This window comes from Lagenorhynchus albirostris, chromosome X (assembly GCF_949774975.1).
Source record: "Lagenorhynchus albirostris chromosome X, mLagAlb1.1, whole genome shotgun sequence".
In the NCBI taxonomy this organism is placed as follows: Eukaryota; Metazoa; Chordata; class Mammalia; order Artiodactyla; family Delphinidae; genus Lagenorhynchus; species Lagenorhynchus albirostris.
In genome coordinates, this window is record NC_083116.1 from 95,780,876 (window position 1) to 96,069,233 (window position 288,358).

A 288,358-nucleotide genomic window follows, 5' to 3' on the forward strand; every position below is an offset into this window, starting at 1 on the left:
TCTGTGTGATGTTCTCAGAGGTAGAGCCAACTCTTCCTACGGCCAGAAAGATATACTCATCCAAGAAATCACGAGCAAGCATCTGAAAGAAAAAAAAATATTTTATTATCTATTGAGATAAATTCCTAAGTAAATAAGATTTGCAGCATCAAACAATACCTGTATTTCCTTCGGGAAGGTAGCACTAAACATCATAGTGTGGCGAACTCCCTTTGGTGGCATAGTATCTTGTTCAACGATTCTACGTATTTGAGGCTCAAACCCCATATCCAACATCCGATCAGCTTCATCTAACACCAAGTATCTGCCATGAAAAAAAAAATCCAGTTTAGAATTAGAGGAGAAAAGATAGTTTTAATATAGCTGTTTCTATAAGCACAATTAATTACTCATTCAGGTAGTTAAATTCCTCACACCACACAATTTGACTCATGTACGTGAGACAGAGCACAGGATCTTTGCCACTAAATAAATGGTCCAAGATAGTACACACCCAAATTAGCTCTTATACTTGACCCTGGTCCCAAAGTCTGGTCATTCTCAGACTACTAAAATGTCACTGATTTTTCAACATTAAAATTACAAAGAGCAAACTTTTTGGAAAAGCTGGAAGACTAAAATAAATCTCTTCTCCATCTTAAAATTTATGGACAAGTTCCAGGAAACTAATGGCCAGTAATTTTTTAAATTAATGCATTCCACACATTTAAAAATTAACATACTTGCAGAAGTCTAATCCAATCTTCCCTCTTTCCATCATATCCACTAGACGTCCTGGAGTGGCTACTAACAAGTGACATCCACGTTCTAAGTCTCGAATTTGCTGACCAATATCAGCACCACCATAAACCACGCAAGGACGAACTCTAGATCGGTATGAAAACTGTAAGCAAAGAAATTTTATCAACTTTAAGGCCAAGATTTTTACGTGGTCATAAAACACTGCATCAGAATCAATGAGAAAGCCGATAATCTCTGAAATGCATACTTACTTTCCTGGCTTCCTCATAGATCTGTACAGCCAATTCTCTAGTTGGTGCTAACACCAAGGAGATTGGGTATTGTTTGCGGCGCCCATACCTTCCATTTTCCTAAGAAATAATTTATAAGTTAAACTCTTAACATCCTTTTTTAAAGGTCCATTACACATAATTCCCTTCTGTAATTCACTGATTATACGTAAAAACTGTTTCTAATTATATAGGTTAGAATACAAGTCTTACTGTCATTTAGAAAGGTTTCTCAACAGCTACCTACAAGGTTCTACAATCATTTCCCATTTTATATAGAAATATTTACCTTCATGGCCCTCAAAGCCTCGCCTGGACCATCAGAATAAATCTGACTCAAGATGGGCAAGAGAAATGCTGCAGTTTTTCCAGACCCTGTTTAAAAGAAAACATATTCATTTAACCACAGAAAAACCTGCTTATTATTTTTGAATATATATTGGTAGATGACTTTTTAACTGCCCAACAACTTAATTAATTAGCAATTTTACTTTATTCCCAAATTAATTTTCTAAAAATTAATAGCTAATTTAAAAAATACCAAGTGACGACTTTGATCAATCTGTAATAGGAGTTAACAAACTAAGGCCCAACCTATATCCTTGTAAATAAAGCTTTACTGGAATATACCTGTGACCAATAATTTGACATATCATCTATGGCTGCCTTCATACAACAGCAGAGCTGAATAGTTGCAGAGACCACATGGTCCATAATCCAAAAAAATATTTTGTTCATTTACAGAAAATGTATACCAAACTCTGGTCACTCACAATGTACTGGTTAGTATTCACTTCTTCCCATTTGTGCAAAGAGCAGGAATTCTGTCTCAAAACTGGTGTCAATTTCAATTTCTAACACTTCCTTGTAGGTACTGTAAAATACTGATAACGTATAAAGGATGACATTCTCACTCTTCCATAGGGAAAGAAAGATACCAAATTATTCAAGTGCCATATATTTTTATTGGGAGAATCTTATCTCTCTTTCAAACTGGCCAAACTCACACAGATATAATAAAGCCTGTTCTCAACTGAGAAGCTGTAACTATCCCCATTCCCGAAAGATGGGAGGTTAAGGACCCTTCCCTTGGCCACATTCCCATGGATCACAAGCTATTCTCTAATCTTATCCTTCTTATCCCAGATACAATAATGTTATATAGTGCTAACTTTCCCACCACCGCAATCACAATAACCTATCCCTGTTGCACCAATATCAGGGTCATGACTTTCTATAGGCTATCCCCAAGACACCCTAATGGAAACACTAGAGGTAACACAGGATCCAAAGGGCTAAGACAAAAGAGATACCATCCAGCTACTCCTTATCTATATCAAAGTATACCAGTCAGGCTACAAACAGGACTCAAGCTTCCTCGTGAAACTTAGATACTCCATGCGTATTTTTTTGGTATTGGTTTTATGAGAGCAAGCAGAGTTAAGGTATTCTGGACAACTTTTTACTTTATCAAGTCTGCTTACCTGTTTGGGCACAAGCCATCAAGTCTCTCTTCTCTTTGATAATAGGAATAGCATGCTTTTGCACTGGAGTTGGACGAGTGTAGCGAGTAAGCTCAATGTTTCCCATAATAATTTCTCCCATCTCAAGATCACTGAACTGTCAAGAAATACATCAGGGTTAAATAGGTAGAAATACGACCTGGAGCCATTTTGCTTTATACAAATGCAATGGGGGAAAAAACCCTATCAACCAACTTGTACTTTAGTTTACAGCTGCTTTAAATAAAAGTTATCGTGTTACATTTTGAGGGGGAGGGGGGAAAAAACAACAACACCCCCTAAGCTTAACCTACACTGGAAAAGTTTTCAGTTCCTCCCATGTCTGACCCATTTTCTATTTCAAATATTAGTAATGGTAACATTGAACTCAATCTCCCCCTTTCCACAAACCAACGAGGCAGGCTTTTAGAGTAACTTTAAAAGATTGTTAACACAACGCAGGCATGGTCTATATAGGCCTTTAGGAAGCCCATCTCATCTTGATGTGCTGTGAAAATACTTACACTTCCCTCTGTCTTAAAGTATTTTGCTGTCAAGCAAAAATACTTACACTTTCAATGTGTGGAGGACAGTTGTTGCCTGTTGCCTCAACTGGAATGTCATCGTATTTTTCAAAGTTAATCCCGGTGTTGCCTCCAGAAAAAAGTTCTCTGCAATCAGAAGATCTATAAGTTTATTTGTTATAGTAGCCAATAAGGCTTCATCACAATTAACATACATTTCAAAAACTTACTGTTCCAAGCGTTCACTTGGCGGGAGTGGTTTTGACCAATCATCTTCATCTGATTTGTCACACCAGCGACTGTTTCCACCACGTTCATATTTTCCAAAGCCACCTCTCTCACCACGGCTGCCAATGCTGTCATAGTCACCTCGTCCACGATCATCAAACCTGAACAGCACAACCAATTAATCAGAATCTTATCATTTAACCATTATCAGATTCCTACCACTACTCTAGAACTGTGCCTAAAGAGAAGTTCATTATGGCTGATTTCAAGGATGTCAACAATCCAGTTCAGGCTTACTCTTACTTGACAAATAAGGTCCTCTAACCAGATTGTATCATTTACATAACTTTATTTTCTAAATTCAGTATTCTTCCTTATTCTTATTACACAGCCTACACAGGCCTCATACATGTTGAAACTGAATCACGTCTTTATACCTGAAACTAACAGAGTATTATAGATCAACTATAGTTCAATAAAAACAAACTACGCCTGGGAGGGGCGGGGGGGGGAGAATCAGTCTTATACACATGAAACCAGCATATAACTTACACCTTTAAATATTCTCATCCAAATATTTCTAGTGGTAGGGAAAAGAGGAAAGTATCACACCAAATATCAATTGTCCCAGTTATATCAGGATGCTACTTAAAGGACAATTCACCTGTGTGACAAACTTTGGATAAAAAGGTAGAAAATAATCCTTACCTGAATTAAGATGTTTTTAGTTTTAGGCCTGTTTTCGAAAAATCAGGACACAGAGGACTAACCACAGCTATTAGGCGCATGAGGTCAGTTCACCACACTTGTGTAATCAAAAATATAAGGTGTTTAAAAATTGTCATATAGAATATCCATGAAAATGTCAACCAAATTAGGCCATTCACTAAAACTCTTTTAAGTAGAATATGTAAAACTAGAGAAATATAAAAACAACTGATTTCATTACGCCAAAAGGAAAGTTCTTCTAATCTAATTCTTGAATAACAAGTTCAATTTAGTAGACCTCTTACAGTTAAAAAAATACATAAATACGATTAAACAGACAATACTTAACATCCAAGTAGGTGGTCTACTAAGGGGAAAAATATCATGCTTAATGGTCAGAGTACAAATTAAAGACCAATTTCTAAATTGCTGTATTGTACACGTAAAAAAGGCAAGAAAATAAGAGATCACTCACCTTCCCCTTGATCCACTTCCACGATCACTGAAGAAACTAGACTTCCCTCTTGAATCACTACGGCAACCAAAACTGCTGTATGCATCCTTATCTTTACTAGAACTCCACCCTGAACTGTCTTTATCATAGAATCCTTCAAAAGAAAAAAAACGCAAACCCATTTTATTATATTATTTAGAAAGTGACAACACTTTAAAACATGTTTCCGAATCTGAAACCCCCCACTGACTATCCCATCTCTGGACCAGAGGGACAATGGAAATATTCCTACCACGGCACTAGAATATACTGTGCACTAACCAAAGCAATTGACAGTCTGAAAATGTTCTGAATGAATACCACTTCTAAAAGGTCAATAGCTTTGCCTGTAACACAATTTTTACGGTATTGTTACATAACCATCACAATTTAACTTCCATTCATTTTATAGGTGAGTTTACTAGGAGTTACCATTATTTCAATGTCTCTTAGAAGTGACATTCATTTAAAACATTAAGAATGTCAGTTTACTTGGTTTAATACAGTATTTCTTAGTTTCAATAGTAAAAAGTTTTAAGAACAGCGCTCTGTTCTCATGAAGTACATACTACCAGATGAGAATTAGGAATATAATAGAAAAAAGGAAAATCCTCATCCCTACACAACTCAGTGTAGACAGGTTCCTAGGGTACAGCTATAAACATTCAGTAAGAGGGGATGACAAAGGTGTAAATTATCCCAACAGGTAGACGGTTTAAAGACAAGTAGAGGGTTTAACTAGCTTCAGTGACACTTTATTAAACAGTCAGAGATATAGTTTGTAAGTTAAGCTACTTTCCTTCCACCTCCTGCCTCTACCAGCCAGGTGATCAACAGTCTTGGCTACCAATAAAGAGCTGAATTAGATTTCTAAGATCTCTTTCAGCTCTAACTCCTATATGATACCGCCTCTCTCCCTGCTTTGATTCCTGTCATTGCAACAAAGGGAGAAAAGCACTAAATATACATGGGAGTCAATTTCAGCTAGTGCATTCTAAGGAATGAGAACCCATGACGATTAAGACTCTACAGTAAATAAAAACAATGATATGATAGCTAAGAAATTATAATACAGATTTTATATTCCATGTATTGCCAGGGACAGTGAAGCTAACACGGACTGCATATGGATATGGAGAAACGCCAGACAGCAAACCATGTGCTTCTGTGGACTCTCCACCCTTCCAATCCTGCCTTCTTTATCCAGTACCTTCCCTCTTCTTGACCTTGTTTTCCTGACCTTCCCCTTTTCCTCCAAATCTCAGATCACCTATTTTATGGAATACACAGCACCCAAACAATTGTCCCATAATATGAGCCATCTACTAGTTCTCTGTCACTTATTTACAAAGTTAACGGGAAAAGACCAGCCATTGTGATACCTTTTAGATAAGACCTTTCAAATGAAGCAGTTAAGGCAAGGAGATGAAGCCAGAGAATCACTCCCATCTATTGGGAGCGTGCCCAATGCTTGTTAACTATTCCCCAATAACCCCATCTTCATTTTGGCACCTCTGTAAGACAGAAATAACTGGGTTGTCATCACTATGCAGCAGTTTGGTTTACACAGTAATGGGTGCCCAATCACCTTTTTCAAATTGAAATCATGCTGTGAATGATTACAAACACAGGTTAAGCACAAGACTAGTGAAATCGTACAAAACCATGCCCTTGGCCTCAGAAGAGTTTGACGTAGGAAATGCAGTTTTCCACTGTCTGACATTAGATGAGTTTTTCCAAAATGAGTAAACCCTAATACCTGAAACAGTTCTGCCAGTAGCAGGTGGAGCACAATGTTTACAGACTTCTCCAGGTGTCTCATTTTCCCTAGGCTCCAACTTCTAAATGCAGCATGAATTAAGTATACCAAGTTGTTCAAAGAACTTACCTTTAGTAGCTTCTCTGTTCCTTAAGTGAGGAGGAATATAGCGCCCTTCTAAAAGAAATTAACGAAGTTAAAACTTCATATTCCATAAAACTTTAAGTTAAAGCTTTCTGGCCAAAATTTGTGCTATTAAAAAAGTCCTGGAAAGAAATTTTTTAAATCTATAGTCCTCCAGTCTGACTATGTAGTTGGAAATTGAGAAGTGGGGAAAAAAACAATCTACTTTTAAGGCTTCCCTGGTGGCGCAGTGGTTGAGAGTCTGCCTGCCGGTGCAGGGGACACGGGTTCGTGCCCCAGTCCGGGGGATCCCACATGCCGCGGAGCGGCTAGGCCCGTGAGCCATGGCCGCTGGACCTGCACGTCCGGAGCCTGTGCTCTGCAACGGGAGAGGCCGCGGCAGTGGAAGGTCCGCGTACCGCAAAAAATAAATAAATAAAAATAAATTTACTTTTATTTTAAATGGGTTACTGCTTTAATAAGTAGAATTTTAAAAGGGAAAGGAGAACAGGTTTGACTTGGAACCTAATAGTTGAAATCTACAAATACATAAATTTAACTTGTCACTAGTGGTTAATTTAATACAATATTTTAAAAGGCCTGCTATGATTTAAGAGAATTGTTACAAACTAACAAAAGAGTTACAACGTTAAGTATTACTACAACAACGTAACAAACATTAATAAATTATCTAACATGTAGCAGAAGTGTTACTGTAACAACCTAAAAGTAATAAACGTGTAACTAGCCACTAAAAGGCTTTTTTGTTTCTACCCTGGTTAAGTTCCAAGACATAAAATACATATGTAACATGGGAAAGTTGCAAGAGGGAGAATGATTTCAAGGAACTGAATTTTAATTCGAGACCTGCAGAGTTTAAGGGAAGTCAACTGTTTTTCTGTATGCACAAGAATACAGCCTAGACAATGGATGAGAATCAAAAGCAAATAATGTATATACCCACCAAGTAAAGACAACTTGCTTTAATCTGCAATTTAACTTTTTCACTTCTGGGTTGAATTATTAAAGATCTCTATTAGAACGGTTAAGTCCTAAATGATTCTTAGCATGCCAAATAAAGTGAAATTTAAAACAAATACCAAGTAACTGTGCCCAGTGAGGCCCTTCTTGCCTAAAAATGAAGACATGCCCTTTACTATGCAACAAAGAGAGCTTGAAGAAATGGTGCTTTCAGACCTTACATACAGCCGATACACATTTTTTCTTTTTGGTTAATAGGGTGGGAAGAGACCTGAGCTGAAGCAGGTCTATTGCCAATAATAAACCACCAAGATCCCATACACCTTAATACTAATCTCTACCAAGTATCCAAGAAACCCTTTTAAGGAAAAAAAAATTAAATAAAACTTCTATATCTAACTTCTTTTCAACAGAATACAACAATTCAGCATTTAAAACCCTAACCACCACCCCAAGATTCATTATGGCCTCGTTCTATTATTTTTTTAAAAAATATTTATTTGGCCTCACCAGGTCTTAGTTACAGCATGCGGGATCTTTAGTTGTGGCATGCAGGATCTAGTTCCCTGACCAGGGATCGAACCCAGGCCCCCTGCACTGGGAGCAGGGAGTCAACCACTGGGCCACCAGGGAAGTCCTAGCCTTGTTCTATTATTAAGTCTCATGTTCTTCATGGGAAAGGGATAGCTGTAGCTGATGAATGTGAATGTTCCCTTTATTCAGTTTAATTCTGGTAGATTCACTCTAATAGTGATATACACATTCCCATCACCTTTAAGCTGGGCTCAGGATTCATAATGGACATAATCAAACCCTTCTAGAGATAATTTGTGTTTTGTATAAGGTCCTTAATGATTGTTTTCATTCAAGAAAACTACTCTGTTTTGTTATCAAAAGACCACAACACAGGACTTCCACTGCAAGAGGCATGGGTTCCACCCCTGGTCAGGAAACTAAGATCCTGCATGCTGCGCAGCGCGGCCAAAACAAAACAAAACAACCCTCCCCAAACCCCCCCACAATGCTACCCACCTAATTCTTTACACAGTAAAGATTGGCAGGGAAATTCTTAAATTTTAAACAAATCCAATGAAATATTAAGGTATTAAAGCTCTAATACTCAAGTAACAGCATTGTAAATCAACCGTATTTCAATGAAATAATTTTTTTTTAAAAAGCCCTGATTATTCACAGTAAATCCATAAAATGTTTTACTTACTGCTGGCGGTACTTCCTCCACTCTGATTATCAGAAGAGTTCAGGTCTAGGCCAGCAAACTAGAAAAGAGTTATTAAACTTTGGTTAGCAGCCCATGTGCAGAAATATTACACTAAGAGAAAACTAGTCTTGCTCTCTAGCATTTACTAGCACTAGTTGTCCTGTCTGCCTCACCGGGGATGTGAAACTCTTAAGGAGAATGTGACTAAGAATGTGCTTCGAAGACAACTAAGTTGTAAGCAAATGCAAAATACTTTACTACAGTACTACTGTATATACTGCAGAAAGTACCACACCAAGATGGTGGTGCTATCCAGGAGAAACTGGGTCCAAATTTAACTCATTCATTCAAAATGAATCTTCCCTGTAACGTTTTCCATAGTGAAAGTTCAAGAAATTTAAATTATTTTAAAATGTCAAATAGTCATTGGATTCATTTTAGCTCCAAACATTTGGAGACAAATGTTTTCAATGCCACCAACTTTCTACTTGGAATTATTTTAAACCTACAAAGCACACCTGAAAAATGTCAGAACAAAAATTTTATCGACCATGTCATAGTTCCTTTATCCCTAAATACTGCACAAATATTTTAAATTAGGGTAGCACGCTTCAGAACAAAAATTAATATAACCACCACTTACTGAGCACTACTAAGCACAAACCTATGAAGTAGGTACCTACTTGTTCTCCCACTTTCACAGTTAAGTTCAGAACACTTCAGACATAAATGGCACAACTGGCATTTAGTGTCCCTAATGAGTAGGACACATTTTACTGCCTTTATCTCCACGTCTACCCGTCCCTTTACACGGGTAGCTCAAAGTCTCAACATTCTAAAAAAGAGATCTATCTTCATCGCATTCTGCAATAACAAACTATTTACAAGCAATAGGGGGAAAACTGTATGTGCCAAAAGCAGTTTCATTTTTTTAATGTACCCAGTCACAGCACTATTGCCACCTGTTTGCAAAGGTGATACGCTATACCATAACGTTTAAGTCCTCTGTTAAAAGCTCAAGGTTATACTGTCAAATTGCAAGCATCATCTGTGGAGGCACTGAAAATTGGAAGCAGATGCTAAACCTTGAAAAAAAAATGAGTTACGGTAAGGCAGCTCATTTCCTAATTTCTATCAGCAAAAACGCTATCATATTTTCTCTGCACTAGTTATCTCAGCAATTGACTGATACTTTAACGCACAATAATAGTAACAAACTTTCTTTTTGCACTTGTTGCCGTATGTTTTGTTATTAATTTTACACTTGGCAAACGCTAAATGCTACTGTAAACTGTTAGGATTACGTTATTGCAATTTTCTCAGTTGTGAATTAGCTTGCTGCTTAATTCTAACGACTCTGCATACTTTTACCAATTACTTCGATTACAAATTTCATTCCTACCTAGAATCTTAAATACAGCACTACCTACATGGTAAATGTTAAAACTGGGAATAGCCTATGCTCTTGATAACAGATTTTTTATGTCTCTGCTCCATTTAACATGACGCGTCAGCAATTTGGAGGATTCAAACTGATTCATTAATGGAAAAAATGCTCCCCCCAAAACAGGTCGTTAAGTCCTTAAAAACTTATTACACACGACTACATTAAAGTCTATTGACAATTCATTTGCGTCACTCGACTTCGTTTCAGAATTTCGGAGCTCGTGGTAGGCATAAGTTTACTTAAAGGCTACAAACATCGCACTGAAGAGCTTCTCTGAAGCGCGCTGCCACTGTTGCTGAGGGATGCAGACTTCCTGCCACCTCAGCCCAGAACCCCTCCTCTACCTCTAAACCCTTAGAAAAGGGCGTTCCGGTTAAGACGACAGACCCGGAGCCTCTGACCTATTTCAAAATTTTCAGTCCACAAGCAGCAACAAGTCAACAACAAAACTGTTTATTTCTCCCCAAGCCACATTCCGGGTGTTTTTCCCCTGGCCGAGTCCCTAATCAAACGCCCGCATCAAAGTGTCCTAACCCTGAGGACACTCGTACACTCCGTGGCACCCCCCACCCCCCAAAACGACGCGCGGCCCTGGACTAAATCGCCACACAGTGACTATGATGAGCATGTGAAGCGGGGCGGCCGCAAACCTCCCTGACGTCTCCCCACCGCCTTCAACCACGAACTCCAGAGCCCGGCGCCACCGCGACGCAGCGGCCCATTCTTCCCTCCCTCCCTCCCTCCCTTCCCCCCTCCCCCCTCCCCCCCCCTAATCTGCGTCACAAAACTTTCCACTCCGGAAACGCGGCCTCACGGGCCGTGGCTCCCGGCCTGCGGAAGCCGGGCTGGAGCGAAAAAGACCTGCGGAAGGAAGCCCGGGAGGAACATGATGCCCATCCATCCCCGTTTCCGGGCCCTCGGCGGCCCGGCCTCTCCCGCTCGTGGGCCGCAGCGCCGCCCAGCCACCCGACACCACACAAAGGAGGCCGCCGCCATTACCCCGCGCGAAGGCCACCCCCCGCGCCGCCCCCTCCCACATTCCAGGGCCGCGTTCCTCCTCCCGCTCACACGCGCGTACACACACACACACACACACACACACACACACACGCGCCAACGCCGCTCGGCTCTCTGACCGGAATCCGAGCCGCGCACGCTGCGAGAGCCGGAGCCCTCAGGACCAGAAAGGTTCCCATTCGTGAACCACCGCGCCGCGCCACCCTCCCCCCACCCACCCATGGGTCACTAGTCAGTCGAGGTTCGCGCGTGCGCGCCTCCGCGAGAGCGCGCGCCCCCTCCCCCTCCGCCCGCCTGCGCACGCACACACAAAAGCCGCCATTGTGCTCGGGCCGGGGACAATACCGCGAGCCAAGTAGGGGCCCCAGCGACAACCACAACTAGCATTCCTGTCACCTTCCCGTTCCCCCACAGCCCTGGGGCATTCACACTCGCCAGCCCGAGGGACCCAGCAAATGCGAACTGAGGATACCAGCTAGCACTGCGCCACAAACCATGTTAGGTCAGGGGAGGGAATTCATGCAGCAACAACCCTGGTAGGCTCCCTGCGGCTCACCTGCTGGTCCAGCCCGAGCGCATTTTCCACCGCCACATGACTCATCCCTGAAGAGTACCGAGAACTCGGAGTCTTCCGCTGCTGAGCTAATGTGTTTGGCTCACCGCAAAGGCCCTCTCACGGGAGAACTGCGGCTCTAAGGCGCACGACGCGGCCACGGATCTAATATACCCGCTGGAACGGCTGCTACGTCAGCACGTAAGACGTGTGCCCTCCCTCTCACACCCACACTCCTGCCGCCGCTACGACTTCTGCCTAGCTACTGCGCTCTCGTTTAGTCCTAACCTCGCGGGATTTCCTAGTCGGTCGCGTCCCCGGCTCGTCGTCCTACCTTGGCACTGAGAGCGCCAAATACTGTCCTAGTTCGCTTGAGTTCCACTTCCCCTGTCCTCCGCTATTACCCTAGCCGAGGTCTAGGAGGTCTCGAGATCTCGCGAGAATTCCTCGCCTCCCGCTTTCCGCCAGCTGGGATACCTTAAAATCTAATCCATGCCTTTTCCCTTTTTCTTTCCGTAACGTCCCCAGTGTTCGCTGTTCCATTGTTTCTTGGGAGCGCTCTCTCAGCCCCCCGGACTTGGAGATGTTGTGAGATTTCTCCAAACTAATTGGCCCTAGCGTTTTCGCGGGCAGACTCCCCGAAATCGGAGTTAGGCCGACAGACCCAAAGCCCAGGGGGCGGCGGGTCACGTGACTGCAGGTGTCGAACGCGGAGGCCATTTTGTGGAGCAGGAAACTGGTTTTAAATAGAGTGCTCGGAATCGGGGGAGGAGAGGGGAAAGAGGGAGGGAGGAGGCGGGAAGAGGGGGAAGAGGAGGAGGGCAAAAAAGAGGAAGGAGGAGGGAAGAGGGCGGGATGGTGACCAGGGGAGCGGGGAGAGGAGTGGAGGGGAGCTGGCGGCGCGCGCAGGTGGTGAGACGCTTTACCGCGCGGTTGCCTAGGCAGCGGGGGCACCGCCTAGGAAAGCCAGAGCCCCTCAGGTTCTCTACACCTCGTTGACCCCGCGCCCCCCCCAAGCGAGAGCGCTCTGGCGCGCGCGTCCCCGCCCCCCGCGGTGAGGAAACAATGAAACAGTTACGCGCTGAGCTAGAGTGGGTGGTAGCGCACCCTCCTGAGACCCCAGCCCTTCGCCGGTACGACCGCTGAATTAGGCCCGTAGTTTCCTCCTGCGGGGCCGTCCAGCGGCTCAGGGCCGATGGCCACCGGCGTGGTGCTGCCTCCCTCAAAGCCAGAGGACCCTGGGGATGGAGAACGGCTCTCCTAGGGAGTCGGGGGTGTTTGTGGCTGGGCGCAATCTGGGCGTGACTAAGGAGGTCTACAGCATTATCGGCCTGGGTTCGGGGTGACCCTCAGGCCACCGCAGTGGATGGGGAATGGGAGGAAATGGGTTTTTGCCATCGGAGGAACCCCTTCTTCTGATCCCCTCCTAAGGAAGTGACCCCTAGTCCCAGCCTCGGTTCTACAGAACCTTAAATAGAAGTGTTGACTAGTGGATCCGTGGCTTTAAGCGAGCGGCCTCACAAACGTGGTTCTTAAAATCGTTTTCCCCCCTCTCCTCTGACCCTCAGCCTGACAGAAATAATATACAGAGTTTTCCACCATCCCTTAAAGGATCTTCTGTTGCCAGAATTCAGATAGCTAGTTCTCATTACGTGATCTACCACTTACCTTCTCTCCCTTTCCAATTTTTAAAATTGAAACTGAAATTCTAACGAGATAGGGAGATAATATAACACTTGTGTCCTGGGCAAGTTGCTTAACTGCTTTGGGTCTCAATTTCCTCATCTATAAAAGGAGCTGGACTACATGACCCTGTGAAAGACCCAACTCCTTTTTATAACGAGTATTTTGTAATGCACCCTTTAACCATACTGAAATAACAAATCATAGATAATATAACCTAAACTTAACAACACACACTTTCAAAAAACAGGACCTAACTGGAGAATAAAAGCAATTATAATAAAGCGATGTATTTTATGTGGATGCTCCCACACAAGGACACTAAATGATGATATCTCCCTAGTGCAGTCACAAATGCAAACTGAAAAAGTGTGTTTTCACAACTCAAGTACCGTAAGCAACGTTGCCATTGGTGACCTTATTTTCCAAAATGCCGAATTCTTGGTAATGTTTGAAACAAAACACAATAGTCTTCCCCTCAGTTGATACAGTAGTTACATTCGTAGAGAATTCAGTGTATTTATATCGAAACTGGGTAAAAATACTTTGTTTATATGTAAAATGGTGTTAGTTCTAGGCTTATATAATGATGAACTAGTTTTTCACTTAATGTGAGTATCTGGCGGGTCAATTCTTCGCTGTATGGTACTGTCCAGGATTGTAGAATATCTAGTATGCCTGGTCTCTGCTCACTAACTTCCCGTAGCCCTTGCTAGTCATGGCAACAACCAAAAAAACATTTCCACAGTGCCCCCTTGAGAACTATTAAGCTTAATGATCATTAAGATCCGTTTCAGCCCTAAGATTCATGGATTCTTACAGAGTACGGGTGAGGCGTGTTTTGGTTTTGCTTCCCTTTCATATAGACCAGGGTAAACAGTCTAAAGCTGTGAGTTCTGGCAGTTCAAACTGCATATAGCAACGATGGGATGTACCGAGTACCCAGGTTCTGGGCTTTATTTTGCTTTTGAGTAGAGCCGGTTTACAGGGTACTGCCATGGGAGTACCTAAAAAAATTAAAATACATAGCCGTTTCCTATTTTCAGTTACCCCCTGCTCATAGGCTTACTAAGTTCAAACCACCGGGGTGTTTTGTTATTTTGTTATAATTGGAATATCAATTTGGAAAGGAAGCAGGGTAACATAAAGCTTTGTCTTCAAACACATTCATTCTGAAAAAGGTTGGGCGCACTTGAAGTAGCTAAATGAGCCAACTTTCACAGAGCTCCGAATGACTTTACATGCCACTAAGCAGTCATTTGTATATCTTTTCCACAAGCCCGCCTTTGCAAATTTTATTTGAAGGGACCTAAAAAGAGGAAAAGCTGAAACCACGGAAACTCTTTTCACATGCTTCTTTTCTTACATTCCCAGGCATTGTTAAGCTGAGCACCCATGTTGAAGCAAATATACTATTTGCACCACCCCCATTCCCATCTTCACCCCACCCCTCCATCAAGAGCTCACCAGAGCCTAGGAACTGTAGATCCTTGAACTAGCAGTTCAAATCGCTGCTCTACTGCTTACAAGCCGTGTGACTGGGGGCAACTTATTTGACATCTTAGGGTCTCAGTTTCCTTGTCTATAAAGTTAAAGTAAAAATATTTTCTGCCTCAAAACATGGTTGGGATTCAAGGGCTCATGCATGAAAGGAGTGAGACTTTAGTACATGGTGGATATACTTACACGTGTATCTCCCCATCGTTTCAACTTCCCCAGCAGAGTGGGTTGCTCTGGCACTGGGCTCCCAGAGCACTCGCTGTTCAGGTCTCCACTGTAACACTCACTGTGTTATACTGCAGTTCTGTGTGAGCCCATGGAGGGAAGGGAACTTGTCCCACCCCAGGACTGTACAAGGTGTGGCACACAGAAGCCCAGTAGGTGTTGAAGATCAGTGAATAATGCAGATGCCCGGCCTCTGCAAGTTGTAATGTGGGGCATGTTAACAGGTCTAGATCCATTATTTTGCTTCCACACGTGGCTTTAAGTAAATTTCATCACCACTCTCTGAGACTAAAATAGGCTGAAATCACATTATCGTGATGCAAATAATGTGTCCAAGTAGCGTAAAAACTTGTAGAAAGATAATTATACTAGTCTGCAACTTGAAGAAGAGCAGTAATAAGAGGAATTCCTCAGAATTCCTCAGAGCCTTTAATCAACTTCATGATTGCCAGTCGTTTTTCTGCAAGGTCCAGGGAGCCTTCTGGGTTCAACTGACCCACACTTCCCTTTAGTGTGGATAGGGGATAAAGTTCAAGGAGGGCGGAACTCCCCTGTAATCAGAACGATAATTATAGGTGTGGAGGTAAAAGCAGTTGCCTACTGAGTCTCCTTTTATGTTTTAAAGTGTAATTGCCTTTTTGAGTGTTTGTTTGTTTGTTTGTTTGTGGCTTAAGATGCAGCAGGTTAAGCTTCCAATGCCAGGTAATTTACAGTAATTAGGAAGATGTTACTATGAAGGTTGATAAAAGTTCTAAAGAGAAAAGAGGAGTCTTAGGCACTAGGATATTGCTGTACACTTTTATTCTCCAAGGACAAGAGCTGGTACATACAAAACCAGGTTTGTTTTAGACAATTATTATACTCCCAAATAGCAGATCTGGCCTGGAATCTGCTTTCCTCTCACAAAGATGGCAAGGTGAAAAACAAAATTATATTGGAGGGCATCTTCTCTACCACTAACATTGCTAAAAATATTTTCAAACAAAAATCCAGTGTCCTTCTGCCTTCGTTCATGCAAAGTGACCGGGCAGTACAAGGAATAAGTAACAGGGAAGCCTTGGGTAGAGGCTCTGAACTGGAGGGAATGGAGCATGGAGGCTGCCTTGCTTTGGGAGAGAAGACAAGGAATCTTGGAAATACAGCAAAGGGGGTCACACACTTTCAAGATTCCATGCTGTGTCTTAGGTAATAGGGGCATTTTTAGCAGTTTCTCAGGTGATGTAGAACTTGGCCATGACCTCACAGATACGGCCGAGTAGCAGTCCTTGTGTTGGAATTACAGTTGTCCCTCTGTATTCATGGGGAATTGGTTCCAGGACCATGCTCAAATACCAAAATCCTCGGATGCTCAAGTCCCTTATATAAAATGGCATAGTATTTGCATATAGCCTATGCACGTCCTCCCGTATACAGGCCGACTTCGGAGGTATTTCGGGTTTGGTTCCAGGGCACCGCGATAAAACGAATATTGCAATAACACGGGTCACAAACTTTTTACTTTCTCAGTGCATATAGAAGTTATGTTGGGAATTCCCTGGCAATCCAGTGGTTAGGATTCTGCGCTCTCACTGCTGAGGGCCTGGGTTCAATCCCTGGTCAGTGGTCAGGGGACTAAGATTCCACAAGCCGCGCGGTGCGGCCAAAAAAAAAATAAGTTATGTTTCCACTATACTTACACTGTAGTGTATTAAGTGTGCAATAGCATTATGACTAAAAAAACAATGGACATACCTTAATTTGAAAATACTTTATTACTAAAAATGTTAACCATCGTCTGAGCCTTCAGAGAGTCATAATCTTTTTGCAATAGTAACATCAGAGATCACAGATCACCGTAACAAATAACGAAACAGTTAGAAATATTGTGAGAATTACCAAAATATGACACAGAGACACAAAGCGAGCAAATGCTGTTGGAAAAAAGACGCCCATAGACTAGCTCGAGGCGGGGTTGCCACAAACCTTCAATTTGTAAAAAACGAAATATCTTGGAAGCACAATAAAAAGAGGTATGCCTGTACTTTAAACAATCTCTAGATTACTTATAAAACCTCATACAATATAAAGGCTCTGTAAACAGTTGTAAATACAATGTAAATGCTATGTAAATAGTTGCTGGCACAGGGCAAATTCAAGTTTTGCCTCGGGAAACTTTATGGATTTTTTTTCCCCAAATGTTTTCCATCCTGGGATACAGAACTCAGATACGGAGGGCCAACTGTACGTACTATCAGCTTCCTAAAATTAATTCACTCTTTCCCCTACACCTTCCTAAGAATTAATTCACTCTTTCCCCTGCACCTTCCTACTTAGTGATTATTACTGTCATTATCCTATAGACGTTGAGAGCTGCTAGGTTTAATCATTTTTAAAGTTTTTAAAATCTTTTCAATGTTTTAATTTTTATTTCTCCAAAGACTTCTAGTTTTTACTGTAATCTTGTGATTTATCATAAATATATACAGTATTTGGTCTTTGACCCTGTTCCCGGCACAGAGCTCCTAAAACCCTAGGAATTTCCTGTGACGAGAGTGATTAAGGGTCTTTTGTTATGTTAACCAGGTGGCTTTTGGACGGCAGCTAAGGATGGGGGCTGGTTGCCAGAGGAGCCAACCACGTGATTAGAGGGTGGGAACTTTCAATCCCACACCCTCACCTCTAGGGAGGGGAGAGAGGCTGGGACTGAGTTCAGTCACCAACGGCCAAGGATTTAATCCGTCGTGCCTACATAATGAAGCCTCCATAAACACCCAAAAAGATGGGGTTCAAAGAGCTTGCAGGTTGGCGTGGAAGCTCGTGCCCTTTTCCCATAACTTACCCTATGCATCTCTCCCGTCTGGCTGTTCCTGAGTTATATCCTTTTATAATAAATTGGTAATCTACGAAGTAAAATGTTTCTCTGAGTTCTGTGAGCTGCTCCAGCAAATTAATTGAACCCAGCGTTGGCGGGTGGAGAGCTTGAAACCTCCATTCTATAGCTGGTTGGTCAGAAGCAGAGGTGACACCTGGATTTGCGATTGGCTTCTGAAGTGGAGGAGGAGCAGTCTTGTGGGGCTGAGTCCCTTAGCCTGTGGGACCTGATTCTCCAGGTAGATAGTGTCAGAATTGAGTTGAGTTGTAGGACACCCAGCTGGTGTCAGAGAATTTCTCGGTGGTATGGGAAAAAACATAACATTGTAATTAGAGCCAGAATCCTACTGTCCAACCCAGTGTTCTCTATTAAGAAATATGGAATTGAGTTCTTAAGTAGAACCCCAGACCTTCTATGAGTTCTTCCTTCAAATTGGCCATTCTAATGTTATGAAGCAAAAGACAGGGAAGATTCATCCTGGAAATACAGTTTAATTACAGACGGTCTGTGAGTGTCACCAGGCACACAGGGCAGGTGACCCCTCCTGGGATGTGGAGACCAGAAGGGAAGGTGCTTTGGATCTCTTCTTGACATTCTCTGGGAAGATGGAGAGCTGCACCTTCAACTGTTTTCTGTCTATTTAGAAGCACTATTCTAATTACTTCAGATGTATTAGCTTGTCTAATCCTTACAGCAGCCCTAGAAGGAAGGTACCGTTCCCCCCCAGTATACAGTTGGGAGGCCCCAGGACTTGCTGTGGTTCACACATAAGGCTGGTGAGGCTAGTGAGTGGTGGGACCGAGTGAAGCCAGGGCCGTGCTGTTAACCAAGGCGTCTCAGACCCCTCAAACTCAGCCAGTCCTAAACAGGATTCCTCATCTCCCAAAATGACTTCCTCTTCTGGTCTTTATCTCAGATAATAGCGTCATCATTTCTCACACCCAAACTTAGCACCTCTGATTTTTTGACTGCGTCTCATCTCTTCTCTCCTCCCCGCTATATCCATAAACAGTACCTTCCTCCTTCCCACCTTATGCCTCTCAAATTGGTCTCCTTGTCTCACTGCCAAGTTCAGGCCTTTTTTTACCTCTACATCACTAGTGAGCACCCTTTTTTTTTTTTTTTTTGCATGAGTGTCAATTTAAGAATATACATGTTTATAAGCTGTCTTTTCCTACATAGATAAAAACTGTATATTCTCCCCGATAATTCGAGCATTGCTCAAGCCTGCTCTTGATTATCCCAGGAACTTCCTCACTGCCTTTCCTGCCTCCCTCTTTCCCCCTCTACCCCACCCTTTACATGTCTGCCAGAGTTTTCTTCTTAAAAGAGTCCTAATGTGCCACTTCCCTGCTCAGAAACTTTTGACACCTCCCTTTGCATCCAAGGTCATTCCCGACCTAGCTCCCATCAAGCTCTCCAATTACATTTTCTCCCTTTCCCCACCATTCCCCACCCCACCTCAATCGTACACAGGTCAGTACCTCCGTGGTTACACGTCCACTGAGGGCAGAGGCAGTGTCTTTCTTTTTTTGGGGGGGGCAAGTAGTTTATTTTATTTGGAAGCAGAAATGAGTAAGTTGGGAGAGGGATGGAGGACATATGACTGTGTGTTACAGAAGTCACTTCTGCAGGCAATGGGGGCCTCTATAGAGGCTTACCTCTACAGAGATCTCTCTGGAGCACACAGAATTCCACTCTAATTTGCCTGTCAAAAAGACAAGACAGAGACACTTTCTTATCTGTACATCTCCATAGAGCCCAGTGCCTCTTAAAGGTTCTGCTTCACCCAGAAAAGAGATGCCCCAAAGCAGAGACAGGAGAACTGGGGAAATGGAGGGCTTGAACAGTGCAGAAGGGGAGAAAACCAATCCAGAAAGGAAACACATGTGCTAGGGGTTATGAACTCAGATGCCTCAGGGCCAGACAGGTCCTGTGGATGAAGGAAGGCAGCCAGATGGCAGACACGGGGTAGGACGTGGTGAACTGGAGGGGCAACCCCACGCAAGACCAACCAATTATTTCCCTAGGGGAATGCAGGCCCAGTGGTGCCAGGTTTTTCCAGAGAGGCTGGCCATCCAGATTTCTGTGTGAAATGCCCCAATTTTTAACTCTTGGCAGTTCATTCGGATTATTTCATGTACTGTGTCTGCCTAGAAGGTTTCAGGGCTATCCGTATTGTTCTATTTGTTAAGCTGGGTTGATGGGTACATGAGGGTTTGTTTTTCTTGATTCTTCTTGCCTCATAGATGTTATAAATATCCCTTTCTGTGCATTCCAAATTAAACTGAGAAATCTGTAAACCCTTTATGCGAGTTCACTTGTGCCAGGAGACCACCCATCTGCATCCTCTGCTGTATGTTAGTTTGTTGTTTTGCAAAACTCACAGATTAAATGAAGGCTTGTGGTTATACACCTTCTCTTGAATAATGATTGGATTAGTTAAGTGTTACTTTGTGCTGAAAATAGAAAAAGGCAGCAATGCTGTGTCTTCCACAAGAATTGTTCTGTGAAAGGAAAAATGTTGCAGCTCACCAACTGCCACCCACTCTTTCCTCTCTGGAGTGTTTTTGAATCTATCATATGTTACCTTTCATACAACTTGATCTTGAATAGAAGGATATTAGTTATACTGCACAAACCAAACTCTGACTCCGAACATATACATGTTCCTCTTTGCAATTTTGATGAAGTCTGTATGTGTGTGTAATGGGGCACAATTTGTGCTCAGCATCTGAGAGAGACACCTAAATACTGGTACCATGGAGATCGCGCTGTCTTTGGTTCCAAAACTGTTCAACCTCTATTTTGAATGAAGCAACCATGACCCACTTACAGCCTGGAACAAGTTACTTCACCATTCTGTGTCTCAGTTACCTCATTGATAAAATAAGGATGATGAGAGCCATCTCCTAAGTATCATGTATAGGTGGTTGGAAATTATTTTATCTGGGTGGAGGAAGAAAACCACGGAGAGGGGAAAATATTAAATCAAATTATTATTTTAATCATTCTGTTACCAAACCAAACTTGGGTCTGCTCCCCTGCACCAGGTTATGGTGAAGGAAAGTGCACCAGGTTATGGTGAAGGAAAGTGCAGTGTTTATTGTAAGGAGCCATATAAGTCGTCTGGGCCAGCTAGTGCTGAAAAAAACCGAACTCCCTCATGGGTTTCAGGAAAGTATTATTAAAGGACAGGTGAGGGAGGGAGGTCGCAGGGTATGTGATCTGCTTGTGCACGATTCTCTGACTGGTTGATGGTGAGGTAACAGGGAGGTGTCACAGGGGTTAACATTATCAATTCTTAGGCTCCAGTAGGCCTGGGGGGCTATGTACTCATGGTCATCACGTAGTTAACATATTCCATTTGGTGGGGAGTGTTCACATCTGTAAAACAACTCAGATATTATTATCTAGGTATCACCTCCCAAAGGCCCCACCTCCTTCAGAGAGGAGCTAAAGCTAAGGATATGGGGGAGGGGCCTGCCCCAGGAAGGCCCCATAGGGTCCTGCTTGGTTACAATTCAAAAGATGTTTGTTGAACACCATGATAAGAGCTGGGGGGTGAGGGGGAGACAAATAAGTTTAAAACATGGCCTCTGCCATCACAGAACTGGGGAGACAAGACAAACGCACAAAAAGTCATTGACCCGGACTTCCCTGGTGGTGCAGTAGTTAAGTATCCACCTGCCAATGCAGGGGACACGAGATCAAGCCCTGGTCCGGGGACATCCCACGTGCCGCGGAGCAACTAAGCCCATGCGCCACAACTACTGAGCCTGTGCTCTAGAGCCCGTGAGCTACAACTACTGAGCCCCCGTGCCACAACTACTGAAGCCCACGCGCCTAGAGCCCATGCTCCGCTACAAGAGAAGCCACTGCAATGAGAAGCCCGTGCACCGCAACAAAGAGTAGCCCCCACTCACAGCAACTAGAGAAAGCCCGCACGCAGCAACAAAGATCGAATGCAGCCAAAAATTAATTAATTAATTAGATTTTTAAAAAAGTCATTGACCCAACATGAGGCAGTATGTGGTAAATACCATCTAGACTGTGAGCTCCTCTACTGCAGGGCCTGCATTCTGTTCATCTTGTTAAATGTGGAACGAATGAATGAGTGGTGCCGAAAGTGCAATAGCTCTTCTAAGGAGGAAGATACCATGGTGGGCTAGGAAGTTGCAGAAGCCTTCAAAGTTGGAGCTTGAGTCAAACCTGGAGACATGGATAGGATTCAGATTATCAGAGGGGAGGGGAAAGGCTGTTTCTGGTGGGGGTAGCTGTGGGGATGAGGGAGAAGACACCTAGTATGTGGAAACTTGTGGGCTGGGGTGTAGGAATGGCCAGGGAATTTTTGGAAACAGTGAGTTTTAGAAACAATTGGAGGGGACGGTTTGTTCATTCACTCAACAAAACCCACAAAGCAGGAATACAGTGGTGAATGAGCAAGACTACAGTCCTTGACGTCATGGAGCTGGCCATCTGTTGACTACGGTGTTTAAATGGGTGTTTAGAAAAATAGGAGGAGATTAAAAGGTAAGTAGAAAAAAGGCAAGAAGAAAAAAAGAAGGGTAGATTGAGGCTGATTGTGGAGAATGAAGCATTTGGACTTTATTTTCTAAGTGGTGGAGAGCAACTAAAGATTTCTAAGCAGGGGAGCGACAGGAGGAAGTATTGCATTTGAGATGTAAATCTATTGTTGCTATCTTAGCTGGCACTGCTCTCACAGAATGCCACAGACTGGGTAGCTTATGAACAACACACATTTACTTCTCGTAGGTGCTGGAAGCTGAAGGTTCAAGGTCAAGGCACCAGCAGATTTGGTGTCTGGTAAGGGTCCACTTTCTGGTTCACAGAAGAGACCTTCTCACCATGCTTTCACATGGTGGAAGAGACAAGGGAGCTCTTGGGTTTCTTTTATAAGGGCACTGATCCCATTCATGAGGGCTCCACCCCCAGGACCTAATCACCTCCCAAAGGCCCCACCTCCTAATGTCATCACATTGTGGATTAGGCTTCAACATATGAATTTGGGAGGACACAAACTTTCAGTCTAGAGTGTAAAGGATGGGATGGGGCAGAGAAGCTGAAGGGGGGCAGCTGGATGTCAAGTGTCCCCATACCAAACTGCAGTAGGAATAGGAAGGGAGAATATAAGGGAGCAACAACCCCGAGGGAGAACTAACAGAATGAAGTATTGATTAGACATAAGAACAGAAAGCATTCTCACGTTTTGAGCCTCAAGTATTTGACATAATGATAATTTGATCAGGTCTTCTACTTAAAAAATTCTTGGGGGAAAACTGTAGCCTAAACCACGGGTTCAATCCTCTCTTCTCACTTAAGAATCACTAGGTTCCTCCCAAATGTGTCACTGGACATACTCTTCTAGGTACCTGGGTAGGGAACATCATACTTTACTTGGAATATAGGCCACTGCATTTCTTCGAAGAGTCAGTGCAAAATGAGGCAGCTTGGCATGTGAGTCAAGTCCTTTAAGCTTCTCAGATGAATGTTGCTATATTAAGACCAAGGACTGTTATGCAACAAGACCCAGCTACACCTTTCCTTGATGCCTGAACTTCTCAGTGAAGACCACCTGTTGAACTAACAGGTGTCATTTTATTTTTGAAAAATGTTCACATCCAGGGGTGAATTCTCCATTAATCTCATAGGATCTCAGTTTGAGTATTAGTCACTGGGGGATATAGAAAGAATATTCTAGAAAATGAACCAGTGGTAATTTTCACTAGAAGAATGCATGGAAATGTTTTTACAAAATACACTATGACCTGTATATAGCTAGAATAATAGTAGGATTTCAACTGGTCCATAACTGACAGTCCCTCAGAAACTATATGAAAGAGGCATGCAAGGATCAGCTTTCCCACCTCCCCCCGCCAGAGCACGTGCTCTATCTTGGGCTCCCACAGCCTGCTTTCCATCCCTTACCACATGTCGATGGAAGGCATGTGCTCCATGTCACCATCCCCACTAGACTGTGAACACTTGAGAGCAACTGTACTTTATACCTTTTCAGATCACTAGTACCTGGCACTGAACATGGAACATAGTAGGTGCTCAATAAAAACATTGGATGGATGGATGGTTGGACAGACAGATGGATAAAATATGTACATGCCCTTATTTGGCATGGAATTCAGGGCAGGCCAGGAGATCACTATATATATTTTTTAACTTTAAAATGAAACCACATCAAAATTTCAAACTTTGCTCGGCCAAAGACCCTGGTAAGAAGAAAATGAGACAAGTTAACAACTGGGAGAAAATATTTACAAATCATACATCTGACAAAGTGCTTGTATCTACAATATAAAGAACTCTCAAAACTTAATGATAATAAATAATCCAATCAGAAACTAGACAAAAGACATGAACAGATATTTCACTGGAGAGAGTATACAGATGGCAAATGAGCACGTGAAAAGTTGTTCAACATCATTAGCCATTACAGAAATACACATTAAAACCACAATGAGATAGTACCACACACCTATCAGAATGGCTGGGGGCTTCCCTGGTGGTGCAGTGGTTGGGAATCCGCCTGACAATGCAGGGGACACAGGTTCGAGCCCTGGACTGGGACGATCCCATGTGCCGTGGAGCAACTAAGCTTATGCACCACAGCTGCTGAGCCTGTGCTCTGGAGCCCACGAGCCACAACTACTGAGCCTAGAGTAGAGCTCCGCAATAAGAGAAGCCACTGCAATGAGAAGCCCGCGCACCGCAACAGAGAGTAGGCCCCGCTCACCGCAACTAGAGAAAGCCCGTGCGCAGCAACGAAGCCAAAAATAAATAAATAAATTTATAAAAAAGCTTATGTATCAGAATGGCTGAAATTTTAAAAATCATCACAACACCAAGTGCTCGAGAGGATGCAGGGAAACGGAATCTCTCTTATGTTGCTGGTGGGAATGTAAAATGATGCAGCCACTCTGGAAAACAGTTGGGCAGGTCCTTTTAAAACTAAAACTGGGACTTCTGTGGTGGTCCAGTGGTTAAGACTCTGCGCTTCCACTGCAGGGGGCATGGGTTCTACTCCTGGTCAGGGAAGTTCCAAATGCTGTGCGGTGTGGCCAAAAATTAAAAAAAAATAATTTTAAAAATTAAAAAAATAAAAATGGGCTTACCATACTACCCAGACCTTGCATTCAGGCATTTTTCCCAGAGAAATGAAAACTTGTTTTCACACAGAAACTTCTACACAAACATCATAGCAGCTTTATTTGTAATAGTCAAAGACCGAAAGCTACCCAAATGTCTTTCAATGGGTGACTGGTTAAACCATGGTAATCCATACCATGGACTACTACTCAACAATAAAAAGAACAAACTATTGAATTATGGACTCAATGTTTGTGTCCCCCCGCAAAGTTGATATGTCGAAGCCCTAGTCCCCCCCCACCCCACAGTGAGATGATGTTTGGAGGTGGGGCCTTTGGGAGGTCATTTGGTTTAGATGAGGTTTTGAGGGTGGGACCCTCATTATGGGATTGGTGCCCTTATAAAAAGACCAAGAGACACCAGAGTGTGCTTGCACTCACTGTCCCTCTCTCTCCCTCCCTTCCCTGCTGTCCTACACACAGAGGAAAGGCCTCTTGAGGATATAGCAAGAAGGCAGCTGTCTGCAAGCCAGGAAAAGGGCCTTCACCAAGAACTGAATCTACCATATCTTGATCTTGGACTTCCAGCCTCCAGAACTGTGAGAAATAAATGTCTATAGTTTAAGCCACCCAGTCTGTTGTATTTTGTTACAGCCCCCTAAGCTAAGACATATTGGACATATCACAACTAGATGGACATATATTCAGGGAATTATGTTGAATGAAAAAAAAAAGCCAATCTCAAAAGGATACATACTGCATGGTTCCATTTGTATGACCTTAATGGAATAACATAATTCTAGAGATGGAGAATGGCTTAGTATTGCCAGGGGGTTGGGATGGGGGAGGTAAGAGGGATGGGTGTGGCAATAAAGGAATAACCTGAGGGAGACTTGTGGAGATGGTAGAGCTCAGTGTCTTGATTGCAGTGGTGGTTACACAAAGCTACACATGTGATAGCTTTGCACAGAGCCATACACACACACACACATGCACACACACAAATGAGTGCATGTAAAACTGGTGAAATCTGAATAAAATCTGTGGATTGTACATTTCCTGATTTTCATTTTGTACTGTTATGCAATTTCCTGTGAATCTATATTTCAAAATTAAAAGTTTTTATGCACCTGAAACTAATATAAAATTGTAAATCAAACTATACTTCAATTAAAATTTTTTTCTAATTTAAAAAAGATTGTTTTCTAAAAAAGAAACCAGTTAGCATTTCTGATTTGCAACTTTGTTTTTTCTTTATGTACTCCCTCTCTTTTAAATACTGCTTCTTCCGTGTGATTTGTGAGAACCTTGAGGCAATTAAAATATACCTAGAGGCTTCAAAGGTGCCTTTAAAGATGTAATCCTTTCGGGCTTCCGGGAAGATGGCGGAAGTGTAAGGCGCGGAGATCACCTTCCTCCCCACAGATACACCAGAAATACATCTATACGTGGAACAACTCCTACAGAACACCTACTGAACGCTGGCAGAAGACCTCAGACCTCCCAAAAGGCAAGGAAACCCCCCCCCCACGTACCTGGGTAGGGCAAAAGAAAAAAGAGTAAATAGAGACAAAAGGATAGGGAGGGGACCTGCACCAGTGGGAGGGAGCTGTGAAGGAGGAAAGGATTCCACACACTAGGAAGCCCCTTCGCGGGCGGAGACTGCGGGTGGCGGAGAGGGGAAGCTTCAGAGCCACGGAGGAGAGCACAGCAACAGGGGTGCGGGGGGCAAAGCAGGGAGATTCCCGCACAGAGGATCAGGGCCAACCGGCACTCACCAGCCCGAGAGGCTTGTCTGCTCACCCGCCGGAGCGGGCGGGCCTGGGAGTTGAGGCTTGGGCTTCGGTCGGAGCGCCGGGAGAGGACTGGGGTTGGCGGCGTGAACACAGCCTTCCAGGGGTTAGTGCGCCACGGCTAGCCGGGAGGGAGTCCCGGGAAAAGTCTGGAGCTGCCGAAGAGGCAAGAGACTTTTTCTTCCCTCTTTGTTTCCTGGTGCGCGAGGAGAGGGGATTAAGAGCGCTGCTTAAAGGAGCTCCAGGGACGGGCGCGAGCCGCGGCTAACAGCGCGGACCCCAGAGACAGACATGAGACGCTAGGGCTGCTGCTGCCGCCACCAAGAGGCCTGTGTGCGAGCACAGGTCACTATCCACGCCCCGCTTCCAGGGAGCCTGTGCAGCCCACTACTGTCAGGGTCCCGGGATCGAGGGACAACTCCCCCGGGAGAACGCACAGCACGCCTCAGGCTGCTGCAACATCATGCTGGCCTCTGCTGCCGCAGGCCCGCCCTGCACTCCGTGACCCTCCCTACCCCCCCCCCCAAGGCCTGAGTGAGCCAGAGCCCCCGAATCAGCGGCTCCTTTACCCCGTCCTGTCTGAGCGAAGAACAGACGCCCTCCGGCGACCTACACACAGAGGCGGGGCCGAATCCAAAGCTGAGCCCCTGGGAGCTGTGAGAACAAAGAAGAGAAAGAGAAATCTCTCCCAGCAGCCTCAGGAGCAGCGGATTAAATCTCCACAATCAACTTGATGTACCCTGCATCTGTGGAATACATGAATAGACAACGAATCATCCCAAATTGAGGAGGTGGACTATGAGAGCAAGATTTATGATTTTTTTCCCCTTTTCCTCTTTTTGTGAGTGTGTATGTGTATGCTTCTGTATAAGATTATGTCTGTATAGCTTTGCTTCCACCATTTGTCCTAGGGAATCTATCCTTCCTTTTTTTTGTTTGTTTAAAAAAATTTTTTTTCTTAATAATTATTTTTTTTATTTTAATAACTTTATTATATTTTATCTTACTTTATTTTATTTTACTTTATCTTCTTTCTTTCCTTCTTTTTTTCCTTCCTTCCCTCCTTCCTTCCTTCCTTCCTCCCTCCCTCCCTCCCTCCTTCCCTCCTTTTGTTTCTCTCTTTCTACTTCTACTAATTCTTTCTTTCTACTTTTTCTCCCTTTTATTCTGAGCCATGTGGATGAAAGGCTCTTGGTGCTGCAGCCAGGAGTCAGTGCTGTACCTCTGAGGTGGGAGAGCCAACTTCAGGACACTGGTCCACAAGAGACCTCCCAGACCCACATAATATCAAACGGCGAAAATCTCCCAGAGATCTCCATCTCAACACCAGCATCCAGCTTCACTCAACGACCAGCAAGCTACACTGCTGGACATCCTATGCCAAACAACTAGCAAGACAGGAACACAACCCCATCCATTAGCAGAGAGGCTGCCTAAAATCATAACAAGTCCACAGACACCCCAAAACACACCACCAGACGTGGACCTGCCCACCAGAAAGACAAGATCCAGCCTCATCCACCAGAACACAGGCACCAGTCCCCTCCACCAGGAAGCCTACACAACCCACTGAATGAACCTTAGCCACTGGGGACAGACACCAAAAACAACGGGAACTATGAACCTGCAGCCTGCAAAAAGGAGACCCCAAACACAGTAAGTTAAGCAAAATGAGAAGACAGAAAAACACACAGCAGATGAAGGAGCAAGATAAAAACCCACCAGACCTAACAAATGAGGAGGAAATAGGCAGTCTACCTGAAAAAGAATTCAGAATAATGATAGTAAAGATGATCCAAAATCTTGGAAATAGAATGGACAAAATGCAAGAAACATTTAACAAGGGCCTAGAAGAACTAAAGATGAAACAAACAATGATGAACAACACAATAAATGAAATGAAAAAGACTCTAGATGGGATCAGTAGCAGAATAACTGAGGCAGAAGAACGGATAAGTGACCTGGAAGATAAAATAGTGGAAATAACTACTGCAGAGCAGAATAAAGAAAAAAGAATGAAAAGAACTGAGGACAGTCTCAGAGACCTCTGGGACAACATTAAACGCACCAACATTCGAATTATAGGGGTTCCAGAAGAAGAAGAGAAAAAGAAAGGGACTGAGAAAATATTTGAAGAGATTATAGTTGAAAACTTCCCTAATATGGGAAAGGAAATAGTTAATCAAGTCCAGGAAGCACAGAGAGTCCCATACAGGATAGTCCAAGGAGAAATACGCCAAGACACATATTAATCAAACTGTCAAAAATTAAATACAAATAAAACATTAAAAGCAGCAAGGGAAAAACAACAAATAACACACAAGGGAATCCCCATAAGGGTAACAACTGATCTTTCAGCAGAAACTCTGCAAGCCAGAAGGGACTGGCAGGACATATTTAAAGTGATGAAGGAGAAAAACCTGCAACCAAGATTACTCTACCCAGCAAGGATCTCATTCAGATTTGATGGAGAAATTAAAACCTTTACAGACAAGCAAAAGCTGAGAGAGTACAGCACCACCAAACCAGCTCTACAACAACTGCTAAAGGAACTTCTCTAGGCAAGAAACACAAGAGAAGGAAAAGACCTACAATAACGAGCCCAAAACAATTAAGAAAATGGGAATAGGAACATACATATCGATAATTACCTTAAAGGTAAATGGACTAAATGCTCCCAACAAAAGCCACAGATTGGCTGAATGGATACAAAAACAAGACCCATATATATGCTGTCTACAAGAGACCCACTTCAGACCTAGAGACACATACAGACTGAAAGTAAGGGGATGGAAAAAGATATTTCATGCAAATGGAAACCAAAAGAAAGCTGGAGTAGCAATCCTCATATCAGACAAAATAGACTTTAAATAAAGACTATTACAAGAGACACAGAAGGACACTACATAATGATCAAGGAATCGATCCAAGAAGAAGATATAACAATTGTAAATATTTATGCACCCAACATAGGAGGACCTCAATACATAAGGCAAATACTAACAGCCGTAAAAGGGGAAATCGACAGTAACACAATCATAGTAGGGGACTTTAACACCCCACTTTCACCAATGGACAGATCATCCAAAATGAAAATAAATAAGGAAACACAAGCTTTAAATGATACATTAAACAAGATGGACTTAATTGATATTTATAGGACATTCCATCCAAAAACAACAGAATACACATTTTTCTCAAGTGCTCATGGAACATTCTCCAGGATAGATCATATCTTGGGTCACAAGTCAAGCCTTGGTAAACTTAAGAAAATTGAAATTGTTTCAAGTATGTTTTCCGACCACAACGCTATGAGACTAGATATCAATTACAGGAAAAGATCTGTAAACAATACAAACACATGGAGGCTAAACAATACACTCCTTAATAACGAAGTGATCACTGAAGAAATTAAAGAGGAAATTAAAAAATACCTAGAAACAAATGACAATAGAGACACGATGACCCAAAACCTATGGGATGCAGCAAAAGCAGTTCTAAGAGGGAAGTTTATACCAATACAATCCTACCTTAAGAAACAGGAAACATCTCAAATAAACAACCTAACCTTGCACCTAAAGCAATTAGAGAAAGAAGAACAAAGAACCCCCAAAGTTAGCAGAAGGAAAGAAATCATAAAAATCAGATCAGAAATAAATGAAAAAGAAATGAAGGAAACAATAGCAAAGATCAATAAAACTAAAAGCTGGTTCTTTGAGAAGATAAACGAAATTGATAAACCCTTAGCCAGACTCATCAAGAAAAAAAGGGAGAAGACTCAAATCAATAGAATTAGAAATGAAAAAGGAGAAGTAACAACTGACACTGCAGAAATACAAAAGATCATGAGAGACGACTACAAGCAACTCTAGGCCAATCAAACGGACAACCTGGAAGAAATGGACAAATTCTTAGGAATGCACAACCTGTGAAGACTGAATTAGGAAGAAATAGAAAATATGAACAGACCAATCACAAGCACTGAAATTGAAACTGTGATTAAAAATCTTCCAACAAACAAAAGCCCAGGACCAGATGGCTTCACAGGCGAATTCTATCAAACATTTAGAGAAGAGCTAACACCTATCCTTCTCAAACTCTTCCAAAATATAGCAGAGGGAGGAACACTCCCAAACTCATTCTATGAGGCCACCATCACCCTGATACCAAAACCAGACAAGGATGTCACAAAGAAAGAAAACTATAGGCCAATATCACTGATGAACATAGATGCTAAAATCCTCAACTAGATCCTAGCAAACAGAATCCAACAGCACATTAAAAGGATCATACACCATGATCAAGTGGGGTTTATTCCAGGAATGCAAGGATTCTTCAATATACGCAAAGCAATCAATGTGATAAACCATATTAACAAATTGAGGGAGAAAAACCATATGATCATCTCAATAGATGCAGAGAAAGCTTTTGACAAAATTCAACACCCATTTATGATAAAAACCCTGCAGAAAGTAGGCATAGAGGGAACTTTCCTCAACATAATAAAGGCCATATATGAGAAACCCACAGCCAACATCGTCCTCAATGTTGAAAAACTGAAAGCATTTCCACTAAGATCAGGAACAAGACAAGGTTGCCCACTCTCACCACTCTTATTCAACATAGTTTTGGAAGTGTTAGCCACAGCAATCAGAGAAGAAAAGGAAATAAAAGGAATCCAAATCGGAAAAGAAGTAAAGCTGTCAGTGTTTGCAGATGACATGATACCATACGTAGAGAATCCTAAAGATGCCACCAGAAAACTACTAGAGGTAATCAATGAGTTTGGTAAAGTAGCAGGATACAAAATTAATGCACAGAAATCTCTTGCATTCCTATACACTAATGATGAAAAATCTGAAAGAGAAATTAAGGAAACACTCCCATTTACCATTGCAACAAACAGAATAAAATATCTAGGAATAAACCTACGTATGGGGACAAAAGACCTGTATGCAGAAAACTATAAGACACTGATGAAAGAAATTAAAGATGATACAAATAGATGAGGAGATATACCATGTTCTTGGATTGGAAGAATCAACATTGTGAAAATGCAATCTACAGATTCAATGCAATCCCTATCAAACTACCACTGGTATTTTTCACAGAACTAGAACAAAAAATTTCACAATTTGTATGGAAACACAAAAGACCCCGAATATCCAAAGCAATCTAGAGAATGAAAAACAGAGCTGGAGGAATCAGGCTCCCTGACTTCAGACTATACTACAAAGTTACAGTAATCAAGACAGTATGGTACTGACACAAAAACAGAAATTTAGATCAATGGAACAGGATAGAAAGCCCAGAGATTAAACCCACGCACATATGGTCACCTTATCTTTGATAAAGGAGGCAGGAATGTACAGTGGAGAAAGGACAGCCTCTTCAATAAGTGGTGCTGGGAAAACTGGACAGGTACATGTAAAAGTATGAGATTAGAACACTCCCTAACACCATACACAAAAATAAGCTCAAAATGGATTAAAGACCTAAATGTAAGGCCAGAAACTATCAAACTCTTAGAGGAAAACATAGGCAGAACACTATTACATAAATCACAGCAAGATCCTTTCTGACCCACCTCCCAGAGAAATAGAAATAAAAACAAAAATAAACAAAAGGGACCTAATGAAACTTCAAAGCTTTTCCACAGCAAAGGAAACCATAAACAAGACGAAAAGACAACCCTCAGAATGGGAGAAAATATTTGCAAATGAAGCAACTGACAAAGGATTAATGTCCAAAATTTATAAGCAGCTCATGCAGCTCAATGACAAAAAAACAAACAACCCAATCCAAAAATGGGCAGAAGACCTAAATAGACATTTCTCCAAAGAAGATATACAGACTGCCAACAAACACATGAAAGAATGCTCAACTTCATTAATCATTAGAGAAATGCAAATCAAAACTACAATGAGATATCATCTCACACCAGTCAGAATGGCCATCATCAAAAAATCTAGAAACAATAAATGCTGGAGAGGGTGTGGAGAAAAGGGAACCCTCTTACACTGTTGGTGGGAATGTAAATTGATACAGCCACTGTGGAGAACAGTATGGAGGTTCCTTAAACAACTACAAATAGAACTACCATATGACCCAGCAATCCCACTACTGGGCATATACCCTGAGAAAACCATAATTCAAAAAGAGTCATGTACCAAAATGTTCATTGCAGCTCTATTTACAATAGCCCGGAGATGGAGATAACCTAAATGTCCATCATCGGATGAATGGATAAAGAAGATGTGGCACATATATACAATGGAATATTACTCAGCCATAAAAAGAAACGAAATTGAGCTATTTGTAATGAGGTGGATAGACCTAGAGTCTGTCATACAGAGTGAAGTAAGTCAGAAAGAGAAAGACCAATGCCATATGCTAACACATATATATGGAATTTAAGAAAAAATAATATCATGAAGAACCTAGGGGTAAGACAGGAATAAAGACACAGACCTACTAGAGAATGGGGTTGAGGATATGGGGAGGGGGAAGGGTAAGCTGTGAGAAAGTGAGAGAGAGGCATGGACATATATACACTACCAAACGTAAGGTAGATTGCTAGTGGGAAGCAGCCGCATAGCACAGGGAGATCAGCTCAGTGCTTTGTGACCGCCTGGAGGGGTGGGATAGGGAGGGCGGGAGGGAGGGAGACGTAAGAGGGAAGAGATATGGGAACATATGTATAACTGATTCACTTTGTTATAAAGCAGAAACTAACACACCATTGTAAAGCAATTATACTCCAATAAAGATGTAAAAAATAATAATAAAATAAAGTAGATAACTAATAAGAACCTACTGTATAGCACAGGGAACTCTACTCAATACGCTGTAATGACTTATATGGGAAAAGAATCTAAAAAAAGTGTGGTTTTATGTATATGTATAACTGATTCACTTTGCTGTACAGCAGAAACTAATACAATATTTTAAATCAAAAGAAAGAGATGTAATCCTTTTGTTATTGTTTTGTTGGTTTTATGTATATGTATAACTGATTGGTTTTATGTATATGTATAAAAAAGAGTGGTTTTATGTATATGTATAACTGATTCACTTTGCTGTACAGCAGAAACTAATACAATATTTTAAATCAAAAGAAAGAGATGTAATCCTTTTGTTATTGTTTTGTGGTGGTAAAAGTGGGAGCCGATTTCTTTTTTTGTTTTTTTTAATACCTTTATTGAGATATGAGATATACGCACATATGTGCGTGGGTTTACCTCTGGGCTTTCTATCCTGTTCCATTGCTCTGTATTTCTGTTTTTGTGCCAGTACCATACTGTCCTGATGACTGTAGCTTTGTAGGGGAGCCGATTTCTTTTAAAGGCCTAATACCAATCCCCTCTCCTTTCCTTTCTTCCTGGTTAGTGAAATCATCATCGCCTTCCTCCTTGATAAACTCTTCTGACAAATGTTGGGTGAAGTGTTTTCTGAGGATCCTGGAAGATGAATAGAGAGTGTCCAGAAATGTAAACTAGTCAGTAACATACATGCTGAACTTTCCTCTTGTCATTTCCCCCAAAGGTTTATTGGACAATCATGCTCTTCAGTTAACCTAACTTTAATAGCAGGCTGGGCTCCTTACTTGGTGGTTAATTAACCATCACAAGTTTGTATTATTTCTTGACCTCATCACAAGGACAGCTGGAGAACTGTCTTAGTCCTTTCAGGCTGCTATAACAAAACGCCACAGACTGGGTAACATAAACAACAGACATTTATTTCTCACAGTTCTGGAGCCTGGAAGTCCAAGATCAAGGTGCTGGCAGATTCAGTGTCTGGTGATAACCCATTTCTTAGTTCCCAGAAGATCATCTTCTTGCTGTGTCCTCACTTGACGCAGGGGGCTAGGGAGCTCTCTGGGGTCTCTTTTTACAAGGGCACTAATCCCATTCATAAGGGCTCTGCCCTCATGGCCTAATCACCTCCCAAAGGCCCCAGCTCCTAATTTCATCACCTTGGGAGTTGGGATTTCAACATTAGGAGGAACACTTCTCCTAGGTCCTCCGGTTGAGGGGACCCAGCAGTGGTTGGATGGGGAAGCAGAGAGAAAAGAAAGGCAAGTCCCCTTAGGAAAAATGTTTCTCGAGAAAGATCTGGGAGTCTGTGGCTGTGGGGGCGGGATCAGGCCTTTTCTTGTTCTGCTTCTGGTTTCCCTGCCATCGGCCATTGGGCCTCCAGCCCAACACTGCTGGGGAAGGACTGGAGCCATGTAAACCCTTCCTAGTGGGCTTCCGTCTGCCGGCTTCTCTGGCTGCCTGCCTATACCCTCGTCATGCCAGTGGGAGCCCAAGAGAAGCCATCTGTCACAGTCCAGCTCACAAGCAAGCACCTTTGTCACTTCTGAGTCTCTACGCTGTGCGAGGCCCCTTGGCGGTGCTGACAATAGGGTTTATGCCGCACTGGGTTTTGAACAAAGCCTTCCAACACAGAAAAAAGATTTGTTACATCCTCTGAGATCAAACCAGTAAAAGATCAGAAATGTTTGGTGCTAATATACCGGGCATCCATAAAGTCTGGAAACAAAGATGCTGTTTTTTTTTCCTGATGATGTCCTGATGACACTCTATATTTTTGCTTGTTTCCATCCTGGTTGAATACCCTGTATAATTAGCTAGGGTGTGACTCAATTACAGTGTGAATGGAGCTGTTTTCAGTCCGGCTATTTATAGTATCCCTGTGGGTTACCTGACTCCAAGCTACTCAGTTTCAGGACTTCTAAGTCATAGATTCATTCATTAGGCAGACATTTTTGAGTACCATCTGTGTTTCATGACAGCATTCCAGGTAAAAGGAGGAAAGCAACTCCTGTTGATTACCTACCCTGTGGGGGACGCTGACCCCTGGACAAATTCTCTGTGTCTTATCAGCTCCACTAACGTAATCACATGTTTCGCTTGTTCTTCTGAGAGGAGGGAATCGGTGAAACTGGGATCTCTCAGTCAGCTCGGTGACTGTGTTGTCCTGACTGCCTTCATTTGTGTAATTGTTCAACGATGAGTGTGCCAGCCTCGTCATCAAAAACAACAACCCAGTGAAAACTCAGCAAGAAAATGACTGCTCTGCTAAAGTCATTTCCGTAGCTCAAGGAATCTCAGGCAGTGTGCCCAGATGGTCTTTCTTTACTCAGTTCCTTAAGCCAGTATCTGAAAAACACATGTACTGCTCTATGTCTCCAGAAGGACCCAGTTCTTAGAAAGAGATCCTGGAGAAACATGATTTTAACTAATAGCGGTGAAATTGTAGCAACAGGAAACTGTTTTTCCCGTCAGCTCTGCAACATTGGCCCAGAGTTACTTCCGGGGTTCCACCAAGGCTGCCCTACCAGAACGCTACCAGTAGCTAATGTTACCTTTATTCATTCAAGAGGTTCATGGTTGTTATTACCTAATTTATTTTCCTTAACTGTAATCACAAGAATTCCAACCTAGCAAGGGGCCCACGGGTACGATCTAAGGAGAAACTAATTGAGGTCTAAAAGCTGAGGTCTAAATGCTGGGGAGATTCTTGATGTTCCCTTGTGCTTAGCGTGTGGAAGGATGAGTCAGCACATCCTCATGGGAGGAGACAGTAGTTTGGAACTGAAATGTTGGTGCACTTTGTAGGAAAGTAAGTTTTGGGCTTAATCGGGGTGCTGATTATCTATTGCTGTGTAAAAGACACCCCAAAACTGAGTGGCTTAAAACAACCATTTATTTATTATTCCACGCAGTTCTGGGGGGATGATAACAGGCTCAGCTGTTCGATGCTTCCTTGAGGTTCTGAGTTTGGTTGCAGTCAGATGATGGATAAGGCTGGACTTATCTGAATCTTATTCACGCACGTCTGGCCCCTGGGCCGGAGTGGCTGGAAAGCAGCTGTGAGCTTCCTTACAGCATGACAGTCTCCAAGTACTTGAGCTTCCTGAAGCCAGCATGGCAGCCCGGCTTTTCCCAGAGCACATGTTCCAAGAGACCCAGGTGGCAGCTGCAAGACTTCCTAGGACCTAGCATCGGAAGTCACACAGTGTCATTCCACAGCATTCTGTTAGCCAAAAAGCAAGTCCCAGGGTCAGCCAGGATCTGAGAGCATGAATACCAGTCCATTGCAGCACTACGGAGCAGGCGTGCTCTCGGTTTCAAACACCAGTATTAAAGCAGGTCTTATTTGTGATTGGTGGGATATACATGGTGCCTTCCATGCCTTTCCCAGCACCAGGTACAGCACCCAAGCTCTCAGGCCCCGAGGAGCCATTCTGTAGACAAGGGCACCGGCGGACCCAAGCTTTCTTTCCCTCAGCATTCTTTTTTCTCACCGCCGTCCATTACCATGCCACACAAAATAATTCCACCTCAGACTATCTTTTTTCACTTATGTCCTCCCTCACCTTTTACCTAGAGCTTCTTTCCTACTAGTACATAGTGCAGTAACATCTCTCCCTCTTTTAATTCCATGTACCAGCCCAAACCCCACCTAACAATGGCTGATGTTAAACCATAGCAGTTTTAGGGCTATGATTGTACTGAAAAAAGAAAAGGCCATAAATTGTGAACTAAAATTAGACAAAAAGAACCAGTGACTTCAAGTCCTTAAACTCTTTGAAAGTTCCCAGAAGTACCTGTTAAAATCTTCCTAAAAGTTAATGGCTTCTTTCCTACTTTCTATTAAGTCTGTTTTTTGTTTTGTTTTTTTTTAAAGTACTAGTGATTCAGATGAATAAAACCTGTCCTATTTTCTGTTCTGAAATTGTTTTTTCTTCGTTTTTTTTTGTTTTTCGTTTTTTTGCGGTACGCGGGCCTCTCACTGCTGTGGCCTCTCCTGTTGCGGAGCACAGGCTCCGGACGCGCAGGCTCAGCGGCCATGGCTCACGGGCCCAGCCGCTCCGCGGCATGTGGGATCTTCCCATACCGGGGCACGAACCCGCGTCCCCTGCATCGGCAGGCGGACTCTCAACCACTGCGCCACCAGGGAAGCCCTTTTCTTCGTTTTATTTTTAAAAAATTATTATTGTAAAATGACATTTTGTTTCCTACTAATTTTTAATTATAAGATATGGGTATTTCAGCCATAATATGACTTATATAGAAGTTTGAGGTCTAGCCTAGAAATCTAACGACCATTTTAAACATTGCTTTGTTTTCCTCTGGGAAAAAGAATTCCAACTCAAAACCACAAACTTCAAAATGGCATTTTTTGGACACGCCCCATTTGTTTCTGACCTCTGCCTGCTCATTTGCTTCTTTCCATGGAGTTATATCATGAACTTGGATTTGGTTGTATTACATTAAGATACTGAAAAGCAGGGCTTCCCTGGTGGCGCAGTGGTTAAGAATCCTCATGCCAATGCAGTAGACATGCGTTCGAGCCCTGGTCCGGGAAGATCCTACACTCCGCGGTCTGCAGGGAGCGTGGGTCAGGGGACTAATACCCCACATCCCACATGCCGTGCAACGTGACCAAAAAAACCGAAATAACAAAACAAAACAAAAAATGGCCGGTTAACATTGCTGGCCAGTTTTAGGATAGTACTGTCTAGGATGGTGACATCTGGGGTCATTTTCCACATTTATCTGCTTTCCCTCAGCTGTGCCCTCCCAGCTGCTGGTGCCCAAAGGTTGAGAAGACAGTGGGAACACTTGTGACAGTAGCAGTGGCCCCAGCAGGAAGGAGGGACAGTAGTAGACCCAGCCTGTCAGGGACCCTGCTACACTCCTCAATAGAGCCCAAGGCACAGGACTGAGACCCAAAACTAAAAGCAGAATCCTTCCCACAGGTCCTAGCATAATGTTGTTCACACATTAGGCTCCTGGTAAGTGAACTGACTAAGTGACTTGCAGCCCTCCAGCTAGACAAAAATGTGGATTTGCAACAAATGTTATTATTTACTTTACAAAGAGAATCACCCTGGGTAATCCTAGAGAAATTAGAAATAGGATTTCAGCTACACACAATTTTCTGGAATCCCAACATGTCTGTTACATAAAATAAGAAATGCCTTTATGCAGATGTTTGTTAATTATGGATGGTTTTTATTTAGACATACTTATTTTTCCTCAAATTACTCAAAAATTGGTGTATGCCAGGGGGACTTTGGGATGAGCCACAGTTTTTAATTTTTCATTTATTTATTTTTTGAGCCACAGTTTTTTAAAATTTACTTATTTTTTATTGAAGTACTGTTGACTTACAATATTATATTAGTTTTAGGTATACAACATAGTAATTTGACATTTTTATGGATTATACTCCAATTTTTATAAAATATCAGCTATATTCTCTGTGCTGTACATAACATCCTTGTAACGTATTTATTTTATACCTAGTAGTTTAATCCACTTCACCTACTTTGCCCCTCCCCCCACCCCTCTCCCACCAGTAACCACTACTTTGTTCTCTGTATCTGCATGTCTGTTTCTGTTTTGTTATATTTGTTTTATTTTTTAGATTCCACATATAAGTGAAAACATACAGTATTTGTCTTTCTCTGTCTGACTTACTTCACTAAGCATAATACCCTCCAGGTCCATCCATGTCGTCACAAATGGCAAAATTTCATTGTTTTTTTGTGGCTGAGTAATATACCACATCTTCTTTATCCATTCATCTGTTGATGGACATTTAGTTTGCTTCCATACCTTGGCAATTGTAAATAATGCTGCTATAAACATTGGGGGTGCATATATCCTTTTGAATTAGTCTTTTCATTTTCTTCTGATAAATACCCAAAAGAAGAATGCTGGATCATATGGAAGTTCTATTTTTAATTTTTTGAGGAATCTCCATACTGTTTTCCATAGTGGCTGTACCAGTTTACATTCCCACAGTGCACTACAGTTCCTTTTTCTACACATCCTGTCCAACACTTTTTATTTCTTGCCTTTTTGACAATAGCCAGTAGTTCTTACTGACAGGTAAGAGGCGATATCTCATTGTGGTTTTGATTTACATTTCCCTAATGATTAGTGATGTTGAGCATCTTTTCTTGTGCCTTTTGGCCATCTGTATTTCTTCTTTGGAAAAATGACCATTCAGCTCGTCTGCCCATTGTTCTTTTCTTTCTTTCCTTTTTTTTAATTTTTATTTTGACCATGCCATGTGGCTTGCAGGGATCTTAATTCCCCGACAAAGGATCAAACCTGTGTCCCCTGCAGTGGAAGTGTGGAGACCTAACCACTGGACTGCCAGGGAATTCCCTCATCTGCCCTTTTTTTTTTTTTAAGCATCTTTATTGGAGTATAATTGCTTTACAATGGTGTGTTAGTTTCTGCTTTATAACAAAGTGCATCAGTTATATATACCCATATGTCCCCATATCTCTTCCCTCTTGCGTCTCCCTCCCTCCCACCCTCCCTATCCCACCCCTCTAGGTGGTCACAAAGCACCGAGCTGATCTCCCTGTGCTATGCAGCTGCTTCCCACTAGCTATCTATTTTACGTTTGGTAGTGTATAGATGTCCATGCCACTCTCTCACTTTGTCACAGCTTACCCTTCCCCCTCCCTGTGTCCTCAAGTCTATTCTCTAGTAGGTCTGTGTCTTTATTCCCGTCTTGCCCCTAGGTTCTTCGTGACCATTTTTTTTTTTTAGATTCATATATATGTGTTAGCACACGGTATTTGTTTTTCTCTTTCTGACTTACTTCACTGTGTATGACAGACTCTAGGTCCATCCACCTCACCTCAAATAACTCAATTTCATTTCTTTTTATGGCTGAGTAATATTCCATTATATATATATACCACATCTTCTTTATCCATTCATCTGTCACTGGACATTTAGGTTGCTTCCATGACCTGGCTATTGTAAGTAGTGCTGTAGTGAACATTGGGGTGCATGTGTCTTTTTGAATTATGGCTTTCTCTGGGTATAGGCCCAGTAGTGGGATTGCTGGGTCATATGGTAATTCTATCTTTAGTTTTTTAAGGAACCTCTATACTGTCCTCCATAGTGGCTGTATCAACTTACATTCCCATCAACAGTGCAAGGGGGTTCTCTTTTCTCCACACCCTCTCCAGCATTTATTGTTTGTAGATTTTTTGATAATGGCCATTCTGACTGGTGTGAGGTGATACCTCATTGTAGTTTTGATTTGCATTTCTCTAATGATTAGTGATGTTGAGCATTCTTTCATGTGTTTGTTGGCAATCTGTATATCTTCTTTGGAGAAATGTCTGTTTAGGTCTTCTGCCCATTTTTGGATTGGGTTGTTTGGTTTTTTTCATTTTTTTAATAAATAAATTTATTTACTTATTTATTTTTGGCTGTGTTGGGTCTTCGTTGTGGTACGCAGGCTTCTCATTGTGGTGGCTTCTCTTGTTGCGGAGCACAGGCTCTAGGCACATGGGCTTCAGTAGTTGTGGCACATGGGCTCAGTAGTTGTGGCGCATGGGCTTAGTTGCTCTGCAGCATGTGGGATCTTCCCGGACCAGGGCTCGAACCCATGTCCCCTGCATTGGCAGGCAGATTTTTAACCACTGCACCACCAGGGAAGTCCCCAGGATATCTTAAGTAGAAAGAAGCAAGCAGGTCACAAAGGAAGATCTTGCCCAGATTTAGAGGGATAATATGTGTTTAATTTTGCACCAAAATGTCAACATGGTTATCTCTGGATGCTGGAATCAAGGGTGATTTTAGAGTCTTCTTTGTGCCCTTCTTTTTTTCCAATTTTACAATGAATATGGATTACTTATATAATCAGGAAGAAACATATTCTAACAAAATAGTGGTTCTGTAAGGCCTCTTTGTGCTCCTTTTCTGAACCTCATTTGTGTCACAAATCCCTTTGAGAATCTAATGAAAATTGTCAATTTTCTCCCCAAAAGTGCAAGTACCCATCATCAGATTTTTTTTTTGAGGTATGCTCGGTTATCAATAGTATTTTTTAAATTAATTAATTAATTAATTTTCAGCTGCATTGGGTCTTCGTTGCTGCACGTGGGCGTTCTCTAGTTGGGGCAAGTGGGAGCTACTCTTCGTTGTGATATACGGGCTTAGTTGCTCCGCGGCATGTGGGATCTTCCCGGACCAGGGCTCGAACCCGTGTCCCCTGCGTTGGCAGGCAGATTCTTAACCACTGCGCCACCAGGGAAGCCCCATCATCAGATTTTACCAAACATTTCTGGGGATTTGCCACCTACAGGTTCACAGGTCCCAAGTTAAGAACTGTCCACCCACAGTCTGAGTGGCTTCCACCCTGTGGATTTAGTCACTCCAGTGGTGCCAGGGTCTCCTCAGTCACTCCAAGAGCAGGCTGGGCATGCCCGTCAGCCTCCATGGGTTCATGGACCCAAGCAGGTACTTTGAAAGTGCCCCAGGATAGTCTCTCTGGGCGACATTAACAACTGAGAGGTGTGGGTGGAGAAGATCACAGTGTTCCGGGATCCTGCCCGTGAAGCCAGGGTGCTAAGAGTGGAGCACGCAGGCGCCTTGTGTGGCTTCCTAATGAGCCTTGGCCACTTGATCTTCCCAGGGGATTGGGGACTATGTACTCAGATGACTGTAATTTGGATGCAGCCAACATGATCCTGAGTCTCTGCAAGTTAAGAGCAAGGAGTCATCGTTGAGAAACCTGTCTCCATAAAGGAATAAAATGATGAGAGCAAAAAGTAATGACTGAGGACTGGAAACCCATCAGGTTACTGTCAGAGATCAGGATTCAGGGATTTGGTGGCTAAAGTGAAGAGGGACATAGAGCTTCAAACCACAATCTCACTGGACTTTGAAGGAAGATCTCGTATGTGGGCCTCACACACAGGTGCAGGCTGAGGCTGAGGAAGGCTGTTAAGGCCGGTTTGTGAAGACTTGGATCTCTTGCTCCTGAATCGAAAGCTTGCTGATTGGGGCTTCCCTGGTGGCGCAGTGGTTAAGAATCCGCCTGCCAATGCAGGGGACACGGGTTCGAGTCCTGGTCCGGGAAGATCCCACATGCCGCGGAGCAACTAAGCCCGTGCACCACAACTACTGAGCCTGCGTGCCACAACTACTGAAGCCCGTGCGCCTAGAGCCCGTGCTCCGCAACAAGAGAAGCCACCGCAATGAGAAGCCCGCGCACCACAACGAAGAGTAGCCCCCACTCGCCGCAACTAGAGAAAGCCCGCAGGCAGCAACAAAGACCCAACGCAGCCAAAAATCAATATAAATTAAAAAAATAAATTCATTAAAAGCATGCTGATCATCTGGCCAATGAAAAGGCCACAAAAGTTTCTATCCCCAAAAGTGAGAAGACCTGAGTCGACTTGCCGAAAGATAACTAGAGAAGGGAGGTCAGACGAGGCAGTGGGGATGGAGAGATGCTTGAGACCCAGAACACAGAGTATCTGGGATGGATGCGATCAGATGGGGAGGGGAGGAGTCAGAGCCCTTAGGAAAGTCTCCGAGGTGGCTAGCCTGGGATGACTCCATCCACCGGGACCACCAATACATGAGGCAGAGCTAAGTGGGAGGGCATGATGATGATGATGAGCTGCTGCGGACTTGTTGATCTGAGGAGCCTGAAGGCATCCGAGTGGAAATTGACCAGTGGGCATTAGCAAATAGGGAGTGGGAGCTAGCTAAGTAGCCAGATGTGGCTGCTGAAACAGACACAATATTAGGCTGCATTTATAGCTGCACAGTATTTCGGCCGAGGCTGTTTGCCAGTCAGATCTTAGGTTGAGTGCGCCTCATTTGTGTCACTAGCAGTGGGGAGGGCAGAGTTTCAGACTGACGTTGGTACCCCAGCTCAGAACAGGTCTGGGTGTGGTGAGGGCTGGAGGCGACCAGGATGGCAGAAGAAGTGGAAACCGTGGTATACACACTACAGAAAACTAGATGTCATTGTCTTCCGGAAAAGGAACTCTGGGTTGAGTGATTAGTGTATAGCAGGATATGAAAATGGAAGCTTCTACAGACACCAAGCGACGGTAAATGTGAACTTACAGACTGAGGTTCCAAATTGGCATATATCACCATAGACAGATTTACAAAGGAAATGGTTCCTGGACCTGTTCAGCGACTCTGGGGATCAAAGATAGGAAAGGTCTGAGAGTGAGAAGGGGAAATAGATGAAGAGATTTGAGATGGAGGGCGGTAGCAGTTGCCGTGTCTGAGACCCCACCTACCCCCTAAAAATGAGAGGTTATATGGGGAAGGATGTACGTGGGGAGGTGACGCCTTTTAACCCGTAGCTAAATGAGGCGTCTGTCTGAGCCTGTGTCCTCAGCGACCCCCGAAAGCAGAGCCTGAGAAAAGGGCTTCTGTGCGTAGTTGTTTTGTGGAATGGTCCCAAGGAACAGGAATGAGGGACAGGGAAGGAAGGAATGCCAGTCCCAGTTCATCATTATTGTAGCGATTATAGGGGCTTCATATCGCTGGGGACTTTCTGAGGAGCCACGTAAAAGGATTGTCTGCCTGAGGGATTGAAGAAGACAGTATTTATGTCTGGCTCCAAGCCTGAATAGGTCAAGGGTTGCACTTAGGGTGTTTGCACGGGTGTAGAATGCCACATTGGGTCCCCCAACCTCCACCCAGCCACAAAGAAGCCCAGGGCCTGAGTGAGAGGTGCTACTACAGCAGAGGGACATGCTGCTCCCTGGGACCCTAGGGGGCCCTGTCAGCTCCATACCTGAGAAAGCTAAAGTGGGCTGTAGACTGGGGTCTGTTCCCACCCTGGACATCTAAAGGGCAAATGGCAGGCTCACTGCCTTGGTGGCCAAGACAGGGGAGAGCTGCCATGTTGGATCAGCCTACCCTGTGTTGGGAGAGAGGTTGTCTGGGTGTTTCCTGGGCCCTGAAAGGAGACAGCCTCCTTAGGGTTGTCTTAGAGACTACCCAAGAGGACTTCTGGGGTGGGGAGTGAGGAGACCTCTGCTTAAAGAAGCTGGAGGGTACTGCCCAATACCCAGGACAGAGGGAGGCGACGCTCATGCCTGTGTATCCTTTTTTTTTTTTTGCCTGTGTATCCTTGACTTCGGGAGAGGACCCCAACAGTGAGAATCTTTGAAAGAGACCATGAACACTCCCGAGGAAGAGAGAATCAGCTCTAGACACCTGCCAGGCCCAGAGAGAGAACCAGGTCAAGAGACAACACTCCTCCCCCTACTTCACCCTCCCCCAGCTGAGGAGCTGGAGGTGGGGGAGGGAAGCGGAAGTGCAAGGTGGAGAAACAGACAGGAAGTCAGCCACACAGACTTACTGCTGGAGGGTTTCAATTGGACGCAGGCCTGAGCTGGGGGAGGGGAGAAATTATGAAGATTATCTTGGGCTGGATATTCTAATTATGGAGGAAGGGCTGTATTGGTTACTTTGAGGGACTCAAAGGCTCTATGTTACCTAAGACTGAGCTGAAAAATCATGAGGTCCATTGGAGTATTTATCTAGTAATGGCATTTATTTATTCAGTATGTTTGTCAGGGATCGCCAGAGAAACAGAACAAATAGGATGCGTGTATACATATATATAGAGAGAGAGAGAGAGAAAGAGATTTATTATAAGGAATCAGCTCATGCTATCGTGGAGGCTGACAAGTCCCAAGATCGGCAGTCGGCACACTGGAGACCCACATAGTTGATAAGGTAGTCCCAGTCCAAGTGACAGCGGTCTCAAGACCCAGGAAGAGCTGATGTTTCAGTTCCAGTCTGAAAGCTGGAAAAAAAACAATGTACCAGTTCAAAGGCAGTCAGGCAGGAGGTGTTCCCACTTACTCAGCCTTTTTATTCTATTCAGGCCTTCAACTGATTGGAAGAGGCCCACCCACATGCAGGAGGGCAATCTGCTTAGTCTACAGATTCAAATGTTAACCTCATCCAAAAACGCCCTCACAGGGGAATTCCCTGGTGGTCTACTGGTTAGGACTTGGCGCTTTCACTCACGGGTTTGATCCCTGGTTGGGGAGCTAAGATCCTGCAAGCCATGCAGCATGGCTAAAAAACCAAAACAAACAAAAAACCCCAAAACACCCTCACACATACACCCAGAATAATGTTTGACCAAATATCTGGGCCTCCGTGGTCCAGTCAAGTTGGTGCATAAAATAAACCATCGCATTCAGGTGATGTCACTGAATGGATTTTAAAGGAGACTCAATAAAAGTTCGTGTTTTCCTTATATGCAAGTCAAGCATAGACAACATTTCAGTTACATCCTTAGAACTAGCTCAGGACCTCCTGTGGGGCCTGCTGAACCTGACCCTGACCCTTGGCTACCCTGTCCCCTTCTGCCTTCCTCCTCTGTCTTGACACATGGTTAGTAGCTTCCTGGCTTTCAGTTTTGGGCTCCGTCCTCTGAACTGCAGGCAACACCCTGTAGTTGTAAGTCTAATGAACTCACTGTTAGACGTGGTCTCAGAATCATCCAAAACATGATTCCCCCCCCCACTTCTTGAGAGTTGCAACACTCTCTTCCAAAACAGGCTGGTGATTTAACATGCAGGCAGGTGTCAGCCAGAGAAGTCCGCAAGCTGAATTCTAGCAGCCTAGCTTGTTTGTGATAATCCGCAGGAACCATGTCTCCCCTCCCCCGACCCCCCCCCCTTCTCCTACATAGCTCAGAACAAAGGTGTCGAATGGCTTCCTTTGTATCTCTGGCACTTGCAAATCCTCTCCAGTGTACACTTTCAGCCATGATCATTTTGGTTTCAACCATTCCAGTTTGGGTGGAGGAAACCAATATTTATGAGACGTGGTCTCTGCCTCCGGGAGAAATAAACCCACAATTACTACACTGTGTTCTGAGGCTGACAATGGAGAGGAACAAACAGTGTATGCGCATGCGTGAGGGAAGCAGGCGAGGAGAGGAGAAGCCCAGCCAGGACATGCTTTCAGAAGTCTGGCTTCAGCCTAATCCTGAGGGCGGTCCTGGAGCATACGTGGTATCTCAGAATCTGTTCTGCCCTGAGGTAACGGAAAGGAGCTTTTATGTGTCTATACCAGTCAGTCCTTAAGATGCCTAACTCTGAGGAACTTCTGACCTGAGTGGCTCTAATCACCTGAGGGCCAGCAGGTGTGGACCATTACCAGCAGCCCCTGGAGCTGTTAGGGAACAGGTCTGAGGAACCGGTTTCAGAGATGGGGGGGTGGGGGGGTGGGGGGGCGGGTCTGGGTGGGGCTCCTAGAAGAAGCAGATGGAATTTGCCGGGCAAAGACACTAGGGAGAGAGGGTTCCAGGCCTGTGCATGCAGGAGAGAGAGGCGGGTTGTACGGGCCTTGAATGCCATGCTGAGGAAGGCGGACTCCATTATGAGAGACAGAGGCAAACTAGAATGGGTTGAGAGGAGCGTGCCTGGGATGGCCCGGAAATGCATGCTGTGTCTTGACTCCATTGCCAAGGATTGGACTGAGTGTTGGTGAGGCCACGCTGGGGGTGAGGAGACAGGCCAGTACCTCCTAGAAGCCAGTACCTCTTCTGCAGCCAAGAGCCGGCCTAACTCCCGCTCTCCCCTGAGCCTCCTCTCAGCTTGCCTCTCCCTACTTAGTCTGTAGAATTCCCTTCCCACAGCCTCTCCTCTCTTCTCTTACCTCTTCTCATCATCCCAGCTTCTCTTTTCTTTCTCTCCTTTGCCAAGTAGCTGACAGCCTACCTACAGTGAGCTTGCTGTGCCGGGACCATCTTTAATCCATCTCCTCTTGTTTTCCCTGTGGGTTCCCTGGATTCAGTCCTGTGTTAAATGTGGTGCAACAAGGAAGGCAGCTGGACATATCTATGCATACATTTTTATTTTAAAATGCTGCAAAATTTTTTATAAAAGAAAGTTCATGAAAAATTTCAACATATACCCAAGCAGAGAAAATCCTATAATAGAATCCTTTGTACTCAATCACTCAGTTTCAAAAATGATCAATTCACAGCCTATCTTAACATCTTCTATAGTTTTGCCTACTTCCCCACCCCCAGAACGCTTTGAAGCAAATCCCAGACATCATATTATTTTATCTACAGATTTCTCAATATATATCTCTAAGAGTTAAGGACTTTTATAAAAGAACATAACTACAATACAATTAACACTCCCCATAACAATAATTACACCATATTATCAATTATCTTGTCAATATTCACATTTCCCCAATTTTCTTTTTTTTAAAAGGTTGGGGACTGCGGATTTATTTATTTATTTATTTATTTTTGGCTGCGTTGGGTCTTCATTGCTGTGTGTGGGCTTTCTCTAGTTGTGGTGAGCAGGGGCTACTCTTCGTTGCTGTGCGTGGACTTCTCATTGTGGTGGCTTCTCTTGTTGCGGAGCACGGGCTCTAGGTGCACAGGCTTCAGTAGTTGTAGCACGTGGGCTCAGTAGTTGTGGTGCATGGGCTTAGTTGCTCTGCAGCACGTGGGATCTTCCTGGACCAGAGATCGAACCCGTGTCCTCTGCGTTGGCAGGCGGATTCTTAACCACTGCGCCACCAGGGAAATCCATCCCCAATTGTCTTAATAAGATTTTTTAAAATTATTATTATTTTAATATGATTTTAATAGTTTGAATCGAGATGCAAATAAATCCATACATTGCATTTGGCTGACATGCTTCTCAAGTCTGTTAATATACAGGTTTACGCTCCACTCATTTTTTTTTCTTGCAATTTTTTGTCATTGTTGAAAAAAACTGGATAATTTGTCCATAAGAGTTTCCCATAGCCTGAATATTGCTTAGTGCATCCTCATGGTATGATTCGACATGTTCCTCTGTCCTCTGTATTCCCTGTAAATTGGTAGTTAGAGCTAGGCCAGCACTGTCCAATAGAACATTCTGCAGTGACAGAAAACTTCTATATCTGCACTGTCCAGTATGGTAGCCACTAGCCACATGTAGGTATTGAGCACCTGAGATGTGGCCAGTGTGACTGAGGAACTGGAGCTTTAGTTTTATGTAATTTTAATTCATTTAAATATAAATAGCTACATGTGGCTAGTGACTACTGTAGTGGACAATGCAGATCTAGAGGCTTGATCAGATTCAGTTTTATTTTATTATCAAAACTACTTCAGGGCTTCCCTGGTGGCGCAGTGGTTGAGAGTCCGCCTGCCGATGCAGGGGACACGGGTTCGTGCCCCGGTCCGGGAAGTTCCCACATGCCGTGGAGCGGCTGGGCCCGTGAGCCATGGCCGCTGAGCCTGCGCGTCCGGAGCCTGTGCTCCGCAACGGGAGAGACCACAACAGTGAGAGGCCCACGTACCGAAAAAAAAAAAAAAAAAAAAAAAAACTACTTCAGGTACTTCCATCTTCCACCACTGTATTTAGTCCAAATTTATTTCGTCTTGTCTGTGATCAGTGTACTCTAGCTGTGTCTAAGCCTTTTACGCATTTCCCAACAGGCCACAGGGTGGCACTGTGGATCTGATCTCTTCTGAGGAGCCCACCAGCACCACGGACACAATTAGCCGGCACCCAGCTACACAGCAGTTTTTCCCTTCCTGTTTTGTTTGACTCCATCATGTTTCTTTCACACAGCTTATAAAAACATGGAATTAGAACATTTCTTCATTTTACAGGTGAAGAAAATGGAGCAGGGAGAGGAGTAGGCTGCTTCTCAAAGCTGTGCTCCCCTTCTCAGTGAAGAGCCCTTCCTGAGAACCCCTTTGGAAGTGGGAGGGAAGGAGGCAAAAGGTTATACAGCTGGTTAATGGCAGAACAGAGATAGAACTTAAGTCTGTCTCCTGATGCCCACCCCAAGAGTTCTTTCTTCTTTCTTCTGTCAACACTGAATTCCATAATACCTTTGCTGACGTTGAACCATCCTTGCATTCCTGCAATAACTCTGCTTGGCCATGTGTTTTAGCATCTTATACACCACTGGATTCAGCTTGCTATTTTTTTCAGGAGTTTTGAATTTGTGTTCATAAGTTTAGTCAATTTTTTTTTCTTGTTATTGTACTTGTCTGGTTTGGATTTCAGGATCCTAACAGCCCCATAAAATAAGTTGGGAAGCTTTTCGTCTTCGCTATTTTATGTAACAGTTTATATAAGGTAGGGTTTCCTATTTTTTGAAGATTGGGTAAAGCACGTCCATAAAAGTGTCTAAACTGGGTTCTCTTCTTTCCTTCCTTCCTTCCTTCCCTCTTTCCTCTTTCTTCCTTTCTCTTTCTATCTTTCTTTCTTTTGTGGAGGGTGGAGTGAGGACTTTGGGAAAGATTTTTAACTTTCTGTTTCATTTGTTTTGAAGGTTATTGGTTTATTCTGATATTCTATTTCTTATTGAATTGATTTTGTTATTTTACATCTACAAGATTGTCTCTTTCATCTAATTTTCCAAATTTATTGGCACAAAGTTGTTCATAGTGATTGCATATGATTTTCAAATCTCTTCCAGCATACTTTTTCTCTCCACCCTGTTTACTCCTGTCCAGTCCTGTGCCACAAGGCCTGCATAATGACTTTGTAGTCATGATTCTGAATGCCAAACCCAAATGTGCAGTAAATGTATATTGTCCATATTTGATGAGATGGGGGGTATTAACCAGATACGGAGAGAAAGCCACAGTTCCTAGAGCTTATAAAGTACATTTAGCTTAGTTTAAGTTTTTCCCCCATGGGAAACACAAATCTGCATAAAATACTGCTTGGTTTTGTCACTGCTGTACTTAAAAGAATGCCCCCCAGCACTGAGTCTAACTTGTTTGGCCAGGCTCTCAGGATCCTATGGCGGCAGCCCTCCATAAATGACTGTGCCCAGTATTGAACTTAGGGCCAGGGAGAATATAGAGACAACAACCACATCTTCAAGTGGTGCCTACAATTAGTTGGGAAGTCATAATAACACAAACAAGAGGTAAATTATGTGGTAATCTGTGAAGTGCTGACATGGAGACGAACAGCAGGTGTCATTGGATGAGGGGAGAGTTGGACTAGTTGGGAAAGCCAAGTAGGGATTGGCTAGGCAGGGGGAGCACAGAGAGAGTTTTAGGCAATAGAAACTCTTAAAAGATTAAGGACATGGAAGGAGAGAAGGCATGCCTGCTGATCTCCTCTGTGTAAAAACTAGATTGGGGTGGGAGAATCAATGGGATTAACTGATATTCTTTTATATAAGAATATATTTTATATATAAGAATACATTCTTGTGGAAACAACCCAAATGTCCATCAATGGATGAATGGATAAACAAAATGTGGTATGTCCATACAGTGGAATATCATTCAGCCTTATAAAGGAAGGGAATTCTGACACATGCTACAACATGTATGAAACATGAAGACATCCTACTAAGTGAAAAAGCCAGGCACAAAAGGACAACTATTGTATGATTCCACTTATATGAGGTTACTAGAGTAGCCAAACTTATAAGACAGAAAGTAGAATGGTGGTTGCTAGGGGTTAGGGGGAGGAGGAAATGGGCAGTTAGTGTTTAAGTGGTATAGAGTTTCAGTTTGGGAAGATGAAAAAGTTCTGGAAATGGATGGTGGCCATAGCTGCACAACAATGTGAATGTACTTAATGCCTCTGAACTATACACTTTAAAATGATTAAGATGGTTAATTAAAATTTTTATTTTAAATTTCATAAAATTTATTTATTTTTAAAAATATTTTTAAAATTTATTTTTAGCTTCGTTGGGTCTTCGTTGCTGTGCGCAGTCTTCCTCTAGTTGCAGTGAGTGGGGGCTATTCTTCGTTGTGATGCGTGGGATTCTCACTGTGGTGGCTTCTCCTGTTGCAGAGCACAGGCTCTAGGCATGTGGGCTTCAGTAGTTGTGGCACGTGGGCTCAGTATTTGTGGTGCATGGGCTTAGTTGCTCCGCGGCATGTGGGATCTTCCTGGACCAGGGCTCAAACCTGTGTCCCCTGCATTGGCAGGTGGATTCCTAACCACTGCACCACCAGGGAAGCCCCTCCGTACATTCTTATATATAAGAATATATGTATATCTCCTGAGGAATATAGACCAGGGTGAGCAGGGCTTGTTTCTGGAAGGTGGAAGCACAGAGAATATTCTCTATTATATACTTCCACATTGTTTGAATGTCTTCCAAGGAGCATATAATTTTGTAATCACCAGATAATTAAAGATGAAAAACTCCAGTGGAGGAGGATATAATGTGATGGATGGCCATGAAAAGTCCATGTCATGTAACTCCAGCTGAAAGTCATCTCATGGGAAGGTTTTCCTTCTTTAGAGGAGGGAGGGGTCCACTTTAGCTTAAATCCCTCGGAATGACTGAGAAGGAGCTGAACAGACAAAAGGTTAGGGCTCTGGAGGAAGCCGACCCCCCAGGAACTTGTGATGATTTTCTTCCTTGAGCAGAGGGGACTTGGAGGCTGGCAGTCTGTCAGCAGAGCAAATACACACCCCCAACCTGGGCCCTGGCCAGGGATCTGAGGTTGTCAAGTGCACAGCAGCTGAGAGACCAACAAGCAGAGGCCCCAAGACCTGGGCATCTGGCTAGAAGGCTCGGGCCAGGCCTCAGGGGCTGCACAGCAGCCTCCCCACCCACCAGAGACAGGCTCATGCAAATACTCTGTATGGCTGGCCTGCCCTGTGGGAGACGCTGGCACTGTCCAGGGGGCTGGGAGGGAACTGCCACTTGAAATGTTTGTTCCTCTGCTTTGCTCCCAGGTTGCTAGGGTGAAGTTCATAAACACACTGACTGGCTTCATTGCTGATTAATGAGCTCCAGCTTTAGGTCTGACAATCCTTGGACTTGAACCAGGTGGCTCCCTGCTCCTCTTTTTTGTTTTAATTTAAAATTTTTTTAATTTTTCGGCGTGTGGGGTCTTCGTTTCTGTGCGAGGGCTTTCTCTAGTTGCGGCGAGCGGGGGCCACTCTTCATCGCGGTGCGCGGGCCTCTCACTGTCGCGGCCTCTCTTGTTGTGGAGCACAGGCTCCAGACGCGCAGGCTCAGTAGTCGTGGCTCATGGGCCTAGTTGCTCCGTGGTATGTGGGATCTTCCCAGACCAGGACTCGAACCTGTGTCCCGTGCATTGGCAGGCAGATTCTCAACCCCTGTGCCACCAGGGAAGCTCTTCCTGCTCCTCTTAACAGCAAATTTCAAGCCTTGTGCTTCTCCCCACAACCTTAGCCTCCCCCAGCACAGTCCAGTCCAGGCAGATAACTTGTCCTTCTTTCTCCACCGAGGCCTGCTGAACCCTCAGCTCCTGTCTCCATTTGCCTATTAAGTCCCTCCTGATTCAGAGACTGGCTGAGTGGCTGTGCCCCTTCATGCGGCTGACACAGCACTCGTGCCCTTGAACTCTTCCATATCTGAGACCTTCTCATCCATATCTGAGACCTTTCACAATTTCCCTACTCTTATGTATTCTCCTTCTCTTGAACTAGACTTCGTCTTCACAGGCTGTACATGTGATCCATATTTCCCGGTCCTTGAAAAAATAAAACCCAAATCGTGGCCTTACTGTAGCCTCTGTCCCAGGCCATACCGCATCTCTGGTCTCTCCTTCCTGCCCCCGAACCACTGCAAGCCAATGTCTAGGTCCCAGGCACCTACCATGTGTTCTGTATACTTTTTTAAAAACCAGTTTGGGGACTTCCCTGGTGGCACAGTGGTTAAGAATCTGCCTGCCGATGCACAGGACACAGGTTTGATCCCTGGTCCGGGAAGATCCCACATGCCGCAGAGCAAATAACCCATGCGCCACAACTACTGAGCCTGCACTCTAGAGCCCATGAGCTACATCTACTGAGCCCGCGTGCCACAACTACTGAAGCCCGCACGCCAAGAGCCTGTGCTCCGCAACAAAAGAAGCCACCACAATGAGGAGCATGTGCACCACAACAAAGAGTAGCCCCCGCTTGCCGCAACTAGAGAAAGCCCGCATGCAACGATGAAGACCCAACACAGCCAAAAAAATAATAATAAAAATAAATAGTTTTATTAAAGTATACTTTACATATAATCAAAGAACCAACTTTAAGTGTACATGTTGATGAGTTTTGACAAATGATAGTGTAACCACTATAACAGTCAAGGTATAAAAGATATTATTACCCTAAAAAGTTCCACTGTGTCCCTTCTCAGTCAACCACTGATCCTCTTTCTGTCACTCCAGATGATTTGTCTTTCTAAACTTCCACATAAGTGGAATCATACAGTATGTATCCTTCTGCATCTTGCTTTTTTTGCTCAGCATGTTTTTTGAGATTCATCCACGTTGTTGCATGTGTCAGTAGTTAATTCCTTTTTATTGATGGGTAGTATTCCATTGTGTGGATGTACCATAATTTGTTTATCCATTTACCTGTTGATGGATATTTGTGCTATTTCCAATCTTTTGAAAGATATTATGAATAGAGATGCCATGAACATTTTGTATATGAGTCATTGTGTGGACATACGTTTTCATTCCTTTTGGGTAAATATCTAAGAGTAAAATGGTTGAGTCTTATGTTAATTCTATGTTTATGTTGATAATGAAGTACCAAACCATTTTTCAGAGTTGCTGTAACATTTGACATTCCCACCAACAGTGTATGAGAGTTCCAGTTGCTCCACATCCTTGTCAGCACTTGGTATTGTCAGTCTTGTTAATTTTAGCCTTTCTAACTGGTGTATAGTAGCACTCTGTTTTCTTTTAGATTTTTATCATGACATATTTTCAGCATTTGAAATATTAAGAGAGAATAATATAATGAATACCCATGTACCCAGTGCCTAGCTTTGTCAGATGTTAACATTTTTCCATAATTGCTTCAGATCTAATTTCTTTTTATGAAGAGAGTCTATTGAGAATTCCATGTACTGCACAATCATGCCTACATTATATTTGAGGAGAGGATTTAGCTTTGACCTTAGAAATAATTTTATTAAGGCTACCATTGACAATAAATTGCAGTAAATTTTAGTGACTATCAACATCAATATTTGTTTATCTTCATTAATATTTTTCCCAATGAACACATTTTTTAAAATCAGAAAGTTCAGTGCATAAAGTATGAAGTGGTGAAACATTTTCTTCTTTTTAAGCAGCTTCATTAAGATGTAATTTATGCACCATACAATTCACCCACTTTTATTCTTTTATTTTTTATTTTTTGGCTGCATCACGTGGCTTACAAAATCTTAGTTCCCCAGCCAGGGACTGAACCTGGGCCCCTGGCAGTGGAAGCATGGAGTCCTAACCACTGGATCACCAGGGAATTCCCTCACCCATTTAAAGTGTACAATTCAATGCTTTTTAGTATAGTCACAGATATGTGCAACCATGAACCCTCTGAGTTCTTTTAATTTTCATAAATTTGTTGAAAATTGGGCACTTCAAATAATATGTGACAACTCCGGAAATCAGAGTGTCCCCCGTTCCAAGGTTAGTTGTTGTTGCTGCTGTTTATTCTTATTGTTTGTTTCTGAACTAAATCTGTAAAGTGTATTCTTTTTTATGAGTGGCCACTGAAGTCTCTGCTCATTAGCTTAGTGGTCAGCTAATGAATGGATAGAGAAGTCCTTAAGTGACTGGAACTAATAAGTCTCTCAGTCATTGCTGGAGGGCTCTGTGTGTATGTTGTTCAACACTCAGCCAGGCAGTTGACAACTCTGCCATAGCCTTCACTTCCTGCTTGCACAGAGCCTCAAGGTCATTCAGAGCTGAGAGATGAGGACTTTTTCAGGTCTCTCCCCGGCATGTGCACAGCCCTATGCATGCAGATTGCCTTCTAGATTCCCAGGAATATGTTGGAGCTTTTCAAAGACCTCTATGGACATCTCCTTCCTGAGCTCCTCCTCCTCTTGTTGTCCCCCTCTCTGTTGACAGTATCTCCAGTTTAACTGGGACTTTTTAGATTTTTTAAAATAAATTTATTTATTTATTTATTATTTTTGGCTGTGTTGGGTCTTTGTTGCTGCATGCGGGCTTTCTCTAGTTTCGGTGAGCAGGGGCTACTCTTCGTTGTGGTGCGTGGACTTCTCATTGCGGTGGCTTCCCTTGTTGCAGAGCACGGGCTCTAGGCATGTGGGCCTCAGCAGTTGTGGCACACGGGCTCAGTAGTTGTGGCTTGCGGGCTCTAGAGTGTGGGCTCAGTAGTTGTGGCACACAGGCTTAGTTGCTCCATGGCATGTGGGATCTTCCTGGACCAGGGCTTGAACCCATGTCCCCTGCATTGGCAGGCAGATTCTTAACCACTGGGCCACCAGGGAAGTCCGGGACTTTTTAAATTTTAGAAAACAGTTTCTCCTCAGGGAGGTCAACTGTAGGTTCCATGTGTGGAAATCAGGGAGACAGGCCTCAGGGCCTCATCAGGCCACAAAAGACAGAAAGGAGCCAGGGCAGCAAGAGCCTGAGACTCCTCCAGGCCGCCCTCTCATCACATTTCCCCCACTCTTGGGCAATCTGCTGTCTTCTCTCCCTGATGATCACATCCTCTGCTTACTCATGCATCCTTTCTGTTCCCTCATAACCTCTGCTGACTCAGGGCCTACCCACATTGTGACCTTTTAGCTTCTGCTCCCATGGTTAACTGATGAGTTCCTCAGCGTGTCCTAGTTTTAATGGCCAAGTGAGAGGAAATCTTCTCCGGGCCTGTGGAATTTTTTTTGTCTCAGGTTAAGTGCTCACTCTGGTCCCATCGGCTTTTGCAAGTGGGTGGAGTCAGGTGTTCCATTGAAAACACCTTTCAACGGGCCATGGGTGGAACAGTCTCACTCAGAAGGTGCTGGGGATTGGCAGACGTCACGAATGACATCTCTAGGACTGTCACGTGCCATGGCGGAGCATAATGATTAAGCGTACAGTGTCTGAAGCTAAACTGCCTCAATTTGCATCCCAGCTCCTCCACTTACCAGTTATGTGTCCTTAGGCAAGTTAACTTCTTGGGACCTAGTTTTCTTATCTGTAAAATTAGAATGGTGGTAATCATCATACCTAGTGCAGGAGCATTAAATGAATTCGTGCATGTAAAGCACTTAGAACAATGTCAGGTGTATAGTACTCAATTAATGCTTGAAATCATTATCCAGCCACTAAAGGTGGAAAATGCAGATTCACTTTTCCCTCTCCTTATATCTCCCACTTACAACATCACATTCTATCAGTTTTATAACCAAATTCCCTTAAAGGTACCATCTAGACTGCCTCATTGTTTCTCTTTGAGAACCTGGCAGGCACCTCCCAACTGGTGTCCTTGCTTTCACGTCTCCCTAGTCCAGTCCAATCTCCCCACTGCCTCCAGAATTATTTTTCTAAAATGTACATCTGGTCATGTCACATTACTTCTTTTTTTTTTTTTTATGGGAAGGCAAGAACTTTTTTTTTCTGTTAAATTTTATTTATTAAAAAAATTTTAATTTAATTTTATTTATTTATTATACAGCAGGTTATTATTAGTCATCCATTTTATACACATCAGTGTATACATGTCAATCCCAATCTCCCAATTCATCCCACCACCACCCCCATCCCCTGCTGTTTTATTTTTATTTATTTATTTATATTTTATTTTATTTTTTTTTGCGGTACACGGGCCTCTCACTGCCGTGGCCTCTCCCATTGTGGAGCACAGGCTCCGGACACGCAGGCTCAGCGGCCATGGCTCACGGGCCCAGCCGCCCCGCGGCATGTGGGATCCTCCCAGACCGGGGCACGAACCCGCGTCCCCTGCATCGGCAGGCGGACTCTTAACCACTGCGCCACCAGGGAAGCCCTGTTTTATTTTTTAAGTATAGTTTTTAGTGCTTGTTATCATCGGTGGATTTGTTTTTTGGTTTGGTTGCTCTCTCTTTCTTTTTTTTAAATTACTTTTATAATTTTTCATTTCTAATAATATCTTAAATATTTTTAATTTTAATAACTTTATTTTATATTATTTATTTATTTATTTATTTCCCCCCCTCCCTTTTCTTCTGAACCGTGTGGCTGACAGGGTCTTGGTGCTCCAGCCGGGCGTCAGGCCTGAGCCTCTGAGGGGGTAAGAGCCGAGTTCAGGACACTGGTCCACCAAAGACCTCCCAGCCCCACATAATATCAAACGGCAAAAGCTCTCTCAGAGATCTACATCTCAACGCTAAGACCCAGCTCCACTCAGTGTCCAGCAAGCTACAGTGCTGGACACCCTATGCCAAACAACTAGCAAGACAGGGACACAACCCTGCCCATTAGCAGAGAGGCTGCCTAAAATCATAATAAGCCCACAGACACCCCAAAACACACCACCAGACACAGTCCTGCCCACCAGAAAGACAAGATCCAGCCTCATCCACCAGAACACAGGCACCAGTCCCCTCCACCAGGAAGCCTACACAACCCACTGAATGAACCTTAGCCACTGGGGGCAGACACCAAAAACAACGGGAACTACGAACTTGCAGCCTGTGAAAAGGAGACCCCAAACACAGTAAGTTAAGCAAAATGAGAAGACAGAGAAATACACAGCAGATGAAGGAGCAAGGTAAAAACCCACCAGACCAAACACATGAAGAGGAAATAGGCAGTCTACCTGAAAAAGAATTCAGAGTAATGATAGTAAAGATGATCCAAAATCTTAGAAATAGAATAGAGAAAAATACAAGAAACATTTAACAAGGACCTAGAAGAACTAAAGAGCAAACAATGATGAACAACACAATAAATGAAATTAAAAATTCTCTGGAAGGAATCAATAGCAGAAGAACGGATAAATGACCTGGAAGATAAAATAGTGGAAATAACTACTGCAGAGTAGAATAAAGAAAAAAGAATGAAAAGAATTGAAGACAGTCTCAGAGACCTCTGGGACAACATTAAACGCACCAACATTCGAATTATAGGGGTTCCAGAAGAAGGAGAGAAAAAGGGACTGAGAAAATATTTGAAGAGATTATAGTTGAAAACTTCCCTAATATGGGAAAGGAAATAGTTAATCAAGTCCAGGAAGCACAGAGAGTCCCATACAGGATAAATCCAAGGAGAAACATGCCAAGGCCGTTTCTTCCAGGTTGTCCATTTTATTGGCATAGAGGTTGCTTGTAGTAGTCTCTTAGGATGCTTTGTATTTCTGTGGTGTCTGTTGTCACTTCTCCTTTTTCATTTCTAATTTTAATGATTTGAGTCCTCTCCCTCTTTTTCTTGATGAGTCTGGCTAAAGGTTTATCAATTTTGTTTATCTTCTCAAAGAACCAACGTTTAGTTTTATTGATCTTTGCTATTGTTTTCTTTGTTTCTATTTCATTTTTCTGCTCTGATCTTTATGACTTCTTTCCTGCTACTAACTTTGGGTCTTGTTTGTTCTTCTTTCTCTAGTGCCTTTAGGTGTAAAGTTACATTGTTTATTTGAGATTTTTCTTGTTTTTTTTTTTTTTGAAGATTTGGGAGAGGAGTTTGATTTTCAAGTTGCTTGGATTGATCTGACCCATGATTTTCTTCTTTCTTGAGGTAGGCTTGTATTGCTATAAACTTCCCTCTTAGAACTGCTTTTGCTGCGTCCCACAGATTTTGGATTGTCGTGTTTTCGTTGTCATTTCTCTCTAGGTATTTTTTGATTTCCTCTTTGATTTCTTCAGTGATCTCTTGGTTATTTAGTAACGTATTGTTTAGCCTACATGTGTTTGTGTTTTTTATGTTTTTTCCCCTGTAATTGATTTCTAATCTCATAGTGTTGTGGTCAGAAAGCATGCTTGATATGATTTCAATATTCTTAAATTCACCAGGGCTTGATTTGTGACCCACGATGTGATCTATCCTGATGAATGTTCCGTGTGCATTTGAGAAGAAAGTGTAATATGCTGTTTTTGGATGGAATGTCTTATAAATGTCAATTAAATCTATCTGGTCTATTGTGTCATTTAAAGCTTGTGTTTCCTTATTAATTTTCTGTCTGGATGATCTGTCCATTGGTGTAAGTGAGGTGTTAAAGTCCCCCACTATTATTGTGTTACTGTCAATTTCCTCTTTTATAGCTGTTAGCAGTTGCCTTAAGTATTGAGGTGCTCTTATGTTGGGTGTATATATACTTATAATTGTTATATCTTCTTCTTGGATTGATCCGTTGATCATTATGTACTGTCCTTCCTTGTCTCTTGTAACATTCTTTATTTTAAAGTGTATTTTATCTGATATGAGTGTTGCTACTCCAGCTTTCTTTTGATTTCCATTTGCATGGAATATCTTTCCATCCTCTCACTTTAGTCTCTATGTGTCCCTAGATCTGAAGTGGCTGTCTTGTAGGTGGCATATATATGGGTCATTTTTGTATCCATTCAGCAAAGCTGTGTCTTTTGGTTGGAGCATTTAATCCATTCACGTTTAAGGTAATTATCAATATGTATGTTCCTATTACCACTTTCTTAATTGCTATGGGTTTGTTTTTGTAGGTCCTTTTGTTTTGTTTTGTAGGTCCTCTTGTGTTTCCCACTTAGAGAAGTTCCTTTAGCATTTGTTGTAAAGCTGGTTTGGTGGTGCTGAATTCTCTTAGCTTTTGCTTGTCTGTAAAGCTTTTGATTTCTCCATTGAATCTGAATGAGATTCTTGCTGGGTAGAGTAATCTTGGTTGTAGGTACTTCCCTTTCATCACTTTAAATATATCATGCCACTCCCTTCTGGCTTGTAGAGTTTCTGCTGAGAAATCAGCTGTTAACCTTATGGGAGTTTCCTCATATGTTATTTGTCATTTTTCCCTTGTTGCTTTCAGCAATTTATCTTTAATTTTTGTCAGTTTGATTACTATGTGTCTTGGCGTGTTTCTCTTTGGGTTTATCCTGCCTGGGACTCTCTATGCTTCCTGGACTTGGGTGGCTGTTTCCTTTCCCATGTTAGGGAAATTTTCGGCTATAATCTCTTCAAATATTTTCTCTGGGGCTTCCCTGGTGGCACAGTGGTTGAGAGTCTGCCTGCCGATGCAGGGGGCACGGGTTCGTGCCCCGGTCCGGGAAGATCCCACATGCCGCGGAGCAGCTGGGCCCGTGAGCCATGGCTGCTGAGCCTGCGCAACCGGAGCCTGTGCTCCGCAACGGGAGAGGCCACAACAGTGAGAGGCCCGCGTACCGCAAAAAAAAAATATATATATATATATATATATATATATATATTTTTTTTTCCCCCCTCTGGTCCTTTCCCTCTCTCTTCTCCTTCTGGGACCCGTATAATGTGAATGTTGTTGTGTTTAATGTTGTCCCAGAGGTCTCTTAGGCTGTGTTCATTTCTTTTCATTCTTTTTTCTTTATTCTGTTCTGCAGCAGTGAATTCCACCATTCTGTCTTCCAGGTCACTTATCCGTTCTTCTGCCTCAGTTATTCTGCTATTGATTCCTTCTAGTGTAGTTTTCATTTCAGTTATTGTATTGTTCATCTCTGTTTGTTTGTTCATTAATTCTTCTAGGTCTTTGTTAAACATTTCTTGCATCTTCTTGATCTTTGCCTCCATTCTTTTTCCGAGGTCCTGGATCATCTTCACTATCATTATTCTGAATTCTTTTTCTGGAAGGTTGCCTATATCCACTTCATTTAGTTGTTTTTCTGGGGTTTTGTCTTGTTCCTTCATCTGGTACATAGCCCTCTGCCTTTTCATTTTGTCTATCTTTCTGTGAATGTGGTTTTCCTTCCACAGGCTGCGGAATTGTAGTTCTTGCTTCTGCTGTCTGCCCTCTGGTGGATGAGGCTATCTAAGAGGCTTGTGCAAGCTTCCTGATGGGAGGGACTGGTGGTAGGTAGAGCTGGGTGTTGCTCTGGTGGGCAGAGCTCAGTTAAACTTTAATCTACTTGTCTGCTGATGGGTGTGGCTGGGTTCCCTCCCTGTTGGTTGTTTGTCCTGAGGCAACCCAGCACTGTAGCCTACCCAGCTCTTTGGTAGGGCTAATGGCAGACTCTGGGGGGGCTCACGCCTAGGAGTACTTCCCAGAACTTCTGCTGCCAGTGTCCTTGTCCCCACAGTGAGCCACAGCCACCCCCTGCCTCTGCAGGAGACCCTCCATCACTAGCAGGTAGGCCTGGTTCAGTCTCCTATGGGGTCACTGCTCCTTCCCCTGGGTCCTGATGCACACACTACTTTGTGTGTGCCTTCCAAGAGTAGAGTCTCTGTTTCCCCCAGTCCTGTTGAAGTCCTGCAATCAAATCCCACTAGCCTTCAAAGTCTGATTCTCTAGGAATTCCTCCTCCCGTTGCCAGACTCCCAGGTTGAGAACCCTGACGTAGATCTCAGAACCTTCATTCCAGTGGGCGGACTTCTGTGGTATAAGTGTTCTCCAGTCTGTGAATCACCCACCCAGCAGTTATGGGATTTGATTTTATTGTGATTGCACCCCTCCTACCACCTCATTGTGGCTTCTCAATTGTCTTTGGATGTGGGGTATGTTTTTTGGTGAGTTCCAGGGTCTTCCTGTCAATGACTGTTCAGCAGTTAGTTGTGATTCCGGTGCTCTCACAAGAGGGAGTGAGCGCGTGTCCTTCTACTCTGCCATCTTGAATCAATCTCTACTCCACTTTACTTCCTGAAAACAGCTCCAGTAGCTTCTGATGCCTGCAGAATAAAGTTTAAGCTCCTTAGCATTCCAAGGGTGGTCCCAACTGATCACTCACGGCAGGATGAAGTATTGAACTGGTCTTTTATATGCTCTTTGGGCAGGCCCTGTCAGGCATGTGTAGTTCCTTGCCCCAGGGCCTCTGGAGGGTCAAAACTGAGCAGCTTGCACTATTTACAGTAGCCAAGACATGGAAGCAACCTAAATGTCCATCAACTGATGAATGGATAAAGAAGATGTGGTATATATATACAGTGGAATATTACTTAGCCAAAAAAGAATAAAATAGGGGTAGAGTGAAGATAGCAGAGTAGGAGGACGTGGAGTTCGTGTCTCTTCACAACTAGGGCACCTACTAGGTGCTGGTGGGGGACCTCGGACACCTAAGGGGATGGGACGAACCCCTGCGTGACTGGGTAGGTCGTGTGGCAGAGGGAGTGGAGGAGAAGTGGAGGTGGGACAGGACCAGTGCCCCTGAGTGGCGGCTGGGGGAGGGGAGGGGTTCTCACGCACGGAGGGGCCCACTCACAGTGAGGTAGCTGGGGGAGGGGAGGGGTGGCTGGGGGAGGGTATGAAACTGTGATTAAAAATCTTCCAACAAACAAAAGTCCAGGAACAGATGGTTTCACAGGTGAATTCTATCAAACATTTAGAGAAGAGCTAACACCCATCCTTCTCAAACTCTTCCAAAAAATTGCAGAGAAAGGAACACTCCCAATCTCGTTCTACGAGGCCACCATCACCCTGATACCAAAACCAGGCAAAGATGTCACAAAAAAAGAAAATTACAGACCAGTATAACTGATGAACATAGATGCAAAAATCCTCAACAAAATACTAGCAAACAGAATCCAAGAAGACATTAAAAGGATCACACACCATGATCAAGTGGGATTTATCCCAGGGATGCAAGGATTCTTCAATATATGCAAATCAATCAATGTGACACACCATATTAACAAATTGAAAAATAAAAACCATATGATCATCTCAGTAGATGCAAAGAAAGCTTTTGACAAAATTCAACACCCATTTATGATAAAAACCGTCCAGAAAGTGGGCATAGAGGGAACCTACCTCAACATAATAAAGGTCATATACGACAAACCCACAGCCAACATCGTTCTCAATGGTGAAAAACTGAAAGCATTTTCTCTAAGATCAGGAAAAAGACAAGGATGTCCACCCCCACCACTATTATTCAACATAGTTTGGGAAGTCCTAGCCATGGCAATCAGAGAAGAAAAAGAAATAAAAGGAATACAAATTGGAAAAGAAGTAAAACTGTCACTGTTTGCAGATGACATGATACCATACGTAGAGAATCCTAAAGATGCCACCAGAAAACTACTAGAGCTAATCAATGAGTTTGGTAAAGTAGCGGGATACAAAATTAATGCACAGAAATCTCTTGCATTCCTATACACTAATGATGAAAAATCTGAAAGAGAAATTAAGGAAACATTCCCATTTACCATTGCAACAAAAAGAATAAAATACCTAGGAATAAACCTACCTAAGGAGGCAAAATACCTGTACTCTGAAAACTATAAGATGCTGATGAAGGAAATCAAAGAAGACCCAAACAGATGGAAAGATATACCGTGTTTGTGGTGTGGAAGAATCAATATTTTCAAAATGGCTATACTACCCAAGGCAATCTATGGATTCAGTGCAATCCCTGTCAAATTAGCAATGGCATTTTTCACGGAACTAGAACAAAAAATCCTAAAATTGGTATGGAGACACAGGAGACCCTGAATAGCCAAAGCAGTCTTGAGAAAGAAAAACGGAGCTGGAGGTATCAGGCTCCCTCGGTGCTCTGTGATGACCTAGATGGGTGGGATGGGGGCGGTGGGAGGGAGGTCCAAGAGGGAGGGGATATTGATATACATATAGCTGATTCACTTCATTGTACAGCAGAAACTAACACAACATTGTAAAGCAATTATACTCCAATAAAAAAAGAATAAAATAATGCCATTTGCAGCAACATGGATGGACCTAGAGATTATACTAAGTGAAATAAGTCAGAAGGAGAAAGACAAATACTATATGATATCACTTATATGTGGAATCTAAAATATGACACATATGAACTTATTTACAGAACAGAAACAAACTCACACACATAGAAACCAAACTTATGGTTACCAAAGGGGATAGTGGGGTGGGAGAGGGATAAATTAGGAGCTTGGGATTAGCAGATACAAACTACTATATATAAAATAGATAAACAACAAGGTCCTACTGCATAGTACAGGGAACTATATTCAATATCCAGTAATAAACCATAATGGAAAAGAATATGAAAAAGAATATATATATAAATATAAGTGAAGCACTTTGCTGTACCCCAGAAACTAACACAACATTGTAAATCAACTATACTTCAATCAAAACAAAACAAAGCAAAACCAAACAAAAAAAACTGAGCTGCTCAAGGCAAGTCCTCTTTCCAGTCTTTAGGGAAAGCCTGGGTTGATCGAAGAGGTCCTGCTGGGTGACAAGGGAGGAACAGGAGGGGAGAGGCATCTCTCAGAGTGGGCGGGAAGGGGTAGAGAATCCCGAGGATAGAGGTAGGGATAGAGGTTGGCAACCCTGCAAGCACTGGGGATGCCCTGCTCTGTGGCAGTGCCCTGGGAAGGTGCCCAGATCCAAGAGAACCAGCTGGCTGGCACTCCTGAGGGCCCGGACTCCAGGCTCCAGGACTGCCAACCTGAAAAAGATTCCTAGCCCCCGAAAATCAATTCAAGCACTGTCTTGGAATATCCAAAGGCCCCAAACTGATATGTCAGCTGGGTGCCACTGTACCGACTTAAAGGAGGACATGTTCCTTTACTCTGAACATAAGTTTACATGGATCAAAAATACCCATATTCCCCATTAAGAGCCCCCCTGTTCTGAATAAAGGAATCTGGGAAACCAAATTATTTTGTGGAAAGCTCACTTAGCAAAAGTGGTAAACATGTGTACCCAGTCCCCTTTCTTCCCTTCCCCGTTACCAACAATACTCCTATATTATTGGGGGTAGCGATGTGCCGGATAGGAAATGACTGCATCTAAGGATGACCATTGAGATGTAAGTGGAAGTTGGTGGTGAGATTTCTAGGAGAGGTCTTTTGTCCCTTGCCCTTCCCCTACTTCCTGCCTGGAATGTGGGTGTGATGATAGACTTCCAGCAAACATTTTGTGACCTGAAGGATGTAAGCCATGCCCTAAGGATGAAGGAGTAGAAAGATAGAAAGAACCTGGGTCCCAGATGCCTGTGGGTTTTTTTTTATTGGAGTATAATTGCTTTACAATGTTGTGTTAGTTTCTGCTGTACAATGAAGTGAATCAGCTATATGTATACTTATATTCCCTCCCTCTTGGACCTCCCTCCCCACTCCCATCCCACCCATCTAGGTCATCACAGAGCACAGAGCTGAGCTCCCTATGCTATATATACAGCAGGTTCCCACTAGCTATCTATTTTACACATGGTAGTGTATTTATGTCAAACCTAATCTCCCAATTCATCCCACCCTCCCCTTCCCCCCGTGTCCACACATCCATTCTCTACATCTTCGTCTCTATTCCTGCCCTGCAAATAGGTTCATCTGTACCATTTTTCTAGATTCCACATATATGCATTAATATATATTTGTTTTTCTCTTTCTGACTTACTTCACTCTGTATGACAAACTCTAGGTCCATCCACATCTCTATAAACGACCCAGTTTCATTCCTTTTTATGGCTGAGTAGTATTCCATTATATATATGTACCGCATCTTCTTTATCCATTCATCTTATATCTTGTTTAAGCCACTTATTTATTTTCTGGTTTACCAGCCACACCTAATCCTAACTGGTAAAGCAAGCACAGAATCAGAGCTCAGAGGGATAGTTCACAGAGGCCAGAGTATGAGCGCAGAGCCCTTGCTATCCACCCCAGAGACCACCTATGGCAGGAGCCTCAAAGATGGCCCCAATGATCCTCACCTCTGAGTGTTCACTCTCTTGTGTACATCCCTCCCGCAAAGAATAGGGCTGGCCTGTCTAGCCAATAGGATACCACAGAAGTAACAGTGTGTGACTTCTGAGGGCCATAAGAGACACTGTAGCTTTTGCCTTGCTGTCTCTTGATTCAGTCCTGGGGAGAGCCAGATGCCGTTTGTGAGGACACTCTCGCAGCCCTGTGGAGAGGTGTGAGGAACAGGTGAGGAACAGGGACCGCCTGTCAACAGCCAGCCCCGTGAGTCAGCCATCTTGGAAGTCAAGTCCCCGGAGACTGCAGCCCAGGCTGGACTGCACCTCATGAGAGAACCTGAGTCAGAACTACTCCCAGACTCCTGACCCACAGACACCATGAGATAATAAGTGCTCATTGTTGTTTTAAGCTAAGTTTTGTTATACATCTGTAGCTAACCAATACACTACCACATGGGGACCTCTCAGCCAGCTTGTCTCTTGCTTCTGGTAGGTGGAACACAGCCAGATTCCTGCTCTGTGGGCCATGGGCTCTGAAGCAGAGCAGGTTTTAGGTTTTTCTGAGGGCATGGTCTTTTTCTGTTTAGCTCCCCTTCACACCTGTGGTAGCCAGCCTCCAAGATGGCCTCTGGTGATCTCTGCTTCCTGGTGTTCACGCCTTTGTGTAATCCTCTCCTGTTGAGTGTGGGTTGGACTTAGTGAGTAGAATAAGGCAGGAGCGATGACGGGTGACCAGGAGACTAGGTCATAAAAGGCAGAGTGGCTCATCTCTCAATCTCTCTCTCCCTCCCTATGCTGTGGGAAAGCTTGTCTGGAGCAGCCCTTATAGAGAGGCCCCACATGGCAAGGCACTGAGGCCTCCTGCCAACAGCCATGTGAACGAACTGAGAAGCAGATCCTCTAGGCCCAGTCAAGTCTTGGGAGACCACAGTCCTGGCCGACAGCTTGACTATAGCCTCCCCTGAGCACCCAGATTCCCAACCCTCAGAAACTATGTGTGATAATAACTGTCCATTGTTTTAAGCTGCAAAGTTTCAGACTAATTTGTTAAGCAGCAGTGTGTAACCAGTATCTTCCCCATCACAGCGTAGTGGTTAACAACTGAACTCTGAAACTAGACTGTCTGGACTTAAATCCTGGTTAGGCTATTTTGAGGCTGTGTGACCTTGAGCATGTAACTTAATCTTTCTGTGCCTCAGCTTCCTCAGTTATAAAATGGGGGATACCACTGTTACCTACCTCATAAGGTTGTGAGGATTAAATACAGACATAAAAAGGGCTTAGCAAGGTGCCTGGCATATAATTAGCAGTCGGTAAGTGTCAGTTGCTATTTTGGTTGGTACGATTCTGGCTGATGCAGAGACAGTGTGGGGATGAAGTGAGGCAAACACCTGCCAGTAGCACCACGATCATGACCTCCAGAGAAGTAAGGGGGGATGAGTATTTGCAAATCCTGAAACAGGCCCCCGTGGTTTTGCCTCCAAGTAGAGCATAACCGGGCTCTGCGTATTGCAGGTGGGACCACGCTGCCTGGGTGAGGAGAGGCAGCCTTCAGGATGGTTCCGTGGATGCCAGGGCCTCAGGTCATGCCCATCCCTGGGTGATGCAGCCACGATTCTGAGCATGCGTCCCTGGATTGTAACATCCCTGCTCTGGAAGATGGTCAGAGAACGCTTTAGAAAGCTTGGACTGCGGCTGAAACTGGAAATGCTGGAATTTCTGGTTTCCAGTATGCAGGAAGTGTGAGTTTCCCTTTTCCCAAAGGAAAAAACATTGGATTCCAATTGATCTGTAGGCCTGGAATAAGCTTTTTTCCTCAACTGGAAGGTATTATGGACTGTGTACGCTAAAGGAGAGAAGGGTTAGGAAAATGTAAGCAAGAAACTTTTACCATAAAAGTAAAATACATTACTAAGTGAAAGAAACCAGTCTGAAAAGGCTTACATACTGCATGATTCCAACTATATGATATTCTGGAAAGCACAAAACTACGGACACAGTAAACGGATCAGTGGTTTCTGGAGGTGGGGGAGGGATGAATAGGATACGTGTCATTATACATCTGTCCAAACCCATACAACACCAAGAGTGAGCCGTAATGTAAACTATGGACTTCGGGTGATGATGATGTCAGCGTAGGTTCATCAATTGCAACAAATGTACCACTCTATGGGGCATGTTGATTACGGAGGGCTCTGCATGGGTCGGGGCAGGGGCGATACGAGAAATCTCTGCACCTTCCTCTCAAGTTTGCTGTGAACCCAAAACTGCTCTAGAAAAGAAAATCTATTTGTTTAAAAAGTAAAGTGAGAAAGAGCATTTGATTTGAGGGCATATTATCTAGAACTCCGTTGAGTACAAGTACCAGAAGTTTCAAGCTTACTGAAACTCCGAAGAAGGTTATAGGTCATAGGTGTCTGATGAATCAGAAGACAGAGATTTTTGCTCTGGAAGATGGGAGGGTGCTGCAGTGGGCCTCAGAAAGGCCTGGAAGGCAGCAGGGAATCCACGTAGAGGGAGAACTGCTGTGGCGTGCTCCTCTCTATTCCAGCATCTCTTTATTCTCTCTCCCTCTCTCCTCCTCAGCCTTTTGTCCCCCCACAGAGCTTGCTTTTCAGGCCTACAGCATCCCACAGCCCCCCTACTTACACAGAATGGCTTTCTGGCTCTTCATAAACACTGTTTTCTTTTTCTCCATCCCAATCCTAAATTCCTGGGCAAGGGGACGCTTGGTGGCCCAGTACCTTGGGGCCGATGTCTGCTCCCTGCTCCAGCAACTCTGGCCATGGGGCAGGGGTGGGAGTACCTTACAAAGGAAGCTGTCTGGAGCCCATCCCTGCAACATAGCGAATGGGTGTACCAGGAGCTGTGCAGGGCTGGTGACTTTTAGCTGGGCCCAGTTCTGTGACCTGTGACAGTCGTCCCCCAGAAGCAGGCTATCATGTTAGCTGCTGGCAGAAATCTGCCCCACTTTCTGTGCTTGGCGGCTGGTGCCTGCTTTCCCTTTTGATTTAAGGCCGGTGCAGGGGCTTGGATTTGGAGCGTGGCATTGGAGGAACTCTTTAACGCCAACTAGCCTTAATTCCTCCTTCTTATATAACTAAATGGCAACTGAGAGGATATTTGGATTCCGCTTGCTTTTTTTTTTTTCGTTGCAGTTTGGTTATTAATTAGTGTGCAAAAAAAAAAAGTAAGTAATAAAATATCCTTGTTTATGTTCTAGTCCGCGGGTCTGTGTGCTCATTAGTTTGCAGCCTGGCTTGGGGATCGGGAACGCTGGGCCCCCAGGGAGTGGGCCGGACCGAGGGTGTCAGCGTCTTCCGTTGCGGAGGCGATGGGCCAATGCAATTCGTTCCTCTTCCTCCCTCCCTCTCTCCCCCACCCCTCCTCCTCCCCTTCCTCCCTCCCTCTCTCCGCCACACCTCCCCCCACCTTCTTTCCTCCCCTTCCTCCCTCCCTCTCTCCCCCACCCCTCCCCCACCTTCCTCCCTCCCTCCCCCATCACCACCTTCCTCCCTCCCTCCCCCCTCACCACCTTCCTCCCTTCCCCCCCACCCTCCCTCGCCTCCCTGCGGGTTCTGGGCGTCCTTGCAAGGCAAGCGCTTCCTGAGAGGGTGGCTTGGAGGCCAGCGCAGTCATTCTTTAAGGAAGGGGGGATGGGATCAACAAGGCAGTTGAAACCCGGTTCTAGGCGGCCTCCGGTGGTGCCCCCCGCGGGGCCCAAGCCGCCCCACCTCCGCGACTGCCCGGAGCCCCGCTGCGGACTGTGCTGGCTGCCGCCACCCGGCCTTCCGTGATGCACCCCTTCACTTCGGGGTGGATCGGAGCCGGGGGATGCGGGGGCTTCCGGAGAGTGTGACTCAGAGGGGCAGAGGTCCCCCAATTCTCGAAGCCTGCGAGCCCCAGGGCGACCCTTAGCTCCAGGACAGCGCGTTTGTCCCCTTGCAAAGATGGACTGCGGGGGTGGGGGTGGGGCCGATTGGTGAAGGGGGCTTCTGGCCTCCCCCCCCGGAGGGCTTGGAGGGTTGTAATTCAGGCTGGCCCGCCTTTTCCAGCCCCTCTCAGCTCCATCCTCCCCTCCATCCCCAACCCCCCTCACCCCGAGCCGGAGCCCCAGCCGTCGGGCAGGTCCGGCAGGCTGTCCGGGGCAGTCTTGACCTGACGCGGCAGGAAGGAGGGAAGGAGGGCTGAGCAGCCTGGCCGGGAGGCCGCACGTCTTATCGCCCCCTCCCACCCGGGGCTGGGGGGCTGGGGGGCTGTGGGCTCCTGCCCCGCTGGAGCCGGGCCGGCTGAGGGCGCCAGCTGCCTTGGGAGCCGGTTTTGGAGGTGGGGTCAGGCCGGGCTCTTAGGCCTTGTTCACCTCATGACACACCCAGAAATTTTATATAATATCTCTAAGACATTCAGGGGAGAACTGCGGAGTATTTGGAGAGTGAAAATGTGGCCTGCTGGAAAAAAAAAAGTATTTCTGTGTATTATGTAATCATTTCTGTGTATTATGTAAAAAAATTAAGTGTGTTGAATATCAAGTATGTATATATTTTTCTAATGAAATCTTTCCAACCCTCCCTTTTATTTTTTACTTTTACTATGGAAAATTTCAAACATATACAAAAATAGATGAGTAGATAATCCCCAGCTTCAATAATTATCAAGGTAGGGCCAATTTTGTTTCCTCTCTACACCCACCCACTTCTTCCCCCTCCTATTATATCTTTTCAATTTTTAATGATAAGTTAAGCTTGCGTTTTAATTAGCCTTTGCTGTGTAACAAGCCACCCCGAGGAATACTGGCTGAAAACAACAATATTTTGATTTGTCATGATTTGGTTGGCTGGGTACTTCCTCTTGCCAGTTTTGCCTGGACTCACTCAAGAGGGAGGATCAGCTGGGCTGGAAGGTTCCAGATGGCCTGACTCACATATCTAGCTGTGGACTGGGACTCCTCAGGTCTCCTCTCCTCCATGGCTTCTTGTGTTCTAGTAGGCTAAGTGGACTTCTTTATATGGCAACCAGAACCTTCTGGGAGAATCAAGGCAGAAGCCTCAAGCTTCCTGAGCTAACTGTGGGAGTCTCAAGTCACTTCCACCCACTTCTATTGGCCAAAGCAGGTCACAAGGCCAGTCCAGACTCTGGGATAGGAGGGTAGAGAAATAGACCCACCCTCGGATGGGAGGAACAAAGTGCAGTGACACATTGCAAAGTGAATGCTAGCATGTGAGGGATTGGTGGTCTTTAACCAATCTAGTACACAGTTAGCTTTTATCAACATAACTTTTTACACGAGATTTTATGCTTGCAATGGCCACACACAATTCCTGATCTAGGCTTTTTAATGATAAACAAAATGCTTGATAGTCACCATCAAGGAGAAACTTTGTTAGTACAGGTAAGCAATTGACATTTTTTTATCATCCATTTAAAGTTGTACAACAATTGAAATTATATTTAAAGAATCTGGCAGCTCTTCCTTTAGTGGGCAGATGAAAAGTTGATATTTCTCATGGTAATGCAAATGAATGTTTGACTCCAGACATCTCTCCCTATAGACACTTGAAAATGAAGATGAAGGTCTTATCTGAAGGAGGCATGTGTATTATGAGAGCAGTAGACCTGCAGTTGGCATGGACGCCATAAAATTACACATCAGCCACAAAAGGATAAAGGTGTGTGATACATGTGGAGATGGGGTTTCAGGGCACGCTGCGGGGACCCTGCTCTGCCAGCCTCATATTACACTGCCAAGGCTCGGTCCATGACAACCTCTGGTGGGGCAAGAACAGGCATGGCAATGAACTCCAAGTTAGGGGCTCCAATTAGATGTTGTTGTTGTTTTTTTAATTGAGGTATGGTTGATTTACAATGTTGTGTTAGTTTCTGCTGTAAAGTAATTCAGTTCTTTTCCATTATGGTTTATTACAGGATATTGAATATAGTTCCCTGTGATCCAATTAGTTTTTGAACAAGCCAAAGGAAAGGCTCTTCAGAGTTGTAGTTACTCTTAGCAGAACTGTCATAGTACTGAAGATTCTTCTTTTATGGAAGATGATGGATTTTGCCTTAATTTTCTTGTCCTTAATATCCACCTTGTTGCCACACAACATAATGAGGTTGTTTTCACATACTTGTACCAGATCTCTATGCCAGTTAGGCACATTCCTGTAAGCTCTCGATGTTACGTCAAACATTAAAATTCTACGTTGGGTTTGGATGTAATAGCCATCTCTCCATCCACCAAATTTCTCCCGACCAGCTCAATATATCCCATACATTGACCTTAATAGGTCCTCTGCTGGTGTGGAACACAAAGGAATGGACCTCAACCTCAAACATGGCTACGTTCTTCTCCAGTCACCAGTCAGTGACGTTTCATGAATGTAGTTTTTCCATCACCAACCAATACAAGTTTGAACGGAGCTTGTGATTCTCCTTGGGCAGCCATCATGTTTCTTCCAGAAGCATCTCCATGCTGAGGGTGCTATGACCATTATTCTTGCATTTACTATTAACATGTTAGCATGCCCCATCTGTGTACCGCCTTTGTAAAATTAGGCAACAGTCTTCAAGACTACTCTCACTTCTGACACCAACTGCAGAGTTCAGGGGTCCCCAAGATCACCCTCAGGTCTGATTATTTGCTAGAAAGACTCACAGAACTCACTGAATGCTTTTATACTCATGGTTACAGTTTATCACTGGGAAAGGATACGGATTGAAATCAGTCAAGGGAAGAGACGCAGGGGGGCAGGGTCCGGAGAGGTCCAAACACGGAGCTTCCATTTGTCCTCTCCCAGTGGCGTCATGAATAGTGCTAACTCCTCCCAGCAACTATGCTGTGACAATATGCGTGGAGTATTGCCAACCAAGGAAACTCACTTGAGCCTTGGCGTACAGACTTTTTACTGGAGCTTAGTCGTGTAGACATGGTTGGTGGTCCACGCTCTGAAGGCTGAGCTGATACCGTGTGACCCAAAGCCCCTACTGTAAATCAAGTTGTTCTCCTATCTGGCGTGGCCTAAGGCCCCCAGGTAAACAAAGATACTCTTATCAGGCAAGACATTCTAAGGGTTTAGAGATCACCTTCCAGGAACCAAGGCAAAGGCCAGGCCTTTCTTTGGGCAAGGTTCATTCTTCACTGCACACCCTCATTCTGCTTTTTCTCTCTCTTCCTTTCTCCACATCTTTTCCCTTCCACCTCTCCTCTGTCCTAGGCTGGGAGGTCACGCTGTTATCATAGGGAGTTTGAAGGTCAATGAAAGGGATGTGACACCTCAGTAGTTCCCTCCCCAGTTCTCCACAGCTTTGTGTCCAGGGTGCTGTGTGGCAGAGGCCAGCCATGTTGCTGTCTGCCAGGAGAGCCCTGGGAGATGGCAGGTGGGTGTGGAGAGGGCAGTGGGTCTGGGCAGCTGGTTGAGCTCTCGATCCCCCACGACCTGGTCATCTGGGGCATGTTCAAGGCGTCATGTCTGCTCCCTGGAGTGTGAGGGAACTGACACCAAAGGGACAGAGAGAGGTGCCTGGGCAGGTCTGTGCTAAGTTGCCTGTGGCACTGATCACCACTCCCAAGTTCAAGCTGAACCCTGAACTTCAGGCAGAGGAAGACCTTCCACCACCACACCCTAGGAGACCAGGCGTCTTGGAGATTACATGTGATTCTGGGAAGGATAGCTATGCCCAGAATGTGGGACACCAGTGGATGATGAAGACTTTGGAGTCCCAGAAACCTACCTGTTCCTAAGAGTAGGCGGTGACAGATTGTTTGCAAAAATGGCCACGATTCCACTTATGTGAGATATCGAGAATAGTCAAATTCATAGAGACAGAAAGGAGAATAGAGGCTACCAGGGGCTGGGGAAGGGGGAAAAGGGCAATTATTGTTCAGTGGGTCCAGAGTTTCAGTTTGGGATGATGAAAAAGTTCTGGGGTTGACAACACCTCATGCTGGCAAGGCGGCACAACAGGAACGCTCATTCATCGCCTGTGGGAATGCAGAATGGTTCAGCCACTTTGGAAAATCATTTGGTGTTTTCTTAGAAAACTAAACATACACTTACCATACGATCCACTACTTGTGCTTCTTGGTATTCACCCAAAGGAGTTGAAAACTTATTTCCACACAAAAACATGCATATAGATGTTTATAGCCACTTTATTCATAACTGCCAAAGCTTGGAAGCAACGAAGATGTCCTTCAGTAGGTGAGTGGATAAACTGTGGTCCATCCAGACAATGGAATATGATTCAATGCTAAAAAGAAGTGAGCTATCCAGCCATGAAAAGACATGGCGGAACCTTAAGTGCATATTACTAAGTGACAGAAGCCCATCAGAAAAGGCTGCAAACTGTGTGATTCCAGCTATATGACATCTGGAAAAGGCAAAACTACAGAGACACTAAAAAGATCAGGGGTTGCCAGGGGCTGGGGAGAGGGAGGCAGGAAAAGGAGGAGCACAGAGGATTTTTGAGTCACTGAAAAGAAATGGTCTTGTACTAACTGTAGAAATACTAAATGAGGGCTTCCCTGGTGGCGCAGTGGTTGAGAGTCCGCCTGCCGATGCAGGGGACACGGGTTCGTGCCCCGGTCCGGGAAGATCCCACATGCCGCGGAGCTGCTGGGCCCGTGAGCCATGGTCGCTGAGCCTGCACATCCGGAGCCTGTGCTCTGCAACGGGAGAGGCCACAACAGTGAGAGGCTCGCGTACTGCCAAAAAAAAAAAAAAAAAAAGAAATACTAAATGAATGAAAGGTAGGATTTTTGAAAAAGTCTATTAAAAAACAGTGCCAGAAATGGATGGTGGTGAGGGTTGTACAACAATGTGAATGTATTCTTTTTCTCTTGGCTGTGCCGAGCGGCATGTGAGGGCTTAGTTCCCTGACCAGGGATCAAACCCATGCCCCCTGCAGTGGAAGCGCCGAGTCTTAACCACTAGACCCCCGGGGAAGTCCCACAATGTGAATGTATTTAATGCCACTGAACTGTACACCTGGTTAAAATGGTCAATTTTATGCGTGGATAAAGTCTCTTTCTAGACTTTCTCTGATCTATTCCACTGGTTTCTCTTCTATTCACGTACGAGTACTACACTGTTTTCATTCTAGAGGCTTTATAGTATTTTTAATATCTGTTGGAAAAAATTATGAAATTTATGCCAACAAATTTGACAACTTAGGTGAAATGGAAAAAGTCCTTGAAAGACATAAACTATCAAAGCTCAATTAAGAAGAAAGAGATAACCTATTTAGCCTTATATCTATTAAAGAAATTGAATTTGTTGAAAACATTTCTACACAGAAAACTCCAGGCCCAGCTGGCTTCATGGGAGTATTCCAATAAATGTTTAAGGACAAAATGAGTCAATTCTCCACAAACTCTTCCAGGAAATTCAAGAGGAGAGACTATTTTCCAAATCATTCATGAGGTGGTCGGCATTACCCTATACCAAAATCAAACAAAAATATTATAAGAAAAGAAAACTATATACCAATGTATTTCAGGAACATTAATGCAAAAGTTCTTAACAAAATTTGCGCAAATCAAATCCAATAATACATAATAAGAAAAATACATCATATCTGAATGAGTTTTATCCTAAGAATGTCAGGCTGGTTCAATATTCAAAAATTGATCAGTGCAATTCACTATATCAATGACAAGATAAGGCATATGATCATGAATGGATAAAGAAGATGTGATATATATATATCACATCCATGTGACAACATGGATGGACCTTGAGGGTATTATGCTAAATGAAATAAGTCAGACGAAGAAAGACAGATACTGTATGATTTCACTCATATGTGGAATATAAAAAACAAAACAAAAACAAATGAACAAACCAAAGGAAACAAAAACAAACACGTAGATACAGAGGACAGAGTAGTGGCTACCTGTATGGCTCGTAGCATAACTGATGCCATCTTGGGCCCTTACAGTTCTCCCATCCTTTCACTGACCCTACCCAGGACTGTACTATGCAGTGAAGCACTTCTCTGTCATCAAGGGTTTTTGTAGTTAATAGATATTGTTTAATAATCATTAGGACCTGTTAGGCTCTATGCTCCGTTAGGCCCCAAACAATGATGAAAACCTTTTGTGACGTATTCCCAGCACCCATGTGACTAGTTACCCATTCATAAATCTTAATTTAGGAACGCATGGCCCATTTCCAAGCAACTACACCCATACCCTAGATTAACTATAAAATTGTCCCAATGGTGCCTCAGTGGTACGGAGTGCAGCTACCAATGCTGCTGAAAGTCTGGTGCACTTGCTGTCCACCAGATCCAGATCCCATCCTGTGAGTAAGTTACCCTATAATAAACTGATCCATTGATTACATGGAGCTCTTGCCTTATTTTTGGTCTCAAGATGCCTTCTCAGTTTCATGGGCACTTTTCGTTCCCTCAGTCCTGCAATATTACCAGAGGGGAAGGAAGGAAGGGGAGGGCAAAATGGGTAAAGGGGATCAACTGTATGTTGATGGATGAAAACTAAATTTTTGGTGGTGAGCATGTTGTAGTGTATAAAGAAGTAGAAATATGGGAACTCCCTGGCAGTCCAGTGGTTAGGACTCCACGCTTTCACTGCCGAGGGCCCAGGTTCAATCCCTGGTCGGGGAACTAAGATCCCGCAAGCCGAAATAGAAATATAATGTTGTACACATGAAACTTACATAAACGAATGTTACCTTAATAAAAAAAATTAAAAAAAAAAAGAAAAAGTGGCCACAGTTATTATCCTCTCTGTACCTGCATCCATTTTGAACGCAGAGTAGCTGCTCCCATCAAGAGCTGAAGCCCTTGAACCCGGGCTGGTCTTGGGACTTGCTCTGACCAATTGAATACAAAACGTTATTCCTGGTCCAGACCTATCTCAAGAGGCCGTGAGCATTTTTGCTGTTTCAGCATGCTCTCCTGCAACTCAGACACCTCCCTGTGAACAAACCCAGGCTAGCCTGCTGGGATATGCAAGACCACACAGAAGAAAGACAAGCTGACCAGCAGAGGCCATCTCAGACCAGCCTATCCCCAGCCAACCTGGCAGCAGATATCACAGACGCGTGTGTGAGCCAAGTGCAGCAGTGGGGCTCAGCCCAGATCACCAGTCTGCAGGATCCAGAGCTAACTCAAGAGGTGCTGCCTTAAGGCACTAAGCTTTGTGGTTGGTTGTTTTGTAGCAACAGCTAACTGACTCAGAGTATGGCAATGGAGATAAATAAGGATTTTTTTTTGATGAGGAGCCTAACCGTCTCAGATGCTGGTTTCCCTTAAGTTGGAGAGTTTGAGGGACACCGTTTGGTAACGTAACCAAGCAGGACCCTATCGGGCCTTCCCAGGACAGACCACCCCCCAAGTCCTCCACCTGCCTCTTGTCTATAGGAAAACTTTAGCCTCCTAGGCCTTCCCTGAGTTTCAAAGAATATATTTAATCAGGGAAGTGAGAAAATGCAGAAACAAAGGAAAACAGTCAAACAAGACAAAATAATAGTTTGGCCATTAAACAAAGTCAGGACCTTTAGTTCCTCCTCAAGGGCTATAGATAATCTTCCGAGCCAAATCCTTTGAGCTGTTTTGCAGACACTGAAACCCCCACCAGGTGGAAGAAGTTAACTGTCTGCTGCCCACAGGCACGCAGACCCCAGACCAGCTGGAACCAGAAGATTGATGTTGACTCCTGATTACCTCACCCCCAACCAATCAGAAGAATGTCCACCAGCTGATCACATACCCAGCAACCCTCTCTCTCACCCTGTCTTTAAAAACCTTCCGCTGAAAGCCATCAGGAGTTCGGGCCTTTTGAGCATTAGGTGCGTGGACTCCTTGCTTGGGGCCCTGCAATACACGCTGCATTTCCCTTCACCACGACCCAGTGTCAGTAGATTGGCTTTACTGCGCCGGTGAGGCGAGCCGGACCCAAGTTTGGTTCAGTAATACTAATGGTTTGGGGAAAACTTGGACGTGGCCGTTACCTTCAATAACGCTGAAGGAGACTAGGAATGCTTGGAGGTCACGTTTCCAGCCTTACCAGGTTCAAGTTTCCAGCCTTACCCGTTCTTGGACATCAGAATCCAATATGAAGGAGATGTGGGTGAGTCAGCACCTGGCTGAGGACTTTCAGTGCGGTAATGGTGGGGCATGGGAATAGGAAGGGATGGGGAGCCAGGCTGGCCCTCCAAGAAGCAAGCCCACCGGCTCCCCCATGTGCCTCCAGCATCCTTTGCAGGCAGCCCTGCAACACTCCCCCTGGCCCTCTCGCTCCCCCCACCCGCCCTCCTCCGCCCCTCCCCCGTCCCCCCCTCCCCCAAGGCTTGCGGGCCCACCCTGCTTCACCTGGTGGGAGGTTCATACAGGCTAAGATTAACCGTAAATGTGGAGGTTGTTACTCAGAGCTGGGTTTCACACCTTCTGGCATTCAGTGCTAGCCTAGTTTTTAATAAAAACAACACTATTTTGGTGCCGTAAACCTATTTTTCACCATCTGGCGTACCCTTATGCCTCTATGTTTCTTCTAGTACAGCCTGACAGGAAAAAACCATCGTGGGACTAGAAGCTCTCGACCAAAGAGGATATTATTGTACATTCAAATGGATAAGGCACCTCTCTGCAGGTTGTAGCTGCTTAACTCTGAGCAACAGACTTTCAAAAAATCCTCTTTCTACAAATGTCAGTAGAACAAGATGAAAGAAGTTTACCTCATGAAACATTAAGGTAAAAAATGAAAGTTTGGTGGGGTTTTTTGCATAACAGATGATGACAATCTTAAAATACCCAAGAGACTAACGAGGAAGAAAACCCATCCCTTCTGTTTCAGGGAATGGTGGCAGGATGGCCCCAAGCTGTCCTCTGCAGTTTCCTTGGGGGTGACACTAAATGAATGGAAGGCTCTGGGGGAACCAACAGCAAAAGTAGCTTAACTGAGTAAAGTCATTCTCATTGGATCAAGCTTTTAATAACTCTGTGGTAATTTTGTGATTCTCTGAATTTTCTGGAATGGAAGTCAGCTGTTGCACTTATGTTCACCAGCACCTTTTTACTGATAAAAAGAGCTGCTCCAAAGCACACACATGTCTCTAGAAAAGGGGTCTTGTGCTTCTTTTTACTTAATGAGACTATAGTTCTTGATTCTCATGTATGTGATGAGTGGGTGTGCGTGGGTGTTCGTATGATGTGGCTTCAGGTTTTGTGGGTTTTTGAAGATTATATAATCTGGGGGGACTTAAAAAACCCAGAAAATTAGGAAGACAGAATTAGGAAAGGAATGTTCTTTAGAATCAGAAAGAAAACACAGTATATAACATTTTAAAAGCTGAGAAATACCTCAAATCTCACATAATTCAGAAAACTGACATAACGTTTTGTTAACTGCCTGACAAACCTCTATAACACTTTTTCCCCGACAATTTTCGTCTGCAGATGCTTTGCTTGCCTTTTCATATGACAACAATCTTGTAATATCATTTTCTAGCAAGAGGATAGAAGGATAATTCATCGTGATTTTCTTTTAGCATGGTTGATGGAAATTTGGTTTTCATTATTGATACTGCAGAAAAATTTCAGCTTTGCAGTTTGTTATTAGTAATGCTGTGTACATTTTTAGGACTGCTGTCAAATTGGGGGAAACCTCTGTCAAGTTTCTTTCATATAAAAGCTGTAAATTTCCTGGGCATATCAAGGTTTCATGTTCAGAGACCCATCTTAAATACTCTGAATTGACAATACTCAGGCAACCTGACCTCAGGTGTCTTGTAGAGATCTATTATGAGATTTGTGTTATTTTTGTCAATATCAGTATTTTGGTCAAGTCAGCAAGACATTTAATTTTTTCCCCAGTGTGTTCATATACTTTACTTCTTCTCATTAAGTATATTATTAATCCCCAAACCCATATATTGCCTCTTTTCGGATTTTATCTCTCTTTTGGTATAATCTGAAAAAAATTTTGTTACAATTTACTTCTCCATGCCAGAATCATTTCTGTTGGTTACAGATGGGCATAGTTGAAAAATAATTTCATTTCATAGGGAGTTTGCAATTATATTCACTGCATTTTTTTTTCCACTGCATTATTGATGATACACTTAACAAGAGAAACTTCCGTTTTGAGCTGCTCATAAGTTTAGGCATTTGATGATTGGAAGAATTTCCCACAGATCAGCTTCCGGCTCTGTACATTTCAAACCTTGTTTCTCCTCCGCCTCCTCCCACATCCCAGCTGCTCTAGAGCTCAGTGTCATGATGCCAGGTGGGCAGTGGGATTATTCCTGGAAGTCATTTCTGCCCCAGGATGGTCAGTAATAACTATGTAAACAGATCCCATGAAGGTCACAGTGAAACGTGTCCCCAACTCAACTTCCTCTTAGGCAGCTTCTAATGCTTCAGGACCCGAGGGGAAGTGTGACAGAATCAGGGTGGGGAGAGAGCCATCTTAACCAACTACAATTCAATGCAGATCTTAAACTAATTTACAGTTCATTTCTGCAGATTGTACCAACACGTATGACCAGGTGAATCCATTTCTGAGGCCCCTGGCAAGAGTCTTCTGCAAATGAGGGGCCCTGCCGCTTAAGTTTCATCAGCTCTGTATAGGTATGAGCCTGTGAGGGGTTTTTGTTTGTTTCTTTGAATCGACAAGCGGCAGCGGAATACCAAAGGGCCGACTCCTTTTGGAAGGCTTGGATCTGCGTTTCCCCGTGACCTTGAACAGATCGTGCCCCTCTCTGTTCGCCTTGGTCCCTCACTTCCCAGCCTCCCACGCACGAAGGGCCCCCTAGCGCCCGCCCAGTCCGGGTCCCCCGCCGTGTCAGCACGCGGCCTCTAGAGGGCATCACACCCCCGTCCCGGAGCCGGGGCGGCCGCGGGACTGGGGGCTGGGTTGCCAAGGCGACGGCAGCGGCAGTCTAGCTGCTGCTGGCCAGTTTCCCAGGACTGTAGATACTTTGTGCGACAATCACGAATCGTGCTCCATGGGAAACGTCGACACCCACAGAAAAATGGTAAACCAGGCAGGGCCTTGTGCAGAACCTGCTTGGTTTTGAATGGCCGCTCGCGATGGGACAGGAGCCTCAGAGAGCTAGCCGGTTCCCTACTGATGGGCAAAGGGCCGTGACCCCTGCCGTGGCCTGGGAGGGGCCCTCCCTGCTACCAGGCCTCCCCTGGGGACTTTGCCATACCTCAGGCTCCTGAAGTGCATGGGACACTCCTTGATTTGAGGTGTCTGGGACGGGGAGGGGGTGTTCACTAAGTGATCTTAGGGTGCTTGTGACGGGCGGGACCACCAGCTAGAGAATAAGGCTCAGGGCCTCCCAGGCTGCTGCTCTTCCGGCTCCAGTCCTGGAAGGGCCTGTGTTGGTGACACTGCCCTGGGCTGGGTGGCAGGATCTGATGGGGTCCGCAGAGCCCACTGGTCCCTGACCAATGCCAATCACCCTCTAAGGGGGCCACAGGGCAGGATGGGCTCCTCTCCCGCTGCATGGCCTGACCTCCAAATGGGGGCTCTGTGGACCCTATCAGATCAGCATGGGCTCGAACCCATGTCCCCTGCCTTGGTAGGTGGATTCTTTACCACTGCTCCACCAGGAAAGTCCTCCAAAAAATTTGAAAGCATACAATTCAGTAGCATTTAAAACATTCACAGCATTGTGCAACCGTCAACATTCTCTAGTTCCAGAACATTTTCATCATCTCAAAAGGAAACCCACACCCATTACCAGTCACTTCTATTCCCCCCAGCCCCTGGCAACCAATAATCTACTCTCTGTCCCTGTGAATTTGCCTATTCTGGACATTTCACTTAGATGCAATCATACAACGTGTGGTCTTTGTGTCTGGCTTTCGCTCAGCACAATGTTTCTAAAGTTCATCCATGTTGTAGCAGGTATTTAGTACTTAATTCATTTTTATGGCCAAATAATATTCCATTGTGTTGATAGTCCGCATTTTGTGTATCCATTCAGCTGTCTATGAGCACTTGGGCTGTTTTCACATTTTGGTGATTGTGAACAGAAGCACGTGTACCTTGACGTCTGCATCTTGCTGTCATCTGTGGGCCCCTCTGAGGGCAGCTCTCTGCGAATGTTGGGCTGTGAGCAGGTCTTCCGGCATCTACCCCACCTCCCAACCCACCGCAGCCCAGGGAACCTTTGTGTGGTCTGGCGAGGGGCTTGGACTCATCAGTCACCACCTCAAACAGAGAGGGTCCACTGGAGTTATTTTGTTTCCTCTCAGGGGCTAGGCCTTTACAACTCAGACACCAGAATCTGCTCCTTTTTCTCTGTTTTCTGCTAATACATCTGTAAGGCAGAGAGCAAGACGAGCCAGGGAAAACGGAAGACACTAGAAGATGGGGGACATGAGGGAACAAAGGTGACAGTTCGAAAACATGAGCCTACCTACTTTCATTTTTACTTATTCTCTTGATGACAACTTGTACACATGATTGGAGGATGGGACAAGGTGGGACATGGAAGCCACGGCCCAGGAAAATGCGGAGGGGAGATCGGGAGGGGCCCTCTTTCCCCTCATCAGGGCCAGTCTGCCCAGGCCCTGATATGAAGCAGGAAGGGGAGAGGCAGTGTGTGTATGTGGAGCAGGGGGGCAACCCCGCTTAGACAAGCAGACCCAGGTGGTTCTTCTTTACCAAGGGAGATGGGCAAATTGTGATCGCCAGTTCTGGAAAAGGTAGCCAGTGGGCCTTGGCAGGGGAAATCTCTCCCCAAGTCCACAAAAATCCACATGCAGGGAATCCTCCATAAGCCTGTGGATCAACGAACAAACTACGTCAAGGTAGGATTTAAATGGCCTGGGATCCTTTGATCCATTGAGTCCTCTAGTTACGGAAAGGAAACCCTCTGCTCTCCCCTCTGATCCACCTGCCCTTTGCTAGAGTCTAAGTCGGCTGTTCCCATGAACACAAGCAGCCCCACCCAACTCACCACATTTGGGATTCAGCATTTACTGAGATGAAAAGATTCTTTTTTGATAAATTTATTTATTTATTTAGGCTGCATTGGGTCTTCTTTGCTGCGTGTGGGCTTTCTCTAGTTGTGGTGAGCGGGGGCTATTCTTTGTTGTAGGTTGCAGAGCACAGACTCTAGGCGCGCGGGCTTCAGTAGTTGTGGCTCACGGGCTTAGTTGCTCTGCGGCATGTGGGATCTTCCCGGACCAGGGCTCGAACCCGTGTCCCCTGCATTGGCAGGCGGATTCTCAACCACTGCGCCACCAGGGAAGTCCCTCACTTTTTTTTTTTTTGCGGTACGCGGGCCCCTCACTGTTGTGGCCTCTCCCGTTGCGGAGCACAGGCTCCGGACGCGCAGGCTCAGTGGCCATGGCTCACGGGCCCAGCCGCTCCGCAGCATGTGGGATCTTCCTGGACCAGGGCACGAACCTGTGTCCCCTGCATCGGCAGGCGGACTCTCAACCACTGCGCCACCAGGGAAGCCCTTCTTTTATTTATTTATTTATTTATTTTATTTTAAAGGGGACCAACATTGGCTTCCCAAGTTTGTTTTTTTTTTCTTCTTTAGATCCTTTTTTTAAAAATTGAAGTACAGTTGATTTATGATGTTGTGTTAGTTTCTGGTGTACAGCAAAGTGATTCAGTTATATTTACATATATATGTATTTTTCAGATTCTTTTCCATTATAGTTTATTATAAGATATTGAATATAGTTCCCTGTGCTATACAGTAGGACCTTGTTGTTTATCTATTTTATCAATATATATAGTAGTGTGTATATATTAATCCCAAACTCCTAATTTATCCCTCCCTCCTCCCCCTTCCCCCTTTGGTAACCATAAGTTTGTTTTCTCTGACTGTGGGTCTGTTTCTGTTTTGTAAATAAGTTCACTTGTATTATTTTTTAGATTCCACATATAAGTGATATATTTGTCTTACTTCACTTAGTATGATAATCTCTAGGTCCACCCATGTTTCTGCAAATGGCATTATTTCGTTCTTTTTTTATGGCTGAATAGTCCATTGTATATATGTACCACATCTTCTTTACCCATTCATCTGTTGATGGACATTCAGGTTATTTCCATGTCTTGGCTATTGTAAATAGTACTGGTATGAACATGGGTGCGTGTATATTTTGAATTAGAGTTTTCTCCAGGTATTTGCCCAGGAGTGGGATTGCTGGATCATATGGTAAATCTATTTTTAGTTTTTTAAGGAACCTCCCTACTGTTTTCCATAGTGCCTGCACCAATTTACATTCCCACCAACAGTGTAGGAGGATTCCCTTTTCTCCATGCCCCCTCCAGGATTTATTTTTTGTAGACCTTTTTTTTAAATATTTATGTATTTATTTGGTTGCCCTGGGTCTTAGTTATGGCACATGGGCTCCTTAGTTGCAGCAGGCAGGCTCCTTAGTTGTGGCATGCGAACTCTTAGTTGCAGCATGCATGTGGGATCTAGTTCCCTGACCAGGGATCGAACCCGGGCCCCCTGCATTGGGAGCGCAGAGTCTTATCCACTGCACCACCAGGAAAGTCCCTGTAGAGTTTTTTTTTTTAATCTAACTAGAATGATGAACTGTTTTTTATCTTTTTTTAAATTGGAGTATAATTGCTTTACAATGTTGTGTTAGTTTCTGCTGTACAATGAAGTGAATCAGCTATATGTATACCTATACCCCCTCCCTCTTGGAAAGCCCTCCCACCCATCTAGGTCACACAGAGCACTGAGCTGAGCTCCCTGTGCTATACAGCAGGTTCCCACTAGCTATCTATTTTATACATGGTAGTGTATTTATATCAAACCTAATCTCCCTATTCGTCCCACACTCCCCTTCCCCCACTGTGTCCACATGTCTGTTTACATCTACGTCTCTATTTCTGCCCTGCAAATAGGTTCATCTGTACCATTATTCTAGGTTCCACATATATGCGTTAATATACGATATTTGTTTTTCTCTTTCTGACTTACTTCACTCTGTATGACAGACTCAACAAATGACCCAATTTTGTTCCTTTTTAATGGCTGAGTAATATTCCATTGTATATATGTACCACATCTTCTTTATCCATTCATCTGTTGTTGAACATTTAGGTTGTTTCCATGTTCTGGCTATTGTAAATAGTGCTGCAATGAACACTGGGGTACATGTGTCCTTTTGAATTATGGTTTTCTTTGGGTATACTCCCAGTAGTGGGATTGCTGGGTCATATGGGAGCTCTATTTTTAGCTTTTTAAGGAACCTCCATACTGTTCTCCGGAGTGGCTGTACCAATTTATATTCCCACTAACAGTGTAGGAGGGTCCCCTTTTCTCCACACCCTCTCCAGCATTTATTGTTTGTAGATTTTTTGATGATGGCCATTCTGACTGGTGTGAGGTGATACCTCATTGTAGTTTTGATTTGCATTTCTCTAATAGTGATGTTGAGCATCTTTTCATGTGCCTCTTGGCCATCTGTATGTCTTCTTTGGTGAGATGTCTATTTAGGTCTTCCTCCCAGTTTTTAATTGGGTTGTTTGTTTTTTTGATATTGAGCTCCATGAGCTGTTTGCATATTTTGGAGATTAATCCTTTGTCCGTTGCTTCGTTTGCAAATATTTTCTCCCATTCTGAGGGTTGCATTTTCGTCTTGTTTATGGATTCCTTTGCTGTGCAAAAGCTTTTAAGTTTAATTAGGTCCCATTTGTTTATTTTTGTTTTTATTTTCATTACTCTAGGATGTGGGTCAAAAAAGATCTTGCTGTGGTTTATGTCAAAGAGTGTTTTTCCTATGTTTTCCTCTAAGAGTTTTATAGTATCCAGTCTTACATTTAGGTCTTTTTTTTTTTTCTTTAACATCTTTATTGGGGTATAATTGCTTTACAATGGTGTGTTAGTTTCTGCTTTATAACAAAGTGAATCAGTTATACATATACATATGTTCCCATATGTCTTCCCTCTTGCGTCTCCCTCCCTCCCACAATCCCTATCCCACCCCTCCAGGCTGTCACAAAGCACCGAGCCAATATCCCTGTGCCATACGGCTGCTTCCCACTAGCTATCTACCTTACTACGTTTGTTAGTGTGTATATGTCCATGACTCTCTCTCGCCCTGTCACAGCTCACCCTTCCCCCTCCCCATAACCTCAAGTCCGTTCTCTAGTAGGTCTGTGTCTTTATTCCTGCCTTACCCCTAGGTTCTTCATGACATTTTTTTTCTTAAATTCCATATATATGCGTTAGCATACGGTATTTGTCTTTTTATTTCTGACTTACTTCACTCTGTATGACAGACTCTAGGTCTATCCACCTCATTACAAATAGCTCAATTTCGTTTCTTTTTATGGCTGAGTAATATTCCATTGTATATATGTGCCACATCTTCTTTATCCATTCATCTGATGATGGGCACTTAGGTTGTTTCCATCTCCGGGCTATTGTAAATAGAGCTGCAGTGAACATTTTGGTACATGACTCTTTTTGAATTTTGGTTTTCTCAGGGTATACGCCCAGTAGTGGGATTGCTGGGTCATATGGTAGTTCTATTTGTAGTTTTTTAAGGAACCTCCATACTGTTCTCCATAGTGGCTGAACCAATTCACATTCCCACCAGCAGTGCAAGAGTGTTCCCTTTTCTCCACACCCTCTCCAGCATTTATTGTTTCTAGATTTTTTGATGATGGCCATTCTGACTGGTGTGAGATATCTCATTGTAGTTTTGATTTGCATTTCTCTAATGATTAATGATGTTGAGCATTCTTTCATGTGTTTGTTGGCAATCTGTATATCTTCTTTGGAGAAATGTCTATTTAGGTCTTCTGCCCATTTTTGGATTGGGTTGTTTGTTTTTTTGTTATTGAGCTGCATGAGCTGCTTGTAAATTTTGGAGATTAATCCTTTGTTGGTTGCTTCATTTGCAAATATTTTCTCCCATTCTGAGGGCTGTCTTTTTGTCTTTTTTATGGTTTCCTTTGCTGTGCAAAAGCTTTGAAGTTTCATTAGGTCCCATTTGTTTATTTTTGTTTTTATTTCCATTACTCTAGGAGGTGGGTCAGAAAGGATCTTGCTGTGATTTATGTCATAGAGTGTTCTGCCTATGTTTTCCTCTAAGAGTTTGATAGTTTCTGGCCTTACATTTAGGTCTTTAATCCATTTTGAGTTTATTTTTGTGTATGGTGTTGGAGAATGTTTTAGTTTCATTCTGTTAATATAGCTGTTCAGTTTTCCTAGCACCACTAGGTGGTGTATGTATGTTCCATTGTATGTTCTTGCCTCCTTTGTCATAAATTAGGTGACCATATGTGCGTGGGTTTATCTCTGAGCTTTCTATCCTGTACCTTTGATCTATATTTCTGTTTTTGTGCCGGTACCATATTGTCTTGATTGTTGTAGCTTTGTAGTATACTATAAAGTCAGGGAGCCTGATCCCTCCTGCTCCGTTTTTCTTTCTCAAGATTGCTTTGTCTATTCGGGGTTTTCTGTGTTTCCATACAAATTGTAAAAAATTTTTTTCTAATTCTGTGAGGAATGCCATTGGTAATTTGATAGGGATTGTATTGAATCTGTATATTGCTTTGGACAGTATGGTCATTTTCACAATATTGATTCTTCCAATCCAAAAACATGGTATGTTTCTCCATCTGCTTAAGAAATCTTTGATTTCTTTCATCAGTGTTTTATAGTTTTCTGAGTACAAGTCTTTTGCCTCCTTAGGTAGGTTTATTCCTAGTTTCTTGTGATGGTGAATGGGATTGTTTCCTTAATTTCACTTTCTGATTTTTCATTGTTAGTGTATAGGAATGCAAGAGATTTCTGTGCATTAATTTTGTATCCTGCTACTTTACCGAATTCATTGATTGGTTCTAGTAGTTTTCTGGTGGCATCTTTAGGATTTCCTATGTATAGTATCATGTCATCTGCAAACAGTGACAGTTTTACTTCTTTTCCAATTTGTATTCCTTTTCTTTCTTTTTCTTCTCTGATTGCCATGGCTAGGACTTCCAAAACTATGTTGAATAAGAGTGTTGAAAGTGGACATCCTTTGTCTTGTTCCTGATCTTAGTGGAAATGCTTTCAGGTTTTCCACCATTGAGAATGATGTTTGCTGTGGGTTTGTCATATATGACCTTTATTATGTTGAGGTAGGTTCCCTCTATGCCCACTTTCTGGAGGGTTTTTATCATAAATGGGTGTTGAATTTTGTCAAAAGTTATTTCTGCATCTATTGAGATGATCATATGGATTTTATTCCTTAATTTGTTAATATGGTGTATCCATTGATTGATTTGCATATATTGAAGAATCCTTGCATCCCTGGGATAAATCCCACTTAATCATGGAGTGTGATCCTTTTAATGTCTTGTTGGATTCTGTTTGCTAGTGTTTTTTTTTTTTTTTTTTTTTTGCGGTACGTGGGCCTCTCACTGCTGTGGCCTCTCCCGTTGCGGAGCACAGGCTCCGGATGCGCAGGCTCAGCGGCCATGGCTCACAGGCCCAGCCGTTCCGCGGCATGCGGGATCTTCCCGGACTGGAGCATGAACCCGTGTCCCCTGCAGCGGCAGGCGGACTCTCAACCACTGTGCCACCAGGGAAGCCCTGTTTGCTAGTATTTTGTTGAGGATTTTCGCATCTATGTTAGTCAGTGATATTGGTTGGTAATTTTCTTTTTTTGTGATATCTTTGTCTGGTTTTGGTATCAGGGTGATGGTGGCCTCGTAGAATGAGTTTGGGAGTGTTCCTCCCTCTGCAATATTTTGGAAGAGTTTGAGAAGGATAGGTGTTAGCTCTTCTCTAAATATTTGATAGAATTCGCTGGTGAAGCCATCTGGTCCTGGACTTTTATTAGTTGCAATATATTTTTATTACAGTTTCAATTTCATTACTTGTGATAGGTCTGTTTATTTTTTTATTTTTTTTATTTATTTATTTTATTTTTGGCTGCGTTGGGTCTTCATTGTTGCACATGGGCTTTCTCTAGTTGCTGCGAGTGGGGGCTACTCTTCGTTGCGGTGTGTGGGCTTCTCATTGTGGTGGCTTCTCCTGTTGTGGAGCACGGGCTCTAGGCACGCGGCTTCAGTAGTTGTGGCGTGTGGGCTTAGTTGCTCCACATCATGTGGGATCTTCCCAGACCAGGGATCGAACCCATGTCCCCTGCATTGGTAGGCGGATTCTTAACTACTGTGCCACCAGGGAAGTCCTCATAGGTCTGTTTATATTTTCTAATTCTTCCTGGTTCAGTCTTGGAAAGTTGTACCTTTCTAAGAATTTGTCCACTTCTTCCAGGTTGTCCATTTTATTGGCATAGAGTTGCTTGTAGTAGTCTCTTAGGATGCTTTGTATTTCTGTGATGTCTGTTGTAACTTCTCCTTTTTCATTTCTAATTTTATTGATTTGAGTCCCCTCCCTCTTTTTCTTGAAGAGTCTGGCTAATGGTTTATCAATTTTGTTTATCTTCTCAAAGAACCAGCTTTTAGTTTTATTGATGCTTGCCATTGTTTTTTTTTTGTTTCTGTTTCATTTTTCTGGTCTGATCTTTATGATTTCTTTCCTTCTACTAACTTTGGGTGTTGTTTGTTCTTCTTTCTCTAGTTCCTTTAGGTGTAAGGTTAGATTGTTTGTTTGAGATGTTTGTTGTTTCTTGAGGTAGGATTGTGTTGCGATAAACTTCCCTCTTAGAACTGCTTTTGCTGCATCCCATAGGTTTTGGATCATCGTGTTTTCATTGTCATTTGTCTCTAGGTATTTTTTTTATTTCCTCTTTGATTTCTTCAGTGATCTCTTGGTTATTTAGTAACGTATTGTTTAGCCTCCATGTGTTTGTGTTTTTTACATTTTTTTCCCTGTAATTCATTTCTAATCTCATAGCGTTGTGGTCAGAAAAGACGCTTGATATGATTTCACTTTTCTTAAATTTACTGAGGCTTGATTTGTGACCCAAGATGTGATCTATCCTGGAGAACGTTCCGTGTGCACTTGAGAAGAAAGTGTAATCTGCTGGTTTTGGATGGAATGTCCTATAAATATCAATTAAATCTCTCTGGTCTATTGTGTCATTTAAAGCTTCTGTTTCCTTATTTATTTTCATTTTGGATGATCTGTCCATTGGTGTAAGTGAGGTGTTAAAGTCCCCCACTATTATTGTGTTACTGTCAATTTCCTCCTTTATAGCTGTTAGCAGTTGCCTTATGTATTGAGGTGCTCCTATGTTGGGTGCATATATATTTCTAATTGTCATATCTTTTTCTTCGATTGATCCCTTGATCATTATGTAGTGTCCTTCCTTGTCTCTTGTAACATTCTTTATTTTAAAGTCTATTTTATCTGATATGAGTATTGCTACTCCAGCTATCTTTTGATTTCCATTTTCATGGAATATCTTTTTCCATCCCCTCACTTTCAGTCTGTATGTGTCTCTAGGTCTGAAGTGGGTCTCTTGTAGACAGCATATATATGGGTCTTGTTTTTGTATCCATTCAGCAAGCCTGTGTCTTTTGGTTGGAGCATTTAATCCATTCACGTTTAAGGTAATTATCCATATGTACGTTCCTATGACCGTTTTCTTAATTGTTTTTTTTCTTTTTTGGGCCTCCCACTGTTGTGGCCTCTCCCGTTGTAGAGCACAGGCTCCAGACGCGCAGGCTCAGCGGCCATGGCTCATGGGCCCAGCCGCTCCACGGCATGTGGGAACTTCCCGGACCGGGGCACGAACCCGTGTCCCCGGCATCAGCAGGCAGACTCTCAACCACTGCTCCACCAGGGAAGCCCTTGGGCTTGTTTTTGTAGGTCTTTTTCTTCTCTTGTGTTTCCCACTTAGAGAAGTTCCTTTAGCATTTGTTGTAGAGCTGGTTTGGTGGTGCTGAATTCTCTTAGCTTTTGCTTGTCCGTAAAGATTCTGATTTCTCCATTGAATCTGAATGAGATCCTTGCCGGGTAAAGTAATCTTGGTTGTAGGTTCTTCCCTTTCATCACTTTAAATATATCATGCCACTCCCTTCTGGCTTGTAGAGTTTCTGCTGAGAAATCAACTGTTAACCTTATGGGAGTTCCCTTGTATGTTATTTGTCGTTTTTCCCTTGCTGCTTTCAATAATTTTTCTTTGTCTTTAATTTTTGTCAATTTGATTACTATGTGTCTTGGCATATTTCTACTTGGGTTTATCCTGTATGGGACTCTCTGTGCTTCCTGGACTTGTGTGGCTATTTCCTTTCCCATGTTAGGGACATTTTTGGCTATAATTTCTTCAAATATTTTCTCGGATCCTTTCTCTCTCTCTTCTCCTTTGGGGACCCCTATAATGTGAATTTTGTTGTGTTTAATGTTGTCCCAGAGGTCTCCTAAGCTGTCTTCATTTCTTTTCATTCTTTATTCTTTATTCTGTTCCACAGCAGTGAATTCCACCATTCTGTCTTCCAGGTCACTTATCCATTTTCTGCCTCAGTTATTCTGCTATTGATTCCTTCTAGTGTATACTTCCTTTCAGTTATTGTATTGTTCATCTCTGTTTGTTTGTTCTTTAATTCTTCTAGGTGTTTGTTCTTTAATCCTTCTAGGTCTTTGTTAAACATTTCTTGTACCTTCTCGATCTTTGCCTCCATTCTTTTTCCAAGGTCCTGGATCATCTTCACTATCATTATTCTGAATTCTTTTTCTGGAAGGTTGCCTATCTCCACTTCATTTAGTTGTTTTTCTGGGGTTTTCTCTTGTTCCTTCATCTGGTACATAGCCCTCTGCCTTTTCATCTTGTCTATCTTTCTGTGAATGTGGTTTTTGTTCCACAGGCTGCAAGACTGTAGTTCTTCTTGCTTCTGCTATCTGCCCTCTGGTGAATGAGGCTATCTAAGAGGCTTGTGCAAGGTTCCTGATGGGAGGGACTGGTGACAGGTAGAGCTGGGTGTTGTTCTGGTGGGCAGAACTCAATAAAACTTTAATCTGCTTGTCTGCTGATGGTTGGGGCTGGGTTCCCTCCCTGTTGGTTGTTTGGCCTGAGGTGACCCAACACTGGAGCCTACCCAGGCTCTTTGGTGGGGTTAATGGCAGACTCTGGGAGGGCTCATGTCAAGGAGTACTTCCCAGAACTTCTGCTGCCAGTGTCCTTGTCCTCATGTTGAGACACAGCCACCCCCCACCTCTGCAGGAGACCTTCCAACACTAGCAGGTAGGTCTGGTTCAGTCTCCTATGAGGTCACTGCTCCTTCCCCTGGGTCCCGATGCACACACTACTTTGTGTGTGCCCTCCAAGAGTAGAGTCTCTGTTTCCCCGAGTCCTGTTGAAGTCCTGCAATCAAATCCCGCTAGCCTTCAAAGTCTGATTCTCTTGGAATTCCTCCTCTTGTTGCTGGACCTCCAGGTTGGAAAGCCTGATGTGGGGCTCAGAACCTTCACTCCAGTGGATGGACTTCTGTGGTATAAGTGTTCTCCAGTCTGTGAGTCACCCACCCAGCAGTTGTGGAATTTTATTTTATTTTGATTCCACCCCTCCTACCATCTCATTGTGGCTTCTCCTTTGTCTTTGGATGTGGGATATCTTTTTTGGTGAGTTCCAGTGTCTTTCTGTTGATGATTGTTCAGCAGTTAGTTGTGATTCCGGTGCTCTTGAAAGAGGGAGTGAGAGCATGTCCTTCTACTCTGCCATCTTGAACCAATATAGCTCCTTCAGTATTTTTATAACCTCCTTTTTGAACTCAGGATCTAGTAGACTCAAGAGGTCTGTTTCACTGTTTTTTCTTTCAGGGGATTTCTCTTGTTCTTTTAATTGGGAGTGGTTCCTCTGCTTCATTTTACTTACATTTGTCTGACTATGAATTTAGGAGAAACAGTTATTTACTGTCATCTCGAAGGTGTTTGCCAACTTTGTGTTGAACCAATTAGAGAATTAAAAAACCAAAAAAACACAACCACCCACTACTATCTTCACCATATAAGGATGGAGATTTAAATTTCAAAAGATCCATCTATATAAAATAGATAACAAACAGGGACCTACTCTATAGCACAGAGAAATACATTCAATATCTTGTAATAACCTATAATGGAAGAGAATGTAAAAAAGGAATAGATATAGATATAGATATATACACACACACATACACATTTCAATAAAAATTTTAAATAAATTAAAAAATAATTACCAAAAAACGATCCAAAGATCCTATAATCTCATAGCGCAGTCTTCCAAATGGAGTAAATTCAGTCTTATGAAAATCTTACTATGTTGTCCCAATTTCTCTCATTCTTCCTCAGTTTGACCAGAGAAGTGCTCAGAGTATGAGGTTTGGGGACCAGCCTAAGGTTTAGAAACCTCTTCCCTGACCTCCCCACCAGGACCCCTGGAATCTTCTCATCTGGTTATCTTGTTTCCTTCTTCAATTATGATTCCCAGTTTGCTTTTAAATTTTTTTATTTATCTTTTTAATTTAATTTTTGTTTTATATTGGAGTATAGTTGATTTACAATGTTGTGTTAGTTTCAGGTATACAGCAAAGTGATTCAGTTATGTATATACATATATTCATTCTTTTTCAGATTCTTTTCCCATATAGGTTATTAGAGAATATTGAGTAGAGTTCTCTGTGCTATACAGTAGGTCCTTGTTGATTATCTATTTTATATACAGTAGTGTGTATATGTTAATCCCAATCTCCTAATTTATCCTTTCCCCCACATTTCCCTTTTGGTAACCATAAATTTGTTTTCAAAGTCTGTGAGTCTATTTCTGTTTTGTAAATAAGTTCATTTGTACCTTTTTTTCCCTTAGATTCCACATATAAGTGATACTATATGATATTTGTCTTTCTCTGTGTGACTTCACTTAGTATGATAATCTCTAGGTCCATCCATGTTGCTGCAAATGGTATTATTTCATTCTTTTTTGTGGCTGAGTGATATTCCATTGTATATGTGTACCACATCATTTTATTTTTTTTGGCTGTGCCCTCAGCAGTGAGAGCACAGAGTCCTAACCAGTGGACCACGAGGGAATTCCCTGTACCACATCTTTTGTATCCATTCCTCTGTTGATGGACATTCAGGTTGCTTTCATATCTTGGCTATTGTAAATAGTGCTGCTATGAACGTTGGGGTGCATGTATCTTTTCAAATTAGAGTTTTCTCCAGATATATGCCCAGGAGTCGGATTGCTGGATCATATGGTAGCTTTGTTTGTGTTTTTTCCAAAGAATTTTTTTAGCAGTTTTTACATTTTTATGTATTTATTTATTTAAAAATTTTATTTAGTTTTGGCTTCGTCGGGTCTTCGCTGCAGCACACATGTTCTATGTTGAGGCATGCGGGATCTTTTGTTGTGGCACATGGACTCTTCGTTGTGGTGCGTGGGCTTCTCTCTAGTTGTGGTGTGCAGATTTTCTCTTGTTGTGGCACACAGGCTCCAGGGTGCATGGGCTCAGTAGTTGTGGTGCGCGGGTTCCAGAGCACGTGGGCTCTGTAGTTTCCAGCCTGTGAACTCAGTAGTTGTGGCACGTGGGCTTAGTTGTCCTGCAGCATGTGGGATCTTAGTTTCCTGACCAGGGATCAAACCCACGTCCCCTGCATTGTAAGGTGGATTCTTTACCACTGGACCACCAAGGAAGTCCCCATATGGTAGTTCTATTTTAGTTTTCTAAGGAAGCTCCATACTGTTCTCCACAGTGGTTGTATTAATTTACATTTCCACCAACAGTGAAGGAGGGTTCCCTTTTCTCCACACCCTCTCCAGAATTTGTTTGTAGATTTTGTGATGATGGCCATTCTGACTGGTGTGAGGTGATATCTCATTGTAGGTTTTTTTTTTTTTTTTTTTTGCGGTACGCGGGCCTCTCACTGCTGTGGCCTCTCCCGTTGCGGAGCACAGGCTCCGGACACGCAGGCTCAGCGGCCATGGCTCACGGGCCTAGCCGTTCCGCGGCATGTGGGATCTTCCTGGACTGGGACATGATCCCGCGTCCCCTGCATCGGCAGGCGGACTCTCAACCACTGCGCCACCAGGGAAGCCCCTCATTGTAGTTTTGATTTGCATTTCTCTAATAATTAGTGATGTTGAGCATCTTTTCATGTGTCTTTTGGCCATCTGTATGTCTTCTTTGGAGAAATGTCTATTTTGATCTTCTGCCCATTTTTTGATTGGGTTGTTTGTTTTTTTTGATATTGAGCTGCATGAGCTGTTTGTCTATTTTGGAGATTAACCTCTTGTCAGTTGCTTCATTTGCAAATGTTTTCTCCCATTCTGTGGGTTGTCTTTTCATTTTGTTTATGGTTTTCTTTGCTGTGCAAAAGTTTTAAGTTTAATTAGGTTCCATTTTTTTACTTTCGTTTTTACTCTAGGAGGTGGATCCAAAAAGATATTGCTGCGATTTATGTCAAAGAGTGTTCTGCCTATGTTTGCTTCTAAGAGTTTTATAGTATCCTGGCCTTACATTTAGGTCTTTAATCCATTTTGAGTTTATTTTTGTGTATGGTGTTAGAGAATGTTCTAATTTCATTCTTTTACATGTAGCTGTCTAGTTTTCCTAGCACCACTTATTGAAGAGACTGTCTTTCCTCCATTGTACGTTCTTGCCTCCTTTGTCATAGATTAATTGACCATAGGTGCATGGGTTTATTTCTGGGCTTTCTATCCTGTTCCATTGATCTATATTTCTGTTTTTGTTACAGTACCATACTGTTTTGATTACTGTAGCTTTGTAGTATAGTCTGAAGTCAGGGAGCCTGATTCCTCCAGCTCCGTTTTTCTTTCTTAGGATTGCTTTGGCTATTTCAGGGTCTTTTGTGTTTCCATACAAATTAAAAATTTTTTTGTTCTAGTTCTGTGAAAAATGCCATTGGTAATTTGATAGGGATTGCATTGAATCTGTACATTGCCTTGGTATTCCCAGTTTGCTTTTTTTCAAATTGAAGTATAGATGATTTCCAGTTTGCTTAAAAAAACTTTATTGAGGAATAATTGACAAATATAATTGTATTTAAAGTGTACAACATGATTATTTGATATACATACACATTATAGAATGATTACCAAGATCAAGATAATTAACACATCCATCACCTCACATAGTTAACATAGTTAACTCTTTTTGGGTATGTGTGTGGTGAGAATACTTACAATCTACCCTCGCTGTCTTTCAAGTATCCAGTACTGTATTATTAGCTACAGTCAGCGTGCTGTACATTACAGCCTCAGAACTTATTCTTCTTGTAGCTACAAATTTGTACCCTTTGACCTACAGCACCCCTTACCCTCCTTCTGCCCATTTTTCTTTGTCAGGCATTCATAGGGTCTGTGGCTAATTAGAAATCATACTGCTCAAATTAGAACATCTTATAGCTTCTAGAAATCTCTACATTAGTATATTAGTGTGAGCCACCTTTATTTTCCCCTGCAAGAGCCAATTTATGGGGAAAAATAATGCTCCGGGGCTGCCTGTATTTGCATTCCAAATGAAAATAACTTTGAGTCCTGTGGGGGGAATATGTATTTTCTTCCAGGGGAGTATGCCTGTGCAGTCAAGTAGATTTACGCTCATGAGCAACCGGTGCTACTTGCCAGTTACTAAAATGTTAATATCGGCAGAATTGAAAACTGGTCACATAGAGGCAGCTTTCTAATTTTTTTATCCTCAAAATTATTTGATAGGCTGAAGGTATAGATAAATAGAAGAACATAAAACCATTTATTACAAGCAGTAGGCTGCATCTCTCCCCCTTTGATCAATCAGTTGGATTTGTTTTGATGCACTACAGGAAACCAGCTTATTAAGAATTCTGCTTTTTGTTAATACATTGCAAACTGTACATTTCAGTCAGAACTCAGATGGTTTCTAAGGTGTAGCCATAAAGGCCAGTGCTCAAAACAGCTGTTGTCCCCAGGGAGTGAGGGCTTCCTAACAGGTCCTTAAGGGACCCCAGAGTGAATCTACTGGAATCATTCTTTTTGGGGGCTTTAAAAAAATATTACAAAAATAAGTGCTTATGTGTTATCAGGCAGATTTTTACATCCAGATCATAACTTAAATTACTGTGTGGTTGACACTTCTATTAACTAAATCACTCGTGTCCTAGATGACTAAAGCTATGATACAAAGAATTTGATTTCTTTGATTCTTAGGTGCCTGAGTTTGCATCTGGAGTCAAACTGCCCAGGTTGGAACCCCTGAGAAAGCACTGTTAACTAACAGTGGTAACTGTTAGTTACCACTGTGTTCTGGCTACTAGTACAGAGGGACTTATAGAAAGGACCAGAGGAGGGTAAGGGGGTTAGCAAGATGTCAGATATGGGAACTTATTAATGATTCGGCAGAGGAGGAACAGACACAGGGTACAGAAAACTTGGAGAAACCACATGATCTAGGAGATGCTTCAGAATTCATTCCCTTATGTTTGTCGTTTCAGGCGAGAATATTCCTTACCATAGCAAGACTAAGTACAATTGTCTGCCAGGGCTTAATTCTTAAATGGGTTTTCATTGTTAAAAAATGACAAAAAAGTCTAAGTGGCGCTTTCTGTGGAATCTGCAGCATTGCAGAGCCCATTTATCAGAGGCCATGAAAGCTACAGAAGTTCTCCTTATCTTATTTTCTGCATTTCTAGTTTTATGCAATTTCATTAGATTTTTCTGCTTTGGTAGTGAATTTAGAAGGGAGAAGAAAAAAAATCACATATTTAAAAATATAACCCTTATTACAATTTACTCGCCAATAATTAATAACTTTAATCCCTGCAGCGCAGTTTTTCTAACTGCAATATATTTAACACATTACATTGTGCAAATTTAAAGCTCAATTTTTCCTTTGTTTCCTTTGAAGATAGTGTAACCTGTTTCTGGACAAAAACATCTTCAGTATTCTCTCCTCTGGGTATGTAGCATTAATCTTGCGGGGAGAGAATTGGTTAACAAATAGTATCTTGCACAGCCATGAAAACGCCAGTGATCTCTTCAAAGAAATAAAACCATGTATTTTTGTCCCCAGTTCTGCAGATGAAACATTTCATGGTTAAACGCTGACAGATTACGCAGTCAACGGTCATGACACAGGAGCCGCAGCCATCAGTACCGTTCATAAACCATGGAGTACGTTTGAAATGCTACCTCCTGTTTATTTATTTGAGCAATAGTTTAATACAAAGAAGGCAATTGCTCATTTTTCTCTCTCCCTGCTGAGCAACCCCAGGAAAGTCACTTAAGCTCTTTGAGCTGAAATTTCTTCATGTGTATGATGAGAATATTCTGTCTACCTCATATGATTATGAGGATTAGGGCTGTCCTGCTCGCTGAGGTTGAAATATCCAATCTTCTCATGTCTTCCTATCCTGTAGAAGAGAGCAAATAAACATAATACTATCTTGTGATATCACTTAGCAAATCAACAGGGAAAAATCCCCACAGGATTTTATGCAAACATAGAACTGGATTTTATGTTTGTTATGCAGACATAGAGCAAAGCTAACTGCCATTAGTCCTCCATGAAAATCGTCCCCCAAGCGTTACCAAGAATCGCTTGGTGAACTAGTTAGGCCAATGTTCCAGAAGATCCTTTCTGCTAATTTCAGCAACAAAGCCAAATTTAAACATAAAAGCATACCCTCAAAGTTGTGACACCCCCATGTTTTGTTTGCTTTTCTTCAAAAAGGAGGGGTGCCTAAACAACACCAGAGCACACTGCATTTGTTGCTCGAAAGCAAATTACATGTTCTCAAAACACCTTGGCTAAATATAAATTAAGTTGTGTTTCTTTCTGAGATGGAAATTGCTTTTGGCTGCTTACCCAACCATGCTTTTTGCTAAACTCTGGGCTTTGTTTTTGCTTTTTATTGAAGCAGGTTTATAAACACCAGAGGCAAAATGCACCAACTCGAACAGATGGCTAAAGTGCTATTTCGTTCGTCATTATTTGTTCGGGGAATATTGCAAAGTCGGGCTGCTGGGATTGCAGCCTTACAGCTAGAGGAATTGTCTTGGGCAGAATCAAAGCCCCTAGTTGCAAAGCTTGGGCTCAGTACTTTCCTTTTCTAAAAAGGAACATTCAGCAAAGAAACCATCCTCTTCTTGCCCATGGGACTCTTCCCAAGGTGAGAAAAATCAGATGACTAGAAATCTTGTTTCTATGAATGGGGGAAGGCAGTGTTGACAAAAATAATCAATAAACAATCTATAATAGGAATAGAAAAGAGTTTTATTTGAGCCAAACTGAGGACTATAGCCCGGGAGACAGCCTCTCAGATAACTCCAGAGGAGCATGGTTTTCAGCATAGTTTTATATCTTGTCAGAACAAAGAACATTAAACGGGTCAGGGATACATTCCTTCAAGGTTTAAAAAAAAAAAAAACAGATCAGCACATACACAGCAAGTCAGTATGGCGTCAGCACATGGGAAGGGAGTCTTATCAACGAAGGAGTACCAGCATGAGCGTCCCAGGAAGGGTGGCCTTTAATCTTTACTTTTAACATGGACTTTCTTTACTTCTAGTCAATGTGCCCTTCTCTGTAATAATTAAAGCAGATGTACAATGTATGTTTCATAAGCCACAAACAGGCTGTTTTAGTTAGCATGAAATTCGAGTTAAATCGTGTATAAGCCAGAACGACTTCCCCATACCTCAATATGTGAAACCTTCTTCCATCAGCAGTCATGTCATATCCCACGTCCATGGAGAAGAAAACCATTTCTAACACCAGAACGCTGTGACCACTTCTGGAGAAACACTGTCAATTCCTTTGGGCCTCTGACACCTTTGCCTAGAAAATACTACACTATGGTCGTTTTGCTCACACGATGCGTTGTCGATGTTCCTGAATTTACCAAATCTTTTTCTTTTTTCATGGGTTTCTTTGAGTAAGATCCTCGTGCTCCTTCTCTGGAGAAACCCGACTTCCGCTCTTGCCTGTGAAATGCCCAGTGTCAGGTTGCTGTGGCTCCCACTGGCCACCTGGCAGCAGGGCTGGGCACCATCACAAACGGAGCCTGAAGGACGTGCCCTGAGTCACGACCGTGGTGGCTTCTGAAGCAGGGGACGGGAATGGGGCTGAGGATCGTGGGGAAACGGGGGCTTTATTGTAGTACCTGATTTCTTTTTATTTATTTATTTATTATTTTATATTTATTTTTGGCCGCGTTGGGTCTTCGTTGCTGCCGCACGGGCTCTCTCTAGTTGCGGCGAGCGGGGGCTACTCTTCGTTGCATTGCGCGGGCTTCTCATTGTGGTGGCTTCTCTTGTTGCGGAGCACGGGCTCTAGGCGCGCAGGCTTCAGTAGCTGTGGCTCGCGGGCTCTAGAGTGCAGGCTCAGTAGTTGTGGCGCACGGGCTTAGTTGCTCCGCGGCATGTGGGATCTTCCCGGACCAGGGCTCGAACCCATGTCTCTTGCACTGGCAGGTGGATTCTTAACCACTGCACCACCAGGGAAGTCCAGTATCTGATTTCTTTTTTTTTTTTTTTTTTGCGGTACGCGGCCTCTCCCTGTTGTGGCCTCTCCCGTTGTGGAGCACAGGCTCCGGACGCGCAGGCTCAGCGGCCATGGCTCACGGGCCCAGCCGCTCCGCGGCATGTGGGATCTTCCCGGACCGGGGCACGAACCCGTGTCCCCTGCATCGGCAGGCGGACTCTCAACCACTGCGCCACCCAGGGAAGCCCTGGTATCTGATTTCTTTTAACGAAAATAATACTTGAAGCAAATATGCCAGTTCTGGGTAATAGGTACCTGGGTGTTTGTCTACTTCTCTATAAAGTTTGGCAAACCACCACCCCTCCTATTTTTAAGAATAGCAGTACACTATGGAAATGGTTTTCAAACCTGACTGCAGTTACATGTGGAACTTTAAAAAATGTTTCAGATTCCTGGGCCTGCCACACCTATACTCAGTTTCCAAGAGTGGGACCCAGAAACTGGGTTTCTTAAAAAGCTCCCTAGATGTTCCTCATTCAGCCAGTCCAGTGTTAGCCCTTAGCTTTGAAACACCACTAACTTGCAAAAGTCATTCTGTGTATACTTATAAGTACTATAATACAATCCTATGGATAACCCCAAACTGTGTTAACTTACACTGCTGGGTTGTTGGATTTTTTTTAGTCTTTTTTGTGAAAACTGGGTCAAAACTCATTTGATAACATATAGACTAGGATCCTTGTGCAGTTTTAGAGCTAAAGTTTTAAACTTTTTTTTTTTAATAATTTATTTTATTTATTTATTTTTGCTGTGTTGCGTCTTCGTTTCTGTACGTGGGGTTTCTCTAGCTGTGGCGAGCGGGGGTCACTCTTCATCGCGGTATGTGGGCCTCTCACTATCGCGGCCTCTCCTGTTGCGGAGCACAGGCTCCAGACGCGCAGGCTCAGTAGTTGTGGCTCACGGGCCTAGCCTCTCCGTGGCATGTGGGATCCTCCCAGACCAGGGCTCGAACCCGTGTCCCCTGCATTAGCAGGCAGATTCTCAACCACTGCGCCACCAGGGAAGCCCAAGTTTTAAACTTTAATAGCTTAGATTACAACACAATCTGTAAATGGCCTTTCAATATAAACGGAATTTCCTTTTCGGTCTGTAGCTTTAATTCTGCCAGGTTTAGGCCAGTTCAACTCGACAATAGCATCTTTTTCATGGTAGGATTGGATATTATCGAATTGTACACAAGATTTCTTTTGATTGTCCTCGTTTTTTTTTTTTTTTAATTAATTAATTAATTAATTTATTTTGCGGTACGCGGGCCTCTCACTGTTGTGGCCTCTCCCGTTGTGGAGCTCCGGATGCGCAGGCTCAGCGGCCATGGCTCACGGGCCCAGCCGCTCCGCGGCATGTGGGGTCTTCCCGGACCGGGGCACGAACCCGTGTCCCCTGCATCGGCAGGCGGACTCTCAACCACTGCGCCACCAGGGAAGCCCCGATTGTCCTCGTTTTTAGCCGTAAGTTTCTTTTCCAATGTTCACTCAATTTAAAATTTTTATTTTATTAATTTTATTTATTTATTTTTTGGCTGCGCAGCTTGTGGGATCTTAGTTCCCTGACCAGGAATCAAACCCAGGCCTGCAGTAGAAGCACAGAGTCCTAACCCCTGGACCACAAGGGAATTCCCCCACATTCACTCAAAATGATTGTTTTGAAGGTAATGAGTTTAAGTCCACATATGCATACTTACATTTACATGTGCACAGTCACTCCTTGGCACTGATGCCCCAGTGGCACACGTGAAGTCCCTCACTTACTTCTTCTTCTTATTATTACTACAATTATTTTGCCATTACCCCCATCCTCCATGAGATGGTAAGCAAACAAAATAAGGAAGTGAAATTAAATAGTTCTCTTTGTTATTTGACAGCAGCTTGGTAGCAGGTACCTAAACCTAATAAATCAAAACCAGGACAATTCTATGACCACCTATTGCTTTCTAGCAAGCATTTTTTTAAATTAACATCTTTATTGGAGTATAATTGCTTTATAATGGTGTGTTAGTTACTGCTTTATAACAAAGTGAATCAGCTAGACGTATACATATACCCCCCATAATCTTCTCCCTTTAGCAAGCATAGGTTATGGTTTGCTTCCATCATGACAGCTAAGACTAGGCTGTATTTTTCTCCTTCTTTTAAAATTTAAGATTGATTCTCTAACAGGTGAGAAGAACTTCCAGGTTGGAAGGGCCCTTCGGCCCCAGCTATCAGGACTGTGTTCGGGACGAGTGTGCCGGTGAGGCTGGCCCGCTTCAGGCTGGGCAGATTCTTTGCCCAACTCAGCAGGAATCATCAGGTACTCGTGGGACCCCTGTCACGTTCCAGTGTCCTACAGCCATGTTCCTGGGATACCTGTCACATGTCCAACAATGTCATACGTACATTTCAGTAAATAGCAAAAATTGAGAAGATCCTCTCTTCTCAATGTAAAATTCTCTCATCCTCTGACTTGTTTATAGATTTACTGATATGGAAAGGCTTATTATAAGAGCAGAGCCGGAGACCTAGTGACCAGCTGTACTCATGTGAGGTGTCTCTGCTCTTTTTGGCTGGCTCCAGGCCTTTCTTAAGGGCCACTGCAGCCCTTGCTGGTTCCTTGATTTTATAACATTAGAAAAAGGAAAGCAAGTTCAAGTCTATGGGAGCACTGGAATAGCAAAGAGTTCAATCTTTTCTTTCTTTTTTGTACTGCACCACGCGGCATGCGGGATCTTAGTTCCCCAATCAGGGATCAAACCTTGTACCCCCTGCAGTGGAAGCGTGGAGTTTTAACCACTGGACCACCAGGGAAATTCCTTAATCATTTTCACGGAAAATTAATACAAACAAATACAAAGAAAAGTAGACAAAGTTGGACAAAATAATATTCCTTGAATGTGTTTATGTTCAAAATCTGAATAAGATATTAAAAAGTAAATACGAACAAGCAACTAAAAAGCCAACAATACAAACAAACTATTTTGGGCCATATCGAACCTATCCAGGTAACCAAGTTCAACGTAAGATTTTATTTACAGAAATCCTAAACTTACACTTTTTCGATTTTAATTTGAAGCTGAAAGATTTGACTGGTTGCCTTTCTTAAAACATGGAGGTTGCATTGTCTGTAAAGAAAACTGGCTTTTCTTATAAAAGACACAAATACATCTGAAAACCCCCAGCAAGGACATGCTGACCCTAGCATTTTTCTGGACCGAACACAAATGACTTTACACAGGGTTAAAGACTGTGCACTTAGTGACAGAGACCAGAGCTTTCCAGAGATTCAGTTGGGACTGAATCCCCCATATCAAGAGAGCAACTGAGACAATGCAATTTAAGGCATTATCGAAAGAGTTTGTGTCTGAGAGAGAAGTGTGCTTGACACGCAGAGCTTGTGCTCTGTTCGTTCTGATAACCGCCCTCACCTCCTTAATTGGCTACATTCATTTATTTCTTCGGGGCCCAAAACATGTTTGCTAAGTACTATTTCGGAATGACTGTTACAGTAAAATTAACTTCTGATGAAAACTCATTTTTTTAAACAAAATTTTATTTATTTATGGCTGTGTTGGGTGGGTCTTCACTTCTGTGCGAGGGCTTTCTCTAGTTGCGGCAAGCGGGGGCCCCTCTTCATCGCGGTGCGCGGGCCTCTCACTGTCGCGGCCTCTCTTGTAGTGGAGCACAAGCTCCAGACGCGCAGGCTCATTACTTGTGGCTCACGGGCCTAGTTGTTCCGCGGCATGTGGGATCTTCCCAGACCAGGGCTCGAACCCGTGTCCCCTGAATTGGCAGGCAGATTCTCAACCACTGTGCCACCAGGGAAGCCCATGATGGAAACTCATTTTAACAAAGACCAGAGTGAAATGCAAATGAGAAAAATCCCTGGTCTGAGGCTACCCATGTGGAGTTTGAATTCAGACCATTCCAGAAAGGGTTATAAGGAGGTACATCTTTAATCAAAATTACCATGGTTGGGTTTAATATGAATAAACAAGCTTTTTATTTTTTAATGGAGGAAAAATTCATAGTTGAGATCCAACTTAAAAACCATATGCAAAGACTGCTTTATTAGTTCTAGGCATTGCCATTTGACTGGGCAAGAACACAGCTCACAGGCTACCTCTTCTGTTTGGTGTTGGACTGAAGTCACCCACTGGGGCCCATGACATCCATACTTTAGAGCTGCCGAGGACATGGCAGGGAGCGGTGCTGGGTCAGGATACATCCTGCTGTCACTTGGAAATATGAGTTGCCATTTTCTTTTCCCCAGGGACCTACGTTTTTTGAAGAGAACGTTAGCATCTTTTCTTCTCATTCCAAGAATTGGCTACAAGAAACCCCTCATCTGAGCTACCAGAAATGTGTGAGTATAGCTTTTCAAAGTGTACTTATTTTCAAATCAGAGCTAAGAAAAAGTAAAAGGCATATTTCAGTTCTCAAAGTTGTAACCCCACATCAAATTCTTAACTAAAGCTGTTCCTCAATGGGAGCTCACACTAAATGCATGGCAAAGGTCTACCTACAGTTAATGTAGAGAATAAATTAAAGTACAGGAGAGCTTCACCGGTGGCGCAGTGGTTGAGAGTCCGCCTGCCGATGCAGGGGACACGGGTTCGTGCCCCGGTCTGGGAAGATCCCACATGCCGCGGAGGGGCTGGGCCCGTGAGCCATGGCCGCTGCGCCTGCGCATCCAGAGCCTGTGCTCCGCAATGGGAGAGGCCACAGCAGTTAGAGGCCCGTGTACCGCAAAAAAAAAAAAAAAAAAAAAAAAAATGTTAAAAAGCATAGTCATTTTTTTAAAGTTGTAAATTAAGGCTGATTCTGTAAACAATACTAAAGAAACACTAAGCCTTTATCATTAAATAATTTTAATAAAATAAAAACATTTCCTTTCAAACAAAACCAAAAAAAAAAAAAAGACTTAAATGTGAATTGCATATTGATAAGTTATCACTGCTGAAAAGCACCTGAAAATATAACTGCTGCTCTTGGTTACTTGGCATCATGCTTTTCTAAAGACAAAAACACAATGAGAGGGACATCCTGTAGCCATTTCTCGTTTATTATCATGAGTGTAAGGTTTTTCCAGCACTCACTACATTCTACTCTAGCCTGCACTCCTTCCAAAACAGTTTGTTGGCTTCTTTTCCCTGTAAGAATGGAGTATCTGCTAACCTCAGTGTAAGAAGCCTATCATCTCAAGTGTCTAACGCTGTGTGGGTAAGTGCTAAACAAAAACTCAACATCCAGTTTATCTAAGCACCGATATTACTAGTGACAGTTAAGTAAACCAAGCTTCAGTAAATTAGAAAGGCAAATCTGTTCATATTTTACTGCAAATCTGAATTTTTGGTTTTTAATTAAAAATCCCAACCTTGGGGCAATACAAAAGGCTACCTACAACCTAAGAGCTTGGTATTTAAAACTGACTTAGTAACTTAAGCTTTTAAGTCTCTTTAGTAAATTCACCGTCTTAGCCTTTGACCTAGTCAGACTTCCTAAGGAAGATATGGTTAACACAGCCTTACGGGAATCTGCATAAGGCCCATTTTGCTGAGAAAGGATTTATACTAAATGCGTAAGACATTCTGAAAGTAGATGGCTGAAAGAACTAACTACTAATACTACTGATTAATATTTCCAGTAAGGGAAGGTACTCACCAACTTTAAGCAGTCACCATTTAGATCTGATTTTAAACACACAAGCTTGAAAAAGCTGTTTCCCTGTTCACCCTGAACACAGTAATTTACATCCCCTTCAGGGACACATCCTAAACGTAGAGACCTTTGGAAAAAGGATTACGGAGGGCTCTTCCTCAACACACACTGAGCCCTAGGCATTGACCTATTGCCTTGGCATCCCGCAGACACTCTTCCTTGGTGACAGTTGTGGTGCACGCGGTTCTTAAGTCAGTCAGAAGGGAAAGACATTCCGAACCTTCACGATAGGAATACTTCCTTCTCCCCGGTCTCACCTAAAGCACCAGATTTAAGACTCCAAAGTATCTTTACTTCTGAATTCCAAAGAAGGTGCACCCAGTGTTTTAATGGGTGGAGAAGAATTAATTGGGAACTCTAAGAATACATTTCGAATCCTCACGCAGGTGAATCCCTCCGCAGGACTCATGGAAAAACTTTCCTGTCCAAAGCATCCGTTTTGAATATTTTTACATCTATACAATTGAAGAGAAATAGAAAATGAATAACTCCTATCTTGCAGGGTGGCCCCCGCTACTATCTCTAAGTAAATGTTGATGGGGCCCAACAAGACGACCTTGTTTTCAGACAACTAAAAGCATTTCCATTTTACTCTTGAGCTGTGTAATCTCAGTGGAATGTCTTTAAAACAATTAACTGATTTTTGTATGGGTCTGTAATTTGTTTTGTGGAGGAAAGTTTTAGTGTGGTTTAAGAACATTTCCCTTGAGACTTTACAACCTAAGAAAATTATTAAAACCTTTGATATAACCCCAACTTTAAACTTTGAGGTATAAAAACTGTCAATTTTCTACCTACCTGTAAATTATCAGATTACAAGGAAGCAGTTCAAAATATTAGTGGCCATATTTTCATTGTTGTGTTCATGTGGCTAAAAATACTTAAAATTCAAACAGTTTAATCCAACTGGAGTTTTCCAACTGCAGAACACTAGTTTATTAATCTCCTGGTTCTTAAAAAAATAATGAGTTTGAGGAAAATGAGATTATGTCTTTTTCTTTAGCAGTAATCCTTGCAGTAACCCAGCTGTAGGGAAGCACCAACAGGTTTCTATGGAAGTCATATTTCTTTGGAACATGGCAACAAATAATTACTTTTCAGATACCCAAAAGCAGAGCAGATGGAATTTGCTAGAGAATTAAATGAATTTTCACTTCTATCACTCCCGTCAAATACGTGACCTGCTTTATTTCTGATTTAAATGAACTTTGAAACACCAAAGTGTTTGACAAATCTTGGTCTTAGAATGAACAGTTAAGCCAGCAATTAGATCACAATCCCATTTCTGAAAGGCTTAGATGTGAATATAGAAAATAAGGGCTGAATTCCTCTACTTGTAAACATTTCCCCTTTAAAGTTCCCTTTAAATCGATTACACCTCTACTTTCCGTTTAGAAATCTTATTTTAATAAATAAAAGGGGAAACCGAAATTTAATTTATAAAGTTTTATTTTTGTATATGTGCTAAATCTTAGGAACTGTGGACAATCTTCAGTCAGTCTGTTGGCTTGTAAAAGGCTGAGAAGTATGTGATCTGGGTGGTGAAATTTCCTCTTGGGAATCTGGATTTCAAAATGAAAAAAAATTTTCACTCATTTGCAAGTTTAAAACATGGTGCACCTTTCCCCCCTTTTTTTCTTACACCTATAAATTCGGAGGAAAAGGGCTACATTTCTGCAAATGTAAAATAATCTAAAATAATCGTAAATACAATCGGCAGCAAGTTCTTAATACATTTAGCACTTCTGTAGTGATTTACCACACCCAAAACCTTATTTTCAAACACTAAACACTCACATAGGCGCAGGACCAATTTTGGTTGAGCCCTGCTAGGAAACCAGTACTGAATGGTTTTTCTCAGTAACACAAGAACTGGGGGGAGGGGAGGGGTGTTTTACTTTCTCGGCAGTATGTAGTACCTTCAAACTAGAGACCAAAATTGGGCACTTATGAAAAGGCAATTAAAAAAAAAATCCAGTTATAATTCTAAATAAGGCAGGATATATCCACCAAAGTAACCACAAAATTCAGCAAAGTAAGAGTTCACGGGAGAACATAAGCTGGAAAAATACTAAGAAAAAACGGAAAGGAACTATTTTGGAGTAGTCATCTGAGTATTCAGACTTGCTTTCATTTACAAATGTAATTCAAATAAAAAAGGCTCCTCATCTTTTTAACCCACTACTAGGATTAAATACTTAAGTTGTTATCATTCACTAATAAAAGTTAATCATGAAAAAAATATAAAACATTTTAATTCTAAATTTGTACATATAACAGCTAAAAGAGACAAGGTTGGGAAATTATCATTGAGAGAAAAATGAACCAAGACAAAAACCCCAAATATGATTATGTTCTTATTTCTGCCTCTACAATGCTGAACATGAAAATTTGGTTGGTGGAGGGCTTAGAAACAGCAGCAATATGGTTCTTACCAAGTTGTGCACTGAAATACTTAGATCCAATAGGGCAAAGCCCTTGTTCACACAGATTAACAATGAAAATATCTTCAGTCTTTTTAACAGATTCTACTGTCTTCTATAAAGTAATCATGCCATTTAGAATTCCGGGGGTACTTCTTTGAAAGGAAGACTAGTGATTCCGCAACAAACATGTAAAGTAGGAAATATATATATGGCTCAAGAAATCAGCTGAGGGAGAATTAAATAATCTTTAGGCACTTTGAAGACTTGGAAGTTTAAAATGTGCCATTTATGTTCAGAAAAAGACCTCAAAATCCACCACTATGTTGCTCTTACAATAACATGCATCTTAAAATTTTCAGTTATACATTAATGCTTGCTTAAGAGTTAAATATAGAAAATAATTTGCACAAACAAACAAAAATAACACTCTCCATTCACCTCTCCTAGATCCTGGTCACAACACAGACCATTCTTCCTCAAATGGAGGGGGAAAGGATTCACAAGCCCTCACCTGGCACTAGGGGACTTGTAAATTCAAAGCAACGGAAAGTGGGATCTCCCTCCAAGGAGAAAAATTCACAGCCTTTTAAAATGTCAGGTTTTTCATGTCTAGGAAGTCATTCATTTTAAAATTAAGTATATTACATACTTTTGTTAAGGACCAGGAAACACAAAAATCATCTCAGATGGTTAGATGGTATATTTAATGATAGCAACTTGTCCAAATAAATTTAGCCTATTCTGCTCATTGTTAAGGAGGCTTGGAATTGAGGAACTTCTAAATTAAAATTACCAACTGGAACTGCACACAGTGTGTATGACTCTGGCTCACACTTAACAAACTCAGATGTAATATACTTAAGGTAAAAACAGGATCTATCCGGTGTCAAAATTTCCTAATATTACAGAAAACCTAGAAGCACAGATTGACTACAGAGTACTGCAAATAAGATATCCAAAGCTTTATCTTAAATACCTGCCCCTTTTAATCACAAAATAACACAATTCTCAATTTTGTTTCTGCTTTGTTCAATTCCAACTATAGCCTTTTTGACAAAACATTTGCCTATTAACTGAATTGTAAAAAATACAACCAAGCTTGTGCTCATTAAATATACATGTATATAAAAAACATACAAAAAGTACAAGATTGATTACGTTAGGAAACTTTTACAGTGTCAACAATCCTGTTTTTCTCTAAGTCTTTTAGTAAAGGGCCAAAGGTCAAATCTTTCTGTGCACAAAAATTCAATGTGACTGAACTCCTGAATTCAGTGTCATGCCTAGGCATGCTATGCACAGAATTATTTTTAATATGCAGTCCTTAAAAAACAAACAAAAAAAGACAAAAAATTAACCAAAAAACCAAAACACACCACAGGACAAAAAGTTATTCTTAAATCAAATTCTATTTGTGAATTCAGCAAAATAATTTCTATAAAATAAAACAGCAAAATATTTAAATAGAATAGGGTGGACTGTATCTGTTTGCAGGGGTATTTGGTTTTTAGACAGGTTCCAAAAAATTACACACATTCAAGTTACCAATGCTCTATTAACTGATGAGTTCCTTATCTTTAATTAAATGCTTATTCTGAAATTATACCTCAATTATATTAACTAACCAGTTTCCTTTTTAATTAGACCCTGCTTCAAATGTTAAAATTTTTGGAATAATGGAAAAGGAGCTAGGACAATTCTTGCTTTCAAGTAAAACTGTGACTGAGCAGAAGCTCAGCCAGACATCTTGGTGCAGTGGTACTCCAAATATTGTAGGATTCTGACTTCCACTTCACTGGGATCCAGCAGAAGGAAAGTTTTAAAAGGTTCTCCTAATAAGCTCTACCAAAGAAACAGAACAAGCACACCAAATACAGTCTTCTATTATGCTCCAAGCATCCTGGCATAGCAAATTTTTGCATATTTGTTTTAAATCTTTTAAAATTCCCATTACTGATACTTAAGTTTCCTTATCCCACCCAGAGGTTGAACTGTCAAACATCAGATGTAAGCAACATATGTGTAACTGAAAACCACCTGTTTATCACATTTCTCTCCTTGTGTTGTATTTTAGATTCTAGGTGTAAGACGGAAAAGCTCTGAGCAATACAGCTGTCACACTGGGACAACTGCTGTCATTATGGTAATTTTTTCCTCATTGGCTACACTAACCTGGTGTGAAGCCATGCTACATGTTACAGCGTAACTATAGCTTCAAAGTGATTAACCTAACCTCAGAATAAAAAGGCAATGAAAAAGATCTAGAAACAATGTTACATCACCAAATTTTCCACATCAACCAAATAATTTAAAGGTTACCAGCCTTTCACTGCTCATAATAAAACTGACTCCAGTGGCAAAGAATTAACATGAAACTATTGGTGTGGTTGAAATGGATGGGCTCTGGTTTGTTGCTGTTGGTTTATTTTGTTTTTGTAAAGGAGTTGATCCAACTGCCGTTAAGGCAGGCAACACTGGTTGCAGCAGAGTGCAATGGGTATAACAAGGAAATAACTTTTGTAGGTTTTGTAGATCTGTGAGTCTCATCAAGAAAAAGGTTTCTTGCTTAAGAATTAACAGTCAAACATTAATATACTATATACACCTTTGCCATTTACACATTAGCATCAGGCCATTTATTACAAAACACTATACACTTTCCACTGCAGGCGGGTTATATATTGACAGCAAATTTCTGCAGGTAAGACAGTGAATAAACTTTCCACTCCATGTTGATTAGGAATAGTTTTTCTAGTTTTAAATATTAGCCAGACACAGAAAAAGGTTGGACTGTAAGGCCTGGGTGCACAGTCTTGATGGAACCAGTTAATCATGTGCATTTCACTGATCCTTCGTCTGAGGTGGGGATACTTCTTCACTGCCTTCATAATTTTCTTGTGCTCGTTGGCCAGTTCTCTGAGGGTTGTTCATGTGATGTGCTGCTGGGCCTGTATACGGCTGTCCATGCACATGGTTATTCTGGGAGGGGAGAAGAGATCTGCATGTTAAAACTTTTCATATATTAAACTTCAACTTTAAAGATCACAGGCTGAAGTTTGTAGAAATGTAAACATTTCTTTTATTCCTAGGACTTAAAAAGAGTAAATACACTTGGGCTAATGATGGAAAAGAAAAGAAAAAAAAAAAAAGTGGTTTGAAAGAGAAAAGGTAGCCTAAATTCAAACCCCAAAGCCCCAAATAAAAGCAGTGTAGGTCTGTTTAATTCTTTGGCCAAAGTGATTTTAAGTGCCAAAAATTATTTAGATTCAAGTCTGACAAATAAGGGATAACACAGCCCATTATTGCTCGTGGTAAAAAATATTCATGAAAAGGGATCTGTGAGCTGGAACACCTCTATCCTCACTCTTCTGAGCATCTTGAAACTCCCATATGAGAAATCTGATTGAATGATCATATGAGGTCTGCATGAGCAACAACCCTGAACACAGGATGATGTTAATGAAAACAAAACAACACTGAAAATAATGGATTAACCAGGCATGATTAATATATGAGTTTTCTCACGGCCGAGGAAAGTAACTCTTCTCCTTGTGGATTTGGGTCCTTAACGTTTTAAACCCCTGAACTCATTTTTCTGTACGTTCCCACCAGTCAAGCCAAGAAGATCATAGGCTTTAACTTTCTGTAATTTCTATTACGAAAATTAATATGTTGAATATGCATTTTCCAGTCATATTCAACACTTCTAGTCAGCATGCTTCTATTTCCACCCTGAAATATAAGACAGAATGCTTAAATAATGGTTCTGAAAGCATGGTTCCTAGACCAGTAGCAGCAGCAGCAGCAGCAGCAGCAGCAGCAGCAGCAGCAGCAGCAGCAGCAGCAGCAGCAGTTGGGAACTCGTTAGAAATGTAGTGAATGAGAAACGCTGGGGTGGGGCCTAGCACTCTGCTGCAACAGCCCACCAGGGATTCCCATGCTTGTGCAAGTTTAAGGACCACTGCCTCAAAAGATCTGAATTAGTCACATCTGGGGTTTAGAAAGAGACGCTCTCATTTAGAACGTTTCTTCATCTAAATTTATTTAGTTATTGATTTCACAGAAAAATTCATGGAAATCTGTCAAATTCCTGATTTTTTTCCAACAATTTTTACTGTCATTGAAGTCTTGGTTATGCTAAGTAATAAGCAAACACTTCTTCCTTCAAAATCCACTCGCACACTTAGCCTAACAGGAAATGTCGTCTTAATCCATTATACTAAATATTGATTATCATTTTATATTGATGTGAATAATCATAGTTTTACAAACGTCATCTACTAGTACAAGAAGGGCACATATCTGACCAGGAAAACACCACAGGGGCAAGCTCAAACATGCCACATTGTGACCCCATGCTAACCATTCCTCTTTTGATCATGCCCCCAAAGCTAGTCTAGATGATCCCTCTATTACTTTACAGTCACAACAAAAAACGTAGCCATCCTTTGGGCTTCCCTGGTGGCACAGTGGTTCGTGCCCTGGTCCAGGAGGGTCCCACATACCGCGGAGCGGCTGGGCCCATGAGCCGTGGCCGCTGAGCCTGCGCGTCCGGAGCCTGTGCTCCATGGCGGGAGAGGCCACAGCAGTGAGAGGCCCGCGTACCGCAAAAAAACCAAAAAAAACCACTTAGCCATCCTTTAAATAAAGCATAAAGATTGGTTCTAGGGAATAAAAACACGAACCAAGCCCAATATACCTGCTGATACTGAGATCCAGGTGAATGGGGGTATAATGGGGCATCTTCAGGTGGAGGCGACTCATGCTCATCTGGGGCATCTTGGTCATCTGGCTCCTGATTTTAAATATTTAAAGATAGAGAATTATGTAGCCAAATTCAAGTTTAGTTTTATTTTTTTTTCTATTTGAAATAAAATCTTTAAAATCTAAAAAACTGACCCACTAACAACTTTTCTTTTACTACAGATAAACAAAGTAACTGAAAGGAACCTGATTTGGATTCTCTTAGAAATACTAGATTCAGGCAATTTCACAAATATTTCTCTAAAAGAAGGCTCCCTCATTAAGACCACATATAAACAAACTTCAACATAATTTTTTTTTACCATTATCATTAATACATAAACACTGGCCTATAAAGTGAAGAATTACTTTGCTTTCTTCCATTTCTATCTGCTGCACACTGGCGGCTTTTTTTACCTCCTCTGGACAGAGTTCACAAGCTTTTGCAAGTGTCATCCTAGCACTATGTGATCTCTCCAAGAAATAACCATTTGATGTTTCATTGCTTTGCACTGGAGGAGACCAATTGTTGTAAGTGTATTGAGGATTGCCAGTGTATGGTCGTCTTTCAAGTTCATCTCCAAGCCATTCCACGGCCCAGGTCCACTTTCTTTTAAGATCTCCATTGCCCTTCAAAAGAAAATAAAACTATATATGTAAAAGGTTTTGGAATGCTTTTCAAAGGTAACTTTAAACGACAACTCCAAATTCTCATAATTCTCTTCTTTTAAAACAGAATCCTTAATTCTGATTCAGATTTCTACAAAATTATATGTGTGTGTGTATATATATACACATATATATATATATATAGAGAGAGAGAGAGAGAGAGAGAGCGAGCGAGCGAGCGAGAGAGCAAGAGAGAGAGAGAGAGAGAGAGAAAGGGAGAGAGACCCTCACCTGCAGAATCTGGTAAGCAACAGGACAATTGCTAAAGAGAGCTACCATACATTTTATACACTGGTATGCTCTTTTTTGATAGTGATTCTTAGAGCGCTGGATTGTGTCAAAGAGCCCATCTCGGTCATCTGGGATTCCTTTAAGTGCATTATGAATTCTGAAAGAGAACCAGATAAATAAAAACTTCTAAAATCAAATAGCAGCTAACATTACTGAGTGCCTACTATGTGCCATTCAATAAATGTCTTTGATGTAGTTATGTAATCTAATGCTAGACAGTAAGTCCTCTTCTTAAACCCTTGAACACAGATAAGAAAAACAGAGAGGTTAAAAGGCTTGCAACCCAAGGTCATATGGCCGCCTAGTACCAACTTATTACCAATCCAAAATGACAAATATCATATGATTCCAGTTATACGAGGTATTTAGAGAATAGACAAAAATCAGAGAAAGCAAGAATAACGGGTACAGAGTTTCAGTTTGGGATGATGAAAGTTCTGGAGATGGATAGTGGTGATGGTTAACACAATATTGTGAATGTACTTAATTCCACCAAATTGTACACTTAAAAATGGTTAAAATGGTAAATTTTGTTATGAATATTTTACAATTTTTCAAAAAATATTTAAAAATTCACCTGCCTGCAATTCTACTCTAAGCTATATATCCAAGAGAATTGAAAACAGGTGTTTAAAAAGAAATACAAAACTTGTACATGAATGTTATTCACAGCAGCCAAAAGGTGGAAACAACCCAAATATCTACCAACAGATGAACGAATATACAAAATGTAATGTACCCATACAATGGAATATTATTCAGCCATAAAAAGCAATGAAGTATAGATATGTACTCTAACATGGATGAATGTGAAAACATTATGCCAAGTGAAAGAAGCCAGATACAAAAGAACACATTGTATGATTTCGTTCATATGAGATGTCCAGGCAAGTCCTGGATATTTTGCCTATGCACTGACAAATTCATAGAGATAGAAAGCAGATTAGTGGTTGTCAGGGGCTGGGGGATGGGAGGACTAGGGAGTGACTGCTTAATTGGGTTTGGATTTTCCTTTTGGAGTGATGAAAATGTTCTGGAATAAGACAGTGGTAATGGTTGCACAACATTGTGAATGTACTAAAAGCCACTGAATTGTATGCTTTAAAATGGTTAAAACAGTGAATTTTGTTAAGTGAATTTTACCTCAATAAAGAAACAATACCTGAAAAACCTTTTGTATACCTTATATTTTACTTAATAGAACATTCCAAATCAAAATTCAAGTTTGTTTTGTTTTTTTGTATTACATGCATTTATAAAATCTGTTTTGTTTGGAAATCATGACTTTGTAATTTTGCAAAGTTTAATCATTTCAGACCACACAATCAACCATGTACAGGCTTCCTGCTATTTAATCTGAAACACTGCAGTGTATATTCTGTTTTTACCTTCAGTTTTGTCAAGTGATAATGAATCAACTGCTTTCAAATGCCGTTTTTATCAATATTACCTTTCCCTCCCTTGTTCCCCAATGCTTAACGGTGCCAGGCCCACGGGAGATGCTCCATAAATATACACTGCTTACTAAATGACCTAAAAAGCCCACTATGAGAAAATTATTTTCAAGCTTGGTGCCAGGGACTCATAACAACAATCTTATCATTACACAAAAGTCAAATTCCCATGTTTAATCCGGCACACATGCCTTTAGCATTATTACTTGCTCTAATGAAACAAGAGAACTAAGATGTGGCTAATTGGCTTAAAGCTATAAATGCTTACAATATTTTCAAAAGAAAATAATGAAAAGCTAGATTCCATTTCAACCAACGCTTAAGTTTCAGATCCTTTGATCATATTGAGAATACTGGTAGTATGCAAAATAAGCAGCTATAGTTTTAGAACTACTAAATTTTGTGTTTAATGAAAATTGATTTCTGGTTTAATGCTATTTTCACAATATTAATTCAACTGTTGGAAATCTATGATGGTAATTCTGGTGAATAATTTGAAAATATTATTTCATGAATTCTGGCATTTGCAATCCCCACTAAGACTCAAGATTTTAATTTCTCTTTAAGCATTTTGTTGTTATAAAACTTGTAGGTATGTATGTATGAATGTATTTATTCATTTATTTTTTGTGTGGCCATGCTGTGCAGCATGTGGGATCTTAGTTCCCCGACCAAGGACTGAACCCTTGTCCCCTGTAATGGAACCACTGGACTGCCAGGGAAGTCCCAGGTTTCTGTTTTAATTATTACACTGACAGACAGGAGGCAGTCTGTTATATAGATTGTCAATTGTTTCCCAACATAAACTCTTACACTATTGTCCATGTAGGGAGGGAAGTTATAAAATCTGGCAAAGTTGCCAACTAATTCCACAGTTCATCATCATCTGTATTGCTCTTGGGATTAAGGATAATGTATTAAGCTTTTACGTAAAAAGAGGAATTCTGGAGGAAGCTTAAGGGACAGCTAAGTTGGATAACCTTAGTCCTAAATTAATAAATATTAAAAATAAAATTTAAAAATTAAATAATAAAATTAAAAATAAATAAAAAATTGCTAACTCCTAAACCTCACGTACGTATACTGAAAAACTAGTTATGGTTCATGCTCATTTATTCACGGATTCCATATCTGCGGTTTTGCCTACTTGCTAAACTTTATCTGTAATGGTAAAAATCAACTCTTTGCAATTGCAGTCACATGCAGAGTAGCAAAAACATCTGAGTTGCCCAACACACGTTCCCATCTGAAGTGGAACAAAGTGATATTCGGCCTTGTTTTAGCTCATACTGTAAACAAGTATCCTTTTTCCCATCTATTTCAGTGACAGCTTTTCACATTTTTGTGCTTTGTGTTGATCTCACTGTTTAGAAAGGGCCTCAAATGTTTAGTGCTGGGCTTCCCTGGTGGCACAGTGGTTGAGGGTCCGCCTGCCAATGCGGGGGACGCGGGTTCGTGCCCCGGTCTGGGAGGATCCCGCATGCCGCGGAGCGGCGGGGCCCGTGAGCCATGGCCACTGAGCCTGCACATCCGGAGCCCGCGTACCATAAAAAAAAAAAAAAAAAAAGTAACCAGAGCCTGGCAAGAACCTAACCCTGTTTTTCCCCCAGGAGCAATGATTTAGTATTTGCTCATTCAGTGTTCACAGTGACTTTCAGACCTTAACTACCATGAATAACGGGAACTGACAGTACTTACTGAAGGTACTATATTTAGATAACCAAATGTTATCTCATGTAATTCTAAAACTAACGTAATCTAATCCTAAAATAACCCTAGAGCATCATTAATGAAATTGAAACATTTACAAAAAAATCCCCCCAAACATAAAACACAACAACAATTGAAAGAAAAAGGTTAGTATATTAAGTATGCAGCTTGGGCAATGAGAGCAAAAAGTAAAAAATGAAATAAAACTGTGAGGAAGGGGGGACCTTTTTATTCATTCTTGTCTTATGTTTTGTTTAAGATACATTTATTAGATATTCAAGAGGTTAAAAAAAAATATGTGCCGACTGGTAATTTCAGTTACTCTAAAAGCTGGGCAAGGAACAAAAAAGGGTATCTACCTGTGAGTCTGCCAGGAGTCCTCAATCAGTAAGATTTGCAAAAGCAGATCCAAATAGGGCCGGAGTTCATAAGTATAGGAATATGCAACCTTTAAAAACAGGTAAGACATGGTGAAAAACTTATTTTAAAGCAGCAACAGTGGTGATCCTTTTGTAATGTGTAATGTATAAAAATATCAAATCACTATGTTGCACACCTAAAACTAATATAATTGTAAAGTCAATTATATTAAAAAAACTATTAAAAAAATAAAAATATAAAATAAAGGAATAACAAATCAAATTATAGAGACATATGAATGTATATTTTCCTTTAACCTGCCAGAGAAGTTCACTGAGGACAGTAGATGAGAACTGAGGATTCTCCCAGCAGCAAAAACGAAGCAATTTGACGGTTTCCTCTGAGTTACTGCAGTCCTCAATGATTTTCTTCACATAACTTGTCCTCACAAATAAAATGTCTGCCACATTCTGCTGAATTGGCATTATAGGTTGTGATAAATTAGCATCACCAAAAGGATTGGGAAGAGGAGGATTACCTAGAATACAGATTTGTCATCAATGAAAAACTAATCGGCTTCTCTACAATAATACTCAGCTTTCACCACAGAAGATAGCTTATGAATTTTTTATTTTATGAAAATAATATTTTAAATCAAGTTTCCTGAGTACAACAAAGAAAGTAATATTAAGCATTATAATGATCACATATATCAAGATGATAAAATTGAAATGCCAACACTGGCGTTTTCTTTATATAAAAGTTAATTCTTAAAACTACTTCATAAACAAGGTACCAACCTCAGTAGCAAGTAGACAGAAAGATTCCCTTTAAATATGAGAAAAAGGTGCAGGACTCAAAATATTATAAAATATTCCAAAGCATGGACTTTCAGACTCTCGTTTTATTTTTAAATATCTTTGGAATTACTTTGAATCAGGTACTATATATGGCCAGCAGTACTTTAAAACCAATGTAAAGAATGGAGTATTTGACTTTACCGTTGATTGAAGACTGCATTCTTGATGAGACATTGCAGCATCGGATTAGCTGTGACACTACTGAGTATAATTTGCCTAATTCAGCATACTGATACTTGATTGGAGGACCTGGACCTTCATCTAAAGACACAAGCATAAAGGTAGCAGGTACACTCAATTTCAGAAGCTGTGTCTTCTCCGCCACACCTACAATAAAGAAGGGAGAAGCAAGAAGAGAGGGGAAGAATTATATGAGAGGAAAGAACTGGGACGGAAGGGCTTCATAATAAAATATTTTTCTACAACTTTTATGATCAGAAGATCACTTTTACTTAGCATTCAGAGTATTATTTAATCAGAACCAAAAATCTACTGAGTTAGTATAACTGGATTTAAGTACTGAAATGGTTAAACGGTGACTATGACATTCCAATCCTACTGGGCATAAGGAAGAGAAACACCTTCTATGGCCTGGGGAGTCTCGGGAACTGCCTAGTCTGCAATCCTCATCATTAGGTGAATGACGAAAACTGAGAAATAAGAATTCTTTTATGAACTGCCTTTCTTCCTCAGCCAAGCTTCTTGACGCCTAAACTTGTTCCCTCTACTTTCTCGTCTTCCCAGTCCTCAACCCATGCCTATTTGGCTTCTGCCCCCTTTTCTGGTTTAAAGCTAAGGAATAGTTCTCAAACCATAACCATTTCCTTTCTTGGGTTCCTGTCTTATTTTCCTTCTACCTCTTCTTCTTATTTGTGAGTCCTCCTTCCTGTCTTCAAAAGTGATGGTCCTCAAAGTTCCCACGTCAGGCTATCTTCTCACACCATATGCCTTCCCTGGACGATCAAACCCACTCTAATGGCTTCAAGTTCCAGCTATTTTCATTCAGCTGATCCCAAAATATTTCCAGACAAATAGATCACCGCTCTACTGGACATCTCTATTTGGGTGTCACAAAGACTCAAATTCCCTGTCCACGTTCTTCCTCCTGTGTTTCCCCTCTAAGTACATGGCACTACTTCCTGCTCAGTTTGTCAAGTTGGAATCCTGGGCATCATTCTTAACATCTCTTCCGTGTTCCCCTTCCCTGAATATCCAATCACCAAATCCTACTGTCCTTATCTCCAATAAAAAGCACCAGGATCTGACTACTTGTATCCCGCTCACTGCCAGTTCCTCAGTATAAGCCACAATGATTTTCTATCTATAAATTACTTTAACAATCTCTGGTCTTACTCCCCAATAATCCATTCCACACTGCAGCCTGGATCTTTCTAGAAGCCATGTCTATTCAAAACTCTACAATGGCTCATCAATGCTCTCAGGATAAAGTCCAGAATCTCTCACAAGGCTTGACAGAATAGCACAATTAGAAAATTCTGCTCACCACTCCTGCCATCCCCGTATTACATCAATTCTAGTCAGACTGAATAACTTTCATTTCCTCCAATGAGCCATGCTGAGTTTATTCCAAGTCTCTGCACCTGCTGTTCACTCTGGATGGAAAAACTCAACCGACCAATTCCCACATCTTCCCCACTAAGTCCCCCACACTCCCCCTATGATGTACTTCCATAGCACTTTGTATTTTCCCCATTATAGCCACAAACATATTTTATGGCAAGTACCTTTTAATTTGCTTCTATACTCCATTAGAAAATAGGTGTCTTATTTATTGCCATGTTCCAAGAAGTATAATAAATACAGGTCCGTCCACAAATCCCTTATCTGAAATCCTGAGATTCAAACAGCTCTTAACATCAATATAAACAAAGTTCATTCATAAACTTGCTGTGAAAATCTGGCCTGAACTGACAAGAGGCTATGCACAGTCTTCAATCATCCCCTCTCAGTGTGAATATTCACGTGTATGATTACAAAGTGCTGTGTCAGACCCTGCTCTAGGGATGTTACATAATTCAGGGCATATGGGCTATTTTACCTTTCTTAAAACCAAACAGTCTGAACCACAAAGCATATCTATCTGGTCCTAAGGATTTCGTATTAAAGTTTATAGACCCATGTTTGCTTTTAGCAGGGAAATTTTAATTAGATTAGATTATGGACCGACGATGCATGTTTTCTGAACAGGGAATACCTAAAAAGGGAGTTGAACAGAGTGAGATTTTTATAAATACCTAAGATTTGGCATTTCTAAGTGTGAAATACAGATTCCCCTTATGCTTGTTTGCGTAAATATTCTTTTCAACTACAAATATGCAAGCATCTCCAGTATGGGAAGGTAAGGGAAAAGACGACAAACGCAAAGTAGAATGTTGCTTATGTTAAAAGGGCCATGGATCAACTGGCGATTGGTAAGTTCATGCACAAAAAACCTGGAATGACAGGGATGTTTGGGTTTAGAACTTAACATAAATAACAGGTAATTTAAGTGAATATTTATATTATCCCCGATTTTAATTTAGTTTACGTCAACAAAAACTTACGTACAGACTAAGTCCTTTACCCAAACTTGGTGAGTATTACACATCCATCTGGGACCTTTTGAAAATGTGGATTCCTTGTGTTAGCTCTGAGAATTCTTATTCAGTTGGTTTGGGATGGGGCCTAGGCATCAGTATTTAAGAAAAAAAAAGGTCTAGCACCACTACTTTAGGAGATAAAAATATGATTAAGATACAGATTTTGACCTGTGTCTGGTGCAGAGATAAGACACATGCATAAATAATGATAAAGTACAAGGTGAAAAGTGCAGTGTAAAAAAAAAGTTTCAAATAAAATTCACAATAGGTTTTATGGAACACTGTTTCTATTTTAGACCAGGTTATATTTCATCATGTGACTTACATGACTTCATTACTTAATACATTAAAAGAGAATTATGAAAACTTAAATTCTTACCTAAATTGGCATACATTACAAACAGGTTGAAATACTGCTGTAAATGACGCCCATGCTCTGAAACTTCTCTTCTCAGTAGATTTAGTACTGCTCTTAGTAAGTGATCACTCAGGCTTAAGTTGTCATAAGCCTGTAAAGGATAAAACATTGGTTGTTTTTCAGCAACAAGGTGCAGGTACGATATAATTCTCTTTGCATGAAAAAGGGACATGCACATATACATGTTAAATATAGGCAGAAATTTCTGGAAGGACTGATCACACAAGAAATGATTAAAAAGGGTTGCTTTTTAGGAAAGGGGATGAAGATCCAATGTAGATTTCATTATAGAGGCTTCATACTGTTCTAAGCTTTAACAAATGGAAGTCCATTTAAATTTATATACAATTTATGTAACAGTTAAGTGTATAACTAAGCCACTGAATGTAACTGAATTAACAGAAAATTCCGCTATGTTTTAAAGAGCCAATAGTCACTATTCACTGCTGGGAAGTACTTTTAATGGAACTCATATAAACATTGAGTTATCGGACTATCTGGTTATTACGTGCTCATGCATGTTTGTTAGGTAAATATATCAAACAGATGCACATATATTTGTGACTTCAACTTCCAGGAAACAGAACTTATTTCTGTTAACTGGGCAATTACCTGACTAGAAGGTCCTGGAGATGCAAAAGGTGAAGGACATGGCCCATCTTGCAAGGAAAAATGTGCAATAAAAACTATAAGTTTTGCAAATGCACCTCTCACTTCTGCACTAGGGCACTCCAGAAGGTATTCAGAGAAGCGATTTGAAACATTAAAAAGGACATTGTGAGCAAACCAAAAACGTACATTCTTGCTGTGACGAAGGAGAATACATAATGCATCATACCTAAGACAAAACCAAACAAAAATCTATGAATATCGATTCAGTAACATGTTTCCTATAGTATAGGGATGGGTCTCTAGGAACCAAACCAAAAAAAAAAAAAATCAAAGAACTTCTTTTACTACTGGAGGGAGAGAACCAGCAATGGTAGCTTCTAGTACTAATATTAAAAAGATAAATACTATGACTTGGTCTATTCTCACAGAGTGACAAAATAAATAGACGAAAACTTATACAGTCCTCTACAAATCCATGACCAAACTCTTCCTAGGTTCAATGACAAAACAATAATCCCCATTCCCTTAACATCTTACTACTAGAATAGTAAGTAAATATTGTTAAATCGAGGTATTATAATGGCCTCTAAATTTATACAATTAGAAACTTAAACTCATTTTAAGTTTCTACCTTTTTAATCTATGGCTGAATTTAATCTAGGGAAGCTAAAATGTTAATATTTTTGTGATTAGATAGCTTAGACTTTTAAGTATCACCCTGTAATGTTTTGTACAGAGATGTCAAAAATATGACACAAGGTAACAGAAGCAGAAGCCAACTTCTGAATAATAAAAGGTGGTATTTAATCTCAGTATTTTTTAAAATTTATTTTTTATACAGGTTCTTATTAGTTATCTATTTTATACATATTAATGTATATATGTCAATCCCAATCTCCCAATTCATCCCACCACGCAGTAATTATTTAAATATGATTTCTCTCACTATCGCTACCAAGATTTTTTAAATTCTGCATTCCAAATCTGAAATGAAAGTATCATGGCTTGGAAAAAATAAAGCAGTATATTAAAGAACCAAACTAAATGCCAGTAATAACAGGAATGAAAATTCAAAGCAATGATACCAATCACTGGCAGAGCCACGGACTACTTTCTTGGTGTGAAATCCTGTGGTAAAGAGGAACCTAGCAGCAAGCTGAATACTAATCATAGTGATTTCTTCTGCTTCAGGCAACAGGTGATCTTGCCCTAAAAATAAAATGTAGATTAAAAAATAGTCAAACAAATTTCTGTGCTCAAACCCCATTTTCATTTTCAAAAAACAAATCTGCATTATCAACAATTTTCCAAGTACTATGTTAAAACCCCTGGGCTACTTATGAAATAATTCTTAGTAGTTCAGTAAAGCACCCTTCAACTAATGCTTGAGTAAAAAAACCAAACTGTTGTAGCAAACAAAAGCTCCTCTGTCTCTAAATGGCAAGACAATATATACCACTCAAAGGTAACAGTCATCTGAAACATGACTTTAGAACAACCAAAAAGAAAGAAAACAAACATGTTGATGCCTGCTAAGAAACCCTGCAAGTAAAAGAAGAGGTATGCTTTCTTACTAAGAAGCTAAATTCTTGATACTTACCTGGAGGAGGATTTAAGTAAACACCATTACATGTAAGCAGTTTTTTCATAAACTGAAAATATTCCATACTGTACTGCATTCGGTTATGCATGAACTGCACATTCTGTTTCCGCACACTTCTCTCAATGGCTGATGGCATAATAATCTGATGCGGTCTTGTGGTGATAGCAAGCTCTGATATATACCTTATCAACTCATCACCTTGGTCTATTGTGTCCAATCGTTCATAAAAAAGTATATAAGCATTCCACCACCTTTTCTGGCGCCTGTATGACATGCGCTTCATCATGTGATCAAATACTTCTCCCATGTACTCTCCACCAAAACACTGGTTTTTCATTTCTTCATCGTCATCCATTTTACATTCAGTTACATCTCCATCATCAAATTTATACCAGCGATTTCTCTCGCCATCTCCTCCGTTCCTTTGAATGATGTAAGAGTAGTAATGTCCCCCGCTCGCCTGACCACTGTGTACAAGCACCCCCACAAGTCTGTATTTCGTGCTTCCTGCTGGCTCACTGTCAGACTGCTCATTCTGTTGTATCAACTGACTCTCTGGGTTTACGTTATCTCCTTCCAGCTTTGCAACACCGGCAACTGTGTAAGGTTCCATGTCCAGTTCGCGAGGAAATTCAAAATAATCATTAAACTTGATTGCACATTCTCTTTCCCAGTCATAGTCGAATCGTTTTAGTTGGATAGCGAGAACAGGAGGTAATTTTTTAATAAGCAAGCGCTTTACGGTATCAACCTAAAATGAACAGAGCAAATTACTAGATGTTCTCTTATAATCCACTGCAAAAAACCCACAAAATTTAAAACTCTACTATTAAATTCTCAGGATTAATCTGAAATTTTAAGTATAAACAAATACATGATAATGAACATAATCAGAGCATTTCTGTCAGTTGATATTTTTAAAATGTTCACTAAAACTAATACGAAGTAGCTGATGCCTTTTGCTACAACTTGCAAAAATTAGTGATATAGACATTATTCGCTGTCTGATTTCTATATTGGAAGTGCTATCTAACCATTATTACTTGTTTGATATTTACTGTTATTTTAATGAAGTTTGTTGTGAGCAAACTACAGAAATATAATAGTAGCAGCTAATATTTATTGGGCAATTAGGTACCAAGTTATATGATGCTAAGTGCTGTCCAAGTAGTAACATGTTTAATCCTCCCAACGCTCCCAACCCTGAAACTTAAGGATGAGAATTAGGAGTAGTAAGAGATAACTTGCCTCAAGTCTTAGAGCTGTGAGCGGCAGGGAGTATGGCTTTACAGCTCATGATCTCAACCTCTAGATTTTAATACCTCTTTAAGTGGTATGTAACGTCAAAACAATACAGGTGACTTACAGGTGAGAGGGCTTGGGAGCCCAGAAAGATACACATTATTTACCATATGTATGCGTAAATTGTCTCTCCTAAAGAACTGTTAAATGCCCACAGGCAAAAACCAATCAAGTAAGTCTAAAAATCTGATCCAAGTGGTTTAAAAAACACAGGTGGTAGAAGAAATCTTTTGTGGCTAAAGTAATTAACGGTTTGGCTTCAGCAAACTTCTTGGTCTTGGGTAGCAACTCTGGACATGAGAGAAGTGTTTTCCTCTATGAGCTCTGTAGCTTCGAGGAGTTCAGGGCAGGTTGGTTGAATATGGATGAAAAGTGCCTGTGTAACTCAGACAAGAGACTGATATTAAGCTACTATGACCTCTAAAGTGATTCACTCTTATCTTTACCTGTTTTCCCTAGCCCTTCTGGCACTATTTTCTCTCAATTGCCTTTACCTGACAGACCTTTCTCTCAATCATCTTTACCTGACAGACCTTTAAGTCAGTTATCTTAACTACCTCTCTGTTACCACTATAACAAAGCAGGGTAGGGAATAAAGAGGGTGAATTTTGAGAACAAACAAAAACAACCATTCTTCCAAACCCATTAAATGTAATCATAATTATTTTAAACAGAACTGGGCAATTCATACCTTTTTATTGCATTTTTCACAATGATAAGCATTTGCACCTTCTAATAAATCTCCTTTGACATATTGTTCCAAAGAATCAAGAAGATTTTGGTGATTTCTAATGTCTACATTCAAAGTCGTAAAAGATTCTTCACACTCGTATCTAAAGATATTATTTAAGAAATGATCAGAGAATTTATTCCTTAGTTTTCTAAACATTTTATTTAGTTATGGACTCAATGAAAACTACTTTTGCAATTTTTATAACATAACACAAAACCCATTAAGTCATAAAATGTTACCAATAAATAAATGAGTTACCATTTATGGGTCACTTATCCTCCGCTGGGCATACATTAGGTTGTTTACACACTACATACAACAGGTGCTTTGTCTTCATGACAAATATTTCTCTATCACCATCTCCACGTCAGAAATGAGGGAAGTGGGATTCAGAATGTGAATTTGGTCAAGATTACTAGGTGAAATGGTGTTTTCAAGCTAGGTCTGTCTGGTTTCACAGCTCAATCTCTTTATAGTCTACCATGCTGCTTCCACCATCATCTGTTTAGATCTATTAATGAGCTGAATTTTTAAAGGTTTCTCCTCTTCTGTAATGGAAACCCTACTAAAGCACAAGTTTAAACACACAAATGAATACGAGATAAGCAATCTGAATAGGAGCCACAATCCCACCTTGTGGCAATTTTCTACCAAAGGAATTTTCAGATTTCTGGTGAGACATATTCATGCATTTAGAACATGGGATGTGAGGAATTCATTCTCAACCATTAAATTCACTCACTCAACAAATACACTGAGTGCCTACCATGTTTAAAGCCCTATGGGATAGTCAATGTTTAAGACAGTTCCTCATATTTAGGGCTTTTCAATTTAGTTAGGGGAAAAAGGTACACAAATAAAGGCATTTATAAGTGACATGAATGGAATATGAAGTATTAAGCAAACTGTTACTATAACTGGGGAACAGCCCATAGAAGAAAAAAGAGAAATTAGATTTTATGATTCCAGTTAAAAACTAGGACATTTGAAGCTGAGAAGTCAGCAAAGTTTTTCTGTAAAAGGCCAGATAGTAAATATTACAGGCTTTTTGGGGCCATGAGGTCCCTATGGCAACTACTCAACTCTGCTGTTATAGTGAAAGCGGTCAGACAGTAAGTAAAGGAGTGGGTATGTTCCAATAAAACTTTACAAAAACAGATGCAGGGCTGGATTTGACCTATGGTCCATAGTTTGTTAACCCCTGCTCTTGATAAGTAAATACCCTAAAACAGATTGTCTCAGGACCCTTTATGTAACCTTCCAGCATATAACAAGACTAATTTAGTTGTGGAATAGGTATTTGAACTTTAGGGATTTTACTTAAGATCATGCTCTCTGGACATTTTCACTTGGCAAAGGAAATCAATAATTTCCAAATAATTTTGAAAACTGTCTAAAACAAACCAAGAAAAACTGACCAGAACAGATGACCAGAAAATTTAATTTTTATCAGTAATTAAAAACAGGAGGTGAAAATAACAATTTTATTGTCCACCTAATGCACAAGGTCTTTCAAAAGGATCAAAAGTTGCCCAGTCTCAAGACAGGAATAAAGACACAGACCTACTAGAGAATGGACTTGAGGACACGGGGAGGCGGAAGGGTAAGCTGGGACGAAGTGAGAGTGGCATGGACATATATACACTACCAAATGTAAAACAGATAGCTAGTGGGAAGCAGCCGCATAGCACAGGGAGATCAGCTCCGTGCTTTGTGACCACCTAGGGGGGTGGGATAGGGAAGGTGGGAGGGAGACGCAAGAGGGAGGGGATATGGGGATATATGTATACGTATAGCTGATTTACTTTGTTATACAGCAGAAACTAACACACCATTGTAAAGCTATTATACTCCAATAAAGACATTAAAAAAAAAAAAGTTGCCCAGTCTATGCAAACAATTTTATGGCCTTATCCAGAAAGAGTAGTTTAGCATTTACATATAGTATTAGCACTCCCTCAATCATTTTCCCTGTGTTCAAAAATAAAGCACATACACACACAACCTATGACTGTATATAATGCTGTTTAGACTTGCAGAAGATACTATCCTACTGTGATTGTCTGGTGAGAAGGGATTTCAAACCAACATTAATTGACAACATACAAGAGAAGTTCCAAAGTAAAACTTCCATACAATAGGCATAAACGTGTATCTATCAGTAATGAACTTTAATAGTTATTTAACTATTTTCAATAAGAGCCTTTAATCAACTTCCCCTTTAAGAAAACCAAAAACCAAAAAAAACCGAAACCCAATTTGTTTAGTCAATTTTGCTATAAAGATTTTGTGTGGGAAACATACCTTAAAGACAATGACAGTAATCAATGCTATTTTCAAAAAGTCAGCATTTCATTTGTATAGGAAATAGTGCTCCATGCCTGTTATCTTCTAAACTTAACATATTTACAATATTGTAACTATTTTAATTCTAAGATAAAGGGCAAATTCATAAGTAATACCTGTAGCTATGCAAAATGCCATTTTATTTTCTTAGGCATGATCATACATAAGAACATGTAAGAGTATGAAATAGTAAGAGCTTAGGTGTAGTTAAAGGAACCAAATATTATTTGACAAAAACAAACAGACCCATAAAGTTCATGAGACTTTTCTGTACTCTTAAACTTCACTGTAATAAAATGAGAAAACAAACAAAACCCCCCCCACAGTAGTAAGGTATGCGCAATATGTAATTCATCCAGCCTCAGGTATTTAGTAATCGGTAGCGTACTTCACTTTTGTACATAACTAATAGTAAAAATAAACAGTACAACATACACTTTAAGTATGAAATTAGCACTTACCTATGTGGGCAGCCTTGGCAAATCTTCTGATCAGCAAAGGAACCTCCTAAAACTTTACTTAGCATAGCTGGGTGTCCTAAGGCTTTCAAAGCTTCATCTAAACTATCCACCAATGAATTAAAAAATTCTAAAGCATCATGTTGTTCACGAAGATTAACAGGCTCACCCCAAAGCCTAAGAAATGAATGGAGTAAAATATGTAATGTGCGACACTCCCAGAACAATATATACAATATATTTTTCAGGAAAAAAGCAATACAACCACAAATGACACCACAAAAACTGAGATTTTATTCCTCAACTACAGGAAGTAGAAAAAAACAAATGCCATTTATGTATCGATTGCTGTGGGGAAGAAAGTGAGATTCATAGTAAAAGTGGTACTTCAGTGGGGAAGAAATACCATGAAACTACTGGTGTGGCTGGATGCACAGTATAGCTCCAGGAAGGATGGTTTCTGTAGGTAATATAGTATAAGCATGCATTTTGAATCCAACTGAAGACGCTGTTAAAATTGGGTGGCTGATCTCACTCTTACGCAGATAATTACTACTTCATTTCTTTCATTTTGCTTAAATTTTGGGTTACAGATACAGTGCAAAGATAATATTTACTCTTAATTAAATTGACTTTTCCGATCGAAAAGAGAAAGGTTTGACTTGTTTTACAGTTCATCTCTTTTGAATAATCTGAGGATTTAAATTAGGTAAATCAATCCTGAGAAAAGAAAATATCAATTATGTGAATGATAAAATGAGAAGTGATACTAATAAAACCTAGGCACTGCTGGAAACTATGACATCTAATTTTGTATTTATAGCGTAATATACATTGAGAATATAAGTGAATTCATTCAAGCAACAGAGACGACAAATTTATTTTAAGTATGCAAGAGGAACTGTCTTTTAATAAATTCCTTTGTAACACTTTTACTATGTAGCAAATAATCTCACCCTAATTATATTTCAGCTGTTAAATTTGCATATAGCGAGTTAGAAATCAAATATATCACTTGTTAAAAGCTATTTTACAATGGAGAGATTTGTTAAGACACCAAGGGATCAAAGCTAACATCACCAATAATCAGATAAACTGATACCATGTGCCTCTGAATGCAATGAGAAGCATATAATAACATCACCTATGTAGTTTTCTTGCCAAAAAGTTTAACCTGAATCTAATCATGGGGAAATAATCATACAAATCAAGGAAGTACCATAAAGGTCATGACAAGTTAGGGAGATTATTTTAGAGAAGACTAAAGAGGTAACAACCAAATTCTTGTGATTCCTTCTAGGATACCAGTCTGGAATTGGAAAAAAAAAAAAAAAAAGAAAGAATATTTTGGGGAAATGGAAATACATATTGCTGAATATCAGGCGTTACTAAATATTAAATTTCATGCATGTGATAACTGTATTAAACATTACATAGGAAAATGTCCTTATTCTTAGAGGATACATTTTGAAGCATGCAGGGGAGTTAAAGTGTCATATTTGCAACTATCAACTCGTTTAGAAAAAACAAAAACCAAAACCCAAGTATACATATAAGCAAATATGGCAAAATGTTAACAATTGGTAAATCTGGGTAAAGAGTATATATCATAAAGGTGATTATTATACTACTTTACCTTTTCTGTTGGTTTGAAATTCTTCAATATAAAAAATCGGGGGTGGGAAATGTGGTTAACTAACCCACATATATATCTAGAGTATACTATGTATAGAGTATATTATGTGTCTAAAGTGTGGATAATCCAAAAGTGCTAGTCTAGACAAACTGCGAGCTCCACTAGCATAGGGAGTAATTAATTGAGAAGTCAAAAATGCAAGGGCATTATAAGATAAGCAATAACTATAACTGAATGACAAATTTTAAGACAAAAGCTCAAAAAGCTTGAGAGTAATCTGGAAGAGGAAGAACAGAAATGCTAAAAGCCTTATGGCAGAGACGAGACAAGCTAGAGAAAGAATGAGAACGGGAATAGTCAGAAAGGAAGATGAGAGGTGCTGAGAGGTGATGGGACCAAAAGAGCAAAAGCAGAGCTGGGAAGGAGGGTGGTGCATGCAAGCCAATAAGTATGGATTAAGTAGGGGGCCTAGTTAGAGGAATTTATACGGTGAGTCATTGTATTATAAAGCAGTGGTTTCAAAAGAAATCTAAGTAGTATCCTTGTAGGCAAAAGGGGAGCTGCTCTGATTGAAGCAGGGAAGGTGGACAAGAGCGGCAGTGTCAGGTGACCCTTTGCTTCCCCTGCTCTCAGCTGTCTGGGAGATACCTTGAAGGGATTCTAAGGAGTATTATTTAAGGGAATCTCCTGGTGGTCCAGTGGTTAGGACTCTGTGCTTTCACTGCAAAGGGCTCAGGTTCAATCCCTGGTTGGGGAACTAAGATCCCACAAGCGTGCAGTGTGGCCAAAAAACAGGAAAAAAAAAAAAAAAAGTAGTAGTATTTAAAAAACCCAATGCTATGAAGGATTATAGCATTCTCATACACAGTACAGATATGTGGTTGTGCTACAGTATTTTAGCACAGTGCACGACATGATAGGTGATGATAAAAAAAAACAAATGAAATAAATGAAGCCAGAGAAATAAGATCAAGACATAATCGAAGATTTTTAAAAAATTAACAACAACAAAACCCAATGTATTTATCGCACCTTTCCTATAAAATTGTACATTAGAATAGCCGAAGAGTTGCTATGGGGAAGCTTTCCTTTATAGATCTCCTCTAGCTAAAAAATGGAAGAATGATAAAATTAGAATGTTGCCATTTTGTAATCCTCATGAAATGCTGCATTTAGGCAATGATGATCAATGGCTGTTATAAGACAGAGACAGACAGACATTATGTACTTCTCACTGAGGTCATCGTTATCACCTATGAAGCAAGCCTTGTCTATCTGCTCCAAAAAAAAGAAAAATCACACCTGAATTTGATCAAGCCTCTAGATCTCACTACCTATTTATATGACATACAGGGGACTGAGGAAAACAGAAACCACCACAAGGATCCCATCAATAAAATCCAGATGGGAAAATTTACAGAGCTAACTACCTTTTTTATTCTCCCCAACAAATAACTACAAGGGTGAAAAAAGATTAGAAGAGACTAAAGAGTCATGTCAACATCTGCAGCATACGGACTTCACTTGGATCATGATTTCAAAAAATTTATAGTAAAAAAGTTATGAGGTAATTGGGTAAAATCAGACATTGACAAGGATATTAAGGAATTTTTATAAGACATGGTAATAGTATCATGGTCATGTTATAAAAAAGACGTTAGAGATACACACTGACACATTTATGGATGAAATTATGTATTTGCTTCAAAACAATCTAAAAAGTAGATGGCAGTGTAGATTAAATAAGATTGGCCATGAGTTGACAACTGTTGAAGTTGAGTGATGAATACATAAGAGTTTATACTCTTCTCCCTACTTATGTAAATATTAGAAGCTTTCAAAATAAAAAATTATTAACATCTGAAGAGACTAAAGAATGCTGCCTCTTACTATGACACTTTCTACCTCCTTTGGGGACAATGAGAAAACAAACCTAACTATGAAGTAAAGTTTGATTATTACTACTGCTTAAATACTAAACATAAAAGTGCCTTCCAGTATAGGTTTTATAAGTTTAATGTTAGTGTCATGAGATAGTCATAAAGGTTTAAGCAGTATCCCAATTACTATTCATCCATAGTTTACCTGAACTGTTTCCAAAATCCTCTGGGCACATAGTACTGTAGTCGAGAAGCAGCTAAATGACCAAAGATGACTTGAAGGTGTCTTAGAACACCAATATTGTACTCTTTCCTATCTTCTGTTTTACTTAATGCTGGTTTCTCTTCAAACTGTTGAGGGTATCCAAATACATCATCTCTGGGATCAACATTGCTCTAGAAACCAAAAGTTATCATTAATGAGCTAACCTAACTTCAAAGTATAGTAAAAATATGTTGAGACAAATGCTATACGATTAGTGAACAAATCACCTGTACTTCTATTTATTTCCAAAGCACTTAACTTTCAATTTATAAATTTTAGTTTACAGTATCAGTGTTTATATCCCCACCCCTTTCACATAAGAGTTGTCATAAAGGAATAACCCTCACTAAGTATCGTAGAGGTAGGTAATATAGCAAAATACAGTAGAGTGATTAACTTAGACTGAACTGGATACAAATGCAGGCTTTGCTACTTATAAGCTAAGTAACTTTGAGCAATTAAGTGCCTCATGTGTAAATGGGTTAACACATTCTTCATGTAGCTGTTGTGAGAATTATATGAGACAATGTATATAGAGTGCTCAGACTTGTAAACATTCAATACAATATACATATTAAGATTAGTTGGAAAAACTAGATATCCATATGCAAAGGAATAAGGTTGGACTTTTCCCTAACACTATACACAAAAATTTACTCAATACAGATCAAAGATTTGAATGTAAGAGCTAAAACTATGAAACTCCTAAAACATAGAGCAAAAACTTCACGACACTGGATTTGACAATGATTTATCGGATATGACACCAAATGCACAGGCAACGAAAGAACAGAGACATACTGGACCTCGTGAAAATGAAAAAGTTCTGTGCAAAGAAATTGGAACCCTTGCACACTGTTGGTGGGAAATGTAAAATGGTGCAGCCACTGTAGAAAACAGTTCCTAAAAAAAATTAAAAATAAAACTATAAAATGATCCAGCAATTCCACTTCTGGGTAAAACACCCAAAAGAACTGCAAGAAAGGTCCTGAAGAGATATTTGTACACCCATGTTCAGAGCAGCATTATTCACAATTTTGAATTCCACCAAAAGGTGGAATCAGGGACTTCCCTGGCGGTCCAGTGGTTAAGACTCCATGCTCCCAATGCAAGGGAAGCGGGTTCGATCTCTGGTCGGGAACTAAGATCCCGCAGGCCACGCCGTGTGCACCACCGCCCACAAAAAGGTGGAAGCAACCCAAATGTCCACTGATGAATAAATGGATAAACAAAATGTGGTATATACATTCAAAGGAATGTTATTCAGCCTTTAAAAGAAAGGAAATTCTGACACATGCTATGAAATGGTCGTTACGTTAAATCAAACAAGCCAGTCACAAAAAAACAAATACGGTATGATTCCACTTATATGAGGTACCTAGAATAGTCAAATTTATAGAGATGGAAAGAGAATGGTGGCTGCAGAACTCTGTGTGGGACGCGGATGTAGAAATAGACAATGTCCAGTCCCTGCCCACGAGAAACTTAGTCTAGGGAAGGAAAAAAGCACACAGGCAAAAAACAGTGCAATGGGGTGCTGAGACAACACAGAGCAGAGGGTACCATGAGAGCAAAGTTGAGATACCTTATTTGAACTGTATCATACTTTGTCTGCTGGTACAATTAGCTATCTCTACTGTGCTTAACTCAACAACCTAGAGATGTGATGAATCACAGAACTAGAATCTGAACTCCAATTTTCACCCAGAGCAGTGGTTCTTAACCAGGTATATGGTGTGAGCAATGCCTATGAAACTTCTTAAAAAAGTAAAAATGCTCAGACCCCAAACCCTGGATGATGCAGTTCAGCAGACCTAGGGAAGAGTTGGGGTCTAGTGTATGTTTCAGAAGCCCTCCCTGTAAGTGATAAACTACCTCAGAGTAAATAGTTCGGTGCCTGAAGAGAGGGAATGAGAAAAGAACCATTTAAGATATTTACTACAATCAGAGCATGCTCTGGCTTCTCTCTTCAGCTCTCACCAACACAACACCATGAGTAGGAAAAGGTCAAATAAAAACAAAGAAATACAGCGTGGACACAAACATGACCACAGCTTAAGTCTGGCCATAGTCTCTTCTTTAAAGAACGATGCCATAGTTATGTCAACTCTGATCCACCACTACAACCTAATTTTTTCACAGCTTTATTCTGCATTGGATACTTGGTAGGAGCCTAAATTTTGTCACAAGTAGAAGTTTGTTTCCTAAGCAAAAATAGTTATGATCTGGGAGAAATGCAAAAGTAATCTAAAAGTAAACACAGACAATGAAACTGGCATAGCACATATCTTGGCATAAATAAATGGAGATACATAATTAAAATATCAAATAGAAAAGTAAAAATATAATTTAGACTATTACTAAAAATGAAGATTCTTATCATTATACAAACTCTAAATTATACCAAACCCCCAAAAGTGAGTACATTAACTGTTGTGTTAAAACGTATAAACTATCATAAACATTAACTGTAGTTGCAAGTCTGTTAGGTAGTGAGCACTATGTCGAGGTAGCAGTCTGTGCCAGGAGATTCTAGCTTTATTTTCAAATATTTGCCAACAGGTCCAGTGAAAAGTCTAACGCTTTCTAAGAGAGAACAACAGTATCTCGTATCAGAACTTCAAACACAGAAAACAAAAATGCTAAATAAAATTTACCTCGTTGTCCTGCTTCTCATCCCCAGACATATCATCATCTACATCGCTACCTGTGCCTTCAATTGCGAGAATACCATTCCTAATGGACGGAATCATGTAGAGTTGCTGAATCACAGAATTCATATAACAAGTAGCCCCAGCGTTTTTCAGCCCCACAAATCCTTTTGGTGGGCGGGGTCCAACAGGTGGCAGATATTCCCACTCAGTAAGTGCTTCACAAGCTGAGAGAAGACAAAAGATTCTTGCAGCACAAATAAAAACATTTTGCCCACTTTAGACTTTATTAAGCTGATAAATTAACATTACCAACAATTCCACTACTCCTATAGCCACCTGAAATAGTGCTCTAGGTATGCATTTCACCCTCAACAAATTGAAGATACACAGCAACACATACCACTATATAGATTCTTACCCCACCATCTATGAACCCATGCTTTATCTAATGTTGCTTCTATGGCAGTCTCACAAGATGATACAAGGCTAATTTCTACATGTTAACTTTACTTTTAACTTTATTATAATTTAGTCATTATGAACTGTAACTTCTTCTACTTTTATATGTTTTTTTCAAGTGCCTTCAAACTCCTTCTGGCATGAAATGTTATACAAATATATCAACATATGATAGCTTACTAAGTTTTAAATAATCCTAAGATATCACCTGGGTTCACATCCAGGTTCTGATGCTTACCAACTCTTTCATCTTCAGGCAAGCCTCTGTTTCCTTCTTAATAAATGTAGTAAGACGTGCTTTGCCTATAATCACCATGTTATTTTGAGGAGCAAACGAGATAGTGGATTTGAGTTCTGTGAGAACTGTAAATCACTGCCTATATCCCTCTACCTAGTATAAACCTGGAAACAATGTAAACATCATCACGTATAAGACCAATTAAATAAATTATATAGTATATTGAACTGAAAGGTAGAAAGGTATATAGCTAATAAACGGATTTAGATAAATATTTATGTGTTGATAGGAAATGATCACAGATATATTAAGGGGAAAACAAAGTGAAGAACACTGTGCACTCCACACCAATCTGTGGTTAAAAAACTAAACAAACAAAAAAAGATTTTGTATGTGGATTTTGCATACTCAGAGATTCTGGGAGGATAGACATGAACTGAAGATACGGTTACAGCTATTGAAGGGGACCAGGGGAATGGAATGGGCAGGAAAAATGTTTTAGAATACATCCTTCTCTGGTAGTTGAAATTGTTACCACACAAATGTACTACTTAAAAACAAGCGGCCTTTCTCTTTCTGCCGTCTTGGAGCCTGTGGAGGAGCACTGGGAACAGGACTTCTAAAACAGCAAATAGGTCTGGAAGGCTGTGGTCCAAGGCTCTATTTTTGCTGGCTATAAGCAGGGTCCTGTGAAACCAGAGGGTTCCTCTTCTTAAAACTGAAGGTGTTTATGCCCAAGATGAAACTGAATTCTACTTGGGCAAGAGATATGCTCATGTGTACAAAGCAAAGAACAACAGTGACTCCTGGTGGCAAACTGAACAAAACCAGAAGAATCTGGGGAAAGGTAACTTGTGCTCATGGAAACAGTGGCTTGGGTTCCTGCCAAATTCCAAAGCAACCTTCCTGCTAAGGCCACTGGCCACAGAATCTGTGTGCTGCTGTACCCCCTTGAGGGTTTAAACTTATGAAAATTAAATAAATAAAACTGTGGATTTGTTTAAAAACAAACAAAAGCCCCCACCCTACTATATACAAACTTGATAGGATAACTGTCTAACGTTTTAAGAACTTTAATCAGAATCTCCTAAAATGTTAAAAAGTCCTTATATTCTAAAATATATCAAAAAACAATTTGACATGTTCTTAAAAACTTACCATAATCAATTATATTCTTAAGCTTTGTAGATAAATGGTTTTCTCCTAAAACAGAAGAGCCTCCACTGTGGTCTGCTTTCTTATTTCTGCTGTCTCAGTCATTTTATATTGCCCTCATCCCTTTTGAGCTTCAGTTCTATATCAGTAAGATCTACAGTCTACAGTCTGTTTCATGGGCTTCATGTGAGCATTAGCTGAGGACCAAGGGCACTAAAATATTATCTTCTCACATTCTTCTCTTTAAAACCAGATTTTCTTAGAACTCATATGAAAATAACATTAAAGAGCTTCTAAAGTGAGGGCCTGAAAGGTTTTCCAATGCATGTAATTTGAATTTTTAAGTTTGAACTCTGAAGTTTATTATTCTGGAGTTTGGATTTCAGTCCAGATTTGACTGAAATGAAATTTATTTTGTTGCTCAATACTTGTACCACTTACAGGAAGACATTTAACAAACATCTGAAAACTTTTCTACATTAAGACTCATTGCTTGTAATGGTCTTAAACGTTATACTAGCTGCTGAAAGGAAAACATGAGTTGAAGATGTTTACTAGAAGGAAAACAGGGCTTCCCTGGTGGCGCAGTGGTTGAGAGTCCTCCTGCCGATGCAGGGGACACAGGTTTGTGCCCTGGTCCGGGAAGATCCCACATGCCGTGGAGCGGCTGGGCCCGTGAGCCATGGCCGCTGAGCCTGTGCGTCCGGAGCCTGTGCTCCGCAACGGGAGAGGGCCACAACAGTGAGAGGCCCGTGTACCGGTACCACAAAAAAAAAAAAAAAAAAAAAAAAAGGAAAACAGAATTTGAACACATTAGAGAACTGTCATCAGAACTTTGTATTTTAAAATACTTACTAGTTATTGCTGTGCCAATGTAATACATTTCAGTCAAAGAATCTACTATCTGTTTGAGGTTCCTCACACAGCCAACAGCTAATGCTACAAGTAACTCAAAGCCTGCATTAATGGTAGCTGGTGAACTACAGACTGGAATAGCCTGTTCAGCTGGCAGTTCTCCATTTCTCATATACCGTAGGTAAACATTGGATGCAGGGAAGATGAAATCATCAATTAATTCCTACAAAGGTGAAAAACGGATTATGTATTAGCAATGATACATATTTATATAAAAATACATGTAAAGTTTTATATGCGTATGTATTTTTTTTAAAGAAAGAAATGTCTCTTGGAAGGAAATAATGTTAAATTAATTGTCAGAATTCAAGATTTCATTACATTTCAGAAAACTTAGATTTTCTAATAAAAAGATCTCACTTCAAAACACTATTTACTACAATTAACAAACAAACCCAGTTTCTCAGGTTAAAAACTCATCAAGAATGAGTTGACTGTAGCACTTAACAAAAATTCACATTAAGTAAATTTACTCTTTTAATCACATGTATACCAAAGCTCATCTTGAATAAAAATGAAATGTCCTAAAATGATACTTTTTGTTTCCTCGAGTTACCACGTTATGTGAAAAAACTCATCAAAGAAACATGGTAAATATGCACAGTCTTACATAATAGAAGTCTGTCTCATTCTGAATAGTCTGATGAAGTAAAAAGTTCAGATTTTCTAAACAGAAAAATTAAACAGTGCTTGCTTACTTCACACAGTACTGAAATTTTATTCATGTACAAAATTTAGAAACGATATTTTAAAAGTTACTGTTACCTCTATATTCTTTAAAAGTAGAAAGGAGAAATGATCAAGAAAACACACCCAAGACATGATACCATAAATTAACCAGACAGATTTGCTAATGAACATGTAGAATGTTAATGATACATAGCTTAGGACCAAGCCGACAGAAATTACCTTAATGAGATTAGCACCTCCTTTTTCACAACCAATATGATATTTTTTCTCAGGGGTTTGAAAGGCCAGTAACTCTTTTGTTACTCCAAGGTGGCCTTCCAAGATTGTCTCTTCAACACCCGTTTCACCTGTTCTTTTAACATCATCCTGCCAAAGAAAAATATCAAATGCCTAACTTACAAAAGGGCGGTGAGATGTCAGAACAAGACTCAGCTAGACAGAGGCAATTCCTTCAAACCTTTCCATTCTAAGAGATTTTTTCTCTTCAGAACTTTCTAGAAGTAGGCTTTACAAACTAGAAGAAATGCTAATCTGAAGCCTAAAAGATACCAATCTGGGCTTCCCTGGTGGCGCAGTGGTTGAGAGTCCGCCTGCTGATGCAGAGGACACAGGTTCATGCCCCGGTCCGGGAAGATCCCACATGCCGCAGAGCGGCTAGGCCCGTGAGCCATGGCCACTGGGCCTGCGCGTCCGGAGCCTGTGCTCCACAACGGGAGAGGCCACAACAGTGAGAGGCCCGTGAACCGCAAAAAAAAAACACAAAAAAACAAAAAAAGATACCAATCTCTTCAGAAATAAATTCTCATACAACTCTAAGTAAAAAGTATCAGGTGTTAAGATCAAAAGTTAAATTAAGTGCTAGTCTATCAGACTCATTTTTTGATGAAAACAATCCAAGAATACTTTTTAAAATGAAAATTTGCAAAACGGGCCCATTTGAAAATGGAAGAAGCTGAATATCAGTGTCTCAAGTCTTAAAGCAAGGCATTTGACAAAACTACTTACGCATTCATTCTGGGAATCATGAGTTAGTAATATCCACCAACACAGAGTATATTCTTTGGTCCTTTTATTACTCTTTGTTGTTTTTCATTTAACCAAAATGCTCAAAACTATAAACTATTAATAAAATATCTTATTTATTGACGATAAACACAGTATTAAATGCAACTTACCCTAATTCTTTTAAGCCAATCAATTTCATTATTGAGAAGAACTTCAGCATTGGGTATATTAATATTACTATTGTAAGCATAATTAAGAAGGTGCCTTAAAAGAATAAAGTAGTCGCCTGAATGTTTAGCTCTCTCTCTGGCTGTGCTCTGAAACAATAAAGTAGAATAATATGAATTTACATGTCCATGTTTAGAATCCACTTTTTAAAAACCCAGAATTAACTAGAGTTAATAGACTAACATAGGATGGGAAATTACTAATATTTTTAAAATAAATATAGACTGCTCCAACTTTAATACAAGCTAAAACCATGAATTCTTGACTGTTCCATGTACAAGAATGAATCACAATGATAAGTATATTAAAAAATGTCTCACCCCCAAAACGGTGAAGAGCAGAGTAATGAAGAAGAGTAAAGGCCTGTGTCCCATGCAACATCTGGTGCACATTAAAAAGAACTGCTCCTGTGCCACCTGGCGAACAGTTCTGAAATAAAAATGTTTCACATTTAATATATTATCTTCATTTAGAAAAAGAAAAAAAAAAGATTCCAATGCTGTCTCTCGGGGTGGGGGTGGGGTGTTAAGGGGTAAGTAAATTAAAAGTAAAAATACAAGAATACGTAACACCCCTTTAAGCAGCAACGTTTAACAGATGAACTTAGGCTGTGTGTCAAGAACTAAAACCTCAAATTGTCACTGAAGAGTTTAAGGGATACCTTCTAACACCCCTTTCTTGGAACAGGCTGGAAATGTTCCTCTAGGTACAAGAGTTGTACAGTAAGCCTTAAGCATCTTTTGGGCATTCCATAGAATTATTCCATTGTGCTCTGGAGCGAACAACTCTGTAGAAATTCTGTTACAATTACACAATAAGGATGTTGCTGCAGATGCCCCTGATATTATACTAGTGATTCCCAAAGCATGTTACCCAGATCAGCAGCATCTGAGAACTTGTTAAAAATGCCATTTCTCAGGCCCCAGCAACCTGCGTTTTAATAAAGCCTTCAAGTGATTCTAACATGTGCTAAAGATTGAGAACCACCGTATTATACAATATTCTATGATTACCCATGGGAAAAACTTGTCTCTGGTCACAGTACTGGGAATTTTACCTGAGCATCATGGGTCTCTTAAAAAATATGTATACTATACAGATCTCACCAGAATAAATGCTCCAAGAGGGCAAAGACATCATCTAGTTTATTACTGTGCCTCCAGAATGAAAAATGATGTCTGGCATATAACAGGTGCTAAGAACCAGTTACCAGATGTATAAATACTGTTTGTTTACAAGATGGAGGTCTGTCTCCATTAGAAAGTAAGCTCTTTCAGGGCAGGGCTTTGCTTTGTTGAAGAACCTAGAACAACATCTGACATATGGAAGATGCTCAAAAAGTATCTGCTAACGAAGCATTTGTCTATCGTACAAACTACATTCGGTGAATAACTGTTTCTGGCAATGTGCTAGCTGATAGACAGCTTAGAAACAAATTTTTAGTTCAATGTAAGACCTTGACAGTATACATTCTGTGTACTAGCCTCCCTCCTGGATATGTTTTAGGTTTCTGAAACCTGTACATGGTCCTATAAACCATAGGGACCTTTAGAAGCTTTGTGGGTTAAGTTTGGTGGAATTCAAATAAACTGACATCAGGAGTACTTGGTTTTGTTGGGGAGAAGGTCCATAACTTTTACCAGATTTTCAGAGGTATATGTCATTCATACTGCCCTAGTTTATTTTTTGAAAAGTAAGGTATGCGGCCCAAATAGAGTGAGGGTCTATAAAGAGTTGATGCTTGTCAGTTCCTGATGAACCCTCCCCTCACACACGCAGACTTCGGTAATGCTTCAAAAGAAACACATCTACTAAAAAATCCTGTTGCCTGTATCTTCACAACATACTCAAAATCTGATCATTTCTCACCACTTCTACTATTGCCATACTTCCAGACTCTCTCATCTTTTATTTGGATTAATGAAATAGTCTAAGTGCCTTTCCTGCAAAGCAACCAGAATAAACTTAAAATGTTAACTCAGAGCATATCATTCTTCTGCTCAAAACCCTCCAATGGGGGACTTCCCTGGTGGTCGAGTAGTTAAGACTCCGTGCTCCCAATGCAGGGGACACAGGTTTGATCCCTGGTCAAGGAACTAAGATCCCGCATGCCGCAGCAAAAAAACCAAAAAAAAAAAACCAAAAAAAAAAAAAAAAACCCAATGGATTCCCATCTCACTTAGGGTAAAAGTTAAGGTCTTTACAATGATCTATAAAATCCTTACAGGCTGCTTATTGCCTCTCTGGCCTCACCTCCTACAACTCCCCCACCTCTGCTGTTCTAGCCACACTCGGCTCCATGTTGTTCTTTACATGTCAGGCATGTTCCTGCCTTGGGACATTTGCATCTGTTGTTTCTTCTGCTTAAAACACACTTCCCCCCGGGGCGGGGGGGGGGAGGGGGGGCGCGGGCAGATAAAGTTGGAATTTGGGATTAACAGACTACTACATATAAAATGGATGAACAACAAGGACCTACTATATAATACAGGAAATACAGTATTTCATAATAATCTATGATTGAAAAGAATCTGGAAAAAAAAATATGTATAACTGAATCACTGTGCTGTACACCTGAAACACTGTAAAACAGCTATATATACCTCAATTAAAAAATAAAAATTAAAAAAATATATATTTGGTCATTCAGATGACCAAAATGTATTTCTCATATAAAAAATGAAATAAAATTTAAAATGAAATATGATGGAGGTGTTAGCTAACCTTAGGCTATGGTGGTAATCATACTGCAAGATATGACTATCAAATCAACACTTTGTACACCTTAAAGTTACACAGTTATATGCTGATTATATCTCAATAAAGCTGAACAAAATAAAAAATACAATTTAAAATGAAAAACAAAACAAAAAACCCCCACCCAAAAACCCAACACACTTCCACCATTAACTGCATGGATCACTACCTCATTCTTTCAGAGCCCCAGAGACTTCAGGGAAGTCTTCTCTGACTATCCTACATAAAACTGAACTCCAATGACCCTGCCTTCCCACTCATCCCCATTCCTGATTTATTTCTCTTGATAGCATTTATTAATATAACATACTACATATTTTCCCATATGTCTTCTCTTCCCACTCCCCATCCCCTTTAGTACAGACTCCAAGAAGGCTGACATTTTGTCTGTTTTTTTTCACTGCTATATTCCCAGTAGCTAGAACACTGCCTGGTGCATAATGGGTACTTGATAAATTATTCATCAGTGAGACTGCCTACAATATTAAAATCTAACACTACTTGGATCTCAGCATCAAAGGCCTTCTGTAAACCGACGCCTACTAATCTCCTTTTCTGCATTATCCCTTTCTCTTCTTCTACCAGAATACTCAGCTGTGCCTTGAAAGCACTATGCCAGGAGTGGCAAACTCAAATGCCTCCATGGATCATCAAGGTAACATAAAGGAGTTACACAGGCAGAGTATAAAGCAACAGGTGCTGGAGGAGGCTTAAAAAAAAAAAAACAAATCCACTTAAAGGAATTCAAATCCAATTATGAGCAATTACAACAAAATATCAGTGTTGTTATGTGGAAGCAGACCTCTTCTAATAGCAACAGAGGTCTGGGAGACCTCTAGGGATAAAGAAAACTTACTGGAAAATGTGGCCCTGAAGTTGAAATTTTCGAGTGCGTAGAAGCAAGAGCCAAATTGTGGAGTGCTTATAAACCAAATTTAAATGTTTACACTTAATTCAAAGACAGTGGGAAGACATGGAAAGATTTTAAGCAGGAAAACAACACGATCATATTTTGCAAGATATACTCTGCAAGTATCGAAGCCCGGTACTCTGATATTTATAATATGATGATTTAAAACTGCAGGGCAGGGCTTCCCTGGTGGTGCAGTGGTTAAGAATCTGCCTACCAATGCAGGGGACACGGGTTCGAGCCCTGGTCCGGGAAGATCCCACAGGCCGCGGAGCAACTAAGCCCGTGCGCCCCAACTACTGAGCCTGTGCTCTAGAGCCCACGAGCCACAACTACTGAAGCCCGCGTGCCTAGAGCCCGTGCTCCACAACAAGAGAAGCCACCGTGATGAGAAGCCTGCTCATGCAACGAAGAACCAAAGCAGCCAAAAATAAATACATACATATATAACTAAAACTGCAGGGCAGGGTGAGTCAGTACTAGGGAAGAAAGTCAGATACCTAAAGCTCAAAAAAGATCTTAACCTTAGAAGACCCCCCTTGTTGTCAAAGACAAGATAACAGAGGCATGAGAAGAAGTGCTGTGTACGGTACTTTTTACTTCATCGTGCACAAGTTTCAGGAAGAAGAGGAGTCAAATGGTTCTAACTTCCTATAATGGGGATTTTCATAAAAGTAGAGGGCAGAAAACTTATTAAACCAAGTTCCTTGATATTTAGTAGCAAAGAAAGTGACATAAGTTCCTAATTTAGTTTAAAATTTAAAAAAATCAGCATAGATTAAGAAATTTGTACCTCCAGGTCTGACTTCATCAAAACTCATGGCTAATCATCTTTCCTCTCCTCCAGACTTATTCAACCTATTTATCTTTCTTAACATACAGAGTTGTCCGACGATGATAAAGTTTTCTCAAAGAGATAGCAAGCTCAAGCTTATTTGGGCGGGGGGGATCCCATCAAAGAACATAGGCTGAACTAGATGTCTTCAAGGAAATTACCAAGGAACTTCTAAAATAATAGAGATTCCCACTGGAGACCACTAAATTACTTTACAGCACGCCCTGGAGTGAGTTGAACCTACTACTCCATCACACCACGTACACTTAAAACAAACAAACAAAAAAGAAAAAAACTTTACCACTAGGCTTCATGTCAGCAAAGTGCTTATTCTGACTTTACACTAACTTTTCATCAGTGATTTCTGTCATTGTTGAATGGAATGTGCAAGAATAAACAAAGTGAACATTTCCTGTGTCTTTTTGCAAAATGTACACGAGATAGATTAATTACATATAACAGTGATACTGATTAGAGCTCAAGTTTAAAAAGTTACCTTATGAAGGTCAAGATTTAGACTGACATAAGAGGATGGAAAACCTAAATTTTCTACAAATTTGATTGACTTGCACAAAAAGAAGCCCAAAACAAAATTAATGTCATTGAATAAATGCTCTAAAAATGAAAAACTAGGACTTTATAATTGGTCTTTATTCTCAGTGTAAAATGCAAAAGTTCTTACCATAACCATGCCTTGTGAATTCCACATTGACTTAACAACTTCACTAAAAAAAAAAACACTTGGCCCTAGGTATCTAAGAAAGGAAGCTAAATGTCCTATTTAATTTAAATCTTGTAAGCCAGATTTTTTAAATGGGCTAAAACACACACCTCTTAAGTGAAACTAAATTCTGGAATTACAGAAAAATTAATTTTACTTCGAGAATTAATGTTCACATTTTGTAGACAGTAAGACCAAACAAATTCAGGTCTAGGCAAAACACAGTTAAATAAAAATTTCCTAAACATTAGTGTGCTATAGAGACAATAAATATTTGATTCCTGGGATAAATTCTGCCAACATAAATTCATTCATTTCTGCTTAAAAAAAATAAGGTCAAATTTCTTACAATTAAAAAAGACACTTACTTGCTGTGACAGTGCAACAGTAAATCAATAATGAATGTCTGCCAAGCCTTTTCTTTACTAAGAGTATCTAAGGCTGTCGGAATCAAGGCAAAACATAACGTCATCACCTCCAATGCTTCACAGCAAACCTGTTCATCTTCCAAATCTGGCTCACTGCCTGCATTGGTCTGTAAAATTATAGTCAAGGACAAATTACCTAGAGATATATTTAAGAAAAATCTCATACAAACTTCAAGTTAGTGCTTAAAACTTACCTAGTCACTTAAACCACTTGGCCTCAGCTTCTTTACCTACAACTCTTGAGGCCCCTTTGAAATAGCATGGAAATGAGTATAAACAGATGATAAAAGTCTAATTCTATTCTTTTGCTACGTCCCAAGGATGGCTGAAGGAGCACACTGAGCATATTACCTGCTTCTTTGTCCCCCAAGCTCTTAGAGACCTTCTAAGTCGTGTACTTCTGCACCAACAATCATTCCTTCCTCAAGAACCACTCTGGCACTGCAGTCAGAGTACCCAACTTCTGACTAGTCCCATTATAGCTTACCTATAGTGCCATTTTATTCAAAAGCAATTGTCTCAGACAACCGTTCAGGAAAGGTCTGAAGGTTTTACGACCTAAAATATACTTGGGTAGGTAGCTAATAAATTCTAAACTGAAGTTATCAATAAGTAACATTTATAGTACATGCCTGAAAAAGAACAGGCGTTCAAATATTAGCTGAGTGAATAACCAACAGTATAGGACATCAACATATATCCCAGGCAAATCACGGTTATGTTGGCCATAAAAGGGAAGCTCCTATAACTTAATTTCCCCTTCTAAATATGCAGCAGTGGCTATCAGGGGCAGGTATATGTAACAGAAAATCAAAGAGTCAAACACAGTCTCTCTTCTGTAAATAATTTGATTAATCTAATGGAAGATCAAGGATGATACCTAATTGGCTGACACTCTTGAATGCTTTAAGAGTCAAAAATACTTAAATGCCATGATATCACAATTGACAGTTACCTAAACCAAAATACATAGGACAGAAAGATGATGAAAGAAGAATAAAGAGAATAGGAGAAAACAAATTCAGTATGAAATAATTATACTTGACTTTAGTGAGAAGTAGAAAAAGACAGTTTTATATTAAGATGGCAGACATAATAATTCAGCCTCATGCACAATTAAACAGTTTCTTAAAGGTAATATATTTCTGTGATAATTCTTACCTTCTCATAAATTTTAGTGATTTCTTCATTTGGGCTAAATACTAGCTGTAATGCCCCACATCCTGATGCCCAGATAATTTTTTGTATAGCTCTAATTACACAAATATCAGGCATATATCTTGAAGCCTGCAAGATAATGAGTAATCAAAACAGTTGACACAGTATCAGAGTGGAATAATCACTAGAAAAGCAAAAATGTTTCTCCCTGTAAAGGAAACAGGAATGGCTGTGAAGTAGTACCACTGTCTTTAGGTTCCCAAGTTGCCTTTGTCCCATTATTTCGTTTAACAGCAATACAACAAAGTATGTTCTCCAAGTTATTATCTGGCTCTACACTAACTTTCAGAAGAACCTTAAAAAGACTACAGAGGTGATCAAACCATTCCACTCCTAGTTTTTTACCCAAGAGAAATAAAAACTTAGGTCCACACAAACACTTGTACAGAATGTTCACAGAAGCTTTATTCACAGCTAAGAAAGAGAATGTCCTTTTCCAAGTATATGGATAAACACAATGTGGAATATTCATAATGGGATATTACTCAGCAATAAAAAGGAATGGACTAATGGTCCACACCACACAGAGAATTCTCAAAGTCATTATTCTGAGTGAAAGAAGCCAGACATAAAAGAACACACACTGTATGATTGATTCCACTTGTGTAAAATTCTAGAAAATGAAAACTACTATATAGTAACAAAAGATCAGGGGTTATCTGAGGCCAGGGGTAGACAGGGAAGAAGAAGAGACTTCAAAGGGGCATACGGAAAGAGTGATGGAGACATTCTGTGTCTCGACGATGGTGGACGTGTGACACAAATATGTATTTGTCAAATTTCACTTAATTATATGCTTTAAAAGGATGCTGTTCATTGTACATAAAGGTGATTAAAACCAGAAAGCACTAATATTATCATTAGGTAAAATTCATGTTAAGGGAACTTTATCTAGACTGAGTCAGTGATTAAAGTGAGTGGGCCTAGGAAAATTAAGCCCCCAAATGTGATAAGGGTTATTTCTACATAAAGAGAGGGTCAAAAGTGAAAGAAACGAACCTTCCAGAATTCCAGCCTTACAAATTTAATACTAACCTCATCAGATATTTGCTGAGCAAGACGAATTGACACATTTCTAAGCATGCATTCAGATGACGGATTAGGAATGCTCTGAAGGGCACTTTGTAGCACCACTGCTTGATCATGAGTAACTTGGTTGACCTGAAAAAAGATAAATATTTTACTTTAATACTGCATACATAATCAAATCCAATCATTTGCTCCTCACTCATCATCACTCCCTCAGGATGACCTCCCTTCTGTATATATTCAGTACACTGTAGAACCCGTGTGACTTACACAAAAAGTTCTTTGCATTGCCAACAATGTGGGCTTCCTCTTTTTCTTGTGTAGTGGAGTGCCACATATCCCTCTGCAAACCCCCATTCTAGATTAATCCAACTTGTGTATCTACATCTGCATTCAGCACAACTTGCAGAGGTGAGTGATAAACTGCAGTCCTATCTAGAAACTCAGTAAAGTACTTCACATGCATGCTCCTGGGCAGACCCTGCTCCCCATTCACCCTGATCATCAAACTCTTTTGAGAAAAGAAAAATTAAGGAATATCAATAACAGAATAAAAATACTAATGTATAAAAGGTACCAGACCAAATTTTTAAGCCCATAAAGAAAAAAGATTACTTTTTTTTTTTTTGTGGTACGTGGGCCTCTCACTGTTGTGGCCTCTCCCGTTGCGGAGCACAAGCTCCGGACGCGCAGGCTCAGCAGCCATGGCTCACGGGCCCAGCCGCTCCGCGGCATGTGGGATCCTCCCAGACCGGGGCACGAAACCGTGTCCCCTGCATCGGCAGGCGGACTCTCAACCACTGCGCCACCAGGGAAGCCCAAGATTACTTTTAAGTTGTTATTAGCCAGGCAATTCTGACTGCCTTTCAAGTCCTAACTCTTCTCCATATTGTAAGTATTTCTACAACAGTATTTAAGACAAGTCTGTTTTTACTAATTTTTGCCTTTAGCGCCCTATTGACTGTGAGCTCCTTGAGATTAGAGGCTATTATGTACCTCTGTATACACAGTGGCACATTTTCTGAATAAAAGAGAAAAGTGAAAGAGGGGAGCATTTATATTTTGTGTTCTTCATTAAGCTCCTGTCAGGGATTACGATAATAATCTGTTTTTATCTTAAGAAGAACACCACTTTTAAAAAATCCGAGTAAGCGTGGTACCTTTAATGCAAAACAATTTAAGACTTGGGCCACTTTTTTTCATTACCCTTTTTAATGAAAATGGAGAGAAAAGGATTATGAACGCACATGTACCCACCGCCCAGCTTCAACAATTATGAACAAAGGACCAAGATTACTTTGTCTAACCACTCCCCTCACTTTCCATCCAGGCCCCACCCCAGGATTATTTTGAAGCAAATCCTAAATAAAATTTCATCTGTAAATACTTCAACATTTTTTTTTTTAAAAGAGGGGGCTCTTCCTTTTTTTTTTTTCCCCCGGTACGCAGGCCTCCCACCGCTGCGGAGCACAGGCTCTGGACGCGCAGGCCCAGCGGCCATGGCTCATGGGCCCAGCCGCTCCGCGGCACGTGGGATCCTCCCGGACCGGGGCACGAACCCGTGTCCCCCGCATCGGCAGGTGGACTGTCAACCACTGTGCCACCAGGGAAGCCCCGGGGGTCTTCCTTTTAAACATAACCACAGTATCATCATCACACCTAAAACAATTATAAATGCTACTGTCTCAATTACATGTGATTATTATAGTATCACATATCTAATCAATATTCTAATCTCAAGGCCTAAGCCATTCATTCTTAAAATAGAAAATCTATATTCTTGAAGCTTTTATCTTCTACTGGTAACTTAGTAAACCATCACTTATGATGCATATAAAACAAGTCAAATGTGTAGTTTGACTTCTCATAAATAGGCATTGAATTCTGGCATGTCTTGAGAACCTTTGGTAAAACGGATCAAGGTAAAAACAAGAGTCAAAATAAGTTCAGAATTGGAGGTTAAGACTGTCAAGGTGGGAAGAGAGGCTGGCAACAGGCTAAATCAACTACAGTTCATCCTTGAACGGCATGGGGGTTAAGAGGACAGACATTCTAGGAGTCGAAAATCTGCACGTAACTTTACAGTCGGCCCTGGTATCTGTGGTTCCAATCAATTTAGGATCATGTAGTACTGTAGTACTTATTGAAAAATCCATGTATAAGCAGACTCGAGCAGTTCAAACCTGTGTTGTACAAGGGTCAACTGTACATCTTTTTTATTACCACCTGTGTGTGTGTGTGTGTGTGTCTGTGTATGTATGTATATATATATATATGCCAAATACAAGCTAGGAAGAGATTCACATGGAGTTTTTAGTAGGTTTAAAATAAATGAAGGAAGGAATTCCCTGGTGGTCCAGTGGTTAGGACTCCGCGCTTTCATTGCCGAGGGCCTGGGTTCAATCCCTGGTTGGGGAACTAGGATCCCTCAAGCAGTGCAGTGAGGCCGAAAAATAAAATAGAATAATTGAAAGACTATTTGGGGTTTTTAGCGGTTCCATACAAATTTTAGGATTATTTGTTCTAGTTCTGTGAAAAATGTCACAAGTTTTGATAGCGATTGAATTAAATCTATACATTGCATTGGGTATGAACATTTTAACATTAACTCTTCCAATCCATGAACACAGGATAACTTTCCATTTCTTTGTATTGTATTACAATTTCCTTTTATCAACGTTTATAGTTTTCAGAGTATAGGTCTTTCACTTCCTTGGTTAAATTTATTGCTAGGTGTTTTTTTTTTTGATGTGATTGCTTCCTTCATTTCCCTGATAGCTCATTATTAGTGTATAGAAATGCAACAGAGTTCTGTATATCAATCTTGTGTCCTGCAGCTTTACTGAATTCACTTATTAGTTCTAATGGTTTTTTGGTGGAGTCTTTAGGGTTCTATACGTATAGAATAGTACCATGATCATCTGCAAACAATGATCCAGCAATTCCAGTCCTGGGTATATATCTGAAGAACATGAAAACACTAATTTGAAAAGATATATGCACCTCAGTGTTCACAGCAGCATTATTTACAACAGCCAAGATATGGAAGCAATGTAAGTGTTCATCAACAGATGAATGGATAAAAAAGATGTGGTGTGCGTGTATACAATGGAATATTATATTATTCAGCCATAAAAAGAATGAAATAAGTCCGACAAAGAAAAGACAAATACTGTATATTTTCATGTATACATGGAATCTAAAAAATAAAACAAACAAATATAACTAAACAGGAACAGAACCACAGATACAGAAAACAAACTAGTGGTTACCAGAGGGGAGAGAGGCAAAATAGGTGAAGGGGATTAAAAGGTACAAACTACTAGGTATAAAATAAGTGAGCTATAAGGATTTAAGGTGGGGACTTCCCTGGTGGCACAGTGGTTAAGAATCCGCCTACCAATGCAGGGGACACGGGTTTGAGTCCTGGTCCAGGAAGATCCCACATGCTGTGGAACCACTAAGCCCGTGCACCACAACTACTAAGCCTGCGCTCTAGAGCCTGTGAGCCACAACTACTGAAGCCCGTGCACCTAGAGCCCGTGCTCTGCAACAAGAAGCCTGCGCACCGCAACACAGAGTAGCCCCTGCTCGCGGCAACTAGAGAAAGTCCACGCGCAGCAACAAAGACCCAACACAGCCAAAAATAAATAAATAAACAAATTAAAAAAAAAAAGGATGTAAGGTACAACACAGTGAATATAGCCAATATTTTATAATAACTATATGGAGTATAAGCTATAAAAATATCAAATCACTTTGTTGCACACCTGAAACTAATATAATATTGTAAGTCAACTACACGTCAAAAAAAAAAATTAAAAAAAGTCAAACAGGATTTAAGGGAACAGGGAAGAACTGCCCTCTCAGAGTAGAGTCAGTGAAAAGCACTTGTAATTTTAATACAAATATAATTCAATAGAAGGAAACCATTAAAATGAGGAACCACTGGAAAGGAACTGAAAACATTCTGAATCAACTCTGAACTCTATAAGCAACTCTTAAGAGTTTCTAAGAAGTTTAACTTTAAAAGTTGCCATCTATTATTACAAAAAGATTTTTAAAAAGTCTGTATTACCGACGCCATGGGATTCACGCCTTCCACACCTGGCTGACAAGCTTCCGCCACAGCTCGTACGTGGCCATAGCCAATGGCAGTTAGCAACAGCTTGGCTATTTTAAGAGCATTGAGGTAGGCACCCCTTCGAGTTTCCATATCTGCATTTGGTAGGAAGTTATTTCTGGTTAGCATACTCAGGACAAGGGGTAGGCCACCACTTTTCAAGAAGTGAAATTGAAAATCAGAGGAATCATCAGCCAGAGGTGCACCAGCAGGCATTAACAAGGCATAGACTACCTGGAAAAAAGTAGAAGAACTGTATTAAAAGGTTTTAAGATAATTTCTTATTTTCCTCATCATCACTGGTTTAAAATTTTCCCATATTTTGAAATTCTTTCAAAAACATTTCATTACAATTTTATCCATGTTCTTCACATTATCATATAAAAGGTCAAATTTCAAGAACATGGAATAAATTCAAAAAGTAAAAACCAACCTCTGTTAGGTACAGCACTTGCGAGGCTGAAGGACCAAAGAAAAGCGAGTCAAGAGATGGACTAAGGCTGCTTTCTCCAAGTTTGGCGTGGTCTAAACAAATAGCTCTTAATTTTTCTATTGTTGTGCTATCTGTAAGAAAAAAAAGATACATAGTCTAAAATAAAACATAATTCATGCATTCATAGTATTTTACTTTTGATATTCCGAAGACTACTTTAGTATGGAATAAGAATCAATTCAGCTGAGTTACAGGCTCAAACTTCACAAGACATAACCAGATCTGGATTGGTTTAAAAAAAAAAAAGTCCCAATCAACCAGGGCTCTTTAATCACTCAACCCAAACACGAAGGAAGCAGTCTCCTCCTACACAGAGACCTCAAATCAACATGTCTTCCTCAGGCACTAGAGACCAAAAAACTACAACACACTTCAAAAGGAAATAGTTCTTATTGAAAATAAAAAACCGGAAATATGACAAGCTCTTCCTTCCAACTTATGTTAGCTTCCATGACACTGTGTATTAACTCAACAGTCCCCAACCTTTTTGGCACCAGGCACCAGTTTTGTGGAAGACAATTTTTCCACAGACCGGGGTGGGGGGGATGGTTTTGGGATGATTCAAGCGCATTACACTCATTGTGCACTTTATTTCTATTATTATTACATTGTAACATATAATGAAATAATTATACAACTCACCATAATGCAGAATCAGTGGGAGCCCTGAACTTGTTTTCACTTGTCACTCACTGATAGGGTTTTGATATGAGTCTGCAAGCAATTGATTTATTATGGTCTCTGTGCAGTCAAACCTCTCTGCTAATGATAATCTGTGTTTGCAGCCGCTCCCCACAGCACTAACATCACTGCCTCAGCTCCACCTCAGATCATCAGGCATTAGATTCTCCTAAGAAGCGTTCAACCCTAGATCCCTCGCATGTGCAGTTTACTGTAGAGTTCGGGCTCCTATGAGAATCTAGCTGCCGCTGATCTGACAGGAAGCAGAGCTCAGGCAGTAATGAGAGTGATGAGCAGCGGCTGTGAATACAGATGAAGCTTCCTTTGCTCACTGGTCCGGCCTGCTGCTCACCCCCTGCTGTGCGGCCAGGTTCCTAACAGACCACAGATCGGTAGCAGTCCGTGGCTTGGGGACCCCTGTATTAACTGGTTTGTTACAATGAAAGAAGCTTACTGGTATCCTTGGAAACTGAACCTTAAAAAGTAAACATTAAAAAAAAAAGGGAACAGTGCCTAATGTGCACATCAAGTAAGAAGATTTTTTTGATAATATTAAAAGATGAGTTTCATTTAAATCACACTAAAAAGATACAGTAAAAAAGAAACAATCCCATTATTAGCTACCAAACACTCAAACTTACTTCAGAAAGTACTTCAATAATCAAATTATTTCCAAAGTAAATGGCCTATGATTAAAATACCACTCAATAAATAAGATTTTCTTTTAAGTAAAAGCTTTTCTTGAAGAATAAAGATAACTGAAAATTACTATAATTTCCTTAGGGTAAGCTAATTTTTACAGGCCTGGAAATATCAAAAAAACTTCAATTTGTGTTAAAATTGTTGGCTTTCCCTATTCTGAAGGGAGAGTGACATATAACTAAATGAAATATTCAGTTTTAATAATAAAACATTTGTGAATATCTTCTCCTGTCATTAAATACCCATCCCCTATATCATTTTATATTGATGATTAAAATGACAAGTCCTGTTGCCAGTACACTAGTTTAATCTCTAACACTGGGTATTTAGGTTTTCTCTTTTTTTTTTTTAAACAATAAAGATCCAAGTTACTCTCTAAAAAGAAACCAATTCATATGCTGTATCTGAAAATATCTTGCTTAGTTTAAAAATATTCTGAGCGGGGCTTCCCTGGTGGCACAGTGGTTGAGAGTCCGCCTGCCAATGTAGGGGACACGGGTTCGTGCCCCGGTCCGGGAAGATCCCACATGCCGTGGAACGGCTGGGCCCGTGGGTCATGGCCGCTGAACCTGCGCGTCCGGAGCCTGTGCTCCGCAACGGGAGAGGCCACAGCAGTGAGAGGCCCGCATACCGCAAAAAAAAAATTCTGAGCGAAGGAGGGCGGGCAAAGGGAATAGGAGAAAAGAAACAAGAGCTCTAAGAAAAGGAAGCACTGAATTTTAAGCAAATCATTTAATGTTGCTGGATTATAGTTTATTCATTTGAGGGATCTGAACCAAATGATCACTAGTGGCCATTCCAGCTTTAGCATTCATGAACCTAAATAATCTTAGGTCCTCGATTATGCACATGCTCATTTAACAAAATATGGAAAATAGAGACAACAAATTTAAACTGCCCATAAATCCTGGATTTTAGTTTATTTCTTTCTAGTTTTTTGAAGAGATACCTAATAAGCCTAATCAATTAAATGATTATAGCAACACAGTATAAGAAAGTCTAGAAAACGTTGAGCAGTAACACACAGGTTAATAGTACAAACTTTGGAGCCCAACTGCATGCATTATCTTAGAACTGCCTTTAAGCTGTGTGTCTCTGGTCAAAAGGAACAATCTCTCAGTGCCTCAGTTTCCCCATCTTTAAAACAGAAGTAAAAATAGTAATTCCCTCCCTAGGAATGTTGTGAGGTTTAAATGAGTTAACAAGTGTGAAATGCTCATAACAGATTTTGCCATATTTTAAGATATGAGTTAGACCAAACTCCTGGGAAAAAGGAAGCTCTGAAGAGGAAAAGCAACTCATTCTGCTTAGTAAAGCAATATACATTTTAATTTCTCTGTATCAAGCAAGAACCTGTTTTCCTGATGCGTGTAAAGGTCACAAGAACTCCTGAGGAGTTTAAATTACAAGAGTTTAAATTACCTACAGAGACTACTGTAGAAGTTCTAAGTTTAACAGCAAATCATACTGGAGGCACTGGACTTTAGGCAAAGATTCAGAATAAACAAAAGTAAAGTCAATGACTAATAAAAAAGCTTCTAATTCCATCTTGTTTTTTCCTCCTTTTAAAATATGTGCACGTGTGCACAAACACTAAATGATTACCCAAATGTTAGAAACAGAATTTATAACTACTTCCTTTTCTTAGAGCTCCTGCTTCCTATCTTAAAGAAGAATGTGCGCACCCATGTGTGTAACAACCACAGTGACAAAGAGTAGGTTAACATTTGTTGAATAGTGATTAAATACCCGTCACTAGGCTAGGGGTTTTCCATACATGACCCCATTTAATCCATTCAATTCTATGAAATAGTTATTAGTAGCTCAGTTTTACAGATAAGGAAGCTCTGAGAAACTAAGAAAACTCATGTTTAAGGCCATGGAGTAGCAACTTGAAGAAGCAGGACTTGAACTCAAGTCCATTTGAGTCCAAAGCCTATGATTTGTCTACTGTCATACAATCATTACTGGCATTTTCAAAGCTGGCTAGTTCAAATTTAGGTACTATACTTCGATTATATAAAATAAGATAAAAGCGCCCTCGTAAGCTTCCTGCTTGAGCTGCTCGGCAAGAGCTCCCTCTCGCCATCTAGTGGCACTATACTCAAATCACAAGGTCAGGGATTATGAGATGGGTTTTCCTTTTCAAATGTTGAATCTGTGTACATAAAGCAACAACAGCTGTTACTCAGATACTAGTAAGTAAAACAATACAAATTCTAAACTACGCAACAGATAAGGATCAAATTAAATCATTAAGAAAAGCCTTCTTAACAGAGCAAATAAAAACTCAATTAGAAAAAAAAAGAAAAGCCTTATTTAAGAATCTAATTAACATCTAAATCGATTCTGTACCACATGACTCAGAAAGTGAGATCGGATGGGAAAGGTCAGACGTGTCTACTTTAGAAAAAGGAGATAATGTAAACACAACAGTTTAAAAAATTATCTGGGCCAATTATTGAACTGCATTTGTCAGCAATGCATCCATAAACCCCACTAAAATGAGAATAAATTAATATAAAATACATAAACTCAGAAGGATAAAGAAGTTAAAAGCTGAAGGAACATTAGAGATGTCAGCAAATTACTGAAGGTGTAGAGGGGATGGAAGATAGCTGGCTTAGCTGAACCCAAGAAGTGCTTCTTGGGGGGTAAGAGAAAGAGGGAGAGGGTACCTATAAATCAGCACTCCACCAAGTCCTGGAAAAGTTAAGGATATGAAAACAGAACATAATTGAGATGGTACAGATGAATCAAAGACTTAAAAACAGAGTGCCTGAAATCTGCCTAAGAGGCAAATTTCTACTCTACCTCCCTCCCCAATAGACTGATGAAGCTGGGAAGCAGATATCTCACTAATGTAGAGAACAGATACAAATATGGAATGCAAAAGACTAAAAAGCTGGATTAGTACCAGTATGAACCCATGTTTTTTTTGATATAAATGTGTTTACATACGTGTGTGTGTGTTTAAGTGTGTATTACTTCCTAAGTCCAATGAAAATGCCTAGACCACAAGAACACCCCAGTAGTAATGAGCACAATTTAGCCCTCACATTCTGGTTTCTAAATATCTTCCCTCACTAAAAGGAGAAATGTCTGATTCTAGGGCTGGAATAGAGAAAGTACTAGATGAACTTTAAATATCTTATGCCAGAAAGAAGTACTCAAAGGATGATGAAGCTATATTAAAAAAAGCACTGGGTTTATGTAAAAAAGAGAGTTGGGTACATATCCACTGACCATACCTGGGACAACTGAGCATCAAAATAAATAATGACTATAATGGCTATAACCCAATAGATAAAATAAGAATCCATGAGTAAACAGTGATAACACATAATTAATAGGGGAGAAGGCAAAGCTCTACTTTATAGTAGTATGCCAATATCCTTGCCTGTTGGAAATACACAATAAAGTATTTAAGGATGATGGGACATCAGACCAGCAGCAAATTACTCTCAAATGGTTCTTGAAGTCCTCAAATTGTACTTCAAACTTTTCTGTAAGGTTGTAAATGTTTCCAAAAAAACATTAAAAAAATTTTTTTAAGTTGTATAGGATTGAATGATCTGATTGAATTCTCTCTTTCCACAAGCTCTGTTATTTTTAGTGCATAACTTTGTAGAATGTTAAGTTTTAGAGGAAAACACATATATTAGAGTAGAAACACTGAAATGTGCTCATGAAAAAATCCTACGGAAAAGGATCACTTGGAGGAAGGTCTTGAAAATTTAACACTAGAATATCTGGGGACAAAAAGTCAACAGAAGAGCTGGAAAAAGTTAAGGATACCACCCAAAGCTGGAATAAAATTAATGAGAGGAGAAAGGAAAGGCAAGAAAATCAGATTTAGTAGATTCAACACCACAGTCAAAGACATCTCAAAGATCCACAAAAAGCAAAACACGGAGAAGTAAATTAGCAAAGAAAGAACAGAAATCTCTCACAAATTAGGAATCTCCAGGCCCACTGAAAAACCATCACAAAGCAGACCTATACCAAGCAAGGCATTTCATCAGGAAAGTTCTAAACTCAATGATAAAACCAAAACTTCCAGAAACAAAGATCAAAAGCAAAGGAATATCTTGCACTGTTGGTGGGAATGTAAACTGATATAGCCACTATGGAGAGCAGTATGGAGGTTCCTTAAAAAACTAAAAATAGAAGTACCATACCATCCAGCAATCCTACTACTGGGCATATACCCTGAGAAAACCATAATTCAAAAAGAGTCATGTACCACTATGTTCATTGCAGATCTATTTACAATAGCCAGGACATGGAAGTAACCTAAGTGTCCATCGACAGATGAATGGATAAAGAAGATGTGGCACAAATATGCAATGGAATCTTACTCAGCCATAAAAAGAAATGAAACTGAGTTATTTGTAGTGAGGTGGATGGACCTAGAGTCTGTCATATAGACTGAAGTAAGTCAGAAAGAGAAAAACAAATACTGTATGCTAACACATATATATGGAATCTAAAAAAATGGCTCTGAAGAACCTAGGGGCAGGACAGGAATAAAGACGTAGATGTAGAGAATGGACTTGAGGACACAGGGAGGGGGAAGGGTAAGCTGGGATGAAGTGAGAGAGTGGCATGGACATATATACACTACCAGATGTAAAATAGATAGCTAGTGGGAAGCAGCCACATGGCACAGGGAGATCAGCTCAGTGCTTTGTGATCACCTAGAGGGGTGGGATAGGGAGGGTGGGAGGGAGATGCAAGAGGGAGGAGATATGGGAATATATGTATATGTATAGCTGATTCACTTTGTTATAAAGCAGAAACTAACACACCATTGTAGAGCAATTATACTCCAATAAAGATGTTAAAAAAAAAAGCATACGTAACTATTAAAAAAAAAAAGGCAAAGGAATAGAACTCAGGAGAGCTTTGGTCTTCACACAAGCAACATTACCAGCTAGACAGTTGAGTAAATTTTCAAGCTAGAATTCAATACCCAAACTACTAATCAAATGTGAAGGTTAAGCATTCAGATTAGCAATGTTTCAGAAACGAATAACAAAACCACCTCCCACGTACCCTTTCTGAAATAAGTGCAGGAGGATGTGCTTCAGCAAAATGACAGAGCCCCTCAAGAAAGGCTCAAGACATAGGAGCCAGTGAACAGGGATCCACCATAGGAAAGCTGAAGAAAGAAGTCCCCAAATGGTAGCTGTGTAGCGAACAACCAGATGAGAGGAGGCAGACGAAAAGTTCCAGGACAACAGTGGAGCCGACAGATTATATAATACACATAATAATGGAAAATTATTTTGAGAGGTTACTAGAGAATATGTGGAAAGAATTAGTAATAGGTGTATAGAAAATCAAGAAAATAAAAAGGGGAAATTATTAAACCCTGAAAAAAAAGTTGCCATTAATCCAGCAAACTACTTTTCACACACTCTTGAAAAAACAAATGCTGAATATGAATTTAAGAAATAACTGGGGCTTCCCTGGTGGCACAGTGGTTGAGAGTCCGCCTGCCGATGCAGGGGACATGGGTTCGTGCCCCGGTCCGGGAAGATCCCACATGCCGCGGAGCGGCTGGGCCCGTGAGCCATGGCCGCTGAGCCTGCGTGTCCGGAGCCTGTGCTCCACAACGGGAGAGGCCACAACAGTGAGAGAGGCCTGCTTACCGCAAAAAAAAAAAAAAAAACTGGAAGAGGGACTTCCCTGGCAGCCCAGTTGTTAAGACTCCACGCTTCCACTGCAGGGGCTGCAGGCTTGATCCCTGGTTGGGGAAGTAAGATCCCACTTGCCACATGGTGTGGCAAAAAAAAGAAAAGAAAAAATTGGAAGAATGTGGAAGTAAGAGTTAAGTTTTCATTTACACAACAGAAAATCAGTAGGTATCTAAAACTGACAAACAGTTGTATGAGGGTATTATTTACAGATAGTATAGACATAGATAAGAATAAGAGCTACCAATTGAAAGTGGTTGTTTCCCAGGAATAAAAAAGGAACAATGCTATAGATGACACATGACCCAAAACACAGTCCAGGGGCCAGAAAATTTTTTCTGTAAAGGGTCAGATAGTAAATACTTAAGGCTTTGCAGGCCATATGGTCTCTGCCACAACTGCTGCTGTGCTAAGACAAAAGCAGCTAAGACAGCGTGTACATGAATGGGCATGGCTTGTACACCAATAAAACTTTGTTTATGGACACCAAAATTTAAATTTCATATAATTTTCATAAGTCACAAAATATTATTCTTTTGATTTTTTCTTCAGCAATTAGAAATTGTAAAAACCATCCTTAACTCTTGGGCAGTACCAAAAACACACAGTGGGTTGGATGTAGCCAGTGAGCTATAGTTTGCCAACTCCTGTTATTTTCCATCTAGGAAGAGAATTTGCTAACATACCCCTTTACTGTACAACATGTACTTTATCAACATTATCATTTAAAAAGAAATTTCTTACCTGGTGGCATAAGTTTCATAAGTACTCTTGCTCCATCTCTAAGAGGTGGCATATTTAGGCTGCTACCCAAGTCTGCAACTTGCCAAAGGAAAGAGATGTATCTGGGATGCAGTGACATTATCTAGAATACAAAATACACAAAATATTTACCTGTAAATTACACCTCCCCAAAAGAAGAGTCCCCAAATAAAAGTGTTGGTTTATCTCCATAGTTTTGCTTATGTCATTTCTATCCTGAAATGGTCTGCCTACCCCATCATCTCACTTTTAGAAATCCTTCCTAATGTAGACTGAATACATTATCCAAGCCACCTCCTGTACTTTGTGTGTGACAGCTTTTTTACTGTTTTGTTAAACTATTCCTCTTGTACATACAAGTCAGACTCTGTATAAACAAACAGCTGCCATGCCCACCAACAGTTAAATTCCTAATGCAACTGTTGTAGAAAGCCAATCCTTCTGACACTGGAGTGGCTGGTATTATTGTAGCCATTAAAATTTTTGTGGGGAGGTAAGGAAGGAAGGAATCATTTTCTTTAGAAACAAGATATGTTACTGACAATCTAAGAAAGACTGCAGATATCTTCCTACAGAAACAGTTCTGAAGAATTCATTTTTGTGGTACAAATACAAAATACAGTGGTTATTTTGCTCAATAAACTCAACAGTTGTAATTAAGTTGTATAATGGGCTAGTTTTATGTAAATACAACAACACTATATCTATACAAAATGTGGTTTTAAATTTCAACCAGGTTACAATCACCTTTCAAAGGGATCCATTCTCAAGTTATGGTTAAATGTACAGTTATTTGATATTCTGCCACATTAAATTGTAAGTTCAAGAAAAATGAACTATTCTGTATACTTTATTCTTAAATAACCTAGCAAAATGCCTTGCATACAATAGCTCAAAACTATCTACTCACCACCCCGGGCAAACAGCTTTCCACTTCTGGATTGGGACCATCACTGTAATGATTACCATGGTTTCCAGGAGATCCAGTTGAGGAATCAGAAGAACTATCAGGGCTTGAAGGCATATTGGAACTTATTTGTGTAAGTTTGGCTGTAATTAGCTGAAAATGATATACTATGTTAGTACCAAAGACAAGGAAAAATACACAAAACAGAAGTTAGTGACATACCAACAAAAAACAAAAAACTACACATTATATTTTTAGAAATATAATTTATAACTGTTGTCTAACATAACCACTTAAATAGTTTTGTTTTCAGAAATCTTTTCCTCTACTATATTATAGGTACCATAATACCTGTCTTATTTAGTATTATAATTCAAACACCTAATACAGAAAATACAGAGCCTCACACATAACAGATGCTCCATTAACATTTACTGAGTGAAATGCTGACTACAAAAATGAAAGTCCCCAGTTTGCTTTTCTTGAAAAGTTTGGTAATTATAGATACTTACCGATTTATCCTTTAAGTTTAACTGTCCAATCAACTTTCTATCATCTGCAGGATCTATCAGTTCACCACCTACAAAGAGCTCAATTTTTGTATGAGCTACATTGGCTTTGATACGATTGAGAATACATCGTCGTACTGAACCGATTGTATCATTTGTATGAGACCATACGTCCAAGTCATCAACCTGTCTGCCCTGGTTTGGAAATCGAACTATAAAAGAAAGGTGTTTACCACGGAAAGCTCTGGGGGGAAAAAAAGGGAAACCATCATCATATTCAGCAGATTTTCAAATCTTCTTGCAAAGAAAATAAAGCTAGCAATTTAAAATTGAATATTTTCTTACTAAACAAGAGAAAGTGAGTTAAAGACACATTATTTTTAGGAACTTGAAAATATTTACTGCTCCTTTTAACTACAAATATTATAGTAATCTTCAAAACACAACAATCATATTTCACTGTTGTTACTCTTGGACCTATAGTTTACAGGTATCTAGTTATAAGACATTACAACAGACACGAGTAACATTTCGTTTATTTTTAATGCTATAAAAGCCCAACTAATGTCAAGTCATCCCCAAAATGATATTTATGTTGGCATATTATCTTCCTGCAGGTAAGATACAAAAAAAACATATTCAAGGAGCAATTTTAATAATTTCATGGTTAAAAAGAGAACTCAAATACTAATGGCTCACATTCTATAAATATCTCTAAATTATACATATTATTTGAGTACACTAAATGGTGAAATCTTAAGAGAAACGTTAATAGACCCGAAGATGAGTGAATTAGGTAAGGGAAATTTTAAGAGGTACAAACTTCCAGTTAGAAAATAAATGAGTCATGGGATGACAGGTGGTAACTAATCATGGTGATCATTTTGTAATGTAAGGAAATATTCAGGCACTATGTTGTGTACCAGGAACTAACATAGTGTTGTAGGTCAATTATACTTCAAAATCAAACAAACTCACAGAAAAAGAGATCAGATTTGTGATTATCGGGCTGGGGGGCGGGACGGGGGAGGGAGAATTGGATGAAGGCAGTTAAAAGGTACAAACTTCCAGTTATAAGATAACTGAGTATTAGAGATGTAATGCTCAACATGATTAATAAACACTGCTCTATGTTATATATGAAAGCTGGTAAGAGAATAAATCCTGAGTTCTTGTCACAAGGGAAAAGTATTTTTTCCTTTTTCTTTCTTTTGTATTTATATGAGATGATGGATGTTCACTAAACTTATTGTGGTAATCATTTCATGATGTACCAAGACAAATTATTATAAACTTATAAAGGCTGTATGTCAATTATATCTCAATAAAACTGGAAGAAAAAAAAAAAAAGAGAGAAATGTTAGTAGACCATTTTCAAATATCTCTTGCTATACTGGCTATCTGTCAAAGCAGCTTTTAAGAGTTCTCTCCAATTACTCTGCAACCAGACTATACTATTATTTTTAACAGTGGAAATGAATGGCATCAAAGCACTTCAACGGCAAAATACCCCTGGCAACACTTAACAGGCAACAAAGTCAATGGCAAAAAAACTCCCAAACAAACAAAAAAAGACCAACCAGAATAAAAAGAAGAAACTAGAGGGCTTCCCTGGTGGCACAGTGGTTAAGAATCTGCTTGCCATTGTAGGGGACACGGGTTCGAGCCCTGGTCTGGGAAGATCCCACATGCTGCGTAGCAACTAAGCCCGTGCACCACAACTACTGAGCCTGTGCTCTAGAGCCCACGAGCCACAACTACTGAAGCCTGCACGCCTAGAGCCCGTGCTCCGCAACAAGAGAAGCCACTGCAGTAAGAAGCCCACGCACCGCAACGAAGAGCAGCCCCCGCTCACCACAACTAGAGAAAGCCCACGCACAGCAACGAAGACCCAACGCAGCCAAAAAAAGAAAGCCATTAAGTTAAAAAAAAAAAAAAAAAAGAACTAGATTTAATTGAGAATGCCCTAAACAAAAACAAGCAAAAAACAGATCCTGAAAACAAAACAAAAAAGGCCTACTATTAAAAAAAAAAAAATTCTGTAAGATACAAATACTGTTTTAAAGCAAGACACTAACGTTTTCAAAAAATGAAAAATTTCCTCTCTCCTTCTTCCTGTACATCATCACTTTTTAAAATCAAATGGCTAGGAAAATGTCAAATAATTAAGAAGTAGCACTAGTACATCAGTTATTCACAAACCTTGACATAGGTAGAATTGTTCTTTCCTCATGATAATCACTGTCACATTCATTTATATACTCCCGTAACACAGTTAATACTCGAACCATTCGAACAGCTTCCTGTCTTGCACAATTAATACTGTCTTTGTCACCATCCAAAACACACAGTGTGTCATAGGAGGCTTTCAAGCGATCAAAGCAAGACTGAATGAAGTCTTCATGGATTACCACCTACAAATAATGGGCCAAATAAAGACAGTTCAAGTTTTATATGTATATAGTGTTTCATATATATTAATAAAACATTAATCTAATTAAAGATGGCAACAATTTAAAGGTAGATCTCATTTAACCATGATCCTATTTAACGAGAGAATCTATATTGATAATTGATAATAAAATATGTTTGAGAACAGACTTGTGGCTGCCAAGGGGGAGAGAAGGTGGGGGAGGGATGGATTGGGAGTTTGGGATTAGCACATGCAAACTACTATATACAGAATGGATAAAAACAAGGTCCTACTGTATAGCACAGGTAACTATATTCAAGGTACTCTGATAAACCATAATGGAAAAGAAAATAAACAAAGAATGTATATATAACTGAATCACTTAGCTGTGCAGTAGAAATTAACACAACATTGTAAAATCTACTATACATCAATAAAATAGAAACAACAATAACAAACACACACTATGTTTTGTCAAAGGAAGCTAACATTATTTAAGTTAACAAGTATAAACTAGATACACAAAACATGAACTTCAGGATTAGGTGTCAGAATGGAAAGAAATTCGGCCGAAATCTCCTACCGTAACTATACTCAAAATAATCACTTCAAGATAATTATATCAAGATGAAACTCATTTAGACAGCGTTTTGTAGGAGAGAAATGTAGACTAAATATTTTAGGTATGTTTTTATAATACGAATTGAAACAAAAACAATTTCTAGTTAATCTTGAAGTAAAGAAAAAAATTCTTATTAGCAACAGTTCTTCAATCAGAATTCAAATTCGTGTAAGTTTTAATACATGTCAATCCTCACCTGATTGACCTGTAGCCTTGGACCAAGGTTCGTGTATATCTCTTTAAGGAGATCTATAGCTCTGCTGGCAATATCATCATTACTCTGAATCACCACCTAGGTTCAAAAAGATTCAAGTGTAAATACCTTTCAAGAAATATTTTAGTTGGGCATTTCCATTCTAACCATACCTTCCGTTATTTTTAATACAGCATTCAATAATTTAAAAGGGAACATCGACTTTGATAATCAAGTAAAATTAAAGTGAGAAAACAGACCAAAAATATAACAAATGCAAAACTCAAGTCTTTGAATAAATCAAGTTAAGAAAGAAAGACACATTTTACTAAGAATAAAATATGCTGTCATTAGTATTATTTAACCCTGCAATTCAACACCCTGGTAACCAAGCAGTAAGATATTAAGGAAGGAATTCAAATTAATTAAAGGAAACAAAGATTATATGAAATACAGCTTACCATAAAAGGCTACCCACCCCTACCCCATTTGTATAGATCTTCATCACTCATCTAATCATATCAGTGGTTTTCAAACTATGTAGAGAACTCTAGGAGTGATGACGAGTTTTAGGGATGAACCCTATAATAGGCTTGGGAGGGGGAAGGGAGTGAAGCATAGGGAGACTGAGTCACAAGAAAAAATCACGCTTTCCTTTCTCACTTCAACTAGTTTTACATTTTGGAGTATTATCTAAATTTTGACTTTTAAAAAGGGTCTCTGCTGTTTAAAAATGTTGAAAACCACGTACTTAAAGTCTGAATACTCAAATACCAAAGTAAACAACTTGGTCTGTCTGCAGAAAAATATTTCATATCCAGAAAACAATATAAACTGCTGTGATCAGATTTTTAAAGATAGGAATAATATATTAATACTATATTAGAACAACATGGATGGAACTTGAGGGCATTATGCTAAGTGCTAATAAGTCAGACGGAGAGAGATAAGTACTGTGTGATCTCACTTATATGTGCAATCTAAAAAAATAAAAAACACAAACAAAAAAATGAACTCATAGATACAGAGAACAGATTAATGGTTGCCATATGGTGAACGGGTTCAAAAGGTACAAACTTCCAGTTATAAAATAAGTAAGTCCTGGGGATGTAATGCAGAGCACAGTGACTATAGGTAATAATACTGTAACTGCATATTTGAAAGCGTGAATGGTAAGAGAGTAAATTTTTTTTTCGGCCAAGCCTCACAGCTTTTGGGATCTTAGTTCCCCAACCAGGGATTGAACCCAGGCCACAGCAGTGAAAGCACCGAGTCCTAACCACTGGACCACCAGGAAATTCTCGAGTAAATCTTAAAAGTTCTCATTACAAGAACAAAAAATGTAACTGTGTAGTGACAGATATTAACTAGACTTATTGTGATCATTTTGCAATACGTACACATCAAATCATTATGCTGTATACCTGAAACTAATGTAGTGTTGTATGTCAATTATATCTCAACTAAAAAAAAAAAAAAATATATATATATATAAATACTATAAAGGTGGAAAAATTAGTGGAAAAATTAGCCTTAAGTAGATAATATTTTACTCAGGTATCTAAAAATATCACAAGTTAAACAGTGCTGATAAAGTGAACATTCATAATCCTTTCTAAATAAAGTCTTTTTTTCTGTCCTCTATTTTAGCATTAAATGGGTAAGCTAAAATTAATGCTGAAGAAGAGGTCTACTTTAAATTAAAAAAGGGAAGAAAATAACTTTCATGGAGGGGCATGAAAGATCTGTATGGTCAGTGCATTCACTTCTAAACACATCTGGGACAGACAGATTCTAAGCCAAGACAAAAGGAACATCAGTGGCAGAAGGAGGGGGAGGGGGAGGGAGGGAGAAAAGTAAGATAAAGATGAACTATCACTACCTCCTGCGACAAGCATCAGAGCAGCATACATACATATAATTCATTTGTACAAATGTGATTTCTTACCTATTTGAAAAACTACATCAGATACACTGCTTACAAAGTTCCTACTTTTCACTTACCCTCCAAAGGTAGTCTAATCCTATTAATTCCAAATCATCCATCATATATGCTCTCCTTTTTGCTACTAGTTTTCCTTCTCGACAATTCACAGCTTTGAAGAATCGCTCAAAACATTTCATTCCATTTTCAGTCAGTAGAGAAGGATCAAGCTGAAGTACATTGCTTTCAAAGAAGTCCTTATTAATATCAGGATCCAAGTCTGGTTCATCACCCATCAACTTGGAATACCACTTAAAACAGGCTTCACGATCACAAAGGTAAACTGCGTTCTCTGCTAAGCATTTCCATATTTGTTTTGCCTGAGGAGCGCAGAGCCACAATTGGCCATCCTTCAATAAAAATCTTAAAAAACATAAAAAATTAGCAATTAGATCTACATAATTTTTTATCCTGAAAGGCAGTCTGTGTCTATATATGGGAAATAATCCATTTATCACAATTATATTTTAACTACAGGTAAAAAGATGTCAGTTTTTATCAACATCTTAAAATAACTTATTTCTTAATTTTTATCTGTTACTAAAAAATACTAGATATTAATTCATTCAACAAGCACATATTAAGCACCTACAATGTGCCAGGAACTCTGCTACGTCACTGGACCTAAACTGAAAAAAAGATTTGTTCCCTCTACACGTGAAACACTGTAAATCAACTATACTTCAATAAAAATAAAATAAAAGGATACACATTGGGAGAAAAAAAGATTTGTTCCCTGAACTTAAACAGTTTCATCTTTGAAACAGCCATTCTGAAAGTATGTTTAATAGGTTACCTGAGATTTAGCATTGTGCTTATATGGTATCATTGGAGAAAGAGATATTCTATTATGTGACTTTATAGATAACCAACTTATCAACGCTGAAGAGTTAAAATTGCTTAAATTTTAATATTTGATGATGATCTAATATTCATCACTCAGTACTTGGCCACACTGAACAGAATAACTGACATATTTTGAACTTTTTAATGTCAAAACTCAACAGGATGCTTATTAATTATTCAGTGGCATTCTCGAGGGTCTTTTTAGTTTTGGGACTATAGGTTTAGTTCAAGTGAATTCTGTTTCAACTAGTTTCTTCAGTTAGCTTTCTTTTTCTTTTAGCATTCATCCACCCACCCTGTCTGCCACATCTCTGAATGACAAGAGAATAAACATCTCATTTTATTCTGAAGAACTTAACACAATCTTTAGCTAATGTAATGGTGGCTCCATTCCCAATTACATAGCAAGGTGAATGTATTTAAGGTTCCCTCTTCATTTCAAAGCATTTTGAGTTATCAATTCTAGTGTCTTTGATATTTTCATAGTATTGCTGAGCTTAAAGAGGGCTTCTAGCACCTGTCCCACCTAACCCTGTCACCTCTAATTTACAGATAGGAAACTGAGGTCCAATATGATAAAATACAGTTGTTTTCAGTTTTGAGTTGTATTTTGTTTTGTTTTGGTTTTTAAAAACAGCAGCAGAAAACTTTCTTCAAGCAAAAATTCCATTTGCAAGGCCAATGTATAAAAATAAAAGCAGAGATATTTCAATTGTTGGGAAGAGGAGGAAAGAAGTGAGAAATGGGGATAAAACCTCTACTGCCTGTCCAGAAATCTTGGAGGAAGCTCCTCAGAAGCCCTAAGGCTCCAAGGTAGGTTTGAAAAATCACTGGTCTAATAGAAAGAGCATAGACTTAAGTCAGATACACCTACTTGAGTAGTGCAGCACTATGATATGCTGGTTGTGTGATTTCAAACAAGCTAATTTAAGCCATGCGAATCTCAGTTTTCTTATTAATCAAACTGGGATAATACCTGCCTCCCTGCACTGCTATGTAAAGCATTTAACACAAGCCAAATACATAGTCAAGTTCGGTTCCCATCCCTTGAGAGAACTGCTGTAGGTCATATAGATAGGTACTAATAGAGCAAGGACTAAAAACAAGTTCTCTGATCCCAAACTTTAATTTAGCAAAAGAGCTGATAACCACCCTTCTGTTCTAGGCAATCTAAGATACAACACACACCAATCAATAACAATGGCTCACTATGGCAATGATTCTCAATCTGGGGAGGAAGGTCCTTCCATCTAGATGGTTGAAAAACAAAACACACACAAAACCACTTCACTTTAAACAAATGCCAAATTTCTTAAAATCTGGTGTCTAGAGTTTTTCTTCAAGTTAAAATCTTAATGTACCTACTTATGTCAATGCTTCCAAGTAAGCACATAATTCAATAAATGTAAGCCTATAATTAATGTAGCCCAGGAGAAAATTCCCCAGTGTATCAAAATAATAAATGCAATAGATTTTCTGAGGCACTGATAATCTGGGCATTTCCTTCAGCATGCTTATGATCTGAATAAGCTCTTCTGCTATATGATGTGGTTTCTGAATTCACAAGAAACCTCTCATCATAAAAAATTTTAACCATTTCAAATCTACAAGTATAATCATTAAAAGCTAAACATCAATGAGTAAATCAAGCCTTGGACTACATTTAACTTTGGCTTAAGGGAATAAACCTCTTTTCTTCATCCCCATCAGAATAATGTTGTTAACGTATGACTCCAGACTGCCTTTGTCAGCCACTGTTAGGATAAAGGAGGCACCAAAGAACTCAATCACTCTTTTAGGGTGCTGGTCCAACAGCCTTTTCTCCCCATTTCCTTACTGTCTATGATATCATAGACAATATGGTTCTCTACCTGGTTCTGTCAAAATATGGAAATCTCTTCTTTAAAAATAAATATAAACAAATATGAAGACCAGAAGTCTATATACAAAAGGTTTAAATGTGTTCTCTTCAAAATACTTCTTTGCAGTCAAAGAAGAAAAGTTAAAACTCAGCCAATAATTTAAAAATATTTAATAATGAACACATAGGGAAATGTCCTGTGACTTTCATGTAGTGATTTCCACATGGGGAAATAAAATATGGCAAGAGCCACCTAACAAAGACCTAGTCATACAGCGTATCAACTTGGTATTCTTTATTTGTCTTAAAAAGAGCAACACCAATTGTTTAAAACAAACCTAAGGAAGTTAAGCCGTTCTTGGACTTCTTGAACATGACTATATCTACTTCCCAGCCTCACAGTTTGTGGGTCATAGTCTTCATGGTCTGCAAATTAAGAAAAATCTTGCATTATACACATGGTTATCCGTATCATTGCTGACTTTAATCAAAGGAAGTCAGTTAAAAAGTCGTTAATCCTTTATCACTAAAAGGCAACATGAAATTTACTAATTACTGGTAGTTTCTATCCATCTCCTTTTTCCCAACCAAAATAACCTTTCCTTTCACATAACCAAAAGAAAATAGTCTGTTAAATGTGCTGTCAAAAATAATTCTTCATACAACACCTTCGCCCAATTTTCATACATAATGAATTTCTGATTACAGCCTAAGACTGACCTGAGTGGTCTATGTTATAAAAAAATCATATTACCAACCTCTATCTAGGAAGTTAGAGTTAACGCAAGATGCTACTCTACATAATGAAGTTATCATACCATAATCACCACCAGCATGTTATGAAAGCCTTGAACATTCTCAGATAAATTTAAGAAAACCTACCCTTCTATCACAGCACGATGATGGGTATATATTGGTCACTAGGCCTAGCTTAATTTGGAAATTCCTTAAAAAAATTTTAATAAAATAAAGCTAGTAAACCCTTTGGTTTTACTTTCATTAGAGTATACCCTACAATGGAAGAAAAAAGTCTCACAGTGTTTGCAATGAAAGACCAGAGCAAAAAAAATCTTTAAAAGCACCTCCGGTCCTAAAAACACGTTGGACAGTGTTTTTTTGTTTTTATTTTATTGGAAAAAGCCATATATGATCTGGAAATGGTCAAGTTAATTTGTGGCTTAGAGCAGAAGAAAGCTGAAGCAAATGTTCTGAACACATGCTTTCAACTACTTAGGAATCAGTGACATTTCTTCCAGAAAGTTGAGGCAAGTTATGCAGGAATAAGAAATCATGTAATTTTTAAAAAAGAAATTGTATAATTTAATTATTTAATTATTGGTATTTCCATATCCTGGATCTTATGGTATGTGTATGCTAGTGCCAAAGAATTCTGATTGTGTGTGACGCTTTAGACATAGTAATGGTAATGTCTTAATTTTTTTTTAAATTAATTTATTTTTGGCTGCATTGAGTCTTTGTTGCTGCACGCGGGCTTTCTCTAGTTGCGGTGAGCAGGGGCTACTCTTCCTTGCGGTGGCTTCTCTTGTTGCGGGGCATGGGCTCTAGGTGTGCACGCTTCAGTAGTTGTAGCACTCAGCTCAGTAGCTGCAGCATGCAGGCCCTAGAGCGCAGGCTCAGTAGTTGTGGCGCACGGGCTTAGTTGCTCTGCGGTATATAGGATCTTCCTGGACCAGGGCTCGAACCCGTGCCCCCTGCATTGGCAGGCGGATTCTTAACCACTGCGCCACCAGGGAAGTCCAATAAATGTCTTCAAATACAGTGAGGTTTCTTCTCTGAACAAAATCTTAACATGTTGTAAAGATGGACCACTTACAATGTTTAGAAACATCTTTTGATGCTTTGGTGAAGAAAAGCAGCCCAATGTATTATGACTACCTGCTTTCTACTTCCACATAATACTGCTATCTACCCAAGTCCTAAACACATATTGTCTACTCCCCCAAAAAAGTCAATTTCATTAGGGCTCAGGACTTGAAGCACTACTTCTCAAGAGGTTTTCTCAAGAAATTGAGTAGAATTCTATTCCACTATGTAGCAATTTTCTTTTTCAGAGCATCAGTCAAAGTACCTGAATAAATGATGGACTTTTTTCCTTAACAAGGAGTTTACACACAGTTTTGTTTGTCAGGTTCTTTTTTAGGGGAAATTTTAGTAATTTCAAAAGTAAGTTTAAAAAATAATATAAGAAACACTTATGACCTCTACTCGCATCACCAGTTGTTTACATTTTGCCCCATTTGCTTAACTAATCATCACATATATGTATGTGTGTGTGTGTAATTTTTCTAAACCATTTGAGAGTAACTTGGCGACATGTCCCTTTATTCCTAAATACTGCAATGAACATTTCTGAGTAACAAAGACATTCTCTTACATAACCACACACAATTATCAAATTAACACTGATACAACAGTATTGTATTATCTAACCCAAGGCTTCTCAACAGCACATTATTGACATTTGGGGCTGGATAATTCTTTGCTGTGTTGAACTGCCCTATGCAGCAGTGTAGGATATGTAGCAGCATCCCAGGCCTCTACCCACTAAATTCCAGGAGCATCCTTGCCCAACTGCCCCCCTCCCAAATTAAGATAACCAAAAAATATCTCCAATTTTACCAGTAATGTCCATTTATGCCTTCTTTACCCCAAATCCAAGATTAAGTACACACTGCTTTCAGCTGTCACGCTAATTCTTCTTTAATCTGGAGAATTCAACATTCTTTTTATTTCTTGACCTTTTATAAAACTATGAGCCAATTTTGTTGCATGTTGCTTAATGTGGGCTTCTCTGATGCTTCCACATGATTAGATTCAGGCTAGGCATTTTGGCAACAAAGAGTACCACAGAAGTAACCCTATATCCTCCTCAAAGAATCATTATCAGGAGGAACAGCGTATGTCATTCTGCGGCAGTATTCATGTCAACTTTGATCACCTGGTCGATGCGGTTTCCATCAGGTTTCTCCACTGTAAAGTTACTATTTTCCTTTTTAATTAATTTGTGGGGACATACTTTGAGACTATGTAAATAGCTTGTCTATCAAACTTTTACCCACTAGTTTTAGCATCCTCTCCCTTTTATTTAGGTGGCAGCACTTTATCAAGAGCTGGGACCCTGAACATAGGGAAGAGATTTGAAAACATTCAATGAAAGCCAAACAATAATCAAGAAAAGTCAAGAAGTAAGAAGATCCCTCTATGCTAAATAGGAATAGAGGAGCCCTACACTTCGCCACAGAGCAGTTTCCGGGCTTATAAAACATAAACAAGATGGTTGGTGGTTCTGCCCATAAACATTCAGCTCTAAATAAATAAAGAGATCAGTGAGCTTATGGCTAAGGCTAACATGAACTGGCTCGTCATTATTATTTTTTTAAATTTATTTATTTTTGGCTGCATTGGGTCTCTGTTGCTGCGTGTGGATTTTCTCTAGTTGTGGCGAGTGGGGGCTACTCTTCGTTGCGGTGCACAGTCTTCTCATTGCGGTGGCTTCTCTTTGTTGCAGATCATGGACTCTAGGCACACAGGCTTCAGTAGTTGTGGCATACGGGCTTAGCTGCTCTGTGGCATGTGGGATCTTCCCAGACCAGGGCTCAAACCCGTGTCCCCTGCATTGGCAGGCGGATTCTTAAGCACTGTGCCACCAGGGAAGTCCAGGAGCGTGGAGTCTTAACCACTGGACCACCAGGGAAGTTCCTGTATATTGATCTTAATTCCTGCAATCTAGGGGAACTCATTTATTAGTTTTAATAGATTTTAGCATATTCTTTAGAATTTTCTGTATATGAGATGGTGTTACCTATTAGACATAATTTACAATTTCTTTTCCAATCTGGATGCTTTTTATTTCTTTTTCATGTCTAGTTGATCTCGCTAACATCTCCAGTAGAATGTTAAATAAAAGGGACTAGAGTGGACATCCTTGTCTCATTCCTAATCCTAAGAGGAAAGCAGCCAGTCTTTCACCATTAAGTATGATGTTAGCTGTAGGTTTTTTGAGATGCCCTTTATCAGGTTGAGGAAATTTCCTTCTATTCCTGGTTTGCTGAATGTTTTTATAATCAAAGGTGTTGGATTTTGTCAAATGCTTTTTCTGCATCTACTGAGATGATCTCATAGTTTGGGCCCTTTATTCTATTAATATGGTATATTACAATTGACTTGGGGTGTCAAATCAACATTGTGTTACAGGGATACATTCCATTTGGCCCTGGTGCATAATCCTTTTTATATGTTGCTGGATTCTGTTTGCTTGTTTTTTTTGATAACTTTTGACTATATCACAAGGTATACTGATCTGCAATTTTCTTTTGATGTCTTTGTATTATTTTGGTAGCAGGATAATAATGGCTTCAAACTATGAGCCTGGAAGTATTCCTCTTTTTGAAAGAATATGTGAAGGACTGGTGTTAATTCTTCTTTAAATATTCAGTAAATTCAGTAATTCACTAATGAAATTCACTAAACCTGGTTCTGGGCTTTTCTTTGTGGGAAGTTTTTTGATTACTAATTCAATCTTTTTACTTGTTATACATCTATTCAAATTTTCAATTGCTTCTTGAGTCAATTTCAGTAATCTGGCATTCTCTTATTTTTTAAATTTAAGGTTAGTGGTGATGGCCTCTCCTTTTTGACTTTCACAACTAAGCCTAACTAAAGGTTTGTAAATTTTGCTGATCTTTTCAAAGAACCAACTTTCAGTTTCATTGATTTTCTCTTCTCTATTTCACTTATTTCTGCTCTAATCTTTATTAATTCCTTTTTGTTTTCGGGTTAGTTTTCTCTATTCTACCTTTTGAAGGTGAAATGTTACTGATTTGCTGTCTTTCTTCTTTAATACAGGAATTCTGCAGTATAAATTTCCTCTAAGCACTGATTTCGGAACACTCCGTAAGTTGTGACATTTTGTTCTTTTTCATTCATCTCAGCATATTCTCATTTCACTTGGCATTTCATCTTTGACCCACTGGTTAGTAAAGAATGTATACTTTCCATACACCTATGAAATTCCCAAATTTACTTTTTAATTTATAATTTAATTCCACTGCGTACAAAAAACCTACTTGTATAATTGCAATGCTTTTAAAGTTAATAAGGCTTGCTTATAGCCTAGAGTATGGTCTATCCTGGAGGATACTCTGTGTATACATGAGAAGAACGTACATTCTGCTGTTTTCGGGTGGAGTATTCTACAGATATCTTTTAGGTACAGTTTATGGGTTTATACTGTTCAGGTCTTCTATTCCCCCCTCCACCCCCCATGGCTTTGAATTACTGTCTGCTGTCAGTTGCCTTCAGCCTAATTACTTCCTTTAATATTTCTTCAAAGGCAAGTTGGCTAGCAACAAATTATCGCAACGTTTGAGAATGTCTTTACTTTGCCTTCATTTCTGAAAGACAGTTTTGCTGAATGTTAAGGTCCTTAGTTGTCAAGTCCCTTCCCTGCCCCTGGCACTTTGAAAAGGTTGGCCTACTGCCTTCTGGCCTCCAATGTTCTGATAAATCAGTTGTTAATTTTACTGGGGTTTCCTTGTATATGAGGAGGTAATTGAAAGTGGCAGTCCTCAGAAGACAAAATGCAAAAATGTGATCTACAATAAAGACAAGTCCTCCAACTCTATCCAGAAACCAGGAAAAATGGTAAATAAAACTTTTATAAGTGTTCAAGCCAGTACAAAGTCTATCCTACCAATAAGGTAAACCTTAAGTGAAAACTGAGAGATGGTTTTATACTGTGCTGTATGCATATAAAAAAACTTTTAAAAAATGACTTGGTAAGCACCAATGCTTGAAGGCAATAAGAACACATGAGTAAATATTGAAGATAATTTTAGTAAGTTCATTACTTTATCTAAATAATGTTAAAACAGGAGGCAGAATCGGCTGACCATACTATTGAGGAAATGTCGCCACACACCCCACCCCACCCCGCCAAAGCTTAAGATACTAGTACAGATGAAACATTGGCAGGACAAATAATACTGGTGAAATACTTATCAGAAATTGAGAATATCAGTAAACTAGAAGCCTGATGTTATCCTGCTGAATAATGTCTCATACCTAATGGGATCCATGCAACACTTTCATTATATAGAGGCTAAAATGTAATTTATTTTTGAATTGCAAATTTGGAAATCGGTGGTTGATCGATTTCCAAATGGTGTGAAAAGTTTGTTTTAACAAGGAAAATTTTACTAGCTTTAAAAATTACTTTCTCCCCCATATTTAAGTATCTGGAGACTGATCAGTATTAATCAGAATATTACTACAATAGAGGAAGAAAAGGTATCAAAGATAGTTAGAAGGTATGGTGTCAATTAAGTCAGGGGAACATAACAGTAGCAACAAGAATTCAAGGGCTTACTATGTACCAGGCATTATTCTAGCATAAATAACTTGTTCCAGGTCATACACCTAATATGTTAGGTCATGTTTCAAATCTAGGCAATCTTACTATGCAGATTCACATCTCTTACTTTGTGAAGATACAGACAATATAAGAAGGGAAACTGGAAGCAATGACTCATGTAGAATTTGACTACAAAGGAAAAGAAAACCCTAGTGAGGCTGAACTGTACATGTATCATCTCCTGATAGCCTCGAGAGCAGGATTCTCAACCTCTGACAATGAAATTAAATGAAATACCACATGCAAATAAATTAAGTAAAAATTAGCAATGCAACACATGTGGTTTATATTAAGGCTTCATTTGGGGGGAAGGCCTGCATTGGCATCTGTGAGGGCTTTGTACCATCAAGAAGAGGTGGCATCATAACAGAATGTGAGTTACATTAAACTGAGCCGAGATGTTTGAATGCTTGGGAGTACTACATGCAAACCTCTTTTGCCTCTCTCAGATTTTGTTTGCATTTGGTATATAACATAAATCATATGGTTGCATGCCTATGTTGCCCTGATTATTCTATCATGCTACTTAGATGGAACTTAGGACTGAAATGATAAAAGATTATTGCCTGGTGCCTATCAGTTGCCTGATGCTTAAACCGGCTATGCAATCTATTAACTAGGAGGACTCAGCTGGCCCAGAGTGGTAAATGGAAGAACAGAGTCAACAAAATCAGTTCAGGTATCTTGAGAGCTGCTTAGTTTCTCAATTATGTTTATCTGAGTTTTATATATGGGAATGTATGTATGTACCTTAAGTGTTAAGCAAAGCAAAAACCTTGTGATTTATAAGCACCTTGGTTGGGATTTTATTCAACAACGCCAAGAGTCTAACTCTTCAAATAATGAGTATTAGAAATATCCTCATTTTTAATACGTATATTGGCTTCTGCAGACTCTACTATAACATGTTAAAGGAGTGGTATGTTCAGTAACCATTATGTTCAATTCTATCTCTGTGGTAATATAAAGTTTTCTTTCTATGGCAATGTGAAGAAACTTAAACCTACAAGATAGTTCTGGGGTTTATTTTGGGGCCTATGAGTTTGGCATAAGACAGAGGAATATGTACTAAGAACCCATCTGTACCCTAGCACACAGACTCAGACACAACTGTCAGAGGGCAAAAGCACATTGAAACAGAGCTCCACATACAGCAGGCGCTTAAAAACGGACTGTTGACACCACAGAAATCTTTACCTTAACATGTTAAAACAAATCCACACTTTGAAACCAATGTAAACATGTGGATTCTAGTAGCCTCGGATCTCTTTCTTATAAACTTTTAATTCGTAAAGTCTGAAGAACTTATGAAACATGGACTTAGGATTACAAAAGAACTATAGTATTTGCAAGAACAGACTTAGACAAAAGTTTTCTTGAAAAGATAACGGTGGTGGTAGTAAGGAAACAAAGGATGAAAATGAGTCAGGTACATACCTAGGAAGGTAACAACCAATTGTAGTATAGGCAGGCAGAGCTCCCAGGCAGAGAAGAAAAATAAATCAACTTAAACAAGGAGAGTGGGTAAGGCAAGCACTTAGTAAAGAGCCTTGAAATGCTGGCCTGGAGTTTAGAGTGTGTAAGATTTGGGAGTAAAAGTGGATCACAAGTTCATAAAGGAACACAGTTTATAAAATCAACTACCTCGCATCTTTAAAAATACATTTGTTGTCACTTCTAAGGTAACTGATGAAAAAAAAACGCTGGTAAGGGAAACTGCTGTTATTTTTCATAGTTCATGTTAGCTTACAATACATACCTCTAGCATATAGTCTCATGCTTTCCATATAAGTTGCAAGGTTTTCTGCTACCAAAGTAACTAGGGCATGATTGTGCTGAAGTTGATTGATTAAGTCATGGCGATAGAATACATGGGGACTTCGCTGAGTTTGACTGAAACGAGAAGAACTTAACAATATAATTAGGCAATTAAACTCTGTTGTAATCGAAAGAGCTTATACAATCTAAATTCCAAGATACTAATTTAAACACTTAAAATGGTTTCCTTTATAAGAGAATTAGCTTTGGGCCGTTTATTTTCTTTAATGACAATATTAAGCTATTTAAAAGAAAATAATCAATGCCTCAAAAATAAGACATTAATTCCACTATTCTTCCTTCATACAAAAACTATGCATTAATATTCTCCAATTTCACACTATGGGAAAATCAATGACTGATTTCTTCTCCCATACTACAGTAGTAGCAAAGCACTTACAAGTTTACATGATTATTTCCAGAATTATAAAATAGAAACATTTCTTGTAACATTAGCACCACAAAGATTATGTTGTAAATGTAGTGGAGAATTTAATCAAAGAAAGTGCTTTTGTTAAAATTTTATTTATTAGGCATTCAAAGTACAGAATTATCTCTTATTTCCATCAAGTATGCCAGATAATTTCAGTGGCATGTGTTGTATCTATTCATCTCATTCCTCACTGCATTTTATCCTTCCTGCTTTGTTTCCCTTTTTGCCTGGATCTACCCTAATCCGTATTATATATTTCTTACAGACATTATATTTCCGTAATTGGTTTACTTTGCAATGTTTTAACGTTTTATTAACTTTGAAATGTCATACTACAGAAGTTTTCACAGTAAAATAAACCTATTGGCTTTTTAAATAGTTTTTAAAGTTAATTTCAACCACTAGATTTCAGGTATGTTCAAATGATGAAAGATGATAGGTATAGTTTAAAAATACTTTCTGATTTATTTTAGCTAAAGTTTGTTAAATAGCCGACTTTAAATATCTTACATGCCAAACTTTAGTTACTGGAATAATCTGTTCTTGTACTTTCTGGTTATAAGAGTTGGAAAAGATAACATGAAAGCAATATTATCATCTTTATTCTGATACTTATCACTAAATTGTGTCTTACTTCCTCTTCAATAAGAGAGGTGGATATGATAAAGGAATCTTCTTTTGTTCAAATTTAATCCATGTGTAAGCGTCCTGTCACCCCACTGTAATTTTCTTTTTTAAAACTTGCTTTCACCAACTGACAATGCCGTTTCTTTTCAAGAAAATACATAAATAAAAATATTGAAATTTTCTGCTAAAAGCCTTACCTCAAATTTTGAGGTGCTTCGCCAAACAAACTACAAATTTCTCTTATTTGTTTCAGTGCAGGAATTACCCATTTGTCATTTGTACGAAGTTCTTCTATAAAGCGATCTATCCACTGGATCTTCTGTGTGTCACGGTCCTTAAAAAACAATTTCAATGTTTTATATAGGTCAATACTCAGGAGAATTCCACCTTCAAATTAGTTTGAGAATTACAAAATAGAGTTTTTAAGATTAGCATCATACACATTATGCTGTAACTGCAGTAAAGAATAATAAAAAGCTGCTTTTAAGTACATTTTTATTCCACATATACTACCAAAACTCCCACAAGTAAAACACTATTATAAAAACTCAACATGACACGGATTCAGATATATCTACAGAAAGGTACTAAGCACACTGAAAAGTTTGATTTTAAGTTGCCAGGAGGTAGACATTTAGCTTTATCCAATGTATTAGGAGAGTCTACCACATAATAAAATCCAGCAATAACGTGTAACTCCAATTGTTACTCTGTATGGGTTTGTTTTTAGCATAGTAAGGAACATTGAAAATTTATGTTTTACCAAGAAAATAGTACGGCAACTGAGTGAAAAAAATTCACCAAAAATAAATTCACACACAAGGAGAGAAAGAGACAGAAACAGGAATAAGCAATTAAAAATTAATGTTATAAAATCAAAATAACTTCAGATATATTTTACTTCTCATACTTTACTCCTTCCCTGAGTCAATAATAATCAGAAATGTAGGTTTGTGTACCTAACAATTTTAAGTACAGATTATTTTTATTTTGTGTTTGTGTCTCTCTTTAATGAAATAATTTAAACTCAAGGTTCTTATTACTATTTGGTATACTAAATACTTAATGAACTACTAGTACAAGTGCAGTAAAAAAAAAAGAAAACACCTACGTGAGCTATTAGTTCTTATCTAAATTTCAGTTCATTAGTATAGGAAATAGTTTTAACAAGTAGGAAATTAGTTACTCAGCAATATTCATTTTACCATGAATTAAAAAGATACACATGCCAGAAGTTAGAATGTAGGGAAGCTGTTGATCTGCTCATAGGGAAGGCACTAAATGTTTTAGTGTTTAGGAAATTCTACTAATTCTTCTTAACTTCCGTAAGAAGCAAAGAAAACCTAACTTCTCTTACCTCTAAAGTCCATAATCAACTTTAATATCTTATATGATCTACTGATATTTGAAACTGGTATTTCAGCACCATACATCTGACACTACCACCACTATATTACTTGTTTTGTTTATACCGTCTTTCTACTAAGAAGACTAAACTGCTTTTAGATGATGCACAAAACTTAGACATAGAGACCTAAGAGGAAGAGAGACCTACATGAACAAAGTATGTCAATTCTTGAAGATCATTTCAAAAATAACAATGTCAGAAAAATCTGGAACTATTCTATATCTAAGCCATCCTCATGGTGAACGAGAAGGGTCACAAAAAGTGAGCAAGGCAGCACAACCTCACCTGGGAGCAACTATAATCTAGTATTTTTATGTGGGCACTGAGAGCCAGGTCCATGATGTCTACAGGCACATCATCACTATGGGCCAGATTCCACAGGAGGTTCAACACTTTGTGTGCCATCACACCATCTTTATCATCTTCTGCAAGACGACGTATCAGCTCAAGTAGCTTTTCTCGCTGCTTTTTACTTGCATTTGTCCAACTGGCCTAGAAAAAATTTTTTAAATGATATGGAAACAACACATATTTATTGGTCACTGCTTAAAATTGTCACTGGATAAACTATATTCATCAGAAAAACAACACAGCTAAGCACAGCATTATTCAAGTGGTATCTGAGCGATAAGACAGGACAGATTTAAATTCCAGGAAAAACAAAAGAATCTCCATTTACAGTTAAATACCGTAGATCAGAGTTTCTCAACCATGAGTACTACAAACATTCTGGACTGGAAAACTCTTTTTCCAGTTTTGTGGGGGGCTGTCACGTGCACTGTAGGAAGTTTAAAAACACCCCTGGCCTCTACCCCACTAGAAGCCAGTAGCAACTCCTCCTCCTAGCTGTGACAACGAAAAATATCTCCAGATATTGCCAAGCATCTCTGGGAAGCAGAACAGCCTCCTGTTGAAAACTACTGCCTTAGATTCAGTCTGTCATTTGCACCTTTAAAATTATATTAAAAGATGTTAAAGACAACTTGATATACAAACATTTTCATAATAAATGAAAAAAGCCTTTTATAGAGCAATGTGCATTACACGCATTTAAAAACAGAAGTCTATAACAAAGTCTGTTATTATCCAAGACTTACACAGAACAGAAATGATACAATGCTATTTCAATTTAGAAGACAGAATACTCATTTAAAAACTCTAAAATGGAAAAACAAAAAAACAAAAAAACAAACCCTCTCTAAAATGGTACTTTTTAAATGCCCAGTTTATACAATGGGGTATGTGTGCAGGCTGGTGGCATCTGGTGGGTAGAGGTCAGGGATGTTGCTAAACAACATGAGAAAAGGTGTATGTATAACGTTGATAATCAGTGTTTATTGGAAAATAAACTGAAATCAACCCAATGGCAAATAGCAGAAGGATGATTAAGTAAATTACAGAGGATCCTTTCAATGAAATTATTACTCAGACATTTACAATGTGATAAATACAGGGTATGTCATAAGTCAACTGGAGTGCATACTTCTAATTCCTCCTAGACCCCTTAAAATTATGAAAGGAATAAGAGAAAGCTGCTAGGAATATAAAACAAGACTGAAATATTAGACTGTATTACAATTAAGAACATTTTAAAGAGAGAGACCAGCAAACATTATGTGCCTCCTAAAGAAGAGCACATCACCACCTATGACATATTCTAGCAAAACAACAACAAAAAAGGCTCTGTATCATACTTTTGATATACAACAAAGCAATAATCAATTCAGTTTCCTCAACAAATAATTTACAAGGAAAAAGTAAAGACAAAGGGGGGAACTGTAGATTCAAAGAGACTTAAAAGACATATGCAACTGATTACAAACTATGGAGCCTAGCTCAAACAAACTCCAAAAATAAGGTATAATCTGAGGCAACTGAAGTTTCATCACTATTTGAGAATATTAAGGAATTATTAGTTTTTAGGTATGATAACGATATTGTGAAGTTTTTCTTCATGTACTTATCTCTAACAGACATATACTAGAGTCATTAAATATGAAAAGGAGAATCCATTAAGAACATTTGTTTAGGGCTTCCCTGGTGGCATAGTGGTTAAGAATCCACCTGCTAATGCAGGGGACACGGGTTCGAGCCCTCGTCCGGGAAGATCCCACATGCCATGGAGCAACTAAGCCCGTGCACCACAACTCCTGAGCCTGCGCTCTAGAGCCCGCGAGCCACAACTACTGAGCCCACGTGCCACAACTACTGAAGCCTGCACGCCTAGAGCCCATGCTCCACAAGAGAAGCCACCACAATGAGAAGCCCGCGCACCACAATGAAGAGTAGCCCCCATTTGCCACAACTAGAGAAAGCCCGCGCACAGCAACAAAGACCCAACGCAGTCAAATAAATAAATAAAAATTCCTTCCTTAAAAAAATAAACATTTGTTCATCCAAAGCCACCATAAGGTGAGTAAAAAAAAAAAAAACAAAAAACAACCACAATTTGCAACACCTGAACTGATAAAGATGGCTAGTGTTCAGAATGTCAAGAATTCCTAAGAACCAATAAGTACAAACAACTCAAAAGGGAAAAATTAGGCAAAAGACTTGAACAGGCTTTTCACACACACACATATAAAAGGAGAATAGAAACATATGAAAAGATGTTCAACTTCATTAGTGATCAAGGATATAAAAACCAATACGACAATGAAGTAACATTTGATACCAAGCAGACTGTCAAAACTCCCAAATTCTGACAAAAACAAGTGCTGGCAAGGATGTGAAAATCTCAATGGCACTGTAAACTGGTATAACCACTTTGAAGAACGAAGACCTAATTAGAACTCAAACATTGAAAAACTAGACCAGCTAGACCAGGCAAGTACATAAGTCTAATCAATAAGCTTTGAAATCATTTGGTTGCACTCTATAAAGAACTGCAAAGTGACCTGGACTTCATGCTTCTTTTGAATCATCTTTAGTAGAAAGTTTCAAGACACACTCCATAAGAACGTTAGTTTTACCAACACCTCAAAAAACAGTGCTTGTTACCAAATAGTAAGCGCTCAATAAACATCTATTAATCCAAAGGGGGGGAGCATAGATGATGGAATTATTTTTATATTTAGACTATTATTGTATTTAGACCACTCTTAGAAGTGGTCTAAAGTGGAGGGTCCAGAGAATGTAATAACAATCAACCTCTTCTTTCTCCTCCCATCATGGCCATCACTGGTCATGTACCATCATTTCGTAAGTCATCTCAAAATTAAAAATGAATGGCAATTAACTTTAGAGTACCCCACTGTAACTGATTCTGTTATTTCCTTAGCTGCCTTTGTTGTACTTCAAACTTAATTTTTCCATAAGGCAGTGATTTACAACTTTAATGTACTTAAGATTCATCTGAGAATCTTGCTTAAAATACAGACTCCCAGGACCCATTCCTAGCAACTCAGAGTTAATTGGTCTTAGGTAGAAGCCAGTAATTGGTATTATTTTTTCTTCAATTGTGACATACACATCAAGAAGGTACAAACATACACATTATACTACATAATGTAAACACCTATGTAACTATTACCCAGGTCAAATGTAATATGGTAAGCAGCACTCCAGAAGCTAGCTGGGTCTATTTCTGAAGTTTATGTTAATGCAATCAAGGTATATGAAATTCTTGTGTGCCTTCATTCCTTTCTTCAACCTTCTCTTTATTAGACTCACCCTTGTGGTTGAGCTGCTCAAATCTGCTCATTCTCATTGGTATGTTTCATTATATGAACATTCCACAATGTATCCATCTTACATAGCAATTTTTAGCTATTATAAATAATTCTGCCACAAATGTTGATTGTGTATACTGGTGTATATATGCATGAGTTTCTCTACAGTATATATTCAGAAGTCAAACCGATTAAGTCATGAAAATCTTACACTTTTCCAGAAACACCAAACTATTTTCCTAAGTGGTTGTAGGAACTTATGTTCCCACTAGCAGTCAGTATAACTGTTATAACTGTTATTTTTAACAAGATCCCTTCGTGATCTAATGCCAGTTGTTAACAGAATGCCCCTATGTGAACACTGCCATAACATCTTGTGTTCTTGATCCACAAATTCACCAAACACTTGGCTTTTACAAACCCAGCACTAGTAACTGGAGAGAGACCACTACACAATATGGCTTTAAAAAGTGCATCATGGCACCAATGCAGATATGACTGTAGGAGCTCTTGGGCTACCTTTTGAATTACATTTCCATTAAGTCCATGAATTACATTTCCAATTCGCCTGTGCATATCACCCCAGACTATTAAGGTATTGGTAGTCCTTGCTGTTGATTCTTTATTTTTCATTGCAACCAATTAATCCTTCCCTGCAGTCCTACAGTTCACTTGAACCTATAATAAAAACACAAACTGCTACGGGAAAGGAATCCAAATTGACAACTGAATTAAAAAAAAATCCTTATTTATGAGGACTATTATTATAAAAATGAATATCAAGATCTCATTGAAAAAGAAAACAATGGTCAATTCCTTTACACTAGAAACTGTTTAATGATTTCCATTTAAGTACTTACTGGGTAAGAACCATTCATAGATTTAATGAATTAACTGTATTAAAAATGAAACTGTACTACTATGTTAACTATTACCTTAAAGCAATCAAAAAGATGATCAAGTTGCTCAGGAGAAAAATCCCATGCCAACTTTGCCAGTAGATCATGTACATTCTTCACAATGGCTTCATGCTTCCCCGCCTATTGAAAAACCAAAGAAAATCAGAGCATACTAAAATTTGAACAGCAATAAGTAGCATACACTGTCTGTGGAAAACTATTAATAAAGTATTCCCATCTCCAACTAACTGTGTAACCTAAGAAAATTCCTAATATTTTACATGTTTTAGAACTGCCATCTAAAACCTGACAACTCAATTTCTTGACATACATGGTTAATGTAGACTTTGGGAATTCATGTGAACTTTTATTACAGTTTATTGAATTTAACATGCCAGTTCTAACATTGCAAATAGGAGAATAAGGCCCACCAGTGGTACTGTTTCAAAACTGGAACCTTAAGCACTCAAAGGCAAAACTGAATGCTTTCTTGGTTTCTACAGACTCAATGAACAAAGCTTTGTAATCTAGAACTCATCAATACTTCCTAAGTGATCCATGAATAGAAACTTGTCATTAAGATAATCAAAGGAATCACATAGTTTCTATCTCTGAGACCAAAGATCACTTATCCTTCTAAAAGCTATTAATCTTTCGGATTATTACAGGATTTTATAAATAATCTAGTGATTTAACTTTCCTGACATCGGAGTTCTTTGTTTTCAGTATATGAAGAAACCAATTATGGATGTCTTATACTCTTTCAATAGACATTTCTTATTATTTTACGTTTGCCTCTTATTTAAAACCTACAAATTGCCAACCTTTACCAAATACATACAGTAGATGTTGGAATATTTTTTATTTTAGAAATATTACTGGCCATCTCAAAAGGATTCTTGACAGGACTTCTGTAAACAATAAGCGTTTACCTATACTAAAAGTCAAACAGTATAAGTCTTCATCCCTTTTAACTACAACTATTACCATTTCTTTAGTTTTTAGTACATTTCTTTTACAAACCAAAGAGCCACCATCTTAAATTCCTTACCTGCGCTGCCCAGATATTATCAAGATCTTGTAAGGTCAGGGCCTTTTCTTTGATGACAAAACGAAGAATCTTCTCTAGCTTTTCTACATACTGTGGTTGATGAAGACTATCTCGCAAGACTATGGATAAAATATTGTTCTGCTGTATCCACTCCTAAATAGAATTCAAACACTTGTTTCAAAGCTTCTAAAAATATATACATAAAGTATTGTTCACACTTTTAGCTTCCAGGGTTTTTTTTCTCCTTCTTTTTTTTTTTTTAGTTGCAGCATGCATGTGGGATTTAGTTCCCCAACCAGGGATCAAACCCGGGCCCCCCTGAATTGGGAGCGCAGTCTTGCCCAATGAACCACCAAGGAAGTTCCTGTTCACACTTTTAAACATTAGTAGGAATTTAAAAACTCAAAATATGGGCTTCCCTGGTGGCACAGTGGTTGAGAGTCCACCTGCTGATGCAGGGGACACGGGTTCGTGCCCTGGTCTGGAAAGATCCCACATGCCGCGGAGCGGCTAGGCCCCGTGAGCCATGGCCGCTGAGCCTGCGCGTCCGGAGCCTGTGCTCCGCAACGGGAGAGGCCACAACACTGAGAGGCCCGCGTACCGCAAAAAAACAAAAACAAAACAAAAAACAAACAAAACAAAACAACTCAAAATATAATGCACAATGGAACATGGTTATGTGTTCTTTTGATACAAAATTATGAAAAATCACAATAATTTCATGGAACTTAATTTTGCACATACAGAAATGTTTCCATGAATTAGAAACAGTGAAATCATTAAAAAGATTTTACTCCAGCATTTACTCAGAAAATTATTATTTAAATGTAGCAATCAGGCTTCCCTGGTGGCGCAGTGGTTAAGAATCCGCTTGCCAATGCAGGGGACACGGGTTTGCGCCCTGGTCTGGGAAGATCCCACATGCCGCGGAGCAACTAATAAGCCCGTGCGCCACAACTACTGAGCCTGCACTCTAGAGCCCGCGAGCCACAAGTACTGAAGCCTGCGCACCTACAGCTGGTGCTCCGCAACAAGAGAAGCCACCGCAATGAGAAGCCCACGCATCGCAACAAAGAGTAGCCCCCGCTCGCCACAACTAGAGAAAGCCCGTGCACAGCAACGAAGACCCAACGCAGCCAAAAATAAATAAATAAAATAATTTTTAAATAAATAAATAAATGTAGCGATCACCATGGTTTAGGTATGGTGGATTATAGGACTTATTTTAGGATCTTTAGATTTTTTTATACCAGTTTTGATTTGGGTGAAAAGGTACTTTTTACTTTTATTTATTAACCAATTACACTATTATTGCTTATCCATTAGCTTTTTAATCTTCTCAGCAATCCTAATGAGGGCTGTATTACCCTATTACAGAAAAGTAAACAGGCTCAGAAGTGTTGGAACCAGAATCTGAATCAAGGCTGAAAGCTACCGAAGTCTGTTTCTCTAAGACTATGCTATATTGCTTGACAGGTATTTATTTAATATTTAAATCAACAAAAGAAAACTAACTCATGATACAATACAAAGGTAACAGTCCACACTGTATGATTTTACACTATTCAATTTAATGAGAATAAAAAGTATTTAGCCCCAAAATGTGCTAAAGAAGTACACTTCTCAGCTGGTAAAGGCCCTTTTTTACTTCTAATCTATTACAGATATTTTTGTAGAATACCATTAAAATGTGGCAATATGAAATTGCTACAGAAGTTTCTAAACACTCAATGCCATCTGCCATATTCATCTAGCCTTGGCAACAGCTCAAGGACCAGAACCAGACCTCAGACCACACTGAGTAGCTCTGTGCTCGACTTTCCACAAGGTGAACAGACAAATCAGATACACAAAACTACATGTCTACCACCTGACCCCCTAACACAGGGCCAATGTGTCTAGGCATCCTCCACATACCTTTTATCACATTCTAATCACTGTTTTCCTATTAAACTGAGGCCTCCTTGAGGTCAAGGACAGTTCTTTTACAGATGTCTCCTCAGTACTGTCAGACAGTATGCACTAAAGTTATTCAATATTTAAGTAGCATTCTTATTCATTTTTAAACTATAATATATGCAAATTATCTAGGGTAAAGTTTCCTAAACTTTCAACATCAAAATGATGTAAGTGCTTAAGCGAAGTCCTTACAATGATGACAAAACATTAACTCATGTGTATCTTATTCCAATAATTCTATTTCCTATTTTAAAATCTTTAAGTGGAATTCATCAAATGAATAGGCCACTTCATTCAATAGCTACCAGATACTACCCAATCTATTTCCCAAATCACCTTTATTTACTCAATTTCAACCCCCCACCCGACAAGCTAATAATTATTTCAGAACACCTACATTCAGCAGTAAGCTTATCAAAGATGTGCTAAGCTACCCATTATCATCAAACAATTACAAATCACCAAATATACCAAATAATAAACCATGTTATCACAAAAAGTTCTCAGGATTAACAGAGTTGTAGATCAATCCAAACACCTCCCAATTTCAAAAGTTTACTTTAAAATGTTAACATTACTAACTTTAAGTAGAGCTATTCTGATTTTTGCCTTAGATAGATTCTTATTCATGAAAGTAGAATCAAAGGACTTACTGCCATTCGTTCAGCTGTGAGCCATTCTTCCTCCTCAGGGTTACCATGCCGATGAGTGTAGTATGATACACTAGATATCACCTTATTAACTTCATTAAGTGCATTCATCTTTCCATTAAAAGAAGAAATCTGCAATAATCTGTAAGAGAAATTCAGTGTTAAATACGATTCTAAACATTCACATAAATAATTATTTCAAGAGGTAAATATCTTACCTAAGTATCATTTTTAACCTAAATATTTCTAAATTTTTAACAGTTTCTTCTTGTCCTGGAACCCTTGAAGCTAAATTTTTCAAAGATTTAATAATCATTGAAAGAGCATCATTTTTGGCTTCATTCTTTGCTTCTTTTTTCAGTTCTTCATCAGTTAAGTTTTCTAAAAACTGTGGAACCATTTCTATTACTGGAAGGAAGTACTTTTTCACCGTATGAAGAGTGAGAAACTCATAGCATTGTCCAAATGGTCTGAAACAAGAGAGACAAAAATCTCTTTTAATATTCAATTTCTTACAATTCAACTAGGACTGAACTCAGACTGTACCTATTACTTTACAACAATCCGGGGACTTCCCTGGTGGTCCAGTGGTTAAGACTCCACACTCCCAATGCAGGGGGTGCGGGTTCAATCCCTGATTGGGGAACTAGATCCTGCATGCTGGAACTAAGAGCCCGCATGCTGCAACCAAAGATCCCGCGTGCCGCAACAAAGACCCGGCACAGCCAAATAAATTTTTTTTTAAATAATAATAAAAAATAAAAAAAACCAGAGTAATTTCCTTTAAAAAATAAAAAATCCAAGTTACCAGCTAAAGAGAAGAAACCACATTTGAAAAAAGCAACAATTTTTAATCAAGCAATTAAGTAGCAATTTCTATAATGCACTGAAGATTAATTTTAAAACACAACTTACTTAATAAGGGCTGCAATTATTTGAACATTTAATGCTGATCCATTAATAAAACGATCATGCAAAATCTGAAACCCATTTAAAGTGCCGAATTTGTTGAGAAGATCCACGAGCCAACCCTGCAACAATACAGTTAATAAAAAAGTTAACTTCCTGCTTTTGGGTGGGGGGAATGCTATCTGAAGTAATTTCTTGATTGAAACATACTAGAAACAGGAAATTCAATAAAATTATTATGTAAAACCATCTTTGAAAAAAGACACGGAATATTGCATATTGTTCACAGTAATCCTGTCTGTGAGAAAAGCATAAGTAGTAGTATAGATCACTAGGGCACAGTTGTTTGTTAACGATATAGCTGGTGAACAGGAATTAGAAGCCACGCTTCTATCTCAGAGATTCCACCACAGGAGAATACCTTATTATCTGAAGGTCTATTTTAAAAAATTTAAGGGGGTAAAAAGACTCTTTAAAAAAAAAAAAAGATATTTGGTAACCTAAGATATTGTTTGAATTTATTTTTTGTTGTAGTTGTGAATAACTACAAACACCCTAAAACTACAATAATCTTAAAGCCAAAGAAAAACTAATCCCTGGTATTCTATTTTTTATTCCTAACTAGAACATGCTGGTTGATGCTCTGTTTTGACTCATGTGAATACACCTAGTTCTCATCTTAGAGGTACCACAATACAATAGTAAGAATTATCTTTCAACCTCTTCTCTAAGGGATAGCAAGTAACTCACAAGTACAGTGCAGCTGGGATAGGCAAATTAAAAAGGAATCAAAAGCTTATACAGATAAAAGAATCAAATGTATCTAAAAAGTCACGTACTTAAGACAACGTTTAATTCCTTGCCTTCTTCTAAAAGGCCACATTTTGCAAGTCACTGAGGGAAGAAAAACAAGAGGGGGAAAAAGGGGGCACTTTCTCTACTTAAGTCTTAAGCAAAAATAATTTCTACAGCTATTCAAAAACAAACAAAAAGCAGTGTTCAGGACAAAGGGAAAACGCTAAGTAAAAGGTAACTGCTTTAAAGAGACACTATGGTAGTTTTGATATGATTTTTATGAGACTCTAAATCAATTAAATTCTCAAATAAATCAACTACCATATATTTCTATGTAAGTTCATTATAATGTTTTCCTTTTTATTTGGCCTTAAAAGGCTAAATCAAAACAATTAAAACTCTGATTCTTACAAAGAAATCTGTTGAGATAAAGTCAGATACAAAAGAATTTATGTCAATTTAATTTTCATAAGGTATTTTAAATAGACAAAACTAAACTACAGGGATTATGGACATGTGCTTGAGTCCAGCTATAAAGAAAAGCAAGGAAATGATTTTATTAGTTAGGACATTACTTAATGTTAGGAAGGCCAGAGGGGCAATGATTGGGAGGGAGTGTGGAAGGGGGCCTCCAGGGAGTGACAATGTACTATTTCTTGACCTGAGTGGGTTACATGGATGCTCATTTTGCAATAAATCATTAAGCTATTTAAAAAAAAAATTAAAAATCTGAGCATTTAATTCACCAGGTCCCTTTTAGCATTCAGCAATTCTAAGAAAGTACATACTTATTATGTAATGTATTTTTATTTCTCCAGTAACTGGAATGAGACAATTAGGCTGATATACTCAACAGTTACGTATATATAACACAGTATATATATGTGCACAAAGTAAAGAATCAGGCTAAAGCTAATCTCATATATTTTCAGCTGCATTGTACACTTATGCAATTAGGAATACTCAAAAATTAATAATACTCAAGAAAAGCTAGGCTTCAAAGAAAGATATTTAAAAATGTCTTCAACCAGAAGCCATCCTAAATCAACTTGTTCTCTTTGAGACTCTTACAGATTACTATTGACCTACAGAGCAAAAAATTAGGTAAAATTTTAAAAAAATACAGGTATATTTTAGAGATTGCCATTATTTAAATATTAATTTGATTTACTCAAACAAAAAAAGCCTGAAGTGGCAACAATAGGAACCTTGGGAAATACCAGAAACTCTCAGCTCGAAGTTCAATAAGTTTTGATGACTTCCACTTTTAACAGAATAAACCAAACAATATATATATATATGTTCAAATTTTCCTTTTTTTAAAAAATAAGGTCATCAATATTTAAAAAGTCTTCCTAAATTCTAAAGTTTAAAAATTATATATGGTTAATTATTTAATTAAAAGAAGTACAGCTTAGGGATGCATTTTTTAATGTACATTCTGTTTATGCTGGCATAGAAAATTTACATTGGAGAACTTTTACGTTTATGTATACTATATATATTTCATTGATATTTGTAAGTTTTGCTATTTTGCTTTCATTTGTAATTTCTATAGTTTTATGACACATTAGCCAGGCCTTGGTCAAAGAAGTAATCTCCTACTCTACTCTTATTTAAAAGGAAAAATATGCTCTGTTTCATACCAACCCAAATTATGACTATTTCCCAAGAGGCTGGGCAGAAGACAATGGGGACTAACTACATGGAGAAAGTCAAAAATATTTTTAAATTAAAAAAAAAATTACAAAATAATGCAAAATCCCCTTAAGAACAATGTGAAATTACCCTCCTCCATGTTAACAGTAGGTTCAGATCATTTAAAGTTCTATAGCAGAGCAAAACAACTGTAATATTTAACTTTGAAAATAACAAACCAACACACTTTTGGTGATCGAGGGTCTGGAGAACGAGCAAAGAGTTCATCTTCAGGCAACTGAACATTTGAGGAAACGGATTCACATGGACGTGTACCATTGTAGATATGGAATTTGCAATGAGGATTTAAGGCCATGGAGAGAAGTTCTAGAAGTGGAAACCAGTCTTGGGACAACTTGGCCACACATAGCTCCACCAGGCGATGAGTATTGTTGATAATACACCTCTGTTATATAAAGAATAATTAATGAGATCAAACCATCCCAAACAGAAATATCTTCTGATCTTGATTAATTATCTTTTTTTTTTTTTTTTTTTTGTACGTGGGCCTCTCACTGTTGTGGCCTCTCCCGTTGTGGAGCACAGGCTCCAGACGCGCAGGCTCAGCAGCCATGGCTCACGGGCCCAGCCGCTCCACGGCATGTGGGATCTTCCCGGACCGGGGCACGAACCCGCGTCCCCTGCATCGGCAGGCGGACTCTCAACCAGTGCGCCACCAGGGAAGCCCTTGATTAATTATATCTTAATAATGACCTCTCAATTGTGCTATACCGATCATTTTTGAGTTACGTTTAATTTTACTAATATTGGGATCAAATTTATATATCAAAAAGAAATTAGCATTTACTTTATAATTTATATAGTACCTAATTTCAAAAGCTATTTGCAATGACTTACAAAATGAAGCAGGCACTGCTCTATGTCCCCAGACGATGCAAATTACCACTGCTTTCTCTATGCAATTTTCTGACTAGAGGCAACAATTCTAAAATCTAAACAATGTATCAAATATCCCAGGTGGAGTAGGTTTGCTATCTACGCCTCAATGCAAAAGTCTGATACCACTCCCAAACTTTCCATTCTATACTTAAAAACTTACATGTTGAATTAGAAGATGTTGGTATCTTTATGCTATGGTTATATGAGAAATAGTTCACAGGGCATAAAAATATGCCCTGCTTCACAATTTATAACCATATTTCCATATTATAAACAAGAACAGAGACTTGGAGTAATTACGGTACTTCAATCTAAAAATGCGCATTTCTTATCACTTTTTAAGATCTCTGGAATCTGATTGTATCACATAATCAATGTATAGTGCATTTCCCTAGACTGAAGGTATTTGTAGAGATTTGTCTTGGTTTCTGCCAGTCATCTGGGGACACCACCAACCTGAGACCAAGTTCCCCATCTGATATTTTTTGTATCACAACTCTGATTTGAATTCAGGCTTCAAAACTGTTTGAATACTAGCTGGTGGTTTAAGTTTTTAAGAGATTTTTTCCCCCTCTACCAGGTGCCAAAGTTGAAATGTGCAGGTTTCTTTGGTGTTTCTTTCTGTATGTTAAATTTATTTCTCTGCATTGACGCTTTGTGTCTCAGATAACAGTTTCCCATCTTGGGTGTTTTCCTTCCTCAGTGGTACATAAAGTGAGTGAGTGGTGCATTTCACAACTGTCATATTTTCAGTGAAATACGGTCACTTGTCAAAAGTCACAAGGCACTTGAGAACCAAGGAGACAGATTAAACCAATGTTTTCTAACTCTAAATCTCACACTCATTCTAAATGATCATGCTTCTTTCAACAGAAATTATAACTAATAAATTTTTAAAGTTTCTCATTTTAAAATCCTTTAATTAATGGATCAAATATATAACCAAATATACTATATAAGAAAACACACTCATCACTATATAAATCTGATTTTCAAAATTTAAATGAAAGACTCACATGAATTTCAAACTTCCAGCCACTCACTGCCTCGTCTGTAAGGATTTTAGTGAAAGATATTGTTAGCCCATCGCGAAAAAATCGCTGACATGCTTCACTTTTAACATCAAGGCCTAAGAAAAGGAGAGAAAAATTAATGTAAACAAAATATTTCTCTGGTTGTCTTACAATGTCCAATTATAAGATAAAAATAATTGTAAAATATTCAGTAACAGCTAACAAATGCCGACTAGATTTGGAACAAAACTCACAGCATTATGTATAAGAGGTCAAAAAGGTAACAGATTCAGAAACAAAAATAATCTTCAATGAATTTCAAAAATACTTAACTGTATAAGAGTACATTAATCCAAGTAATATTAAGATGAATCAAAACTATTTCAAATTATGACACTGGACCAACCTTAAATACAAAACGGTTATGAGTACCATGTGATAGGGGATTTAAATACTTCACAGTATTTTACTCTCTGACAACAAATCTTAAAATTTTTAAAATGACGTTTCTCGGGGACTTCCCTGGTGGCGCAGTGGTTAAGAATCTGCCTGCCAATGCTGGGGACACGGGTACAAGCCCTGGTCCGGGAAGATCCCACATGCCACAGAGCACCTAAGCTCGTGCGCCACAACTACTGAGCCCGTGCTCTAAAGCCCGTGAGCCACAACTACTGAGCCCGCGCGCCTAGAGCCTGTGCTCCGCAACAAGAGGAGCCAACCCAATGAAGCCCACACACCGCAATGAAGAGTAGCCCCGGCTTGCCGCAACTAGAGAAAGCCCATGTGCAGCAATGAAGACCCAACGCAGACAAAAATAAATAAAATAAATTTTTTTTTAAAAACGACGTTTCTTAACTATTTTTAAAATCTCATTTTGGTTGTACATTATCCATTTGACATCAAATACTATTCTACTATTCTACAGAAGAGTTTCATCGATTAAAGATAAATTATCATCTTCCGTATTAGTCTCTTCCACTGGCTCAACATCTATGCTTCTTTATATCCTTCTTTTAATTTCACCTGATTTCAGAAAGGCAACAGAGCTACATGCCCCCCGACACACAAAATAACCTTTAACTCTTGATGACAAAATGAAAAGCCATTCAGTTTGAACATACGAGTATTATTCGATTTTGGCTGTACAACAGACATGACATTTAAGCCCAGTACTGTAGTTTAAAAAATCTGAACCTTGCTTAAAATTAAAATAAACCACGGTCCCAAAGAAATATGGGGAGGAGGAGGGGACTGCATTTCCAATGAATGTCAATGATATTAAATGAAATACCATTGTGTGTTTTTACCTATCACTGTACAGTCAGGACCTAAAACATGTCTAGGACAGAAGCCTTCAAAAATTTGCTGAATTGATGAATAAATGTGTAAATGAACAAAAGAAATCTGAGTGGTGAAAACAATGGTTATCTGATAATGCATTTTCATAGCTCATCAGATTGGTTTTCTAAGATTAGTAAGGTGTAACGACACGTTCCTTAAATGAAGGAGGGTAATTACTCTAAGACAAAGGAAATTTTACCCTTGCCGTGGAATGAGACAGACTTAAGCAAGGTACTAAAGACAATAATGTTTACATTTAATTTCAATTGTGATGATTCCTATTGATAATTAGAACACATCCCTGGCTACCCTATTTCAGAAATTGAAATGTTATTGCTGTTTATTTTAATCTCCAATGCCTTAAAAATGAGTAGATATTACAATAGTAGCCCTTTGCTAAGAGAATTCAATTGCACCTAAAGAAAACTAGTCACTGAAAAAAATAATGATTAATTCCAAAATTAAGCTTTTACTTCTAGACAAGAATAACAGCATGACTCCTTTTAATTGGGTTACTTTTTAAAAAAAACACAGGACCTCATCTTTCAGGTCTTTTTTTCTTTTAGAGAAAATCCAAACCTTTTCTGTGTATTAAAGAATAATCAACACATAAGCTAAACAGTTTAAATATGAATATATACAAATTTTACGTATAACTTCAGAGAGTTCACAAACATCCTTGAAGGCTGTCCGAAGGATATGAACCCTTGCTCTAGGGACAAATCATAAGCCATAGCAAGAAAACTTAGTTAAATGTTCTAGTCTAGGAATACACAGAAAAAGTCTTCAGGCATGAAGTGAAACTATTAGCTAGTAGCATACATTATGGAAAGCATAAGACCATTTAAACTTACCTTTTTTACTAAGATCAATAGCAGCTTCTAAAAGCACTTCTAATTCCCCTTTCGGCAAAACTGGAACCACCCATCGAGGCCTAAGAGTTTTAATAATATAAAAAGATGTTTATTGGTTGAACACTGAACGAGGCACTATAAATGAGTTACTAATTACAATTACTCACTTAGCGCACCATGAAAATATTAAAATGAAACTAAAATATTAAAACCACAAGGTTGGCAGAACATCTGCTTTGTGGGACTAAGCATCATCTGTTGTCTCTACAAACAAAATTTTTTTAAGGAACTGTCAAACAAAAGATATAGCAATGAGAGAAGGGAAAATAAAATTATTTTAATAACACAGAATATAAAACTAATAATCAAGTATCACTAGAATATAAAACTACTATAATAATCAAGTACCACTTAAATGGATACCTATTGTTAGAGTTCATAGGAAAGTGCTCTTTCAGGATTCAGGTTAAAGGAGACATGATGAACCTCTTAGTTGTCCATCCACTTCCTCACAAAGAAGAAAAAATCTAGGTGGCAAATGACTAATTTCTGCCTCAACTTTTCCTGAAGGTTAAGTTAGACATAGGTCTCCAAGTCTTTATGCCTCCACAGGCACCCTCCTCCCTCAAACAACGATGCAGCATACGCCCAGGTGGTGCTTTCTCTGCTCCCAGTGCCAGCGGCCCAACCATCTGGGAGTCCATCCTCTTCCTACCCCTTCATCCCTCACTACCACCCAACTTACCCAGTGCTCCAAAAAACCCCATTTTGATAAAAAGTGCTCCATGACCACATAATCTATTAGAAACCAATGTATACCACCCTTTCTCATTGTTTTTATTTACATAAAAAAACATCACTTGTGTTTCTCTCCCCCTGCAGATTTGCTAACATGCAACTTTGCCCTTGAGTGAGCGTAAGAAGTACACTTTATCATCAGCAACCACCAGTCAAAAATTGAAAAGTAACAGTACAACTTTTTGCTATGATAACTCTGCTACAAAGAATGGGCAGGGACGTTACAACTTTATACAACTGTTTGTTTGTTTGACTAATTCATTTATACCATTACTACAGGCATCCGTCAAAAGAATCACATTTAATGTGTTCTTTCAAATATACATTTAAAAACAATGAGTTAAATATATATTAATAGGAAAAATATTTAAAATAAATGAAGTGAGGAAAACAAGTTATAAAATGATATTATAGTAAGAATTCCATATTTGTACAGAAAGCAGCACATATGATAATAAACACAAAGACAACCTGGAAGAATGTACACCTTATTGTTAGTAGCAACTTTTGGTTGGGAGGTGTGTATCTACAGAGGAAATTACAAAGAACATTATTGACATATTTCTATGTTTAACAAGATGTACTTATATTACTTATGTAATCAGAATGTTTTTTTAAAAATGCAAAGGGTTTCTATTTCCCCTGACATTATATATGTAATGGTGTTAACTGATTTTTAAAAAGTCAACTTACTAAGGCAAGTAAGTGCCTATAAGTGTATTTTCCTTACTTTTCTTTTAGGGGGTTGGAGGGATGTGTCACACCTCCCTGGGACTCACTTGTTGAGCTCACAGCCTGGTGAAGACCACAGACATGCAGGATGGTTCCCTGAAACGCTCTTCCCATATCTTCTTTAAATCTTTTCCTTCCCATACACACAAGCTTAAACTTTCACACTCTCAGAGTCTTACTCCAAATAATCAAAGCATGGGGCGGGGAGGTGGGTGTGGGTGAATGTTTGTACTATGAGTATGAAAATGTATACTTTGAACCACCCCCATGAGATGAAGATCAGGAGAAACAAATAGCTGAGATGGTTAAACGTCTCAAACTAATCAAGGGTTCACAAAGGGGCAGGCTCTGAGGAACTCAATCTTCTTATGACCTGGTTTACCTCAGGGCCATGCAAAAAGTATTAAAGTCATCCAGTAACCGACATGCTAATAAGAAAAAAAACGGGAAATCACACATACGGTTCTACTTCAGTAACACACCAGCTAGGGTGATCATCATTAAACTGAACACTTTGTTGACACTGTTACTTCCTTTCATTTTTTAAATCCATTAAGAACCATGGGTTGCAAAGTACTTGGCAATGACTAAGATGTTAAGGCTATTTATGGAGGCAGTATGGTTACTGGGATATTCCTATCCACTCTTCCTCTTTTCTTAGTACTAATCACTGTGCTGAAATACTTTTGTTTTTCCTGTGTATGACACACATTAAAAAGCAAAACAAAATCAACTCACCTATTGATCATGTCATCCAACTTTGCCAGGTCAGTATGTGGAAATGCAGGTTCCTCATCTTCAAGCTGTGGTGGGGCATCAACTTGACCTTGTTCATCTGGGGGAGTTGCCGGGGAATTTTCATTGGAAGAATCAGGTGATGAAGTCTTAATTAAATTCAAACACCAACACAGATTAGGGGGAAATAACGTAAGCTTTTAAAGAAGATATGATCATTGTAAGTTTATGATGTTTCAGGCAGTCTCTGGGCTACTATGCTTTAAAATAATTTCATTTAATCCTCAAGAGCCTAAGGAAGTATTCTTCTGCCACTTAACAGATGAAAAAAACAAACTCAGACAATAAGTAATTAGCCCTAGGTCACAGAGCTCCAATTCTGTGGTCAGGATCTGAATCCAGGTCTAATTCTAAAGTTTGAGTTCTTATCCACAGTGTATACTGCTTCTCCGCCTACATTTCCCATTATATGAGCCCTTCATGATAGAAATTATTGTACACATTTTACAGATTAAAAAGTTTCTGATATAACATTTATTTTTCATTCTGAAGAGAAAAAATAAATTTTATTCCACAATTCCCCTAGTCTCCAACTATTATCCAAATAATTATCAAAACTTCACTGTGGTTTCTAAATAAGTCACACCATTTTCAACTAATAAGGCTAATTTTATTCTTTCATTCTTCATTCTTTGTGCTTCTTTTTTTCCCCCCATACTTTAGTTGTGTACAATATTTCCACAATTAAGTGAAAGAACTTTTATGACCCTTATTAATTTTGAAAGCAGATAGTATTTTTCTCTTTCAAATTGAGACTGATCTAAATTTTAAGCTGACTTTTACTCGTATATTCTTGAATTTTCTACCTACTGTAGGTTGATGGCCCTTTTAAAGAAGGCCCCTTTCCCTATCATTTTAGCATTTATTGAACAGATGCATAAATAAGTACTTGTATTGAAGACAGTTGGGTATACCACCATTAATATATTCTACTTACAAAGTTTATATATGAACTCATAGAGCCAATTTGCAAGTAAATAGCAAACTTTTATTTAAGATGGCGAACACTACGCAGGTGCTATAGGGCTAGTTTCAAGGCAAAAATCTATAGAACAGAATTCAAGTTTTTTCAGAAGCCCAATAAAAATATTTGCATTTCAAGTATGTAACTTCGGAAGTCTGCTTCATTACTTTTTAAAAAGGCCCATTTCCCCTGGTATATATGTATTATATACATGCTCACAGAAATCCTAAAGACAAAAATAACAATTAAGATACCCGCAATACCACACCAACAGATAAGCACCAATGACATTTTCAGTTATTTCCTTGCAGTTTTTCTTCTATGTGACCCCCCAAAATCCTGTCTATATATATGTATAAATTTTCAATAAAATTGGGATTATACTTAAGTCTGTGTCCTTTTCCATTCAACATTTGAGTATTTTCCCCCATCATAAACAATCTTTTTTAAAGAGCTGATTAATGGCCACATAGTATTAATTAAACAAAATTAAGGGACATTTAGCATTCTGCAATTTTTATTGCTAACATAAAACAAAACTATACTGAATCTTTTATATATAAATCTTTGTGTTGAACTTCAATTTTTCCTTAGGACAGAACCCTGGAAATATAATTACTACAACAATAGTATAAATTATTTCTTTTAGGGCTACTGACATATATTTTACTAAATTCCATTCCAGAAAGTCTGCACCCTCCCATGAACATCTCCCAAGATTGTTCATCCCATAGGGCCTTTGCCAAGGCTGTTTCATTTATCACTGGGCTTTACTATTATATATACTAGAGCCTAAAATTCTCTCCTATGGGAACACTCTTTTAAAAACTATTATAGATTAAGTGAAAAATCTGATTGGTTTTAGAAATTCCCTTTATGCCAATATGAAAAAGCATTTTCAAAGTAAGCCGTAAGTTGGGTAGTGATTAATGCTATGGTTGCTTCCTCTTGGTCCAGTAAGTGTCAAATCTTCTGAAATAACTAAAATCCTAACATTAAAAAGTAGAGAATAAGAAAGTGAAAGAGGGATTCTACAGATAGTTAAGAATGCAATTTGTGGGAATTCCCTGGCGGTCCAGTGGTTAGGACTCCGTGCTCTCACTGAGGGCCTGGGTTCATTCCCTGGTTGGGGAACTAAGTTCCCACAAGCCGAGTGGCGCCCCCCCCCCACCAAAAGAATGCAATTTGTTTGTTCCTTTTTTTCTTTTAATTATCATTCATCCTCAAAAATGTAAAGAGCTATTTAAAGGAAGAGGACATAATGCAGATACATAATATTAAGCTGAGTATCACAAACCTAAGAGCTCTTAGAATTATCAAGTACACCTTAAAAATAAAAGTAAGGTTAGAGGTTTAATTTCTGTCTAAAGCCATGCAAACCACAAACACTGCAGAAGATGTTAAAAGTCCATGCAAGATGCAGGTATGAAACAGAAGAGAGCAAGATACTGGAACTCAAGCTACAAGCTCCTGGTTTAAAAATATAAATCTCTGGCATCCAACACAAACTTTAGACTATGTTTAAAGAAACATGAGTACTGGCTAACAAATTTATGACACAGGAAAGACTTAACAACTCTGTCCAAGACTCGTGGCCATATACTTAAGTATTACATGTCCCAAAAGTGGGAACTGGAGAGGAAAAGGAATAAAGTTGACATTTATTTGGGGAAAAAAAACATTAAAACCTGACTTGCTCACTTCTCTAAAATGGCAGAGGGAGAGGATGAAAGGGGGGAAGGGCGGAGGGAGGGAAAGTGCACCAGCGCACGCGCGCGCGCACACACACACGCAGCTCTTTCCTATCATACCTGTAATAGAGAGAATACGTAATCTATAATAGCTGGACAATAAGAACTTAACCACAAATGACAAATGTAAGTACTCCACCATAACAGTACTTTTGCCTAAAAACTTATCCATACAGAATTCTACACAAACATGTACCAACTGTAAGCAGCAAGTCTGTGATTCACATGCATGCACCTCAGCTACAAATTCACCTCTAAGTGCTGTTTGAGCCGCATATCACAAGTTTTAATGTTTGTCTTATGTGGTTTAATATGTCCCAGTATAAAATTACATACAATAGAAGGCTGAAAATTAATTATCTAAACTTACATTTCAAGAAATGAGAAAAACAGCAGCAATCCAAACCCAAAAGAAGTTAAGGGAACAAGAAATAAGAGTTAAAAGCATGTAAGTGGGGGCTTCCCTGGCGGCGCAGCGGTTGAGAGTCCGCCTGCTGATGCAGAGGACACGGGTTCGTGCCCCGGTCCGGGAAGATCCCACATGCCGCGGAGCGGCTGGGCCCGTGAGCCATGGCTGCTGAGCCTGCGCGTCCGGAGCCTGTGCTCCGCAATGGGAGACGCCACAACAGTGAGAGGCCCGCGTACCACACACACACACACACACACACACAAAAAGGCATGTAAGTGGGAAGGGCGAAGAGAGTTAAAGCCAAAAATTAGTTTGGGGGAAGGTTTGATGCAATTGATAAATCCTTTAGGAAAGAGTAATCAGGAGAGAGAACACAAATTAGCAGTATCAGAGATGAAAAAGGAGATGCTACCACAGGCCCTAAGACATTAAAAAGATAATGAAAAAGGATATTATAAAGTTTTACTCCAATAATTTGACAATCTAGATGAAGTGGACAAATTCCTTGAAAAACACATTACCAAAATCCACCAGAAAAACAAAAAAATCAGAAAATTCCCCTATTTTAAAAAAAAAAGTTGGATCTGCAATTACAACCGTTCCACAAATAAAGCCCCAGGCCAGATGGTTTCACCAGTAAAATCTAAATAATTAATGAAGAAATAACTGAAGTCTTATACAAATTCATCCAGAGAATAGAAGAAGAAAGAATATTATGAATTTTGAGGCCAGCATAAAAATCTAGATACCAAAATCTATTTTAAGCTCTTTGCAAACATTATTTCATTTGATCCTCTTAATGATCCTATGAAGTAGTTATACTATTATTATCCTTATTTTATAACTAAAAAACTGAGGTGTAAAGGTCATATAATTTACCAAAGTCATAAAGCTAGCATGGTGCAAAGCTAAAATTTGAACACAAGCAATATGACTTGAGTCCATACTCTAACCATAGGCTACATCAAATGATTTAATGCTTTGCTCTGGAACTGACACAGAGCTTAAATACTTGATTTTAATGATTACTGATAGTGTAAGACACCAGGAAAAAAAAAGCGGGGGGGGGGGAGGGGAGACCTGCATACCCAAGCATCACCATCTATAGCCCTTGAGTTTCTTGTTACTATGTAAGACCTATGTTTATATTTCTTAAAATAACAGTTTTATGGTTACTTCACAAATTATTCAGAACATGCTCCATTATTTAATATCCCATAATAGACACACCAATGTAGCTTTAACTAGTATCTTAAACATCCTACCTGATTCTGTTGGAGGGGGGGCTGAGACTGTCCATCAGGAGCCTGGCCCTGGCTGTCATTCCCTCCTACTGGAGAGCCACGAGTCGTGGCTGTCATACTCGACACAGGGCAGATCTTTGCAATTTTGTCTGCTTATGTAGTTGTCTTGAAAAAAGAAATTATAGTCCACTTATAGAAGATGAAGTACCAGCATTTGTCAGTCTTAAAAAGCTCCAATTCAAGAATAAACCATCTTGCAGAGACCATTGCATAACCTACAAGTAGAAGAAAAAAAGCACATTGTTTTAGACATAAAAAACATGAACTAAGGAATTGTTCGAACTTAATATTACCAGTGACTCTAGTCAGGAGAAAGTGGCTATATAAATGAGAGAGAGGACAAAGCTGAAAAGTTTCATCAATACTATATTTAACTTAATAAACTGATAATAGTACATCAGCAGTTATGTCAAGAAAACATACAAGTATAGCCTTATAATATTTCAGTTTCTTCCTGGGATTCCAAAGACATTATCAAGGTATTCACTTAGTTGTCATTTCATTTCAATTATGGAGTGGCAAAACTGTCTTCAATTTGCCAATGCCTTGAATATACACATTCCTACAATGTATTTAAGACATAAACCAAGTAATAAAATCTGATTGTTAACTGTATACTACTCCTCCAATACGACCTATTTTGTCAAATGACCTTGACTCTCCCCTTTTGGGAAGGTTTTGGCCACAGGCACTCCCAGAGCCATGACAGGGCTACAGACCCAAACTGTTTAACAATGGAATTCCTCTTTGCAGAAATCTAGCAAAGGTGTATAGAGGAATACCACCAAACCCTCAATTCTATATTCTTAGCTGTGTAGTAAAATCATCCAAAGTGCTTTTAAAAACACTGACGTCCAAACCCCTCTCCAGATTGAATAAATTACAATATTCGGGAGTTAAGCCTAGGCATCAGTACTTTTCAAAAAATCTCCCCCATGACTGATTCTAATGTACCACGGGATTGAGAACCTCAGCTGACTGATTTATAGATCTTTGGTTATAAGGCAACCACACTTCCATTTAGTCCATGGTATTTACTTCAAGCTTAAATATAATCACTTAACCCAGAGATGGTGTTCTAACAAGATTTTGTTTCACTTATCAAATTGGCATAATAAAAAGCTTAAGTCTGATAACATCGGGTACTGGGGAGGCTAAAAACAGAAAAATCTTTAATACATAAAGTGGAAAAACAATTAAAAGATAACATGGTTGAACACCCTCGCTTTCACTTTTGTTTTCCATTTTTATACAACCTACATACACTAACAAAAAATTTTATGTGAAGTAGACAATTTTAAAACCCAGAAAAACCCACCTATCAAAATCTTCAGCCACTTTGGGTTGGCTGGCAAATTGTTTAAATTTTTTTTTTCTTACCACTCAAAATATCAGCTAACCAATTCAACTTCATTCTCTCTACTTCAAATTTGCTCCAATCTCTTTCTTTTGATCCCACTGCTCATGATCCCCAATGAATGATGCTCCCTCAATCTTTTCCTGGAAACCTTGTTCTTAGCCTATAAATATGCTTGAATCTTTGTTACTGAAATGAAAAATCACCAACCTCTGTCCTTCCCTTTCCCCCCAAATCTTAAAAAGAATGCCTCTGCTTCTCCCTTCCCTTTCACTCCTTCCACTCTCTCATCATCTAGCTGTATCTAAACTATCAAAACTGTTTTAAGCCACTGGGTCTTAACTGAGGTCTATGGATGGGTTTGAGGATTAACTCCCCTAAAATTACATGCAAAGCTTTGTAAATATGTACATTTGGGGGTGGGGGAGGTCTGCTTCACAGATCATCAATGCTCTACTAATTGACAATTAACTGATAATCAAATGACTGCCCCTTGCCGTTCACCCTGTTTGCCCTCTTCTTAGCGTTAGCCACAACTGGCTGCCACTACCCCCACCTCCCTTCTTGAAGCTCTGAGCTTTCTTGGCTTATACAATCCTGGACTCAAGTTTCCTTTCCTTTCTACTTCTTTTCAAAGGGGAGGGTAGAGAATAGTAGGTAGTAGTGATGTCAGTGACAAATACAGTTTTCAACACTGAAACAGAGGTGAAAACCTCCACTAGACGACTGACTCTGTAAGTCAGGAATTGAAGGAGAACTTGGGGGTCTTGAACAGAACATTAATGTTCACAAGAGTGGGAGACGGATTCATTAGCATCATCTGGGAGCCCCCTGAATACACACCTCCTTCTGAAAGTGAGGGGGTCACAATCTTGGGGGGTGGGAAGAAATAGCATAATATATTCTCAAGTGTTGGGCAAGTTGGGGAGGGGGGACGAAACCCTGAGGCACACCAAAATTAAAGTGGTGTTTTTAAGGTAAATCCTTACACTTTACATAGAATGTGGCATTTTCCTATAAATTAGAAAACCACAGCTCTAAGAGGTGACTTGACCAAAGCACAGATAGAAAGCAAGTCTAAAAAATTAATTCTATTACTTTGTCCACTAAACCAATCCTATCGCTCTTCAAAAATTATTTCCGGGAAGCAACCCAAGGATGAATGGATAAACAACATTTGGTATATACATACAATGTAATAGTATTTAGTGTTAAAAAGGAAGGAAATTCTGACTTGGATGAACCTTGAGGATGTAATGCTAAGTGAAATAAACCAGTCACAAAGGGGCAAATATTCCATGACTCCATTTATATGAGGTACCTACAGTCAGAGAAGGAAAGTAGAAGGGTGGTTACCAGGGGTTGGGAAGAGCAGGAAATGGGGAATTATTGTTTAATGGGTACAGAGTTGCAGTTTGGGAAGATGAAAAGTTCTGGAGATGGATGGTGGTGATGGTTGCACAATGTTAATGCACTTAATGCCACCGAACTATACCTAATAATGGTTAAAATTGAAAATTGTTTATATATTTTTCCCACAATAAAAAACATACATACACACACACACACGGCACTAACTGCTCTCTTGCTTTGCACTCTTTAATATTAGATTATTTGAGTTAAAACATCTTAAAATTATATTCTCGTGTTGTTTTGTTTATGCTCAACATTGTTCCATCTATATGCATCCCAATAACTCTCCATCCATAGACAAATCAAAAATATCTGGCAAAAGTCAGAGGACAAATTATTCTAGACAAAAGCATTCTGTGGATAACTAAGGGACTGTCCCTTTCAACAAAATAACATTAAAGTAAATGGAAAAGGTGGCAGTCTGAATGAAACCTCTCCCCAAACAAAATACCTTTCTCTCAGACCACAGAACTAAATCACCTTCTGCTTCTTGCAAAGTATTCCATTGGCAAAGCCTCAAGCTGCTTGCCATCCATATCCCTTATATACTCTCACCTTTCTGTCTCTTGGTTTCTCAGTTTCTTCTACCTCTAAGTTCCCCATATTTCTAGATTTCCAACGCTGCTGGGAAGGTACAGCAGGTCTCAGGATAGCATACTCTGCTCTATTCTGCTGTTTTTAACAGTCATCTCTCTACCATCACATAAGAATTGGATACTTTTTCCTTAATGTGCTAGGCTGAGAGATTAAAAGACAGAGGAATGGAGCAAGTAAAAATAACTTCTGGATTCAAACATAACTCTTGTTCAAAATCTCACCTCTGCCACTTACAAGCTGCCCTATATTAAAGGCCAGTAACAACTACTCTAATTTTCCAGGTCTTTAAAACTGAAACAATGCTACCCACAAAAATGCCATGAGGGGACTTCCCTGGCAGTCCAGTGGTTAAGCCTCCAAGCTCCCAATGCAGGGGGCACGGGTTCGATCCCTTGCTGGGGAACTAAGATCCCACGTGCTGCACAGTGCAGCTAAAAAACAAAAACAGAAGTTAAACTGATAAATTTTACATTATGTACATTTTACCACCCAAAAAGGGGGAGAACAGATAACAAGTGTTGGCGAGGATGTGGAGAAAGTGGGACCTTCATACACTGTTAGCAAGAATGCAAAATGGTACAGCACCTTTGAAAAACAGTTTGGCAATTTCTCAAAAAGTTAAACATAGAATTAACAAATGACCCAGTCATTCCACTCCTATGTATATATTCAAGAGAAATCACATACGTCCACACCAAAAACATGTACACAAATGTTTATAGCAGCATTAATCATACTAGCCAAAATGTGCAAACAACCCAAATGTCCATCAACCAATGAATGAACAAAATGTGGTGTATCCATACAAAAGAATATTTTTCAGTCATAAAAGAAATACAGTTCTGATACATGCTACAACATGGATAAGCCTTGAAAACACCATGCTAAGTGAATTAAACCAGATACAAAAGGACAAATACTGTATGGTTCCACTTATATGAATATCCAGAATAGGCAAATTCATAGACAGAAAGTAGAGGTTACCAGGGGCTGGGGGAAAAGGAAGATGAAGAATTACTGGATAACAGTTACAAAATTTCTGCTTGGGGTGATGAACAAGTTTTGGAAATAGTTGTGATGGTTGTACAACACTGTGAATGCAAATAATGCCACTAAATTGTACACTTAAAATGGTTAAAGTAGCAAGTTTTGTGATATATATGTATTTCAACACAATTTAAAAAAATTATTGATAGGACAAAAACATTGAATTGTACACTTTAAATGGATGAATTGTATGGTATGTGAATGTCTCAATAAATCTGTTAAAAGAATATTAACAAAAAACACAGTGGAAAAAATGATTAAAAGGAATTAAAATACATTAGAAAACATTCACTTAAGGCAAAAGAAATCAGTAACGGAAGAAGAAAGGAAGAAAAAAGCCATGAGATATAGAAAACAAAGTAAAATGGCAAATGTAAATCCACCCATATCAATAATGACATTAAACGTGAATGGTTCATAAAATCCAATCAAAACACAGAGATAGACTGGATTTAAAAAGAAAGATCCAGGGACTTCCCTGGTGGTCTAGTGGGTAAGACTCTGCATTCCCAATCCAGGGGGGGCCTGGGTTCAACCCCTGGTGGGGGAACTAGATCCCACATGCATGCCACAACTAAGAGTCCACATGCCACAACTAAAAGAAGATCTCACATGTCACAATGAAGATCCCACGTGCCACAACTAAGACCCAGTGTAGCCGAAATAAATTTTTTTTAAAAAAGAAAAAGAAAAAAAGAAAGATCCAACCACATGCTGTCAACTGGAGACAGATTTTGGATTCAAGGATATAAACTGGTTGAAAGTAAAAGGATGGAAAAATATCCATCATGCAAAACAGCAACCATAAGAAAGCTGGAGTGGCTATATGTTTATCAGAAAAAAAAGACTGTAAGACAAAAAAAATATTACTAAAGGTAAACAGGAACATTTTACAATAATAAAAGGGTCCATTCATGAAGAAAATATGACAATTTTATATATATATATATACACACACACACAACCTAACAGAGCCTCAAAACATATGAAGCAAAAAATGACAGAGGAGCGAGAAACAGACAATCCAACAATAATAGTTAAAAGATTTCAGGGCCTTCCCTGGCAGTCCAGTGGTTAAGACACTGCACTCCCACTGCAGGGGGCACGGGTTTGATCCCTGGTTGGGGAACTGAGATCCCACAGGCTGCACGGTGCGGGCCAAAAAAAAGAGAAGACTTCAACTCCCCACTTTCAATAATGGATAAAACTAAGCAGAAGATCACCAAGTAAACAGAAAACTTTAACAACTATACACCAACTAGATCATACAGACATCTATAGAACACTCTATCCAACAGCAAGAATATACAGTCTTCTTGAGTACACATGAACATCCTCCAGGACTGACCATATGCTAGGCTGCAAATTAAGTCTCAATAAACTTAAGGGATTGAAAGTTAAGTATATTCTCTGAACACAGTGGAATGAAATTAGAATTTATCCAAAGGAAATTTCACAAGCATGTGAAAATTAAATAGATATATTTTGCCATGGTAATCATTAAAATCACTTACTAGCTCCTCAGTTGATTTTCCTGGTATAAAATCCTGCCATCTACAAATAATAAAAATTCTGAATTCTCCTTAAAGATAAAACTAAGGGGGGCTTCCCTGGTGGGGCAGTGGTTGAGAGTCCGCCTGCCGATGCAGGGGACACGGGTTCGTGCCCCGGTCTGGGAAGATCCCACGTGCTGTGGAGTGGCTGGGCCCGTGAGCCATGGCCACTGAGCCTGCGCATCCGGAGTCTGTGCTCCGCAACGGGAAAGGCCACAACACTGAGAGGCCCGCGTACCGCAAAAAAACAAAAACAAAAAAAAACTAAGGTAAGATGTTGTCACTGAAATATATCGTAACACTATTTCTTTTCTTGCTTAATGTTAAAAACTTCGGCACATAAAAAGGTCAGACTAAAATAGCTTCACAGCACTTACCTTAAGAAACAAAACAAGTCCTCACAATCACTATTTTTAAAAACTGTCCAGCCCTACAAACAGGCATCCAAACATATTCACCCAAAACATCAATGAAAACTTAGAAAGTGATGGAAACATCAATAGTCATAAGTACAAACTACATTTAATCTATTTCAAATCAATGATATGAAGAGATGGGGAGGGAAAGAGAGAAATGAGGGAAACGGTATAGAATTACAGTAGAAAAAGAACGAACCAAAAAGGAAATGAGAGAAGCAATTAGGAGTGACAAACAGTTAACATCTATTGAGCAGTCACCATGTGCCAGGTACCATTTAAAAGTTTTCATCTATTAACTCACTTAATACTCAATCTCAAAAGGTAAGTACTCATTATTACCATTTTACAGACAAAAAACTGAGGTACATAAAGATAATCTGACTAAAATGAAGTAACTAATAGGGGACAAAGCTAGCAAATCAAATTTCAAATCTAGATACCTTGGTACCAACCGTTCTGCTTATCCCCTTGCTATGCTACATTGCTCTTTCTATTTCAGTGCTATAGGAGGAGAGACCATAGAGGGGAGAAACAGAGGTACTTCATCAATCCTATTAAGTGTGTTAGTCACCCACTCTTGTTAAAGATCTCAAACTTATTTTGCCAGAAGCAGTGTGGTACACAAAACCAATTTTCTAACCAGAAATATATGAACTTAAATTTCTACTCTACAACTTAACTGTGTGACCTTAGGCAAAGTTCCCAAACCTCTTTGGGACTTAGTCTCCTCACCTGAGGATACAAGGCTATGGTTGTTGATTAAATGAGGTAATGATTATCTTTAAATGTCAGACAGAGCTGTCCAGTTAAGTATTAGTTCTCTTTCCTCTCAAATAACATTCCACTGGAGGGGAGACACTTTAAAGACAACTATTTGTAATTTAGTACTGAGGATGGAACACGTGTGAGGGTTTTGGAGTGAAAAAAGACTTGGTAAATATGAAGTCTGTTCTGCTACAAAACATGTACAGGCATACCTTGGAGATACCGTGGGTTCAGTTCCAGACCACCACAATAAAGCAAATATCACAAAGCGAGTCACACGAAGTTTTTGGTTTCCCAGTACACATAAAAATTATGTTTATAGTATACTGTAGTCTATTAAGTGTGCAACAGCATCGTGTCTAAAAACACAATGTACATACCTTAATTTAAAAATACTTTATTTCTAAAAATGCTAACCATCACCTTAGCCTTCAGCAAGTCATAATCTTCTCGCAACAGTAACAAAGATCACTGATCACAGATGACCGTAACAAATATAATAATGAAAAAGCTTCAAATATTGTGAGAATTACCAAAGTGTGGCAGAGACACAAAGTGAGCAAATGATGTTGGAAAAATGGCAACAGACTTGCTCGATGCAAGGTGTCCACAAACCTCCAATTTGCAAAAAACACATTATCTGCCAAGAGCATTAAGCGAAACGTGATAAAGTAAGGTATACCTGTAGTTTTGTAATGGTATTTAGCTCACTGGCAAACAAACCAAAAAATGGCTAGCTCACTGGCCAGTAAACACACCTGCAAATCATGTTACTTCATAAGCAATTTCCCCCTCAACACATGAATGTTTTGTACCAAGTAACAGCAGCTGAATGCAGCATGAGTGTTGGGGATAAAGGTCTGGACCAGATAGCCATCACCCTACATTTTTCTTGGCTCAGTCTGGCCGAATGCTCTGTCTTGTAAGTATGTATACTGTTCCTCCTGACCTTCGTGCATTTGAATTTTATTTCAGCCTCGTGTCCCTAACTCAGTAACCTCAACCATTCCCTATATGGAAGGGTTCTATTAGGTTACCTTAAAAAAGAAGAAAAAAAAAAAAGTCCTACATTTACCATAGTTTGTCAGGAGTTTAGGATCTTTTAAACTGTGCTGTTTATTTTATTGAAATTCTTATTGTTTTTGTTAGTGCTCTAATTACAAAGTTACATAGCTTCTGAGTGATCAGTTTGCTCTCAATCCTGTTTCCCCCATAAGCCCTGTTACTTTTTGGTGCATGATTTTTGCAGAACATGAGGCTTTTCAGCCATTGCAATATAACAGATATACCTATAACAGATCATATTTAATCTCCAATATCTTCTTCTCTCTTTCAAGGTGGCTAATACCTTCAGAGATTGCTGGGAAGCTTCAATGGAAGAATGTATGTGAAGTGCCATGTACACAGAAGGCACACAACAAATAATAGATATTCTAACAAGTGCTGGTTTTTTCTCCCTTGAAATGCTAATTAGATTACTATGTACGCTCAACAATTCTTATTCCCAGGCGCCCTATGATCTCCAAATCAGTCCAGAGGAAAAGTATTCTCCCAATTATAAACTACCAGGATTCTATGCTCCTGACATACATATTATACTTGCACAGGTTGAACTTTAAAATGAATGAACAGCCTCAACAGTTATATTAATATAGCTGCTTTTATTATTCTGTTACATTAACACAGAATCCTACCATATCTCAAAAGTTTGCCCTACTTTTTAAAAAGTTTCAACTCAAATCTTACCATCTGTAAGACAATTCACAGCACAGCGTTCGTATCAGAATTTGTGCTGGCTCTAAAGAAAACGTGACAATAGGAAGACTAAAGAAACCAGTAGGGACTTCCCTGGTGGCGCAGTGGTTAAGAATCCGCCTGCCAATGCAGGGGACACGGGTTCGAGCCCTGCTCCAGGAATATCCCACATGCCGTGGAGCAACTAATAAGCCCGTGCACCACAATTATTGAGCCCGCGCTCTAGAGCCCAAGAGCCACAACTACTGAAGCCCGTGTGCCTAGAGCCCGTGCTCCGCAACAAGAGAAGCCACAGCAATGAGAAGCCCGCGCACCGCAACAAAGAGTAGCCCCCGCTCGCCGCAACTAGAGAAAGCCCGCACACAGCAACGAAGACCCAACGCAGCCAAAAATTAATTAATTTAAAACATAAACCAGTAACAAAGAGACATCAAAATTATGCAGTGCTACACAGTAAGTAAACTAATTATCTGTTGAGTAAAAGAATGGACAAATGAACCACCCTTTTAGGTAGAAATATAAGTATATTTTTCATTCAATAAATAGGGAAATAACCTGGTAAATATGGAATTGGAGTCCTGGTTCCAGTCATCTGACTCCAAGCACCAGGTTTCTATCAACAGTATACTAAGCTGGCTCAAGTTTGCCAAACCTGGTTCTACCTTAACAGCATTTTAAAAACTTAAATTACTTTCTATTTTAATGCTGCTTAAATATGTGCATAAATGAAATCAGAATTCAACTCCTTATGCTTATTGCTCTTCTACAAATTTGCAAACTAAATACAAACAGAACTATTAATATTAATAATATGTGACAGATGGCAGCATACTGCTGACTGCTAAGGCATAGGTTCCTTTGAGTTTTGCACAGCTAATCTACTACTATCCTTTACCATGTGGGAAACACAGCTTTCCTACTTGAATTACTACATCACTCTGTACACGTGGTTTGCCATGACATCATTTTTCCTTCACACCAACACATCATTTTTGTGTTAAGTCTGCTTCTTTTGCTCTCATCTGACAAATTAAATTGTACAACTGAGCATCAACGTGTTAAAAACACAAAGCTAACATCAGTGGTTGAAATGGTGTGGCGGTTCCTGATTATGAGACAATCATCCAGGTACTCAAAAGCACATGTACTAACGTTTAAGAATATCATAAAATTGAAAAGACTTGTTTTAAAAAGAAAATACTTGTTCTAACTTGAGCACAAAAAGGGCACCAAAGAGATACTTTGAAGGCTAGAATCTTGCAGGCAATCAGGGAGAGGTGTTCAAAGACTATTAAGATTTGGAAATTAACTGCTCCAATTATAGGAAATTCTACATTTAAATCTTCCCTTTAAAAGTTTTTGGTTGCAACACTGTGAAGCTCATTGCTGTCAGCAAGAAGGTCTTTTACTGAGTCTAAAGTCTATTTCCCTTGTCACTGATACCTATAGCTTATAGTTCTGCCCACAGAAACAAAAGTTAATATTCACCACTTTCTAAATTACAATGCTTCAAAATACTGAGATTTATAGTGTACACACACCCAGGTCACTTTTCAAGAAAAGATATACTTTTACTTAAATATTCCTTTATTTACTAAATCTTTACAAAGGGTGCAAGGTCTCAATAAATTCTAGTCCCTAAACAAAGCAACCTACTCATAAAATCGAGCAACACTGACTTAAAATATTAGACACAGTCACATACCAAATGTCACAGAAGGTATGCCTACTTATCAGTCTACTCTTTGTTAAAGGACAGATTAAGATAAACTCAGTTATTTATTAATAGCTCTTACCAATCTTTATCAAAGTTAGTTAACACTTTTAGAAGTTAACTAATCCAATCATGAAATGCTGATCCAACACATTGAAAAGAGAGACTTCATTTCATTTAGTCAATATTTTAAGCAAGGCAGACACATTATTGATAATTACCATTTTCCATGTGCATCCAGTAGGTACTCTTTTTGCCTGAAACTTCCACAATGAGATTGAATCACGAATGTAAAGAATTTGAAAAGGAAACCAAGAATTTGAAAGTCCTTCTAGTCGTTGAAGGAATGTTTGAAGTTACATATTATAGTTTTTAAACTATGTTTGAAGTTACATATTATAGTTTTAAAATAAGTCTTGAAATATAATTCACATATATAAAACACTCTAAGTGTACCATTCAACTGCTTTTAGTTTATTCAGAGTGGTACAGATATCACCACAATCAATTTTAGAATATTTTCATCACCCCAAAAAGAAACCCCATGGTAGCACAGTGGTTGAAAGTCCGCCTGCCGATGCAGGGGACACAGGTTCATGCCCTGGTCCGGGAAGATCCCACATGCCGCAGAGCGGCTGGGCCTGTGAGCCATGGCCGCTGAGCCTGCGCTCCGCAACCGGAGAGGCCACAACAGTGAGAGGCCCGCGTACCGCAAAAAAAAAAAGAAAAGAAACCCCATACCTATTAGCAGCAATCATTCCCCCTTCCCTCCTCCCTCACCCCCAGCCCCAAGCTAATCTACTTTTTGTCTTTATAGATTTGCCTATTCTGAACACTTCATATAAATGGTATCATACAACATGGAGTCTTTTATGACTGTCTTCTTTCACTTAGCATGACTATCTTCAAGGCTCATCCAAATTGTACCATGTATCAGTACACTTCATTTCTCTTTATAGTTGAAAAATATTCCATTGAATGGTACACATTTTATTTAGGCATTCATTAGCTGGACATTTACATTATTCTGCAATATGATTTTATATATGTAGACTCCATTAAGAGAGATGTATGAAAAAGAGCTATCCTTCCAACTCTGTATGTCTGTGTACAATTAATCCTAAAGGTTCAAAATAACACTACAGTATACCATGAAGGCTGATGCTCAAATCAAAAGTGAAAGCTATATGAAGTTACTGAAAATGAAAACATTAAAAACTTTGAATGTGGTATTATAGGGACTTCCCTGGTGGCACAGTGGTTAAGAAACCGCCTGCCAAAGCAGGGGACACGCGTTCGAGCCCTGGTCCGGGAAGATCCCACATGCTGTGGAGCAACTAAGCCCCTCACAACGAAAAGTAGCTCCCACTCACTAACGCAACTAGAGAAAGCTGCAACTAGAGAAAGCCGCAACTAGAGAAAGCCGGCGCAGCAACGAAGACTGGAGGGGGGGGGAGGGGGGGGAGGGAAAGGAAATAAACTGTTTTTTTAAAATGTGGTATACGAAATATAAAACTAAAACATTCTAATTCAATTATGGCACCCCCCTTAGTATATTGAGACACTACTAAAAAAAAAAGAGGCCAGACGTCAGCAGTATTTTTGACAGATCACAAACGAAATGAGAAGCAGAAGTGCTAAAGGCAAGGGAACCTTGTTTTTAAAATGGGAGAGCTGCACGCTAAGGTCCCTTTAGCTATGTTTTATGAAAAAGCAGTTAATGTCTACGTGCTGTTGGCAACTGCAAGGCAAAAGAAGGCCGAATTAATAACAAGGGGAAAATACTAACAGAACTCATTTACTCAGACATTATACAGGGTAGTGGTTAATAAGAGTACAGAATGAAGTTAAACTGCCTCAGTCTGAATTCCTGTTCTGCCACTTACTAGGTGTCCAAGCTGGACAAGTTCCTTAACATCTATATCTTGTTTTCCTTAAATATAAAATGAGGAAAATAGCAGCTACCTTTTCAAGACTGCTGTAAGAACATAAAGAATTTATGCATATATAATATATATAGGCACTGAGTATTAGCTATTGCTACGAGAGGTTTACAAAGTAGAATACAAGAATATCTAAGAACTAAATTAAAAACCTATAATTTACAACACAGAAGGGCAATGTGAGCACCAAGGAAAAACATCTAAATTAAACTGGAATATATTAAAATATTTAAGATGAAATCCTGCCTGGGATTTGCTTCAAAATGGAGGGGGTACATAAAAAGAAAAGCCATGAATTGAAGCCAGTTGATGGGAGTTTATCTACATCTATGTATGTTTGATTTTTCCTTAATAAAAAGTTTGGGAAGGTGGGAAAATAAATTAGTTGAGAGTAGAGAATATCTACAAAAGCTTCTTAGAAGAACGATATCTGAGCCGCATCTTACAGAATAAAGATGAGTAGTACGCCAAGTAAATGTGTGTAGGGATGGAGCAAAAAAGGCATAAGAAACAGTATGGAATAGCCTAATGCAGTCAATGTGACAGTAGTTCAAAATAACAGAAGACCAGCACCAATTACCAAGTAAGGTTGATGGTATGCATAACTGGGTGGCATCCATAACCTTGGTTCTCCCACCTCTGGTATTGTAATTATTTTTTTGGGGGGAGGGGGGTGCCGCACTGCATGTGGGATCTTAGACCTTAGTTCCCTGACCAGGGACTGAACCCGTGTCCCCTGGAGTGGAAGCAAGGAGTCTTAACCACTGGACCTCCAGGGAAGTCCCTAAGTGTAAAATTTTAACAAAGAAAATTTGGCCTAGGGGCTTCCCTGGTGGTGCAATGGTTGAGAATCTGCCTGCCAATGCAGGGGACACGGGTTTGAGCCCTGGTCCGGGAAGATCCCACATGTCGCGGAGCAACTGGGCCCGTGTGCCACAACTACTGAGCCTGTGCTCTAGAGCCTTCGAGCCACAACTACTGAAGCCCGTGTGCCTAGAGCCCGTGCTCCACAACAAGAGAGGCCTGCGCACCACAACGAAGAGTAACCCCCGTGGGCCGCAGCTAGAGAAAGCCCACGCGCAGCAACAAAGACCCAATGCAGCTAAAAATAAATAAATTTATAAATTTATACATACATATTAAAAAAATTGGCCTATACAAAAAGTTCACTGGTGGTAAAACATATGCAATCTTATTTAAACAAATCAGATATTCTTAAGGGTGTTCAATAGTTATCTCTATCCTTGCCCATCCCTTAAAGCATGTTTATATAGGTGAAATCTGGTTAAATAATTAAAGGTAGGGTAAAAAAAAATCTATGCAAACCTGTTTATCTTGGTGACATTATAGAATACCGATTCTGCACCAGACCCTGAAGAGATAGAACAGTAAACAACACTCAGTTTCTGCCCTTAAGGAATTCACCTGTCTAGCCCCCTCACTACCAAAGGAACAGAATAGCAAGTATATTCTTTAAAATGTATTTCATAACCGTGAATTTCACACAAAAAAGAATGATAGCTAAGCTTAGAGACATTTGTTGGGATACATAAAAAAAGTCCTGGAGAGTGGAACGAATGTAGAATGGAATAAACTTCCTGGTTTATATCTTTTTTTTTTGTGGTGGTATGCGGGCCTCTCACTGTCGTGGCCTCTCCCGTTGCGGAGCACAGGCTCCGGACGCGCAGGCTCAGCGGCCATGGCTCACGGGCCCAGCCACTCCCGTGTCCCCTGCATCGGCAGGCGGACTCTCAACCATTGCGCCACCAGGGAAGCCCTGGTTTATATCTTTTTCGATAATGAACGTGTAACTTTTTTTTTTTTAACCTTTTGACCCACTTCACCCATTTCTCCCACTCCACCCCCTACCTCTGTCAATCACCAATCTGTTCTCTGTATCTATGAGCTTGGGTTGGTTTGTTTAAGATTCCACATACAAGAGAGATCATATTTGTCTTTATGTCTATGAAGTCCATCCATGTTGTCGCAAATGGCAAAATTTCATTCTTTTTCATGGCCGAGTAACATATACACACATACCACAATCTCTTTATCCATTCATCTATCAATGGACACTTAGGTTGTTTTGGCTATTGTAAGTAATGCTGCAATGAACATGGGCGTGCATATGTCTTTTCAAGTTAGTGTTTTCCCTTTCTTAGGACAAACACCAGAAGTGGAATTGATAGATCATACCAGTTTCTTTCTTCCTTTTTAAAAATTTATTTATTTTATTTATTTATTTTTGGCTGCGTTGGGTCTACGTTGCTGCGTGTGGGCTTTCTCTAGTTGTGGCAAGCGGGCGCTACTCTTCGTTGTAGCGCTCAGGCTTCTCATTTCAGTGGCTTTTCCTGTTGCAGAGCACGGGCTCTAGGCACGCAGGCTTCAGTAGATGCGGCACGCGGACCCAGTAGTTGTGGCACACAGGCTTAGTTGCTCCGCGGCATGTGGGATCTTCCCAGACCTGGGCTCAAACCCGTGTCCCCTGCATTGGCAGGCGGATTCTTAACCACTGTGCCATCAGGGAAGCCCTATAGCTTCTATTTTTAATTTGAGGAACCTCCATACTGCTTTCCACAGTGGCTGCACCAATTTACATCCCAGCAACACTGCACAAAGGTTCCCTTTTCTCCATACCCTCACCAACACTTGTTATATCTTGTCTTCTTGGTTAATTTCTAAAGGCCATATTTTAATTTGAAGTATTGAATCTCTCAAGTGCAAAGATATTTCCAGATGTATTCACCAATAAGCATATGAAAAGGTTCTAACGGCATTAAACACAGGTAAATGGTTATTTAAGCCACAATTAAATATTCCTAAATCTCCACCCAAATGGCTAAACTTAAAAGGACTGACAATACTAAATGCTGCTAAGGAACAATGACATCAACTACAGGGCTGATAGGATTCTAAACTAATATAACCAACTACTCTGTGGGAAATCTGTTTGGCAGCATCTACTAAAGCTAAACACACATATACCCTATAACCCAGCAATTTCACTTCTGGGTGTATACCAAAGAGACCATCAAAAGACACATACTGGACCTCCCTGGAGGTCCAGTGGTTAAGACTCCAAGCTTCCAACGCAGGAGGCACAGGTTTGAACCCTGGTCAGGGAACTAAGATCCCGCATGCCACACAGTGCAGCCAAAAATATAGTAATAATTAAAAAGAAGAAGGCTTCCCTGGTGGTGCAGTGGTCGAGAGTCTGCCTGCCGATGCAGCGGACACGGGTTCGTGCCCCGGTCCGGGAGGATCCCACATGCTGCGGAGCGGCTGGGCCCGTGAGCCGTGGCCGCTGAGCCTGTGCATCTGGAGCCTGTGCTCCGCAACGGGAGAGGCCACAACAGTGAGAGGCCCGCGTACCGCAAAAAAAAAGAAGACACATACTAAAACAATCATGGCAACACTTTATAATTAGTGAAAACACTGTAAACAATCTGAATGTCCACCAACAGTAGAATGTATAGACAAATAATGGTGTATTTCAAATAATGACATCCTAATGAAAAAGAAGAAATTAATCAATCATCTGTTGGGCAAAAAAAGCCAGAAGCAGAGTGCATATTGTATTATTCTGTTTATATGAAATTCAAAACCAGGCATGACTAATTCATTGAAAGATATGGGTCAAAATATTGGGGGGCAGGGGGTTGGAGGAGTAGACGCATAAGGGAGTCTTCTAGGATTCTGGAAATGTTCTATATGTTGATCTGAATGATAGTTATACAGATATATACATTTATAAAATTTTACCAAGTCACACACTTAAGATTTGTGGACTTAAACTGTATGCAAGTTATATCTCAATTAAAAACCAAAACTGGGGACTTCCCTGGTGATCCAGTGGTTAAAGACTCTGTGCTGCCAATGCAGGGGGTACAGGTTCGAACTAAGTCGGGAAACTAAGATCCCGCATTCAGCACGGCCCAGCAAAAAAAAAAAAAAAGTGAAACTGTATAGTAGGTAAGCCACTCAAAAGATAATGTCAAACTTCCCTTGGGAGTCTGAGGCACTGGTTCTCAAAGTGTGGTCCATTAAGACCCTTTCAGCAGATCCCAGAGATTATGTTTTCATAATAATAAGACATTATTTGCCATTTTCACTGTCATTCTCTCTCAGGTATACAGTGGAGTTCTTCCAGAGGCTACATGATGTATTATATCACAACAGACTGAAGGAAGAAGGAGACAGAGAATCCACCTGTTTTTCATTAGGTCAGATAAAAGATATTTGCAAGAATGTAAAACAATGTCACTCTTCTCACTAACTTTTGGAAGTTATTTTTCATAAAAGTATTATTTACATTAACTTGCAATGAGTTTTATTTTTAAATACACACATAAAAATTTTAAATGTCTGTTTTAGTTTCTAATATAGTAATATATATCAATGGATAGAACCCCATGTTAACAAAAGCTCTTTGAGGTCCTCAATAATTATAAAGAAGTCCTGAGACCAGTAAGTTTAAGAATGACTGGCCTACTGATACACAATAAAAATGATAGGCTTCTTTTGCTACTTCTCTTACAGTGATGAAAAACAAGGTTATCAACGTTTTCTCTGAAACCGTCTCTGCCAGACAAAAATCACTGCTACTCTATTTATCCGCATACTTTCATTCTCAATTCAGAAAAAAACAACCTCCCCTAAATTTTATTCCCCCTGCAGGCCACATCACTTTTTAACAGCAGTACGTTCTTAAAGCTTAATCTAGACTTCAGATGAAAACTTAACCAAACTTTAAGCTGCTCTGCCAGCCAAGAAATTTTACCCCTGGCTACCAAGTCTGTAGTCCCTAAATTCACACTACAAGCTGTTGGGCAAACACAATTAACCCACAGGATACTAAATAAAATAAAGCCCTATACACACACACACACACACACACACACACACACGAAAAACAAGGAAAACATTCAAATTACATTATCCCTCCCTTTACCTGTCAATCCAATACTAACTCCTAAGCCTATGAACCCTTTTTAAAAACCTTTCCTATGTTCCTTTACTTGAAAATGTCTCTTCTCTACACTCCAGTTTTTTCCACATCTTTAGGGATAAAGAGAAAATTTACTAACTTTAAAAGAAAAAAAAAAGGTACCTTAAGTCGTCTCTCATCCAACACCTTGGTTTTACAGGTAACTAATAACCTTTTGGGTCCTCACTGTTAAGTGACTTCACAGAGGGCAGGATTCTAAAACTAAAACACAGCCCTTCTGATTCCAAATTCAGTACACTTCCACTGACTATGTTATTTTCACTTCAAATATGAGCAGTTTTTTTAAAACAAACAAAAAAACCCTCCAAAATAGAAGCCAATGGGATTACTGCAACTATTTAAACAATAACTTCATTCATCTATTTTTGTGTGTCAGTCTATTTCAAAAGCTGTAAAGTATCACCTATACAAACCATGGCGAGCCTACAGTTGACATTCAACTGGATGCCAGATTGTAGTCCCCTACATGTTGGGGGAGGGGGGTGGTTAAAAAAAAAAAAGGCATGTGCTTTGATAATCCACTGTTTAAGTAGTGGAGCCACATTGGGAAAACAGTCATTCTATAACCCAGATTCCTTTCTCCTGATGACCTTTCAATAGATCTCAACAGAGAGAAGCTCTCGGTGGGGAGAAAGAGTTGAAGGGGAAGATAATAAAGGTGTCTAGCTTTTTAGTTAAGTATAACATTCAGTGACAGAGAAGCCGAAGTCAAATTAGCAGCACCATCCTCATACAAGTGGAGTCCCAGGTACCTCATTCCTTTACTCCATTCCCTAAACCATTCTCTTATCTTTCAGCGAAACCCTTACAAATACTGTCTCAATTCCCTTGCTACCCAACTTTCCAACATGTCCACCATGATGCCATCAGAATTATCTTTCAGAAATAAACAACAGATCTAATTATCTCTACCTTTCACTTAAACTTGAAGGCCCATCTCATTACCCCCAAAACAAAAGTGCCCTAACGTGGCACTAAGGTCGTCCCTTGTGCTCTAGTCTTACTCAAATTACCTTTCTAGTGTCATATCCGCAAATCCCCCTCCCCTCCCGATATCTCCAGTGTTTCTTCTACATTCTACTACCAGCTTTTCTGTAAAAACATTACACTTTCACACTTCCATTCCTCCATTTCAAGTAGTGGTGCTCAAATACTGCCCCCAGGGCACATTTGGCAATGTCCGGAGATACTTTTAGCTGTCACAGCTGAGGGGGTGGTATACTACTGGCATTACGTGGGTAGAGATCAGGGAGGAACAGGAGAGCACCCCTACAACAAAGAATTATCTGGTCCAAGCTATCAACAGTGTTGAGGTTAAAAACCCTGATCTCAAGTTGCTTTCTCTGCCCAGAAGTCTCTGCTCTAATTCACAGGGCCACCAAAATAGTGCACCTTTGAAAACCAACAAACCACACTCAACACCAAACTAGAATGATTTTTGTTTTTCTCTTATTTATTTCGGCCTGCCTTGGGTCTTCGTTGCTGCGTGCGGGCTTTCTCTAGTTGCGGCGAGCGGGGGCTACTCTTCGTTGCGGTGCGCGGGCTTCTCACTGCGGTGGCTTCTCTTGTTGCGGAGCACGGGCTCTAGGCGCGCAGGCTTCAGTAGTTGCAGCACGTGGGCTCAGTAGCTGTGGCACATGGGCTTAGTTGCTCTGCAGCATGTGTGATCTTCCCGGACCAGGGCTCAAACCCGTGTCCCCTGCACTGGCAGGCGGATTCTTAACCACTGAGCCACCAGGGAAGTCCCTCTTCATCTCTTTTACCATTCTATTTTCCACACCACTATTTAGTACAGCACTTATCACACTATATAGTCTGGCCCAACAGACATTAGAGCCTAGGAGGTAAGGATTTATCTTTATATCCCCTTGTGCCAGAATACTATAAAATGAGTTCAATTCAATCGTTATAAGATAGCAGTCACCCAGTCCAAATCCTTCATTTTACAATTTCATCTAGGTTAAATAATTTGCTCACTAACTGGCAGTAGTTACAATCATAACCCAAGCCCTTTGACCGAGATTAGAGCTCTTTACTACCAACTACACTTTCTCAATCAGGCTGAGAGAGGTTCTGACCACCTACAAAGGACAGTTCAGATTTAGACACTATCAACTGAGCCTCAGGAAACTTCTCAGAGCTACCTTCCCAGAGGCTGTTTTTGAAGAAACATAAAGAAACAAAAAAAGTGGAATGCTAAGGGGCTTCCCTGGTGGCGCAGTGGTTAAGAATCCACCTGCCAGTGCAGGGGACACGAGTTTCGAGCCCTGGTCCGGGAAGATCCCTCATGCCACGGAGGAACTAAGCCTATGCGCCACAACTACCGAGCCTGCACTCTAGAGCCCGCAAGCCGCAACTACTGAGCCCGCGTGCCGCAATTACTGAAGCCTGCGTGCCCAGAGCCCATGCTCTGCAATGAGAAGCCACCGCAATGAGGAGCCCGTGCACCACAACGAAGAGTAGCGCCTGCTCACCGCAACCAGAGAAAAGCCCGCATGCAGCAACGAAGACACAACGCAGCCAAATAAATAAATCAATTAAAAAATAAAAAGTGGAATGCCAAAAGAAAAGCATGGGGGGCGTGGTACATGCTACCAGAGTTCGGAGAAAATGACGACCACTTCCAACTGGAGAGAATCAGGAAACAGTTCATGAAGATGGCTAGGTGGCTAGCCACAAAAGGGAGACGGAGTTCCAAGAGTAAAGCCACGGGAATAGGAAAGACTGGAGCATCCACATCAACTATGGATAATTTGATTACATGAGAGAACAAGAAATAACCTCAGAAAAGTAAACCAGAATTACATCAAAATGACCTAGTCTGGGTAGAGCCGACATGGTAAGAGTTTTCAGCAGTATTTGGGAAGAGAGCAGGAAGAGAAATGGAGGTACTCGAAGAACCTGATTTTTGTGGTTGTGTAGATGAACAGAAGCCAAAGAATCCTTCCATTAGTCTCCTTTCACTGATGTGATTCTTCTTCCCATGATGCACTGAGGATAACTAAGGTAATCCTCAAGTAGGAGTAATTTGAGATAGCTGACATATGGCTCAGATAATGACATCCGTTATGAGACAAGAAATACACCTACAAGCACTCCATTAGGCTTCTCCAACCCTCAGTCTAGACCCCACAACCCCTCTCACCCTAGTTCAGCATGCTCCAAGTCAAAAACTCTCAAGAATTTTGGATAACTATATTGTACACTCGATACTGATACTGTATATCAACTATAGTCAATAAAAAAAGAATTTTGGGTAACTAATTGCTATCTATGTACGATGAACACAGTAAACAGATATATACAGACAGATTAAATATAAGTAAATGAGACTTTCTGTAGTCATTTCCACAAGAGTCTAGGCAAACACTGTACATAGGCAGTACCCTCCTTTCATATATAACGCATTCCTGAAAACGTGATAGAAGACAAATATTTCAAAGCCAAACGATAGATTCACATGTTTCTAGGGGTTTTTCCAACTCTCAGAGTCAGAGTGAAGGAAAGTATTGTAAAATCCCTAATTACACCTCACCTTTCACATACAAGCTTTATTACATACTCGCCATACTTAATTTCCTGTTTCGTTCTAATTATTTCACTCACCACTGAACAAAGTCAACCAACATAACCAATGAGCACAACCTAACCCTGTAAGGTTAAAGATTCATATCCCCAACCAGTCCCGTCTCAAAGATATTAGGTTTGAGCTCCCCAGCTGATGCACTTTTGTTTTCCCACTCACTTATAAAAGGGCAAAATACAACTGAACTTACAAATCAACACACAAGACAGTGCTGTACAAATACAGCAAAACTGCTGAAACAGAACAGTTCTCAGGCAGGCAATACCACCCTGCAATAAAAAGACACTTGCTTCATCAGCTAATGGACAGAAGTCTGAACTTGACTTAAAGAAGTCAAGTGTATGGGCTTCCCTGGTGGCACAGTGGTTGAGAGTCCGCCTGCCGATGCAGGGGACACGGGTTCGTGCCCCGGTCCGGGAAGATCCCACATGCCGCGGAGCGGCTGGGCCCATGAGCCATGGCCGCTGAGCCTGCGCGACCGGAGCCTGTGCTCCGCGACGGGAGAGGCCACAACGGTGAGAGGCCCGTGTACCACACACACACACACACAAAAAGTCAAGTGTATTAAGTGTATTTATAGCATATTAAAGTATTGATTATACAAAAGTCAAATATATCACAGCTGAGGACTAACATGTTTCAAGTGGAAAAGGTACAGAAATAAGAATCAGAGCTCAAAGTTCTTGTTAAGAAATCCTTCCTCTTTATATAGACACAATTATAATATACAACTCTTACCTCCTTTCCCAGTCCACAGAACGTTTTTTGGGGGGTGGGGTGGGGAGGATTAGACTGGAACCACGACTCACAACAGTGAAAATAAAGATTACTGAGAAAATGAGATAGCTAAGAAAAAACAAAAACACAAAAACATTAATTCAAAAAAGTCTGTGGCCGGGACTTCCCTGGTGGTCCGGTGGTTAAGAATCCGTCTTCCAATTCAGGGGACGTGGGTTTGATCCCTGGTCGGGGAACATGTTTGATCCCACATGCCGCGGGGCAACTAAGCCCGCACACCACAACTAGAGAGAAGCCCTCTTGCCGCAATGAAGACTCGACGCAGCCAAATAAATGAATTAATTAATTAAAACAAGAAAAGTCTGGGGCCTTTTAGTATATATGTGAACCATCCTTAAACCTCAATAGCCACCAAAGAAGAAAAGCAACAAATGCATAAAATGAAACAGGCCAAAGAACAGTTAAATTATACTCTCGATGTTACTGCCACTGGCAAAGAACAGGAAGCCCCTTTGGAGATTGAAGAAACAAAGCAACAGAAGTGGGAAAGCATAGGAAGTGTATGGAGAATCCTGAGTCAAGTGAATGGAGAACAGGGGAAAAGAAAATTTTAAACGGTGGGAAAGTCGGAAAGTTATATTAAAACCAACTTCATGATGAGATTTTTGAGCAGTATTTACCAAAACAGTATCTAAAAAAGGAACAGCGGAGTGAGGAAGGACCCCAAAACGGTGTCTTTAGGCAGGATGAACAAATGGCACACTCTGAAGTCCTGAAGCAGAAGTGGAGGCAGAGGACATGAGGAAACATGACTTAGTAAACTGATTAACTGATAAGAACCTTTGATCTAACACACATCCAACATCTAATAATACGGTTACTTCTACATGATGGAATTATTAGAGGTGGGGTTTGTGTGTTTTGCTCTTTGCTTTTATTCCCTTATGCTACCCAAACTTTTTCTTAATCGAATAGATTACAATAATCTCACAATCAGACAGAAGTTATAAAGAAAAAGTATATAACATCTTTAGAAAGCTTTCTATCAAATAATAAATTGGTTTAAGTATTTAATGAAATAGTTTGATAATGCCTCTTTCCAATTTAGCTTTCCTTTAACATGAGTATCAAACACCACTGCACTGCTTTCCAAATGGTGCTCTTTGTCCCCAGACTCTAGCTCTAAAGGGTTTGTGGAAATTAATTTTTAAACTCCTTCTAACCAGTATGTATGACAGGGACAATTGTGTTTTGCTCACCTTGTGTATCCCTGTTACCTGGTACAATACCTAGCACGTAACAGGCATTTAACAAGTAATTGTTGAATTTAAAACAAAGTACAAAATAAAGATTCAAGAAAAATTAAACAAAGTGATCAGCCTGATAAAAAATAGGATATGCTGGATTTCGTCTCTAAACCAGTAATTCTCCAAGGGTAGTTCCATGCTTGGGAGCTTGTTAGAAATGCACATTCTTGGGCCCCATTCCATACTTAATGAATCAAACTGGGGGCAAGAGCCAGCAATCTGTTTTAACAAGCCCTCCAGGTTTGAGAACCACTGCTCTAAACCAGGGCTGCCAAACTATGGTCACAGATTAAATCTAGCCTCCTGTTTTTGTACAGCCCACAAAATTGAGAATGGATTTCACACAGCGTCACTTACAATCAACTTGATGACAGGGAATATGAACTTTAAACCCCAAATAGGCAAAATACTGTATTACTGGCCTCCCCCGCCATTCTCTTCTTCTCATTAGACCTAAATTACAATTAATTGTACTCAACTATCATTATATTTTGAATTTCATCAATGAAAAATTTACCTAACAGCCTCGATTTTGCCTCTTAAGAACGCAAAGCCTAAAGCCTATAATATTTACAATCTGGCCCTGTACAAGAAAAGTTTGCTGATCCCTGCTCTGAATCCTGACAGTGTTATCAAGGAGAGCAACCAAATCTTTCTACACTACCTTGATCAGGAATACTCTGTTAGGCAGAACATGGGTCTAACACCATATAATTTCCCTGTCCAAGTTAATCGAGTAGACTTATGTAGAAGTTCTAAGTAACCAGCTAAGAAAAAAGACCAGAAAAGAGAGATGTAACCAACAACCTAAACTTACAACTCTCAGTAACCACCAAAGTCAGTAGGAAGGAAATGAACACAATAGGACAGGAAAAAGAGGTTTCTCCTACTCCTTTTTCTCTTCCTAAATTTTCTTCTTCCCACTTCACAGGTAGGTAGCTGAAGATGGGATCCAAGACTTACCAGCTCAAAACTGTCCCAAGGAAAATAATTCCTTCGATAACGGTTGGCCAATATGGGTCTCAACTGTTCAAACCATACATGATTGATCAGTTACAGAAAGGATAAACAGAAAGGGGCTATAATATTATGATACAAGCCGTTATAGATATTAGAAATCGAACATTCCCCCACATTTTGCCTTTGAGGCAAAGTTATTGTTTACAATGTTATCGTGGGTTTTTTTTGTTGTTTTGGCCGCACCGCATGGCATGTGGGATCTTAGCTACGTGACCAGGGATGGAACCCATGCCCCCTGCAGTGTAAGCGTGGAGTCTTAGCCACTGGACCGCCAAGGAAGTCCCAATAAACAATGTTATTCTATGCGCTCTGTACTACATAAAGGTAAAGGACAGAATCCCTGACCTTATTTATCCATTATTAGGAAGAGATTTAAGTGTGAATTATATGAGTGACTACAAAGGTCATGGAATTCAAAGAATTTAATAATTAACGTGACTTGTTAGATACAGAAATAGCTTCACACAGAAGGTAGTCTATGTACACTATCTTAGTGAAGTTACTTCACCTCGTTGAGCCATGTTCCTCATCTGAAAAACAAGGAGTTTGACTAGATCTAAGATTCCTTCCAGGACTGCTCATCATAAAAGGATTATTAGGTCAAGTTAAGTGACTCCAAGTAATAAAGAGAATTAGAAAAAAAAACCAAAAGACATAGAGAAATCATACAAGAAAATGATGAACTGAACGTCCAACAAATAATTATTGAATGTCTATGTGCCAGGCACTTTCTAGGTGCTAGGGATATGTCAGTGACTTAGGATCTTGAGTCTGACCAGACGGATGCCACCAACCTAAAAGAATCTGGAGAACAAATTTAATCAAAGCATCTGAACAAAATAAGTAAAACAAACAGAAAAACACACAAGCAGTGCAGAGATAACTGACAGAATCAATACAGAAAAGGAATGGCAGGAGGAACAGGTGACACCAGAGTATGTAGTTACTGGCCCCAAATTAAAAGCATTGTTAAGTACGGCTATTTCTAAAGCCAATACTAAAAGAATCCATTTCTACTGTACTTGACATTTGGGTTCACTAGAGAAGGCTGGCGTTCATAGGAAATTCTATTTAACTTATTTTAAAAAGATGAAAGGTAAAAGGAAAGTTCCATCAGCTTATACCAAAACTAGTATATTTCTTATAACAACTTAATTCAGTCCCCTTCTATGAAGCACAATAAGGAATGACAAAATTAGAGCTAGGAAGGACTTTATAGAGACCAGCTAGTCCAATGGCCCTCACTTCATATAACGTAAGCTTCTAGACAACAGTAATCTCTACGACAGTGCCTGGCACAGGGTAGATACCCAATAAATATTTGATGAAAAGGAAACTAATGCCTTAACAGATATTAATAATGTTAGTATTAGAGCTGGAACCCTAACTCTAAGATGCTCAGTAAGAGATAATAAATAAATGTGTGTGTGTATAAACTCAGAATCTCAGATCTCTTTTTCTAAAATAAATTGCCAAAAAATAACCTAGCTGCTCATCAGAATATTTTGAGTTTTTTAATTAAATGCCCAGTTCCCACCCCAAACCTACTCAATTATAATCTCCCCAGAGTAAGACCTAAGCAAATACATTTTGAAAAAGCTGCACAGGTGATTCTGATACACAGCTGAACTAGAAAATTACTGTTAGACAGTGACTGAAAATAGAATTAGAAACCCACTGGCTATCAAATGCATGTAGAGTGTGAGAGTGTACTGAAGCCCAAAAGGTTAGCACAGGCACACTGAAGAATAAATTTAAGTGAGATATCTCGTCTTAATAGTATGCCTTTTCACACCGTATTCCTTAAAAGCATGTTACATTGATCATTACTTTCTACTCAACAGTAATAACTGAATGGTAAATTCAAACTCCAATATACATAAATATTAGGCATTTCATGACTTCTTTTTTCCTTATGACAGACTTTATAACATAGAAAATAGGACAGTGATCATTAATTTAACAGAAAGATCTCTGACAAATCTTGTGCCACATTAAGAATGCTCATAGATTCTACATTAGCAACCCCCCAATATAGAATTTAGCACAACAGACCAAGGAAATTAAGAGAAACAAACACCAAATAAAGATGTTATTACTATTTCATTCATTCCATAAAATTACCAACCAATATTGCAAAAATGCAAAATAAAACCTTTCATTTTGAAAACTTTTTGTGAAAATTACACTGATTTTAAACTAAACTAAATAAAACTCAGAATTCTCAAATTGAGATAATAAAAATTCACATGATACTAAATGTTCACTTATGGGATATGATTTAAATAGATCACTGGGAGAGAAATGTCTAGATTTTGCATCTTTTAGGAATGTTAAGTTGCCTTACATTATTTTAGTCATAAACAGACCCACCAATTAAACTATCAACCTGAACATGTTGGGAGACATATGGAAGGGGAAGAACCTGTTTGCTGCGAAGTTTTAGCATCTCCCTTGGTCAATCAAGATATTTCCCAAATTGCAAACTATTACATTTTTATTAAAATTTTAATCTAAAGCCTCTCTGGTACAGGAAACAAAGCAAAAGGCCTCATTTTTTAAAAAAAATAGTCATCAGTGTCATTTCACTAACATGGCAGAGCAGTCGAAGCACCACTGGTTGAACCTGACAGACCTTAGTCCTTTATCTGTTTAATGGAAATAATATGATCCACATACAGTGATAAATGGAGTGTTTAACATAGTGCTGGCACATAATTAAAGTCACCAAATGACAATTGTAGTGATAACGGAAAACAGTTGAAGGAAAAAACCATCTTATTTATTCACTGGAAAGTTCAACAAGAACATGCTAACAGCAATAACAATAGTTTTCAACCCTGACTGCATGAGAATCAGCCATAATCCTTTTATTTTTTAAATTAAAAAAAATCTTTATTGGAGTATAATTGCTTTACAGTGTTGTGTTTTCTGCTGTATAACAAAGTGAATCAGCTATATGTATACATATGTCCCCATATCCCCTCCTTCTTGCGTCTCCCTCCCACCCTCCCTATCCCACCCCTCTAGGGGGTCACAAATCACCGAGCTGATCTCCCTGTGCTATGCAGCTGCTTCCCACTAGCTATCTATTTTTACATTTGGTAGTGTATATATGTCCATGCTACTCTCTTACTTCGTCCCAGCTTACCCTTCCCCCTCCCCGTGTCCTCAAATCCACTCTCTACATCTGCGTCTTTGTTCCTGTCCTGCCTCTAGGTTCGTCAGAGCCATTTTTTTTTTAGATTCATATATATGTGTTAGCATACAGTATTTGCTTTTCTCTTTCTGACTTACTTCACTCTGTATGACAGACTCTAGGTCCATCCACCTCACTTCAAGTAACTCAATTTCGTTTCTTTTTATGGCTGAGTAATATTCCATTGTATGTATGTGCCACATCTTCTTTGTCCATTCATCTGTCAGTGGACACTTAGGTTGCTTCCATGTCCTGGCTACTGTAAAGAGTGCTGCAATGAACACTGTGGTACATAACTCTCATAACCCTTTTAAAATACACCGCTGCCCAGGGCCCATACCAGACCAATTAATAAGTCTCCGGGAATGGGACGCAGGCATCAGTATATACTTTTTTTTTTTTGCGGTACGCAGGCCTCTCACTGTTGTGGCCTCTCCCGTTGCAGAGCACAGGCTCCAGACGCGCAGGCTCAGCAGCCATGGCTCACGGGCCCAGCCACTCCGCGGTATGTGGGATCTTCCCGGACCGGGGCATGAACCCGTGTCCCCTGCATCGGCAGGCGGACTCTCAACCACTGCGCCACCAGGGAAGCCCAAGTATATACTTTTTTAACCCCCACCCCCGCCCAGTGATTCTAACATGCAGTCAGGGTTGAGGTCCAACACATTAACCCTTTCGCAAGTATTAATGTTAGACTCTATGTTAAAATTAGAAAAGAATTTAACAATAAATACGATACCTTTCAAAGATACAGATCCTCAAAGAACTAACTAAAACCCTGTTATCCAATTTTTTGGGAAAAAAATTTCAAGATTCAGAAAACATACCACCAATAGGGGAAATATAACCTGGTTTAAACAAAGTTTGGTTCAATATTAAAATTCTGAAACTTAAGTACAAAAACAATGTTTTAAAATTGACCCTATGAGACAAAAAATAAGCTAAAAGAATGCTTGCTATGTCCAACTAATCAAGAACTTGATGACTAGCAAATTCACGAGAAACATCCATTTTCAAAAACTAAGCAGCATTATTAATATCATATCAGAAAAATTATCTTTCAGGAGATATTCATAAAATCTCTCATCCTCTTGAGATGTCAGAAAATTTATTTCAAGAGTCTGGAAGAAAAAAGATCCAAAGTAAATCCTACTGAAGCATTCCACTGATAAAACAAGGAGACTATGGAACACCAAGAGATTCCAATAATTTGGTGAAAGGTAAAATCTGCCCTTCAAAGCTACTTTTTAAGGAATTTAGATTCTCACATGTACGGTTCTTGGTGTTATTTAATCCCTCCAGAAATTTTCCTTCTCAGAAACTACCAAGGTCAGCAAATAAAAGGAAGAAAAGGCATGAGAACATTAAAATAACACGTTAAGAATTGCAAATTAAGTGTTCATGCAAAAAATATTCAAAAAAGGCAGAAAAAATACATATAGTTCAAAAGTCTTATTTTTAAATGAGAGAAAACAAAACATAACATGCTATCAGAAACATTTCGAGTTTGCCCTTGGTACACCAATCTCAAATATTTCTGGTTTTCACTCAAATCCAAACACTGTTACAAGTATGACAAAGCACATGGGTTATAAAATTGAGAAAACAAATGTTGACATCTCTGTGTATTTAACACGTAAATCTTTCAGAACTAGGAAGGCATTTGCTGAAACCAAAATGGCAGCCCACTGAATCAGTAGACCAATGAGATCTAAAAGAGTTTGTAGTCTCTATTTTTAAGTTCAAGTATACGGATTAAAAAAGCCAAGCTAGTCACGGTTAACGAATCCTTACCATATAACCACTAAGAATAGAGAATGAGCTCCAAGAGAGGTTAACTATCTGCTGAAAAGCTTCCTAATCTAAAAAACCCCGAATTCTTCCTCAGAAGTTAAGGTTTACAAACGTTATATAGACTTAGACTCATGGGTTTCCATGAAACTCATGGGTTTCATGGGGACTCATGGCTACAAATATATTTCCCTCCCCTCAAAATAAAGCATAAAAATTTAACCTAGAACTCGCTCAGTTAAATTCAAAGACTGTCTGTAGATATTACACACACCTGTAAACTGTACGATGCAAAATCCAATTAACGTTATAACTATGGACTTTGCAAAAAAATAACAAGCTTAATTTAAGCAGCTTCAGTTGAAGATCTTAAAAGTCACTGTGTAAGTTCCAGTCGCCCCAAAAATCCATACAAATATTGCAAAACACGTATACACCTGCTCCATAACTCTTTAACTTAATATTTCACAATGAATGAAAAATAAACCGTTTCTCAAACCCGAAGCGTCACATCACAAGAATCTTAAGGCTTTATCATTAACAAACTCGTACATACTAATATTCTTTGCAGAAACAGTTAAAAATAGAAAGGTGGTCGGTCCAAGCTCGCTTGGAAGCGATTTCTGCCTCAAAACATCTTTCGCGGCTTTGGCCCTCCGTAAATAAAAGAGGGCGAAGGAAGCGAAGGAGGCCGATAACCCGGAACCCGGCTCCGGCTCCCAGACCACAGGGCCCAGGAGAAGCTGCGGGTTATCGCAGGAGGGCGGGGGGAGGCGGACAAGTCGTCGGGCCCGATAGCCAGGCGTAGCCGAGGCCTAGCTCTACGGCTCCAAATCACTCCACCTCAGTAATGGCGTTTGGTGTCAAGTAGAACGAGACCGGGAAGGAAACCGGCCGCGAGCCCGCCGAGCGCCGGGCTGCAAACCCCGGGACCTGGGGGCGACGAGCCCCCGGCGCCGACCGGGCCCCGGACTGCGGATGCGGGGGCTGCACGCCGCGCCCGGAGACTCCATCCTCCGACGCGGCCCCAGACAGGACGGGAAGGGGGAGGAGGAGGAGGGACGGAGCCGTCAGCCATTTTCCCTTACAGTCCAAAACACACAGACACGCTCCCGGGACGCCGGCTGGGCATGGAACGGAGCCCCGCGGCCCGCCCCGCGCCGCGCGCGCCCGCCCCGCCCGGGGCCCAGGCGGGAGAGCCGGGAAGCCCCCAGCCCGGCCCGCGGCCGCCGCGGGAGGAACCGCGCGTACGCACACCCCCCTCGCCCTCTTCCCTCCCCTCGATCCAGCTGTTGGCCCCGGAAAAGCGCGTAGTCCCGGCGTGGCTAGCTACCCACCGCACGACACAGGCGTCTTCTCTTCAGAAGCAGGACACACAGAAGCGGCAGCAAGGCTCAGTCCCGGGACAAGACCGACCGTGGGTGCATCCCAGGCCCAAGGGTGACGGGCGACAAAGTGTGTCGAGAGGCTGCAGGCGTAGGGACCAGGGGGCTGCACAGCGACGCCGGAATTCGCTGCTCGCCGCGCCCGCCCTGCAGCAGCGGTGGCCGCGGCCGCCTCCTCCTCCTCCTCAGCCGGCGGCGGCCCTCTTCCCCCTTCTCGCCTCGGGCTGGGGCTCTCTCTGAGCGCAGACGGGCTCCGGGCGGTGCGTTTCTCCTGCGTCACCTCCTCCTGCTCCTCCTCCCGCAGTGGCGGCTTCACCTTCCACTGGTCGCCGCCTCTGTCCCCGCTCCGGGCCTGGTCGCTTTGCGGCGGCTTGCTCCTCGCTCCCGGCGCCGAGCAAAGCACCGGGCGCTGAGGCGGCCGCCTCCCGCGAGGCCTGTGAGCTGAACGGGGAGGGGCTCCGCGCGGCAGAGGCCCGGACGGGCCGGGTGCAGGGAGGTTGCGGCTCCGGCGACGGCGGAGACTAGCTTCCGCAGCCGCGGCTGCCCGTCCTCCTCAATATGGCGGATCCGGCAAACCAAAAAAAAAAAAACAAAACCGCTCGGCCAGTGGCAGCGGCGGTAGCGGTAGCAGCAGCAGTGGCGGCGGTGGAGGCAGCAGCGAGGCGGCGCAGACTCCCACCAGCCCCAGCACCGCCCAAGGCCCTGAGGTTCCCCGCCCCCGTCGAGCCCCGCCCCGCACGAAGCCCGCCCGCTCTAGGCCCGCCCCGCACCAGGCCCGCCCCTCAGCCCTCCTCCTCCTTCTCCTCCACCCCACCCCCCTTCTCCCTCACCTGCTCCTTATGCTCCCTCTGGTCCCCCTCCACCCGGGGCCGTCTTCCGCCAGGGAGGAGTGGCGCGTGCGTCCGGGAAAGCCGGGCCAGGCGTGAGACGCTTGGAATTCGGGGAGCTGGGGTGGGGGAAGGGACGAAAATGCGGAAAAGATTTTTCAAGCAGTACTGTTTCTTTCGGCCGGCCCCTCCAGGGTCGCACTACGGCCAGGAACTGTGTTTCATACCCCTCGCCTCTGGAGCAATGTGAGGGCAGAGGCGGCACCAGGGCGGGCAGAAGTGGGGGAGGGGAGGCCCGAAAGGATCTGGCATACCACGCCGGGGAAGGAGCTGGGAGGTCGGGATTGGCAGGTTGCGTGGCCAAGATAGAGTTAATCGCGCGAGCCACAGTCGCGTCGCTCAGAGTTTGACTTGGACCGCCTGTTTTTGTTCCATTGTGTTCCGGCGCCCCGCCGCCGAGTGCCCGGATGATGACGTCACCAGCCTCCCCTTTTTCCGGGATTGTGGGGGGAGGGGTATCGGATCTCGAGGCCACGCGCTGGGCGGTCGCACCCGCGGTGGCTGGGGGTCCCGGCGGCAGAGCTGACCCTCGTTACGTGTCCTGTGAGCCGGCCAGGCCCATGGGGCGGGTACCTTGGTGTGTGGGGGGGCAACGGTGCGAGGTGCTGAGGGCCGGCCACCTGCTCCTCGCCGATAGGGAGAAGGTGTGGCTCTCTCCTGCGGCGGGAGGGGGGAGTTGGGAGTGGGGGACCTTCTCCCTCTCCAAAGAAGCAGGTGCTCTGAGAAATTCATTCACGTGATTCTGCAGCACCCGTACCTGAAAGCACTTGGGTTCCTTCACAGCCTGTGACCGACCACCCTTTGGCCGTAAGAGCCTTAAAACACAGCAGCAAAGAAAAAATTATAAGGTGCCACTGATGGCATAGCCACTAGGCAGTACTAAATGTACCAAGATTAGCCTCTTTTTGCCAAATCATTAACACAATACGGTGTTAGAACCCGGAAGGGCTTTATGAACCCATGACATCCATTATGTCATGGACTATTTTCTACATGTTTATATTCCAACGTGAAGCCTATCAAGCTAATCTCAAATAAATGGAGTGCAAGGAACAATACAATCTCGGCTGCCCAAATGAAGAGAAAAGAAATGCAACTCCTAATTTAAGCACGGATATCCTTTTGACATAAAAATGCTTGTGGACACCAAATTACATGCAAAATCATAGCAAAACCCTATAAAACATTTTGTGTGGAACAGAGTTGGATTTAGTTACGCTATAATTATGTTACTTTGTAGTACAAAGTTGTTAAAATGGAATCCAAACTAGGGTAACACTGGGAGAGCACAATGATACCAGTATCTTAAATTTTGAAACCACTTCCCTATATAGTAGTAGACTATACAAAGTTTTCACCATAAAAATCACCTAATAAGGTGTCCAAGACACAATTCATAGGCCTAATAATTCACACCACATTTTATCTTGTTTTTGTAATTATTTCCATGAATGGCTTGTCTTCTCCACTAGCTTATGAGCTCCTAAAGAGTAGACTACCATCCATGTACACTGTAAGTTTGCTAAGTGCATGATTGTTTTATTTAATCCTCAGAACCTGCCCGGTGAGATAGCCAGAACATATATTACTATCACTGAGTCTAGATAACAGAAAGGGTAAATGATTTGCCCATGGTCACCAGACAGGATTGGTAAATGTTGAACATAGATCTTTAAACCCTATCAAAAATGCACCTTTAAAAGGATGTCCCCTCTCACCAATTGTATTCAAGATTGTACTTGTGGCTCACATGAGGGAAAGAAAAAGAACTATAAGGCATTCAGGTAAGAAAGGAACGATTAAACTACTTCTATTTGCAGATGACATGATCTTGTATATAGAAAATCCTGGGGAATCCAGTATAAAAAACTATTAGAGCTAATAAATGAGTTTAGCAAGGTTGCAGGATATAAGGTCAATATGTTAAAAATCAATTATATTTTTATGTACCAGCAATAAACAATCTGAAAATGAAATTAAGAAAACAATTCTACTTCCAATAGCATCAAAAAGAATAAAATACTAATGAATGAATTTAAGTGAAGGACAAGATCTGTATACTGAATACTACAAAACATCATTGAAAGAAATTAAAGACCAAAATAAATGGAAAAACAGCCCATGTTCAAGGATTAGAAGACTTAATGTTGTTAAGATAGGAGTACTCTCCAAATATATCTTCAGTCAGCCCAATCCCTACCAAAATCCCAGCTGGCTTTTTAGCAATAAGCACATGAAAAAATGATTTACATCACTAGTCATTAGGGAAATGCAAATCAAAACCACTATGAGATGCCACTTCACACCCATTAGGATGGCTATTATCAAAAAATGGAAGGGGCTTCCCTAGTGGCGCAGTGGTTGAGAGCCCGCCTGCCGATGCAGGGGACGCGGGTTTGTGCTCCCGTCTGGGAAGATCCTGCTTGCCGCGGAGCGGCTGGGCCCGTGAGCCATGGCCGCTGAGCCTGCAAGTCCGGAGCCTGTGCTCCGCAGCGGGAGAGGCCACAACAGTGAGAGGCTCACGTACCGCAAAAAAAAAAAAAAAAAAAAAAAATAACAAGTGTTGGCAAGGATGTGGAGAAATTGGAACTCTTGTACACTGCTGGTGGTGAATGTAAAATGATGCAGCCACTGTGGAAAAGTTTGGCAGTTCCTCAAAGAACTAAACTTAAAATCATCATATGACCCAGCAATTCCACTCCAAAGTATATACCCACAAGAATTGAAAGCAGGGACTCAAACAGATACTTGTTCACCCACATTCTTAGCAGCATTGTTCACAATAGCCAAAATGTGGAAACAATCCAAATGTTCATCAACAGATGAGTGGAAAAACAAAATGTGGTATAAACATACAATGGACTCTTAGACTTAAAAAGGAATGAAATTCCGATACCTGCTACAACATGGATGGACCTTGAAAACATTATGCTAAGTGAAAGAAGCCAGACATAAAAGGTCACATATCGTATGATTCCACTTAATGAGGTACCTATAATAAACATTCATAGAGCCAACAGGTAGGATAGAGGTTACCAGCGTTGGGGGGAGGAGAGAATGAAGAGTAATTGTTTAACAGGTACACTGTTTGTTTGGGGTGATGAAAAATTCTGGAAATGGAAAGTGGTGGTGGTTGCACAGCATTGTGAATGAACTTTAAGCCAATGAATGGTACACTGTAAAATTTCACGTTATATATATTTTACTACAATTTATTTTTACAGTGGGGAAAAAATCAGTTTCATATGCTTTAGCCTATAAGCTATAACCCCACCAGTAGTTCTAGGGGGACTTAGTCTATCAAGTCAAGCTCACCAGCAACTCATTCCTTCCTATGCTCTGTGGAGCTACCCAGAGTGCACCGTGGCTCCCAGGGTGGGTGTGGCCTACAGGACTGCCCACTTTTGACACCTTCCACTCAGTTAATGGGATAGGAGATGAACAGTTCTAAGTTTAAAGAATAGGTTCAATGTCACAGTGCAGCTCCTCAAACTCCATATAGTCCAGGCCTTCCTTCTTATGTCTTTTGTTTTGGTTTCTCTTTTCTAACACCTGTCCTTTAGCTTTAAAACTAATTTTTTACTTCCTGGTTCTGACTCGGTAGAGCAAAGCCTTATTATATTACATTTCCTCATAAAATTTCCCAATGCACTCTTATTTTTCCCCCCAGAAAAGCTTGAAAGTATATTCATTTTTTACGAGTACACTTACCTTAAAAAATAGACAGAATTTCCTGGATAAGTTGTCACTATTTAATACTTTCAGGGTTACACATTTCAAAGTTCTGAAGACAAGTGTTAAATGCTTCATACCTGCAGAGACGTCTTCTGGGTTAATGGCTAAGCTAATATAAAAGAGGAGGGAGCTTTGATAATATGTCCCCTAGAGAAGGCTTTGTGGCTTGAATGGAATGAGGAAAGTCCACAATGACTATTTTTAACATAAAAATATGAGAACTAAGAATCTGAGGAGATGGTCCCATTTCATCTTCCTTCATGACAACAGGCAGAGGATGTAGCTAGGGAGAACAAGGTACAACATAAAAGATCTCAGCTGATAACATGCTAGTGCTCAAGGATATTCAATTGAATTTTAGACACCAGTGCCTAGAACAGACATGCTTAAAAATAGCCTGTCCATCCTGCTCTGAGAGGATCTCTCTGAAATGGACTTATTCCCAGCTAAGGACTTGGACACAGTCCAGGGTGTTATTTCACTTATTTTACTCTAGAGCTTTTCGATCTCTTGGGTTTTATTTAAATTTTGAAGCGTTCTATTTCATATATTTTATGTAAACCACCACAGTGCAAAATAATCTGATCCTTTTAATTTGTTTTTACTAGCACAGTCTTGCTTATTTCATCTAGACCAAAGAAGTACATATTTTCCCTGTTGGAGAGTAACAACCATGCCTCTGGAGAAGACAGGTGAATTGCTTTAGAGTGACTTAGGGCTGCTAATTATGCCTCACTCCTGCCCTTATGCTAGCTCTAATAAACTCAGAGCTCCTTAACAGTGGTATAGCTCAGCTCTGTCCACGTGTCTGTCCAGAAGATTCCAAATTTTCCAAGTCTTACTTAGCTAAAATATATGATTTAAATATGGACCTGCAAAGTCAGCCTGATTTTCTCAACCATTTTCACAATCAAAACTGCACTGCAGTCACCCAGCTCAACCATTTGGTAATTCAAGTCAGACAGCAAGTTAAATTCTCACTACATGCAGCCTGGTGAAGCTTCAGCTCCAGTCTTGCTTTCTGCCTTAGCACACCTTCCAAATCTCTCAGCCAGCCTGGAAGTTTTGTAAAAAGGCAAATTTTCAACCAACCCTTCCTTTTCCTTGTGTTTCTTCAAAGTCTACTCTAGTTTGGAAATATTATTGCTTATCCCAGAAAAAAGTCAACACTGTTAAGCTCTAAGGCTCTGATCACCAATTTCAACATGTATGGGGGTCGGGGGGAGGGTCTTTCCCCACATCACCAACTAACAGTTCTCCGACACCAACTGGGTGTCCTACCATTCAACCCAATTCTGACACTATCCATCCAGAGACAGCATCAGATCCCACAAGTTAAGGGCTCAGTCCCACAAGACTGCCCTCCACCTCAGATGCCAATTGCAAGTCCAGGTTGTCACCTGTGCTTCTTCTGACCAACCAGCTACAGATTGGAGGTTCCAACGACCCCCCTCCTTGGGTTACAGGTTAAGGGCTCAGTCCTACAAGACTGTCTCCTCTCCCCACTTCAGAAGCCAATCAACAAATCCAGAATGTCACCTGTGCTTCTGAGGTAATGGCTATAAATCACAGAGGTTCCCACAACACCCTCCTTGGGTTTGATTAATTTGCTAGAGCAGCTCACAGAACTCAGAGAAACATTTTACTTATTATATCACTGGTTTATTACAAAAGCACAAAACTCAGGGCCAGCCAGATGGAAGAGATGCTTAGGATAAGGTATGGGAAAGGAGCATGGCGCTTCTATGCCCTCTCCACGCGTGCCATTCTCCCCGAATCTCTGCGTGTTCATCAACATGGAAACTCTGAACCCTCTTTTTCGGGGAGGATTCATACCATAGGCGTGATTGATTAGCTTAATGGCCATTGGCAATCTATTCATTTCTAGTATCTCCCCATCTCTGGAGGTTAAGGGGTGGGACTGAAAGTTCCAATCCTCTAATCACATGGTTGGTTTCCCTGGCAGCCCCCATCTTTAGGTGCTTTCCAAAAGTCAGTCACCTCATTAACATAAACCCAGTTGTGGTGGAAAGGGGCTTGTTATGAATAACAAGACACCCATTTTACCTTTATGGCTCTGAAGCAATAAAGTTTCAGGAACTGAGGACAAGAGACCAAATATTATGGCAAAAGATGCTCCCATTGCTCTTCTGGCTCAGGGAATCCCAAGGATTTTGAAAGCTGTGAGCCAGGAACCATGGACAACAACCAAACATATATAAGAGAAATATATTTTGGTCATCTGAACAACAAAATGTATATATTTCTTATAAATCACAATGTCACAAGCTTATAAACAAATATGCTCATTTGCTACTAATTCATATACTACAGCATTATTAATCTGAATCTCACTAAATTAAAACATGGTATTCAGACAGAAACTGTCGAGAATTTTATGCATGCCCTGTCATTGGAGGAATGAAAAAAAGGCATTAGTGACATCAACAGTATAAACAAAATTATGAGAGAATTATCTACAATCTAGTTTCTCACTACAGTTGTTCTGAACATGTTAGAAAATTCTCTTGAAATACTAAACTCCTAAATCATTCTTACTTATTAAAGTAGCTTCTCTAAGGCATTTGAAACCAGCATAGGAATGACTTGAATGTTCTGTTCCACACAGATCTTTCTAGAGTAAAGAATGAAAGGGCAAGTTAAAGAGGGGCCCCTGGGTGACTGTACTGCAAGCTACCAAAGTTTGAGATTCACTTCCTTTAGGACTTCTAAGACAGAATTCATCTGTTAAGAAAGATAATATATACTCTAGTATATAATTATATTATATTTAATATATAATAAAAATGTTATTTCTCTGAATATATTCTGCAAATCAAACTTTTCACAAACACACAAAGAGGCTTACTTTCAACCAAAATTGGTGAGGTTTTTAGCTTTGTTTTTGCTTATTTATTTTTGTATTTTAAACATTGTATTTTTTTTTTTTTTTTTTTTTTTTTTTTTGCGTTACGTGGGCCTCTCACTGTTGTGGCCTCTCCCGTTGCGGAGCACAGGCTCCGGACGCGCAGGCTCAGCAGCCATGGCTCATGGGCCCAGCCGCTCCGCGGCATGTGGGATCTTCCCGAACCGGGGCACGAACCCGTGTCCCCTGCATCGGCAGGCGGACTCTCAACCACTGCGCCACCAGGGAAGCCCTAAACATTGTATTTTTGACTGTTAGAAACAGCTATTTTTGTCTTGGCTCTTAGGTATATTTTTTTCCACATTCTTTTAGATAAGATTTATTCTTTTTAGAACGCAAACAATGATTTGTCAACTACTGAGCATCAATTCTTTCTCTTCTCAATTTTTTTTTTTTTTTTTTTCAGTACGCGGGCCTCTCACTGTTGTGGCCTCTCCTGTTGTGGAGCACAGGCTCCGGACGCGCAGGCCCAGCGGCCATGGCTCACGGGCCCAGCTGCTCCGCGGCATGTGGGATCTTCCCGGACTGGGGCACGAACCCGTGTCCCCTGCATCGGCAGGCGGACTCTCAACCACTGCGCCACCAGGGAAGCCCCTTTCTCAATATTTTTAGGCTCATTTCAGGACCTCTTGCTTCCTTTTTAAAAATTAATTAATTTATTTATTTTTTATTTTTGGCTGCGTCGGGTCTTAGTCGCAGCACATGGGATCTTCGTTGAGGCATGTGGGATCTTTCACTGCGGCGTGCAGGCTCCGCATGGCGGTGCGCAGGCTTCTCTCTAGTTCTGGTGTGCGGGTTTTTCTCTCTCTAGTTGTGGCATGCAGGCTCCAGGGCGCGTGGGCTCTGTAGTTTGCTGCACAGAGGCTCTCTAGTTGAGGTGCGCGAGCTCAGTAGTTGTGGTGCGCGGGCTTAGTTGCCCTGCAGCATGTGGGATCTTACTTCCCTGACCAGGGATCAAACCCGTGTACCCTGCATTGTAAGGCGGATTCTTTACCACTGGACCACCAGGGAAACCTCTTCTTTTTTTAATTTTAATTAAAGTGTAGTTGATTTATAATGTCGTGTTAAGTTTCAGGTGTACAGCATAGTGATTCAGTTATATATATATATAGAATCTGAAAAGATTCTTTTCCCTTATAGGTTATTATAAAATATTGAGTATAGTCCCCTGTGCCATACAGTAGGTTCTTGTTAATTATTTATTTTATATATAATAGTGTGTATATGTTAAGGACCTCTCGCTTCTTTCGGGGGTTGACCACATAGTGCAGAGGACATCACAGCTCTGGTCTTGGGATTGCAGACTCAAAATAACTGTTTGCGGCTGTGTTGCTCACTTAGTTTGCTCAAGGACTGGAGAGAAAAACTGCACTGTTTCCAAATCAGCCAGTCTTTTCTGCTTGGTCAAGTCCTTCAACAAACTTGGGATTGCATATCAAAATAGTGATTTATGATAGCTTTTAAACGCGTGCTAAAAATGGTAGTGTAATAGGTGGTATAACCAAAAGAAGCAGGCCTGGTCCGAGCATTGTTCTTTAAAAGGGCTTTTCACTTAGTTTACCTAATCTAGACACCAGAAGCTTAAACCAAACAAAACCTGCATGTGTGTCACAAACAACAAACATTACTGTAAATGTAATATGATGACATTACAAAATGTCTGACAAACGGGAGAAATTTGCCTTATTTCCATCACCAAAACCATTGACCACTATTATTTTTTAGTATTTCCTTCTAGATTTTTCTGTATGAAGTGTTTTTTTTTAATTATAGAAATAATGTAACTAAATTAAAGGAGTTTAGAAAATTGAGAAACAAATAAAAATAAACCCCATAACGCTAAAATGTGATTGCTATAATTTTGGTGTATTTTCCACTAAACTTATTTTTTAATAAATTTATTTCTTTATTTTTGGCTGCATTGGGTCTTTGTTGCTGCGCACAGGCTCTCTCTAGTTGCAGTGAGCGGGGGCTACTCTTCGTTGTGGTGCGTGGGCTTCTCATTGCGGTGGCTTCTCTTGTTGTGGAGCACAGGCTCTAGGTGCACAGGCTTCAGTAGCTGTGGCACACGGGCTCAGTAGTTGTGGCTCGCGGGCTCTAGAGTGCAAGCTCAGTAGTTGTGGTTTACAAGCTTAGATGCTCTGCAGCATGTGGGATCTTCCTGGACCAGGGCTCGAACCCATATCCCCTGCATTGGCAGGTGGGTTCTTACCCACTGGGCCACCAGGAAAGTCCCTCCACTAATCTTTTAAAGTTGTATTTTCTTTATTTTAAATAGTAGGTGTGTATACATACCCTTTTTTTAAAACTAACATTCTTTCACTGCAAAGAACATTCAGCAGATGTTAGCATGCTATTTCTTTTCTGCACCATGCATTTTTCACTTAAACTATCTGGCAGATCTTTCCGTATTAAGACATCTAGAGCTGACTGTTTTGATTGCATAGTATTCCATTAGGTGGATGCAGCATAATTTGGATAGTCAGTCATTTACTGATGCATATTTGGCATGTTTTTCATCTTTTGCTCTTAAGAAAATGCTGACTTCCAGTTTCCCATCCAACATGTAAGGAGCTTGGAATTCATTACTCCCATCCTCACAAGAAAAAAGATGAATAGATTGAAAATCAACAACTCCTTTTAAATCCGTCAGAAAACTGAGATCACAGGGCTGACTGCTGCCCCCCAAACTGGAGAGACAGGCAAATACACAGAATCACAGTTTACCAGAGCAGAAGCCTTGGAACAGAAGCCCACAGCTTCTGTTTCCTACCACAGAACTGAGGTAGGAAAACTTAAACTGTAATCGATAAATCACTGGAGGTTCAGTGTGGAAAAGCTATTTAGAGACCTAAAAGTGCCAGGTTGGGGTGGGGAGGGTCCCATCTTAGGAGGGCCCCCATAATTTTGTAAGTTTTACCTCTAGGAGTTCCACCATGTTTTGTGCAGACTGAAGAAAAATCCCCTCCTGCCTCTCAGTAGGGGGAGGGAAAAGTAACCTTTATGAAATATGGCCAGAGTAGTCTGTTCTTCTTAACAAAGGCCTGCCCTCAAGGGAAACTTTTTTAACAGTGCCTAACTACCTTGGGTATTACTAGAGCCTAAATGATGCAGGCTGGGACATTGGTCCCTCTAGCCTTTTACAAGAGGGAAGATAAATACTCAACTCCAGTCCCCTCTAGCCTTCCTGTTTCACCTAAAGGGAGGGAGGGGCAAAGGATGAGGAGCACTTGTGAAGTTCACAGTTCAAGGGCCCAGGCTCACTAAAAGACTAAGACCTAATCATAGACTATAGAATGCTTCCCCTCCCCCACACTTTAACACCACATCACTAAAGGGCCAGTTACCACAGTTCCTTTTTCCCAGTACATCATGTCGAGCTTTCAACCCAAAGTTACAAGGCATACCAAAAGACAAAAACAGTTTCAAGAGACAGAGCAAGTACCAGAACAAAACTCAGATATGGACGAGATGTTGGAATTATCAAACCAGGAATTTTCAAAAAAATCTATGATTAATATGCTAAAACCTCTGGTGGGAAAAATGGACAACATTAAGAACAGACAAGTAATGTAAGCAAAGAGTTGGAAACTCTAAGAAAGAATCCAAAGGAAATGCTAGAAATAAAAAACACTATAACAGAAATGAAGAATGCCTTTGATGGGCTATCAGTAGACTGGACATGCCCAAGGAAAGAATAAGTGAGCTGGAATATATGTTAACAGAAACTTCTAAAACTGAAATGCAAAGAGGAAAAGAAGAATGAAGAAGACAGAACAGAATATCCAAGAACTGTGGGGGCAGTTATAAAAGGTATAATGTACACATAATGGGAATAACAGAAAGAGAAAAAGGAGCAGAAGAAATGTCTGAACTTACAATTGGTGAGTATTTTCCAATATTAATGACAGACACCAAACCACAGATCCAGGAACCTCAGAGAATACCAAGAAGGATAAATACCAAAAAAATCTATACCTAGGCATATCATACTTAAATTGTAGAAAACCAAGGACAAAATCTTAAAAGAAGCCAGGGGGGAAAAAACCTTACCTATAGAGGAGCAAAAATAAGAATCACATTGGATTTCCCTTTAGAAACCAAGCAAACAAGAAGAGAGAAGGATTGAGTGAAATATTTAAGTGTTGAAAGAAAAACCCACCAACCTAGAATTTGATATCCAGCCAAGTTATCCTTCAAATGTGAAGGAGTAATAAACACTTTCTCAGACAAAGAAAATTGAGAGGATTTGTTGCCAGTAGATCTGCATTGCAAGAAATGTTAAAATTAAGTTCTTCAGAAAGGAGGAAAATAACACAGTTTAGAAACTTGAAAGAAAGAAAGAAAGAGAGGGAGGGCATTAGAAAAGGAATAAATGGGGAATTCCCTGGTGGTCCAGTGATTAGGATTCTGTGCTTTCACTGATGAGGGCCTGGGTTCGATCCCTGGTCGGGGAACTAAGATCCTGCAAGCCGTGTGGCACAGCCAAAAAGAAAAAAAAGAAAAGGAATAAATGAAGGTAAAATAAGATATTTTATTTTTCTTATTCTTAACTGACCTAACAGATAACAGTTTGTTCAAAATAATAATAGCGACGTTAGCAGTAATAGCAATACTTAATACGTGTGATAGCTAAAGGATAAGTGAAATGAATGACAGCAATATTATAAGGAATGGGGCAGGTGGGAATTGGGAATACTCTATTATAAGGTACTTGCACTACTCATGAAGTAGTATAGTGTTATTTGAAAGTGAACTTGGACTAGTTGTAAATGTATATTGCAAACTCTAGGGCAACCACTAAAAAAAAAAGTATAACTGATATGCTGAGAGGAGAGAATATGGAGTCACATATAAAATGTTCAGTTAAAACCAGAGAAGGCAACACCCCCGTGTTCACTGCAGCATTATTTACAGTAGCCAAAAAATGGAAACAACCTATGTGTCCATCAACAGAAGAACAGATAAAGAAAATGTGGTATATACATATACAATGGACTATTCAGCCATAAAAAAGAATGAAATTTTGGCATTTGCACAAACATGGATGGCCTTGAGGGTATTATGCTAAGTGAAATAAGTCAGACAAAGACAAATACAGTATGATCTCACTTATATGTGGAATCTTTAAAAAATAAAACCATGCTCGTAGATACAGGAACAGATTGGTGGTTGCCAGAGATGGTGGGGGCCAGTGGGGGGGTGGCTAGTGGTAGGTGGGCAAATGGGTGAAGGGCATTAAAAGGTACAAACTTCCAGTTATAAAATAAGTAATTCATGGGGATGTTATATACAGCATGGTGACTATAGTTAATAATACTGTATTGCAATATTTGAAGCTTGCTGGGAGAGCAGATCTTAAAAGTCCTTATCACAAGAAAAAAAATTTTTCTGTAGCTATGTATGGTGACAGATGTTAACTAGACTTATTGTGGTGATGATTTTGCAATATATACAAATATCAAATCATGTTGCACACCTGAAACTAATATAATGTTATATGTCAGTTATATCTCATAAAAAGAAAAAAGGCAGAAAAAGAGAAGACAAAACACACACACACATATACACACACACAAAACAAGGACAATGAGTAGAAAACAGGAATAAATAATATTAATCCAACCATATAATAATCACTTTAAAACATCAGTGGTCTAAATACACCAAATAAGGGACTTCCCTGGTGGCTCAGTGGTTTAGAATCCACCTGCCAATGCAGGGGACATGGGTTCGAGCCCTGGTCTGGGAAGATCCCACATGACATGGAGCAACTAAGCCCGTGCTCCACAACTACTGAGCCTGCACTCTAGAGCCCGCGTGCCGCAACTACTGAAGTCTGTGCGCCTAGAGCTCGTGCTCCACAACAAGAGAAGCCACCGCAGTGAGAAGCGTGCGCACCACAACGAAGAGTATCCCCACTCGCCGCAACTAGGGAAAGCCCGTGCACAGCAATGAAGACCCAACGCAGCCAAAAAAACCAAATGTATATATATGGATGGCAAAAAGGCACTTGAAAAGATGCTCAATATCATCGTTACCATTAGGGAAATGCAAATTAGAACATGAGAAAACACTACATACCTTTTTTAAAAAAATATTTATTTGTTATTTATTTCGCTGCGCCAGGTCTTAGTTGTGGCACGCAGGATCTTTTAGTCACAGCATGTGGGATCTCTAGTTGCAGCATGCGAACTCTTAGTTGCAGCATGTGGGATCTAGTTCCCTGACCAGGGATCGAACCCAGGCCCCCTGTATTGGGAGTGCAGCGTCTTAACCACTGCGCCAGCAGGGAAGTCCCCCAACTGCTTTTTTAATGTCTCCAGGTGGATGTTTCACAGGCACCTAAGAAATCACATGCTTAAAACTGAGTTCTCAACAGTCTTTTACGGTAAATCTATTCTTCCGAATTATTCAAACCAAAAACCTTGGGATCAACAAATTCTGATGCCTCTACCTTCAATATAAACCCAGAATTCAGCCACTTCTGACCACCCGCACTGCCAATACACTATTCCATAGCACCCTGTGGCAGAGATTGCTAGCTGCTCACCTAATCCAGGCTTTCCGCTTCTTCTTGGGGACACATTTCCCAGCCTCCCTTGCAGTTAGGTATGGCCAGACAATGAAATTATAAACAACGGAATGTAAGAACAAATTTCATGTTTCACTTTTAGCCTGACCATGTAAAACTCCCAAGCATACTCGTATATTCTTTCTCCCTTTCCAGCTTGCTACAATAGAGATTGCTCTCTACCTTACCCCTACGGATGACCTTGGTAGCCATGTGTTGAAGATAGCGAAGTCCTGTCAGCCTAGATTTCTGAATGACTGCATGGAGAACTGTCCCAGTGACCTGTTCACCTACCCAGTACTCTAAAATGAGCAATAAAGAAATTTGTTTGTTTGAGCCAGTGGGCAATGGGAAACTGATATTGGAGGATGGAAAGATGGAGAGTCTTATTAAATGGCAGCAAAATGCTTGATTAAGGTAACACCTGTATTAAAAAGAAGTGCGGGCGCTTCCCTGGTGGTGCAGTGGTTAAGAATCCGCCTGCCAATGCAGGGGACACGGGTTTGATCCCTGGTCCGGGAAGATCCCACATGCCACGGAGCAACTAAGCCTGTGCGCCACAGCTACTGAGCCCGTGTGCCACAACTACTGAAACCTGTACGCCTAGAGCCTGTGCTCTGCAACAAGAGAAGCCACTGCAATGAGAAGTCCGCGCACCGCAACGAAGCGTAGCCTCCGCTCGCCACAACTAGAGAAAGCCCACATGCAGCAACAAAGACCCAATGTAGCCAAAAATAAATAAATTAAAAAAAAAAAAAAAAAGAAGTCAGGCCAAGTGCCTCCTGAGCCGATGGCTTTAGGGAAACAGGATGGAAAGCAATGTTAATAGTATGTATTGATGGTTACTTGCTGTGTTTAACAAGGTATTATTACAAGAAAATGAAAAGCTCAGGCCAGAATTGGCGGATTCAAGGGCAAAAAGGAACAGAGATAAGAAATTGGGGAATACAGGGCTAGAAAAGCTCCTGTTTTTGAATCCCAAAAAACAAGAGAGAAGACCGAAAAAAGCTTTGTGTGACAGAGTGTAAAGGACAGGTGCTATTAGGACATGCTGGTGGTCTTGCACATCTCCATATAGGTCACATAAGCAAGGCCTGTGAGCAGTCTGACCGGACTTGGCAGAAGGCTCTGTGATTCCTCCTGGAACGGGGGAGATAAGGACAGGAGGGGCTGCCAGGCAGTTTCTGCCCACTATCTTGTGGGAGACTGTCACAAGGCCATTTCTCACCCATCTCCCTGGTTCTGGGGAAGGCAACACTTTCTACCCTCCCCACTGTTCCGCTATGGTTCAGCTGCTGGCTTCCGTGGCTGTCTAGAAAACAGCTTGGCTGTAGTTTAGAATTGGCTTCTCCCCAGCGGAACGACTTAGCAGGCCAGTGGTCTGTCATTTGCTTCCTTGTATTTAGTGTTACGCTGTGGAACTAGGGACATGGGGAGCGGAGACCATGCTGATCTCGCTTATGTGGTCTCTGTTATATACAACCTAAATGCATTTGGCCTCATTATCTTTTACCAGCCTAACAGCTGCAATAGTATCAGCCACCAGGCCGCAGCTTAGGGACTGCTCGAGCACTTGACACAAAGGCACATTAAAACTTCTCACTTAAAAAAAAAAAAAAAAAAGACTCCTCGATTAAACAGAGGGACTCTGCCCTGAAGCAAAAATCAGACTGAGTATAAAATAGATAACCAGGGCTTCCCTGGTGGCGCAGTGGTTGAGAGTCCACCTGCTGATGCAGGGGACACGGGTTCGTGCCCCGGTCCGGGAAGATCCCACATGCCGCGGAGCGGCTGGGCCCGTGAGCCATGGCCGCTGAGCCTGCTTGTCTGGAGCCTGTGCTCCGCAACGGGAGAGGCCACAGCAGTGAGAGGCCCGCGTACTGCAAAAAAAAAAAAAAAAAAAAAAAACACTCAATGTTTTGTAATAACCTATAAAAATATATATATATGTATAACTGAATCACTTTGCTCTACACCTGAAACTAACACAACATTGTAAATCAACTATATTTCAATTTTTAAAAATTCTTTTTTTAAATCAGATTAAGGGTGGTGGTGTCCCTCGTTCTTATCTGAGCCTGTTTTTTGAGACGGCAGCAAGATAGCCACCATTCATTTGAAAAGGGAAAAGCATGGATAGAAGGAGGCAAATACATAAAGCAGACTTAACTATGTCTAGGAAAGAACTTTGAATATGGTTACGGAACAGGAAGCTGCCTAGAAGCAAAAAGATCAGAGGCCTACCCAGGTTTGAGGGAATTGAATTGCCAAAGAAACCAAGAGCCCAGTCTGGAAAAGCCTGGCGGTTTAAAACCACCCTTGGGCAGGAGTGAGCTGGAAAGCTGATGTACTCTCCAATCTCCATCATTATCTCTGACCCCATATCCCACTTGCCCCCCTCACTCTGTATTCCAACCAACCAGCCTTCGGACCATTCCGTCAGCACGATAAGCATATTCTCACCTCAGATCTTAGGCCTTTGTTGTTTCCCCTGCCTGAAAAAAAATTTTTTTCCAGATATTGACATGGCCAAGTACACCGTGGATCCCAGCCCCAGGTATGCCTAGGGGTAATTGAAAGAAACCCCTAGGTCTAGCTTTTCTCCTGCAGATGCCACTCCCACTGGCATCCCCCACAGGGTCCATTGTTAGTGGCATAAAACAAAAGCTATGGGTAACCTAATCGCTCTGCCCCGGCATCAAGCAAGGACTTCAGAGCCCCCCAAACGTAACTACAGTAAGTCCCCTATATACAAACCTTTAAGTTGCGAACTTTCAAAGATGCAAACGTGCATTCGCATGCTAATTCACGTGTCTGGCGTACATTGTCACGTGCGTGCATCCTCTACAGGTGGTTGTGCTTTTGTGCACTTTACTGTACAGTACTGTATAGAGTACAGTAGTACAGTAGCTTTATTTCAAACCCAGGATGTCCAGAAGGAAGCACAAAAGCAGCGGTGATGTAGCTGATACTAAACAGTACCAGCTGTTTACTGTACTACTGCACTTTTCAAGGTACTGTACTGTAAGAGTAAAAATGTTTAGTTTTTGTTTTTTATGTATTATTTGTGTAAAAACTATTATAAACCTATTACAGTACAGTCCTATATAGGCGATTGTGTTAGTTGGGTACCTAGGCTAACTTTGCTGGACTTACAAACGTGCTCTCGGAACAGAACTCGTTTGTATGTAGTGGACTTACTGTAATTATTTCCTGGAGTAGTTAGGGGCTGTCCCATAGGCCCAGGAACAAGCCCATATCAACAGTCTCTTTGAGACTACTCTCAGGGGACACCACAGACACTGCTGCCACTCTGAAGGCACCCCTTTGGTGTCTCCTGTGGCATTACAGTTAGTCCTGCCCTGGTAGCCCCATGGACAGTAGGGTGCAGAAGATGCCTGGTGGTTTGTGGGGTGTTTGGGGTGAACAGCTAGCTTTCTCCCCACTGGGTTATCCTCCGCTAAAGGGGCCCAGGGCAGTCCCAGATGGGAAATGTAGGCTAAGGCAGCTCTACTGAGTCCTGTAGTGAGAAGGGCATTGGCACCCTCCTAGTACTCTTGCCTTTTAGGTGCTCTGAGATCCAATTTCCAATGTGGGGAGGTTTCCCCAAACAAACAAGCAATTCTCGGACACTAGCAGGGTGTCCAAGAATGCAACTCAGGTCATCTCAGTTCTGACGCCATCTACCCAGAGACGGCATCAGATTCCACAGGTTGACGGTTCAGTCCTACAAGACTGCCTCCAACCCACCCCCACTTCAGATGCCTTCACAAACCCGGGCTGTTACCTGTGCTTCTGACAAACTGGCTATAGGTTGGAGGTCCCAACCATGCCCTCCTTGGCAACTCAGTTCAGACACCAGTCCCAAGTCCAGGTTGTGACCTGTACTTCGGACCAACTGGCTTGGTTCTAACAACCCCCTCCTTGGGTTCGACTAATTTGCTAGGGCAGCTCACAGAATTCAGAGGAACATTTTACTCACTAGATCACTGGTTTATTATAAAAGGCTACAACTCAGGAAGCCAGATGGAGGAGATGCATAGAGCAAGGTGTGGGGAAAGGGTGCAGAGCTTCCATGCCCTCCCTAGGCTCAGCACTCTCCCCATGTCTCCACATGTACACCAACCCGGAAGCTCTCTGAACCCTGTACTTTTAGATGTTTATGCAGGCTTCGTTACACAGGCACGATCGATTAAGTCACTGGCCACTGGTGATGGATTCAACTTCCAGGTCCCCTCTCCTCCCCTGATGTCAGGAAGTGGGACTGAAAGTTCCAACCCTCTGATCAAAGTTGGTCCCCCTGGCAACCAACCCCCATTCTTAGGTACAAAAGCCACATCATTAACATAATAAAAGACACCTTTGTGGCTCTCATCACTTAGGAAGTTCCAAAGGTTTTAGTAACTGCCAGAATTGGGGACCAAAGATATCTATCCATCTTCAGATACGGATCCCTACAGCAAAACAATCATAAAAGTCAAAAGATACTGGCCCATTACTAGAATCCCATTCAGTCATTAATAAATATCCAAGCCAGCATCAGATCGTATGAAAATGTCTCACAGGGAGAGGCCACTCAGGTTTGCAATGTTCAATTTGATCTTGTCAGGTTCCAAAAGCAGGAGTGGTGTCAGCAGTATATGACTTCATCCTTTCAGGCATCTGGTATGAGACAATATCACCTCTTGCTCTGAGCCTCTTTTGAGATGTTAACATAATATTGGATGTCCCTCATTACATAACCCATTTATTTAGTCATTCCCTTACCCTCAGCTACTATTTTTTCCTTCTCTCCATTTATATCTAAATTTTCCTACCTTTGGAAGGGACATTAGGTTCGGTCACAGTGCTTGTCTAGATCGCAGGCAGCAATACTAGTCTAGAAAGTGCCTCCCCCTCAGTGCACATCTAGTTAGATAAAGTTACACAGGCACAGAACTAGCGGGCTATCTTTACCTCCAGGCAATATAGCTGCATTCACTATTAATCCCAATTTTGTCAGATGGGGTGAAGGCACATCCTGCGCCATCAGGCCCTCAGGAATTCTGACACAGAGGTTAAAAACACAGTTACAGTTTCTTGCTCAGGAATCATCCCTGTTTCCAGCCCTGGTCCTGTGACCCCTACATCAAGTAGGGAGAAGAAAAAGCTGAAGTGATGTGGGGAGAAAAAATACCAGCACCTTCCCCTTCCCCCCAGATCCACCAGAAAAACAGAGAAATCTACCCAGTGAGGAAAGCCCCACTCATGTGAGTGGTGAAGGCGTGGAAGCCAGCCCTTCAGGCTTCTATCCCCCATTATAGACCACCACTGTTCTAACTGCCCCTTTTGACTCTCTATCAAACTCTGAGGAGGATACCTCACTGTCCATCCTTGGACATTATGAGCTGGTGAAGTGTGCTCCTTGGTCTGAAGAAACGATGCTCGGATGTCCAAATTGGTGCGCTATCTTGTGTTCGGGTTCTTTCCTGACACCCTGAGCATTTGCATCTACCGCCGGGTATGCACAGCCCAGGCCAGAGTCAGCATCGTGCCTGTCAGGACCCGTTTGGAGCCCCCAGCACTTCCAGCCTCAGCCTCACTTGCCAGCTATGGTCAAGGCCTTCCCACCAGAATCTGCCACGCAGCCCTCCGCACTCTCTGTCTCTCTTGCTGACAGAACAGCTCTCATTGGCATCTTGGGCCTCTGAGGGAACAAGAAGACTTCATGGAGATCCAGACCATCTCTGTGTTGCTGCAGCGTCCCCACGTCCAGTCATCTCACAGACCCAGGTGGCCACCTCCGGCGAGCACACAGGGATGAATATCTGCTTGTTGATTCCAGTCACCTCCCAAACCTGGAAGGGGGTTCTTCCGACAAGCCTCGACACGTCCTCCTTTAATGCACCCCTCAAATTCCCATAGTAATTTCCATAGGGGCATCCCTTTAATAGGCCAGGTTTCCGTTGCCCTCTGTCTGACTGTATGGCCAGGCCATTGGCCGGTGCCCATGAGTCAGTAAAAACCCAAAGACAATATTGTTCAATTCTTCCATCACTGCTTCCCACCGAACTGATTTGTTTTTACCTTCCTCGATCGAGGACGTTGTCCATTTACTGCGGAACTGCTGTCCACAAACCAAGCAGCTCTTTCTCTGTCAGTCAAGAGCTGTTTACAGGGCACTGTCCAAATGATGATAGAATCCAGCAGCTCCTCACACAGTTCCAGAGTCAATCCTAAGAGAAGAGAGGCTTCCTGCTCCTATCTCCTCCTTGCATTCTCCCAATAACGACATCCTGTGTGACCCATTTCCATATTGTTCTGGAACTCTTCTGGGCACTCCATCCCCGTTAGAGTGTTTCTGACACGACCCGAGACATTGTGGGCATTTCCGGTTTCAAGATCATTTTATATCCTTCAGTCATAGGGGTAGCTTCAATTAATGCCTGATTGCGAGGTAGTAAATAGCCCTCAGACGGGAATTCTCTAGTTCCAAGTCCCTGCTGTTGCCGGGAGTGCTCGCGCACTCCTGCCGTAAGTCCCAGTCTACATTCCACTTAGGGCTATGGCACAGAGGATTTGTCCCCACTGGCGCTCCAGCTTCCATCCCACGCTGTGTGGGCTCAGGCAGTCTTACTGGTTCCCGTTTAGCAGGTGCCGTTAATATTGCTCGAGGAGTGGAGTCACGTGCCTTCTGTTCTACAATCCTCGGTGGGGGGAGTATTCCCCAGTCAGATACAATGTCCGTCCCCATGACACAATCAGGTAAGAGAGACACCACCACTTCACATAAAGCCTGTTCCAAAATACCAATTATCCTACAAACATTTACCTTAATTCCATCATCAATTATGTTCCTCAGTGTAGCCTCTCTTAGGACTTCATCTACAGGTTTGGAGTTTACAGCACTAGGGAGCGGAAGTGTTTCCCAGCCAGACATAATAGCCATTCCCACAAAACATTCAGGTAAAGCTGACACAACTTCTTGACATAATACCTGCTTACACATTTCAACTTTCAGGATTCTATCGACCATTACATTTTTACTTTCTCTCTATCTAATCATAGCCCGAGTAAGGGCTTCACTGATGGGTTCATGGGATTCTCATATCAATGAGTACTGGAAACTTCTCTTCTCCACCCCCTGACCATTTTACTCACTCTTGTGTAAAAGGCTTTAGGACCCCAGTGAGTGGTCGAGCCTAGGGCCCCTGACCCTTTTGTCAATCTTTATCTTGATTAATAGGCCTAAGTACTGCCCCAAGCAATTACTGGTCATGTTTCTCATTATGATGTTTGCTTTCCAGATTTGTTTTTTAAATTAATTTATTTATTTTTGGATGCCTTGGGTCTTGGTTGCTGCGCTGGGCTTTCTCTAGCTGCGGAAAGAGGGGGCTACACTTCGTTGCGGTGCGTGGGCTTCTCGCTGCAGTGGCTTCTCTTGTTGCAGAGCATGGGCTCTAGAGTGCAGGCTCAGTAGTTGTGGCGCACAGGCTTAGTTGCTCTGCGGCATGTGGGATCTTCCTGGACCAGGGCTCGAACCCGTGTCCTCTGCATTGGCAGGAGGATTCTTAACCACTGTGCCACCAGGGAAGTCCTGCTTTCCAGATTTTTAAATTTCTCCAGACTGGGGTAAATAGAGCCGATTTGTTTGGGGCCCTTTAATATTGGGGGTAAGTAGGGGTCCTTTTGGCCCACCCAACCTTAGGTAGTGCTATGTTAAACCTTTGTTTTGGGGAGTTTGGTGGCCTACTGGTTAGGATTCTGGTCTTTCACTGCCGTGGCCCAGGTTCAATCCCTGGTCAGGGAAATGAGATCTTGCAAGCCACACGGAGCGGTCAAAATAAATAAATAAAATAAATCTTTGTTTTAACCCCATCAATGTCCATTTTATTCATCCCATTTCTTAATAACCATCTAAAGAGTCCCACCCTACTGGGACGAGTCCCCGAGGCTCTCCCTTTTTTTTTCCTTAAAGCTATTATTTATTTAATTATTCTAGAATTTCCATCTATTTCTAGTGCTTTTTTTGGCCACGCCGCGTGACTTGCAGAATCTTAGTTTCCTGACCAGGGATCGAACCCATGCCCCCTGCAGTGGAAGCGCGGAGTCTTAACCACTGGCTCGCCAGGGAAGTCCCAGGACTCTCCTTTGTGATTCCTCTTTGTTTCACCCCAGTCAATATTCACTTTATTTCTTAAGAACAATTTAAAAGTTTCCACCTAATAGGGAAGAAAAGTCTCCTCTCCTCTCAGCGTCTTCCCATTCTCTTGTTAATTAACCTAAAGTTTTTAATTAGCATCTGTAAGACCCTTGAGGGGAAGCAGAATAGCAAATTCCTTACGACTGCCCAAAACTAGTTCACAATTTTGTAACAACAAGGTTAGATGTACCTCCCCACCCCCATTCATCCTTTCTCTTCCCAAAACACAAGTTTCTATGAGACAGGGCCGTTCTAGCAAATCCCACTTCACTGACACCCATTCTTGGATTCCTGGACCCAATTTGAATGCATGTGGGTTTTTTGGTGGGAGCGGGGTGCTTCCCACACAACACCAAATAATTCCCGGACACCAGGAGAGTGTCCAATTCAACTCAATTCTGACACTACTTGGAGACAGCATCAGATTCCACAGGTTAAGGGTTCAGTCCTACTAAACTGACACTCACCCCCACCCCCCAACTTCTGAAACTAGTCGCAAGCCCAGGTTGTGACCTGTACTTCTGACTAACTGGCTAAGTTCCAATAACCCCCTCCTTGGATTCAGTTAATTTGCTAGAGTAGCTCAAAGAACACAGAGAAACAATTTACTTACTAGATCACTGGTTTATTATAAAAGGATATAACTCGGGAACAGCCAGATGGAAGAGATCCTTAGGACAAGGTGTAGGGAAAGGATGAGCAGCGTCCAAGTCCTCTCCAGGAGCACCACTCTCCCCAGATAACCACGTGTTCACCAACCCAGAAGCTCTCTGAACCCTACCAGTTTGGGTTTTTAAGGAGGCTTCATTACTTAGTCAAAATTGATCAAATCATTGGCCATTGGCAACCGATTCAACCTCCAGCTCCCCTCCCCTCCCTCTCCTCCTCCAGGGTTAGAAGGTGGGACTGAAAGTGCCAACCCTCTAATCACAAGGTTGGTTCCCCTGGCAACCAGCCCCCATCCTCAGGTGCAGTTCTGGAGTCATCTCATTAACATAACAAAGACACTTTTGTCGCGCTCATCACTTAGGAAATACCAAGCATTTTAAGAACTCGGCTAGAAATAAGGATGAAGACCAACTGTATATTTCTTTTTTTTTTTAAATAAATTTACTTATTTATTTATTTTTGGCTGCGTTCGGTCTTCGTTGCTCTACGTGGGCTTTCTCTAGTTGCGGCGAGCGGGGGCTACTCTTCGTTGTGGTGCGTGGGCTCTTGTTCTCTTGTTGCGGAGCACAGGCTCTAGGCGCATAGGCTTCAGCAGTTGTGGCTCGCAGGCTCTAGAGTGCAGGCTCAGTAGTTGTGGCGCACAGGCTTAGTTGCTCCACGGCATGTGGGATCTTCCCGGACCAGGGTTCGAACCCGTGTCTCCTGCATTGGCAGGCGGATTCTTAACCACTGTGCCACCAGGGAATTCCTATACTTCTTATTATAAACCACAATATCACAGCTTGTAAATTGGAACTACATTTTGGAAGACATATTTTTAACATCTAATGCAAGTTTAAAAATATGCATTCTCCCTGACCCAGCATTTCTACCACTCTGTATCTAACTTAGAGAAACACTCCTAAACCGGTACAAAGACACAGAGACATGGATATTAATCATAGAATTTTGTTAATCGTGAACATAGACCGACAGTGAAATAAACAATGGCATATGCACACTAGGGAATATTATGCAGCAGTTAAAAAGAAATAGGTGGGTCTACGTGTCATAATATGGAATGACTTCCAAGACAAATTGTTTTGTGAATAAAGCAAATTGCAAGAAGACATGTATACTACGAAATAAAAAGAAAAACATACAAAATAATGTCATGTATGTTTTATATTCATATATATGTAGAAAAACACATGTATCAATAAATGATAATTGATAACAGTGGTTACCTCTAGGGAGGAAGGAAGAGAAGGGAATCAGGATGGGGGTTGGTGATTGAGAGGACTTTAGCCTTATGCTTAATGACTAAGTGTCTTTCAAAGATAATGAATGCTTATGTAATGAGAAATTAATTTCTTATAAAGGCATTTGGCTGTGTAGCAAACATTGTCACACCCCACACCCCTCCCGCCCTTGTTCCCTCTCCGTTATCACTTTAGTGCACACTGGCCCAACTTCCAGTGCTAGCTCCTGGATTACTTTGCCTGAGGGTTTTCTCTTGCCACTGGAGCCTGCCCTGCTGCAGGTGCCGACTTTGCCACCCCTGTGGCTGATAGGAAATGCTGGGAATGAACCTCCCTGGAAGCAGCCTTCAGCCAATGACTGATGGGTGTACCTTTCAGTCAGGGACCAGTCAGAAGGCAGAAGCCACATTAGTTATTTGAAGAGGCAGGATTTCAAATAAAAAATGTGAAGTAGTCATAAAGTTGTTAAGTAGGTAACTCAAATGGTGAAAAGAGCTCTAAGGTATCTTGGAGTTGAAAGCAGAAAGTTGCTACCACCCCCAGAGCTTGGGTACGAAGGAAAGAGAATGGAATTATTACAACTTAGAAGCTAAGAGGATGGGCTCCATGGGGCTGGGACCCAGACCTCATGCTGGTGTTTGTGATGGGGGTTTGATGAGTCTCGTTCTGTGAATGTTGGAAAACTGCAAACTGGATTGAGCTTGTAGACCTGAAAGGCGCTGCTGGTTTAGGGGTGAAGAAGTGCTCCTGGGGGGATGCTGACAGAGGCAGAAAGCTGGCAGGAAGGAACAAGGAAGAACAGAAAGGAGTTTAAGTTCCTTCATTCTTCTCCAGCCCTGCAGTCTCCCTCTATCACCCCACTATAGTCAGAGTCTGAGGGGGAGCAGTTGGAAAAGCAGAAACGTGGATGGTAGAAATCCATCCCCAGAATCAAAAGGGATAGAAGGGTGAGTTTGAAGCTAAATAACTTAAGAGCTTAATAACATACACAAAAATAAAGAGACAAGTTTAAGGAGCCCCAGTTTATCTATCACTCAGCTTCAACAGTTATTACCCCTGTAGCTTTCTTTTTTTTTTTTGGCAGTACGCGGGCCTCTCACTGTTGTGGCCTCTCCCGTTGCGGAGCACAGGCTCCGGACGCGCAGGCTCAGCGGCCATGGCTCACGGGCCCAGCCGCTCCGCGGCATGTGGGATCTTCCCGGACCGGGGCATGAACCCATGTCCCCTGCATCGGCAGGCGGACCCTCAACCACTGCGCCACCAGGGAAGCCCCCTGTAGCTTTCTTGAGTCGTTTATTCCCCTCCATATTTTTCCCCGACAGTATTTTAAAGCAAATCATATAATTTCACCCATAAAAACTTAAGTATCTACCAGGATACAGACTTTAAGAACACAATACAACTATCACACCTAACAAACTTAACACTAATTCTTTAATATCATCCGTGTTCAAATGATTCTGAATGTCTCAAAACTGACTTTTTAGAATTGGTTTGTTTCAATCAAGACCCAAACAATATCCAGATATTGTTTTGGTTAATACATCTCTTAAGTCTCTTTTAATCTATGACCCTTCCTTCCCCTTTCTCTTTCCCTTTTATATCATTAATTCACCAAAGAAACCACATCTTTTGTCCTGTAGAATGTCCCATACCCTAAATTTGTCTTGTTGTACCCTCTTGGTATCATTTAACATGTTCCTCTGTCCTCTTTTTTATTTTTTCAATTAATTAATTTATTTTGTAGCTACATTGGGTCTTCATTGCTGCGTGCGGGCTTTCTCTAGTTGTGGTGAGCGGGGGCTACTCTTCATTGTGGTGCACGGGCTTCTCATTGCGGTGGCTTCTCTTGTTGCGGAGCACGGGCCCTAGGCGAGTGGGCTTCAGTAGTTGTGGCTCACGGGCTCCAGCACGCAGACTCGGTAGTTGCAGCGCACAGGCTTAATTGCTCCACCGCATGTGGGATCTTCCCAGACCAGGGATGGAACCCATGTCCCCTGCATTGGCAGGTGGATTCTTAACCACTGCACCACGAGGTAAGTCTCTCTGTCCTCTTTATTTTCTGTGAGATGTTAGTTACACCTGGAGCCCTGGTTAGATTCAGGTTCAGTTCTTTGCCAAGGATATTTCATAGGGTGCTGTGTACTTCCTATTACACCTCATTGGAAGGTATAATGGGGATTTTTTTTAAATTGAGGTAAAATTATTAAATTGAGGTATACTTGACATACAATAAAATACATAAAAATTAAGTGGACAGCTGGAAGAATATTTACGTATTATGCAACCATGAAACCACCACTTAGATCAAGATATTAAAGCATTTCCATAACCCAGACCATTCCTTCATGAGATGGTGATTTTCCAAATCTGACGTTCTTTGAGAGCTTGAATTCTTTTATAATGAAGAACTTTCCCATTAATCCTGGATGTTCTGAAACACAGTTGGGCAGGAAAAATGTTTATTTTTTTTCCATTCTTTGCCAATTTTATGATTAATAAGTTGGAGTCCTAGCAGCCTCCAAAAAGTGACCAGTGAGGTTTTATTTATTTTTTAGTATCATTATTAACTCATGGAGTTTTAAAATATTTGATGTATAAATACATATACTACTTTGCAGTCATTTTGCTTTTTGATGCTCCGATTATCCTATCTTCGGCCAGTGAGAATCCCTCAAAAGTTGGTTCCTTAGTCGTTTAATTTGACTCTTGTAGTCCTTAACTTCTAGTAAGACAGAATATTCCAGGTTCATCTTTTATATTTCCAGCCTCATAATTGAAATTAGCCATTTCCCTAAAGAAATCGGCATGTTTATTTGTGTTAAGTTATATTTAGTCACCACAAATATGTATTTGTTGCTGTGTATTTATTGCTATTATGTTGTTATTTCTTTTAGGTCTTTGAGTGCACAGAGCTAGGAAAGACATTTTTTTTAGAGAAAAAAAATAATGAATTAATACTGCTATTTCCAATCCAAATTAAAGAGCAAAGGATTTTTATCTTTCTTTGATTTTGTGTTTGTATCTTTTTTATCTCATGTATAAAATCTTGGTTCTTAATGATGTTAACATAACGACTTATTTGCTTTAATTCTACTATATAGATAGAATGGTATCATGGTAACAATACCAATATCATTGCTTACAATTAGACCACTGAATGTCATTTAAGATTTATTTGCAGTTCTTTTTGTCCTTAGGATCTATCCCACTAGGGATGTACGGTAAAAATACTGTTTGCAAGTTACTTGAAGTAATTATTGTCTGTGTAGTTTTGCCACCAGCTTGATAGTTAGGTTTATTTGTTTCCCTTTGTCTTGAATTTTTAAGGACTGCTTTTTTTTTCCTTTTATTTATATTCAGTTTTTTAATTATTTAAAACAACTTTATGGCTCCAACGTGTATTCATGATCTATTACTGCATAACAAATTAAACCAAACAGCAGTGTAACAAATATTCATTATCTCACAGTTTCTGAGGATCAGAAATCTAGGATGGCTTAGCTGGATGGTCCTAGCTCAGGGTATCTCATGAAATACAGTCTAGATGTCAGCCAGGGCTGCAGTCATCTCAAGGTTTAACTGGGGCTGAATGATCTGCTTCCAAGATGGTTCACCTGCCATCATCAAGATGGCAGACCTCAGACCCTCACCCTATGGGACTGACTGTTCAACAGGGCAACTGCCTTCCCCCAGAACAAGTGATCTGAGAGAAAGAAAGAATAAAACGGAAGCCATATTGTCTTTTAGAACCTAATCTTGGAAGTTACATACCATCACTTCTGCCAAATTTTTTTGGCCACACAGAACAAGCCTGGTACAATGTTGAGGGAACCTTATAAGCATGTGAATACCAGGAGGTGGGGATCCTTGGAGGCCATCTTTTACACAAAGCAAAAATATAAAACAAGATATATTCAAAGAGGTCTAGCTTCCATCTTTGTGCTTTCCACATTCCTTTCCTCCCCCCCTTAGGAAACCACTTTTATTGTATTAGTTTTTGCTTTATCTTTCCATTGCTTTGTTTTGAAAAATATCAGAAAATATGTACCTATATTTATACTCTCAAAACATATTCCCTACTATTTAGCTTTTCTGCACCTTGCTTTTCTTCAGTTAGCACCATCTCTTACAGAATCACCTAACAGCAACACACAGAGATCTTCCTTACTCCGTTTTAGAGCTTCATTAAACTCTGTTATATAGATACATTATAATTTAAATAACATTTTAATGGTTTCATCATTTATTAATTCTTCTCCAACTTTTGGACATCTAAGTTGCTTATAATTTTCACCATTACAAATAATGCTGCAACAAATATCTTTGTGTATACAGGTTTTTCTAGATGTGGGATTATTATCTTAGACTACTACAGACACGGATTTATTAATCAAAGGTACGAACAGTTTTTATGCTCTATTTATATATTGCTAAATTGGTTCACAGAAGAACTACACTGCATTACATTTAATCTGTATTCTCATCTGAATTGAGTAGTCTCTTTTTAATCTTTACTATTCCAACAATTTGTAATATCTATGTATATTCTTGTAGTGGCCATGTAATTTCACATCATGCTTTAGTACAGTTAGTTTATTACTCTGTATTTCAGAGATAACTCTTATTAATTTAGAAATTATATCAATTTTTTTGACTATTTAAATTTATTTTTCTATATCTTTAAGTGCATGTGGACTTAAAGAATATTTTTCTGAGCCAGTAAATACTTAGTACTTACATGCGCGACTATAATGTATGCAAAAATCATAAAATGCAACAATGATTATACAAAAGTCATATAAAATACAATAAAAATTATTCCAGAAATTTTAGTACAATATATTCATATATTTAGAGATAATAAAATATTCAAGTTATTTTGTTGGATTTATAGCACTATGGTTTTATTTTTGCTCTAATAATAGAGGTTAACCCTTTTTCACTAAGAAAATACAATCTGGAGTTAGAGATGTATTATTCATGAACTACATATTCAGTAAATGTTTTTAAAACAGCACTGCCGGACTTCCCTGTTGGTGCAGTGGTTAAGAATCTGCCTCCCAATGCAGGGGACACGGGTTTGAGCCCTGGTCCGGGAAGATCCCACATGCCGTGGAGCAACTAAGCCTGTGCGCCACAACTACTAAGCCCACGCGCCTAGAGCCCGTGCTCCGCAACAAGAGAAGCCACTGCAATGAGAAGCCCGTGCACCTCAATGAAGAGTAGCCCCTGCTCACCACAACTAGAGAAAGCCCACGTGCAGCAACAAAGACCCAACGCAGCCAAAAATAAATAAATAAACAAATAAATAAACAAAAAAACGGCACTGCCATGTTTCCCAGTAAGGTACCTATGGCATATGTTTCTAAATTCACATGTCATTCCTCATTGGATTAATTAGCAAAATGAGTTTTTCTCCATCTTTTACCTTTCTGAGTGATATCTGAAAAATATTTTTTGCATTTATACAGAGTGCAATTTATAGGTCATAAAATGCCCTGAAATTCCTTGGACCCAAGGTTAAAAGGAAACATTGTTAATCAGTATGTTTCATGTCTTGACCAGCAAAACAACTCAGGCCTGCTGGAATTAACCCCCAGAGCATGACAGCAAAACACTGATTGTATCTCAATACTTTCCAGAAAGTTAAGACAGTCCAAAGCACAATTTTTAGACCACAGTGCAAAACTTAGCAAAAACGGTTACTAAAAATCAATACAAAATGCGAATTAAAACTGGGTACTTTTTAAAGAATATAAAACTGATGAAAATTAATAAGAATGTTAATATCCAGTGTCAGTAAGGTTAAGCTTCTTCTTCACTGCTCAAGCAAAACATAAATTTGTTGAGCCTTTCTAAGGTACATCCTGGCAGTCTGCATCAACCATTTTTTAATGGTACATTCCCTCTGCCTAGCAATTACATGTACAGCATTTCGTCCTGAAGAAATAAGTGAGCATATGGGCAAAATTACAAGGACGTTTATTGTAGTACAGTGGATGATAGCAGGAAGCTGGAAACAACCAAATGTCCAGCAGTAGGGAGATCGTTTCAATAAGTTATACCCATATGCCATTATTCCAAAATAATTTTGTAGGGATCTATTTGTGGCAGGCCTTGTTAGCTGCGTGTCTAATATCCTTTCCCTTTTCTTCTATGCTAACAGAACCCAGAGGTTGTTCAGTTAGCAATGAATGTTCAGTGCTCCAGGCACAAAATCCTGACAATCCTGTTCCCACTTTCCCAGCTTCCTCTGCCCCTAAGGATGGACCTGTGATCCAGTTCTGGCCAATTAAATAGAAGGGGAAGTCTACTGGGGACTTCTAAGAAAGTTTTTGCTTTCCTGATAAAAAGGACAGATACTGTTGATGCCAGCAATCACTGACTGTAGACCTTCTGTTAAGTGAGACTGACTCCTGTTTATTTAGCAAGAGTTGGTCAGGTTTTCTGCTATTTGGAGTCAAAAGTGTCCCTAACCAAGGTGGATTCTGTGATGTGCTGCTCAGATACCCCTTCAGGACGCCCAGCTATTGGGAGTGCTACAGGCTGACAGCCTTCATCTGTCAGCTATCTTGAGGAATTGTATTCCATTGAAGTCAGCTGCCTAGCCCAGTATCATGCCCTGTTCCTGGGGTGGGGGCAGGCCACAGCTAACAACTCGGGAGTATAAAGGCCTAGCTGTCTTTCTTTAATTTCGGACAGCTTTACGGGACCCTCTAAGCTACAAAGTTGGAGCCCTTGTTGCTCCTGCACCATTGTCTAGCTTGCCCTCCTGTCTGATCCTGCCTCACTCCCTTCCCCCGTACATGCGGATCCTGAAAGCACTGCCTAATAAACTTCTTGCACACAAATCTCTGTCTCTGGGGCTGTTTCTTTTTCATATGAAAAGATGTTCCAAATCTATTGCTAAATGACAAAACCACAGGCTATGAAACAGTATGCATGATGTCATCCTGTTTTCTTATTATCCAGATTATGTATCTGCAGAGAAAAAAAAAAATCTGGAAAACTTTTTAGGAGGTAATATAAGAGAATATCTTGATGATCTTGCGATAGTAGAAAATTTCTTAAATAAGACAAAAAGTGCAAACCATAAAGAAAGGCTTATACATTTGAATATCCCTAAATTAAAATTTCTGTTAATCAAAGGATACTATAAAGAAAGTGAAACCATAAGCCACAAACTAGGAGGCAATATTTTTATATTTTCAGCATGATAACTGGCAAAGGATTATATCCAGAATATATAATCAATTAGAAAGAGTCAAACCTAATAGAGAAAAGGGCAAAGAATATGAAAAGGCAATTCACAAAAGAAAAACCATAAATGGCCAATAAAATATTGAGACTTACAACCTCACCAACACTCAGGAAAATGCAAAACATTTTTCACCCATTGGACAGACAAAAATGAAAAAGATTGATAATATTCAGTGTTGGCAAGAGTGTGGGGAATCAGGCATTGATATGAATATTTAAAAAAGATACTTATTATAGGTGATTTGGCCCAGCTTTTTAGGAGAGTAAGTTTTTAACAGCCAAAAAGTTTAAGCAACCTAAATTTCTGCTGGGGAATGGGTCAGCTATGGCACAGTCTATGGGGTATTAAAAAGCCATTAAAAAGAAAGAAACGGATGTATATGTGCTGACATAGAATGTTCTCCAAGACAAAATGTCAAGTGAATAAAGCAAATTACTCAGTATGTGAATAGTATAATCTCCTTTGTGTTTTAAAGAGATCACTCTATATTTCAACATATGCATATATGCAAATTCAAAGAAAATGATTCAGAATGATACATACCAAACTGTTAATAACAGTGGTTACTTCTGGAAAGGGGCAAAGGTTGAGGTGGGAAAAGGGGGACTTTTACTTTTTACAACGTATTTTTCTCTGTTCTTTTAATTTTTTCTCAACATTTTAATATTAAAATTTTCAAACATACAGCAAAGTTGAATTTTATAGTGAACGTTGATACACCCCACCTAGATTTTACCATTAACACTTTATTAGATTGTTTTATGACAAATTTATTGATCCATTCCTCCATCCATTAATCTCTTATTTTTAATGCACTTTAAATTGTGGACATCAGTACATGTCCCCCTAAATACTTCAGCAGGCGGATAATTAACTAGAGTAGAACATTTTAGTTTTTTTTAATATATAAAATCTACCTATAATAAGAGACACAAATTTTAAGAGTACAGTCGCTGAGTTTTGACAAATGACTAGTGATCTAAACCCCTATCAGGATATAGAACACTTCCATCACTCATGAAACTGTATCAGAGAAGAACAAACTAGACTCCGTATTGGGTCTATTCTTTTAGCTCTAATCCTTGTGCTCTGTTGCCTGTGCTTAGTCATGCTGGCTCTGCACCTTTGTAAAAGAATGTAGCCTGAAATATACGTGATAGCCCATTCTCAAGGCTCTGACTTTTAAGGGTATAATACTTTCCCACTCATATAGAGATAAAAAGTTGCAGAACAGAAAATAAAACGCCTTGTTGGAAGCTTATCGGAACATTGTGACCAGATCTACCCGGAAAGCTGCTAGAACAAAAGATTCTGGCACCAAGAAGTTTGCAACCAATCTAAAAAGTATAAAAGAAGCCTGAATTCTAACTTGGATAAGATGGTTCTTTGGGACACTAGTCCACTATCTTCCCAGTCTGCTGACTTTCCGAATAAAGTTGCTATTCCAACAAGTCGTCTTTCAATTTTTTGGCCTGTGTACTGCAAGAAGTACAGCAGTAGGAGTTTGGACTTGGTAACAAAAGTTTTCTTATGTTCCTTCTTATCATTATCCAACCCCATCTGCCGGAGGCAAAAACTGTTTTGACGTTTTCCACTGTAGATGAGTTTTGCTTATTCTAGAACTTCATATAAATGAAATCATAGCGTATGCATTCTTTTGTCTAAGGATTCTTTCACTCAACAATACATTTTTCAGACTCTTCATGTTGTTGCATGTATCAGTTCACTCCTTCTGAGGAGTATTCTTCTGAGGAGTATTCTGTATGACTATACGAGCGCTTGTTTATCCATTCTCCTATTGACGGACACCTGGGATCATTGATTGTCCTATTGATATTTCCTCATCTTGGTTATTATGAATAAAGCTGCTATGAACATTCATGTACAAATCTTGTGTAGGCATATGTTTTCATTTCTTTTGGGTAAATATTTATCTAGGAATGGAATTGCTGGGTTACTGGGTACCAAACCTTTAGTTTTATAAGACACTGCTGGATCTTTTTCCAAAGTTGTTATACAATTTTACATTCTCACATACAGAGCTTGAGAGTTCCAGTTTCTCTACATTCTCACCAACATTTGGGGCTGTCAGTCATTTTAACTTAGCCATTGAAATAGGTGTATAGTGGTATTTCATTGTGGCTTTAATTTGTATTTCTCTAATTACCAATGATCTTGATCACTTTTTCATGTGATAATTGACCATTTGTTTATTTTCTTTTGAGAAGTACTTGTTCAATTTTTTTATCCATTTTAATTGGTTGTTTGTCTTTTTATTACTGAGTTACAGTATAGAGTTCTTTTTATTTCTTGTACAGCAGTCCTTTTTCAGATATATGTTCTCTGCATATTTTTCCCAGTCTGTAGATTGTCTTTCAATATTCTTTTGTTTGTTTAATTTATTTTATTTAAGTGTAGTTGATTTACAATGTTGTGTTAATTTCTACTATACGGCAAAGTGATTCAGTTATATATATATACATACATTCTTTCTTTTAAAATATACCCTCATTTATTTATTTATTTTGGCTACGCTGGGTCTTAGTTGTGGCCTGTGGGATCTTTTAGTTGCAGCATGCGGACTTCTTAGTTGTGGCATGCATGTGGGATCTAGTTCCCCAACCAGGGATCGAACCCGGGCCCCCTGCATTGGGAGCGCTGAGTCTTACCTACTGGACCATCAAGGAAGTCCCTACATACATTCTTTTTCATGTTCTTTCCCATTATGGTTTATCACAGGATATTGAATATAGTTCCCTGTGCTCTACAGTAGGACTTTGTTTTTTATTCACTCTATATATGATAGTTGCATCTGCTAATCCCAAACCATCCCTCCTCTACCACCCCCTGCTTGGCAACCACAAGTTTGTTCTCTACATCTGTGAGTCTGTTTCTGTTTTATAGATAAGTTCCTTTGTGTCACATTTTACATTCCACATATAAGTAATATCATATGGTATTTGTCTTCCTCTTTCTGACTCGCTTCATTTAGTATGATAATCTCTAGGTTTATCCATGTTGCTGCAAATTGCTTTATTTCATTCTTTTTCATGGCTGAGTAATATTCCATTGTATATATCTACCACATCTTCTTTACCCATTCGTCTGTCAATGGACACTTAGGTTGCTTCCATGTCTTGGCTATTGTGAATAGTGCTGCTATGAACATTGGTGTGCATGTATCTTTTCGAATTAGTTTTCTCTGGATATATGCCCAGGAGTGGGATTGCAGGATCATATGACAATTCCATTTTGTGAAATCTTGTTTTTTGATTGAAGCTTCATCATCCTGGGTCCATGAGCAACTACAGTGACAGAATCTCTTACCCCATTGATCCATGTTGGTCATTCAACATGCTAGATAAACACTCTTTTGTTGTTATAAGCTGGTGAGATTTTGATTTTTTTGGGCACAACCTGGTTCACCCTAACAGGAGTTCTGCTCTCTGCTAAATGCTGTATTAGATGCAATAAACAAAACAGCCTCCACCCTAAAGATGCTAACACCTAATTAAAATTCCTAGTAGAAACTAAGCAAGAGATGTGGTGCAGTTGCCTTTCAATATTCTTAATGGTGTCTTTTTTTTTTTTTTTTTTTTTGGCCATGCCACTCGGCTTGTGGGATCTTAGGCTCTCAGCAGTGAGAGCGTGGAGCCCTAACCACTGGACCACCAGGGAATTCCCCTTAATGGTGTCTTTTGATGAGCAGAGTTTTTGTTTTTTCATTCAACACAAATTTACTTATTGAGTACTTATTCTATAACAGGAACTGCCTGGTATAGGCACAGGGTTTTTTATTTTGATGAAATCTAATTTATCAATGTTTTCTTTTATGGTACTGATATCTGTGACCTGCTAGCCAACTTTACCTATCCCAAATCATGAAGATATTCTTCTAAGGTTTCCTTTTTAAAATATATGGTTTTACCACTTACATTTAGGTGTATGATCCATCTCAGATTAATTTTTGTGTATGGTGTGATGTAGAGGTTGACATTGATATTTTTCCATATGGATAGCCAGTTATTATGGCATCATTTGTTGCATAAACTTTCCTTTCCTTATTGGATTGCCTTGGTGCTTTTGTAAAAAATCAAACAACTGTGTAAGTGTGGGTCTATTTCTAGCTCTCTATTCCCTCTATTTGTCAATTTATGTGCCATACTCTCTTAATGAGCGTAGCTTTACAATAAACCTTAAAGTCATGCAGTGTAAGTTCTCAAACTTTGTTCTTCTTTTTCACATTCTTTGGATGTTCTTGGTCCTTTATATTTCCATATAAACTTTAGAACTAGATTTTCAATATCTATAAAAATAACTGCTGTTATTTGGATACAGATTGCATTGACTCTATTGACCAATTTAGGGAGAAGTGACAGATTCACAATATTGTCTTCCAATTCATGAACATGATTTATCTCCCTATCTATTCAGTTTTTCTTTAATTTCTCTCAAAAATATTATGTAGTGTAGAGATCTTGCATATACTAAATTTATTCCTAAGTATTTTATGCTTTTTGATGCTATTATACATGAAATTCATTTTAAAGTTTAGTTTACAATTGTTTGCTAGTAGCATATAAAAATACAATTGCATTTTTAAAAATTAACTTTGTAATCTGTGCATTAAAAAATTAGGTAGTAGTTGTGTATATTCCTGAAGATTTTCCAAATAAACAATCCTGTCAGTTGTAAAGAGAGGCAATTTTCCTTTTTCCTTTTTGGTCTGTCTGCCTTTTATATTTCTTGCCTGTTGCACTGGCTCAGGCTTCTAGTACCATGTTGAATAGAAGTGGTGAGAACGGCATCCTTACCTTGCTCCTGCTTTTAAGGAGAAAATGTTCAATATTTCGCTATTAACTCTAATGTTAGCTGTAGGCTTTTTTGTAGGTGCCCTTTATGATTTTGGAGAAGAAAAAAAATGGTGAGTTTCTAGACATAGTAATAGAAACTATCCAAATTTAAAAAAAATTAAAAGAGCATAAGTGAGATGTTTGATAACTTTAAGTGGTCTAGTATATGGTAACTGGAGCCTCTGAAAGGGGGGAAGGACAGAAAAAATATTTGAAGAAATAACAGACAAAACCTTCCAAACTTCATGGAAATTATAAACCCACAGATCCTAGAAACTCAACAAACACAAGAAATGAGAAGAAAACTAGAATTCTATACCTGGGAAAAATATCTTTCATAAAGTGAAGCAATAAAAAGACATTTTCAGTCACCTGAGAACTGAAAGAATTCATCACCAGCACACATGCAGTACAAGAAATGTTAAAGGAAGTCCTTCAGGCAGAAGGAAAGTGATACCAGATGGAAATCTGGATCTACTCAAAAGAATGAAGAGCACCAGAAAAAGTTAACTACACAGGTAAATATGCAAGATTTTTTTCTTATTATGTAAATCTCTTTAAAGGACAATTGACTATTTAAACAAAACTAATCACAATGTATTATGGGATTTACAACATATATAAAAGTTAAGTGCAGGCCACAATAGCATAAAGGCCAAGAGAGAGAAATGGAAGGATACTATTGTAAGGTTCTTATACTATAAGTGAAGTGGTATAGTATCACTTAGACATAGACTAAGTTAAACACGTGTACTATAAACCCTAAGACAACCACTAAAATTTAAAAAATATCTGTAGTTATTTTCTGTTGCTGCATAACAAATCACCACAAATTTGGCAGCTTAAGACAACACCTGTTTATTAGCTCATAGTCGTATAGGTCAGAAGTCAGGCACAGCGTGGCTTAGTTCCCTGATCAGGTTGTCAGAGGCTGAAATGAAATTGTTGGCCAGGCAGAGTTCTCGTCTGGCAGTTCTAGGGAAAAAATGTGTTTCCAAGTTAATTCTTGTTGTTGACAGACTTCAGTTCCTTGTGCTGAGGTCTATGTTTCCCTGCTAGCTGTCTACTGGGAGCCACAGCTACTGAAGCCCGTGCGCTCTAGAGCTCATGAGCCGCAACTACTGAGCCCGCGTGCTGCAACTACTGAAGCCTCTGCGCCTAGAGCCCGTGCTCCATAACAAGAGAAGCCACCGCAATGAGAAGCCTGCGCACCGCAACGAAGAGTAGCCCCCCGCTTGACACAACTAGGGAAAGCCCGCGCACAGCAATGAAGATCCAACACAGCCAAAAAAAAAACACATATATATATATATGTGTATATATATATATATATGGCAAACAATCACTTGAAAAAAGATGTTCAGTATCATCATTACCATTAGGGAAATGCAAATTAGAACCATGAGAAAACACTACATACCTATTTTTAAAAAAATATTTATTTGTTATTTATTTGGCTGCGCCGGGTCTTAGCTGTGGCACACGGGGTCTTTTAGTCGTAGCATGTGGGATCTTTAGTTGCAGCATGCGAACTCTTAGTTGCAGCGTGTGGGATCTAGTTCCCTGACCAGAGATCGAACCCGGTCCCCCTGCATTGGGAGTGTGGAGTCTTAGCCACTGGACCACCAGGGAAGTCCCCACATACCTATTAGAATGGCAAAAATTTAAAAGACCGAGTATACCACATACTGGCGAAGGTGCAGGGGAACTGGGACTGTCTTATACTGCTGGTGGAAATGTAAAATGGTGCAACCACTTTGTAAAATATTTGACAGTTTCTTAAGAGTTAAACATATACCTACCTTATGATCCAGCTATTCTACTCCTACGCATTTACCTAAGAGAAAAGAAAGCATACAACCGTACAAAGACTTGTACATGAATGTTCATAGCAGCTTTATCTGTAATAGACCCAAATTGGAAACAACCCAGATGTCCATCAACAGGTGAATGGATAAACAAATTGTGTTGCATCCATAGAATGGAATACTACTCAACAATAAAAGGGATGATTTATTGATACATGGCAACAAAATGAATGAATTGCAAACTAATTATGCTGTGTGAAAGAAGCCAGACAATAATGAGGATATACTGTATATATTCCATTTATACAAAATTCTAAAAAATGCAAAATAACCTATAGTGACTTAAAGCAGATCAGTGGTTGCTTGGGGCAAGGGTGGGGGGGAGGGGCTGGAGGGAGGAATTACAAAGGGGCACCAGGAAAATTTTGAGAGTAATAGGTATGCCCACTACATTGATGTGGTGATGATTTCCTGGAGATATATACATATATATATTAAATATAAAACTATATATATAGTTTTCAAATTGTGCAGTTTCAATATGTATATGTACAGATTTTTGTATATCAATTGTACCTCAATAAAAACATGCAAAGAAACTTGGGTTCATCACTGCCTCCCGCCTCCAACAGTGGATCTGTTATTTTACATAATCTTGACAGCAGGGAGACAGAAAAATTTTGGCAGGTACTCACTTTTTCAAGTTGTTTTTAATCCAATAATTCATTTTTTAAGACTGTTCCTCATTCACACATGGATTCTCATACAATAGAAAAGTCCCACCAAACCCAAATATAGAGCAATGGCACAATCACTTCCTGACTGTGGCTTAATATCAAAAGGCAACCTTTGTGGGAATTCCCTAGCGGTCCAGCGGTTGGGACTCCATGCTCTCACCGTGGAGGACCCGGGTTCAATGCCTGGTCGGGGAATTAAGATCCCACAAGCCGTGTGGCATGGCTTAAAAAAGAAAAAAAAAAGGCAACCTTTGAGACTTCTGCTTCTGGGAAGACAGAGTAAATGTACTTTTCTGCAGACTTCGTATGTAAAATAAGCATAAAAAGACTCTAAAAGGTGGAGAGAAAAAGGTAGACTAGTTAGGGGCCTCAGAACCCAAGCAACAGCATGGTGGTAAATTCCCAGAGTTTTATTTTGTCTCACATCTCCCTGACTGGGTGCTGGAGAAGCCAGCATCCCAGAAACATCAGCAGGTGTAGACCAAAAAAAAAAGAGAGATTCTAAGAAAAGCCTGCCCTTTCTAGCCCAAAGACCCGGAAAAGGACAATCTAGCAAAACTTTTAGACAATTATCGCTCTACTCCAAGCAAACACCACAGAACAAAAACTGTGGCCCCAGCAAAGACCAAGTGGGGACCTCCACGTTTGCCATACTGTAAGAAACTGCCCCAAACCATCCATTCCTCCCACCCAGTTGGTATCAGAGAAGGCTGAATGGGAAGGTGGGACTTACATCACTGTTGGGTAATAAGGAGCCCCCTGCCCCTTGGTGCCAATGGAAACCACCTGGGAGCCTGAGCTTTCACCCCCTCCCCCCCAAGGCAGTAGCAAGGAACCCCTCTCCCTCTCTCCAGGATGGTGTCAGAGGAGATCTAGTGCAGGATCAAGACTTTCACCACGGCTCAGATGTTATGATGCCACCCCCCACCACGGCGTCAGTGAGGGCAGTAATGAAGCACCTTTAACCCTCCCAGGCAGGGAGGTATCAGTAGAGACCTAGTGGGGAGCCTGAACTCCCACCTGTGCTCAGCAGTAACAAAGCCCGAGTGGAGAAACTGGACTTTCACCCCCACCTGGCAGTGCCCGGGCAGTGTCCACACTTCCTCTGCCTGAGCAGCTTCAGAGGAGATCTTCTAACATACAAGATTTAGATAATACTTGGAATCTTATAATGCTATGCTGCCCCAAATGTGCTGGTTTCAATCAAAAATTGCTGGTCATGGGCTTCTCTGGTGGCGCAGTGGTTGAGAGTCTGCCTGCCAGTGCAGGGGACACAGGTTCGAGCCCTGGTCTGGGAGGATCCCACATGCCACAGAGCAACTGGGCCCGTGAGCCAAAACTACTGACCCTGCGTGTCTGGAGCCTGTGCTCCGCAACAAGAGAGGCCGAGATAGTGAGAGGCCCGCGCACCACGATGAAGAGTGGCCCCCGCTCGCCGCAACTAGAGAAAGCCCTGGCACAGAAACGAAGACCCAACACAGTCAAAAATAAATAAAAATTAAAAAAAAAATCGCTGGTCATACCAAGAACCAGGAAGATCTCAATTTGCATGAGAAAAGACAACCAAGATGACAGAATTGTTAGAATGATCTGACAAGGATTTTATTTTATTTTATTTTTAATATTTATTTATTTTTTTGACTGTGCTGGGTCTTAGTTGCTGCACGCGGGATCTTTAGTTGTGGCATGTGGGATCTAGTTCCCTGACCAGGGATCAAACCCAGAGCCCCCAGCATTGGGAGCATGGAGTCTTAACCACTGGACCACCAGGGAAGTCTAATGACAAGGATTTTAAAGCAGCCATCATAAAAGTACCTCAATGAACAATTACAAACAGGCTTGAAAGAAATTTTTTAAAAAAATCTCGGAAAAGAAATTCAAGATATAAGGAAGAACTAAATGGAAATTTTAGACCTAAGAACTGCAATAACGGATATTTAAAAATCAATGTATAGACTCAACAGCAGAGTATAGAGGCCAGAGGAAAGAGTCAGAGAATTTGAGGATGGAATAAAAATTACCCAATCTGAACAACAGAGAGAAAATAGACTGAAAAAAAAAAGAAAGAAAGAAAAGAAAAAAAGAACAGCACTTCAGGAACATATAGGACTGTAACAAAAAACTGATATTCAGATCATGGGTGTCTCAGAAGGAGAGGAGTAAGAAGGTGGAGCTGAAAGAGTGTTTGAAGAAATAATGGTTAAAATTCCCCCAAATTTGGCAAAAGACATAAACCTACAGATTCAAGATGTTGAAACAAACCCCAAACAGGATAAACCTCAAGAAATCCATGCCAAGATACCTATGGGGGAAAACAGTTTGAACGATAGTGGATTTCTTCTCATCAGAAACCATGGAGGATAGAAGGAAATGGCATAACATTTTTGAGGTGCTGAAAGAAAAGAACATTCTAAGCAGAATTTTATAGCTAGCAAATATATCCTTCAGGAATGAAGGAGAAATCAAGTCATTCTCTGATGACAAAAAAACTAAGAGAATTTGTTGCCTGCAGACCTACCCTTATGAATGGCTAACAGAAGTTCTCTAAATAGACAGAAAATGATAAAAGAGGAAATCTTGGCCCATCAGAAAGTAAGAAAAACAGAGCAAAGATATGGGTAAATACAATAGACTTTCAATTTCTTTCTTGAGTTTTCTAAATTATGTTTGATGGTTGAAGCAAAAATTATAACACTGGCTTATGTAGTTCTCAGTGTATGTAGAGGAAAATAATTAAGACAATTATATTATGAATGGGGGAGGGTAAAGAGTCGTAAAAGGAAGTAAAGTTTCTGTACTTTACTCCAACTGATAAAATGTTAACACCAGTAGACTGATAAATTTTGTATATATATACTTAGAGCAACCACTAAAAATGCTGTACAAAGAGATATACCCAAAGAACACTATAGATAAGTCAAAATGGAATTCTAAAAAAATGGTCAAGCAACCCACAGGAAGGCAGGAAAAAGGTCATTCTGGTGGCAAATGAGAGGCTTCGGGGGGGGGCGGTGAGGGGGCTGGGTGCAGGAGTGGTGGTATCTCCACCTCTACCTCACGGTTATTCCAGAACTAAACTAGACCCTGTTGATCAAAGATTCATAGTCCGTCCTACTGCCTTGCGGTGCATTGGGGGTGGGAACAGGGAAATGTACCTGCCAAGCTCTTCCATGAAGCTTTGCCTCGGGAGTTCTAGTGGGTTAGCAAACTGTTTATAGCGGTACTTAAGGAAGGCCCTTCTCCAGGCCAGCAGGCCAACCTGCCATCACACGGGAGGGGCTCCTTGCTAAGGCTTGGGCTCAGCTGACCTTCATCACCATAGGGGCTCCCTCCTGGAGCAGGATGGTACCTTTGCGTTCTGATTGCAAAAACCAAAAGCATCACTTTGTGGGTGACCTATACTCCTGGAAAAATGAAATTAAGAGGTCTTTGGAAAGGGCCTGATGCAACTTTGGCAAGGGGGAGAAACAAACGCTATACATTTGGAGCTCTGCCCTAAATGCTTAAGCAATATTTGGGTTCAAAATCAGCCAACCTTGGCAAACTCTCCCTGGCAGAATATAAAGACCTATTTTAACAAGCATTTTTAGTCATTGAACGATTAGAAAGAAAATGAATACTGAGTTCCAAGCAGTTCAACTTCCCTTTCATTTTATTGGGAGTGTTCTGTATCCTTCTAGGTAGGTGGTGAGCCTCCAAGTCTTGTAGTAGATCACCTGCTAGGACCCTCTGGCCGTGTGTTTCTGGTCCCCCAGCCCTGAGTCTTCCAGAAGAGTGCCTCTTTCCATTACAGTTGCAGACTTTCCATTATAGTTGTTTATACTTTTTATACTTAAAAAAAAAGGTGTTGGGGTCTATTTGTGCATTACATGTCCTTCATTATTCCTAATGTCATTTTAATCATTTTAACATGAAAGCATCTTAATATTCTCAATAATAGCACTGGTAATTTTATTTATTTATTTATTTAAGATGTTAGTTTTTTGATGTGGACCATTTTTTTTTATTCAAACAGAAAGTCACAAAAATTATAATCATCCTCATCAGTTCACTCAGTCCCATGTAATTAATTTTTTTATCTCGATCCTTTGTTAGCACTTTTATGAATTCATCAGTTTTCCATTAGAGTTCTGAAAATGCTTATTCATTCAGTTCAGCAGTATAGTCAGTTACCAGAAACCTGTACTTGTCAGAGTCTTTTCCATGAATTCCTTGAGATGAAACGCTTTTATAGGAGCGTTTTTTGCGAAAGCATCAGACTACACCCAGAACTGTCTGTAAACGACAAAAGACTTAAAAATGACGACGGTTAAAGATTTGATGAAAGTTCATAATAATGCAATTGACAAGGAAATTTAGTTATTTCTGAGATATACATTTTAAAGTAATAACTAGAATTATGACTTATAACATTATACCAAAACATATAAGATTTTTAGAAATTTCATGTAATGTCTGAAACATTTATATTAACATACTTCCATACAAATAACCCAAAGAAAGTTGAGTATTAGTTGTTTTTTTGTTTGTTTGTTTGTTTTTTTATACTGCAGGTTCTTATTAGTCATTAATTTTATACACATCAGTGTATACGTGTTGATGTGGACCATTTTTAAAGTCTACTGAATTTGTTACAATATTGCTTCTGTTTTATGTTTTGGTTTTTTGGCCACGAGTCATGTGGGATCTTAGCTCCCCGAGCAGGGATCGAACCCGCACCCCCTGCACTGGAGGGCGAAGTCCCAACCACTGGGCTGCCAGGGAAGTCCAGGTAACTTTATTTTCAAAAATTTCTTTCTTTTTTTACTTGAAGTATAGTTGATTTGTAATATTGTATCAGTGTCAGGTGTACAACACAGTGATTCAATATTTTTATAGGTAGTACTTCATTTAAAGTTATTACAAAACAAAGGCTATATTTCCCTGTGATATACAATATATCCTTGTTGCTTATCAGCACTGGTAACTTTAAATATTAAAATCAATGTTAGGAAAAAAGAAGGGCCAATCTGCTCTTATAAACGATACATAGCTGCTTAAGTTTAGCTGATTTGTGGAAAATTGCTATCTTTGCAATATTAAGTCTTCCAGTCTAGGTTTCCACACATTTCTATAAACACTATTAATAGTATTTTATAGCTTTCTCTGGAGAGTTCTTGCACAACTATGGTAGATTTGTGTATTTAGTGTTTTTGACGCTAATATAAATGATTTCTCTTAAGGTGTCATTTCCTAATTATGCTTTTGATGGCATATAAAAATGCAACTCAGTGTGTATTTTAACAATTTCTGCTGCACCTTGCTGATCTTCCACACACACAACTTTCCACGTACATAATCATACTGCTAACAGATAATGACAGTTTTCTTTCATCCTTGCTAGACACGATGCATTCTTATTTATTCTTTTTTGCTTTATTGTGCTGGCTACATTACAATGGTGATTAAATAGTAAGAGTAGACAACCTTGTCTTGTTCCCATTTTAAAGCTTTCAATATTTTATCATCGTGTATGATGTTTGCTATAGGGTTTTAGGAGGTGTCACTTTAAGGAAGCCCATTTAAAAAAAATATTTATTTATTTATTTATTTATATGGCTGCGCTGGGTCTTAGTTGAGGCACATGAGATCTTTGTTGCGGCATGAGGGATTTTTAGTTGCGACATGAGGGATCTTTAGTTGCAGCATGTGGGATCTAGTTCCCTGACCAGGGATCGAACCTGGTGCCCCTGCATTGGGAGTGCACAGTCTCAGTCACTGGACCACCAGGGAAGTCCCAGAAACCATTTCTATTTGGAGCTTTCTAAGGATTTTTTTTATCATGAATGAATGTTATATTAAATGCTTTTAATGTATTTTGAGATACTCATGATTTTGCTCCTTTATTCTGTTAATATGGTGAATAGCATTTACTTTCAAATTGCATACCAGTCCTGCATTTCTGAAATAAACATATCCCTTTTCATAAAAATAAAAGGCAGCCTTTGCCAGTTCTACCCAGACTGCGTCATGATGACTCATAATGGCAGCCCTCTGGAGCTTTGAATATTTTTGATGTTATGTGCTGGAATTTTGTGGAAAATTCATTCTCTAAGAGGTAATAACCCAAATGGGGAAAATCTTTAAAAAGATTTACTGGTTGGTTCCTTGTGTGAGTATGTTTGTGTGTGTGTGTGTGTGTGTGTGTGTGTTTGCTTTAAAACCACATTCATAATTATCCATTTTTTCCTTATTAATGTAGGCTTTACCTATTTTGGTAATGCATTGCTACTTAACAAAGCACCCCAAATTTAGTGGCAAAAACAGCTAGTATTTTATTACAGATGGATCAGGAATTCACAAAGGCCATGGTGGGGTCAGCTTGTCTCTGCTCTATGATGCCTGGGGCCTCCGCTGAGAGACTGAAATGTCTGGGGATGACTGGAACAGCTGGGGGAAAGGATCACCGGGAGACTTCATTTATATGTCTGGTGCCTGGGATAGGATACTTTGGAGTCTGGGCTCAGCTGGGATTGTCTGCCAGAGTGCCTACATTTGGTTCTCCTTGCGGCTTGGCTGCCCACAGCACGGTAGCTCCGGGTGGTCGGACTTCTTACGTGGCAGGTCAGGGCGCAGAGAGTATTTTAGTGAGCAAGGTGGAAGCTGCATGGCATTTAATGGCTTAGCCCGGGAGTTAGCAAAATGTTCTGTAAAGGATCACATAGTAAACAGTTTAGCTTTGTAGTCCATACAGTCTCTCTTGCCACTACTCAACTCTGCTGTTGTAGCCTGAAAATAGCCATAGACAGTACATAAACGAATAGGCATGGTTGTATTGGAATAGAGAATCAACTGCATTCCAATAACAGTGTATTTATGGACACTGAAATTTGAATTCCATATAATGTTCATGTGTTTCTTCTGCATTTTTTCAACCATCTAAGAAAAATGTAAAAGATGGTTTTTTGCTCACTGTACAAAAATAGACTACAGACCATACTTGGCCCGTGGAGGTGAAGTCTGTCAACCTTGTTTTTGTTGTTGTTGCACCACACGGCACATGGGATCTTAGCTCCCTGACCAGGGATCAAACCCGCGTCCCTTGCATTGGAAACGCAGAGTCGTAACCACTGGACCACCAGGGAAGTCCTTGTCAACCTTTAATGTAGAATATTTCTAGCCCTTGGAAAAGTTCCCTTGTTCATCTTTCAGTCAATGTTTACTTTAACTCCTGGCCCGAGGCAACCATTGGCCTGTTCTCTATCACTATAGATTAGTTTTGCTCATTCTAGAATTTCACATGAGTGGAATCATGTAGTACGTCTGGCTTTTATTACTCATTATAATGTTTTGAGATTCATCTGTGTTGTTTGTTCTTTTCTTATTGCCAAATAATATTCCTTCATATGGATATACCATAATTTGTCTAACCATTTTTCTATTGATAGATTTTCATATTGTTCCCAATTTTGGCTACTATGAACGAAGTTGCTATGCACAATTTGTGCACAAATCTTTGTATGTTTTATTATTTTTTTAAATAATAATTGAAAAAAAATTTTTTTTCCCCTGCGTTGGGTCTTTGTTGCTGCGCGCAGGCTTTCTCTAGTTGCGGCGAGCCGGGGCTACTCTTCATTGCAGTGTGTGGGCTTCTCACTGTGGTGGTTTCTCTTGTTGCGGAGCATGGGCTCTAGGCGCGTGAGCTTCAGTAGTTGTGGCACCCAGGCTCAGTAGTTGTGGCTTGCGGGCTCTAGAGCACAGGCTCAGTAGTTGCGGCGCATGGGCTTAGTTGCTCCGCGGCATGTGGGATCTTCCCGGACCAGGGACCGAACCCATGTCCCCTGCATTGGCAGGCGGATTCTTGACCACTGTGCCACCAGGGAAGTCCATGTGTGGTTTTGTTTGTATGTTTTCATTTCTTTTGGATTGTATAGTAAGTATATGTTCAACTTTGAATCTGCAAAATTGTTCCCCAAAGCAGCTGTAGCATTTTTTATTCCCAATAATGAGGTATGGGAATTACAGTTGCTTCATATCCTTGTCAACTCTTAGTGGTGTTAACCTTTTTAATTTTAGCAATCTAGTGAGTGGTTTTAATTTACATTTTTTCATTAACTAGTGATATTGAACATCTTTTCATGTATTTATGGACCATTTGTATATCTTCTTTACTACAGTATCTGTTCAAGTTGTTTTCCTATGTATTGGGGGATTGTCTCATTTTTTTTTTTTTTTTTTGCGGTACGCGGGCCTCTCACTGTTGTGGCCTCTCCCGTTGCGGAGCACAGGCTCCGGACGCACAGGCTCAGCGGCCATGGCTCACGGGCCCTGCCGCTCCACGGCACATGGGATCCTCGCAGACCGGGGCACGAACTCGTGTCCCCTGCATTGGCAGGCGGACTCTCAACCACTGTGCCACCAGGGAAGCCCTGTCTTACTGTTTTAAGAGTTCTTTATGCATACAAATTTTTTGTCAGGTATATATATTATATATTGGGAATATTTTCTCTCAGTGCCTTGTTTTTAAATGTTCTTATTGCTTTTTAATGGGCAGTAGTTTTAAATTTTGATTAGGTTCAGTGTATTAATTTTTTCTTATATAGTTCACATTTCTTGGGTCCTATCTAAGAAATTTCTTCTTGTTCCAAGATCACAAAAATTTTCTCCTATGTTTTCTTGTAAAAGTTTTCTATTTTAGGTTTTACATTTAGGTCTATGATCTGTTTTGAGCTCATTTTTGTGTATGGTGTAAGGCAAAGTAAAACTGCATTTTTTTTTTTTCCCATATGGATATCCAGTGGTTTACTAAGTCTTGAAATCAGGCTATGTAAATCCTCCAACATTGTTCTTCTTTTTCAAAGTTGTTTAGGCTAATCTAGTTATTTTGCATTTCCACATAAAGTTTAGAAATAGCTTGTCAATTTCTTAAAAAAAAAAGACTGGTAGGATGTTTATTTGGATTGCATTGATTCTATAGATAAATTTGGGGAGAACGGATATCTTAACAATATTGAACCTTCTAATCCATGAATATGCTGTAACTCTCCATTTATTTAGGTCTTCTTTAATTTCTTTATGTAATATTTTGAAGTTTTCAGTGTCTAGGTCTTGAATATGTTTTGTTAAATTTATTCCTATTTCATGTATTTGGATGCTATTGTAAATGGTATTTTTCAAATGTCAATTTCCCACTGTTCATTACTTGTATATAGACATATAGTTGATTTTTGTATTTTTGTCTCATATCTCTTGCAAACTTGCTAAACTCACCTATTAGGTCTAGTGGCTTTTCTGTAGATTCCTTAGAATATTTTATGTACATGATCATGTCATCTGTGAATAAATACAATTTTACCTTTTACTTTCCAATCTAAATGACATTTATTTCTTTTCCCTGATTTATTGCACTGGCTAGTACAATATTAAGTAGAAATAGTGAAGACTGGCGTTTTGGTCCTGTTCCTTGTCTTACTGGGAAAACATTTATTCTTTAACATTAAATATGATGTTAGCTGTAGGTTTAACATAGATATTCTTTATCAGATTAAGGAAATTGTCTTTTATTCCTAGCCTTCTGAGTGATTTTATAATGAATGAGTGTTGAACATTGTCAAATGTGGGGGTTTTTTGTATTGATATGATCATACAATTTTTTTTTCTTAGTTCCCTCACCAGGGATCGAACCCGGGCCCTGGCAGTGAAAGCACCAAATCCTAACCACTAGATCACCAGGGAATTTCCATACAATTTTTTTTAGTCTGTTAATATGACCAATTTTATTGATTGATTTGCAAATTGTAAACCAACCTATATTCCTTAGATAAATACCACTTCATCAGGTGTAGTATCCTTTTATATATTGCTGGACTTGAGATGTTGATTTTTTTTTTTAATCATTTCTTTTTTTTTTTTAATTTTATTTATTTGGCTGCGTCGGGTCTTAGCTGTGGCACGCAGGCTCTCTAGTTGTGGCGAGCAGGCTCTAGAGTGCGTGGGCTTAGTTGCCCCGCGGCATGTGGGATCTTGATGCCCCAACCAGATATTCAACCCCTGTCCCCTGCTTTGGAAGTCGGATTCTTAACCACTGGACCACCAGGGAAGTCCCGAGTTGTTGATATTTTATTAAGGATTTTTGTGTCTATGTTTATGAGGAATACTAGTCTGTAGTTTTATTTTCTTGTAATCTCTTTAACCGGTTTGGGTATCAGGATAATGCTAGTCTCATAAAATGAGTTGGGAAGTGTTCCTTTCTCTTCTATTTTCTGAAAGATTTTAGTTGGATTAGCATTATATTTTCCTTATGTGTTTGGTAGAATTCAGTGAAGCCATCTGGGCCTAGAGCATTCTTTCTGGAAAGATTATTTGTGAATTCAATTTTTGTAATTGATATAGGGTTTTTCTTCTTTCCTATTTCTTTTTAAAAAATTTATTTTGTTTAATTTTGGCTGTATTGGGTCTTCGTTGCTGTGTGCAGGCTTTCTCTAGTTGTGGTAAGCGGGGGCTACTCTTGGTTGGGGTGCACGGGCTTCTCATTGCACTGGCTTCTCTTGTGGCAGAGCGTGGGCTCTAGGCACACGGGCTTCAGTAGTTGTGGCACGTGGGCTCAGTAGTTGTGGCTCATGGGCTCTAGAGCACAGGGTCAGTCGTTGTGGTGCACGGGCTTAGTTTGTCTGTGGCATGTGGGATCTTCCTGGACCAGGGCTTGAAACCCTGTCTCCTGCATTGGCAGGTGGATTCTTAACCACTGTGCCACCAGGGAAGTCCATTTTCTATTTTATTGATTTCTGTTCCTATTTTTACTGTTCCCTTTCTCCTAATTTCTTTGTGTCACATATGTTCTTTTTCTAGCTTCTTTTTTAAAAAATTGAATTAGAGTTGAGTTTTTGTTCTAGCTTCTTAAGGTAGAAACTTAGATCATTCATTTTAGACATTTCTTCTTTTATAATGTAAGTATTTAAAGTTATAATATTTCCTTGTGATTTTTGTGTTTAAGTAGCGTGTTGTGGTTAAGCAGCATGCTCTCTATGATTATAATCTTCTATAATTTATTGGCTTGTTTTATGGCTCAGCATATGGTCTGTTTTGGTGAATGATCCATGTACACTTGAAAAACACGTGTATTCTGTAGCTGTATGGAGTATTTTAAATTTTAAGTTAAATAGTAAATTTAATTTTAACTTTAATTAGGTCAAGTTGAGCGATTATGTTGTGTTCCTTACTCCTATCAATTTCCTGTTTGCTTTTCTATCATTACTATGGAAATTATGTTGAAATCTCCAATTATAATTTTGGCTTTCTCTTTTTCTTCTTTCACTTCTTCTCTGTTGGCTTTTGCTTCTTATAGACAGCATATAAGTAGGTTTTGCTTTTCTATTTTTTCAAACCCTGCCTGCTAATTTTGCCTTTTAATTGGAGCATTTAGACCATTTACATTTAATGTATCAATATGATTAACTTTAAATCTAACATATGCTCTTTGTTTTATTACTTGTCCATCTGTTCTTTATTCCCTTTTTCCTCTTTTCCTGTCTTCTTTTGGATTGGTTGAGTACTTCTGTATTCCTCTTTATGCCCACTCTTGGCTTATTCTCTACCTCTCTTTATTTGTTTGTTTTGAGGTATTTGCTCTAGGGTTTACAAAATGCTTCTTTATCTTATCACAATTTGTTTTCAGATAATATTATATCGCTTCACATATAGTGTAAGAACCCTACAACAGTGTACTTCCCTTTCTTCTCTCCTGGCCTTTGTATTAATCTCTGCATATGTTATAAACCCCACAGTACATCATAATTATTTTTGCTTTAAACAGTTATCTTGTAAAAGAATTAGAAAATTAGGAAAATGACTTTTATATTTAACCACATATTTACCACTTCAGCACTCTTCATTCCTTTGTGTAGATCTAAGTTTCTTTCTGGTATCATATCCCTTGGAAGAACTTTGAACATTTCTTGTAGTGCAGGTGTGCTGGTGCCAAATCCTCTCAGTTTTTGTTTGTCTGAAAACTCTTTTATTCACCCTCATTTTTGAAGGAGATATATTTTCTGAGTAGAGAATTCTAAGTCAACATTTTTTTTCTTCCAGCTCTGTAAAGACCTGCTTTTATGCCTTTCATAGTTTCTAAAGAAAAATCTACAGCCATTTTTACATTTGTACATCTGTACATAATGTGCCTTTCTTCTCTGGCTGCTTTTAAGATTTTCTCTCTCTCTAATCTTAGGTGATACAAACAACTTTATTTAACACTTCATGAAGTGGAGAGTCTCCTTTCGGAGAACTGCTGAGATTTTTCTCTTGATCTCTGGTTTTTAATGATTTGATTTGGGTGTGTCTTGATGTGGTTTTCTTTGTGTTTATCATGTGTGGGGTTCCTTGAGCTATCTGGATCTGTGAGTTTATATGATGTTTTTTAAAAAAAAGATTACTTTTTTAAAAGCAGTTTTAGGTTTACAATAAAATTGAGAAGAATGTACAGAGATTTCCCATATGCCCTTTGTTCCCATAAATGCATAGCCTCTCCCATTATCAACATCACTCACCAGAATGGTACAATTTTTTTTTTTTTTTACCAAGGATGAACCTACAATTGATGCGTTATAATCACCCAAAGTCCATAGTTTACATTAGCGTTCACTATTGGCATTGTACATTCAGTGGGTTTGGATAAAAGTATAATAACATATATCCGTCCTTATAATAAATACAAAATATTTTCACCATCCTAAAAATTTTCTTTGCTCTGCCTATTCTTCCCCATCCCCACACTGACCCCTGTCCCTGCCCGGCAACTGCTGATCTTTTCACTGTCTCCATGGTATTGCCTTTTCCAGAATGTCATATAGTTAGAATCAGGCAATATGTAGCATTCTCAGATTTCACTTAGTAATGTACATTTAAGATCACTCCATATCTTTTCATGGCTCGATAACTCATTTCTTCTTAGCGCTGAATAATAGTTCATTGTCTGGATGTACCACAATTTATTTATTCATTCACCTACTGAAGTTTATTGGATTGTAAAAACCAATTTTGGAAAAAATTCTGGCCATTATTTCTTCAAATATTTTTGTGTTCCTTTTCTTTCTCCTCTCCTGGGATTCCAATTGTGTATATGTTAAACCACTTGATATTTTCCCATACATCATTGAGGCTCTGTGTGTTGTTTCTTAGCCATTTTTCTCTTTGTCTTTCATTTTGGATAGTTTCTATTGCTATGTCTTCAAGTCTTGTCTCTGGTCTTCTGTGGTTTCTAATCTGCTGTTAATCTCATCCAGCGAAATTGTAAATTCAAGTATTGTGTTTTCATATCTAGAATTTCCATTTGGCTCTTTTTTTCCCAAATCTTCCATATCTATTTTCATTCTGTTTATATTTTCTTTTTTAAAAATAAATTTATTTATTTTATTTATTTATTTTTGGCTGCATTGGGTCTTTGTTGCTGCATGCAGGCCCCCTCCAGTTGCGGCAAGCGGGGGCCACTCCTCGCCATGGTGCATGGGCCCCTCATTGCAGTGGCCTCTCTTGTGGTGGAGCATGGGTTCCAGGCACGTGGGCTTCAGTAGTTGTGGCATGTGGGCTCAGTAGTTGTGCCTCGCGGGCTCCAGAGCGCAGGCTCAGCAGTTGTGGCACATGGGCTTTGTTGCTCCGCGGCATGTCGTATCCTCCCGAACCAGGGCTTGAACCCATGTCTCCTGCATTGGCAGGCAGACTCCCAACCACTGCGCCACCAAGGAAGCTCTATATTTTCTTTTACTGTACTTCCTAATTTTAATTTACTATATTGGGAATACTTACAATAGCTGTTTTATCATTCTTGTCTGTTAACCCTATCATTCTGTAACTCCTGTTTCTGGTTCTATTGACTAATCTTCCTCCCTATGGGTTATATTTTCTATTTCTTTGCATGCTAGGTAATTTCTGATTGGATGTCAGGCATTATGAATTTTACACAGTTGAGTCCTAGAATTTGCCATATTACTTTAAATACTATTGGACTTGTTTTGGCAGGTAGTTATGTTATTTGTAGGTCAATCTGATCACTTCAAGACTTTCTTTTAAGAATTTTTAGGGTGGGTCTATAATAGCCTTTTCTTTAGGGATAGATTAGCCATACTCCTCAGGTATGACATTTCTGGGACCAAAGTCTATCTACTCAGGCTGGTAAGAACTTGAAGATCCCTGGTCCTGTGTGAACTCTGGGAATTGATTGACTACAACTTCCTGGAAATTCTTTCTTCAGAAGTTGTTCTTTGCCCAACCATGTAGTATTTCATTCTGTGCATGTGGGACCTCAATGCAGATTTCTGCAGCTCCTAGAATTCTGTCTACTGCATTATGGTACATACCCACAAATTTTATTTTTTTTTGCAGCTTGGTGACCTGAACAACAGTGAGGGTGAAATTCTGTATATGTTCTAAATTATCTAATCTCTATTCCAATGGCTTATCCAGTAATAAAGCATTCTGTTTGTTTTGCAGTTTCATTTAAGTCTAATGTTCTAAGTATTACTAGATCCAATTATATAGTAAGATGAAAATATGAACACACACATGTAATTGGTATCACAATAGATCACTTTACTGGGAAAATTACCTTGAATAATTCAGAATCTCCATTTCACCAATGAACACACTTGTTACATTGGTTACTGATGCCCCCACTGTTGGAATGGAACAAAGCTTGCATGTACACAGAGAGCCTGCCTACCTATAGTTCACTGGTGTGTCAAGAGCATTTCTCAATGCTTTCTAATCTTGCTGGCTTTTCAGTCTAAATGATTCTGATGCCTTTGTTGGTAAAGTAAAGATAAAGCGCTGAGGCAGAGGCAGATTAATAATTGGCCATTTCTTAGCTGCAAGTATGAGGAAGTCAGTTGGAATTACACGTTATAAGATACATTATATATCAATAGATAAAGGATTATCTTAAAACAAGTGATAATTATATTTTTTGTGTGTTATCTGCATGGATGACTCTTTTGGTCACATGTCAGTAAAATTTAGTGATACTTTAAAGATTTTTGCTCTGCTTTATGATAGTACCATAACTCTGGAACTTTTTATAGGGGAAGGAATTGTAGTTGACTTTTTAATCATGTAGTTGATAGAGTAAGTACCTGGTTAGACACATGATTTTAAGGGTAAGGACAATTGCTGACTTGTTTGCATTTCTTACTTCAAAATTTTCAAATGCATAAAGATTCCACTGTGAGAAATGCAGAAAAGGTCTCAAGGAACATTTTTAGTTTAACAGAATCATTGCTAATGAAATTATAGTTTTGCGCTAAACTGTTAAAAATTCAACTAGAAACAATTTAAATCATTTGTTATTTTGCTGAGTGGAGTAGAGGCTTCTCTGAAGTGCAACGTTGACAATCACTATCCGTGATTACCATATCAGATGCTCAATAAATATTTTTCTTCTAAATTGAAAATAATTAAAACTCTTGAGGAAACATGTTTAATGGTTAATAGCATTAGAGACTACCAGGCTCCTGAAAAAATAGATGTTGCCAAAAAATCAATGCATTTAATAGTGTTAAATCACAATATCCTTCAAAAATGATCATGTTTTGCTTTAGATTTTAAGTTTATGTTGTATTTTTTCGTTTGTTTTCACCAAAAAGACTACGATGAGGTAGTGATGGTGTGATGGTTCTAGAGTAAGAATACCTGGGTTCAAAATTCTGGTTCCACTACGCATTAGCTCTGGGACCTCGGGCAAGTCACATAATCCCTCTATACCTCAGTTTTCTCATCTTAACCTCTACACCTGGACCAGCAGCATTACCATCACCTGGGAACTTTTAAAAACTGCAACTTCTTGGTTCCACCCCAGGCATACTGAATCAGAACATCAGGAGGTGGGGCTCGCCTTCCTGATAAACACTAAAGTTTGAGAAGCAGTGTCCTAAGCCCCTGTAATGCCTTCCATGGCTTCTACTAATCTCTTGTGATGGTGAGCGATTATAGTTAATCTATTTCTTGGCATTGTCTTTAAAAGTTGAAATCTTAAGCCTCCATTAAATGTGTCTGTTGCCAATGAGTAACTGAGGGATTATAGACATTTAAACAAAACTTCAATCAGGCTAAATTTTAGAGGACGCACAGAAGACCCTCCAGTAAGGGATGTACATTTTTAACAGTGGAGTTGCTCCCGGTGTCCAGCT

The 288,358-nt window shown here is 40.1% G+C and overlaps 2 protein-coding genes and 2 pseudogenes across 5 annotated transcripts in view; 1 reads left to right on the forward strand and 3 right to left on the reverse strand.

The window, feature by feature from the left end:
• Positions 1–11,725, reverse strand: part of DDX3X (DEAD-box helicase 3 X-linked) — a 16,060-nt gene extending 4,335 nt beyond the window's left edge. For 2 of the 4 annotated variants that reach the window (XM_060136841.1, XM_060136840.1), the window contains exons 1-12: positions 11,568–11,725; positions 8,548–8,605; positions 6,354–6,401; positions 4,448–4,580; positions 3,267–3,425; positions 3,084–3,183; positions 2,495–2,630; positions 1,300–1,385; positions 993–1,091; positions 723–883; positions 160–304; positions 1–82 (exon numbers count right to left, since the gene is read on the reverse strand). The exon at positions 1–82 is cut by the window's left edge and continues 63 nt beyond it. In XM_060136841.1, the coding sequence (XP_059992824.1) occupies positions 1–82; positions 160–304; positions 723–883; positions 993–1,091; positions 1,300–1,385; positions 2,495–2,630; positions 3,084–3,183; positions 3,267–3,425; positions 4,448–4,580; positions 6,354–6,401; positions 8,548–8,605; positions 11,568–11,612 (1,252 nt within the window). In that variant the 5' untranslated portion in view covers positions 11,613–11,725. Of the gene's footprint in view, positions 83–159; positions 305–722; positions 884–992; positions 1,092–1,299; positions 1,386–2,494; positions 2,631–3,083; positions 3,199–3,266; positions 3,426–4,447; positions 4,581–6,353; positions 6,402–8,547; positions 8,606–11,567 lie in introns of all 4 variants that reach the window. The other 2 variants (XM_060136839.1, XM_060136838.1) reach the window with 1 other exon arrangement.
• Positions 11,726–69,738: 58,013 nt separating this feature from the next.
• Positions 69,739–72,493, reverse strand: LOC132513182 (GTP-binding nuclear protein Ran-like; annotated as a pseudogene).
• A 35,054-nt stretch (positions 72,494–107,547) lies between these two features.
• Positions 107,548–233,770, reverse strand: USP9X (ubiquitin specific peptidase 9 X-linked). Its single transcript, XM_060138817.1, has 45 exons — positions 233,284–233,770; positions 202,696–202,949; positions 198,250–198,395; positions 195,982–196,061; positions 193,790–193,902; positions 192,061–192,279; positions 189,387–189,502; positions 188,690–188,941; positions 188,475–188,613; positions 185,863–186,015; positions 184,848–184,952; positions 180,527–180,733; positions 179,031–179,167; positions 177,715–177,848; positions 169,861–169,948; positions 166,836–167,178; positions 164,835–164,930; positions 163,806–164,017; positions 161,607–161,847; positions 161,098–161,247; positions 160,170–160,290; positions 152,281–152,411; positions 151,803–152,081; positions 147,731–147,856; positions 146,639–146,764; positions 145,418–145,584; positions 140,147–140,255; positions 139,769–139,915; positions 138,813–138,959; positions 137,844–138,066; positions 135,140–135,360; positions 132,423–132,613; positions 128,705–128,878; positions 125,856–125,997; positions 123,860–124,613; positions 123,345–123,468; positions 122,260–122,485; positions 121,609–121,738; positions 118,771–118,956; positions 118,087–118,307; positions 117,769–117,857; positions 114,186–114,342; positions 113,655–113,915; positions 113,242–113,337; positions 107,548–111,521 (listed from the first exon to the last, which is right to left on the reverse strand). Exons 2-45 carry the CDS (start codon positions 202,789–202,791, stop codon positions 111,384–111,386), a joined length of 7,713 nt encoding a protein of 2,570 aa, XP_059994800.1. The 5' UTR covers positions 202,792–202,949; positions 233,284–233,770; the 3' UTR covers positions 107,548–111,383.
• LOC132513976 (large ribosomal subunit protein eL33-like) lies at positions 135,674–136,804 on the forward strand (annotated as a pseudogene).
• Positions 233,771–288,358: the final 54,588 nt, after the last annotated feature.

Coding starts and splice junctions, on each gene's coding strand:
- USP9X (XM_060138817.1), bottom strand. CDS start 202,791: ATGACAGCCACGACTCGTGGCTCTCCAGTAGGAGGGAATGACAGCCAG. Junction 145,585..146,638: donor TCACTAAAATTTATGAGAAG/GTAAGAATTATC, acceptor ATAATTTTACAG/ACCAATGCAGGCAGTGAGCC. Junction 113,916..114,185: donor TTGCTTACCAGATTCTGCAG/GTGAGGGTCTCT, acceptor TTTCTTTTGAAG/GGCAATGGAGATCTTAAAAG.